The sequence below is a fragment of the Theropithecus gelada genome, chromosome 13 (assembly GCF_003255815.1).
Source record: "Theropithecus gelada isolate Dixy chromosome 13, Tgel_1.0, whole genome shotgun sequence".
NCBI lineage: Eukaryota > Metazoa > Chordata > Mammalia > Primates > Cercopithecidae > Theropithecus > Theropithecus gelada.
The window spans coordinates 91,843,471-92,102,733 of record NC_037681.1 but is presented as its reverse complement, the minus strand read 5'-3'; the positions used below and the strand labels follow the sequence as shown (position 1 = coordinate 92,102,733).

At 39.2% G+C, this 259,263-nt stretch overlaps 2 protein-coding genes, 1 long non-coding RNA gene and 1 other non-coding gene across 9 annotated transcripts; 2 read left to right on the top strand and 2 right to left on the bottom strand.

Annotated features, from left to right (window-relative positions):
• Positions 1-16,072: 16,072 nt before the first annotated feature.
• Positions 16,073-168,625, bottom strand: ZNF638 (zinc finger protein 638). 5 transcript variants are annotated; one of them, XM_025353710.1, is made up of 28 exons: positions 115,532-115,650; positions 95,344-96,862; positions 90,088-90,149; positions 82,654-82,692; positions 81,599-81,897; positions 80,144-80,421; positions 77,346-77,492; positions 75,882-76,004; positions 64,875-64,933; positions 64,591-64,643; positions 49,388-49,438; positions 46,778-46,849; positions 45,916-46,002; positions 45,380-45,448; positions 44,652-44,692; positions 43,048-43,179; positions 41,176-41,304; positions 39,492-39,533; positions 38,870-39,004; positions 36,874-36,999; positions 32,593-32,630; positions 27,213-28,434; positions 26,558-26,623; positions 23,864-24,815; positions 22,638-22,742; positions 19,885-19,986; positions 18,048-18,166; positions 16,073-16,395 (listed from the first exon to the last, which is right to left on the bottom strand). In XM_025353710.1, exons 2-28 carry the CDS (start codon positions 96,658-96,660, stop codon positions 16,330-16,332), a joined length of 5,931 nt encoding a protein of 1,976 aa, XP_025209495.1. In that variant the 5' UTR covers positions 96,661-96,862; positions 115,532-115,650; the 3' UTR covers positions 16,073-16,329. The 5 variants fall into 5 exon arrangements, with proteins under 5 accessions (XP_025209495.1, XP_025209498.1, XP_025209497.1 ...); XM_025353713.1 differs by having other exon boundaries at positions 18,048-18,103; XM_025353712.1 differs by having other exon boundaries at positions 95,344-97,188; positions 115,542-115,650.
• On the top strand, positions 65,288-65,391 carry LOC112605429. Its single transcript, XR_003115423.1, has one exon. It is a non-coding gene; the product is annotated as a U6 spliceosomal RNA (small nuclear RNA).
• LOC112604586 lies at positions 68,050-71,332 on the bottom strand. The gene is made up of 2 exons (XR_003115253.1): positions 71,211-71,332; positions 68,050-70,322 (listed from the first exon to the last, which is right to left on the bottom strand). It is a non-coding gene; the product is annotated as an uncharacterized LOC112604586 (long non-coding RNA).
• Positions 168,626-216,985: 48,360 nt separating the features above from the next.
• PAIP2B (poly(A) binding protein interacting protein 2B) lies at positions 216,986-255,178 on the top strand. Of its 2 annotated transcripts, none has more exons than XM_025354508.1 (4): positions 216,986-217,159; positions 242,447-242,595; positions 252,414-252,590; positions 253,922-255,178. In XM_025354508.1, the coding sequence occupies exons 2-4, from the start codon at positions 242,458-242,460 to the stop codon at positions 253,976-253,978; spliced, it is 372 nt and encodes a 123-aa protein (XP_025210293.1). In that variant the 5' UTR covers positions 216,986-217,159; positions 242,447-242,457; the 3' UTR covers positions 253,979-255,178. The 2 variants fall into 2 exon arrangements, with proteins under 2 accessions (XP_025210293.1, XP_025210292.1); XM_025354507.1 differs by lacking the exon at positions 216,986-217,159 and adding an exon at positions 217,658-217,741.
• The last annotated feature ends 4,085 nt before the right edge of the window (positions 255,179-259,263 follow it).

The window sequence follows — 259,263 nt, the reverse complement described above, 5'->3', positions numbered from 1 at the left end:
GGCTGGAGCACAGTGGCAAAATAGCTCACTGCAACCTCCAACTCCTGAGCATGAAGCACAGTTCTGTTTCTTGCTATAAAAGAACAAGTTCTTGTGGCCCTGGTGACACTTTGATCTTGAGTTTCTGGCCTGCCAAACTGTGATAATAAATTTGTTTTTAAGCCACCATGGTTGTGACAATTGGTTAGAGCAGCCACAGGAAACGAACACACCAAGGCTTTGTCAACACAACCAACCTGTTAAAGAGGGCTGGTTTTCAGGCCACTTTTACTACTTTACTGTTTCAGGACAGAAACAAAGGGGAGGGAGGTGGCTCTCCAATTTCACTGAGAAACTAAGGGACAAGTTTGATACTATTTTCCAACAGAAAATAGAAAAAACAAACAACAACAAAAAAAACAGAAGAGATTTTTCACCAAAGTAGTAATGTGAACACACTACATTATTTCTATGTTCTCTGTCTTCTGCCAAAACCACAGATCCTTGCAAAGCTTGCTAAGAACCATAGACCCTGGTAACAGCCTGGTCATCTCATCTGCTTCCCCTAAGAAGAAAAACTCATGGTAGTCTCAGAGAGTTTCAATTCCCCAAGAATCTACCATAATAAACAGTAAACAATAAATAGAAACTATTTTCTGTTCAGGCATGGCTGCTGACACAATGGAAAGGAGTGAGCTCAGCATGAAGGTGCAGGGGTTTCTGAAAGCCCTCATTCCCCTTGTGCAGGGTGTGAAGAGCAGCCTATCTCCTAAGCTGCAAGAGCACAGCTCTGGGACTAATGTGAACAGGTCAGCCCGTGTGCACAGTTCTCCTTTTGGATTTAGTTCAGAGGGTGAGGAGTCTCTAGAGAGCATGAGGGAAAGCCTACACACACAGTGATTGTTAGAAGAGCCACTCTTTCTTCTTGAGCTGGGACATTCATCTCCTGCTTTTGGACATCACAGCTGAGCTCCTGGTGGCCACCCCACCTCCATTCCCAACGTGTGACCTTTTCTGATTCTCCAACACGCAAATGGCATATTGTAGGACTTCTTGGCTTCCATAATAGCATGAGTCAAATCCCGTAACAAATAGAGATTTATTTACTCTGTTTCTGCTTCATTTTACTCTCTCTGTACACATACACCTCCTATTGGTTGCTCCTCTGTAGAACCCTGATTAATACACACACAGAAGGCTTCTGAGAAGTGAGGGAGATCCAAACCTGAGAAGTGAGGGCAATAAGACTAAGGAACAGGAGTTCAACTTCTTCCCAAAGTAGGGTTATCTCATCTTCTGGAAGAGGCCACAACATCCCACAGGATGCAGCAATCCTAGCAAATGCGAGGAAACCTGGTCTAGGCTCCAGCAGTGAGAAGAGTCACGTGCTGGTGATGGCTGGTTCCTGGATAGGGTACAAAATGAAGGCACGGGCAGAGCTGATGCAGGCAAAAAGAGCAGGTTTGAGTGTCCCTATTGCATGTCTCAGGGAAAAGAGGAGCCAGAAAGCTTTCTGCAGCTCACACCCCAAAGGACTCCTGTTGATTCATGGGAAGACATCACCAGAAAAGGCCTAAAGAACATCTTTAGGAGTTAAGAGGGCAACAAATGTCTCACTTTGTTTCCCTCTTGGCTGACAGCCAGGACTTTGGAAAAGGGGCACCAAGAGAAGTGAATATTTGACTTATTAGTGTTTTTTGTTGTTGTTGTTGTTTATAGAGACAGGGTTTCGCCATATTGCCCAGGCTGGTCTTGAACTCCTGGGCTCAAGCAATCCTGCCTCGGCTTCTCAAGTGCTGGGATTACAGATGTGAGCCACTGCGACTGGCCTAGTGTTTCTTAAAGTACTATGAATCTAAAGGTCTCCTCCATCAGAATCTTCTTGTAAAAAATGGAGACACCTGGGTCCCCCTCCACTCCCAGACCTACTCAATCAAAATCTCTGGGAATGGCCCAGGAATCTGGCTTTTAAAAGTTCTCACTTATTCTTATGCAGACCAAAAACCAGGAACCACTGACTTAGGTTGTGTCAAAGAATAGACTTCAGCTCTTTGAATCATAACCTAAAATGCCAGATGAATACACTCTTGAATCTGGATGGAGTACATTTCACAATGATTGAGAAGACTGTCTGAAAATTGGCTTTAAGTGAAAAAAGGAGGACTCGGGAGGCAGGGGGAAAGACAGTGGAAAGGTAATATTCAGCTAAAAACTGTAAGACCAGTAGGACAAGACAAGAACAATGACAGCAGTGTAAAAAGATGACGCTAGAGTCAGACCACGTGGATTCACATCGTAGCTTTCTTTACCTACTAGCCGTATGGCCTTGGGCAAGTGATCTTACCTTCCCGGCTTGGTTTCTTTATCTGTAAAATGAGAACTATAGAAATGCCTGCCTCATAAAAGAAATGCTTAACATACATTATGGTGTTAAATATTAGCTAATATTACTATTATTGGAATGTGTGACTAGTATTTTATAGGATTAAAACTTTAGAATATGAAGCCACAAATAATGTTTATGATCTCTGACATCTATAAAATGTTGGAATCATTTGAGGTTTTAACAACAGAGGTATTGAAAATGGTGAAAGATACTTCTTGTTCAAAGAAGAGTTACTACCAGGGGAAAGAGAGTTCTGCAGATCAAGAAGACATATGCCTGCATGGAAATCCTTACCAAGACTCATGCAAGAGAGTCTAGTTGAGGACAGGGAGAGAGAATCTGAAGAGTATGATCAATGGAGGTGCATGGGCAAGCTGAGGTGGTGAGAGACTTCCACTCTCTGGACATTTGGGGAAGTTACATTAGCTCAAATACATGCATCTGGTAATGTCGACTTACTTTAGGGACAATTCCATCTCTAAGAAGATGAACTGAGAGAAGGGACCTCTTAGAACCTAATCCTGACGAACAAGGAAGAACTTGTTGGAGAAGCAGATGCAGCAGGAAACTTGGGGAGAATTATCTTTGGGATGAATGCTGCCAGAGCCATGTACGGGTTTCTAGGCCCAAACCCTGCTACTTTGGTGGGGCTCTGTCTTTCCACAACATGCCCTATTAACCAGGCTCTCCAAAACTCAGGGAGCCCACGTAATTCGTTGACACTAGCAAATCCCTGGCCTTCCTAACAGCTTTCTTTTTTACAGAGCCAGCTGAGGAACACTTCTTGAGGTTCTTCATTATTCAGCTTGAGAAAAACAGAACTGAGCTTTATAAACGTCCTGCTGAGACCACAGGATAAAGCAGGGTACAGTCTTTAATACTCAGCCAGTCCTTCACAGTAACTGTGCTCCCTTGCCCAAGCATTACCCAGTTGTCTGATCCAGAAATCAGATCCTGACATTTAAGAATACCTTCTCCTCCAAGGTGATCCCCTTTAAGCCTATAGCTTGGCTCTGAGATCAATCTTTACCCATATTCAACCCTCCTCAGTGGTTTTAGGATGGGTACTTGTCAGAGCATCCTGAGTTTGTGCCATCCAGCATATAATGGAGGGGAATGAGATTAAAAACAACAATCACCACACAAAGCTGCTATAGTCTCCACTTCTGTAGCTGGTGGCAAGGCCTATGTTGGTAATCTGAGTTAAATCTTTCCACTCATGTTTCTCTCACCCTCTGCCAGCATGAAGGCTAGGCAGACTGGAGTCCTTGGTGGGATTATCTTTACTGGATTGTCAGTTTTCCACTGACCAGGACTATCGGGCAGGAGAGACCTAAGGGGCGCTCCCATGAATCTCCTGGGTTCTGAACAGTTCTTGTCCCCACTGTGTAGCAGCAATTCAATTTCCCCCTGGCAAACAGATCAATCATTCCCATTAGGCACAGTGATCCTTTTCCTATTCGTTTACTGGCATGAGGAACTCCAAAAGGTGAGAGGGCAGTCTTGGCTCCCAATTCATTAGAGTCATGTTCTTATTTCTTGGTATATGAATTCCTCTCTTGGGCACTTGGGCTTCCAAAAACACTGAGGCCAAGATCACAGAGATGGGAACTAAAATCCTACAAGTGGGTCAGTAAGTCTAATAGGGAGAGGAGGCACTCTCACCTCAACTTCTTGGTTCCTAAACCTGTAAGTTCTAGCCATGGGAGAGACAGCAACATGTGTTGGCCTCTATTTTAAGGCACATAAAGTTTCCATAGGACAACAGCTACATTTCTTAGGATGCTGTACTGGGGGAACCCACCCCCAATATTTCAACATAGGTTCTATTTTCCCTAAATGTTGGCCAGCTGAGACATAAAGAGTACAAAGAGAGGAATTAAACAGCTGGGTCTCCAGGGGTGACCTCACATATCAGTAGGACCATGATGCCCCCTGAGCCGCAAAACCAGCAAGTTTTTATTAGGGATTTCAAAAGGGGGGGTGGGTGTATGAACAGGGAGTAGGTCACAAAGATCACATGCTTCAAAAGGCAAAAAAGAAGAACAAAGTTCACATGCTTCTGAGGCCAATAAAGATCATAAGGCAAAAGGCAAAGCAAAGATCACAAGGTAAGGGCAAAATTAGAATTACTGATGAGGGTCTATGTTCGGCTATACACGTATTGTCTTGATAAATATCTTACACAACAGAAAACAGGGTTCGAGAGCAGAGAACCGGTCTCTCAAAAATTCACCAGGGTGGTATTTCCCCACCCTAATAAGCCTGAGGGTACTGCAGGAGACCAGGGCGTATTTCAGTCCTTATCTCAACCACCTAAGAGAGGCACTCCCAGAGCGACCATTTATAGACCTCCCCCAGGAATGCAATTCTTTTCCTAGAGTCTTGATATTTAATATTCCTTGCTAGGAGAATTTAGTGATATCTCTCCTACTTGCACATCCATTTATAGGCTCTCTGCAAGAAGAAAAATATGGCTCTATTCTGCCCAACCCCACAGGCAGTCGGCAGACCTTATGGTTATCTTCCCTTGTTCCTTAAAATTGCTGTTATTCTGTTTGTTTTCAAGGTGCACTGATTTCATATTGTTCAAACACCCATGTTTTACAATCAGATTTCATATTGTTCAAGCATACATGTTCTACAATCAATTTGTACAATAGTGGTCCTGAGGTGACGTACATTCTCAGCTTACAAAGATAACAGGATTAAGAGATTAAAGACAGGCATAGGAAATTATGACTATTATTTGGGAACTGATAAATGTCCATGAAATCTTCACAATTTATGTTCAGAGACTGCAGTAAAGACAAGCATAAGAAATTATAAAAGCATTAATTTTAGGAACTGATAAATGTCCATGAAATCTTCACAATTTATGTTCCTCTGCTGCAGCTCCAGTCGGTCCCTCCGTTCAGGGTACCTGACTTCCTGCAACAATGCTGTCTCCAACTTGTGCCATAACCAGTCTTTAGCAGCTCTTTCCATCTAACAAGCCAGTGGCTTCTGGGTGATGGACTGTATGGTAAAACTTCTCAAGTCTGCATGCATGGGCCCATTGCCCACATGCCCATTTACCAAAAAAATGCATCTCCTTGTTAAAATGAAGTTGGATGGTATTCCATGGTGATGGAGAAGTCCATCCATAAATCTACAGTGTACCATCAGAAGCCCTGAGTTCAGGGAAGGCAAATCCATATCCATAGTATCTCCTGTGAGGTCATTGTACCCTCCATGACAAAAGAGACTGAATATAGTCAGCCTGTTACCAGGTAGGTGGTAGAAGAATGTGTCATATCAGAGGCTCCTCACCCTTACCTGCTCTGTGATTCCAAGAGATGAGGGACTCCTTCAAAGCTACCATGGAGGCCTTCTGGTTCTCCGTGCCTTTTTTTTTTTTTTTTTTTTTTTTGAGACGGAGTCTCGCGCTGTCGCCCGGGCTGGAGTGCAGTGGCCGGATCTCAGCTCACTGCAAGCTCCGCCTCCCGGGTTTACGCCATTCTCCTGCCTCAGCCTCCCGAGTAGCTGGGACTACAGGCGCCGCCACCTCGCCCGGCTAGTTTTTTGTATTTTTTTAGTAAAGACGGGGTTTCACTGTGTTAGCCAGGATGGTCTCGATCTCCTGACCTCATGATCCGCCCATCTTGGCCTCCCAAAGTGCTGGGATTACAGGCTTGAGCCACCGTGCCTGGCCCTCCGTGCCTGTCTTAATTGTATGCTCTTAACTTCTTATTTCTTATTCCCAAAATATGCTCAAGAGGGCTATAAGAAACAGGTGACCTCAGTTTTAATAATCATTATTGTTGTCATAGTGACTTAAGTGCCTCAGACACTTCATCTCCCAATGCCTTTTCCTCTACCTGCACTTCACTCCATGATGCTATTGGCAATAATCTGAATAACTGTGAGGACACTGCACATCACCGATTACTATATCCCATTCACCCCTGACAAAGAGGTTATCAATGCACTCCTTGAATATACGACCAACCCAATCCCAGAATCCAATTAACTTTTTCTTTTGAAATAATTATAGATTCATAGGAGGTTGCAAAGAAGTATGCAGGGAAGCCCTGTGCTACCTATCTCCATCCCCCCCAAGGTTAACATCTTTTTTGTTTGTTTGTTTTGTTTTTTTTTTGTTTTTTTTTTTTGAGATGGAGTCTCGCTCTGTCGCCCAGACTGGAGTGCAGTGGCCGGATCTCAGCTCACTGCAAGCTCCGCCTCCCGGGTTTACGCCATTCTCTTGCCTCAGCCTCCCGAGTAGCTGGGACTACAGGCGCCCGCCACCTCGCCCGGCTAGTTTTTTGTTTTTTTAGTAGAGACGGGGTTTCACCGTATTAGCCAGGATGGTCTCCATCTCCTGACCTCGTGATCCACCCGTCTCGGCCTCCCAAAGTGCTGGGATTACAGGCTTGAGCCACCGCGCCCGGCCAAGGTTAACATCTTAAACAACTATAGTACAATATCCAAATCAACAGATAGCACTGGTACAATTCATAAAACTTCTTTAGATTTCACCAGTTACACATGCGCTAATTTTCGTGTATATGGCTCTATGTAATTTTGTCATGTGCAGCTTTGCATAATCACCACCATCATCAAGACAACTTCACTATCACAAGATTCCTTCCTAGTACCCTTCTATGATCCTCTCATTCCAAATACCTGGCATTAAGTAATCTGTTCTTCACCTTTGTTATTTTATGAATGATACATAAATGAAATCATGTGGCATTTATCATTTTGATATGAGCCTTTTTCACTCAATGTAATTTCTTTGAGGGTCAAGTTGCTGCATGCTATCAATACTGGCCAATAGCTTTCCTTAAAAATAAACAAAACCTGTTAAATAGTATTTTATGGTATGGATGTACCCACGGTTTGCTTAACCATTGACACATTGAAGGATATTTGGATAGTTTCCAGTTTGAAACTACTATGAATAAAGCTGCTATGAAGATTTATGTAAACATTCTTGTATACATTCTATGTGAAAATGGGTCTTTATTTCTACGGGATAAATGTTCAAGTGTGTAAGTGCTTGGTCATACGGTTACTTGCCAGAGTGGCTGCACCATTTTATAATCTCATCAGCATTGTATGAGTGATCTAGTTTCAACTTCATCCTTTTCAGCACTTGGTGTTATCCTATTTTTCATGTTAGCCATCCTTATAGATGCATAGTGTTATCTCATTGTGGTTTTAATTTACATCTCTCTAACAGCTACTGATATTTGACACTTTCTTCAGGTGTTGTGTATCTGTATATCCTCTTTAGTGAAATATCTCTTTTGCTGATTTTCTAATTGGATAATTTTTAAACATTAAGTTTTGAGACTTTTTTATGTATTCCAGGTAAAAGCCTTTGTTGGATTTATGACTTGCAAATATTTCCTGTTAGTCTATAATTTGTCTTTCACAGAACAAAAATTTTGATGAAATCAGATTTATCCATTTTTCCTCTTATAAACTGTGCTTTTGATGTCAAGTCTAAGTACTCTTTGCCCAATCTTAGGTCCTAAAGAATTTCTCTTATTTTCTTTAAGTTTTATAGTGTTATATTTTACCTTTAAACCTATGGTCCCTTGAGTTTTTATAACTTTAAATATATAATTTTGAGTTTTTTAGTTTTAATATAAGGTGTGAGGTTTAGATCAAGGTACATTTTCAGCTGATGGATGTCTAATTGCTCCAGCATCATTTGTTGCAAAGGCTCTCCTCATCTGCTGAATTGCTTTTGCTTCTGTGTAAATAACTAGGTGTATTTGTGTAGATTTATTTCGAGGTTTTCTACGCCATTCTATCAATCTATGTCTCCTTCTCTCTGCCAATACAGCACACTCTTGATTACAGGACCTGTGTAGTAAGCATCTGCATCAGAAAGAGATTCCTTCCGTTTTATTCTTCTTTTTCAAAACTGTTTTAGCTATTTGCATAATCTTTCCTTTTCCATATAATCTTTAGAATAAGACTGTGCCTACAAAAAATTTTGATTGGATTTTGGTAGAAATTGCCTTAAACCAATAGAACAACTTAGGGAGAGGTAACATCGATATTGAGTCTTCCAATCCATGAACATGATAAATCACCTTATTCAGGTTTTCTTTAATTTCTTTCATCAGCCTTTTATAATTTTCATCATATAGATCCTACAAATGTTTTGATACATTTATACCTAAGTAATTTTCTTTGGTGCAAATGTAAATGTACTTCACTTGTTATTTTGGTTTCTACTTGTTTGCTGTCAGTACGCAGAAAACATAAATGACTGCTGTCTATTGATGTTGTGTCCTTCAACCTTACTCACTGATTCTAAAAGTTTTATTACACATTCCTTGAAGTTTTCTGGGTAGACAGTCATGTATCTGCAAATAGAGACAGTTTCATTAAATTTCTCATCTACATGCCTTTTCTTTTTCTTGCCTAGAATTGCAGTGGCTGGAAAACTGCAGTACTAAGTTTGTTGCCTAACGATGGCAGGAATGAACATCCTTTCGTTGTTCCTAATCCTAGAGGGAACACATATTTCCAACATTAAGTATGATACCAGATTTTGTTTCTGTAGATCCTCTTTATAAAACTGAGGAAGTTCCTTTGTTTATGATCTACTGAGAATGATGAGTAAGTGCTGATTTTCATATCAAATGCCTTTTCTAAATGAATTGATACACTCAATTTTTTCTTCTTTAGCCTATTGATACAGTGAATTAAACGGACTTTCCAGTATTGAACCAGTCGTGCATGCCTGAAATAAGTTCCTCATAAAATGTAATCCCAGCTACTCGGGAGGCTGAGGCAGGAGAATCACTTGAACCCAGGAGGCACAGGTTGCAGTAAGCTGAGATTGTGCCACTGCACTCCAGCCTAGGTAACAGAGTGAGACTCTGTCTCCAAAAAAAAAAAAAAAAAAAAAGGTGTTGAGAAGTGTTCCCTCTTCTATTTTCTTTGGAAGAGGTTGTACAAAATCAATCCTTCTTTTGAATGTTCAGTAAAATTCTCCAGTGAAACCATCAGGACTTGCAGGTTATCTTTTTCATGGATGCTCTCAGTACAAGTTCAGTATCTTTAATGGTTTCAGAATTACTCATGTTCTCTATTTCATCCTAGCTAAATTTTAGTACTTCCTGATTTTTGAGGAATTTGTCCATTTCTTCCAAGTTGTATTTGAGTAGAGTTGTTCACAGTACTCCTTTTGTTCTCATGGCTGCAGGATCTGTTATGATCTTTTCTATTTCATTCATATTAGTGGTTTGGGTGTTTTTTTTCTTAGTCAATCTTGTAGATTTATCAATTTTATTATTTTTGAAGGACCAGCTTTTTGTTTCACTAATTTTTCTCTATTGTTTTCCTGTTTACAATTTCATTAATTTCTGCTCTATCATTTCCTTCCTTCTGTTTGCTTTGGATTTAGTTCATTCTAACTTTTCTAGTATCTTGAAGCAGAAACTCAGATTACTGATTTGAGACCTTTCTTTATAATTTAAGCTCTTAGTGCTATATTATTTCCCTCCCAGCATTTCATTAGATGCATCTCAGAGTTTAATTTATTCTGTTTTCATTTTCATTCAATTCTATGTTTTATAAATTTCCTTTGAGAAATCAAGAAAATAATCCATTTACAATAGCTACAAAATAAAATACCTAGGAATTAACCAAAAAAGCCAAAGATCACTGCAATGAAACTATAAAACACTGATGCAAGAAACTGAAGAGCACACACAAAATAAAGATAATCCATGTTCATGGATTAGAAAAATCACTATTGTTAAAGTGTTCATATATTTTCACAGTGTTCATGCTACCCAATCTGCAGATTCAATGCAACCCCTATCAAAATACCAGTAATATTCTTCACATATGAAAAAACAATCTTAAAATTTATACAGAACCACAACAAAAGAACCAGAATAGGCAAAGCTCTCCTAAGCAAAAAGAACTAAACCAGAGGAATCACATTACCTGACATCATGTTATACTATAGAGCTATAGTAACAAAAATGGCATGGTACTGGCATAAAAACAGACACATAGACCAGTGAACAGAATAGAGAGCACAGAAATAAATCCAATATATCTATAGTAAATTCATTTTCACACAGGTTCCAATAACATACCTTCAGGAAACGACGGTCTCTTCAAAAATGGTGCTGAGGAAACTGAATATCCATATGCAGAAGAATAAAACTAGGCCCCCAACTTTCCCCATATAAAAAATCAAAATAGATTAAAGATTTAAATCTAGGACCTCACACTACGCAACTACTACAAGAAAACACTGGAGAAACTCTCCAGGACACTGGAGTGGGCAAAGACTTCTTGTGGCAAAGACCGCACAAGCACAAGCAACCAAAGCAAACATGAATAAATAGGATCACATTAAGTTAAAAAGCTTTTGCAAAGTGAAGGAAACAATTAACAAAGAGACAACCCACAGAATGGGAGAAAACATCTGCAAACCATCCATCTGACAAAGGATTAATAACCAGAAGATATAAGGAGCTCAAACTACAAGAAAAAAAAATATATATATCTAATAATTCAATAAAAATAATGGGCAAAAGATCTGAATAGACATTTCTCAAAAGACATACAAATGGCAAACAGATGTATGAAAAGGTGCTCAAAATCACTGATCATCAGAGAAATGCAAATCAAAACTGCAATGAGGTATCATCTCACCCCAGTTAAAATGGCTTTTATCTATGACAGGCGGCAACAAATGCAGCCGAAGATGTTGAGAAAAAGGAACACTTGTACACTGTTGGTGGGAATGTAAATCAGTATAACCGCTAAGAAGAACGGTTTGGAGGTTCCTCAAAAAACTAAAAACACAGCTATCCTACAATCCAGCAATCCCACTCCTAGGTATATACCCAAAAGAAAGGAAATCAGTAAATTGAAGATACATCTGCACGTCTACATTTGTTGCAGCATTATACAAAATAGCCGAGATTTAGAAGCAATCTAAGTGTCCACCAACAGATGAATGGATTAAGAAATGGTTCAATATACACAATGGAGTATCATTCAACCACAAAAAAGAGAATGAGATCCTGTCATTTGCAATAACACAGGAGGAACTGGAGGTCATTATGTTAAGTCAAATAAGCCACTTTCAGAAAGACAAACATCGTATGTTCTCACTTACTTGTAGGAGTTAAAAAATGAAAACAATTGAACTCACGGTGACAGAAAGTAGGAAGATGGTTACCACAGGCTGGGAAAAGTAGTCGGGGTAGAAGGGGGATGGTTAATGGGTACAAACAATAGAAAGAATAAATAAGGCTGAGTGCAATGGCTCACACCTGTCATCCCAGCACTTTGGGAGGCCAAGGTAGGCAGATCACTTGAGGCCAGGAGTTCAAGACAAGCCTGGCCAACATGTCAAAATCCCATCTCTACAAAAAAATACAAAAATTAGCTGAGCATGGTGGCATGAACCTGTAGTCCCAGCTGCTCTAGAGGCTGAGGTGGGAGGATCACCTAAGCCCAGGGAGGTTGAGGCTATTGTGAGCTGAGATAGTGTCACTGCACTCCAGCCTGGGTGACAGAATGAGACCTTAAAAAAATTTTTTTTTAATTGTACATTTAAAAATAATTTGAAGAGCATAACTGGACTGTCTGAAACACAAAGGACAAATGCTTGAGGTGATGGATGCCCAATTTACCCTGATGTGATTATCACACATTACATGCCTGTATCAAAGTATCACATGTAACCCACAAATATATACACCTAGTTAGTACGTACCCCGTTCTACACACACAAAATTCCTTTGAGACTTCCCCTATTTGAATGTATATTCTTAATGATGTATTCCCTAAGGACAAAACAAAAGTAAAACAGAAAAATTCTTTTTAACTGTTTTCAATAATCACATTGTTGGTTAAGGTCTTGGCATTGTTATTGTGACTGTGATGCATGTAAGGTGAGATAAAAGCTAAGCAATTCTGTGACAGTTTATGTCTATCATCCTGATGTCCTGGAGAATTGTAACACCTGACACAGGACAAAGAAGACCTATATTTAAGATAGAAGAGGTTATGAATTTGAACCAGAAGAATCAGTAAAATAATGATGAATTTTCACTTAAAAACAAAACAGATGCATTGAGAGGCCAAAGCGGGCAGATCACTTGAGGCCAGGGGTTCGAGACCAGCCTGGGCAACATGGTGAAACCCTGTCTCTACTAAAAATACAACTAGCCAGGTGTGGTAGCACATGCCTGTAGTCCCAGCTACTTGGGAGGTTGAGGCACGAGAAATCACTTGAACCCGGAAGGCTGAGGCTACAGTGAGCCAGGATTGTGCCACTGCACTCCAGCCTGGGCAACAGAGTGAGAACCCTGGTCTAGAAAACAAAACATACACTTCAAGTTCCATCTATGGGAAAGTAATAACCAGCCCAGAAGCAATGAACACCCCTAATTAGCCACTGTTCTTTAGAGAAATAGCTGACCCCAGGTCTGGAGAAGTGAGCCTGAAACATCTTGACATACAGGTAACTACTAGTAGAAATGAGGAATCAAATCAAATGTGGGACATATGAGGATCAATAACACTAATACTGCAGAGGTTTCAAACATCAAGTATGTTAAAATTCACAAGTTCATACTAATGCTTAAGAAAAAAATTTATCACAGTTGGTGGATGCCAAAGAATCAACTCATTCTGAAAAAAACAGGTAAGTAAAGGAAAAACATCCCATATCTGTGTGTTTCTTACACAAACCGTACCACTAAGTAGCCAAAGAGCAGATGAGGGAGAGTTTCTCCTTGCAGAGAAATATTCCTGCTTACACATGAAACAGGGATATAGAATTAAGATATCATTATTTTGCAACCCCTAATGAATAAGTGGATCAAAACTAAGCATCAGCTGCTACTCAAACCCAAAGAAGGCAATCCGTTTGCGCCTCCTATCAGGAAGACCACATCACTGCCTAAAGTAGTCTTATCAAAAAGAAAGAAAGAAAAAAACAAACTCTAATCAAGTGTCTATATTCACTCACCAATTTATAAGCTACAGAGAGGGCAAGGGACACATTAAAGGTACTACATGGTTGCAAGCAACAAAGTCAGACCTGGGGAAATCTGTCAACAGTGCTTCTCAAACTATGTGCTTCATCAGTTTTCTTTTTCTCCCTAATTTTCAATTAACTATAGACCAATTATTCTGTAAAGTACAAAAAAAAAAAAAAAAAAAAAGACAAAAATTTAAAAAGCCCCACAAAAACATACAAACTCCATTTTTTTAAATTGTAAGATTCAATAAACGAATATAAAATCACTGTCAAAATGTTTCTAGAAACTCTCAATTTCCGTACTTAAGTAATCATAAACTAGTACTACAGTTTCTGATCTGGCACTGCACTGGGTCCAAAGACATCTGGAGCAGCACTGCTTGGCAGAGTCAAGAATCTAGCTTCTATATCAAATAAATTACAAGGAGGGAAGGAGGGAAGGAGATAAGGAGGGAGGGAGGGAGGGAAGAACCTATATATTCAAAATGGTATAATTTAAAAGACCTACCAGCCAGTCACAATGTATGGATCTTATCTGAATCTGGATTCAGACTTAGTAAAGCAACCACCACAAAAAAAAAAAAGACTTATGAAACAGCTGAAAATCTGAACCAAACTATAAAATAAGAGATATTTTTAATGGTACTGGTTATGTTAAAAAGAACCCTTATCCATTTTAGAAATACACAATTAACGAGTAAAACATACTGAGATTTAAAGTAATACAAGAGAGCTGGGAGTGGAGATACACACACACAAACATAACTGGCCTTCAGTTGATAATTATTGAAACCAGTGTATGAGGGTAATTATCTTATTGTCTTAATATGCTTGACATTTTCCACAATCAAATAACAAATTAGTAAAATTAAAAATTTAAGTTTTAAAAACCTGACTCCTCTATAAATGTTTTTTAAAGAAGGATTAAAAAGGAGTAAGTTTGGAGAGGCAAGTTTCCACAGCATTCTAATGCCAGAAAGGGTAATAAAATCTAAAAACTTTTATAGAGAGCATCATGAATGTAAACTTTTTTTGCCTTGGAGTCTAGATGCTGAGTTCAAGACCAGCCTGACCAACCTGGAGAAAGCCCGTCTCTACTAAAAAGAAATAAAAATTAAAAAATACAAAATTAGCCAGGTGTGATGGCACACGCATGTAGGCCCAGCTACTCGGGAGGCTGAGGCTGAAGAATCGCTTGAACCCCGGAGGTACAGGTTGCAGTGGGCCAAGATCACGCCACTGCACTCCAGCCTAGGCAACAAGAGCGAAACTCTGTCTCAAAAAAAAAAAGAAAAGAAAATTAAGTCAGCTGCAATCCTAATTACATCCCTCAATCAACTAATAAGCAGAAACTACTATGTATATGATGTTCCATTTGTGTGGTGTGACTAAAGGAGGCAGATTTTTCTGAAAATGTCAAGAACAACACTAAAATTATATGCAAAGAGCACATGTTTATTTTCTGAAAACCTCATATAAATCTTTTGTATTTGAAGCCCTGTGATAAAAATTACCAGCATTAAGTGCAAAAAGTCCCAGAGAAAAACATTATTTACAATGTATAATTAATGGTCAACATTGGTCACTAGGATAAAACACAAAAATCACCCCTGCCATTTTTATACTTTAGCAGCTCCTCCTCTCATTCTAATTTAGAATCCCAATTTCAAAAGACTGATCCAGACAAGATTAAAGAAGTTTATAACTTCTCTAGTTGCAAAAGTTCCAAAAGCAAGCTGAGGAGAAAGGAAGATTCTTTAAAAGTAAGATTCTTATTCACTATGACTGTGTTTCTGTAGTTTACAGGCACCTTATTCTACAATCTTTTAACAGCTCTTCTCCCTCTGATTATCCGGATTCACCTATAAGGTTTTAATTCCAACAAACTCTTGACAGATTCACCTATAAGGTTTTAAAACAGTGAGTTTCATAGGAGGTGACAAAGAGGTGCTGTCTTTTGTTCTCCAAGTCCTTCAAAGCTGACTGTGTTGTCTCTCTCGTGCTGTGATGGAAATAAGAGATCTAAAAAAAGTAGGGGTTTTGTTGTTCTTGTTCCCCTCCATTCATCCTCTTTGTATTATTAATTGGTGTACTCTATCTTGAGGCATCAAATACTAAAACAATTATAAGTAAGCAGACTATGTCTGAAGAATGGCTCAATCTAAAAACTTAAAAGTATAGGGCTATTTCCATCACCTGCTAGCCATTCAATTATTTTTTGTGCCCTTAAAACCTCTTATAAACATATTCAACTATAATTCAAATGGTTTAAAAAGCTACTCTGGTGGTCCACAGAAGTAATAGCTGCTCTGCGGATTCAAGCTAATAATAAATGAGCAGCTTGGTGTTACCTTAAATGGGTTCTGGCAGAAACAGCAAGTGTTACCAGAAACAGAAAAAATACCTTTCCAATACATACAAAAATCAAGCAAAGTTTCATTCAAACCTATCTGGGGAAAACATGCTGTAATCTAATTTTATCCAGAAAAGAACTGAATTTTAAGAAACCTATGACCTGTATATACATGAATGGTTGAAGCCAAGTAAAATACTGTCATGCTATGACTTCCAGTGATACATGAAGAATCCCCAAACATCCCAAATCACAGGAGTTGTAGTGAAAAACTTTTGTCTGCAATAAGAGGCAAGCAAGTCTTTAAAAAATCAGCCACAAACACAGATGGTATTTTAAATATACAGTAGGAACATTTATTTTAACACTTCTAAAAGATATTTCTCCATGCCTGATGATTTGATATAAAAATCAAACCCATCATACTTTCCCCATCAGTCTCTCTACATTTAGGGCAATCAGAAATTTGTACAACACGAATATTTGCTTCTGAAATGAAAATTACAAATTAAATGATAACAAAAATACACAAATCAACTGGACCCTAAACAAATTTCTAGTATAATTCTTTCCACTTTCCCCCAATCACCTAGAGCTTCTTTCTTCAGCCTCATTCTGCTCCTTTTCCTTTCTTTGCTTGGCCATGAATTTCTGTTAAAAGCAATTTGCAATATAAAATACTTATTAGACATTATTTTGCTATGTGTGCAAACTTATCTACTGTATATTTATAATTTAAAAGAAACTGATCCTGCAAAGTATTATAAACACAGTGCCTTATATAAACATTTCTTCCTTTCATACATCAGTCATTTGATGTTTATGATACACCAGGTATTACGCTTGGTGCCTGAGGATTCAGTGGGCAACAGGACAGATAGGATTTTTTATACCATAGAGCTTACACTCTAATGGGAGAAGAGAAACAATAAAATAAAAAAATAAAATAGTTTGGGGGTGGTGGTAAGCACTTTAAAGACACAGCAAAAAGGTAACTGAGGTTGAACTTTTTGGGGGGTTCTACTTAGCTAGGTCTTTCTTAAGCAAAGACCTTTCTGGGGAACTGATATTTGAGACAAAAAACATGAAGAACTGGCCATGCAAGTGAGACTGGGAGGGGGCAAAACAACAGCAATATAAAGGTGCAAAGGCAGCAATGGGCCTCTCACATATGAAAAACAGAACAAAGAGAGCCAGAAAAGCTGAAACACAGAACGCAAAAAAAAAACTGAGTTCAGAGAAGTAGAAAAGAATCAGATCATGCAGGGCTTTAAAGACCCAAAATAAGAAGTTTGGATATTAGACCAAGTTGCAATATGAAGCTACTAGAAGGTTTTAAATGGAAAAGTGACATGACGAACTAAGTTAAGCACACAGGTAGCAAAGCACAATGTATAAGAGCTTGGGCCTAGAATGAAATAGAGCTGAGTTCAAATCCTAGGTCTGCTACTTACTAGCTATGTGCCCTTGGGTTTAGATACGTAACCTCCTTAAGTCTGTTTTCTCATCCTTAAAATTGAAATAATAGCATCTATCTCATGAAGTTGATGAGGAGATTAAATAAGCATCCAGCATTAGATGAGTGTCTGTGCCACAAATTCAACAGAGAGGATGTACAAAATTCTCAAATATTCAGCAGGAACTAGAACCACCACTTCAATTATGGCTAATGATGATTCTCTAGAGTAACACTTCTTAAAGATGAGTACAATTTAAAAGGTTTTGTGATTAAATCAGTTTAATAAATGAGTTGCATGAAGTTAAGCGGATTCATTTCGGCTAGACAATTTAGAAACTTTAATAAAGTGCTAATGTCTACATGACTGAAGAGGTCATCAAAATACGCAGTTTCTTTAATAATGGAATGTCATATGAGACTTAGTGATCTGCAGAATCTACTCTGGCAAATGTTGCTGTTCAAGGAAAAGGAATAAAGACTAGAAATTACAGGCAAGGTACACTGAACGAGAAAACAGGACTTAAGAGGAATAAACTGGCATAAACATTCTCCTAAAGGGGGGGAAAATGTACGTTTGGGGTGGATAAATAATTTGATTCTAAGACAATTAACAACACCTCAATATTTTTAAATTTTAATTTTTAAGAATTTTAAAATTCTTAAATTTTTAAAATTTAAAGAATTTTAAAATTCTTAAATTTTTAAAATTTAAAGAATTTTAAAATTTAAGGAATTTAAAATTTAAAATTTATTTTAATTTAATTTAAATTTAAATAATTAATTTATTTAATAAAATTTAAAATTTAAAATTTAAATTTAAAATTTAAAGAATTTTAAAAATTACCTCAGTATTTTGCTTATGACGTGTACTCTTGCAGTGATTTGTCATTGCTTTTTCACCTGAGTAGAATAGGGAACAAATTGGACAGAAGAATCCAGCCTTAGGTACGAGAAAGTCTAATTCTAGGGGATAAGAAAATAAGAAAATTAACAATAATTAATCTCCAGTTGTGTTCATCAATTTATTTTGTTTATTTATTTGAGACGAAGTCTCACTCTGTCATCCAGGCTGGAGTGCAGTGGTGCGATCTCAGCTCACTGCAACCTCTGCCTCCTGGGTTCAAGTGATTCTCCTGTCTCAGCCTCCCACGTAGCTATGATTATAGGTGCACGCCACCACGCCCGGCTAATTCTGTATTTTCAGTAGAGATGGGTTTTTACCATGTTGCCCAGGCTGGTCTCGAACTCCCGACCTCCCCTATAGGATCTGCCTGCCTTGGACTCCGAAAGTGCTGGGATTACAGGCGTGAGCCACCACAACGGGCCTTCATCAATTTATTTAAACATGACAAAAATATTAAGCACAGTATATACTTAAATGTAAGAACAGTACACACTGCTATAAATTTAGGGATCAAAAGTAGTAATTTTAATCAGAAAACGTAAGTTTTTATTTCGTTAACACATTCTGTAATATTCCAGAGCCTCTAGGGAAAGGCAGTATGCCACTGCTTTGGTATAATGCCAAGTTGAATAGATTCCCAAGGAGAATCTTCAGATAACAAAGAACTGTTCAATAATCCTTCAGAATACCAAGTCATTACATAAGAACCTAACAGTTCGGTGGCTCACGCCTGTAATCCTAGCACTTTGGGAGGCCGAGGCGGGCGGATCACGAGGTCAGGAGATCGAGACCATCCTGGTTAACACGGTGAAACCCCATTTCTACTAAAAATACAAAAAATTAGCCAGGCGTGGTGGCGGGCACCTGTAGTCCCAGCTACTTGGGAGGCTGTCGCAGGAGAAAGGCATGAACCCGGGAGGCGGAGCCTGCAGTGAGCCAAGATTGCGTCACTGCACTCCAGCCTGGGCAACAGAGCGAGACTCCGTCTCAAGAAAAAAAAAAAAAAAAAAAAAAAAGAACCTAACAGTTGAGGTGGCTCCAGCCTGTAATCCCAGCACTTTGGGAGGCCAAGGTAGGCAGACTGCTTGAGCTCAGGGGTTTGAGAGCAGCCTGAGCAACAAGGTGAAACCCTGTATCTACCAAAAATACAAAAATTAACCAGGTGTGATGGTAGATGACTGTAGTCCCAGCTACTCAGGAGGCTGAGGTGAGAGGACTGCTTGAGCCTGGGAGTTAGCTGAGATCACATCACTGCACTCCAGCCTGGGCGACAGAGTGAGACCCTGTCTCAAAATAAAATACAATAAAAATAAACCTTTTAGGAATCACGTTAAAATAAAAGAGAGAGAAGAGGTAGAATGTTGGGCAACTGTCTGATTGAGGAGTATGCTGGCTGAATAAGGTCCCCCTCAGCTCACCTTAGCTGACCATGAACAAAGTCGGCTAGCAAAGACTTTCAGCATGTTCTGCTTAACTGGAGTGACTTTCTGCCTGGGCAAGTATAACTCAATTCTCACCAGAGTGGCAAAGAAAGTACGAGGAATAAAACAGGAGATACATCCCAGATTTCAAGAGTGCAGTAAAAATATCCTTCTCAGGTAAAAACAGCCCAGTAAGCTGTCTTCAAAAATGCCACTGTGTAAAACATGCAAATTTCCACTATTAAATGACAGTGCAGGCAAGGTTACCCAATTACTCATCTGAACAACAGAATACTCATTATGGTGTTGAATTTTTATTTCATATAGGTAAGAAAAAAATGTCATTTTAACTTTACCCTCAGGGACATCAGATGCCACTGATTTGCCTGAAGAAGAGTCTTCAGTCTTCTTGCGTTTTCGCTCTGGTTCTGAATCCTTTAATCCAGATTCCTCATCAACTAAAATTTTTCAAGGAAAAAAAGCTATTCAGAATAGATTTACAGACTTTGTAAAGTTAACACTGGATAATTCTTACCTTAAAACTCAGAGAAAACCCCCCTTGGTTAATCCCATCTGGCCATTCTTTGCACAATGTTCTCCAAGATTCTTTAATGTGAGGAATAAATGGGTAAATCCATTCAAATGGATTTAGGAATACAGTCTAAAGCTAACAGCAAATTTTATTTATATATGTTCCAGGCAGAATTTAAAGACTAATACAAGTCCTATCGTTACTGGCAAGAGAACTTATATATGCAAAGTGCTAAGGTGAGCAGAGTGGAGATTAAGGGAAAAGGGTACCAGCAGAAATTGATTCCATGGCCCAATACTGAGGCCCTTCCAACCTAGAAAATTGAGCCTAAACTGATAGCCTAAGACCCCTGTTAGAATCACAAGTAAAATTATTAATATAAATGTTAAAGCCCACCAAAGTGAGTAACACGTAAGCAGCACTCAATGTTAGCAGACTGCATACTATGATCTTGGGGACAGACAAAAATGAAGACTGATTCCAAGCAATTCTGATTACCCTCAGTAGCTGAAATGCCTTACTGTTGCCTAATACTTGACAAAACCCTTTTACATATATAATCATTTAGCTTTTATCTCATGTAAGATAGGCAGGTGAAATCATTATTATCCCATCCCTACTTCTTCAGAGATGGAGAAAGCACAATCAAAAGAGGTAATAAACAGATATGCCCAAGGTTGCATAGCTAGTGAGTGACACAGGGTGGAACGAAGACTTTGTGACTTCAAGTTCAGTGTTCCCTCCATACATCTGGGCTACTCTTTAGTATTCCCTGAGGGGATGGCCAGGAACTTTGAAATCATTACTTACTCTTACTCCTCACATTTTACTGCCATCAAGTCCTACAGTCAATAAGAAAAAGGTATCATCCTTTTCTTAACTTGATGGTTAAAATAATCTGGTTTCCTTGCCTCCAATCTCTTTCTATAATTGTTTATTTCTTCATCAGGGTAATAAACTTTTCCAAACATATCTGTTCCTGCCACTCCAAAGGCACATTTATCTTAATAATATATAACATATAATAAAATTATATAATTAAAATAAATTAAAATAAATGATTTAGGTTTACAATTGTGTGGAAAAATGACTTTTTCTTAAGCTGGGTCCTTTTGTCAAAACATTGTTCATTAGCAGAAATATATTGTTACGTAAGCAGTAACTAAATCATCCTTTTATATTACTTGGTTGCAATGAGGTAGTTCTAAGCAAGCTGATTGCTAAAGTTGCCCTACCATACAGAAATTCTGAAGTCCGGGAGTGACCTCGTGAAATCATGCGAGAATCTAATTACTGAATTACCACCTATAGCTTGGTTATCAAAGATTGGTTATGGAAAAGAATAGACAAGGAAGAAGGAATACCCACTTGACCATGAATTGGCAAAGAGCTTCAAGAGAGGGCATTATCAAAAGTAACCAATCATGTGGGAAAGTAGAGTAAGACTAACTTAAGAAGAAAACACTTTAAAAAATCATGTTTGACAACAACCTATTGGGGGTCATCAACATCATTTTTAGGAAGGCGGCAGGAGAAAGAAACCAAAATACATCCAGTTCAATGGAAAATTAAGACGTAAAAGTAGGTGGTTCTTTCTAGATGTCTTGCTCTAAAAGCAAGGAGGAAAGATAGGAGCTAGAGAGATTTCAAGGTCAAAGGGATATTTCTTTCAATGGGAAAAACTTGGCCAAATTTTATGTGTACAAAGCAAAATATAAGTTGGTAGACAAGGGAGATCCTAGATTTACTCTGGGAAATAAAAACGAAAGCAAGGACATCCAGTGAGAAACGGGCTAGGTGATGTAGAGTGGAGAAAAAGCTACTTTTACATCTGGTTAGGAAATAGTAAAGGAAGGAGACCTCTAATATATTGGGAGCAGCACTGACAGCCCACCTGAAATCAAATTCAATTAACTCCTTGGACCAAATCATACTTGGTAAGTTTTCTTTAGAGAAGACAGGATAGGAAAGAAAGAGGGCAATGAGGGTGCTACAAAAAGAATGGTAAAAGTGATATACTTATAGTGCTCTATTTAAATCATACTGGTAAGGTGATTTTTTGCTTAACCTCTCTGAATCAATAAACCCCTTGAGAGCAGGAGCTATGTACTTTCGTCTACCCTTTTAACACTGTTATGAAAGATGCCAAATACAATGAATATGACAAATATCTGGTTGAGTGACTAAAGTATTATCTCTCACTAGACATTTCCTTATTTGTTTCAAGTTAAATTTTATAAATGCTATTAAGATTTCTTGTTTAATTCATTGGCTGGCTGCTTAGAAGCATCCATATAGCAAGGTCCACAAATAATAGCCAGTTAATAAATAATTTCTCTCTGATGCTGCAACATGGTCAGAAAACCTTTCGAAGATCATTTCCTCTAATCTGTCACATTCTAATATCAATAATCCATTCTCTCTACATTACAAAGATCAAAATCTTACCCACATCTAATAACCACCCCTGCTCCATTCCACTGATTTTCTACTTTTCTTCTTAGCTAGATCTGTAAAACTTCAACTACTCTCTTGTGTTGTGTAACTTTCCTTCCCATTCCAACAATCCTGCTTTACCTTCACTCATCTGGAAGGCCTCTTCACCTTTTGCTGGTTCTGTCACAACAGCTTTTTCTGATGGCAGAGTTTTCCCAATTCTAACTCTCTTGGTTGGAGTTTTAGCTTTAAAAAGAAAGTCCTAATTTATTGCTCTAGTAACAGATTTTAAATTGCTTTAAATTAAACATATTATACTGTCTGAATCACCATTATACATTTTTGCTAAAAATACCCAAATCTGGGTGGGAAGCCTACTGCTAATATAAAATAGAAGAATTCTATTTTAAAATACTCAGTTTAATCTAAGCATTTCCTTTTGTTCCCAGTTATCATTTTCCAAATAACTATGCTTTTCTAACTTCTTTTCTCATGGTGTCTATGTTTTCCTAATTTGTTCCATAAGCCTGTGGGACCTTCCTAGTATTTTATTCTTAGGTGAATTAAATCTTTCAGGTTTTTCTTCTTCTTTTTGGAGACAAAGTGGCTCACACTGTTACCAAGGCTGGAGTGCAGTGGCACAACCATAGCTCGTCACAACCTCGACCTTCAGGGCTCAAGCGATCCTCTCGCCTCAGTCTCCAAAGCAGCTGGGACCACAGACGCATGCCACTGTCCCTGGCTCATTTATTTTTTGTACAGATGGAGTCTTGCTAGGCTGCCCAGACTGGTGTCACACGCCTGGCCTCAAGTGATCCTCCCACTTCGGCTTCCCAGAGTGCTGAGACTACAGATGTGAGCCACAATACTTGGCTTCAAGATTTTCTTAATGGAAATTATGTTTATCTCCCTCAAGTTCGGAAAATGAGCTGCCCTACTATTTTGTATCATTACCATATTACTTTAAAATAAAATAGTTCCTTTATAAATAGTTCTTAATCCTAAGTCTAAGCAAAAACTAGAAGGCAATCTGATGTAAATGTTCTTCTATTTATCAAAAGTTGTCTTTTTCCCACAATACAAATATATCATTTTTATTTCAATTCTAATTTGGTTACTTTGTTTTCTGTTTTTTTGTCATCCTTTCTTGAAGTATAACCTGGACCAAGTTCTGCTGTGTAACTTTAAAAAACTGTGAAACTTGTACACATTTCTTTGAAAAATTTATTGTTGACTTTTAACTGTCTGTTGGCCTCTAATATCAATACTGGGTGACATTATTGGTAATGCCACAACATGTATTTTAAAATTAATTTTAAATGTAATCCCCTTATAAAACAAAAAGACTACCCCTTCCAATTATCTACCTGTTAAGTGTCTTTCAATCATGGTTTTTAGATCTTCTTCCATAACATTCTCATTTACTGGACCCACTTGGGACAAGGCTTCAAGTTTTGTCTTTTTTGTGTCCACAGCTCTCTTCTTTCTATTCCCTTTTTTATCTGTGGCATGGTCATTTTTGCTTTGTGCTAATTCAACTTTTAAATCATCTCCATCTTCCTCCTCTCCAACTTCATCAACAGTAACAAAATTAAGTTCTTCTTTAAGGCTGTTAAAATCAGCCAGAGAGTCTTCATCCTCTTCAGTTACTTCATCCAAAGTCACTAAATGCAAATCACTGCTGTCATCTTGTATTTCATCTACAGTAACTAAAGTAGAAGGGTCTTCGGGCATCTGAGAAGAAATGAAGCCAATGGAATCCCTTACAGTATCTCCTTCATTTCCTTTAGTATTTAAAGTGGCAAAAGTTATGTCTGCTGACTCATTCAAAGGTAGCTCTTCCACTTCTCCAATTTCATCCACAGTTACCAAGCGTTCCTGTTTGAGGAGATCTTGTTCTTCAGCCACTGACAGAACAGTAACATCTTTAGGTTCACTGTGGGAAATGCAATCATCTTGGTCAATTAATTCATCTAATGTAAAAAGTGAATTTGAATTTTTTACCATTTCTTCCATATTTAGTTCTTCTTCATCAATTACTTCATCCACAGTGACTAGAGCTTGTGCTAGATGTGTAGCTGCATCTTCCTCTTCCCCAATCTCATCCAGTGTTACAAAAGATAGTTCTCCCTCAACACCACGAGGGGCAGAAGTTTTCCCCTTTTTCTTCTTTAAGTTCAGTTCAGAGAAAGGAACATTTTTGAGAGTTTCTTTCCTTTTTCCCTTTAGTGGATTCTGCTTGGCTTGAGAAGGATTCACTTCTTCTATAACCTCATCCACAGTAACAAATTCATCCAAATTAAATGGAAATAATGGTTCCTGCTGGAAAGTTAAAAATCATAGTATTATAAACAAATTTTGACCACTGGTTAGATTCCAAATAGTCACAATAAATGTGCATGAAGATCATGTGGGAGAATTTCAGTGCAAATTAGGTTTCCTAAAGGCTAAAATTAAGAGTTATTTTTTTTAAAGCCCCACAAATGACTTAGCTATAAATTCACAAAGTATAAGCCAAAGGTAAAATCCTAACAATATCAACCTAATTTCACTTTTACTTCAATTCATTAAGATTACATTTCCTAAATGATGAGTTTTGAAGTATGACACATAAAAATACATTTAAAGTATTTGTCAGACAATACAAAGGAGGTACTGTTCCATATGTCAAACATCTAATAAGTGTTCTAGGAGACTTACTGGACTTCTAAAAGCACCTCAAATATAGTTAGAAAGTAAACAGCTAATTAGTCTATTTATCAGTATATACTGATTACACATTAATTAATTATATATAGAATACATATTTTAAGAAATACAGGCCAGACGTGGTGGCTCATGCCTGTAATCCCAGCGCTTTGGGAGGCCGATCGACTGAGGTCAGGAGTTTGAGACCAGCCTGGCCAACATGGTCAAACCCCGTCTCTACCAAGAATATAAAAATTAGCTGGGCGTGGTGGCAGGCGCCTGTAATCCCAGCTACTTGGGAGGCTGAGACAGGAGAATCACTTGAACCCAGGAGGCAGAGACTACAGTGAGCCGAGATCGTGCCTTTGCACTCCAGCCTGGGGGACAGGAGCAAAACTTCATTGCAAAATAGTAATAATAATAATAATAATAATAGTAGTAATAATAATAATAAAAGAAATATAATGGTTACATTTTGAGAAAGTTGTATGAAAAAATTATTACTAAGACTCAATGCCTAATATAACTGTATTTGAAAAGAACAGTATCTGTAATTTTTTCAATGCTGTCAATAGTAAAGAAGATAAATTCCTACCGGGGCTCCTATACACTTAGTGTGTTACCAATGATCAACTGCTATTATATATAATAACGACATTAGAATATGTACCCTGTAATTTCTAGGGAGAGTATCTGCAAGCGATTGCAGTATCAAGTTAACAAAGCAAAATGAAGTAGCCGTAATCCTTACTTCTGCTTTAGTAGCCATAATCCTTATTTCTGCTTAAAACTAGTAACATTTCTCCTTGCCCCAACGACATAGGCCCAAATTTATCCCCTACCAGATAAGAAAAGTAAAATGACTGAAAAAAAATTCTACGAATGGTAAAAACCTAAAATAACAACTAAATATAAAATATGTTTGACAATGGAACTTGGTACCAGTAAAGTAAATCTTAGAGACCATCCACTTAAGGCTCAATTACAGCCAAAAGGATAACCTGTTTTAACAAAATGAGGATGACTCAAGTCAAATGTCAGTCTCTTTTACATATATAATTTTTTCTGTGTCTACAACCTATTCCTGTCAATATGAGATTGGAGGTATTTCCCTACTATACTCTCTTTCTGTCCCTGTATAACATTTTGCGCCCCCACCCCCCCGACCCCAAGAACACAAGGTGTTTAGACTAGCTCAAGGTCAAAAAGTAAATTAATGGTAGAATTAGAGATAAGTTAAAAATGAAACATCTCATTCCTATCCCTTGCTCTATATGCTTACTCTCTAACATTGTTAAGGCAGGCACAAGTTGTAAGATAGATGAACTATGGAGATGAAAAAGAAGGGTTAAGGTCTGTGATCCATTTTTTACCTCTTTAGATTTGGAACTTCTACCAGTAGTGCTTTTAGGATTCTTAGTGTTTTGCTCAGTCAAAGTCTGAAATAATAAATAAGAAATACAGAAAAACAGAATTTACAACCAGATTACTAATGTTCTAAAAAAAAAAAAAAAAAAAACCCAGTAAACATTACCCAAATACAGTCAATTATGCAAATTAACACGTATACAAAACTAAGTCAACAGTCACTAAACAGTATAGGCACAGTCTCTACAAGTTGTAGTTAAATTCAGTTTTACTGATCTTTTCGTCCCACAATGTCTAGTTAGGCAGTGACCTGACAAAGGAAGCTTCAATTTAAGAGAGGAAACAGTTTCCCATTCAGAAGCCGAGTGGTAAATCACCTTAGGAGATTCACAGCAGACTTTTTTTTTAAACCACAGTTGTTTCCAAATTGTATCCAAATAATGCTTTTCAAACTTGTCAATAAATTATGAACTTGAGCTTAATACTCTAAATGTTTACTGGCTTAAACAATGGAATCATTTAAGAAAAGGAAATGGAAGCTTCTGGGGTAGAGTGAGGAGATGAAAGTATGAAACAAAATTACATCTCCTACTCCATAGCTACAGCAGCGGAGCTAAGCACTTCAAAGACACACTGCGCCATTCTTCCTACCCTCCTCACCTTATTGTTGCTGTCATCCCGTTTCATGATGGAAGGTCTAGCCTCTGTTTCCTGAGATTGTTTTGTTATGTCCCTGTAATCCAGTTTAGAAAGCTTGCCTTGCAGGGCTGAGATCTTTCCACTGCCTCCTCTGGTAAGACTGCTCTGAGTAGGTTTGAATTTACTGCTGCTTTCTGCCAAGCCTGACCTGGCACTTGTAGGTTTAAGCAGACCAAATTCTTTGGCTGAAAGTTTCTTTTCAGCATTTATTTGATCTCTGGGCACAGATTTTGTTAAACTTTTTTGATTTTCAGTTTTTGAAACTGTAGCTTTTGCCTTAGGAGAAGAGACCATAACAGCCTTGATGCTTGGTTTACTGCTAGATACATCTGATACAGCCAGAATACTAGTTTTACTAGTTTCATCAGGCTTATTAGCCTGACCCACTCCTTTATTTGGGTACGCCTTGAATAAAGTGTTTTCTGCAGCCTTTTCTTTCACTGCTGCCATAATCTTTTCCACCTTTTCTGCATCCATCCTACCTTCATTCTTTTCAGCCTTCTCTGTTCCTATTTGAAGATCCATTCTGGTTTCCTTAGTATTAAATTCATTCTCCTCCTTTTCATCCATGTTACTTTTTTTTTCAGAAATACTCTTTTTATCCACTGTCTTCTCATCCCCAGGGGAAATTCCCGGTACTAACGTCACAATACAAGTTGATGGCGATATTTCTGAAACAGTTTCATGTTTTTCTACTTCAGCTACAGTTTCTACCATAGTCTGTGTAATTCCAGAAAAGAAATCTGCTTCAGATGGAGATTCTTCTAGAATTCCTTTGATGTTCCTTTCTTCTATAAACACACTGTCAGATGGTAACAATGCTGTTTTAGGGCTAACAATTTCTGCCTCTTTCTTCTCCAAGTCACTGTTAAAGATGTGCTGATTTAAAGCACACTCCTCGGCATTTTCAGTGAATTGTTCAACACTGGCTGGAGTGGATGCTACAAAAGGAATTTCTTTGACCTCCTCTCCTTGAGTTTCAAGCTCCAAAGTTTCAATAGCAAAGTCAGAATGACATGTTGCTTTTTCAGGTTCTTCCTCACAAGGCTCTTCCTGCTGTACTAAAGTTTCTGTTTGAATGCTGGGAGTACTTTCTTCTTCAAGCACATTAGGTTTAACAGAGGGACTATCAGTTGCTGTTTGCACCTCACTTTCATCAACTGGATTGTTTTTCAAGTCAGGGCTAAAAGTATTTAAAAACAAACAAAAAGAACACAAACAAAAACACAAACAAAAATCAAACTATGATGAGAATTCAACCATTATAAAGAATCCTGTTGACACCAATTGTTAAGACTTCCTGATGCATTCGTAATAAGCACTGGGAAATCCAACCAATTGGCATAAAATGGCTAAGATGATTTGATGGAAATATGTAAATAATATAAATTATGACTGTTGATATGTTCCTTTTGTGCTTATGTGATTATAGCCAATATTTTCCCTTCTCTGTCAAGCTAACCCCTGACACTGAAAGGACAAATGTGAATCTCAGACACTTCAAATATTATCAGGTCCTATTCCCAACAGTGGTAACTGAAATAATAAAATATGTGTACAGTTCTACAATAAAACTAATGATCCATGCATTACGATTTAAAACTTTATAAGTGAACCTTACCTAAAAAGAACAGAAAAGCAACTGGTGGGGGGAAAAGACCATACTCTAAATCATATCACCTTTTTATTTTTTTTGGGTGTGAAATATTTAATTACCTAAGAACCATATTTATTAATAATATTTAAAACTTTTTTTGGAAAGTATTCTTTATATACTCTAGTGAAGATTTAAAGTTAGTGACAAAACCTTATACAATCACCTTATGTGAACATACAGTCTTATTATAAATATTTGCCTTTGGCTATAAGAAGACATATGTTAAAAAATAAACCTTCCCAATTCAAGAGAATAATGTATAATTCTAATATTTAACTTAAATGTGTAAGTAATATTATTCAGAAGAAATGGAAGAAATGCATGGCCAAGTATATGTAATTCATCTTATTTCATCATGGTCTCCCCCCAAATCTAAAGTATATGAAAAGTGAGTGGTCCTATAATTCCAGTACCTTCACTGAGGTAGACACAAAATAAGTTATTTTTATATTAATGTTCCACAAATCAGAGGTTTTCTTGAAGAAGAACAAGGAAAATCTTAGCTTCCAAAAACAATGCCCAACATGCTATCAATGCAAATTAAAATTTACCAAATATATTCACATAATGAGAAGCAGTAGATTGGAGCAAGACACCAGAAAGTGATCCTATAATATCAAAACCTATTAGAAAGTATTGACTTTCTTCTCCTATTTTTTAAGGAAGGAAAGGATGAGCCATCATCCCTTTTGACCTGCTTCTTAGAGGGTGGCCATGTACCCTTTAGTTAACAACACAAGATGATGTATATCTGTGTGCTGAGATGTTAACCATATTTAAGAAGTATTGGAATAAGTCGTGCTACCACATCAGGGTCTTAAATCATTTGAACCAAACTGGTCTTCCCTCATGCCCCAAAGGTTACATCCTGAGGAGAAAACTTTTCTACCAGATTACAGAAATACCTCTTGACCCTAAACCTTAATCAACATATATTCTATTCATTGTGCAAGTTATTCTTTGCATGCTAAAACGGTTTTTATTTGAAATAATCACACCCCTTTTATTCAAAATATAAATGGCTAATTTTAACAGTTTCAAATCTTTACAATTCAAAATAAAATTTGTGGCAAAACACAACAGGAAAAAGAGTAGTGACATTCAGTTACAGCAGGTATATGAGTATTATTTCTCAAAACAAGCTTTTGTCTTTAAATTACAAGACTCATTTCCAATAATGAATATATTAAATTCCTGCCTCATTACTGTACTGCATATAAAAGCTTTAGAAACTTACGCCTATGTAAAAACATCTATGGGGCTAGAATAACAATGGAGACCTTGATTCCTGGCTCAAGGATACAGCAAGACTTTCCCCTTTACAAGTTTTTCAATAAAAAAGTTATTATATTTCATACAAACTGAATCATTCTACAGTTCCATACTTGAAACAGAGAACACAGGTCTACTCAGAAAAATTATTTAATTCCATATTTGTCCTTGAGTGCTAGTCTTTTTAAATCATAGTGTTCTCTTTAGAGAAGTCATTTACCAAAACTAGTATCTGCTTTCTGGCTAATATGGAAAAAAAGCCTCAATATTGATCAAGTTAGTTTGAAAAGAGTTTGAAATGTCAAATAAATTACATTAACACCAAAGTTAAACAACCACCCTTTGTAACGATCAAATGAAAACACAGCCATATTCTGGGAAATGGAACAAAAAAGGATTCCAGAAAGGCATTTGAGATATAGATATCTCATCTGCCACTCCTCCCTCCTGCCCCAATATCCCAATAATACCAGAATTTCACAGTCTTTGGAAAAAGCATACAGTAAAAGCTGGGCATGAGAACAAACGTTAACATTGAAACGCAAACATCCTGAGAAACTTTAAACTGGGACTTCACAACACTGAAGATTAGTGTTTATTTCAGAGGCCAACTGGTTACTTTCTAATATTAATGAATTAGAAAAATTTCATCTAGCATTCTTATTTGTGGCCTTAATCTGTTTACATGTCAACAGGATGAGCACAGACATAATGTGAATTATTAAATTATGATTGTATCCACGTGAGTTTCCTCTAAACAGTATTTAAATAGTTTAAACAAAAGAATCATATTCATAATGAATTGGCAACCATAAGCACTTTAAAACAAAACAAAACAAAACAAAACAAAACAAAACAAGTGCATGTAGTACCAGCTACACAGGAAGCTGAGGTGGGAAGACAGCTTGAGCCCAGGAGGTTCAAGGCCAGCCTGAGCAGCATAGCAAGACCCTGTCTCTAAAAAAAAAAAACACACACACAACAAAACCAACAAATAGTATTTTCTCAGCATCAGTTCACTCCAAAAGAAACGTTTAGTATTCTGGACATACTCCACATTTTTTTCTCTAATGTAAGTCAAAAAAAAAAAAAAGGGAATTAATAAGTTTTTGGTGCTAATTTTAAAAATTAGTTTTATGAGGTTGAATAGCTCTAAAGTCATTAAGAAATATATTCAATTTTAAAAGTTATGTCTAAACAATGAGAGGAGAACAATGATCAACTGCTATTGCTATGGACAACAACTTTTCATGCGGACCTCAAAAAAACTGTGTAAAATGAAATAAAATGGGTTTTGCCACAGAGTTTTCGTGACCAATCTTTAGGTCTATATATAGTACTACATTGGCACTGTTATTTATTAAGCCCTTTGTGAGCTTTCACATCACACACTGCTGGTGGTACTATTTCTTAGGTATGTGAATGCACCTAGTATGATGACATACAAATTAAAAAACCCTGTGCTGACACACAGAGCAAACCTATTGCTTAACGTTCCTGGTATATTTTAACGTACTCATCATCTTTATCAACTAAAATAATCTGATTTTATGAAAATTACTGAGAAGAAAAAATCCATTAAGACATTCTGTTTTACAGGGATCTTAACATCAGTGCATCAGATAAACACTTTTCATATTTAAACACTTTCAAACTGCTGTTTCAAACAAATATACGCTCTTACAATATGGATTAATAAATACGGATGGCTCAGTACACAGGAGGAAAAAGAAATATTCTAAACCAGTGATTTACAGTGAATAGCAGTGAAAGGCAAGTCATTAATTGGTGGAACAACGGTGGTGATAAGGCAGACACTCATCAGAATGAGAAAGTTATTAAGGAGAGGGTGTACTTTATGTGGTCAAAACAAGGCTGTAAGTCACCACTTTGTGGAGACTTTGAAAAACAAGCTTTCATTGCTCTGATAATGCAAAACTGTATACATAATTTTTTTGGACACTTACTTGCCCCGACCCAGTTGTTTTTAAAAATATCAAAATACGCAATGAAATTAAGTAACGTTAAAAGGTTAAAATTTTACTATCGTGTTTATTTTGGAATAGGAAAATCTAACAAAAACAATGTAATTACTGTTTGTGAAGTTGAGTTATTGGAGAATCTTAAAACATTTTATAAAGAAGTGGTTTATTTAATTGAAACTGTTTATATGTTCAGTTATCCTAAATATTCAGTAAATACTTAAATGAGAGTAAATAAACAAAAAACAACAAAGAAAACTCCTAGGTCAGGCTGAATCCAAAAAGAAAACTGTAGCAAGCCCATATGTACACAGAATAAATATGTAGAATAGAACTTTTCACTACATGTGAGTCATTACTATAAAATACAGCAATAAAATTCAGAAACTAAATACTACACAAAAGTGTTAGTAAACATACAGCAACATACCTTTCTTTTTCTAATTCTGGGTCATGCTCAGTTTGCACCTGTAATATAATCAGCATTTTATTAGAGGCTATTCCACTGGATTTGAAATATTTAACTATAAAAGCAATGTTTTTAGTTAAAATTTAAGCTAAAAAAAAAAACTCTTAAAAATGTATCAAAGCAGCTAGTTTTCAGTGTCTACATTACTATCAGGTTCTAGAATTTTTTTTTCTAATTAAAGACCTCCAAATTAGGTCACACACAATAACTTACATTAATGAAAAAATAAGTTTCCTTAATAATGCTATAAATGAGAAACTTTTTTAACTTTAGAAGCCTGGAAATTCTATCTTTTCCCTAAACAATAAATGTGAAATATCAACATCTTCCTTGTGGAATTATTTTAAAAGACTTCTAAGAGAGATGAGCTGTCTAAAAAAGTTTCCTATTCAAAATACCTAGAAATGCTGAACAAAACTGAACAATAATCCTTTTAAATATTTGTCTGATATCTGATATTTTATTTATCTGGTATGTGGGTCCCAAAAAAGCAATATTCTGGAGCCCCCAAATAGGGCAGGAATTAAAAATCCATCCCTATATGCCAAGCACTGTCCCAGGTACTTGGGATGCATCAGTGAACAAAATGGCAAAAATATCTGCCATTTAGAGCTTATACATAATAGAAGAAAGCCTTTTCTGAGAAATCATGCATTCTCTGGGTAGAAACTTTCTAGAAAGATTTTGTCAGACTAAAAACTGAAAACGGTGCTTTAAGGAAATTCAATGTGTCTAGAGAGGATTCCTGGCATAGGTGTTTGAGTCCAACAGTAAAGACTTCCTTTACTGGGATATCTGGTGATAAGTCTAGTTTATATCCTAATGATACTGCCAAAACTAAAGATGATGGTTTTTAAGTCCCAATTACAGACAGTGTTTATTAGCAGCTTTCCATTCAGGAGAAAGGTTTATTAGAGGAAAAAAAAAAAAAACCCTGTATGGTATCAGAGGAACTCTACATCAGATACCTATACTGGTCAACTTACTTCCTTATTCATAAAGGAATAACAGGAAAACAAATGCACAAAAGTGAACAAGGTAAGCTAAAGAAAAGATATTTCAGACAACTGAAGTGCCTTTTAAAAAAACTCAAAGGAACAACCTCAGAAAAATTCGAGAGAATATAGTATCTATGAAATCAGTGCTGGTGCTATTTCCAGAAAAATAGAATATTAAAAATTGAAGGAAATAAATCAAAAAATAATAATAGAAAAACTTCCCTGGGGCTGGGCGCAGTGGTTCACGCCTGTAATCTCAGCACTTCGGGAGGGTTGAGGTAGGCGGATCAAAAGGCCAGGAGTTCAAGACCAGCCTGGCCAGCATAATGAAACCCCATCTCTACTAAAAATACAAAAAAAAATTAGTGGGCATGGTGGCGCGTGCTTGTAGTCCCAGCTACTTGGGAAGCTGAGGCAGCAGAATTGCTTGAACTCGGCAGGTGGAGGCTGCAGTGAGCCGAGATCACGCCACTACACTCCAGCCTGGGCAACAGAGCAAGACTCCGCCTCAAAAAAAAGGAAAAAAAAAAAAAAAAGAAAAACTTCCTGCTCTAAACACAGGATGTAGGAAATGAGTCGCAAACCAAGAAAAAAACCTTGCTCACTGGACTAGCATTACCAACCCTCTCTTTAGAAATTCTTGAATCACTAAATATGTCCCTAAAGCCTTTGATCTGGTTCTTCTGTCTAAAAAATCTCCTCTTTGAAATTTTCTTAAAGCTTGCTCTCTTCCGTCAGGTCTCTCAAATAACTCTTCTGCTGAGGGACTATCACTGACTACTTTAAGATACACATTCCCCACATTAATCATTCTCTTTTTATCTCAACTTATTTATTCACAGTCTTTTTACCACTTGTATCTGTTTATAGTCTATCTCCTCCACTAAAATATAATCCTTGAGGCCTAGGACATTGAAACAATGTTCATCATGGTATTCTAATACCTAAATGTAAGCATACAGAAAAGGAATTAGATAAATACTAGTTTAGGGCCAGGCACAGTGGCTCACACCTGTAACTCCAACACTTTGGAAGGCCCAGGGTAGAGGATCACTTCAGGCCAGAAGTCTGAGACCAGCCTGGGCAACACAGTGAGACCCCATCGACACACACAAACAAAAATCAAAAATCAGATTAAAAAATAAAGTTAGCCGGGCATGGTGGCATGCCCTTAGAGTCTACTCTGGAGGCTAAAGTGAGAGGATTGCCTAAGCCCAGGAGTTGAGGATTCTGTGGGCCATGATTGCACCACGGTACCCCAGCCCAGGTGACACAGTTAAGACTTCGTCTTTAAAACCAACAAACATAAAAACTAGTTTAAAGAATTAACATAAAAATCCTAAAACCTTTCAGAGGAACAAAATAGTTATGACCCAAATCAGCCTTCTCCTAATACTGGATTCTGGATGCTAAAAATAATCAAAGGAAAAATAGCCTAAGCACAGAATTTTACATCCTGACAATCAATCAATGAAATACGTAAGAGCAAAATAAAGTCGGTTTCAAACATTCAGAGATTCAGAAAATGTACTGCCTCTACATACTTTCTGGGGTAAAAAAATATATATATATATTTGAGAATGTACTCTAGCAAACAGAAAACCTGTGATGTGACAGAATCCAAGAAAAAGCAGACATAATTCAGAAAAACAATGAAAGAAAACCAAAGGTGTATAATTGGTCGACAAAGCAAATGGCCCTAACTTTAGAAAAGAGTCACAAGAATAGCTCTGAAAGGAGATTTCATTGAACAAATAGTAACTAAGTTACACAGATGATCAGAGTAACATGAAGACTGCCATTTTTTCCCCATTCAACAACAAAATACAAACTCTAAACCATACAAGAAAACCATAATCTAAACACTTATGAAAATGAAAATGTGGCACCATTTTGAGAAATGACTGGGAATATAAGAAACTCAGCTGTGAGTGTAGAGGTTATGGACACATATTACATATTGCCTTCTTTGTAAACCCATTCTCATTACTACTTAATTCTGCAGTAAATATTTTCATATTCATGATATCAAAAATGCAGATACTAGTCTTCAGTATTTAGAATGGAGTGCTACATTGTTTTGTATACAAGCTAACTACAGATATTGAAATAAAGGTCACACATACTAAACAAAGAAGTAACATTTCAGTCTAACAAAAACAGTAGGTGTTGAAGAGAGGATAATATAAAGTTGATTCTTTACTCATTTTAAATAGTAGTCAATTAAAAACGGTTATAAATAAGCCACATGTATTATCCAACTTAAGCTATATGAATAAGATTCTGGGTAAGCACTTAGGAAGTGAAGTACCAATTCAAGCAGAAGTTTATGTAAATTTTCACTGGTTTAATTTTCTTTTAACTCTAAGAATTTGGGACTGTATTTCCGGGATAAGGATTTCTGTACAGTCAGTCAGTGTTTAATTTTGAACTTAGTTGAACACAACTAAATAATAACTTGAAAAATATAAATGACAAATTTTTAAAAATGCATGTTCTGCTGAGGAATAGCTAAAAACTTTAAAAATATTTTTTCTGAAATTATGAAGTGAAATGAGCCACTCATTTGTGCTTAAACTGGTACCTATCGTAATACATTTACTTACAGATACTCTAATTTAGATTTAGATGATGAAATTGCCTTTTTCTTTAGATAGTACAAGGTTTTTAACAGATTGACAAACAACACATGGACACCAAATGTAAGGTCCCATTATTTACCTCTGCCATCAGCACACAATGGAATACAAGGAGAAAATATCTGAGTTTGAATTTAATGCTTTCAAAGGTTGACTATTCATAGCTTTCCTTCATGTACTACTGCGTAAGCCAAGAACCTGTGAAATCTTATTTCTTAACCCCAAAACAGTTTATAATAAATATCACTGAAACAAAAAGAATAAACAAACTTCCTTCTACCCAGAGGAAGCCAAAATGGATTCAAAGTAGCTGCATTCTGGAGACAATCATGTTACATACAAGGAGTCACTGTACACAAAAATGTAGATACCTACATGCCAACAATAAATATGCAAATGTATATGTTACACTGTTGAAAATTTCTTTATTCTCATTTAGACAAATTTATACTGCTTTATAAACTATGAAAATTGGAACACTGATTGCAAAACAAATTGTCAAAATCATCTCTAAACACAGAAACACTTTGACTACTGCCTAAGACTGACCTTTATGTTCTCTGTATTTTCTAAAAGCACAAAAGCTGAAGCAAGAGAAATCTTACCTCTGGTAAGTCTATCTTTGGAGATAATGAGCAGGTCAATATACGGTCACCAATGTTTTGTGGATTTTGTTTCAGAAAGCTGTACATTGACTGAGCAGATTCAGGACTATCTAACTGAAGAATTGCCTTTGGAGAAGATTAAAAAGTTATGAATATTTCTTTAAAAAAATTAAAATTAGAATAACCACATAATCCAACAATTCCACTTTTTAGTATATACCTAAAAGGAATGAAAGCCGAGACTTGAACATGTATTTGTATACCCATGTTCACAGAAGCATTACTCACAACAGACCAAAGTGAGAAGCAACTCAACTGCCCATCAACGGATGAGTGGATATAAAAATGTGTTATATGCATAAAACAGAATTATTACTCAGCTTTAAAAACGAAGAAAAATCTGACTCATGCTGCAACATGGATGAACCTTAGAGACATTATGCTAAGTGACATGAGCCAGTCACAAAAAAGCAAATACAATTCCACATACATGAGGTAACTAGAGTAAATTTATAAAAACAGAAATAAAGGTTGATAAGGGCTGAATTAATGGCGAGTTATTGTCAAAAGGATAGAAAGCTTCCAGTTTGAGAAGATAAAAGTTCTGGAAATAGATGGTGGTGAAGGTGCTTAATAAAACACTTAAACATGGTTAAAATGTTAAATTTATGTCTTACAAATGGTAAAATTTGTGTATTTTGCTACAATAAAAATGTTTTTAATTGTTTTAAAAGTTTGGAATATATTCTTCTTTCAGGTTTCAGATATGTGATTACAAAGGTAAGGTTAATCCTTATTTAAAGGAAACAAGAGAAAGCAATCCTTAAAATGTTGTAAAGGCAAGGCAAAACTGAAGAGAATGATAGGTATTTTTTTAAACAGAGGATTAAAAATGTTTACAAGAAAGGTTCAGAATTCCTATGTGTCATCTGTGCCCCACCTTCCATTCTATGCCACACTATTTATCATATTCCATTCTATGCTCTATTTGTCAGAAGCATATCAAAGAAATTATCTAGTTGTTGGTTAATTAAGTGCTCTTTATGAATACTGTCCACTTTTAGGTAAAACCCTGCCTTTCTAGGTAATAATATGGTTGACAAAAATTTAATTTTAATGAACATACAGCTGAAACACATATTAAATGCAGAAGGCATACCAAATGTAAACAGATGAATAATTTTTGGTTCTTTAAGAGGCCAAATCATGAAAGTAAGGAATGATTATTTTTGAGACAGGATCTCGCTATGTTACCCAAGCTGGAGTGTAATGGCGTGAACACGGCTCATTACAGCCTCCAACTCCTGGGCTCAAACCACCCTCCTGCCTCAGCCTCCCAGGCAGCTGGGACCGCAGGCACATGCCACCATGCCCAGCTAATTTTTAAACTTTTTGTAGAGACGGCATCCCACTATGTTGCCCAGGCTGGTCTCAAACTCCTGGGCTCAAGCAATCCCCTCGCCTCAGCCGAGGCTGAGTGCTGGGACTCCCAAAGTGCTGGGATTAGTGAGCCACTGCATCCAGCAATTATTTTATCTATATCTCTCTCTTTCCATATAAACAAACAAATAGACCTAACTCAGGAGTTACATAGCTGGAAGGGACTTAAAAGAAATATTGGGTAATACCCCTTTCATTTTACAAGTAAGTATAAACCAACTTAGCCAGGACCACAAAGATAGTTAAGATGAGAGCCAAAGGAATTCAGGTCTAAACTTCCCAGTAAGATAATGCTGTCTGCACTATATTACCTTTCCCCCATGTGTAAGTCTTATTTTTCCTTAAGAACTAGGAGTTCGGAAGAAAGAGAGATCATCTCTTCTTTCTCGGCACAGTCTAGAATAAAATATTCTGGTTTATCATAATCGTGCAAAGTAGTTAATATTTATAGGTGCTTCAGATCAGAAGCTGAGTTAGAAGTTGCAGATCGTCAGAATACAGGGTTATTATATATTCTTTATAGAATGTATAGCTAAATTATGAGGGAACTTGTTACCTTGTTTTTATTACTTATGAATACATGGTGATCCACTTTTCCAAACTGAAGTCCAACACAAAGTACACACTGAAGTCCATCTTCCGGTAAATTATCAAGATGTACAAATCGATCATAAATTGTATCTATATTTGCCTGTAGTTTTTTTTTAAGAGACAGCATAGAAAAAACCACAGCTGAAGCAACAAACCGTAAAACAGATTAACGTTAACTTAAACTATTACACAGGTTAGATGATGTTCTCTCCCAAGAGTAAGAAAATGACTACATGGGGGAAGATAGTGAGGTCTTGATTTTACATACGAGTAATCAGTAAAACGATGTACTAAAATGGGAAGTAAAATATCTCTATCATAATAATGTTTACCCAAAACATCCTCAGACAAGATATTGACCTACTAGACCACTGAGTATGCACTCCAGTACCTGAACAATCTTTTCACATTAAGGACTACAATAACCCTTTATTTTTTTATTTGTACCAAGAAGACCCATCTGACATTTCCATCACCTCAATATCTTAAAATTAGTTCTAAGGTTTTAATCCCTAAAAGGCAAACAAGTAAAACAATGTTTCCATCAATTAAATAAGTATACAAAAGCATTTAAATGCAAAACTCACCTCTGGGTCATTTTCTCTTACCAAGGTTATAAATATAGCTTCCTAAAAAGCCAAAATAGATAAAGGTTGATGGTATAAGCTCTTTCTCATACAAATAAATAATTACTTAGGTAAGATTTATAACATGACAATCTATACAAATATGCATTACAAAGTATTTCATAAAATTAAGCAGCAGCAAGATTTACATTCTTTCCAAAAATCTTTTTCTCCTCAACAAGCCTCATCCTAACTCATACAATTTAATTCTTCTTATTCCCCTAAGAACATAAAAGACTAATATCCCCTAAGAACATAAAAGACTAGTAAGACAGTACCATTTAGGAAAGACATTCAAATTCACATATAAAGAATAAAGAGATTTAATTTAGACAACAGGAAGATAATTCAAATTACAAAAGAAAAGTTAACTAAGCAAAGCAGGAGATGAGAAAGAACAGAAATGCAGGCAAATAAAACAGCACAGAGCATAAATGCAGACTTGATGCTACTGAATTATGAAGAGGTCAAGAACATCATGAAACAAGGATATCAAAGCAGGCAGAGGACAACTAATGGAAGGCTTTGTGTGTGGCAAAGGAACTTGGACTTTGTAAGACTGAGGATCCTAAACTTTTTTTCTTGTTGATACTACTGAAGTGTATAAAACAATCTCGCCAATTATATCACATTACAGTGATTCTTAATGAAAGGTATTTTTACATTACATGCATTTCTACCTGCCTCTAGAGAGGATGTAACATTTCTACCTCATGTAATGCATACAATATTTCTACCTCATGCTTCTTAGCAGTTGACAATAAATGTTTATAGGCCACATAGAGGCACTGAAGGGTGTGTACATGAGATAAAAGCTGAGAACTTGAGGCAGTTTTATAAAACTGAAGGTAGCGTGTATGTAGAAAAGACAATTACTTTTGTATACGCAAAAGGTCCAGGAGGCGGTCTGTCTGTTTGTTTTAGAGACTAGGTCTCCCTCTGTCACCCAGGCTGAAGTTCAGTGGTACAATCACAGCTCAGTGCAGCCTCGAACTCCTGAGCTCAAGTGATCCTCCTACCTCAGCATCCTGAGGAGCTGGGACCACGGGTGTGCGCCTTCAGGCCCAGCTAATTATTTTAAGTTTTGTAGACATGAGGTCTCACTTTGTTGCCTAGGCTGGTCTTGGGTCTTGAAGTCCTGGGCTCACACAATCCTCCCACCTCAGCCTCTCAAAGTGCTAGGATCACCAGCGTGAGCCACCATGCCTGGACTAGTAAGAGTTTTTAAGAGATAAAGCAATAGTATATGGGATGAGGAAGAGGGAACAAGCTCACTGAGTTAAACAAGATTTAGCAGGAAACTAAATGTAAGAAATGATAGAAAAAAAATTAAAGATAACTTCCAGAATCCTAGTTTAGATGACAGATAATGGCAGAAAGATAAGAGAGAAACCTTTTTTTTAGATAAAATTCAATCTTTTTTCCATCCCAACATGCATGAAGAACAGGATTCCCTCACAATGAAAGTAACTCTCAAACAGTTGGATGGGTGACTGGGTGATTGTTGGAGGGACAGGAAGAAGCTTTCTTAGTGTTTGTGAGAAAAATGTGACCCAAAGTGGAAAACTAGAAAACATTTAACAGATTGTAACAAATCTGATTTAAAAACTTAGTAAGAGCTAGTAAAAACGGTGGTCTGATTTACCTCATCTTTTATATTCATGTTTTCAGGAGCCATACTTATTGAGAGTTGATTTCCATCCATCAATACTGGGAAGCAGTTATAAAATTTTATCATAGACTCAGCAGCTTTTCTATTTATTTCTATATACGCCTTTTAAAATAGAAATTACGGTAACAAAAAATTCTTACGTTAATTTTTCTCAAAAACAGACTTACAAGTATAAACAAACTACTTCAAAGTCAAGTGAATTGAACAACTTAGTAAATATTTTTAAGATACAAAAGGCAGTCCTCAGAAAAATGAGGCCCAAAGACTAAGAATATTACAACCATAACCAAGAAATAATGAATGACTAAACTTACTATACTAAGGCAAACTAAAGAGAGAAAAAAGAAGAGACATTCTAGCCACTGACATTAAGAAAAATCTTATTCAACACTGTATCCTTAGTACCTAGAGCAGTATCTGGCATGTAGCAGATACATTTCTAATCAATATTAGTATTTCTTGAGTAAATAAATTTATTGACAAAATATGAGAAATATGAGAAATAAAGAACCAAAAAAAGTGTAATAATTGTGAAGTCATTTTTCATTCTGTTATTTTCATAGGTATAAAGCTGTAGCTCCATACATTTTGGCTTTAATTTTCACACCTTGGTAAGTAGAGGTTGAAACTTCTTCCATATATTTGATAGTTAATGAGGTAGAAAGCTGTATGTTTACTTTTAGTTGTAAGCCTATTTGAAATGAATTATCTCTTAAGGTTGTTTGTCTAGTTATTTATTGTAGCTTTAAAATGTTACTGCATAATATAGATGTGAATCCTGTTCCTAAAAACAAATACTCTTCAGTTTTTAAATTTTCATTTTAATTTGTTAATTTTAATTTCATAAATGTTTAAAGTAGTTTCATTAAGTCTCCAAATATTTTAATTTTACTCAACTCCACTCAAAACTGGGCAGATAACTTAGGTTTAAAGTTCAATCGCTGTACACAATGCAATGGGTTTTAGTGTATTTACTGAGCTCTGCGATCATTCAAATAATCTACTTTTAACATAACGTGAAATTACATATAACTCGTACTCATTCTCTTCTACCATTTTCTCAAGCACACTGGCTCTGAGTGCCTCAAAACATATATCCTATTCTACTTTCAAAGATCTCTAGTGACTACCAACTCCTTTCTATTTTAAGAACACTTCTTCCCACTATTCTAATGGTGTCATTTCCATGACTTAAACTACTTCCTGAAATCTCGCTCGATTAAACATACTTTCTACAAGTTGATTATTACATACATTTTAATGTGTTGTTTTAAAAACACAAAGCCAACACACGCTTATAGAAAATTTAGAACATAAAGATAAATCTAGATTGTTTTAAGTATTGATGACATCATTAGTCTGAGTCTGAAAATGGTTACTTCCCATTTGAGTATCACTGATAAAAGAGCAGAAAGAGTATGAAATACAAGTAGAAGAATGATCTACAAAATCTTACAAATATAGCTTCCTAAAAAGCCAAAATAGATAAAGTTTGCTGGTATAAGCCTTTCTCATACATATAGTTATATATTAAACATATTAAAGATATAAAACATTTCCTATTTATTAAACACATTGAAGATATAAAACATTTCCTATTAAACTAAAATCTTGAGTAAAACTTTGACATATTAGAAAGCCATCTGTCCCCATCATTAAAACTATGTCTCATTACAACAATACTAAAATACAGGATATTTGTATTTTATATTTTAAAATCCCTTAGCTTGGAAGTTTACTTTGAGATACTGCTTTTAAACACTTTCTTTTTAGTTTTGTAAGTAAATGTAGTGTTTTTCAAAGCCTGCTTGCAGAGGATATGAACAGCTATTAATCAACTCTTACCTTTTTATGAGATGATAAAATCAAGATATCCTTTAAACCACCAAATGGTTTTGCTAAGTCATAAACTTCTTCTATAGAATATCCTTTATTAGGCAAATTAGAGATAAGCATCACACACATTTCTTCTGTTTCCTTCAAAACAAATTTTTAAAACCTGGTATTAAAATTTCTTTAATTGCTTTTATATTTACTTAAGTTTATACTGTATTATCATGTTTTATGTTAGTATATCGTTGCATTTAATACAGAGGAAAGTCTGATAAACTCAAGAGGCTGGTCTGAACCTCAAATTAAAAAGAAAAGCAAAAAAGCTTGCAAATTTACACTCTTCAAGAGTACACAGACTAATTGTAGTTATACCATCTGTCATCTAGTTCAGGTCTGCTGGTCTCTTTTTCACCCACCGTTTTTTTTTGAGAGTCTTGCTCTGTTGCCCAGGCTGGAGTGCAGTAGTGCAACCTTGGCTCACTGCAAGCTCCATCTCCCAGGTGCAAGTGATTCTTGTGTCTCAGTCACCCAAGCAGCTGTCACCCACTGTTTTCAAACACAAGTTCATTTGTTTCTGGCTACAACTGCTTCCTTTCATATACTGTCGCCATCCCTGTGCCTTGTGATAATATCCCCAAGCTCCAAATCAGTGTGTATCCTTTTATCCTCCTGAATAAGATAATCACTTTTAGGCAATAAATAATAAAAAAGCTCCTGAGAATCTTTACCCCATAACCCAATCCTCAATGCAATTAAGCACTTTGTTTTCTGCCATCCCTTCTCTCAGATCTATTTTATTCTTCAAGGTAACCCTCTCATCAATGCCAATTATTCCTTTCATGCTTATTGGGGAAATTTCTAAAGATGATGTGTTATAGTCAACTTGGCAATTTTTGATCTCTAGGGGAAAAAAAAAGGCAGGAAGTTACAATTTTCATAAACCAGTTTAGTGTGACTTTAAACTAAATTGGTACTATAAAATACTCTTCCTAAAGTAAGACTTACTACTTAGTTACTACTTGAAGAATGGCTCTACCAGACAAAAATAAACTTATGCTCAACACCTGAAGGATCTAAAAATCTACACCAGTAAAATGTACATTAATCACTGTAATGTATTCATAATAATATACATAAACACAAGAAAACAATTATTAAGTGAACTTTCTGTCCTTTACATAAAACTGCAAACTCCACTTGCTTCTCCACAAATGCAAACAACTGGTATTCTAACCATTAACATATCTCCCATTTACCTCTAAGAAAAAAACAGATTTCACAAAATTCTACTGATTCTAATTTAACCAACTACTGTCTACCCAAAACCCATTTTGGCATAACATGTTGTTTTCAATGAATAGTAATCTTCAAAACACATGTACATTTGTTGATGATCTGTTCCTAATTTTTGTGACTTAACTCTGCACCTCAGGGTTTCTGAGCTAAAATCACATTTTTTTCTCTTTTCCTTTTTAAAAATCATGTGTTAAAAGTCATAAATGACTGGAATTCTCACATGCCAAATACCGTGAATTTTTTACCTGGCTTTATAAGAAAAACATCTTTTATTAAAATGTCTTGAGCTTTAAAGAAATAAATAAAATATGGAAACTGACCTTGCTAACTGGTTCATTTTCTGTGGTCTCCAAAGCAGCATCTTAATACAAAATAAAATTTAAAATGATGCAGACATATTTATCAAGATCCCACTTTATTCCACAATAGATTAAACAGTAGCTACATGAAAACATATAATACAAAAGTCTAGAGAATAACTATGTAACAAAATAACTACAAAAGTGACACTGACTTTTAAAAAATACATTTAAATTTCATTCTTTTTCAGATCAAAATTTCAGATTAAGAGATACAGACATGAATCATAATAATCTTAATTTCACTTAGGTATGGCATTGGTAATTAAAATAAGTAAATGCGTTGGGGAGACACTAAATTAAGAATTTCTTTTCTAAAAATGTTAACTTTCCTTCTACCTTTAAACATAAAAGAACAAATTAGGCCGGGCGCGGTGGCTCAAGCCTGTAATCCCAGCACTTTGGGAGGCCGAGACGGGTGGATCACGAGGTCAGGAGATCGAGACCATCCTGGTGAACATGGTGAAACCCCGTCTCTACTAAAAAATACAAAAAACTAGCCGGGCGAGGTGGCGGCGCCTGTAGTCCCAGCTACTCGGGAGGCTGAGGCAGGAGAATGGCGTGAACCCAGGAGGCGGAGCTTGCAGTGAGCTGAGATCCGGCCACTGCAACTCCAGCCCGGGAGACAGAGCGAGACTCCGTCTCAAAAAAAAAAAAAAAAAGAACAAATTAAATTTCTATTGACCTACCACAAATAGCTTCTTTAGCACAGTCTTCAGTGGCTTTGACTTCAATACTGGTCTTTATTTCAGAGTTTCCTGCATCAAATAGTCTGCTTTAATAGTCTAGTAAAACACTAATATAATTAAACTAATGAATCTAAACAGCAACTTAAGCTAGTTTATTTTGACATTTCAAGTCTCCTTAGGCTGACCTAAGTCAAACATCTCTCTTTGAAAAACAAAAGACAGCAATCCCCACTTTGATAATTTTTAGGCAAAATTTCAAAATATACCTTAAAGATGATCTAAAGAAAATAAATGGACCCATAGAGGGAAACCACACACACTGGGGCCTATTGGAAGGTGGAGGGTGGGAGGAGGGAGAGGATCAGGAAAAATAACTAATGGTGCTGGGCTTAATACCTGGGTGACAAAATAATCTGTACAACAAACCCCCATGACACGTTTACCTATTTAAGAAACCTGCACATGTACCCCTGAACTTAAAAAGTGAAAAAAAAAAAAACAAAACAAAGCACTGAAAGACTACATTTCAAGCTTACCTGGTACGGTCACAGGTTTGTTAGAGTCTTTGTTTTTGACATTCCCAGTCTTTTTGGCTTCTAGAGACTTCTTCCCACCAGATTTTGCTTGTAAAAGTACAGTGAGCCATTATTCTAAAGGTCTGTTAAATCATTTAGCATGTTTCACACTAATGTATTAGTAAATTAGTTTGACTTTATTACAAAAGCAGCCCTTTTCTAAATATTCATTATTTCTATTTATTTTCAGTACCTCTTTCCCAATAAGATTAAGTCAAGATACAACTTTTTGGTGATGCCCTCAAAAAAGCCACATCTTTAACTTTCACATGGCAGACCAACATCATAATCACATACACACAAAAATAATACTGTGTAATTTCTGCAAAGATTCTTTAGAATTAGTCTATTAGGAAAGATACTACTAAAAAGATTGCTCTAGTTCCAAGGTGCTACATTTATTTTAAATAGTATTCCATTTCTTTATGGAAAAAAATGAATTCTCCTAACATAATCTTTTTAAAAGTAACAAGCATCTAAGAAATTGTACAAACTGGAGATGGCAATATGAATTGACAACTCTAAAAAAAAGAGGGAAACAAAGATTTAAACCATTTATGGAGGGAAACGACAGAGCAACCTGTGATTACAAAGCTGTCAAAAATGTACAGTTATATAGCTGCATATTTATGTGATTGTTTACATGCACAAAAATGTATCTGCCTATTTGCCAAAGACAAAATTCCAACAAAATGGGTCAGGTTTTAAATATCAAGGAAATATCTACTAAACTATTCAAGTATTAGATGCTAACAACTATTATACGAATTTAAAACGTGAATAAAGAATAAACAATAAAATCTCTCCTCCCCAATAGTCTTACCTGTTTTGATTGAAGCTTTATTACCTTTAGCAGCTACCGTTACCACAGATTTTACAGAACTTGCTGATTTCCCTAAATCACAAAAGCTGCAGTCAAAACTGGTTTACTTAACTGTATCAACAATCCCCAAAGAACTTCACAGAGAAAAAAATATAAGAACAATAGACTATATTTTATTCAAAACATAAAATCATCTTTGGGACATAGGCCGTTTTCTAAATCTAGCAATGATGATGATTTCTTCAGAAAAAAGAAATCACTGAAATAAGAATCTACCTCCCTACTGGGGTATAGGTTAAACATCCCTAATCTGAAAATCCAAAATCTGAAATGTTCCAAAACCTGAAACCGTGAGTGCTGCTGACATGACACAAGAGGGAAATTCCCACATAAGTACTTAAAAAAAACTTTGTTTCATGCACAATATTATTTAAAACACTGTGTAAAATTGCCTTCAGGCTAAGGTGTATATGAAACATAAATGAATTTCACGTTTAGACTTGGCTCCCATCCCCCAGGTATTTCATTATATATATGCAAACATTCCAAAATCTGAAAAAAATCCAAAATCTAAAACACTTCTGCTCCCAACCATTTTGGATAAGGGATACTCAACCTGTACTTAAAACAGCATTCATGCAAGTTAAATAAATTTCTGAACGTGTGGATCAACTAGAAGCAAAATTACTAATTCCAAGGACATAAAAACAATCCCATACTTTTAGCAGTTCCAAAAGCAGTTAAACCTAGATCCTCCCAACCCATGCTTCCATGGCTCCTAATTGATTAAAAAGCATTCAAGAACACTTATATCATGGTGAGGTCATATAAAGATTGTTTTGACTCATTCCTACAGTTTCCTAGCTGTACAGGACTATTTAAATTGCTCTGACCATTATTTGTACCTACATTATCTATTACTATGGCCTATTTTCCAAGATGGTGCTGTTTATAAAGATGGGATCATCAAAGTGTTGTAGAAGACTGTCAGAGCCCAAACACTTTCCATTCAGAGAGCAACACAAGATTTAACTTCGAAATTAGGATTCATAACAACTAGCAAGAATGGATGAGGAAAAAGCCCAAGACCAAAAATCAACAGATCTAAACTAAACTCCAATTTATATTGAGAAGCTTTGGGGCACTAACAGATTTGTGTACATATTTCCCTATATATAAGGGTGATGATTGCCAGAATTACGTAACAGGAACCTTATGAGAATACAATCATACTTTGAAAAATCATACAAAAAACATTCACTGACATCTACAAAAATCAACTGAACCAATTTACAAATCCACCCTTTATATTCAAGACAGTCCATAATCTTTGCTCAAAAAGAACAATACAAATCCTTATAGCTTGTCACCTAGCTTGTCAATTCTTAGTCATTCACGACTTTTGCCACACTGCAGTAAACTGAGCCTCAGTGAGCCCTTAAGATATTTCTTTCACTATCCCTATGTTATTATCACAAGTCAATTCACTTTATAACTTCTATCTGGGTACTGGGACTTAAGGAAAAAATAAAAAATAGCCGGCATTAATTTCCAGCAAGTAAAGGAGTGGCCATCAGCTTAATCCCAGTCTACCACATCCCCAGTGATTCCATACACTTGGTATCAAAGTAACAGCAAAGTGTTAGCAAAATAAATGCAGCTTCAAGACAAGTTTCCCAGCCACCCATGACCCACTAGCTTCAAGACAAGTTTCCTAGCCACCCATGACCCACTCAAATTACTGCTTCTAAGAAACTACTATATGAAAATTCTGGATCTGCCACTAATAATGATTTTTGCCAGTTCCAGGCTGTTTCCTTTCCTTTTTAATATTATATGAAAGATTATTTGTTTATTTATTTGAGACAGAGTCTCCCTAGGCTGGAGTGCAGTGGTGAGATCTCGGCTCACGGCAACTTCCACCTCCCAGGTTCCAGGTTCAAGCGATTCTCCTGCCCCAGCCTTCCTAGTAGCTGAGATTACAGGTGTGCACCACTGGCACCTGGCTAATTTTTTTGTATTTTCAGTAGAGACAGAATTTCACCTTGTTGGCCAGGCTGGACTCTTAACTCCTGACTTCAGGTGATCCATCCCCTTCGGCCTCCCAAAGTGATGGGATTATAGGCGTGAGCCACCATGCCCAACTTGAAAGATAATTTAATACACTGATCTCTATTCACTTAAAAGAAATGACCCTGAATTAATGTGGGTTTAGCAGAAATGGGAGACAAACTGGAAAGGATTATGCCAGGGAAAAGAGAAAAAAACTTAATTATTACCTAAAATCCCACCATAGCTCACAAAAACCATAAGGGATCATATTTATTAAACTATTGTATGAAAGAAAGGAAGAGAGATCTCAATAAAAGAGAAAGAGGAAAATATGTGATATTCACCATGAGAAATTTCTGCAGTTAAATTATTTCAATAATTACTATAGGAGCATTATCTAGTAAATATCATTTCTCAAAACTGCTAGATGATTATAAATCTCAAAGATTAGCATGCATTCAATACAGACTACGTCATGTGAAATCCAAGACTACTACCATACGATTTTAAAATACTTTGAAGTTTTAATAGTCTAGAATCCTAATTTAAAAAACATACCTGCAGATTTGTTTACTTTGGCTACAGATGCCTTGGCTTGTCCAGTTTTGGCTAAAATAACAAGAAAAACATTTAAGTACTACATTACAAATAACATCATTTGGATTTAGTTAAGTCAACCTAGCAATAATTTAGAAAGAACCCTGCAAGAAACATCCCTATACTCATCTTTGTATGTCCATGGAATTACTATGGGGGCAAATTCTTAGATATGAACTTGATGTGTCAAAAGGCATACAGATTTAAATTTTAACGATTAACATTAGACTGACCTCCAGAAAGGCTGAACCAATTAATATTCCCATCAATAGTACATAAGCATAGGAATTATTCCCCAATTCCAAACACACACAATATATCAAGTTAAAATCCTGCCAAGTCTGACCCACAGACTCAGGCTGAGCGACGGATGAAAAAAGTACACAGACACAGGTATTTTGCATGAGTGCGGCTAGGGGACTGCTTGGCCTTAGAGACACCGAAGACAGAATGCAGCCCTGATAAGCTGGAGCCGCTTGTATTTATTCAGTACAGATTTAATGACAAAGGCCTGGAGCCAACACAATCTGTAGGTACTTGTCGCCCCTTCCCCCCATCCTTGGGAGCAGTCCTGCGTGCACGGATAGGATGATTAAACGTCTGCAAAAGTAAATAAACTTGTCTAGATAAATTCCTTTACACTCCTTTGTTACCTACTTCTTGCCCTTAGCATCAGGGTAAGAGAATTTAGCTGCCTTCAGCCTGTATTCTCTCCTGAAGCTTTGCAAAACCTCCCGGACTTCCAAGAAGGTTTGCGTCTCTCCTTATAACTTTTCCCATCACCCTGACTGATCTCCTGCATCTCCCCCTTTTCTGTTTTTTGCATCAGGTTTTGTTGATTGAAGAGTATTGTTGATTGAAGAGTACAGATGTGTGCAGCAACAGGTTTGTCAGGCGTAGCGATTACTGCTCGTATTCCGGCTTTGCATCCTAGAATTGGTAAATAACGTAAGACAAACATGAGTATAATTAGTGATATCTTTTTCTAATCAAGGAGTGGGAGTCTATCCAGGAGAGATGTTCTTGCACATCCTTCCATATGGCTGTCTGTTGGGCATGTGGATCTATGGCACTTAGCAATTCTAGATTTAAGTTGCTTTACGACTGCTGTTAAATTATCATGTAAGGTCACCCAGAGGTGTTTCACCTCATCCCAACTATGTATTGACTGGCTCCATGGTAGAGAGGTGACAGAGATATGCTTATGCTCCCAGTCGGTTTAATTGCTGTCAGAATGCCAGCGCCATCTTGTCACTCCCCTACATGTTCCAAGGCAGTCTCGAGGGCTTGCAGATGTGGAGGAACCTTATGATTTATACCCCGTTGTAGAATAAGTTCATTAGACACATTTCTGGTCAAGTTATCTACACAAGTAGCTGTTTGTACTGACTCAGTAATAGATGCTACAGCAACACTAGCAGTTGGTAGGATGACTACGGCTGAGACTATAAAGGCTGTAAGAGCAACTATGAATCTTTTGTGTCTGACCTGGGATATGGCATGTTCTAAGGTGGCAAAAGCAGAGGAAACTTGCCAATAGTGTATCAAACTGACTGGTAGGAATGTCTCAGATTGCCTCCTTAATACCATAACACTAGTAATATTTAAATTAGATATACTGTAATTAGTGATACATGAGGTGAAGCAAGCCTGTCCTTGCACTCAGGTCACAAACATGGAGTTTTGGGGTGTAATGGAAATACTGGTTCCCGTAAGAAAAACATATGGATGAGTAGCGCAAATCAGGCACTGATCTGTGTGATTATGTATAAAGGTTATAGCATAACTGTTACTGGAATTATGGTATGTCCCATACCAGGTGGTAAGGGTGGTGCTAAGATGTCCCAGATGCCATAAAGTGTCTTGGGGTGGCATGGACTCTACCTGGGGTCTGGGATATCCCATCCCCTCTTTGGCCCAAATCCCATAAAGGAATGGACATGGCCACGAAACTATGATTGGTATCACAATGGACGCAAACATCAGTATGTTCGCCCTGTAAACAACCGTCAGGGGCTCCAGTCTAAGATATTAAATTGCCTAACTGCAGACTAAGGGCTTGTCCCCCATGACAGACCTCCCAGCTGAAGTGGAATCCATTACTTTCCCGGCTTTGTTCTTTAGCACAGGGAGGAATGCTGGGGAAAGTGGCACTGATTGCATTGCCCGGTTTGAGGCTACTGGCAACCAAGAATGTTAAGGCATTTCCTTTGCCCATGACGTACCCATAATTTTGTTTGGGCAGGTACACAGTAAGGGTTAGAACTTTTAAAACTTACACACAGTGGGAGGACAGTGGAGTGATATGTAGTGTTACCTGGCACCTTAGTCCAATGTGTGCCACTAATAAGGGACCCTACTAGGGGTGAGTCAATCCCTCCTAGCCAAGCAGTTACATTATTAGAGGCTGGAAGGGGGTGTCTGCCCAGGTAACAGGGCATAAGAAAGGCGGATCTAAGAGATGAGCCCAACAGAGTGTAGCAGGTACGGGTTGCAGGGAAAGCGAGAGCCTAAAAAGGATCCTATGTGAGTTGCAACTTACACCAGAGAGCAAAGCAAGGAACAAATTATCTGGAGTGAATGGTTTCTGTGTCTGGAGCAGGATTTGCTCAGCCTTGTAAGTTGTCTTCTTCAGCATCCCCCAGGTAATGTCCGGGGCTTGTGTTGTCTGAGGAAGCTGTGTTGTCTGGAGCTGCGGGTCCTGTGGGGTCATTTCCTTCACTTCTGGTACCGTGTTGGGTCCTAGCCACGCCATGGTATGGTCTGATGCATCATGCTGGAATCCAAAGAGGGCCTGAAGGGGGTGTGAACACAAGCATATCATCTTCCCCATGTTAGCAATTCATTTGGACATACCATACATTACTATTTACATCTTTCCATAATACTGTGGGTTTTATGTCTTGAGAAGATTTAGCTATCATTTAAATTGAAGAAATTAAGCGTAAATAACGCTTGTGCTACTAGTGTTGCAGGGTCCTTACTCATTTTCCCCTTTTGTTTCCTGAGCATATTTTTAAGGGTGGAGAGGGCATGTTCTATTATGGCCTGTCCTTGGGGGTTATACGGGATGCCTGTGGAATGTTGGATGCTCCACCTGTGACAAAATTGTTGAAAATGTGAGCTGGCATAAGCCAGATTATTATCAGTTTTAATTTTTGTGGGCCACCCCATAAGCACAAAAGTTAAAAGGTGTTTAATGATATATCGGGTGGACTCTCCAGGAAGAGCGTGTGCTAATTAGGTAGGAATTGGTTATCAACGGATATATGTACATATCTTAGTTTTCCAAATTTAGGGACGTGTGTAACATCTGTTGCTGTAACTGATTAGGTTCTAGTCCTCTACGATTAATACCTGTTGAAGGAGGGGACGTGCCTGTGAGCTGGCTATCTGGGTATTGCAGGACAATTTGTTTAGCTAGTCTTGGGGTAAGCTGCAATTAAGTTTCTCTAATTTTGGTGGAAAAATCGATTCGACTGGGTGGCTTGGTCAAGCAGTGACGTCATAACCTGCAGGTCTGCTTGATCACTGCCATAAGCCAGTGGGAAAGGCAGTGAGCTGTGGGCTGGAATATGTGTGATAAAATTGACTGTGTATGTTGATCCAGCAATTGCTGAAGTCCAAGAAAAGGTGCACTCAGGGTGGGCTCGAGAGCAGACTTTATGAGCGCCATCTCAAGGTTTTGCAACAAATAAAGAGTCACTAACAATGTTAATGGGCTGAGAGGAATAGGTTTCTAGGGCCAGTATTAGGGCTCCAACCTCAGCTCCCTGAGCGCTGAGGCAAGACTGCTTCGAATTTTTACTCAAGAAAATTCTTATGACATCAGGGTCATAACCTAGCAACAGACTGCATCGTCTGCGGCCCATATAGATGACTTTACTAACTAGCTGGATATAGTGAGATAGTGTTTTAGTCCCAATATGTGAGCAAAACACACATTCTAGGAAGCGCAGCCCTGCGGCCATCTGTCCTATTAATCCTGTAGAGGAGTGTTTAGCAGGAAAAACAAACAACTGAACTGAATATCATGGATCTATGCGATCTAGATGCCTCTGAGAAATAACTTGGTCTATTTCCTCAATTTCCCTTTTTGCTGCAGGGGTTAAATGCCGAGTGAGTCTAGGACAGCATTGCCTTTTAGGACAGAAAACAGGTTCTGTAATTTATCAGTAGTTATGCCTAAGGTAGGAGGATGCCAGTTAATATCACCCAGTAATTTCTGATAATCATTTAAGGTATGTAAATTGCTAGTATTTAATTTAACCTTCTGAGGTCTTACTGACCAGGAAGTTAGTATGTATCCAAGATATTTCCAAGGTGAGGACATCTGTACTTTTTCAGGTGCTACGATTAACCTCTTAACAACAGAGGTATATAAACTTAAGTTTACAACAGAGGCATATAAATTTAAAAGTACTGGCTGTTGGGTCTGCTAGTAAAATACCATCCACAAAATGAATAATCTTAATTATTAAGAAATTTTTTTCTACTGGGGAGCAAAGCCTGATTTACATGATGCTGACACATGGTAGGACTGCTCAGCATTCCTTGAGGAGTATTTTCCAATGAAATTGGTGAGCTGCCCTTTCGTTACTGATAGCTAGTATGGTAAATGTAAATTATTCTCTGCCCTGTTCTTTAACAGGAATGTATAAAAGCAGTCTTCTAAGTCAGTATCGACTATAGGCCAATCTTGAAGAATTGTCACAGGGGAAGGGAGTCTCTGTTGAAGAGGCCCCATAGGTTGCAAATTAGCACTGACAGCCCGTAAGTCATGCAAGTCTCCATTTGCCAGACCTTTTGGGAATGATGAAAATGGGCAAATTCTAAGGGCTGTTTGATAGTTCTATATGGCTGGCTTTTAATTGCTCAACTAATTTGTGGGCTCACTGTAATTACTCTCCCTTTAAAGGCCACTGTTTTACCCAAATTGGATCTTGAGACAGCCACGTCAGGGGTAGGGGAGGAATAACAACAGTGGTCATTATTAGAAAGGGGTTTGCAGCTCCCACTGGGCTAAGAGGTCCCATCCCCAAGGTTAACAGGGACGGTCATGATTAGAGTTTTGTAACTGTTTTTTCCCTCCAAATCGCAATGTTAGGGGGCACTTGCTCTGCTTGGCTGTGTGCACTTCCCCGATGCCGACAATTTTTGTTTCTGAGTGACCCAAGGCCAAGTTTCTGACCAGTTTTGATCACTAATAATCGAAATATTTGCCCCTGTATCCAGTAGGCCAGTAAAATTCTTATTTCCAATTTTTAAGGTAATCATGGGTCTCTGATCAGTGATTAATTTTTTCCAATATACTCCTATGGCTCCCGTGCTTCCAAACTTCCCTTACCCTTTCCCTGGGCGCTGGGGACCCAGTATGGTAAGAGTAGTAACTGAGCTATTTTAGATTTAGGAGGAAGAATATGCAGACTGACCTTTACATTCCATCATAACTAATATCTCACCTTGAAAATCACTATCAATTACTCTCGTGAGCACACTGATTCCTTTACTGGATGATCATCCTAGGACCAATCCCACCGTTCTGGAGGCAGTGGGCCCCAGATCCCTGCTGCAACCCTTTTAGGGTCTTCTCCTTCTTTTAGCACTAATTCGTTGGGGCAGAGTAAAAGTTCAATCCTGTGCTCCCAGAGGTGGCTGTTCTGAAAGAGTGGACTGTGGGCTTTCCAATTGACCAAGGAAAGCTGCTGGCACTGCCCAAGTTTGGAGCAGGGCCTGGGGCTGGCCCCTCATGAAGTTTCCTGATTACTTATGGGGTTGCCATCTTCTCAAATTTGGACTTGCATTGATTTGCCCAATGTTTCTCCTTTCTACATCGGGGGCATACAGAAGGGGGTTCTTTTCCTGAGTTACCTCTTCATATAACCTGGCTCTCCACATAGAAAACAATTTGGGTTTTTCTCCCTTTTCACTTTAGGAGGCTTTATTGCCATAGCCAATATTTTGGCTTTGTGTGTTTCAGTCCCCATCAGTTGACATGCTCATGTAAGTTCCCTGACCGTAGCTGCCTTTCCTCTGACTGTCTGCATTGCTTGCTGGCAGTGGACGTTAACATTTTCATAAACCAACTGCAACAATAAGATATCAGCACCCTGGGCTGACTAATTTGTCTCTTAATTGCCTGGGTTAACCAATTGATAAATTCAACAAATGGCTCCTAAGGCCCTTGTCGAACATTTATAAAAGATCCCTGTTGAACTCCGCTTTCAGAAATTCGGTTCCAAGCCCTGAGAGCACACACAGACACTTGTGCATAGGCTTAGGGAACAAAACTTAATTGTTGTTGTACACTGGCATAGGAACCCCTCCCCTGAAGCACAGCAGCTGTTATGTCTTGCCTGGCCAATTGATTCTGGTTGGCTTGTTGTTCACACAACTCATCATACTCTGCCTTCCAGAGGAGGTACTGACTGGGCTCTAAAGTTGTTTTAGTTAGCACTGACCAGTCCCATGGGGCCAAACAGAAGTTGTCTGCTACGGCTTCAGTTAATCCTTTCGTAAATGGACTAACAGCTGTGTTTGCGCGAATGCTTTCTCTTATCTTTATAAGTGTCAAAAGAAATGGGTTCACATACCTGATCGCCTTGGTGATCTTGCATTTCCGGACAGGTTAAGAGCTCCCCTTCTAATGCCACCTGCCTAAGACAGGGTCCCATAGCTGTAGTGTATCCCTTGTCTTTTTTCCAATTTATTGGGGGAGGGGGCTCAGGGAAAACCTCCATTTCCTCTTTAGTATCTTTACCCAGTAATGGCAGTGATGAGGGAGGAGGCGGTGGCACTAAGGTAGGTGATGGTTCCTCCTCCCTTCCCTTCTTGGGCTCTTCTGTGTACAGCGGCGCCAAAGCAGCCCTAACTAAGGTCCATACGGTTAAAGACATTACTGGGATCCGTTGCCCTTGTGTATGATACTGTTTAAGGTTTTTCCCCACTTGTTCCCAGAGTTCTAGGTCCAGCGTTCCTTCTGCTGGGAACCATAGATTATGGGAAACAACAGTTTGCATTAGGTCCCTTAACTGAGCCTGTGAAATTGAGGCTCCGCTATCTTTAAGCAGTTGTTTCAATACTTTTATATACTGTTTCTGTTGTGCGGATAGCTGTTGTCTCATGATGAAACTCCAGCTTGAGAATTCCCCTGAACTTGGATATCCCGAGCGGGCACCAATGACTTACTGACTGCACAATCTCTTCGCCTTCATTTTCGGGGGTTCCGCTGTGATCCCTTGCAACGTTCCTCACGAGGGGCACCAGCTGCTGAGTCTGATCCGCTGACTCTGGCCGAGCGACGGATGAAAAAAGTACGCAGACACAGGTATTTTGCGTGAGCGCGGCTAGGAAACTGCTCGGCCTTAGAGACTCCGAAGAGAGAATGCAGCCCCAATAAGCTGGAGCTGCTTGTATTTATTCAGTACAGATTTAATGATGAAGGCCTGGAGCCAACACAATCTGTGGGTAACTGCTGCCCCCACTGGAGGGAGCAGTCCTGCATGCAGATGATGAAAGGTCAGATGATCAAAGGTCGGAGGATCAAAGGTCGGATGATCGAAGGTCGGCAAAAGTAAATAAACTTACCTAAATTCCTTATTATTTGCCCGTAGCCTCAGGGTAAGAGAATTCAGCTGCCTTCAGCCTTTATTCTCTCCTGAAGCTTTGCAAAACCTCCCAGGACTTCCAAGGTTTGTGTCTCCTTATAACTTTTCCCCCCACCCTGACCAATCTCCTTCAAAAGCCTAACATGGTTAACTGAAATGATCAACCTTCCCAATGTTAAATGGAAACTGGTAGAATTTTTTTTTCTTTAATTGTAAGTGTAGATGTATCCATCTTCTTATGTTTAAAAGTCATCTCTACTTCTTTCTCTATAATCTGCCTAATCATACTATTTTCCAATTTATCTTTTGAGTTGAGGCTTTTTTCTTATTTTTTATTAGAGTTCCTTATATATTAAGAAAATTAACACATAGGTTAACAATTTTTTTAAAAGTCACTCAAAATACTGATGCACTAATACATTTTATGTAGTCAAATGTCTTCCTGAGAACTTCTCAACCTCAATTTTACAAAAATATTCTCCACACTGTTATCATCTTATGTGTCATAGTAAATCTTTGATCCAACTGCAGTTTGATGTAAGTGCTTTTACTTTTTTTTTTTTTTGAGATAGAGTCTCGCTCTGTTGCCCAGGCTGAGTGGCATGATCTCAGCTCATTACAACCTCCGCCTCCCAGGTTCAAGCGATTCTCCTGCCTCAGCCTCCTGGGTACCTGGGTCTACAGAAGAGCACCACCACACCCAGCTAATTTTTGTTTTAGTAGAGATGGGATTTTACCACGTTGGCCAGGCCGGTCTCAAACTCCTGGCCTCAAGTGATCCAGCCACCTTGGCCTCCCAAAGTGCTGGGATTACAGGCGGGAGCCACTGCACCAAGCAGAGTGCTTTTACTTTAATCAAAAGTAAAAAAAAAAAAGTAGCTAATGAATAATTGATTGTTTCTCAACTAATATGAAATATCATACAAATTTACTGATGGTCTGTATGTTTTGGGAAATATCTCTGGATTCTCTTCTGTCCTACTTTTTGTCTACATAACTATGTGAAACGATTCTAAATCTTTGAACTTTGTAATATATTTTAATATTCATTGTGGTTAGTCTGTTTTCATTGTTTTCTTTAAAGAACTGTCCTGCCTATTCTTTTATGTTAATTTCTTAAACTTAGAATCAGCTTATGTAATTTAAAATGTTTTATCGCTATTATTCTTTATACTTAGTGTATAAAGAAAAAAAGGTTTAGCTGGACGAGGTGGTTCTGGCCTATAATACCAGCTACTCAGGAGGATGAGGTAGAAGAAGCACTTGAACCTGGGAGGTAGAGACTGCAGTGAACTGAGATTCCACAACTGAACTCCAGCCTGGGCAACAGAAAAAAAAAAAGAAAAGAAAGAAAGAAAAAAAAGGCATTTTGTAACAGTGAAGCCTTCTATCCAAGGTTATTTTTTCATTTAAGACTCATTTTATGCCTTTTAATATTTTAGTTTTCTTTTTATAACTTCTACTTTTTTTACTGTAAATGGACTATTTAATATTAGATTACATAAGGAGCTCTTCTTTATAAATAAAGCAATTAAACATTACATATTAGAGAATTAAGATGGGTAATTATAATTAAATAGCACTGTATAATTGATTCTCTTAGGTTCTCCATCATACTATCATATTTGCAAATAATGGTGTATCCTACTTTCCAATTTCCATGCCTCCTGAATTACACTGTACTGGTTAATGGTTATTAGTTTTAAAAAATATTTATTTTAACTCAAAGAAGTGCTGATACATAGTCTCAGTTTAATGGGAATGTATCTCATGCATTATTAAGCATATTATTATGCATATGCTGGCTTTTAACATATGCGTACTTGTATATGTGTGTGCATAAAAAAGTATATATACACACATACCATATTTAAGAAACTTTTTTTTTTTTTGGAGACAGGGTCTCACCCTGCTGCATAGGCTGGGGTACAGTAGCACAATCACAGCTCACTGAAGCCTCGACCTCCTGGGCTTAAGCAATCCTCCCAGATCAGCCTTGCAAGTAACTGGCACATGCCAACATGCCCAGATAATTTCTTAATTTCTGATACAGACTAGGTCTCACTATGTTGCCCACGCTAAGAATTCTTTTTTAAATGCTAGAAATGGATGTTGAAGTTAATACCCCTTTCAGTGTTTATGGAAAGGTTCATACGTTCCTTTTTTTAATATGGTAGAACTGAATTAACAGATTTCCTCATTTTGAACCATCTTTATACTTCCAATACAACAGAATAGTCCATTATTCAAAGTGCTCGCAGACACTGTATGTTAAAATTTTACACTAAAATTTAACATTATTATTCCTAAATATAATTGTTCTACAGTTTCATGAAAGCTGTCAGCATTTAAAAAAATACTTAACTTTCACCTTTGGGATAATTATAAATTCACATGGAGTTGTATGAAGTAAGAGGGAGAGACCCCATATACCCTTTACCCAGTTTCCCTCCAATGGTTAACACTTTGTATAACTGTAGTACAGTATCACAGACAGAAAATTGATACAATTGATACCATCTACCAACATCCAGATTTCACTCATTTTACACACAATGTGTACTTAGCTCTGTGAAATTTTATCATAAGTGTATATCAGTGTGATTACCACCAGCCAAGATACAGAACAGTTCCTTCATAATGATCTCTTCTAAAACCCATTTATAGCAATAGCCACCTCCCTCCCACCAACCCTGACAATCACTAATCTGTTCTCTCTCTGTAATTTCATTTCAATATGATATACGTGAAATTTTATAATATAAAACTTTTTTAAATAGTCATTCATCCACTGAAGAACATTTGGGTTGTTTCCAGTTTGGGACAATTAAAAACAAAGTACCCATAAATATTCGTGTATAGGCTTTTGTATGAGCGTAAGTTTTCATTTCTCTGGGATGAGTGCTCGAGAGTATAGGTGGTAAGTCACATAGTAAGCACATGTTTAGTTTTGTTAAGTTAAACTTCCACACTCTTTTCCAGAATGGCTGTACTATTTCACAACTGCTCTTGCACACAATGTATGAGTTTTTCTACATACACATCAGCATTTGGTGCTATCATTATTTTTTATATTAGCCTTTCAGATAGGTGTGTAGTGTCTTTGTCAGTATTTGATGTATTAGCCTGTTGCCCCACCTTTTCTCATTCCCCCTTTTATAGGAAGCTTTCCCTTCCCCTGAATGCCATGGTATAGCTGAAATCGATATTGCTTTCTAAAAGATTTGGTGGAACTCACATGTGGGAGTTCCCACAGGTGAGCAGAGGGTTTTTACTGTGGAAATAACTGACTTAAGCAAACAAACAAGAGATCTCTGAATGGTGTGAATCACTTTCTTTAAACATTTTCTGAAATATTTTAAATTACTGACAACAAACATTCATTATTTTTATAATTAGATTTAAAAGAAAGCCATTTTCAGCTGGGAATTGAAAAGGTAAAAAGAAAAGGGGACATAGTATTTATAAAAAAGAGAAAAGCCACAGAAAGAGAAAAAAATAATTCGATCAAGGAAGTTTCATCAGAGATGAGCCTTACAGGATAAATCAGAATCTGTCCCCCAACTCTCCCCAAAAGGAGTCTTAACTGACTTTTTATCTTCAGTACCTTGCCTGTGACCTATTAAGTGCTTACTAAAGTTAAATGAAGTCAGATATCAATTCTATGCAAATAGCATAAATAAAGAAGCAATGAAATAACATGGAAAATAAACTATTCTGAGTGACTAGAAAATAGTACATAGTTGACTGTTAATAGGTTCAAAAGATAATCTGGGGTCAAAGGGCAAAGAATAATTTACGGAAAGTCAATGAATTTGGACTTTATTCCACTGGTCACTAAAAGTAGAATGATCAGATTTGCTTTAAAGAGACCTCTGGGCAACAATGTGTATAATAAAGCAGAGAATGGAATAAAAAATACCAGTCAGGAGGCTATCTTCAAAAGTTCAAACGTGAGACGATAGGTCTGAATTAGAGAGTTATAGGCATGATGAAGCTACATATAAAGAATCTGAGAGCTGAAGTAGATTCAAGGGAAAATACAGATCTGCCACTGACCGGCTGAAAAGAGGAAGGATGTTATCGAAATCCGAGTTATGTCAAACAGAAGAAAAGAGAAGACAGGGTTAAGAATTACTCTACTGGATGATTAGTAGTAACTGTAATATAAGAAAATGAGAAGAGTATACTCAAGGGGATAGAAGAGTTTATGTATGTATGGGAGATGTCCTTAAAGACTGACAGGAAAGAAATCACCCAGAAAGAGAGCCAGGCATGGTGGCTCACACCTGTAATCCCAGCACTTTGGGAGGCCGAGGTGGGTGCATCACTTAAGGTCAGGAGTTTGAGACCAGCCTGGCCAACATGGTGAAACCCCATGTCTACTTAAAAAAAAAAAAAATCAGTCAGGCATAGTGTCGCATGTGTGTAATCCCAGCTATTCGGGAGGGTGAGGCAGGAGAATCACTTGAACCTGGGAGGCAGCGGTTGCAGTGAGTCAAAATCATGCCACTGTACTCCAGACTAGGCAACAGAATGAAACTTCATCTCAATAAAAGAAAAAAAAAAAAAAAAAAGAAACCACCCAGGAAGAAAAGTATGACATGAGAAGAGGAAAAGATTGTTAGGAAAACTAGAAAGGCTGGAGAAAAGTAGTGATCCAAGGAGATCAACAAGTTTTCATTCCTGAGGGAGGTAATTTAGTATATGCACAAAGCTTTGGAATCATAGTTTTGCATTCAAATTCTAACTCCTCCATGTGACCCTGAGTCATTTAACCTTTCTGAATCTCTCTCTTCTAGAAAATGAGAACAATATATTTTTTTGAGGTGGAGTCTCGCTCTTGTCATCCAGGCTGGAGTGCAGTGGCACAATCTTGGCTCACTGCAACCCCTGCCTCCCAGATTCAAGAGACTCTCGTGCCTCGGCCTCCCGAGTAGCTGGGACTACCACCACCACACACGGCTAATCTTTGTATTTTTAGCAGAGACAACGTTTCACCATGTTGGCCAGGCTGGTCTTGAACTCCTGACCTCAGGTGATCCGTCCACCTCAACCTCCCAAAGTGCTGGGATTATAGGCACAAGCCACTGCACCCAGTCAAACATTAACTATAACTCAAAGAACGGTTTGAAAGATTAAACAAAGTAACATAAATATACTATGTGCCCAGCATAAATATCATACCCACAAATGTTAGGCTTCTTTTCCTTGTTTTCTCTCTTCTGGAACAGATTGTGTTAGTAGGCCTGTCTACTTAATAAGTCATTTTTACCTCATTTTGTATACTAAATTCTAACTTTAAAACAAACTAATCCTGCATCACCTTTACCCTGGTTCTGCTTTTGCTCTGTGTCACAGAACTTCTCATTTTCTAAAACTTGTGTTATTTAATGTTTATTTTATATTTTATATTTGTCATCTCAAGTTAAAAATGTAAACTGTCTGGTGGGATGCCTATTTGGTGCACTGATACATCCTAAGCCTCTACAAAGTACCCCCTATCATGGGCATATAATAGGTACTCAATAATTACTATTTTTCTTTTTAATTAGTACTGGGTAAGAGCTCTAATGTTTCCATTTATGATCAAATTACACTCTTGCTTCCTCCCTGTGCTTATAATCAAATTTATCCTTAAAACTGCCCTAATTAACTCTTCCTGTCACTCTTCAATCTGAGCAGATCTCAAAAAATTATCAAGTACCCTTCTTTCTCACCTGTCACTTTCTCAGTCCTGTTTAGAGGTTCCTTTTTCTTTCTACATTTATATTGGAAGGAAGTACTTGGCTTTTCAAAATTTAGACCAACTTAAAAAAATTCCCAAGTATCTCACTTTCAATGCCACATGATTGGCTGACTAAAGAATTATCTCCAGCAGATACCTGTGACAGCTGAAATTTGGTAATGGTGAAATCTAAGGTCCTACCCCCAAATTCAAAGACACCACTGTGAGTTTTCCAATTGTAATCAATAATATCATCACACTCTTAGTAAAACCTATCAGGACTGAAACTTGGAAATTTTTTATTACTTAAAAATTTTTTTAAACTCATTTACTAAAAAATTCCATACAATAAAATGCAAATTTTACCTCCTCACATCACTTAAATTAACCTTTTTCACATCAGGTCCTGATCATTCCAAAGTGAAGCCCAACTGTGTTTTCTCAGCGGGATTTTTACATCTCTCCAATTTATCCAATCTATATAAGAATCCTAAACAATTAGTGAGTGGCTCCAGATTCTCTACTGCAATTTCCCAGTCTGTACCAATTGTTGCTAGCCCTTATACAGAAAAAATAGAGTGCACTTTTGCCAAGCTTAAGAAACAGTGGATTAAACAAAGCTAAATAGGTTTCTTTCCTGAAGGACTTCATAAAACGTGTTCTGTGAATTATTTTTTCAAAAGAGAAAAAATAGCTGTAACACACACCCCAAACTTTTTTACCCAAAACGTCTTTCAGAAATTAATCTTTAATACGACACATTCTGAAAATGCTACTAATGGGGTCAAATTTGAAAACTTCTCAGCATGACCCTTCAAGGCCTTCAGTAGAATAACTCCACTTTGTTACCCTTGTTATGTGTCCCCCACATGAAGTAATCTTCTGCCTCCACATTTTATCTCTTCACATAACGTTACCTAATTTAAAATCTTAATCAAAATGTACTGTCTTCCAGAAGCCATTCATAGTATCTCTACTAACCTTCAATACTTCAGTACTCTATGCAACTAAAAACTACAGGGAAATGAGATATTCCATACAATCCAATTTTCACCTCACTAGTAAAACTTAGTACCTAAATTCTTATCTCATTCCAGGCAGAAAAACCAAAACACACTATATTTTTACCTTCCCCAAACAGAACATACAAAATGCAATGTAAGTTCCTAAATTTGTGTCTGCCTTATTTTAGCTTTTCTTTCCTGTCTTTCAGCATTGAGCTATTTATTCTCACTAGTACTAGTCTCAAAACTTTTTTCCACCTTCTAGTCCTAAATGGACTAAGAAAAAAGAGAACTCGGATTATAAAACTGTATGCAATATTTATTTAACTAGATTCATAATGATGGCTTCAAGTATTTTCCTGAGTATAAAGAAATAGATTTTATCACATGAGTATGATAATATCCATTTCTGGATAGTCTTTTTTGCTTGCCTTTTGGCTCTCAATTAACCTTCAAAATCAAAGGAGACCAGATAAGCAATCTTAACATACCTTTCTCAGGTTTTGTCTTGTGGGTTTATCGGGAGGGGATGGAGGGAGATATTGCATAACTAACCTAAACATGTAAAAAGCAGCTATTAACTATGGAACTAGGATAGACATTTCATATACATTATCTTAGATTTGTTGTATTTACTCCAGCAGAGATTCTGTAATTACACAACACTAAATATTAACCATCTGCTTAATACATGGGTCAATTAAAGAATGTAATTTGGGTCTCCTTCATTAAAGCACAATAGTGTCTTCCTAGCATCATCATCTAAGTTTCTACTAAACTGACAAGATACATTCATTTGAAAGAATGTTAAAAGTAACAACTTACCAGCAGAAGTTGAAGTAACAATTTCAACAGCTTTTGAAGCATCTGCATCTCTTCTATTTAAAAGGAGAAAAAAAATTAGCAGCAACTTAGGAATTCCAAGTTCTTCAAAATCCTAAAAATGTAATATTTAAACCTAAAAACGTTTAAAATAATTCAACTGGAGTGATATCCCTCTTAAATTGTAGTTATAGTGATAAAATATATTAAAAATGCAGTTTTAAAAATTAAAATTTCTTAAGTCACATGTACATTTCATTCTCACATACGAAATCAGAGTCACTTACTTTAAGGTAGATGCAGATACTTTCTTTGACTCTAAAGTCTTTCTCTTCACCTCTTTGTTCTATGTAGGAAAAATATTTTGAACAAAAGAAATTTAGTATAAAGCAATTTTAAAAATATAGAACAAAAAAATATAAAATCTTCCTATTCTAAAGGATACATGCTTATTACCTTTTTCTATTTATAAAGACATTTTTTTTCAATTTGTGATTACACAGCCTAATTTTACATCTCATCTTTTACAACTCATCTGCGTTTTCTTATCATTCAGTTTCCCCTTATCCAAGACCCCCGGTGGATGCCTTGAAACCGTGCTAGTGCTGAACCCTATATATACTATGTTTTTTCCTATATATACATGAAAGTTTAATTTATGAATTAGACATAGTAAGAGATCAATAAAAAAAACAGAAAAATGCTCTCTTCAGCAGCACATACACTAAAATTGGAATGATACCGTAATTAGCATGGCCCCTGTGCAAGGATGACACATGTATTTGTTAGGCATTCCATATTTTAAATTTAAACAAAAAGTTGTAACAATGTAGTGTAATAAAACTTACGTGAATATGGTCTGTCAAAACATCTTACTGTACTGTAGATCTTAGCTTCAGCATACAATTTTTTTCTTTCCTTATTAAGTTGAGAACTTTCACCTTTTCACTTGAAGCATTTTACAGCTTCTCTTTGGCATATCCAAATTGCCAGCATCACCATACTTGCACTTTAAGGCCATTATTAAGTAAAATGAGGGTTATTTAAACACAAAGCACTGCAATACAGTGACGGTCAATCTGATAACCAAGACAGCTGTTAAGTCACTAGTGGGCACATAGCATATAAAGTATGGATAACTCTAGACAAAGCAATGATTCACAGCCCCAGTGGGTTGGAGTTGGACTGCATGAAATTTCATCATGCTACTCAGAACGGGGCACAATTTAAAACATGTTAATTATTTCTGGAATTTTCTATTCAGTATTTTCAAACCACAACTGACCACTAAAACTGCAAAGCCAAGCCTCAGATAGGGGGAACTACTGTATCTTTCAAAAACATGGTTTCTTATAGCACTGTGACATTTCAGATGTCTAAAGTTCAACTGCTATCACCCTGGTCTAATCTACTGCTATCTTTTGCTTTGATTACTACAACTGCCTCCTAACCATCTCTGCTTCAGTCCTTGGGATTCACCCACTCTCTATTCACAACATAAAACCAGACTGAACCTGCTGTTCTGCAACTCAACTCAAAACTTCTCATTAGACTCAAGGAAAAAAAGCCAGAGGCCTCTTACAATGGCCTCTAAGAGTTTACAACATATGTTCCACCTACCTTCTAACTCCCAAACCACAATACACTTCTTCCTACATTTCTTCACTCCAACCCCCAAGCATCCTTTCTACTCCTCTAAGATGCTACACAGGCATAGGTTTTGCAGGTGCTGTTCCTTCTGTCTGGAATGCTCTCAATCCAGGATGTGGTTTGTTCCCTCATCTTCTTCAAGTGTTTGCTCAAATATCACCTTTTCAATGAGATCTTCCCCAACTACCTTACTGAAAGTTGCACAGCTCTTCATTTCCCAACAAGAGTACTTCTATTCCCCTTTCCTAATATTTTTTTTACCATAGCACTGGTTGAAAACAAACATAATTTATGTATGCATTTTTAATTTATTTGTGGTCTTTCTCTCCCTATCCCTTGAAGTTAAAACTCTGTGATACCGGGGACTTTGTTTTCTTCAATATTCTATTTCCAGTGCATAAAGTCATGCTTTAACATTCAGCAAATATTTGTTAACTTGATCTGAATTTCATCATAACTGTTCTCATGCAATTTTATACTTTCTGTTCTTTTTGGGCACTCTCGTCATTTCTTTTTGCACTATATGGGATTTTATCCCACACATTCCTTCAACTCAATTATTTAGAAGAAATTAGTTCTAGTTCTATTTTACTAATGGTAACTTTCAATTTTAAAAGAAATTTGAAACTACTGAGTTCCAACGTGTAAGTTGAAACTTTTAGCCTTTACTCCTTGGCTACATTCCAATTTTTGATTATACATTTCAGATGAAAATTGTGTTTCTGGTAATTTTAAGTGATATTTCTTGAAATTTATTTTATAAAAATATGATTATTTAGATTTTAGTCTATGTTTAACTGGTTTCATTGTTCACTGCCAACATTTTATATAATAACTTCTCCATTTCTTACGTTCTTCATTTTAATGTTTTGGAAAAAGATGTATTAGTGAAATACCTTCTAAGTCCATGCAAGTCTGAGAATAAATACTGCCCTAACACACACCTTAGGATTCCACTTGAAATGAATGTACTCAATTACAATGAATCACAATCTTTTTCCCACCCAACTCTTAAGAATGTGTTGCTCTGCCATCTAAGGCTAGACTATTTCTTTGTATAGTTAAACTGTTTTCTGCCTAGATCACTATAAGGTGCCCCACCATAACCATGAAATTTAAAATCCTCAGTATTTAAGTGATGTCTTCTTTCTGGAATTCCACTTATGTACAGATTGCATCTTCTAAATATATCTACCATGCCTTTCCTCTAATCATTTTTCACTCTTTTAAACTTTCACACCAAGAGTAGGATCACACGTCTCTTGCTCACCACTGCATCTTCTGTAGATGTTACAATGCCTGACACAACAGATGCGTAACAGATGCTTAACTAATAAGAAATAGTTTCAGAATTAAAATGAAAACCTCTCATCCGAATTCTGATTGCATATTTTCGCTTTTATCTCCTTGTTAATTCATTAGATTTTCTGTAATGCTCAATTGTTCACTAACGCCCAGCACTATTTTTCATATCCATGCAATCTTCTTAGTTGACTACTTGCTCCAATTTTAATTGTAATGTTCCCATGAATCCTGCTGAAAACACTGAATTGAAATTTTAAAAATTGGGTTTTTTTGCACAAGGTTGAACCGCAGTAGTATTTCATGGCTAAAAGGGTTTTATTAGAAATCTGATCCTACTTCTTTCCACATCAAGGGCTCCTGACCATCTCCTAGCCCCCTTTTTTTTGAGATAGGATCTCACTCCATCACCCAGCCAACCTCCGCCTCCCGGGCTCAAGCGATCCTCCCACCTCACCCTACCCAGCAGCTGGATGCATACCACCACACCTGGTCAATTTTTAAATTTTCTGTAAAGATAAGATCTCACTATATTGCCCGGGCTAGTCTCAAACTCCTGAGCTCAAGCAATTATCCTGCCTCAGCCTCCCAAAGTGCTGGGATTACAGGCGTGACCCACTGCGCTGGAAAGAAAACTTTTAAAGTATGAGTATATGACCCTTTCTCTGGGAGAAAAAAGAATGTTTGCTTTCATTAGATTACTGGTAATGGTGGGGCAAGGAGTAGCTCAAAAAGACTTAAGAATCACTGCTAAGAATGGATGTCAAGATTATTATTAAATTATTATTATTATTAAAGACTAGGTTGCAAGGTTATTATTAAAGACTAGGTTACCTAGTTTCTGACAAGAGTTGTACAAATCTGTATTAACACAGGGATATAGAATACCTTTTCTGTAATATTTACTGATTCCCAGAAGCAGCAAAATGGAAAGGATGTTACATGAAACATAGCTAGAGTCAGAGGCAGTCCTAACATGAAATATCAAATGTTGGGAAGGTAAGTTTTTTCTACATTTTGACATGCCATGCCAAAATCAAGATCTGGACCAAGAAAGCTATAGCACAGCTCTTCTTTTTCCTAGTTTGTTCTTTCAGCTTATTTCTGGCTTGCACTGGTAGAAAAACTTGAAGTGGTAACACGCCAAAAAGATTGCCCCTTCCTGCCTCAGACACTTATTTACAAAACAAAACAAACAAAACAAACACAACAACAAAAAAACCAATTGGAAGTATGTACATACTTCCAATATGAAGAAGGCACAACTCAAATTCTGTTAGGAGTTCCCTCCATTCAATCCCTAGGCATGTTGCTCTATCACAACAGAGGTGTCATGAGTTAGCCCTCTTGTTCCAGCATCATCCAAACAATACGTAGCTGGAGAACATTAATATTTGCCATGAAAATGGCATGTTTTCTAGATTTTAGTGCTAGTATTTTCTTTACCCTGTTCATTACTAAGAAAATCATGACAGTAAATATGCCTGGCCTCTTAGACTTACATTGTTACCTTACCAACTTCATCAAAAAGTTGGCCAAGAGAATTTTTTAAGCTATTTTAAACATTCTATTTCCTTAAATGTATCCTTACCTATGTTCCTTATCCTTAACTATGTTAACTGTTTAGAATGAAAGAAAACTGGCCTTCTCAACAATTCCCAAAATTTAATGATCAGCTGAGTCTTTCTGGACAGTCGCTAAGACAAGCCACTATTCCTTTCTGTTTTCAAGGTTACTAGTCTACCCCCAAATCGTTACCATTATCACAAAAGGCTGAGTATATTGATTAAATGAGTTTTCTAACTGGACTTCAGTGCTCTTCTCCACTTTCATCAATCTGCTAGGCTTTCTTTGCCTTCAGAATCATTTGCCTAACTCATTCTCCAGACCATTTCCAAATGAATCCTTCTAATCTCCATTTTATTATGTCATGCCCCGGTTCAAAAACCTTGAACATATACCTCTCTACAGAATAAAGTTTAAGTTCTTAAATTATGTATTTAATCCTTGTTTCTCCTTAACTGCCTCTGCAACTAGATGGCCATGTGTCTGGTAGCTCTGGTAAATCAAATGCAGGCAAATGCTGCTGGGGAACTCATTCTTTCCAGAAAAGAAAACAAAAACTCACTCTGCTCTTCATTTTTATTCCTTTATGTCTCGAAGATAGAAAAGATGCCAGAAGGCGCAGAAACCATCTTACAACTGAGGATGAAAGACACATTCTAAAGACAGTAGTGCTGGAAGACAAGGCGGGGTTCCTGAAGATACTATGGCGCTGTTACACCAGCACTGGACCACCTACATGCAGATTTCTGTTATGAGATAAATATCTCTCTTATTTGTTAACAACCTACTAGTGAGGTTTTCTGTTATTTGAAACAATGAAATCCTAAATGGTAACATTGGTAATAACTAAGGCCACACGATTTAATTATCCAAACCAGGACAATGGGAATAAATGTATGGCATGTAGCAGGTATAAACTAGGATGACAAGTTACTCTAGTAGTAACTAACTAGAAAACATATGAGAACTAAAAAATAAAGATCCTCTCTAATAGCTATATGTAAAAATAAGTAAAATAATAAATTTAACCCCCACAAAATGTTCAAGAACTTCATGGAAAAAAAATAAAATAAAACTTGCTAAAGGGCATAAAAGGAAATCTAAATAAACAAACCATGTTCTTTAAGACAAAGCCTGACTCTGTTGCCCAGGCTGGGGTGCCATGGTGCCATCTCAGCTGACTGCGACCCTCCACCTCGTGGGCTCAAGCAATCCTCCTGCCACAGCCTCTTCCTGAGTAGCTGTGACTACATGTACGCACCACCACACCCAGCTAATTTTTGTATTTTTAGTAGAGACTGGATTTCATCATATTGCCCCAGGCTGGTCTCAAACTCCTGAGCTCAAGTTATCTGCCCACCTCAGCCTCTCAAAATGCTAGGATAACAGGCATGAGCCACCAGCCAACGAACCATGTTTTTTGATAAGACTTAATGTTGTAAAAATACTAGTACAAACTCAACACAGTATTAATTAAATTCCAGTAAGTTTTTTTTAGAGTACTTAAACTGATTCTAAAACTAATGTGCAGGAATAAATGTTCAAGTTTAAACAAAATTTAAATAAAGAGGAAAAACATTAACCAAAATGAATAAACCAAGAAAAATAACTCTACAAGAAAGAGAGGGAAATATTATGAAGTTATAATAATTGCTATAACAGAAACCACATAGTATTGCCACAGCAGAAGAGTATGAAACACATCTATGTATACAGAATTTATACAAATAAAAGCAGCTTTTCAAATCAACAAGGAAGGATAAATTAGGCATAAACAGTGTTGAGGCTAACTGGCTCCCATTTTGGAAATAATACTGATTCCAATCCTATACTATTGCTGCAAGTAATAGATTAAGGAATAAAATCTTCTAGGCACTAGCACAGGCAAGTTCTTTTTTTTTTTTTTTGAGATGGAGTCTCGCTCTGTCACCCAGGCTGGAGTGCAGTGGCCGGATCTCAGCTCACTGCAAGCTCCACCTCCCGGGTTTACGCCATTCTCCTGAGCACAGGCAAGTTCTTAAAAAGACAAAAGAAAAAAGCAGGCCAGGAACAGTGACTCACACCTGTAATCCCAACACTCTGGGAGGCGGAGGCAGGAGAATCACCTGAGCCCAGGAGTGTGAGATCACCTTGGGCAACAAAGTGAGACCTCTTATCTACAAAACATAAATTAAAAATTAGCTATGCGTGGTTGCTTGCACTTGTAGTCCCAGGTACTCAGGAGGCTGACATGGGAGGATTACTTGAACTGGGAGGCAGAGGTGGCAATGAGCCAAAATTGTGCCACTGCACTCCAGCCTGGGTGACAGAGTGAAACCCTATCTCAAAAAGAGGGGCACATGTCCTTGGGACCTCCTGAGGTTGTGTCACAGGCAAAAAAAAAAAAAAAAGAAAAGAAAAAAATCACAGAAGCCATAGAATACCAATAAGTTTGAGTACACAAAAATTTCAAATGTGGCCGGGTGAGGTGGCTCATGCCTGTAATCCCAGCACTTTGGGAGTCCGAGGCGGGCAGATCACGAGGTCAGATCGAGACCATCCTGGCTAACATGGTGAAATCCCGTCTCTATTAGTGGCGAGCACCTGAAGTCCCAGGTACTCAGAAGGCTGAGGCAGGAGAATGGCGTGAACCCAGAAGGCAGAGCTTGCAGTGAGGCAAGATAGCATCACTGCATTCCAGCCTGGGCAACAGAGCAAGGCTCTGCCAAAAAAAAAAAAAAAATTCAAACTCGTTATATGTATGCATAACACAAGCAACACACTATAAGAAAATACTTCTGGGAGGGGGGAGGGATTGCACTGGGAGTTATACCTGATGTAAATGACGAGTTGATGGGTGCAGCACACCAACAAGGCACAAGTATACATATGTAACAAACCTGCACGTTATGCACATGTACCCTACAACTTACAGTATAATAATAATAAATAAATTTAAAAAAAAAAAAAAAAGAAAATACTTCTTACATAAAATGCAAAATTAGTGTCTAGAATGCACAATATTCATGCACCTTCAAATGAATATCTTTTAAATGATAACAATAACAGAATAGGAAAAGATACAGACAACTCACTTAAACAGTTAATAGATATAGCTAACAATTATACAAAAAGATGAAGTTAATGAATAATCAAAAGATGCAAATTAAAACTAGGTATCATTTTCCATATGATGCATTTTTAAAGCTGAAGAAATTAAGATGTTGGTAACACTCTCATAAATTACCAAGGAGTAAATTATTACAGTTATTTAGTGAGCAATCTTACATTATCCATTATTGCGCATCTACAAACCAACCATTCCACTGGGTAGGTATCACCTAAAAAAACACTATCATAAATGTCAAAAGATGGCCTGTCAAGGTACACAAGGTGTTAACTAAAGTTCTGTTTCTAGAAACAACCTAAATATCAATCAGTAAGGAATTGATAATATATCTGTGGTATATTCATACAGAGAAACACTATAGAGAAGTTAAAAAGAATGAGGCAAATCTAAATGTACTAACATGGTTAGACTACCAAATCAAATTATTGAGAAATGTGTGTTATAGAACCCCTATAAAGTAGCCATTCCACAGCAAGTAGAAAAACTAAATTACTGGGTGGAGCAGGATGGTAGAATAGAAGCCTACACTGTTCATCCCACCCCCAGCAGGAACACCAAATTTTACAACTATCTGCACACAGAAAAGCATCATCACAAGAACCAAATATCACGTGAGCAATCATACTACCTGGTTTTGACTTTGTATCACTGAAAGAGGCATTGAAGAGGGTAGGAGAGACAGCCTTAAATCCCTGACAGCACACCTCCCCCATCTGGCCCCACAACATGGACAGAGTCTGTGCACTTAAGGGAGGGACAGGAAAGCCATGCTGGGCTCAGCTAGTGCCCATGCACTGACGGAGCCTTTGGACCAGATCTAGCCAAAGAGGAATCATCCATCCCAGCAATAAAAACCTGACTTTCTTGGCAAGCCTCACTACCATGGGCTCAAGTGCTCCAGGGTGTGGGGAAAAGAAAGAGATCAGCCTGTTACTGTGTCTATATAGAAAGAAGTAGACATAAGAGACTCCATTTTGTTCTGTATTTGAGATGCTGTTAATCTGCGGCCCTACCCCAACCTTGTTCTTGCAAGAGACATGTGCTGTGGTAACTCAAGGTTTAATGGATTTTGGGCGTGCAGGGTGTGTCTTTGTTCCTAGAAAAGCTAGGTATTGTCCAAGGTTTATCCCCATGTGATAGGATGAAACAATGCTGCTAAAAGGTTTATCTCTAGGCACAGGATTTTCCTTTGAACTTATTCAAGTCACAGAGATCCTTGTTCTTATGTCTTACTGCTGATTTCCTCCCTAAAAACGATCCTATTGTCCTGCCACTCCCTGATCTTTAAGATGGTAAAGATAATTATCTATAAATACTAAGGGAACTCAGAGACCGGTGCCGGCGTGGGTCCTCTGTAAGCTGAGCGCCGGTCCCCTGGGCCCCCGCTTTTCTTTCTCTATACTTTGTCTCTGTGTCTTATTTCTTTTCTCAAGTCTCTCATTCCACCTAACGAGAAACACCCACAGGTGTGGAGGGGCAGGCCACCCCTTCACAGGGTCCTAGGCAAACCTGAAAGGCAGTCTAGGACACAAGGACTGCAACTCCTAGGCAACTCTTAGGACTGGGGCTGGGATCAGAGCTAGTGGACTAGGGTGGCATATAACCTAGGGAGGTACCAGCTGGGAAAACTGGATACCCATATGCATTAATGAACCTGAACACTATCTCTCAAGATATACAAAAATCAAGTAAAAATAGATTAAAGACTTTTATCTAAGATCTCAAACTATGAAACTACTACAAGAAAACACTGGAGGAACTCTCTCTCCAGGACATCGGTCTGGGCAAAGATTTCTTCAGTAATACTCCACACGCATAGGCAAATGCTATACAAAAATGAACAAATGGAACCACTTCAAGTTAAAAAGCTTCTGCAGAGCAAAGGAAACAACAAAGAGACAACCCACAAAATGAGAGAAAATATTTGCAAACTGTCCATCTGACAAGGGATTAATAAGCAGAATAAAGAAGGAACTCAAGCCACTCTACAGGGAAAAAAAATCTAATATTCTGATTTAAAAAATGGGCAAAAGGTCTGAAGAAACATTTCTCAAAAGATGACACAGCAAAAAGGCACATGAAAAGGTACTCGACATTACTGATCATCAGAGAAATGCAAATCAAAACTACTATGAGATATCATCTTACCCCGGTTAAAATGGCTTTTATCCAAAAGACAGGCAAAAACAAATGCTGGCCAGGATGTGGAGAAAAGGGAACCCTCAGTATATTGTTGGTGGGAACGTAAATTAGTACGATCACTATGGAGAACAGTGTGAAGGGTCCTAAGAAACTAAAAATAGGATCTACCACACAATCCAGCAATCCCACTGCTGGGTATATATACCCAAAAGAAAAGAAATCAGTATATCAAAGAGATATCTGCACTCCCACGTTTCTAGCAGCACTGTTCACATTAGCTAAGATTTGAAAGCAAACTAAGTGTCCATCAACAGATGAACAAAGAAAATGTGGCACATATACACAATGGAGTACTATTCAGCCATAAAAATGAATGAGATTCAGTTATTTAAAATAACATGGATGGAAATGGAAGTCATTATATTAAGTGAAATAAGCCAGGCACAGAAAGACAAAGATCACATGTTCCCACTTATTTGTAGTATCTAAAAAATCCCACAATTTGTGGGATCTAAAACAACTGAACTCATGGAGACAGAAAGTAGAAGGATGGTTATGAGACTGGGAAAGGTAATAGGAGGTAGGAGGGGATAATTAACGGGTACCAAAAAAAAAAACCAAAAACAACAGAATGAGTAAGACCTAGTATTAGCTAGCGCAACAGAGTGACTATAGTAAAAAAGAATTTAATGGTACATTTTTAAACAATTATAAGAGTATAACTGGACTGTTTGATACACAAAGAATAAATGCTGGAGGGGACAGATATCCCATTTTCCATAATGTGATTATTACACACCGCATGCCTGTATCTAAATATCTCATGTACCTCATAAATATATATATCTACCATGTACCCACAAAAATTAAAAATAGAAGAATTTTAAGTAATAAAAATATTTTCTCAACACCCTATTTTTAAAAATACACATACACAAAGAAAACCTTACAGGTGAGATATAGCTTTTGTACCTAACAGAAAGGTCATCCTTAAAGAGTAATTTAATTATATAGATACTATCTATAGACATATAAACTGAAGCATAGAAATGATCTAGAAAGAATAAAGTTACAAAAATTGATACTCCTAAGGAAGTAAAAGCCCAAAGAATATACACTCTATGATTTTGTTTATGTAAAGCTGAAAACAGGCAAAACTCAACTATGGCATTAGAAAACAAGTTAGTGATTACTTGTGGGAAAAAGGGAGAGTGTAAGAATTCAGAAGAAGTAAGCAAGGGACTTCCAGGTACTGTCAATGTTCTCTTTTGTGACCTAGGTACCGGATTCACAGATATTTGCTATTTTTGTGTTATATATGGCCAAGTATTTTCTCCTAGTTATTGTTATTTAATACTGTATACAGCACTATACATTTATGAAGAAGTTTTGATTTCAATATATTTGAATTAATGCACATATAATCTGTTGAGCTAACATTTATGTTTCTATGCATATTTCTGTATGTGTGCCATACTTAAACAAAAAAGTTAAACTAAACAACAGTGACCTAAATCCAGTTTACCTGTGCTTTTTTCTTTCCTGGAACACATATTTTCACACTTTTGCCTTTTATCATAAGCGGTGTTGTTTCAACGTACTTCATAATTGCGGTAATCGCCTCTTTAAATTCCATTTCTAAGTAAGCCTAAAATGAAATTTATTCCATCTTTAGTCACAAATTTACCTTTAAAAGTTCCTGCATTTTAAAATTGACTTAATCCTTTCTTTTGTAACATCAAACTATGAAATTACCTCAAGTCATGGTTGCTTTTGCCTGTTTTTATTTTGGTCATGTGTAATTTGATTAAGGATGTTTCACACATGAAATGGCCATTTAACCTTACAGAATTTCTATACCACTACCAAGATAAAAAAAATCCAGGCAGGCTCATGCAACAAGAAGAAATGAGAAGGCAGGGCTCACTGAACAACAGGAGGGAAGGGAAGATACGGTCCAGCTTGTGGTAGGTCTGACATTTTAAAGGTTTCTCGCAACAAAGACAACACTATCACCATGTTCCCCGTCCTGACTAACTTTTTAAAAAAGTTAAGACAGAGGTCTCGCTATGTTGCCCAGGTTGGTCTTGAATTCCTGGCCTCAAGTGATCCTCCAGCCTTGGCCTCCCAAAGTACTGGGATTACAGACTTGAGCCACCACACCCAGCCTTAACTCACAAATTTTTCTGAGACAGAGTCCTACTCTGTTGTCTAGGCTGAAGTGCAGCAGCGCGATCTCTACTCACTGCAACCTCCACCTCCTGGGTTCAAGGGATTTTCCTGCCTCAATCTCCCACGTAGCTGGGATTAGAGATGCCTGGCTAATTTTTGTATTCTTAGTAGAGACAGGGTTTTGCTATGTTGGTCAGGCTGGTCTCAAACTCCTGACCTCAGGTGATCCACCTGCCTCGGCCTCCCAAAGTGCTGCGATTACAGGCAAAAGCCAACATGCCCAGCCTTAACTCACTATTTTATGTTGTGCTTAAAGACTGTTCATAGTTCTTAACTTTATCATGTGAGTTATAGGAATATAACCCACAGACAATACTCACCATACAAAGGAAGTAATTTGTTTTAGTATGATCAAACTGGTGTTCTAAAGCAATGTTCAAACTGGTGTTCTAAAGCAAGCTATGGCATACTACCTATTTTGTAAATAGTTTTTTGCAACACAGCCATGCTCGCTTATTTACATATTACTTATAGCTGTTTTTGTACTAGAATGACAGAGCACAGTAGTTGAGATCCTATAACTGGCTCATAAAACTGAAAATATTTATCTGGCCCTTTACAGAAAAAGTGGGCAAACACTTATTTTAAAGGATATAAAACACTATATTGGGCACTTGCTCACTCACATCCAAACATTTATATAACTCTCAAAGAACAATTATATATGCAGTACAAACAGCTAAGGAACACAACAGCAATTTATAGAATCATCAAAGCAATGACTTTGTATGAATTTTTACCAGATTAAATGACTCACCTCCTTTCTATATGGAACAATCAGGACATCATTCACTTTCCCAAATGGTTGAAATAATTTTCTAACATCTTCTTCAGTACAACCATCCTCTGGTAATTCCGATATAAGAAGAACCGAACCGTAATGCAATGATTGTTCTTTCCGAAGCTATTTTTGGAGTGAAAGAAAATTAAAAATAAACCAAATTAAGCTACAATGTACAGTAATAATTTCCCATATAATTTCTTCTACCACTAATATTAGTATATTAAAGGGTCTTTTCCAAATATTTTACCCATTTTCCTTTTTCCTTCACCACCCCCTTTACGTAATTTTTTAAAATCACAATTTTAACACTTTAATAAGATTTTAAATGCAAAAGTGATAAGAAATGTTATTTATATTTTTTAACCCAGAAATGGTTTATAGGTGCTCTTTTCTGTTTATAGCATCTTATAGCAAATAAGATCTATGGAATGGTCCAAGGCCATTAGAGAGAATTTTTCTATGAAACTACATGGCCCACCGACAAGGAAAGCTGAAATTACAGCTTTGCTCACCCCCCTGTTCTAATAATTGGAAATGGTATCTAGACAGGTATATTTTTAAAAATTCATATATAATGCATACCATTTGAATACAGTGTAGTATCACCTTTACCACTCATGTTAAAAATTAGGGTCAGGCATGGTGGCTCATGCCTGTATCCCAGTGCTTTGGGAGGCCAAGGCAGAAAGACTGCTTGAGGCCAGGAGTTTGAGGCCAGGAGTTTAAGACCAGGATGGGCAACATACTAAGACAAAAGAGAAAGAAAAAAAAGGTCGGGCCCGGTGGCTCACGCCTGTAATCCCAGCACTTTGGGAACCGAGGTGGGTGGATCACAAGATCAGGTGTTCGAGACCAGCCTGATCAACATGGTGAAACCTCGTCTCTGCTAAAAATAAAAAAAAATTAGCCAGGCGTGGTGGCATGCGCCTATAATTTCAGCTGCTCAGGAGGCTGAGGCAGGAGGCAGGAGAATCACTTGAACCTGGGAGGCGGAGGTTGCAGTGAGCCGAGATCACGCAATGCACTCCAGCCTGGGAGACAGAGCGAGACTACGTCTCAAAAAAAAAAAAAAAATGAAAACACCCAGCTGGGTGTGGTGGTGCATACCTGTAGTCTTAGCTATCCCGGAGCCTGAGGCAGGAGGATACTTGATCTCAGGAATTTGAGGCTGCAGTGACTTATAACTGTGCCACTGCACTTCAGCCTAGATGACAGAGTGAGATCCCCATCTCTCCTATTTTTTACTAAATAAGAAAACTTTTTTTAAAAAAGTTCCACTGCCACCACCTAGAAGTCTTGAACCAAAATGAAAAGAACTTCATATATTAATAATCTTATGAGACTAACTCAGCCTCTTCAAAATTTTCCTTATACTCAAAAATTTCTTCCCAATGCTCTTCAAAATTCTGTTAATTACTGGTTGATTACTACAAGTTTATCCTTCTAAACGTTAAGTTCTTTGGGGCACAGAACAGCACATACTGAAAGTCTTTAATGTATTTAAGTCTTTAATGAGAGCAATGCATACCATACCTAAATGCTTGAAAACTTATTAATATTAAAATATACAAAATATTCGATATTTGGCCTATTAGGATTTTCTCTGAAGATAGTCTCTTGATGTTTTAATATATTATTTCATAGTGATTCAATAAACACACACAATAAAACAATACCTTAGTATTGTAACCAGTAGGTTACAGTCAAAATACACTAAAAATCAGTATCAAAATATACATTTTACACTGTACAACAGAGTTTCTGACTTCTGAATTGTACCACAAAAAGTATAGAACAGATGTATAAAGATCATTTCTCAGGAGAGGCTCACCCTTATACCTTACTAAAAAAGATTACAAAAGCTCAATAATGCTACTGGTGATTATTCACTTTCTCAATTAGAGAGCAAAACTCATCACAATGATCTGCTTGGGAAGCTAGCCAAAAATGCCAAACCATCAAAATGTTCTCTTTTGACGCATCAAACATCAAACCACTGGAATTCCTAAGCTACAAGATTTTGAACCTTGGACGTCTATTATATTCATAAGAAAACCAGTAAAATATTCCATACTAAAATCATTTAACGACTCATAATTTCAAAGTTATTGGAAATATGGAATAAAAAAGTTAAGACAACTTCATTTTTTCTTTTTTTCTTGAGACAGGGTCTTCCTTCTGTAATCCAGGCTGCAACCTCTGCCTCCTGGGCTCAAGTGATCCTTCCACCTCAGCCTCCCAAGTAGCTGGGACTACAGGCATCTGCCACCAAGTCCAGCTCATTTTTATATTTTTTGTAGAGAGGGAGTTTCACCATGTTGCTCTGGCTGGCCTCAAACTCTTAAGTTCAAGTGATCCACACCGCTTGGCCTCCCAAAGTGCTGGGATTCAGGCATAAGCCACCATGCCCGGCAACAATTTTGTTTTCTGTTTGTCATAGCAAATGTATGCATACTTGCACTAACAAAGAATTATGAGGCCAGGCATAGTGGCTCATGCACTTAGGGAGGCTGACGTGGAAGGACTGCCTGAGCCTAGTACTTTGAGACCAGCCTAAGCAACATGGCAAGACCCCATCTCTACAAAAATTAAAAAATTGGCCAGGCATGGTGGCACACGCCTGTGGTGCCAGCTACTTGGGAAGCTGAGGCAGGAGGATCACTTGAGCCCAGGAGATTGAGGCTGCAGTGAGCCATGTTTGCACCACTGCACTCCAGCCAGGACCACAGAGTGAAACCTTATCTCCAAAAATAATTAATTTAAAGAATTACCTTTCGCTGGAGAGAAACAGCTTTATCAGCCACCTGTTTACATTCTGACAAAGTGTCATCTTCAAGATTCTTTGATTTACAACGAATAGAATGTCCTCCTAGATTTGAATCACTCTTTGTAGCACTTGTAGGTTTAACTGATGGTTTTGTTCCACTGCTAGTTTTAGGCTTTTGTGCTGGTGAATGCCCCTTATCAGCAGCTTCAAGATGCTTCTGTTTATTAAATTCTGTCCCATGCCCAGATCGTTGTACCACATCTTCTAATGCTTTTTTTCTATCTAGTAAAAATATATAAAACACAGTTTCAATTGGAAAAAAATTAAGGTAGGAGCCATCTCCTGACATAATCCCATAGTGCTATTCTCAAGCTAAACAGGGAGCACACAGACAATTAAAAAACCTATACTTTATTCACTCAGAAGGCTTACATGAAGTTCCTTTATTCCCTTATACCAGTGATCCTCAAAGTTTTGGTTTTGAGATTGCTTTACACGTTTTAAAGACTACAAAGATTTGTGTTACATTTATTGATATTTACCATATTAGAAATTAAAATCTTAAAAAATTTATTAATTCATATGTTAGGTTGGTGCAAAAGTAACTGTAGTCTTTGCCACTGAAAGTAATGACAAAAAAAGTAAATTCCCATATTAATGTAAGTATTTTTATAAAAACCAACTGTAATTCCCAAAACAAAATTAGTGAAATGAGTAAGACTACCATATCTTCTTCCAAACATTTTAATGTTAGGCTTAAAAGAAGAACCTAAATTCTTTTATCTGCTTCTGGATAAAGAAAATCCAGACTCATAAAGGCATGTAATTGGAAAAGAGAAGGCCTCACAGAACTTGGAAGATCTTGAGGACCCCAATCAATCCTTGGAACATACTTTAAGAAGGAATGCCTTATATAACTAAAGGTATCTCCACTTGAAATCAGCATTTTAGACTATACTAGATACAATAAGACCTGTGCAAAGTACTATTTTTGAATTTTTCAGGCTAGTCAAGTGAAGCAGTGGGAGTGTCGAAGTACTTCTCAGATATTAACTATGGTTTCTTTCATTGTAGAAGGAGTGTGTTTGTATGTGTGTGCATGCCTGTGTGAGTTATTTCTGAGAGGGCCATAAAATCAACATTAAGTCACAGGTTAAAAATAATAATCTTTTCAAAAACATTTTAAATTAATCCATGGAATTCAATAATCAATTATTAAAGCAAACTAAGACATTTTTACCATCCTTGGTTTTTAAATATGTTGGTGGACACATACATTCACACACATTTCTTTGCCAAGTTACCAGAGGGAATAATTAACTCTGTGGGATGTGGGTCAGATCTCATTTAGCAATTCTAAAATTTAAAAAAATAGAACATTTCTCAAAATCCAAAAAGAAAGACATTTAAAAATTTAGTCAAAATAAGTACATTCATTATTTCATGGCCATCAGTGTACCTGATGATCTCACTGATCTCCTTGATATCCTTTCAGGGCTAACTGATCGAAAGCATTTTGGACTACCTCTAAATGGATTTCTAATTCGATATGGTGAACGGGATCTGGATCTGGATCTGTATCTAGAAATGAAACGATGGCAAATTCTTGGACTTCGACTTCTTGGTCTATACATGTAATGCATTGGGCTTCGAGACCGATGGAATCTGTGACTTGAGCTTGATCTTCTAGAACGCCTAGGACTGGGGGAATGAGAACGTCTTCGTGGAGTTTCATTTTCTTTTCTATTGCCCTCATTTCTACAAGTAGGGGGGAAAAAGAAAGTGATCAGCAATTTAATGTAAATTTAAATGATACTAAATGACAGAAGCACCTTGTTAAAAACAGACTGTTAACAATACCAAACTCTGATAAAAAGATATGTCCTTAAAACAAAAATCTGTTTGTTACGATGTAATTCAGCCTTATAGGTAAATAAGAAACAATCAGAACAGTTTATCAGCCCTCCAACTGCTTGGATGTCTGTTTTCTAGTTTACAGAAGAATACAATAATGAATTTCTCTGGTTCTTCCTGTACCAACATTATATCTAATTATGTTTTTAAAGTATTAAATTATGTAAGAATTTAGGAAATTATTTAAACAGATGTTTTAAATAATTTTTTCCTGAAAGATTATGCCATCTATAAATATGACTCTGATTTCTCTATGTGTGCGTACGTGTGTGTACATACCGAACCTGAGTAGAATCCCCTAGGGTATACAGAACGTAATAATACCACTCCTAGCAGTCAAGTCATTTATAACAGAAGATATCATAAACATAAAATAATAAAGTCAGAATAAAATATTTTCAGAAAAGGCTAAAGAAAGTAGATCGGGGCAGGGCTGTGTCACATTTAAGCATTGGAATAAGTTACAGATTCATAGAGGCTTTTGCATTTGCCTATTGTTTAAATGGCAAAAGTAGAACTCAAAAGAATCATTCTTAAAATTAACTGCTTACTTTTAAAATACAGTCAAGTTTTAATAATATTACTATTTTTAAAAATTACCTTCTTGATGGGAGGATCTCAGGATTCCAATCAGGGTATCTATTTTGAAAATAAACAACATTAACTAACAGCTAAAATAAGACTGTAAGGCTCAATTAATCTTTACCTGTAATATATCAGAAGGACTTTTCACAACCTTTACTGGAAATAAAATATTTTGAGTGTTCAATAAATAATCAAAGTATTATGCTAATAGGTGTATCAGGGAAACACATTCCCCATACTTTAAAGGACTAAACTTTTATTTAAGTAAAACAGCCAGTATATGCACAAAAGTGTTAAGAGGTACAAGATACAAGCTTAGGTTAAGGGTTAAAAGAGAGAAGACAGTTCATCTACTATACAGAACTCTAGGGAACACCACTCCTATCACATTCCATGTGGCAACTCACAGAATACAACACGAATGGCGCCCCTTAACTTGCACCAAGTAGTCCTCATGAAGATATATGCAGTGAGAGGAATCAGGAGAGAATTCACAGAAAGGGCTGCTTTTCAAGTAGCCCTTACAAAGACCTATTAATAGGAATGGATTAGGTTAGATTTCATGCAGTGGCAATACATAAACTAAGATTGGAGGCAAAACATTGGTGTTTTGTTTCAGGAACTAGTCTAGCTGCAGCATAGAAATGATGAAAAGGAATTACAAAGGGGGAAACTTGGACAGGCTGTCTGTTGTTTCAAGTAGAGACAAATTATGAAGAGCCTTAAAATCAGGTAATGAGGTTACACACAGGAAAAAACAATGGGAACTTAACAAGCATTTGTAAGAGAAGACAACAGGAATGTTTTCAGAACAAGTGTAAAGGAACACCTGGAATTAGGGGGAAAGATGAGAGCTATTTAGAAATCGGGCATGTAGAAGCCACAATTATAGCCCTAAGAGTGAGATTAACACAAGATGGAGTTTATAGAAAAAAAGAGCCAAGGACAGAATCTTAGGCACATTGACAACTTCAGAGTAAAGCAAAGAAAAAGAAAAAAAAAAAACAAAAACAAATGATTAAGGAGTAATCACAGAAAAAACTAGAAGAAACAGTAATACCACAGAAGCCTAAGAAAAAGGCTATATCTTCACTCTCAACTTCTAGAAAATCTGAACTCTAAGAGGCATGTGGACAAGCTGATTATATTAAATAAATCACTACATTTAAGAATACAATTTCAGCAGCAAGATGAAAGCCAAGTAAGGAAATGGAGGCAGAAAACTTCTGACAAATCACTAAACAGGAAAATTAAGTTAGGTCAAATCTTAGTAAAGTGGTTTGTCTTGGTTGCTATTTGCCTCAGACAGTGTTAATAAGCTAACCCCACAGCAATTCTCAATTCCCTTTTCCCTTGTTTCCCTTTACTACAATGGCTAAAAAAGCTAAATATTTGCTTTCCCCCTATCTCTAGAAGATAGCCAGTGATAGGTTCTAACCAATGAGACATAGGTACAAAACCCCTGACAGATATCTGAGAAAGCTTCTGCCTCATTCTTCCTACTTTGAGAATAGATATATTGTCTGGAGCATCTTTTAATTATGAAGGGACAAGCTATGAAGACAAAACAGTTAACTTTAATCCAACATACCCATCATCTAGTGTCAACAATTCCCAATATATGGATAATTCTGTTCCATCTATTTCCACGCTTTTAAAAACTTTCATTGCTCTGTACTATCCAGGAAGATAAATTCCTAGTCTTACAGTGATTCAAAGTAAATCTTTTATCATCAAACCCATCAAAAAGTGGGTTTCACTGTAGATGCTGTCATTTAATGGCTATGAAACTTAAAGCCAGTTACTTAGTATGTGTAAGCCTTAGCTTTCTCACATGTACATGCTGGAAATGAAAGTGATTAACAACACATCAAAGTTATTAAATTTCCAGAGCTCTCTGGTTTATGGTTCACAAGAGCTTGAAGACTATCATTCAAGAGTTGGTAATAATGGTCAGGCATGGTGGCTCATGCCTGTAATCCCAACACTTGGGATGTTGAGGTAGGCAGATTGCTTGAGCTCAGGAGTTTGAGACCAGCTTCGGCAATCCCGTCTCTACCAAAAATACAAAAAATTAGCTGAGCATAGTGGCACTTGCCAGTGGTCCTAGCCACTCAGGAGGCTGAGGTGGGAGGATCACCTGAACCCAGGAGGTGGAGGTTTCAGTGAGCTGAGAGAGCTAGTAATAAATAATATTGTTGATCTTCACTAGGCTCAGGTTCACCAAGTTTAGACCTGTTCACTAGGTAACACATGTTCTCATCCCTGCTGCCCAGGGCAGAAAGATAAAGCATGTATACATTCTGCAAGCAGAATCTGGAAACACCTCTATCCTGCCCAACTAGTCAAAAATGTGCTTCAGAAGCAGTAACGCTCCTAACATAGGTGGTATAACATAACTATTAAGAGTAAGGACCTAGTTAACTGATATTACCTTTGTCCCAATGTGATGCAATAAATATACACATCACCAATGAAGTATTTGCAACAAAAATGTTCTCAGTGAATTTAATGCTAAGGAAACAAATAGAAAACTATATAAAGTGGGACATTCAACAAGACAAGTTTCCTGGACATTTCAAGGAAAAAGTCAACACTGTAAAAACATCCTCCTCAAACAAAAAAAAAAGATGACAAACAAAACAAAGAGTAGGCTATTCTAGATTAAAAGAGACTGCAATACATAAATCTAAACTGAATACTGGATTGGGGGTATGGATGGGGCAGACAGGAAGAGTTATAAAAGGCATTCTGGAAAGAAATGGGAAAATATGAATTTGGCTTATATATTAGAAGGAATTGTGGAATTACTGCTAATCTCCTTAAACGTATTGTATTGTGGTTATGCAGAACAATGTCCTTATACTTAGGAGATAGATGCTGAATTTAGAAATGACGTCTCATAATGTCTGCAATTTACTTTCAAATAGTTCAGAAAAAAGTATGAAGATATAATAAAGCGAATATTAACAAATGGTGACTATAAATGAATAATATATAAATGTTTTCCTTCCTTTTTCCCTTCAATATTTTATTCTGAAAATTTTTTAAGCCATAAAAAAGTAGAAGGGATGATACATAAACGCCTATGAGCTAAACTAGTTCCGTTTAACTATTTGCTGCATGATGGCAGGGAAACTGTCTCTGTGCCTCAGTTCTCTCACTGATAAAATCAGGAAGAATCCTTATACTTAACACCCCATAGATGGTTTTGAAAACTAAATCAATTATGTAAAGCACTTAGAATGCCCAGCACACAATAAACATAGTATAATTACCTATTTTTAATACTAAAATTCTGATGCACTGTATCTTTCCTCAACTATTCTTGTGTCATAATCCAGAAAGATCCAATAAAGCCAGAGAGAATAAGCCATAAGAAAAGAAAAATCTAAATATACATCAAGGGAGGAATGAGTAGAAAGAAGGTATATCCCCATAACGCAGCTTAAAAGAATAAAGAATGCAGATCCCAAGCACCTAACCAAATCTAATTTATTTATTAAATTATTTTGCAGTGGAGAGAAAGTCATGAAGCAATTATTCAAGTGCATACAACCTCAATGTGATGGTTAATTTTGGGTGTCAACCTGACTAGATTGAGGGATGCTTAGATGGTTGGTGAGGCACTCTCTGTTGGCGTGTCTGTGAGAGTGTTTCCAGTGAAGATTAGTCTGTGAGTCAGTGGGCTGAGTAAGGAAGATCTGCCCTCAATGTGGGCGGGCATCACGCCATAGGCTGGGAGCCCAGATGGTACAAATAGATGGACAAAGGTGGAATTCCCTCTCTCCACCCCTCCTTCCCTCAGAGCGGGATGCCCTTCGCCTCCTTGTTCTTGGACATCAGAACTCCAAGTTCTTTGGCCTTTGGTCTATGTGACTTGCATCAGCAGACTCCTGGGGCTCTAGGGCCTTCTGCCTCAGACTGAGAATTATGTTATCAGCTTCCTTGGTTTGGAAGCTTTTGAATTTGGACTGAGCCACACTACCAGAAGCCCAGAGTCTTCAACATGCAGACAGCATACTGTGGGACTTCTCAGCCTCCATAATTGTGTAAGCCAATTCCCCTAGTAAATCCTCTCTCGTGTATCAATACATAGGCATACCTCAGAGATACTGTAGATTCAGTTCTAAAACATCACACACCAAGTGAGTCACATAAGTTTTTTGGCTTCCCAGTGCAAATAAAAAGTTAAATTTAGACTATGCCAGTCTATTCACTGTACAATAGCATGTTTTTAAAAATGTACATACATTAATTTAAAAGCACTTTATTGCTAAAAAATACTGATGATCATGAGCCTTCAGCAAGCTGAAATCAAAGATTACTGATCACAGATTGCCATAAAAGGTATAACAATAAAGAAAAAAAATTGAAATACTGTGAATGTGACTCAGGCACATAAAGTGAGCACATGCTGTTAGAAAAATGGCACCGATAGGAAAGAGTCCTGACCGGCCCAGTAGAGACAAGGGAAGAGGCAGGCCTTGGATCTGCCACTGTGATCAGAGTGAGGCCAGGTGAAGAAAAATGTGCAGAAGGTAAGAAACTGTGAAGGCATCATGAGGCCTGTTAGGAGACACAGCCTGGAGAATTATGAAAGATATACTGTTGTTTTAAATTTCAAACCACAGTTACCTGTGTAACGAAAGAACTCTTAAGCTCCACAATAGGAAAAGGTGGAAACTGACCCAGAGGATGCCAGATCGAAGGATATATCCAGTTGCAGTTCTTACCAGCACACAGGTGCTAATATACACACTGTTCATTTTCAGCTTCAGCTCTTGATTGCTTTTGGCAGCAAAAGCACTGCTCAAGGCCCAAACGAGAGAGCAATTTGGTATTAGGAGAATGATTAAGATGGATTCTTGAATGGTGCTCCCCAAAAGATACATACATATATTATGTTCCAATCCCTGGAACTTGTGAATGTTACCTGATTTGGAAAAGGATCTTTGCAGATGTAATTAAACTAAAACTCTTGAGATGAAATCATCCTGAATTATCCAACGGGCCCTAGATCCAATAGCCAGTGTCCTTCTAATAGCAGGGCAAAGGGAGGTTTAAGAGAAGGTGGTGTGAAGACAGTAGCAGAGATAGGATTGATGGGCTACAAGCCAAGAAATGTCAACGATTGTCCCCCGTCATTAGAAGTTAGGAGAGAAGCATGGAACAGATTTTCCCCCAGAGCCTCGGAAGGGATGGTGGCCCGGCTAACACCATGATTTCAGACTTCTGGACTCTAAATAGAAATTTATTCTCTCCTAATTTAAGTCAAAAAGAAAGAAAAAAGAAAAAGAAAAATGGCACCAATAGACTTGCTTGACACATGGTTTCCATAATCTTTCAATTTGTAAAAAAGGCAAATTATGGGAAGTACAATAAATCGAAGTACAATAAAATGAGGTACGCTTATATTTATATATGTCTCCCCTATTGATCTCTGTGGACAACCAAAATACACTTGATATGGTTAAAAAATAAATACAGTAGAACATTAAAGTAGCAGGCATGGAAAGCAAATGCTTTAAAAATCAGGGTCCTAAGTGTATGAAAAAATAATAGGTTTACCTACACAAAAGGCTTTAATAGGTATATACATACCATTTGCTCAAGTAAATTAACGTAGCTATAATCCTCTTACTAGCATGAATGACTCTCTAAAATAAATAACTCACTCCCACCCAAATAAAAATTCACCTTCATAAGAATTAAGATGTCCCACTGGGTACCTGTGGGAAAATGCTGCTTTGGAGAGATTTTTCAATTTTCAACTGTATTCCTTACAGTGGCAGTAAGGCATATCCAATTCAGGTAACAAATTATCTCCCCATGATAACCTGTATTTGTCTGTACAGCATCTATATAGAATACTAACCCCGATTTCTAGTCTTCATGCAAAAGATCCCGGTGACGCTTATCTCACTCTCAACACCAGGACCAGACATGACACAAACTGAGGTGGACTACCCTATTCCCACAGCCACTATAATGGGTTTCGGGATGGACAACTAACCCAAAGTGAACCAGAGTCAAAACAAGGACTTCTGCCAGAGTTATGGAGAAAGAAGTGCTTTAAAGAAAAAAGGTCAGATGGGAGAGACATATATTCTCAGAACCTCCCAAGGCTGTGTCACAGGGTGAGGAGTGGGGTAAGGAAAACAAAAACAAAACAAAACAAAAAACTCCTAGAAATGCCAGCTATACACATCACTTACATCCAGAACCGTGGGGTCCATTTTGCTATGTGAAACAAGTGTGTCCAAGATTTCAGAAGGCCAATGCAAAAGACAACAGCTAAGAAAGAAGTATTTCTGACACTAATTTTTATTTGAGCATCCAATATAGCTGCTCCTGAAACTATTAATAGAACCACCAACCTGATTTAAGCTTCCCAGTTAAATAAACTGACAAATTCTCTTACTTCAAAAAAAAAAAATTTTTTTTTTTAAATAGGCTGTCGCCCAGGCTAGAGTGCAGTGGCACAATCATGGCTCACTGAAGCTTCTATCTCTCATGCTCAAGTGATGCTACCACCTCAGCCTCCCAAATACTATAACTACAGATGTGTACCACCATGCCTGGCTGATTTTTTATTTTTATTTTGGTAGAGACGAGATATTGCTGTGTTGGCCTGAACTCCTGAGCTCAAGCAAGCCTACCTGCCTCAGCCTCCCAAAGTGCTGAGATTACAGTCATAAGCCACTGCAACTAATCTGCAACTTTAATCACTTATGACCAGAAGGATCCTCAATAATAATCTCAAATCCATTTGCCCAATAACACGTTACTGTCAGTCTGGTGGCTAGGAACAGTTTAATGGTATTAGGGAAGACAGAGTTTAATCTTACGGTACTTCAAGAGATACAGGAACATAGTGTTAAAATCATACTTTTCACCTCTATGGTGAGTAGGGAAACCTTCACAGGCGCCCTGTCTTTATAAGAAAAAGGTGGAAGAATTGAAAAGCCAATGTTAAGGAAACAAGACATCTAGCTTGTCCATCCCTTACTTAAGGTATATTCTGAAAACTGGTTCTAAGTCAGAGAAGAGCTTTAGTTCCAAAATTAAATACTGGTGTTTGGTTTGCACTGATTTTCAGTGACTTGTCCTATGGGAAGAGGTGGAGATAGGAGAAGAAAGGATACCTGCTCTGATATAGATAAAAGATCCTAGGGAAGGTAAGCCAGCAAATAATGAACTAATGACATAAAAAGTTTACCTACTGGGAATTAAGCTAGAAAATTGTAAGAGCAAAGGATATACTGAATTCTACCATTTTGGAAAAATATTAAATATACTTCCACAAAACTACTATTTTTTAAAAAACAATAGCTTTCCAAAAATATTTTTCTCCAAAGTATTATACTAAAGGTATTTAACAGTCACATCTGAACATTAACTATGTTGTAAATATGCTATCTATAATAAAGAAAAAAAAGTTCTTACTGTTGACGTAACTGTCGACAGCTCTCAATATGAGTAGATGTATTTTGATGCTGAATCCAATCCTATTGTAAAAGGAGAAACGTGTTGAAATTAGAATATTCCTAATGTTGATTAATGAATTAGGCTTTTAAAAAAGACAAAGAATATTTTTTTTTCAAAAATTAAACAAACATACTCATAAATAGCACTTGGCTGCTCAATAAAATTTTCACAAACAAAAGTTAAAGGCCTCGAAACAAATGCACTTAATACCATACCTCACTGATCCCATTTGAAAATATTTTATTACAGAAAACATTTTAAAAATCAAAACCATGGCTGCTCATTTTGAAATCAATATATAAACTTGGAGAAAATAAAAGCATGGATCAGAAAAAACTTACTGCAAATATAAAAACAACACACCAGAAAACACCAAAAAAATCTACGAGTAAAATGGTATCTGTGAAACAGCATCTTCAAAATACAGTATTTCAATGACAAAATACCTCTAAAATTCAAGCTAACAACATCAACAATCAAAAAATGCCACCTCATAAACCAGTACCATTCCATACAAGGTACTCCCTACACTGGCAAATAAGATTAGGAAAAACAGGGGAAAATGCTACTGATCAAATCTATTTTCAAAATTTAAAAGTAACAACATTTCAAAGATACAATATCCCTTATATACAGAGCTTTACAATTAACACAATGCTTTCTTTTTTTTTTTTTTTTTTGACAGAGTTTTCGCTCTTGTTGCCCAGGCTGGAGTACAATGATGCGATCTCAGCTCACTACACTCTCCACCTCCTAGGTTCAAGCGATTCTCCTGCCTCGGCCTCCTTAGTAGCTGGAATTAACAGGCATGCACCACCAAGCCTGGCTAATTTTTGTATTTTTAATAGAGACGGGGTTTCACCATGTTTGTCAGGCTGGTCTCGAACTCTTGACCTCAGGTGATCCACCTGCCTCGGCCTCCCAAAAGTGCTGGGATTACAGGCGTGAACCACCATGCCCGGCCCAAAATGCTTTCTTATACATTACTTCATTTACAAATAAATCTGTCCTAAAATTACAATCTGTACCCATAAATAACTCTGGAAGATACATCTGGTTTAAAAAAAAAAAAAAAAAAAGGCCAATACAGTTTACAAAGATACAGTTTCCAAGGTGAAACAATTAGTTAAAAGCAATATATATGTTACTCAATGTTTTACTGTTCCTCCAGCATTTGGAAAGGCAGAAAACTTACTAGATAACTCTGTATTTCAACACTTTGCTTAAGGAAAATGTTATTATTTGTTTCCATTTGAAACACATTTTAGGTCATTAGAAATTTCCACAGTTAAAATCACGGTTGACAATAATTTTGGATTCTGCCTTGGCAAGAACTATCTGAAAGAAGGTACACTGATTTGCAAGGCTCAACATCAATTTAAACTTAGCAACAAGGTATGACAAATCCTAAACTATTTCATTAAGCCATGGAACTGATTGTGGACTACAAAAAAGAAATGTTTGTACCTCCTGTTTAGTAATACAAATAGAAAGCTAGAAGAGACTGGCAGTTAAGAGCCTCTAGTAGTACTAAAACCCGTATTTTTAATATTAATTGGACATTGTTTACATCAAACAGACACACTGGTGCAGGCAGTGGGTTGGGCATGATTTATTTGAACCATAAAGTGTGTTATCTGAATACGTTGCCAACATTCAATAATCCAGAGATTTTACCCCCAAGTCCAGATTTCCAGCTTTTCTTGAAAAAATAGGAAGATACAGTAATACAGGATACCATTCTTATAGCAACTATCACCTGAAGATGATGGCTGCCCTATTTAAGACACACTCTTCTCAGTTCAAAACACGATGGCTGCCCTATTTAAGACATACTCTTCTCAGTTCAAAACACACATACACATGTTCTCTTAGGCTTGCTTCACAAATTGACATTACTTGCTTTAAGCTCAGTAAATACACCCACCCCACCCCAACTTCTAGACTCTCTAGTAACAGTTTCCACATTAGATAATAGTCCAAAAGCAGCACTGTCTCCCCAAAGAAAAAGTGATAAATACCTACTAGCAGGAGATGCTGCAAGGACTATACAGAATTAGGCAGGCTCAGAATGAAACTGAAAATATCTACTCATATCAGGGCTCACTTACTATTCTCAACAGTTTTTTATTGTCAGTACTTTCTCAAACTGAATTACTTCAGTCATTATGACACAGTTCCTAAACCAAGGAAAGTTTCTCCTTTAAAATCTGAACCCCAATTTAACAAGCAAATACATTTCACATTCTCAAAGTACATCTTCACAGCTACAGTTTCAAAGACTCGAAGGTGGGGAATATACATATTGTCAGATTTACTCAGTAGGAAAAAGTTTACAATCGGTAATTTACATTTATTGGCTTCATATTTATGTCATATATACACACACACAAACACTTACGAGGCTGCAAAATACATCACAGAAACGAGAGGCAGTGTGTACTATCAAAATCTATCTTCACAAATCCCCATCATTTGGCCACTTAGTAGTGAAAAATTCATTACTTAGATGAGCCCCATTCTGCTGCGCTGTTAAAAGGTGTGTGTGTTTTTAACCGCAATCTAGGTGAGCTCTGATGACTAAATAATTTCCTCTCCTCTCAAATTTTTACTTTTATCTCATTAACCCAGGTTTTTACCATCTTATACTTGAACACTTAGAGAAGCTTCCAAGTGGAAGTCCTACTCCACATCATCTCATCTCTATTTACCCTGCATACTTCAGTCAGGTTGCCCTAAAATATACTTCCAACATGTCACTTCACTTATCAACAGACTTATGTAGCTTTCTAATGCCTCTCACCTCAAGTCTAAACTCCTAGGCTAGCTCTTAAAGGCCTTTCATACTTACTTATAATATGCTCATCTTTCCCAACTGCCTCTTACCACTATGAAATGTAATCTTCTCTCTAGACCTTTGCCTCTCTGTATGTTGTTGCCATCCCTCCTCTTCTTTTTCTTTTTTTTTTTTTTTTTTTGAGATGGAGTCTCGCTCTGTCACCCAGGCTGGAGCGCAGTGGCGCGATCTCGGCTCACTGCAACCTTCCGCCTCCTGGGTTCAAGCGATTCTCCGCCTCAGCCTCCTGAGTAGCTAGGATTACAGGTGTGCATGGCCACAACCGGCTAATTTTTGTATTTTTAGTAGAGACGGGATCTCACCACGTCGGTAAGGGTGGTCTTGAACTCCTGACCTCAGGTGATCCACCCGTCTTGGCCTCCCAAAATGCTGGGATTACAGGCTGTGAGCCACCGCGCCCGGCCCCCTCCTCCTCTTTATACAGGCATATCTAAGCCTCTTTATCATTCAAGACCCATCTCCAACCTACTCCATCAAGTCTTCTCTCCCACATCATTCTAGTTAAGACAGACTCAGTGCATTCAGTAACTGTAATTCCATTAGTCTAACTAGGCTATAAAAGTCTTTTGATGTCAGGATGCGTATTTATACTTCTTTTTAAACACACACTGCTACAAATACAATAGTTAAAATAATTAAATTGGTAAAATGGTAATGATTAAATTGGTAAACTGATGATGCTGGCCTGAGTGATACACGCCTGAAATCAAGATCGAAATCTCTGTTCCCTACAGCATATCCAAACAAGTTAAATAAATCACAAAACTACTTGTTGCCTTCTAATTGTTTTAAATGTCTTGGGAGTATAATTTTTCTCCTCAATAAGATTGAATAAACTGCTTAATAACATCTAAAATTTTACACAGTTCCTCATTTCTGCCCCAGTACCTAATTGGAGTCAAGCACAAAATTGGTATCCACAAGTACATACTAAATTAAATGTACATCTTTTCTACTCTACAGAATACAAAACTTCAAGTTCTTTATTTAAAGATATATTTTCTTGGATTCATTATGACTAATTAAAAGTTCAAAATAAATTTTAAAAAAAATTATGTGGTATCCCCAGTCACAAGAACACAGAGAGACTAACACTCAATTCACTACTTAGGCCAGGGCTACTTACAGATTACAATTAGGTGATACGAATTATTCTAAGACTTTCCCTTTTAAGGACTTTGCTATCCCTTCTGATGGAATAAGGCAACTATTATTTTAATAGAATTTGGCACATCTGGCTAAAATGGGGTAGAACACTGCTTTCTTTTGCTGGGGTTAACCTTAAGAAAATAGCAACAGATCTAATCAGATTCATGTTGATGAAAACCTAGTGAGTGAATAATGAAAAGAAAATCAAAAGGCAACATTGGAAGAAAAGAACAAGAGCATAACACAATAGATTTCTAAGCCTAAGTATACAACCAATTCCAGGCCATGGCCTTGAATCAAAGCTTTTTCCCATGTTAGTATATTCTCTTCTGACCCTTTACAATCTAAATCTATAAATCACATTAGCAAATAGAAGAAACAGTGATTGCCAACCATACGTAAGTATATAAAATTTACTTGGAAATTCCTGCTCAAATCTACCAATGATTACAACTGAATAGTATGTTCTACATTATAGTACACTTTACTGCCTCTACAAAATACTTCCAACTACACTATCAAAGTACCTAAATCTTCTTTATTTTTTAAAGATTTTTCTCTACAAATTTCTATCATTTCACATTATTTTTTGAGTCCACAGCTGGTACCAGAATAATTTACTGCACCTTGACTTATTTTTGCTATGAAGTTATTTTAGAGAGCTTCTTCTAAAAAAATACTAGAAATCACTAGTCTACATAAAGTCAGGAAATATTTAAATCAACATTAATTGTGATAACCAAGACAGGTATATATGTGCAAGTCTATAATATACTGTCTCTTAAATGTATGCATTACAAATGGGTTATACCATCTCTTCAGTACAAATGGGTTATACCGTCTCTTTGTATTTTTATACTAACAGATCCTTTTAAAGAAAGGTGATTCCATGTGACATTGTCTTGTAAGTACGCAGCTTATGTTACATAAATTTTATGTTGCGTAAGTGGGATAACTAAAAGTTCAAAATAAATGGACAAACTATTAAAATATGGTGTGCCCGGTCATAGGAATAGAGTAAGCCTAATACTAAACTCAGTACTAAGGCCAGAGCTACTTAAGATTACAACTATGTATTGAGGCTGCAATTAAAATTACCTTCTGCTACTTCCTTAACGCCTAGTTAACAGCAGTATACATATCAGAATTTAGAGAAAACTTTGGCGCTGAGCATCATTATACAGTGATCTTTTTTTAAAAACACTCACCTTCAAATGACTACATTCTACGTTACATAGAGAACACAAATGTGGAAATATTCTTGGAGATGCTGCATAATAATCATTCATCATAGAAGGAGTAGGAAGTCTCTTCATCTTCTGGGCATCAGCATGTGAAAACTTTGGTAGCCAAGATGCTTTCACAATACCAAAGGGAGATCGAATGGGAACGTCAGCCTGTGACTGGTAATTCTTTTTACTTCCTCTTGATCCAACATGTACGTTAGATGAATTAATCACAGGTTCATGTGGGATCCGCTCTTGCTGGCTTACAGCTGAAATTAATTCCGATGAAAAAGGTTGCTGGTTCATAGATGGAGGAATCAGAGATTGACTCATCGTCTGGCTAACTGTTTGGTTAATGGATTGGTTGACGGATTTTATGGGTTCAAGGACTGACTGTCCTCCCGAAATGTGTAAGCCTGACATCTTGGCTCCACTCTCAACTGGGAAAAAGGACCGATTATTGGAGGACTCACCGGGGAAGTCCATTTGGCGAAATACGTCTTCAACAGGAAACATAGAATTACATATCACATTTGGATTGGGAACAGATGCAGAGATGTTCTGCTGTGACTGAAATTCATTCTCGACCTCATCAGTTGGAATTTCAGGATCATAAATACGTACTTCAAGTGGATCTTCTGTGTAGCCATATTTGCTTGCATGCCCATAATCTATCACATTACTTGAAACTGCTTCACTACCAAGGGTTTCTTTATTTCTGCTCTGAGAAGGTAAATTAGGTAATCGGCGCCCCATTTTTCGCATTCTTATATCCCTCAAAATTAATGGCATATTTTCAGGAGTCAGTTGTTCATCAGGATAGCGACTAAGTTCTTCTAGGTCTTCATTAGATAATCCAAAACTTGCTAAGATACTTGAGGCACTCTCTTTTGTATAGCGGCTCTGTACTTTGGGACTCTGCTCTGTAACCTGTGTTACAGAACTCTGTTTCACTGCCACTGATGCAGATATATGAGGCTCATCATCCCATCGGCTACCATGAGGCTTCCCCTTCTTCTGTTGTGCTTCATGAAAATCCAGTTTTTCTTTGGTCAATCTTGGATCAGTTCTGTGTTGAGTTACCTGAACATTCATTCTCTGTGGTCCCATATTCTGGTAAGATTCATGGCCAGCAAATCTGTGTGGAATTCCACGTGCTCTCCCTGCTGGGTAAAATCTTGGGAGACCCATAGATCCAGGCCTCATAAATGGTCCTGGAGGCCTCATCCCAGAAGGGTTAGGTGCTCGTGGCCTTTGAAGTGGAAAGTCTCCTCGAGGATTAAACCTGGGTCTCGACATGGCTATTTTCAAGAAAGCCTGATTTAATAAAGTATAAGGTGGTGTTGAACCATGTGAGGCAACGGCATTCAGCTGCTGAAGCGCCAACTGAGTCTTAATCTGAGCAAAGTGCAAAGGAGATGGGCCCAACAGAAGTGGGTTTGCAATGCCCAGGTTCAAGGAATTCACAAGTGGTGCGAAATTTTCCAAGAATAACACAAAGCTGAAAGTTAAAACACAAATATTAGATCATTTTAATTCAAACTACTTCATGAAGTGGGTTCTACAGCCAGTGTAAAACATTTTGAAATAAAGCCATGAAACCATTCTGCATTTCATATACTTTTAGAGTAAGGGCTTACGAGGATTTAAATTTCCCAAAAACTTTCTCTTCTTTTCTTTCCTGAATGCAGAACACAAGCCCCAAACCTCAAGTCAGAGTTCATGTACATTGTGTTGTTCTGGGTGCTGTCCTAGGTGCTGAGCAGTAATTACAACTCCTTTTACATAATCTTGAAAAATACTGGGAATTTATTTCACGCTGTAATACTGGGAGAAAAAAAGATGAAGGCATTAAAATACTTTTAAATGCACACATATTTAATATGCATGTTATCAGATAAACAAATAATAAAAGTAAGAACTGTAAGCCTAAAAGACCCATTTTTGTAAAACACAAATCTTCCTTGGAATCAGCCTTCACATCTAATCAATCCCACAGGGCAATTAAACTACACTTATGTTCATATTATTAAATAGTTGTTTCTTGTTAGATAAAAATGTGCTGTCAATAACTTGATTACAGACTCTAAGAAAATAGTAAGCAATGGCATGGAATTTGTTATAACACAGAACATAATACGTAACAAAACCAGTAACCCTTCCCTTGGATTCCCCCCATAATCAGTTTAGACGAATATATACGGATAATAATAATGATTAACTTTATACAGCACTGTCCATATGTCAGTCAGTGTTCTATGAACTTTAAATGATGCTCACAACAATCCTGAGGTATGTACAGTTTTACAGAGGAAGACACAAAGACACACACAGGTAAAGTAACTTACAAAGACAAGTGACTGCTGAGATTTGTATTCAAGGTTATCTGGTACAGTAATCTGTGCTCTTAACCATTAACAGATGTGAGCAAAGTATCTTACAGTTTCCAGGCATTTTATTAGTTAAAACTGGTTGCTGACCAGCCCATCAGACTATACTACCCACTTCAACACTCTTCTCAGAAAACAGTAGTTTAGCTATCATTCAGGACCATGGTCAGCAGCCACATAACTTGGGTTTCCTCCTGCAATTAAAAAATTTATGAGTACATAGACTATGTTGGTGCTTTCTATCAGGACCTCACTTTTATGCATGACTGAAATGCATGGTGGAAAAGGTGAGGTCTTGAGGCATCTACAATCATTATAAAAATCAACATCATGGATCCTATTTGCTAACCATCACTGTCTGGTTCAAGCTACAATTCCATCCATTACTTTACTATATACTTTTCTCTTTATTTATATATAATGTTATTAATTGTTAATTTGGCTGGGAAAATGGTCTTTATCTGGTTAACACCCTCCCTTCCAATCATTTTGCATGCTGCCATCACATTTAACCTTTGCAAAAAGGACATTTTTACCACACAACTCCTCTGTTCAAAAATCCACAAATTTCTCATTCCCTTTATTTCTTAGCTTTATTAAGGTCCAACCAATCTAACCAATCTCTCTAATTTTATCAGACAGGTATTTTTGTTATGTCTTTGTTCTTATTCTTCCCAACTCTCTTCATCTCTTCCAATCAAAAACAAACCTTGCCCTGGATGCTGACCTGACTTTATTCATCCTTCAAGGTCACCCCCATTCAACCTCCCCTGACTACCAATGCCGAGTGAGTCTTCCAATAACTCGGTTTTTTGTTTTTTTTTTTTAAAGACAGGGATGCGCTGTTACCCAGGCTGGAATCCAATGGCACAATCTCGACTCACTGCAACCTCTGCCCCTCGGGTTCAAGCCATTCTCCTGCCTCAGCCTACCAAGTAGCTGGGATTACAGGCATGCGCCACCATGCTATCTGGCTAATTTTTGTATTTTTAGTAGAGATGGGGTTTCGTCATGTAGGCCAGGCTGGTCTCAAACTCCTGACCTCAAGTGATCCACTCGCCTCGGCCTCCCAAAGTGCTGGGGTGTGAGCCACATCGCCCAGCATCCAATAACCTTTATTTATCGCTTGTACCATTTTTGGATTCTTAATATCTTATATTTTTGCGCTCATACACACATGATCTTTTTCAACAACCTAATGCCAACTGAAGGTTTATATTCATGGCTAAGTCTTATCCCCCAAGCATATAAACCCTACTCCTACTCAAAAGATCCTCAAATATTTGTTAAACTACCTAAATGATCACATCCAAAGTATTCATTATTAACATGCACAGGTTAATTTTCAAATTAGAATGAAACACAAAAATACATCAAATACATACATTTTTGATTCACCAGATACAGGCTGCAGACACAAGCTTACCAAACAATGATACCCAAATTCTGTTAAAAAGTTCATTTATAACAAACTCATGGTCTTTTTAAACAATCATAAATTATATGAAATTGTGCCTACCTTCTACATAATCTCTTCCAAAAACTGTCTTCACCCAATCCTAAAAGATACGCATTGCTTATGTAAGCAGTTTATCATCTAGTTATTACAATGCTTTCTGAACCACTTATTCCATTTGGTGAAGACTCCTCTTATAAATTCATAGCACAAGCTCTTCCAAAAAATGTTTCTCCCCCAAAATAAAACAGCAAATTTCAATCAGTGATCTAATTACTAAATGTAATTGTGAAGAAGTATCATTTGGAATCATCTCCATTTTGAATTCCTTAAAGGCAAAAAATCTACTGTGTATTTCCTAATGTGCCCAACATTGCATTACACTGATTCACGTACACATTTATAGAGGTTAAGACAACTGCCCTTGACAAACTATTCTCCAGAATACTAGAGTACTCTGAGCGGTCTTCTACAAAGATGTTCCCTGGCCAAGAAAGTTCGAAGGGAACCATACTTGAGTTTTAAGAGGGGCATAATGTCTATTAGCATATTAAAGTCTATGAGAGGCTAGGTGAGGTAGCTCACTCACACCTGCAATCCTAGCACTTTGGGAGGCCAAGGCAGGCCGATTACTCTGAGCCCAGGAGTTCAAGACCAGCCTGGGCAACATGACGAAATCCTGTCTCTACAAATAAAAAAAAAAAAAAACCAAACACAAAAATTAGCCAGGCATGTTGGCTCGTACCTATAGTCCCTGGCTACTCGGGAGGCCAAGGCTGAAGAATCGCTTGAGCCTCGAAAGCAGAGGTTGCAGTGAGCCGAGGTTGCACCACTGTACTGCAGCCTGGGCAACAGAGTGAGACCCTGTCTTTAAAAAAAAAAAAAAAAAAGAAAAGAAAAAAAGCTACGAGAAGCCCTGCTGTAGTTTATCAAAATCCTTTTTACATTTTCCACTTCCCAAACCTGGGTTTCTATTCGTAAAACAGGCATTTGCTTCCTATGGTAGGTTTCCCAGAATATAAATGTTAAAAGAGAAACTTTCCTACCTATATACCCAGGGGTCATGTCTGAAATATTTAGTAACTGGTAAAGCACACGCAATGAACAATCAAAACATAGGTGCTTTACAGTGTGGAAGTAGACTCCTAAGCCCCTCCTTTGTCTACCACCCTTAAACTGTTAAGGGTTTAAGTTGCTGTAGCACGAGAAAGTAGTGTTGGGGCATCCCTAGGGAAGGAACTAGAAGAGAAAAGGATGTGGGGGTCCACCCTTGGAGTAGCCACTACTTACTAATCATGCTAATCATGGAAGAATTATTTCTGTATTTAACACAGCAGCGTCAGTGTGTAGTCACTATTAGTCCTGCAAAGACACCAGTCTTTCATAGAACAATCTGGAATTCACATGAAGAGAAGAATTAAAAGGCATTTTCGCAGTTAAGGAATTTCAACTATCAATATGCAGAGGTATGGCCTGTTTGCATTTTTTAGGAGTCTTTAAAAACCACACCTGACCTCCCATATGGTTAGTCCCATCCTAAAATCTAATATAATGAAGATAGAGTAATAAGTTGGTAGCCCTGGCTCTCCCTAGAAGATCTCTCTCCCTTCTCTACTGGGAAGAAAAGTCAGAGTTCTGTTCAGCTACAGTTATTTACTGAGCATTCTGGTCCCAGGACCTGCTAGCTAGAGGTAGGAAAGTTTCTCTTCTAACATTCATATCCTGGGAAACCTACTAAAGGAAGCACATGTCAATCTTCCAATAGGTCACTTCTGCCAACTTCCTTTCTGAGAACAAGTTTCTTTAATCCTTTCAGCCAATGCTCCTAACTTACCTCAAGACGCCACACAAATTTCATACTTTTATATGTAGTATATATCATTGTAGTTTGTATTTATAGTTACATTTTCACACAATAACCCAGTTGATATAAAATCATCATCTTCCTATGCTACCACCTCATTTCTAATCCTGGTAGAGAAGTTTCTGATGAAATACTTTGTCAAAACATCGTTAAAAGAAGAATTATGGGCCAGGTACAGTGGCTCATGCCTATAACAGTTTGGGGGCTGAGGCGGGTAGATGGCTTGACCCCAGGAGTGCGAGACCAGCCTAGGCAACATAGAGACTTCACCTCTATAAAAAAATTAACAAAAATTAGTAAAGTGGTGGGGCATCCCTGTGGTTCCAGCTACTCAGGAGGCTGAGGCAGGAGGATCACCTGAGCCCAGGTGGTTGAGGCTGCAGTGAGCCATGATTGTACCACCGCTGGGTGACAGCGCAAGACCCTGTCTCAAAAAAAAGAAAAAAAAAAAAGAAGAATTATGATCAATTACTTTACCATACATTTGTTCAACTGTCCCAACTTTATTAGAATTCCTACTAAAATCACATGATTCTTAAATTAAAGCATGACACACAATGTTGGGCATCGGTAAGAAGTAATAAAGACATTTTTAAAAATACAGGTGGTTCACATCTGTAATTCCAACACTTTGGAAGGCCAAGGCAGGTGGACTGCTTTGAGCCCAGGAGTTCTAGGCCAGCTTGGGCAACATGGTGAGACCTTATCTCTACAAAAATGAGAAAAACAAGCATGTTGGCTTTTTAAAACTAGCTACTCAGGAGGCTGAGGCGGGAGGACTGCTTGAGCCCAGGATGTCAAGGCTGCAGTGAGCTGTTTCCACCACTGTACTCCAGCCTAGGTGGCCAAGCAAGACCCTGTCTCAAAAAATTTATATAAATAAAAAATCTGCCTATGACCTACATGCCAAATAACATATCTTCAATGGTTAAAAAAGTAAGTATTATGTTGCCTCTTCTTTGTGAATGAAATTTAAGGAGTACAATGGTCACCCTTCTCTGAGGTGAAAGTATTCCAAGATCCCCAATGGATGCCTGAAACCATAGATGGTACTAAATCCTATGTATACTGCGTTTTTTCCTGTACATACATACCTGTGATAATGTTTATAAATCAGCTACAGTAAGAGATTAACAATAAAAAACAATTAAAATATACCATAATAAAAGTTATATGAATGTGGTTGTTCTCAAAACACCATTCTCATACTATACTCACCTATTTTTGGATGGTGGTTGACTACGGGTAACTAACTGCAGAAAGTAAAGCCGTGGTGTATACTCATATTTCACTTGCACAATTTTCACTTTTAATTAAAACTGTTAAGTACATTTTTAATCATTTAGCAAAGTTTGTCTTCTATCATTCATATCCACTCCAAATAAAATGTTTTAACTAAAAGGATGCTTGTTATACTGCAAGCTTTCTATTTATAAAGTATTATAAAGTTTCCTTTTGCAATTACATAATTCTGAAGTCTTATTTTTTCAAATTTAACTTAGGTGCTCCACCAACAGCACTTTTCTTTACTTTGTCACTTAACTTTTATGTCTTTCTCAATCAATTCAAGGGAATAAAATTCCAAGATTAAGTATCAGGCCATTCAGGATATTTTTTTAAATACTAAGTACTCCCAAGAAATTTTGAGAAAGTTTTTCTTAGCAATAAATCTAGAGAGTAAGTTCAAATTCAGCTTTTATCCATACAAAATAATTATTGACATCATTGTTCTAGGTAAGGAAGGACCAAAGATATTAAAGCCAGAACAGATCTCTCCTTCATACAGCTAACATTCTACTTTTTAAGATGGAGCTAGTATCTCATAAAATTAGAGTAAACAAAATGATAAAATATATAGTTAAAAATCTCTTGAAAACTTCCCTTTTCATGCTTCTGCAATTATAAAAGCTTGTAGAGAGATTGGAAACTGGTCAAATAAACTATAGTACATCCATATTTTCAGCATCCACTGGGAGATTTTAAAATGTATCTCCCTCAGAAAAGGGGACACTACTAAGTAAAGGCTTTTAATGACCAGAATCAGAATCCATACAGACAAGACAGGAAAATTCTTCTAGGTTGGAGAGAATTTCAGAATTTGGACACTAGAAATAGAGGGCAAGCTATTAATTTTAACAGGAGATGGTGTGATGCAACAGGAAAATATCTGAGATTTTTTTGGTGGGCAGAGGGGAGCATAAAGCAGTAAATTCAAACTCAAACTATAAGAGTCTGTCATCCATTTGTCAAAAAGGTCTATGACTCCCAAAAGGTTAAGAAATTCTATTTAGGGGTGTCAGAATCTACATTTTTAAGGCCTCAATTTACATGGTTAGGAGACAATCTAATCTCTCTTCTATTCCATTTAATTTTCAGCTACTGGCTTTCCTACACTGCTACATGCCTAATACTTTCTACTGGATCATCACTTCCGTACATCTCAACTTTGCTAAACACTGATTTTTTGTTGTTTCTGTTTTACTTACTGGCAGGCAAGAACATTTAATAGGGAATGACAGTGGGTCACACATTTCCTTCTTACAAGTGTCCATCTAAATCCTGCATGCCACTGTGGGATGGGGTGAGGAGATACATCCTAACAGACCCTTCTTTTTCCCCTTTTTGATTTTAGTGGAAAGGAGTAAGTTCAGAATCATTCACTCAATGTATTAAATATCTTCTGAGAGCCTAACATGACAGTAACCAGGCTACTTCCTAGTTTTAAAGCCAAATAAAATACAGTTACATTCCTACAACCAAACTGCTAACAATCTAACAGAAAAAAACAAATTGCAGTAAGGTTTGTCAGAATTATAACAAAGCTGAAGTATCAGAAAAGGATTTCTGGAAGACAGAAATGCTTGAATTGAGTTTTGTAGCATGGCATCTTCTACATTTGAGGAAACTAGTAGAAATGAGATTTCAAATAATGTCTTACTAAACGTGTGTTTACCAAATTTTCAAAAATTTGGAGTATCCTAAAGTCTCTGGATAAAATACTATAAGCCAGTTGCACTGGAAATGATAGTAAGTAAATTATAACTTATTAATACTTTTTCTGACAAAGGCATAACATTCAAGACAAGAAAAAAATAGCTTCAGATAAAACATTAGAATCTTTGCACCCTCAGGACTATTTGATAAAAGTCAGCTATGAAGACAGAAAAAAAGTGTTAGGAACCAACATCCCTTATGCCATATGTCAGCTACTGTTTTTAGTGGCTTTTTCAATCCTCTGCTCTCTCTATACCAATTCTCTTACCAAATTACCAAGATATAAAAAAAATAAAATAAAATAACTCCATTTCTAAACATAAAATTCAATGTATTCCTGTCAATACTTCTCATATGTACTTTTCTTTTTCCTCTCACCACCATCATCATCCTAATGCCTTTTCTTTGGCTATTACAAACTTTAAATCTACAGTTATCTATGCAGATTCACAGAGGCACTGGCAAAAAGGGGCAGAAGTTACAGGTCAAGTGCTTAATGAGTAAAATAATGTGTCTGAGATTTTCTTTAAAATAATCTGGGCAGGGGTGAGGGAAAGAGCCAACATGTGTAGTGGGGCAGGGGGTGGTCGTGGTGGTAGATGAAGGGAGTTTGATGAAGTAAGACACGTAAAAATACTGGCTGTGGAAGCTGAGTAATGAGTCCCTAAGAATTTATCTGCGCTTTTTTCACATTTCTGAAGATTTCCAAAATAAAAAGTTTAAGTCCTAAATATTAGGTATGACTTTTTTTTTCTTTTTTTGATATGGAGCCTCACTGTTACCCAGGCTGGAGTGCAATGACACAACCTCAGCTCACTGCAACCTCCACCTCCTGGGTTCAAGCGATTCTCCTGCTTCAGCCTCCCGAATTGCTGAGATTACAGGCGTCTGACACCATGCCCGGCTTTTTGTATTTTTAGTAGAGACAGGGTTTCACCACGTTGGCCAGGCTGGTCTTGAACTCCTGACCTCATGTGATTCACCCGCCTAGGCCTCCTAAAGTGCTGGGATTTCAGACGTGAGCCACCATGCCCGGCCAGTATGACATTCTTAACAAAACGAAAAAAATGGGACGAGTAAAAAACAACGAACATGAGTTAGTGAAGATGACATCATTCTTCTCAATCTAACATTATCACATCAAGGTCTGACAAAGCCAAATCAGCTAAAAAGCTGATTAACAAGCAATGTATAAATAATAAATTCAGATTTAAGTCTAAAATCATTTAAATTATACCCTATACCCTTCACCCTTCCTTCCCACTTGACTTTTTAGCTATTACTAAACAGTTTGATATTTTGCTATCTTTGTTTCATTCTACCTTTTGGTGGAAAAAATTAATTTGTAAAATTTAGAAAGTAAAATAAAGCAAAACAAGCAAAGTGATCTTGGTAAGAAACCTCTAAGAATTAGGTTATATCACAACGAAGAAAATAAACCCTCTGCCTTTTTAAGATAATGATGTAACCTGAAAACAATGTGATAAGAAACAGAAACCAAAGGCAAATTTGGCATTAATACCTGGAAAACCACCAAACAAATTAAGACAGTCATTATAAAACCTTTCTCCTTTAACCCCAGGAGCTCTGGTCATAAAGAGGTTTGTTCATCGGAAGATTTATGGATAGTTTTCTTATGAAATAAATAACCTGCAAAAACGAGAGTTGAGATCAGGGTTCTTAACTATTAACTCGTTGGGGAAAAAACTGCAATTAAATAGTATTAACTCTTTAAAATAAATGTTTTATTCCTAGTTATGTAAGTAACGTGTGCTTGTAACAGAAAACAGTAACAACCTGCAAACAAAATCCTTACCAATAAAACCATCACCCAGAGTAAATTAATACTCTGGTATAGTTTCATCTACTTTAGTGTACGTTCATGCATGCATGATGGGCAGGTGTGGTATATCCAACATTGTACAAAATTAGAACTATGCTATTTGCTCTTTTCAAATGACATTTTATTTTTCTAAATTTAATATTTTTCAAAAACTGAATAGTGACAAAATATTCTCAACCTTTGAACTGTTTTAACAAATAACTAATAACTCTCATTTGTGTCCTTTTAAGAACAAAAACATGCCACTGTAAAACAAGAAATATTCAATATAATGTCAACCATAAAAATTCTTTCAGAAACACATAGTAGAAACTGGGTTCCTGAGGAAGCCATGACAGAACGGCTTGACGAATTAAAAAGACAGCGCTATTAGATCCTGTGAGGTATTTCTGAGATCTCCAATACCATGGACAATTAAGAACTGCCTATTATTTTGATGCAGTCTTTCAGAAGGAAGGGAGCCCTTAATTTTCTGTACAGATATGGGTACTTTATCCAAAGCCATCATCAAAAATCAATCCATCAGATAATGGCCCCATTAGACTTACAAGGAAAAGATTTATATCAAACCCTATACTTGGACTTACACTACTTTATAGTTTACAAAGCACTTTAAATATTATCTCATCTGAGCTTCACAATGACCTTAAGAGCAAAGGAATTCCAGTTTACACATTAAGTAAAACATAGCTAGGAAGTAATAAGATTACAACATCTCCCATTGGTGTTCTTTCCATATACCAGATACATTAAGTATAAATTTACTTTATAACTTTATTTCTAATCATAAAAAAGCAAAACAGGTTCATAATCCGCCCCCAAAAAAGAAAAACTACCCTGTAACATGCAGGAAAGAATGAAAAGTATTCTATAATCTTCCCACAAAAGGAAAACTACCACTAACATTATTTTTCTAGACATACAAACATACACCTCATTTGGTACTGCTTTGTTAGAGCACTATTTGTCTCAGAGTATATAAATTCACTTTGGTACTTAAGAATGCAGTTATTACAATGGCTAGTTAATACAAGAGGCTGATTGTTTATTCAGCTATAAAAACTAACATGTCACTCTGTGCTTTCCTGGTACTCAATCTGCCAATCTCTCCTACCACGCAGATAAAGCCATTCAGTCAACTTCTTTACTATTAGTTTTTGTCCTCTCTTGTCTCACAAAACATATGCAAGTAACAATTCTGAGGGTGTCCAAGTGTTGACAGAGAGTACCATGTTTAATGTTAAAATGCCAAAATGTGGTGCCTTCAAAGAAACAGTCAATGAAATAGGAAGCAAAAATAAGCAGAAAATTAGAAACGTTATTTGGCATCATGAAAGGCAACACCAAATTTCACTACTAACTGCAAGGATTGATAAACACCATGATTTCAGATTCGGAAAAAAATGGAAAATTGCTAATGCACAATGTTAAGAAGAGATCTCCATGAGAACCAGGCATTAACCCCATATAGCAACTATTTAATATTGTTATCAATTTCAGGAAAACGATTTTTTGATAAATGGGCTATTGTAAGATATACCTTTTTATTTCCTAAAAGCATGTGCACTGCATACATAAACGGGCCTCTAGAGCACAACATTGTATTTATTGTAAATGATGCTCCCCTGGACAGGTGCACTGGTGGCCTTGCTCTAAACACTCCTAGTAAGGTCTAACACGTTAGCCCAAGAGAAACCACCTTATCCAAGCTGGAACAAACAAATCTTCCCTAGGATTTTTTGTTAAACTAGAAATGAGAAAAGTGGTAGATGTTTCTAAAATTCAAATGCTGTTAACAGCCCTATTTACTGCTTTACCGAGAAACTGCACCATAAAACAACAACAAAAAAAGCCACTGGAACAGAGGTCAGCAAGACCAAGAAGCAAAGACAATAACGAAGGTATTCAATATCCAGTACCCAATTGTTTCTGAAGCCTAACTGCATCCTTGCCCTCTCTGCCATTTGGTTATTTGCTTTTCTTCATGGAGTCACATGGGCCAAAAAATGTTTCCATTTACCTAAAATGGGTTCTAAAATCTTCAATTAAATATACCTTAACTGGCCGGGCGCAGTGGCTCATGCCTGTAATCCCAGCACTTTGGGAGGCTGAGGCGGGCGGATCACCAGGTCAGGAGTTCAAGACCAGCCTGACCAACATGGAGAAACCTTGTCTCTACTAAAAATATAAAAATTAGCTGGGTGTGGTGGCAGGCACCTGTAATCCCAGCCACTCAGGAGGCTGAGGCAGGAGAATCCACTTGCACCTGGGAGGAGGAGGTTGCAGTGAGCTGAGGTCGCACCACTGCACTCCAGCCTGGGTGAACGTGAGACTCCATCTCAAAAAAAAAAAAAAAGAAAACCTAAACTGACTAAATGCATTAAAAATCATAAGCCTTAAAGTCTTTACAAGTACAAATGAGCATACAGTATCCCACCTTTTGTGGTAAACAAAAAAGGAAAATAGGAAAACATACATATACCTGTTTATGGTTAGCATAAAGAAACAAAGGAAAGATAATACAGAAAACGGTGAAGTTGGTAATCTATAAGGGGTAATGGATAGAAAGGATTGAAGGGATATGGTAATGTTATTTCACGGAGCATTTTACTGTACAGTTTTAACCTTTGGAAACATGTTAACAATTTACATATATTTTAAAAATCAGTAAGGATGGGATGGAGAAAAATATCTAACACTGAAAGCAAACCAATCTAATCATATTTCAAATGCATACCACAATACATTGTAGGGGAAAAAGAAAATAATCCAAAAACTTAAAAACCGCTATTCAATTTATGTACCTCACAGGAGGCCACACCCCCTGAGTGTTACAGCCCCCCAGGAAAATAAATAAATAAAAGAAATGATTTATGTACCTCAGTTTTGATGGAGCTAAGGGAAAGAGAAGAAGAAATTTTCACTCTTTTTAGTAATTTTATTTTTTGTAGTGGCATGGATGAAGCAATTCTGAAACTACTTTAGACACATCATAGATTTGAGCAAGTACGTAAATGTTTTGATGGTGCTAGGAACTTAGGGCTTTCATTGTGGAGGACAAGAAATACAAATAGGAAATGGGAGAAAGCAAGAAAGAACTGAACCGCAATAAATTATCGAACACTGGAAAAAACAGGAGTCCATAAACACATAGCAATAAATTAATCAATGGGAAGAAGGGAAGCTCTTATAGAGTGCTGAGTACCTACTAGTAAATGTAGAATAACAATGGAAGTAGAAAATCATTTTGCAATCACCATAGTAAAGACTGGTTCGGGTAAGAATCATGAGTGGGTATTACAGAGGTAAATTCTGATGAGTAGGATATTTGCATGGTCTTAAAATGTCTCTCCACAGATTGATTCCAGGGAGAGTGGGGGGAAACAAGCACTTTAACCAAAACATATGCTCACACACAGTATCATGCATGAAGGGCAAATAGAAACTGTGAATCTCCAGATCTGATATCCTGGGGACATAGCATTAGTTATGTGATTTTTCTGCCCAGGGACATATAATCTACATCTAATCAAGAGGAAACAGATAAATCCCAAATGAGAAATGCTCTATTAAAGAGAAAAGCAAAGCAGATTGTATTCTTCAAAAATGTCAACTTCACAAAAGATAAAGGCACACTACGGAAATGTTCCAGATTAAAGAAGATTAAAAAGACATAACTAAATGCAACATCTGATCTTAGTTTAGCCCTGTACTGGAAGGGGAAGAAAAACTGCTATAAAAAACATTATTGGGTCAATTGACAAAAATCAGAATACAAACAGTAGATTGATTAATTTTATAGGCTATGCCGTGACTCACGCATGTAATCTTACTACTTTGGGAGGCCAAGACAGGTGGAAGGCTTAAGCTCAGGAGTTCGAGACCAGTCTGAGCAACATGGCGAAACCCCATCTCTACAAAAAAATAAAAAGTAGTCAGGCATGACGGTGCGCGCCTGAGCCAGTACTCCCAGTCACTTGGGAGGATCGCTTGAGCCCAGAAGGCAGAGACCGCAGTGAGCCGAGATCACCCACTGGACTCCAGCCTGGGTGACAGAGCCAGACACTGACTCAAAAAAATTTTAAAAAAAGATGTTATAAATGTGAAATTTACTGAAGTTAGTAACTATGATGACTATGAAAGAAAATATTTTTAGGAAATACACGCTAAAGTATTTAGGGATAAAGGACCACAATATATGCAACTTAATGTCAAACTTTTCAGGAAAAAAACATATATGGAGGAGACAGGGAACTCCCCTGTCACCTGGCACTTAAATTCATTCAAATATAGTGAATGACCCAATATTTCATGTCTAACATTGGACTATGTTATCTTATTGTATACAAAGCAAAAAGAAAAAAAAAACTATAAGCAATATGGCAAGAGGCAGAAAACTTGCAGTATAATAAAGAGCATCAGCCTTAAACACATTTTTGGATTTGGCCCTTCTTGTCTACATCATGTTCACTTCCTAACTATTGACTGTTAGTCAGCCTATTATGCAATCCATAATAATCTAATCTTTGGGGAAATGTCCACTGATCTGAAGATACCCACCCTGCTAGGAGGGGTGCCAGTTAATGACTTCATGCAAAATTAGTTAACTCCCATAAGTAAAATTTAACACTATTAATTCAGCTTTAGAGAGGTAGTACAGCATAGTGTTTAAGAACTTAGACCCTACATTCAGTGTTTTAACTCTGGTCCTGCTGCTTGCTAACAACGTTACCCTGAGCAAGTTGGTTAATCCAAGCCTGTTTCATCCTGTGAAATAACTCTGGTCCTGCTGCTTGCTAACAATGTTACCCAGAGCAAGCTGGTTAATCCAAGCCTGTTTCATCCTGTGAAATAACTCTGGTCCTGCTGCTTGCTAACAATGTTACCCAGAGCAAGCTGGTTAATCCAAGCCTGTTTCATCCTGTGAAAATGAAACAACAGTACCCATTCGGAATGCTGCTGTGAAGATTAATTAAAATTGTAAATCCTGACATGCAACGAGGTGCTCAAAAAATGCTAAACAGTAAACAAAATGCTTTACTTAAGAAAATAGGTGTTTCTTCCCTTTAGTAAGACGAGTAATTTTTGAAAATTATATTAGAAACAGGAGTTAATTGCTTATGTTCACCTTTCTTTCAGTATTTCCTATACTGAGATCTAGAAATTTGTTTATCAAGTACTTTTTTTTTTGTGACGGAATTTCGCTCTTGTTGCCCAGGCTGGAGTACAATGGAGCAATCTCGGCTCACTGCAACCTCCGTCTCCTGTGTTCAAGCAATTCTCCTACCTTAGCCTCCAGAGTAGCTGGGATTACAGGCATGCGCCACCACCACAGCTAATTTTGTATTTTTAGTAGAGACGGGGTTTCTCCATGTTGGTCAGGCTGGTCTTAAACTCCTGACCTCAGGTGATCCGCCTGCCTCGGCCTCCCAAAGTGCTGGAATTACAGGCGTGAGCCACCATGCCCAGCCTTATCAAGTAAATTTTTAAAGCCACATCAAAATTCATGAATTCAGATGCTGATGAAGCAAAGGATTATCTAATAATGTATAAAAAGCAAAGTTTTTCTTCAACAAGTAAACTGTAAGAAAAGGTAGGTGAGGAGTTTATAGACTTGAGAGTTATCAATTGTAACCAATTATCAATATTAGTTGGATCCTTACTCCAACAAACTTTACCACATATGCATGGGGGTGGGAGGTAGTGAGATAACTGGGGAAATCTGGTATCTGTCTGAATATCTGATATCAAAATTAATTACTCATAGTAACTGTTATTGTTTTAGGTGTAACACGCATGTTTTTTCCTAAACACTCTAGAGAAAATTCTGAACTATATACTGAACTGATAGAAGGATTTGTTTAAAAATAAGCAAGTAGAGATGAAACAAGACCGACTATTAGCTAGATAAGTGAAACTGGATAGGCACATGAATGAATTAGTATCATTCTCTTTACTTTTGCATATGTTTAAAATTTTCCATAGTAAAATAGTTTTTGGGTTTTTTTGGTAAAAATATTTAAAAGTTGGCAACTCATACTCAGCAGAGACAACAGGCAAATTAGCTAAAAGCTTAATAAATAAAGACTGTGGAAATAGGAAATTTTTTTAAAACTTGATATGAACGATAAACATATTTTGGTTCAAAAGAGTAAAAAAAAATCCAAAATATATGTTTCTCAGGGTAACCATTAAGGAAACAGGCTAGGCGCAATGGCTCACACCTGTAATCCCAGCAATTTAGGAAGCCAAGGTGGGAGGATGGTTTGAGTCCAGGAGTTCAAGACCAGCCTGGGCAATACAGCAAGACCTTGTCTCTACAATTTTTTTTTTTAAAAGATTAGCCAAGCGTGGTGACGTGTGCCTGTTGTCCCAGCTACTCAGGAGACTGAGGCAGGAACATCGCTTGCACCCAGGAGGTAGAGGCTGCAGTGAGTCATGGTGGCCTTCGAGATAGAGTGAGATCCTGTCTCAAAAACAAAACAAAGCAAGAAAACATATGTACATTAAACCTACTTCTGTTTCCTGGATTTTCTTTTCAATTTAAAACCCTTATTATTATTGACCCTCACCGGAGTTTTTTTGTTTTGTTTTGTTTTTGGACAGAGTCTGGCTGTGTCACCCAGGCTGGAGTGCAGGGGCGCAATCTCGGCTCACTGCATCCTCTGCCTCCTGGGTTCATGCCCTCAGCCTCCCCAGATGCTGGGACTACAGGCACCCGCCACCATGCCCAGCTTTTTTTTTCTATTTTTAGTAGATATGGGATTTCACCATGTTAGCCAGGACGGTCTAGATCTCCTGACCTCGTGATCCGCTCACCTTGCCTCCCAAAGTGCTGGGATTACAGGCATGAGGCACCGCACCCAGCCCTCACCCCCATTATTATAGTTGTGTGTTTTATTTCTACATCTCACCTTTTCCTCACTCTTCTTCCTTTCCATTATTCTCATCTTCTATATACTTATTTTCCTTCCCTTTTAATTTTCCATCACAAATTTCAAAAGACTAAATAAAGTTAAAGCAGTGAAGAGTAGATAAACTGGATACACATGAGGGCTTATTAGTTTTAGCCACAAACATAATTACTTTCAATTTGGAGAGTCTCTAAAACCACTACATTGCAACATTCATCAGCGCCTGTTTCCTTGCTAAACAGCCCAAACTGTGTTACTGGGTACCAATACTGGAAGTACTGTTTCTAAGTATATAAGGCATTTTATTAAGGATTTGGACAAATTTAGTCCAAACCTTAAACAGTATACATTAAGGCACAATGGAAAGAGCATGATTCAGAGTCCAGGCTCAGTGACTATCAGCTGAGTTCACTCACTCAACATCTTAGCATCTAATACATACCAGGCACTGGGAAAGATACAAAGACTAACGTAACAATCATATAAATAGTTACAATATATATTGATAAGTTCTACAAGAGAGACATGTAAAAAGTTTATAGAAGCACAAAACATTTTAATAAAAGTTAGATTAGATTGCCTTTCAACTCCAAAATTATATTACTCTAAATCCTTTTAAGCCGTTTAATTAGAATACCCACAGATAATAATTTTCTATCAAATGATGCTGCCTAAGCACTTAAATTTTGAAATAAAAGTAACAGCTAACATTAAGCACCTAGTATCTGCCAAGGAATAGGAGTTTTCTATACACTGTCTCACTTAACAGTCACTCACAAAAATCCCAAGCAGGAAGTAATAATGTCACCATTTTAGAGATAAGGAAACAAAAGCTCAGAAAGACTAAAATAATTTACCAAAGTCTCACACATACTGAGGAAGAGATCTGATTCCAGATCTTCTGATTGCAAAGCCTATTCTCTTTCCACTAAACAACTTGTCTCATTTTCTTTCACTACCTAAAAACAAAATTTCCAGAGATCACCTACTTAAGAGCACCCAAGAAAAACCGTAAGATAGTCTTCAAGTACAGTGACGACTTTAAACTAGAGTACCTAAACCTTTTTAAACTAGAGTAACTGCCGTACACACCCTCCAAAACAAAATGCAAAAAAAAATTACAAAACAAATACAACCAATATACAATAAGTATGTGACCATAAACATATTATGAAAACTTGTTAATAAAAACGAATTAGATTTTGTGATTTCTTCCAGCTGTTATATTTACCCTTTCTTGCTTCCAAGACAAATAAACTCCCAAGGAAGGAATGGCCCAGCATATTTCAGTGTATTAACATGCTGGAATGCCCTCTAATTATTTAAAAATACATATTACAGAATATGGAGTACAAAATAAAATACAAAATGCTGTCAAATAAATTTTTTTAAAAGATAGCAACTGTAAGTCCACTAAGTCTCGAATGTCTAATCATTAACAAAATTTAGTTATCTGAAGTAATGTCATCAACATGTGTTTCTGCGAAAGCTTCCTTAACTTCACCTTTTTTTGGTCAATCCTTTTTTCCAGGTTATCAATTTTTAATTGTAAATCTGAACCAGCAAGCACAACATCCCTGAAAAAATAATCCTTTATAACAAATGAGGGAAAAACGCAGAAAATTTTGTGTGCACAATTCCAAAGCTCGTTGGAAAAAGTAGTTTAACATAAGTCGCTGGATCCTGGTGACAAGTTTTTCATCGGGACTCCTTTAGACTACTACAATTCCTGGTCCTCGCCCCAAACTTCGCCTAAGGGCAAATTTTAAGATTAAGAAAAATTAGCTTCAGGTAGCCTTCACTGTCTAGCTCAATTAATGATTTTGTAATACTGAAGTATCCCTCATTACCAATTACCTCAAACAACAAAAGATCTATTTCAAAGGTTCTCAAGGATTCCAGTCTGTGAATATACACATTCCCCCTCCCTTTAAGAGAACGGGGCCCAAGCAAAGAATCACACGAAAACAATTCACTGACGTTGTTTTCACAATTCCTCTGAGAAATTTGGAAATGCTGTTAGGTATCACAACCATTTATGAGTCCTCAGTCTCCCACACAGAGGTGACATTTTCTTTGCTTTCATACCTGCACTACGCAGCACAGAACGCCGGCCCGCAAAAGCCGCTGGATCCTAACATTCCCTCCCTCATCCCGACTCCCCCTCCCCAGCTCCAAACACAAACACGCTCTTCTCTCCACGCTTCTTGCACAATGTCGCTGGCCAGAGGGGGCTCGGCTCAAACTCCACCGCCTCTTCGGGCCCGACGGGAACGCTTCCTCCCTGCTTGGCGCTCCCTCACCACCGCTTCCTCGGCTGTCAGGCCCGGCGCAGCCTCGGCAGGCCCTGCGCGGCTGGGGAAGGGGCCGCCTCGGCCTTGCCAAAAGGCTCTTCAAGATCCTTGGCCCAGTGCAACGGCGTCAGGCAGCTCTTCTCGAGGCAGGGTCCTACACGGGTGCCCGGACGGGCGCTCCCGGGCAGCGAGGTGAACAAACGACGGAGCAGGGCAGCACAGCACAGCTTCCCTTCCCATCCCGGGGGTCCCCCAACCTCCTCCCGCCCCCGCCGTCTGCCCGCCGCCATTTTGTGCGGAGCCGCTGCGACACAGATACAATAGTCGGCCCGGATCTCGCAGGAAGGGCTCAGGACCCCCACGATACGGGCCTCCGCCTTCCAACCCCCTACTCCCCACAGGGCAGCGGTCCTACCTATGCCTACCCGACTAACAGCCGGATCCCATTCGCGCCCCACACAGTTTAGCACTCAGCCTCCAGTCTCGACGCCGAAAAAGCTACCGCCTCCAATGAGGTGCACGCATGCGCGCCTCTCCAGCCCCTGCGAGCCCTCGTAGGCTCCCAGCGCCTGCGTACCGCAGGCACTGCGCTCGCCCGAAGCCCGAGAAGAGCCCGGGGGAGCTGGCTCCCGGAAGGGGGCGCTCCCGCGTGGCGGCGGCCAAGGCGCCTGCGGCCAAAAAAACCAAAAAAAACACAAAAAAAACTCCAGCGCCGTCTCCACCCCTTTGCTGGTTCTGTGCCTGTCACCTCTCCAAACCGCTCATCCTTTTAAGATCTATATTGTCTCACCTCCTTCATGAAGTCTTCCCTGATCATTTTGTGCATTCAATAATAACATTATATGGCCAGGCGCGGTGGCTCACGCCTGTAATCCCAGCACTTTGGGAGACCGAGGTGGGTGGATCATCTGAGGTCAGGAGTTCAAGACCAGCCTGGCCAACAATGTGAAACCCTGTCTCTACTAAAAACACAAAAAATAGCCGGGCGTGGTGGCGCGCGCCTGTAATCCTAGCTACTAGGGGTGCTGAGGTAGGAGAATTGCTTGAACCAGGGAGGCCGAGGTGGCAGTCAGCGGAGATCGCACCACTGCACTCCAGCCTGGGCAACAGAGTGAGACTCCATCTCAAATAATAATAATAATAACATTATATTATAACAGGTTATACTCACGCGTAGCGCATAATATAATGCTTTGTATGGTCAAGATTTTGCCTGCTTTTATCCTGTCACCTTGCACCTTTTGATCCCTATGGCAATGATGTGTGTCATTGCTACTCAAAACTGTAAATTAGAATTCAACTAAAGCTTATTCAGCTAAAACTTTAACACTCTGAAAATCTTGTTGTCATTTCACAATAAAAAGCCCTATCTGTATGGTAGGTATTCGTAATCCTCATTTTACCCATGAAAAACCTTGGGATGACAGAAGTTAAAGAACTGTGTTATGCAATGTTTTATCTTCTCAAGGTGACTATACTACACCAATATGAAAACCCAGTCATTGGACGAAATCTGGTAAAGCTACAAGCCCTGCCTTATGCATACCACACAAATCACACCACCCACCCTGAGTCTCACACATCGGTTTTACCTAGCACTCAAGCAGATGCATTTCTTTTATTCACATTAAAACAAGCATTTGAAAGACTCAAAAGAAAAGTCGTTTTAAAAAGATATCTTAATCGGATTTTCATTTCAAACTAAAAATCCTGCTAGGGACAACAAACCAAAAACAAAGAAAAAGCCAACAAGCGCGCCCTAAACACCAAATAACCCATGTTAACATTTAATAAGTTTCCTTCTACACATTTCTTCATAGTCATACAAACACATTATTTCGCACATTAGCTATTTGCTTTTCTGATTACTGACATTTCTCCAAGTGAACCATATAATCCTTTTTAAAATAATTATATAATATTCATAGTATAACTGCCTCAGCAATTATTCAACCTGTTGTTGAACACTGAAGTTGTTTCCAGTCATTCTGCTACTACAAACATTGCTGTATACAAAGACTTACCAAATGATGCTTTAATTTCTAAAGGCTAGAATCATCACAGTGGGACTGCTAGATTAAATGTGTATGTGTGTATATACATTTAATTTTAATAGGTGTTGTAGGAAAACTTCCCAAAAAGTTTCTACAAAGTGTCGCTTCCACTAAATATGTAAGAAAATAGGTCAGGCAAGGTGGCTCATGCCTGTAATCCCAGCACTTTGGGAGGCCGAGGTGGGTGAATCACGAGGTCAGGAGTTCAAGACCAGCCTGACCAACATAGTGAAACACGATCTCTACTAAAAATACAAAAATTAGCTGGCTTTGGTGGTGTGTGCCTGTAATCCCAGCTACTTGGGAGGCTGAGGCAGGAGAATCACATGAACCCAGGAGGCAGAGGTTGCAGTGAGGTGAGATCGTGCCACTGCACTCCAGCCTGGGCAACAGAGTCAGACTTTGTCTCAAAAAAAAAAAAAAAAAAAAGAAAAGAACCATTTCCCTACAAACTCACTTCTTTCTCAAACCTGAAATACTTTAAATATCACTGGACTTCTATCTGTTCTTTAAAGTTTGAAATAATTCACCTTTGAAATATCTTGTTTGGTGCTTTTTCTGAGAGTTGTTCTTCTCTAATTTTCTCTTGATACTTTATGATATTTAGTTGGGTAAGAATTTCTCTCTCTTCCACGATGAATTTGGTAATTTATATTTTGCTTGAAAAGCATTCATTTCATCTAGATTTTCAAACATTTCCCTAGAGTTAGGCAAAGTAACTTACGAAATTTCTTTCATTTCCTTTACGTGGGCCCCTTATATGGCTTTATTTATTTGCACAGCACTTATCACCTTCCAATATACCAATAATTTATTTATTTGTTTCTTCTCCATCTTCCTCCACTAGAAATGTAAGCTCCCTGAGGTCAGGGATATTTGTCTGTTTTCTTCACTGCTTTATTTCCAATACAGAGAATGATACTTGATACATAGTAGAAAATCAGCAAATATTTCTTGCAAGAATGAATGACTCTGATGGGGGGGTGTGTGTGTGTGTGTGTGTGTGTGTGTGTGTGTGTCACTGTCGAGCATCTTTTCATATCTACTAGACAGGTGTACTTCTTTCTTTTTTTTTTTTAAGTCTCCATTTAACTGGTTTATCTGCTGCTAATAAATTGGCAACACAAGGAGGGACCGAGGGTGAGCTCCCAGCCAGGCTCCCGTGTCCAGGCTTTGGCAGGAGTCATGTGTATTTCTTCATTTAAAATAACTCCTTTTCATATTCTTTGTGCATATTTCTAGTGAAGTGATTGTCTCTTATCAGAGGTAGCTCTCACTATATATGTATTTGTCAAATATGTGGCAATTAGTTTCTCCTCACTGAAATTTTGTTTCTACCTTTTGCTATTATAAACTAAATGTTCATTAAATCAAATTAATCTTTTCATTTATGACTTCTGAGTTTTCTTTTCATCCCACTCCCTTGAAGCATACACACCCAGAAATTACACAAAATTCTCCTAAGTTATCTAAACTTCACAGTTGTTCACAATTGTTCACTTTTGTTTACAACTTCACAATTTTATTTCTTACATTTAGATGTTTAATCAATCTAACATAATTTTTATGGTATGAGGTAGATCTAGCTTCATTTTCTTCCAAATGAATAAAGGCAATCATGAAGGTTCCAGATGTTAAGTAAACCATTCTTTTTCACATAATTGAAATATATCTTCCCCTTAAAAAGCAAACAACAAAAACTATTGCGTTTCCATGTATAAAAATGGATTTACAGCCCTTCCAGTCTGGTTTAACGATCTATTTGTCTACCTGTGAGTCCGGGCCATTTCATTAACTGAGCCAGTAAATATGTATTGTTTATGTTTTTATTTTCTGTATATTATGATGTTTGACATCTTATTAACCTTTCTGGCTGGGGAGAAATTGCCACTCCTGGGGCTAGCCAATTCTTAGACTAGGCAAAGTTCAGCCGGAGCTTGACTTTGATATGCAAACTACCAATTCAGAGCCATCCTCCTCTATCAGGCCGGTATACCCCAGGAGGCAATATTCCTCTGCCTTAGTTGTCCCAGGGGCAGGTTACCAGGCAACTACAGACCACTTCTATAGCTAAGAGCCTGCGGAAATGATTCAAACTAGCCAGTCCTGAGCTGTTTACCCTGCTCTGTCTTGCCTTTCCCTGAGAAACTCCAATAAAGGCCTTGGCCTAGGCTCCTCCTCCTGCCACTCGTTCCTGCCCCTTCTGCCTCCTGATGGACTTGGGTGTTTCCTCATGTGGCCCTGTATGGCAGAGCATGCTTCCTGCTTTTAGGACCTATGAGCATAGTAAACTTTGTTTCCCTGAGCTTCTGCTGGAACTCCTCTTGTGGCCACACCTGACTGACCCTCACATAAAATACCGCAGAACAAAATACTAAAAGGTATTGAGGGTGCACTCTGTGCCTGGAACTATTCTAGCCACCAAGGAGTAGCAAACCAAAAGGCAACACTCACTCCTGCCCTCATGGCACATACAGCCTTGATCAGGGAGACAGACAATTAACAAGTACATTTATAGTATGTCAAATGGTGACAAATGCTATGGAGGAAAACAAAGCAAGACCAGGACACATAACAGAGGCTGCAATTTGAAATGAGATGGTCAAGAAAGGCATCACTAAGAAGGCAACATTGGAGCAGAAATCTGACAAGTGTGTGAATAAGCAGTACAGAATCTAGGAGGAAGAGTATTCCAGGAAGAGTGAAAGTAAAATGTAAAAGCTCTGAGGTGAATGCCAGCTTGCTGTACTTGAGAAAGCCGAAAGGCCAAAGAGGCCACAACAGCAGTATTAAGAGAGGATATGGGAGATGAGGTGGAGGGGAGCTGGAAACACTTGCTGTATTAGTGTGCTAGGGCTGCTGTAACAAATCACAAGTTTGGTGGCTTAGACAACAGAAATTATTTCTCTCCATTCTGGAGGCTGCAAGTCCACAGTCATGGTATCAACAGGTTTGGTTTCTCTTGACAATTCTCTCCTTGGCTTGCAGTTGGCTGCCTTCCCACTGTGTCCTCACATGGTCTTTTCTCTATGCACATGCATCTTCCTCTTCTTATAAGAACACTAATCATATTGGATTAGGGCCCCACCATTATGACCTCATTTAATCATAATCACCTCTTTAAAAGTCCAATCTCCAAATATAGCCACATTCTGAGGTGTATGGGGAGTTAGGGCTTCAACATATAAATTTGGGGAGGACAAAATTCTGTCCATAACATAGGCCATTTTGAAGGCTTTGGTTTTTTACTGTGAATAAAACAAGAAGGTTTTGAGCAAAGGAGTAACATAATTTGACTTACATTACATTGAATATTTACTCTCTGTCACTGTTCTAAGAACTGGAAGATACAACAGTTATCAAATACCTGCCTTCATAGAATTTACATTTTAGTGAAATAAATAATAAATATATAATGTGGTAATGTAAAATTTTAAAAAATACTACATTACAGGAAATGTTAGGGGGTTATGTTAGGGGGAAATGATGAGGCAGGGACTGGGGAATGCTTTAGATAGAGTAGTCAGGGAAATCTCAGATAAGGTGATATCTGAGCAGAGATATAAAGGAAGACAGGGAAAAGACACGTAGATATCTGGAAGAAGAGTTTTCAAACCAGAGGAAACATCAAGTGCCAAAGCCCTGAGGCAAAATGTATTTCAGGACTAACAAGAAGGCCAGCTCAGATGAGGAAGAATGAAGAGGAAGGATGAGATGAGGATGAAGAACTATCAAGGGAGCAGACCACACAAAGCCTTAGAGGCCATTTAAGACAATGCATAACACTGAATAAAAAACTGGATTAGAGATCCCAAGAGTTATCCCTCTAGCTCCTTCACTGATACTAACTTCACTGGATTTCAGATTTCTCACATGTAAAATGTGGGAAGAAAGGGGACTAAATTAGCTTTACCATAAGATGTGAGTCTGGAAATCCACAAACTGAAAAATGCTCACCAGTTTATGGCATTCCTAAGAAAATTTCTTTTTTGTTTTTGGAGACAGAGTCTTACTCTGTCACCCAGGCTAGAGTACAGTGGCACAATCTCAGCTCACTGCAACCTCTGCCTCCCAGGTTCAAGCAATTCTTGTACCTCAGCCTCCTAAGTGGCTGGAATTACAGGCATGAGCCACCATGCCTAGCTAATTTTTGTATTTTTTAGTAGAGACAGGGTTTTGCCATGTTGGCCAGGTTGGTCTCAAATTCCCGACCTCAGGTGATCTGCCCACCTCGGCCTCCCAAAGTGCTGGAATTACAGGTGTAAGCCACCGCAACTGGCCAGAAAAATATTTTTTATCTTAGAGTCTACTATATCCAAGTTTTTATGCCTTGTAGTCATGTGGATTATTTCAATAAATCCTCATTCCTATTTAAAAATGTCAATATTCTTGACAAGGAAAACAAATCTATCCTACTGCACATCATCTTCTTCCACAATTCCCCACTTTCTTCCCTCACCCACTCTGTTTTCTGATTGGCCAGACAACAAGCATTGAGCAGCTCTATCCAGAGCTCAGCTTCTGCCTGCTCAGCACAGTCACAGCTCAACACCTGATTAGAAAACAGAACAGTCATCACAAACTTTGTTAACATAAATGGGGCTTTGTCTCAATGACATAGAGAATCTCATCACCATTTCAGCTCAAGTGCAAGTATCCTAATAAATAGGATCTGGGGGCAACTATGGCCTTTTTGTTTTTAGAAACTAAATCTAAGTATTGGAATAGACAAAGGGCCATGATGAAAAGTGTGAGAAATCCCAGAGTCATTTCCTGTCCAGAAAAAGGACAAAAATATCAAGAAAACTTGATTCTAACTGATCCTTAAATTTTGGAGACTATAAGGTGCAACCAGACATAATACATGGAGACGTTCAGAAACTCAAGAAAACAAGCAGTTATTTTTCTGAGTTTTAATCAAAGATAATGCAATGGCAAACAGAAATCAGTTTGTCTCTTCTTGTTAAGGTAGTTTTAAAATATGTTCATAAATTTCTTTAATACACTTCAGTTCAAGAGGTGGAGCCTAACTCCCTTTCCCTTGAATGTGAGTCAGACTTAGTGAATTGTTTTTAACGAAGATAATGTGGTGGAAGTGATGCTATGTGACTTCCAAGGCTACATCATAAAAAGCAGAGCTTCTGCCTGACGGTTCCTAGCTCCTGGATTACTTACCCTCAAGAAAGCCAGCTGCCATGTTGTGAGAACATCCAAATAGCCGTTAAACAGAAGCCCATAAGGTGGGCCAGGTGCAGTGGCTCATGATTATAATCCCAGTACTTTGGTAGGCCTGAGTTCAAGACCAGTCTAGGCAACATAGCAAGACCCCATCTTTACAAAAAATTATCTTAAAAATTAGCCAGGCATGGTGGCTTATCTGTAGTCCCAGTTACTTGGGAGGCTGAGGAAGAAGGATCACTTGAACCCAGGAGAGTTCCAGGCTGCAGTGAGCTATGATCACAGCATTCACTCCAGTCTGGGTGAAAGAGCAAGGCCCTGCTCCCCAGCACCCCCCTCAAAAAAAAGGAGAGGAAAAAGAAAGAAAATTGCCAGCCATTTCAGTGAGCCACTTTGGATACAGAACCTCCAGCCTCAATTAAGCTTTCAGTTGACTATAGCTTAGGTCGATATCCTCCAAGCAATTTCTTGAGAGACACTGAGCAACAACTGCCTAGCTAAGTTACCTCTGAATTCCTGACCCATAGATGAGGATAAAAAACATATTGTTTTAAGCCATTAAGGTTTTGGGTAATCTTTAATACAGCAGTACATAACTAATATATGAAGACTATGAAATCAATTCATTAAAACCATGACTCAAAATCATTATACATCAATCAGTGGAAAATGAGCTGGGATTTAGAAACAATACATATTTTGACTTGAGTCCAACTTAAGCAATATTAATAATTAGCTTCCTCAAGCATAAAATAATGATCCCTTACCTGCAGGATCATCATCCTATGAACCTCTTACCCTGATAGCACTATGTACACAGTCTACACGCTAGCTACAAAAACAATTCGAGATACGGAAAATCATGGTGGAGAGGAGGCAGGATGAGACTGCAGCTCCTACTTGGACGGACAGAGCAGCGTTTGGAGGCTCACATCATGAACTTTTGCTCCAGAGTGACTGCAAGAATACATTAGGAAAGCCAAGAGAACTCACAGACCCTCTGAAGGAAGTGGATTGCTCCTGCAGGACCCAGGAGACACCCCCCAAATACTGTGAGTGCCCAAACTGTGGAAGTGGGAAAGGGAGATCATCTGCCCCCAAACACACACCCCCACTGGGGAACCTGAAGGTCTAGAAGATTCTGACCTTACCTGGAGCTGAGTCTATTTAGAGAGCCAAATGAAATACAGGGATAGAGGAAGCAGCAGGAAAAGCCCTGTAGGCTCACTGGGTCTTCCAGCAAGCCATTTCTGCCTCGCCTTACAGGGGTCCTTCAGGAGGGCTGCCAGAGGCACTGGAAAAAAGCCACAGGGAAAAGGAAACCTCCAGCTGAACTTTGTAACAAATTGAACCAATCAAGAAGTCTTCTGGCCAGAACACAGGCTAGGACATGAATCTAGTGTGCAGACTCCACAGGCAGGGGAAGAAGGAAAGCCCTACTTACTTCCGTAGCTGGGAGGCAGGTAGCCTGGGGCAAGTTCTCAGGCCTGCTCGCCCACTGCCTGGGAACAGACTCAGTGCTGTTGTGGGGAGCACAGTGGGAGTTAGACTGGCCCTTTGGGTTGCGTGGGAGCTGGGTGAGGCCTTGACTGCTGCCTTTCCCCTAACTTCCCTGACAACCTGCATGACACAGGAGAGGCAGCCGTAATCCTCCTAGGAACATAACTCCATTGACCTGGGAACGGCACCCCCATCCCCCACAGCAGGTGCAGCAAGACTTGCCCAAGTAGAGTCTGAGGTCAGACGCACCTAGCCCTTTCCCCACCTAATTGTCCTTCCCTACCTACCCTGGTAACTAAAGACAAAGGGCACATACTCTTCGTATTTGTGAGTTTTAGGGCCCCTCTCACCACCTGTTCCTCCCCATACTACCACAGCTGATGCTCTCTTGAAAGCACCACCTCCCAGCAGGAGGCCAACCACTACAAAAATAGTATACTAATCAACCAAAGCTAAGGATCCTCACAGAGTCCATTTCAACGCTGCTACTTCCACCAGAGCAGGTGCCAGTATCCACTGCTGAGAGACCCACAGACAGTTCACATCACAGGACTCTGTGCAGACAACCCCCAGTACCACCAGGGAGCCTGGCAGACTTGCTGGGTAACTAGATCCAGAAAAGAGATAACAATCACTACAGCTCAGCTCTCAGGAAGCCACATCCCTAGGAAAAGGGGGAGAGTACTACATTAAGGAAACACCCACGGGACAAAAGAATCTGAACAACAGCCTTAAGCCCTAGACCTTCCCTGACAAGAGCCTACCCAAATGAGAAGGAATCAGAAAACCAGCTCTGGTAATATGATAAAACAAGGTTCTTCAATACCTCCCAAAAATAACACTAGCTCACCAGCAATGGAATCAAACCAAGAAGAAATCCATGAGCTACCTGAAAAGCATTCAGAAGGTTAGTTATTAAGCTAATCAGAGAGGCACCAGAGAAAGGCAAAGGCCAATGTAAGGAAATTTTTTAAAATGATACAAGAAGTGAAGGGCAAAATATTCAATGAAATAGGTAGCATAAATAAAAAACAGTAAACTTCAGGAAACAATGGACGCACTTACAGAAATGCAAAATGCTCTGGAAAGTCTCAGCAACACAATCAAACAAGCAGAAGAAAGAACTTCAGAGCTCGAAGACAAGGTTTTTGAATTGACCCAATCCAACAAAAAGAAAAAAGAGTAAGAAAATATGAGCAAAGCAAGCCTCCAAGAAGTCTGAGATTATGTTAAATGACTAAACCTAAGAATAATCAGCATTCCTGAAAAAGAAGAGAAATCTAAAAGTTTGGAAAACATATTTGGGGGAATAATTGAGGAAAACTTCCCTGGTCTTACTAGAGAACTAGACACCCAAATACCACAAACTCAAAGAACACCTGGGAAATTCATCGCAAAAAGATCATCACCCAGGCATCTTGTCATCAGGTTATATAAAGTTAAGACAAAGGAAAGAATCTTATGAGTTGTGAGGCAAAAACACCAGGTAACCTATAAAGGAAAACCTATCAGGTTAACAGCACATTTCTCAGCAGAAACCCTACAACCTAGAAGTGATTGGGGCCCTATCTTCAGTCTCCTCAAAACAATTATCAGCCAATAGGCCAGGCGTGGTGGCTCACGCCTGTAATCCCAGCACTTTGGGAGGCCGAGGTGGGCAGATCACAAAGTTAGGAGTTTGAGACCAGCCTGGCCAACATGGTGAAACCCTGTCTCTACTAAAAATACAAAAATTAGCTGGTAGTGGTGACTCACGTCTGTGATCCCAGCCACTCAGGAGGCTGAGGCAGGAGAATTGCTTGAAACCGGGAGACAGAGGTTGCAGTGAGCTGACATCACAGCATTGCACTCCAGACTGAGCGGCAGAGCGAGACTCCATCTCAAAAAACCAAAAACAAAAACAAAAAAACAAAAAAGCAATTATCAGCCAAGAATTTTGTACCCAGCAAAACTAAGCTTAATAAATGAAGGAAAAATACAGTCTTTTTCACACAAACAAATGCTGAGAGAATTCCCAACAACCAAACCAGCACTACAAGAACTGCTAAAAGGAGCTCTAAATCTTGAAACAAAACCTGGAAACACATCGAAACAGAACCTCCTTAAACCATAAATCTTACAGGACCTATAAAACAAACAAAAACAAACAAACCCAAGGTCTACTGACAACATATGAAACAATTAATGAACAGAATGGTACCTCACATCTCAGTAATCATGTTGCATGTAAATGGCCTAAATGCTCCACTTAAAAGATACAGAATTGCAGAATGGACAAGAATTCACCAACCAACTATCTGCTGCCTTCAAGAGACACATGTAGCACATAAGGACTCACATAAACTTAAGGTAAAGGGATGGTAAAAGATAATCCATGCAAATGGACACCAAAGCAAGCAGGAGTAGCTATTCTTATATCAGATAAAACAAACTTTAAAGTAACAGCAGTTTAAAAAGACATAGAGGAACATTATATAATGACAAAAGGCCTTGTCTAACAGGAAAATATCACAATCCTAAACATATGCACCTAACACTGGAACTCCCAAATTTATAAAACAATTACTAATAGATCTAAGCAATGAGCTAGACAGCAACACAATAATAGTGGGGGACTTCAATACTCCACTGACAGCATTAGACACGTCATCAAGATAAAGTCAACAAAGAAACAATTTAAACTATACCCTGGAACAAATGAACTTAACAGATATTTACAGAACATTGTACCCAACAACTGCAGAATACACATTCTATTAAACAGCACATGGAACATTCTCCAAGACAGACCGTATGATAAGCCACAAAATGGGCCTCAATAAACTCAAGAAAATTGAAATTATATCAAGCACTCTCTCAGACCACAGTGGAATAAAACTGGAAATCAGCTCCAAAAGGAACCTTCAAAATCATGCAAATACATGGAAATTAAATAACCTGCTCCTGAATGATCACTGGGTCAAAAATGAAATCAAGATGGAAATTTAAAAATTCTTTGAACTGAACAACAATACTGAAATAACCTATCAAAACCTCTGGGATACAGTAAAGATGGTGCTAAGAAAAAAGTTCATAGCCCTAAATGCCTACATCAAAAAGTCTGAAAGAGCACCAACAGACAATATAAGGTCACATCTCAAGGAACTAGAGAAACAAGAACAAATCAAACCCAAACCCAGCAGAAGAAAGGAAATAACCAAGATCAGAGCAGAACTAAATGTAATTGAAACAAACAAAAAAAAAAAAATGCAAAAGATAAATGAAGCAAAAAGCTGGTTCTTTGAAAAGATAAACAAAACTGATAGACCATTAGCGTCATTAACCAAGAAAAAAAAGAGATAAAATCCAAATAAGCTCAGTTAGAAATGAAAACGGGAGATATCACAACTGACACCACAGAAATACAAAAGATCATTCAAGGCTACTATAAACACCTTTATGTGCATAAACTTGAAACCTAGAGGAGATGAATAAATTCATGGAAAGATACAATGTTCCTAGCCTAAATCAGGGAGAATTAGATATTCTGAACAGGCCAGTAACAAGCAGCGAGACTGAAATGGTAATAAAAAAAATTACCAACAACAAAAAGTCCAGGACCAGAAGGATTCACAGCAGAATTCTACCAGACATTCAAAGAAGAATTGGTACCAATGCTATTGACACTATTCCACAAGACAGAACCCTCCCTAAATCATTCTATGAAGCCAGTATCACTCTAATATCAAAACCAGGAAAGGACACAACCAAAAAAGAAAACCACAGACCAATATCCCTGATGAATATAGGTGCTAAAATTCTTAACAAAATACTAGCTAACTGAATCCAGCAACATATCAAAAAGATAATCTACCAAGATCAAGTGGTTTTCATATCAGGAATGCAGGGATGGTTTAACATATGCAAGTCAATTAATATGATATACCACATAAACAGAATCAAAAACAGAAATCACATGATCATCTCAATAGATGCAGAAAAAGCACTCCACAAAATCCAGCATCCTTTCATGATTAAAACTCTCAGCAAAATCAGCATACAAGGGACATATCTCAATGTAATAAAAGCCATCTATGACAAACCCACAGCCAACATAATATGGAATGGGGAAAAGTTGAAAGCACTCCCTAAAAGAACTGGAACAAAACAAGGATGCCCACTCTTACCACTCCTCTCCAATATAGTGCTGGAAGTCCTAGCCAGAGCAATCAAGACAGGAGAAAGAAATAAAGAGCACCCAAATCAGGAAAGAGGAAGTCAAACTGTCACTGTTTGCTGATGATATGATTGTTCACCTAAACCCTAAAGACTCCTCCAAAAAGCTCCTAGAACTGATAAAAGAAAGTTTTTCAGCAAAGTTTCCCAATACAAAATTAATGTACACAAATCAGTAGCTCTTCTATACACCAACAGCAACAGAGCTGAGAATCAAATCAAGAATTCAACCTCTTTTACAATAGCTGCAAAAAAATAAAATAAAAAATAAACTAGGGAATATACCTAACCAAGGAGTTGAAAGACCTCTACAAGGAAAACTACAAAACACTGCTGAAAGAAATCATAGATGACACAAACAAATGGAAACACAGCCCATCCTCATGAATGGGTAAAATCAATATTGTGAAAATGACCATACTGCCAAAAGCAATCTACAAATTAAATGCAATTCCCATTAAAAAACCACTATCATTCTTCACAGAATTAGGGAAAACAATCCTAAAATCCATATGGAACCAAAAAAGAGCCTGCATAGCCAAAGCAAGACTAAGCAAAAAGAACAACTCTGTAGGCATCACATTACCCGATTTCAAACTATACTATAAGCCATAGTCATCAAAACAGCATGGTACTGGTATAAAAATAGGGACGTAGACCAATGGAACAGAATAGAGGATCCAGAAATAAACCCAAATACTTACAGCCAACTGATGTTTGACAATGCAAACAAAAACATAAAGTCAGGAAAAGACACCCTATTCAACAAATGGTTCTGCAATAATTGGCAAGCCACATATAGGAGAATGAAATTGGATCCTCATCTCTCACCTTATACAAAAATCAACTCAAGATGGATCAAAGACTTAAATCTAACACCTGAAACTATAAAAATTATAGAAGAGAGCATCAGAAAAACCTTTCTACACATTGACTTAGGCAAAAATTTCATGACCAAGAACCCAAAAGCAAATGCAATAAAAACAAAAATAAATAGCTGGGACTTAATTAAAGTAAAGAGCTTTTGCACAGCAAAAGGAACAGTCAGCAGAGTAAACAGACAACACACAGAATGGGAAAAAATCTTCACAATCTATACATCTGACGAAGGACTAATATCCAGAATCTACAACAAACTCAAACAAATTAGTGAGAAGAAACCAAACAATCCCATCAAAAAGCGGGCTTCGGAAATGAATAGACAATTCTCAAAAGATATACAAATGGCCAACAAACATGAAAAAATGCTCAACATCACTAATGATCACAGAATTGCAAATCAAAACCACCATGCAATACCACCTTACTCCTGCAAGAATGGTCATAATCAAAAAAATCAAAAAATAATAGATGTTGGCATGGATGCAGTGAACAGGGAACACTTCTACACTGCTGGTGGGAACATAAACTAGTACAACTACAATGGAAAACTGTGTGGAGATTCCTTAAACAACTGAAAGTAGAACTACCATTTGATCCAGAAATCCCACTACTGGGGATCTACCCAGAGGAAAAGTCGTTATACAAAAAAGATGCTTGCACACACATGTGTTTAACAGCACAACTTACAATTGCAAAAATGTGGAACCAACCCAAATGCCCATCAATCAATGAGTGGATAAACTGTAATATATATATATGATGAAATACTACTCAGCCATGAAAAGGAATGAATTTATGGTACTCGCAGCAACCTGGATGAGACTGGAGACTATTATTCTAAGTGAAGTAACTCAGGAACGGAAAACCAAACGTATATTGTAACTCATAAGTGGGAGCTATGCTATGAGGATGCAAAGACATAAGAATGACACAGTGGACTTTGGGGATTCAAGGGGAAAGGGAGGGAAGGGGATAAGGGATAAAAGAGTACAAACTGGGTGCAGCGTATACTGCTTGGGTGATGGTTGCACCAAAATCTCACAAATTACCACTAAAGAACTTACTCATGTAACCAAGTACCACCTGTTCTCCAATAACCTATATAAATTAAATAAACAAATAAGAAAAAAGAAAAGCAATTCAAGAAAGAGATCAACATTGAGAATGGAAGCATGTAGAGTTCAATAGACATGCTTTCCCATGTATCAACTACAACTAATGAAAATTATTTTTTAAAAACCACCATGTAAAGCCTCTATAATTCTTCTAAGGCCATCAAATGAAGAAACATTATTGAAGAAAATCTACTAAATCTTGGTAAGAAAGTCTGGGACAGTTGAGTGAACTGCTCATTCACCATCTCCACCAAACTCAGTGTGACAGAAACTCTACTCCAGTTGGTATACAGAAGAAGAAGGGACTCCTTCTTCCTACAGCTCCAAAGGGATATGGCATCTCTCCAGAAAAACATGTGACCAGCACATCTTCCCCCCCCACCCAGCTCCATGTTATGGGAGCTAAGTTTCAGGTTTGGGCAGCAGAGAGGTCTGGAGCTCCCTTCTTATGCCCAAACCACATTCATAAGGTGGAGGCTCTACACCAGATGGAGCAGGCCAAAAATACCGGGACCCCAACTGGCTTCCTCCCAACATGTTTGTAGTGCAGAGATTCCACTCCAAGGCTGCTGATTCATTCCTGTGCTAGTTTAAATCTATTGTTGAATCCCTCTAGTGAATTTTCACCTAAGTTATTGTACTTTTTACCTCCACAATGTGTAACAAATAATAGCACAAAAAAGGGGCAGAATCAATAGAGCTATACAAGAGTCACATTTTAAAATATCACTGGATAGGCAACATAGGGAGACCTCGTCTCTACAAAAAATAATAATAATAGTAAAAAAGCCGGGTGTGGGGTACAAACCTGTGGTCCCAGCTACTCAGGAGGCTGTGGCAGAAAAGGATCCCTTGAGCCCGGATATCGAGGCTGCAGTGAGCTGAGATGGCGCCACTGCACTCCAGCCTGAGTGACAGAGTGAGACTCTTTCTCCATATATATATACACACACACACACACACACACACGCTGTGATGTGTATATATATGACATATATATCATCTATCTCACTAGAACTAAGTTAGTATACATTTGAAGTAGATTCTAAAAAGTTAAGATGTATAGTTGACCCTTGAACAACATGGGTCTGAACTGCATGAACCCATTTATGCACAAATCTTTTTCAATAACTATAATCGAAAATTTTTTGGAGGTTTGCGACAATTTGAAAAAACTCACAGATGAAATCCATCACCTAGAAATATAAAAAAAAAAAAGAAAAAGTTCTGTCATGAATGCATATAGTGTATGTAGATAAGTCTATTTAATCATTTACTACAATAAAATATACAAAACTCTATTATAACGTTAAAACTTACACATATAAACACTTACAGACCATACATGAATCCATTTGCAGTTGAGAAAAATGTAAACAAATGTAAAGAGGAAGTATTAATTCATAACTGCATAAAATTAACTATAGTACATATTATATGACTATAATAATTTTGTAGCCACCTCTTACTACTATTGCAGTGAGCTCAAATATTGCAAGTATCAACTTAAAATGCCATGTGACACCAGTTGTCTCTCTAATAAATTGCAAATTGCAATAAAAATTGATCTTTCATATTTCTTGTGTATTTTTCATTTTGTTTAGTGTAATATTGTAAACCCTGAGTAACACCATGGGACCCATACAAAGAGCCATCAGTGGTGCTGGAAGTCATGACATTACATGAAAAAGTCAAACTGCTTGACCTGTACCATAGATTGAGGTCTGCAGCTGAAGGTTGCCCACCATTTCCAGATAAATGAATCCAGTGTAAGGACCACTGTAAAAAATAAAAGAAAATTCATGAAGTCATCACTGCAGCTATGCTAGCAGGCACAAAAACCCTGCTTTTCTGTGTGTGAAATACTTTTCAATGTAATATTAGACATGCAGATTCTGTAAGTGTTCAGGGCTGCTATAAGAAAGGTATATCTTGTAATCCCAGCACTTTGGGAGGCCGAGACGGGCGGATCACGAGGTCAGGAGATCGAGACTATCCTGGCTAACACGGTGAAACCCCGTCTCTATTAAGAAATACAAAAAACTAGCCGGGCGAGGTGGCAGGCGCCTGTAGTCCCAGCTACTCGGGAGGCTGAGGCCGGAGAATGGCGTGAACCCGGGAGGCGGAGCTTGCAGTGAGCTGAGATCCGGCCACTGCACTCCAGCCTGGGCAACAGAGTGAGACTCCGTCTCAAAAAAAAAAAAAAAAAAAAAAAAAGAAAGGTATATCTATAGCCTCTAACATCATTCAAGAAAAACCAAAGTCATATGACAACTTAAAGCAAAAGAAAGTAAGGGAGTTGGAGAATTTAATGTCAGCAAAAGATGGTTTGACAAATTTAGAACGAGATTTAGCTATAAAAATGTCAAGATAACAGGAGAAATAGCTTCTGCTGACCAAGAGGCAGCAGCTGAGTTTCCCAACATCATTAAGAAAATCCTTGAAAAGAAAGAATATCCACCTGAATAGGTATTTAACGCAGATGAAAGTCCCCTATTCTGGAAAAAAGAATTGCCACAAAACACATTTATTAGTAAGGAAGAGAAGCAAGCACCAGGATTTAAGGCAGGAAGGGACAGGCTAACCTTACTGTTTTGTGCAAATGCAGTCAGGTTTATGATCAGGGCTGCCCTTATTAATAAAGCTGCTAACCCAGATCCATGAAGGAAAAAGATAAACACCAGTGAAGTGTCTTTTGGTTGTACAACAAGAAAGCTTGGACAAGGAGGACTCTTTTTCTGAACTGATTCCACTGATGCTTTCTCCCTGAAGTGAGGAAGTACTCTGTCAATAAGGAATTGCCTTTTACAGTTAATTCGATATTGGACAATGCCCCTGGCCATCCAGAACCCTCTGAGTTCAACACTGAAGGCAATGACATGGTTTACTAGCCCCTAAACACAACATTAATTCAGTCTCTAGATCCAAGCTATGGAAGAGAACTTCAACAGGGAAGACACCATAAAAGTCTGGGAGGATAAAATTATTGAAAGTACCATCGTTGTGAGAATTTTTTTTTTTTTTTTTTATAGAGACAGTGTCTTGCTCTGTTTCCCATGATGGTCTTGAACACCTGGCCTCTCAAAGTGCTGGAATTACAGGTGCAAGCCACCGTGTTTAGCCCATGGCTGTTATGGAATAAGTCACAAAATGCTATCACATTTGAGGGGACAGGAAGGGAGGAAAAGAAAGAGAAAGGGAGAGAAGGGGGGAGAGGGAGGGAAGGCAAAAGAAAGAAAGAGAGAGAGAAAGAGACAGAGAAAAAAGAAAGAGAGGGAGAGAAAGAAAGAGAGAACGACAGAAAGACAAAGAGGAAAGGGAACAGGAGCCTCCCAGCTACTTGGGAGGCTGAGGCAGGAGAATTGCTTAAACCCGGGAGGCGGAGCTTGCAGTGAGCCAAAGATCGCGCCATTGCACTCCAGCCTGGGCAAGGCCGGGGCCAGGGATGGACAGGACGGGATGGAAAAAGGAAAGGGGAAAGGTAAAAGGAAAAAGGAAAGGAAAGAGAAAAAGGGCCATGAAAGCCATCAAGCCCAAAACAATACATTCCTACTGGAGAAAACTATGTCCAGATGTTGTACATGACTCACAGGATTTACAACAGAGCCAGTCAACAAAATCATGAAAGATACTGTGGACATGGCAAAAAAGATGGGGGGTAAAGGGTTTCAAGACATGGATACTGGAGAAATTCACAATCTTTTCAAGATAGATACCATACCAGAGGAATTAAAAGAAGATGATTTGATGGAGATGAGTGCTTCCAAATCAGTGTCAGATGATAAGGACAAAGATGAAGAAGAAGCAGTGCCAGAAAACAAATCGACATTAGACAGTTTGGCAGAAGAGTTCTGATTATTCAAGACTGCTTTTGACTTCTTTTACATGGACCCTTTTATAATGTGGGCAGTGAAACTAAAGCAAACGGTGGAAGGAGGATTGGTACATATAGAAAAATTTCTAGAGAGATGAAAAACCAAAAATGTCAGACAGAAATTATGATGTATTTCTGCGAAGTTACACCAAGTGTATCTGGTCTGCCTCTCCTGACTCCTGTTCCGCCTCCTCCACCATCCCTAAGACAGCAAGGCCAACCTTTCTTCTTCCTCCTCCTCTTCAGCCTATTCAATTTTCACTTAATGCACAGTAAATATGCTTTCCTTATAATTTTCTTAATAACATTTTCTTTTCTGTAGTTTGCTTTACTGTAAGAATACAGAATATAATACATACAACATATAAAATATGTATTAACCAACTGTTTATGTTATCAGTAAGGCATCTGATCAACAATAGGCTATTTGTAGTTAAGTTTTGGGGAAATCAAAAGTTATACATAAATTTTCAACTGTGTAGGGTGTCAGTACCCCTAACCCCTATGTTGTTCAAGGGTCAACTGCCTATTATGGTAAGTAAGCCCTAGAGCAACAACTAAGAAAATAATTTTTAAAAATCTATATAATTAAAAAATCATAAAAAGAATTAAGATATACTACCAAAATATTCGTACAATGCAAAAAAAAGCAGTAAAGGAGGAATACAGGGAAAACGTCATGAATAATAAAAAATGAAAATTGAAATGGCAAACATAAACTGAACTATATTAATAACATTAAATATGAATTAATGAATTCAATCAAAAGACAGTGATTGTCCCATCCAATAAAAACACATGACCAATACATGTTGTCCTCAGAATGCACACCTTTTTTTTCTGAGACAGGGTCTCCCAAGCTGGAGTGCAGTGGCATGATCTTCAGTTCACTGTAGCCTCCACCTCTCAGGTTCAAGTGATCCTCCCACCTTAGCCTCCCAAGTAGCTGGGACTACAGGTGTGTGTGCCACCATGCCCAGCTAATTTTTGTATTTTTTGTAGAGACAGGGTTTTGCCACGTTGCCCAGGCTGGTCTCAAACTCCTGAGCTCAAGCAACCCACCCACCTGCACTTCCCAAAGTGCTAGCATTACAAACACGAGCCACCACGCCCAGCCTTAGAACACACACTTTAGACTCAAAGATACAAACAAGCTGAAAGTAAAAGGATGGAAAACATCACACAAATAGCAAAAACAGAAAGCTGGAGAGGCTATATGAATATCAGACAAAAAAGACTTTAGTGTCAATAATATACAAAAATTCTTGCTTCTTTACAGTGCCACTCCCCTTTATGTTTGTCAAACTACATCTTTATACATTGTGTGACCATTAAATTAATATAGATTTACAATTAGTGCTTTATGCATTTATTATTTGTATGGAAAAAAGAAGAGTTACAATTTAAACATGCAACATTGGTTGTTATATTTACCTATGTAAATTCTAGTTATTTCTTCATACAGTTTTGAATTGTTGTCTACTATCCTTTTGTATCACCCTGAAAAACTACTTTTAGCATTTTTTTTTTTTTATGGAGACAGAATCTCACTCTGCTGCCTAGGCTGGAGTGCAGTGGCACGATCTCGGCTCACTGCAACCTCCACCTCCTGGGTTCAAGCAATTCTCATGCCTCAGCCTCCGAAGTAGCTGAGACTACAAGTGTGTACCTCCATGTCCAGCTAATTTTTGTATTTTCAGTAGATATAGGGTTTCACCATGTTGGCCAGGCTGGTCTCAAACTTCTGACCTCAAGAAATCAAGATTAGCCCGCCTCCACCTCCCAAAGTGAGCCACTGCACCAGGCCTCTTGTAGCATTTCTTACGGAGGTTTACTAATGACAAACTCCCTGCGGTTTTTTTATCTGAAAATGTACTCAGAACCACTAATGGTGCACTTTCAATAGATGAATTGTATGATATGTGAATTATATCTCAATAAAGCTTTTATATTAAAGCTTCCTTTCATAACTAATTAAAGTGGATATTAAGGTTACATGGAAAAGAGAAAAGCACAGGGGCCCAGATCAGTTGATGGAAGGACAGTTTTCACAGAACAATGGATAATGAACTCTTCATCATTCATGACCCTGCTGTCTTACTTAGCCAACTTATCATTCCCTCTGAAATAGGCATCTGTCATTCCCTATTGAGGTGACTCTACCATACAGGTAACTCAGTCTTTCTAGGTTTCTGCTTCACCTCTAATCTTGGTTTCTGCTTCTTTTCTTTTTGAAAATTTCAAATCCAAATTTGTTTGGGTCTCATTGTCCATTTTTAGAAGACTTCTCACACTAGTCTACTCATAAGTCACTTACCTAGCTAATATAATGTAGCTTTTAGTTATGATACTTACCCCTAATTTAGTTAACTATGGCAAAGACAGTAAGGTAACATTTTCTAGAAAATATTTTGAACCTAATAAAATGTATCATAAAAAAATTTAGAGGGAAATTTTTAGTTTTAAGTGCTTATATTAGAAGAAAGCTATCAAATCAATAACCTAATCTTTCACATTAATATATATTTATATATAATTACTTATATAAATACATAGATGCATAATTAAATACATAAATACAACACATAAATAGAAGAAAAGAAAGAAATGATAGAACTTATCAATGAAAAACAAAAGCTGTTTTTTTGAGATCAATACAGTTAATTTCTAGCCAGACTGACCAGAAAAAAAAAAGAAAACAAATTATCAATATTCAAAATGAAATGGGACATTACTACAAATATCCCATAAATACTGAAAGGAAAAATAAAGGAATACTATAAAAAATTTTATGCCAATAAATTCAACAATTTTTGTGAAAATGGACCAACTTTTGAAAACTGCAAACCACCAAACATAACGCAAAATGAAATAGATAATATACATAGTCCTTCCAGGTGAGATTTCTGTTTTATAAAAAATTTATATATATAGTCTTATAACTACTAAATAAATTGAATTTATAGTTAAAACCTTCCAAGAAAGAAATCTCCAGGCCCCGATGGTTACACAAATTAATTCTACCCATTATTAAAGAATAACACTAATTATATACAATCTCTTCTGGAAAATACAAGATGAAAGAACGGTCCTCAAATCTATTGTAAATTTAAATGTAAAGCATAGAACTATAAATATTTACAAAGAAAACACAGTGAAAATCTTTATGACCTGAAGATTTCTCTAAGATGAAGAGTTCTTAGACATGACACCAAAACCATATTCTGTAACAGGAAAATTGATTAACTGGACTTCATCAAAATAAAAGCTTTTGTTTCTTAAAAGACACTGAAACAGACTAGGAGAAAACATTTGTAAATTGTGTATCTTACAAAGTACTGGTATTGAGAATATAAAAATAATTCTTAAAACTCAACAATGAGAAACCATCTGCTTAAAATATGGGCAGTGGACTTGAACAGACCCTTCGCTAAAGAGAATATAAAGATGACAAACAATAGCATGGAAAGATGTACAGCATTATTGGCCATTAGGGAGTGCAAATTAAAGCCAAGGTAATATACTACTACATACTTATTAGAATGGCTAAAATGAAAATACCAAGTACTCCCAAGAAAATGGAGCATAGGGTACTCCGACATGTTGCTGGTGGAAATATAAAATGGTATAGTTGGCTGGGCGTGATGGCTTACAGCTGTAATCCCAGCAGTTTGGGAGGCTGATGTAGGTGGATTGCCTGAAGTTGAGACCAGCCTGGCCAACGTGGTGAAACCCCAACTCTACTAAAAATACACAAATTAGCTGGGCATGGTAGCATGCACCTGTAATCCCAACTACTCAGGAGGCTGAGGCAGGAGAATCGCTTGAACCTGGGAGGTGGAGGTTGCAGTGAGCCGAGATCATGCCACTGCACTGTAGCCTGGGCAAGAGAGTGAGACTCTATCTCAAAAAAAAGGTATAGTCACTCTAGAAAATAGTTTGGCACTTTCTTATAAAGTTAAACATGCATTTACTTTATAAGCCAACAATCCAACTCTTGAGTACCCTAGAAAAATAAAAACTTACGCTCACACAAAAGCCTGTACCAAATGTCTGCAGCTGATTTATTTAAATAATAAATAATAATAAACCCAAACTGGAAACCCAAATGTCCTTCAATGAGCAAATGGATAAACAAACTTTGGTACAATGGAACTCTACTCAGCTTAATCAAAAGAATGAATGATTTATTCATGCAACAATTTGGCTGAATCTGAAGACATTATCCTGAGTCCAAGAATCCAGTCCCAAGAAGTGATATACTATGTGATTTCATTTATAAGATATTCTCAAAAATGTAAAACTATAGTGATGGAGAACGGCTCAGTAGTTGCCAACTTATAGTTGAGGGGAGAGTGGGATTATAAAGGGTTAGCACGAGGGAGTTTTTTGAAGTGATGGAATTTTTTTTTTATCCTGACAATGGTTGTGGTTACACAAATCTATACATGTGTTAAAATACAAAGCACTGTACACCAAAAGGGAAAAAATTCAATTTTGCTGCACAAAAAAAAAAAAGAAAAAAAAAAAACAGGCTTAGGATATCAACGAGCAAGTTTGAGAAGAAATGCAAATAGCCAACAGAGAAAAGATCCTCAAATGTATTTGTTATCAAACAGCAATAAGATATTCACTCCTCAGGTTGGCAAAAATGAGAAAGACTGTTAATATCTAGTGGTGGTGAAGATGTGGAAGAATTAAGCAGCCTCATATGCCATGGTATATATGTAAACTGGTAAAGCCTTATTACAAGGCATTCCGATGGCATCTTAAGGAATATGCACATATCCTTTAAATTAGATAGTACAATTCCTTTGTGCAAGTCCAGTACTTACTATAGTATCTGGTATATAAGCTATCAATAAATGTGTGCAAAATGGTTGAAAGAAGGCATGCAGAGCAGACATACATTAGTAAAAATGGAATATATCAAGCAAGGTTTCCTGTAATAGAGGAAGCTGTGACCTGAACATCCAAGGATGGCTAGGGTTTAAATCAGTGATGAGGAAGGGAAAAAAAAAATTCTAGGGACAAAGAAAAGCTGAGGCACAGTGGCTCAAGAGACAGAATAAATATGGTAAATTGGCATCAGCTAGGCTTCAGTGAAAGTGAAGAGCGGGTAGCTCGAGAGTAAGAAAAAAACATTTCTTCACAAGATGAGTTCCACCTCCTCCTTTAGGGTCTAAATTGTATTCCACCTCCCCTAAGTAATCTCTCCTACACCCAGAATTAATTGCTTGCCATATCACACTTCCATATTCACCTCTTTATCAGTGGTTTTCAAAGTTATCCTGCATCAGAATCACCTGAAGTGCTTATTAAAACACAGATTGCTGGCCTTACTACCCATTTCTGATTCAGAACTAGAACTGGAAATGACAATATGAGAATTACTGCTCTAGCCAACTTGGCTTCCTTTGACTTGCTAAAATACCATTATAATGAGCAGCTGTTATTTTTGCCTTCCCAGCGTTCATCCCCTCTTCTTATAACCAAACCCTTTTGGACAGGAACCACTTCCCTGCAGTTTAGGTGTGGCTGGATTGCCTTCTCAGACCACAGGAGACACATGACCCAGGCCTGAACAATTAGAATATTCCATTCCCATGGCTACAGTCATTGAATCAGGAACAGGAGTGTTGCCAATTAGAATCCTCCCCGGGATTTTTTTCTGCCGGAGTTATCAGGAAGATGCTCTCTTTCTACCAAGGTTGTTATGCTGATAAGATGTGAGTCTTAGGCCTCTGGTGGCCCTCAAGACTACAAAATGGAAAAAACCTGTGAGAGAGAAAAGGAAGACCTGGATCACATCACGTCACTGGAGCCGTTAGATCCAGTCGTGCCCAAAGTCAGACATTCCAAAGCCTTTTCTGTTTCATGTACAGTATTACCATTTTGCTTAGGCCAATTTGAGTTTGGTGTTTGTCACTTACAAGCCAGGGTCCTGACTAATAAATGAAATGATAACATAAGCAGGGAGGGGTAGCGATGACAGACCTTAAATACGGAATGCGAAGAGACAACCTACAAAATGGGAGAAAATATTTGCAAACTATACATCTGACAAGGGGTTAATATTCAGACTATATAAGAAACTCAAACAACTCAACAGCGAAAGCAAAAAACACAAGCCAATTTTAAAAATGAGCAAAAGATCTTAATAGATATTTCTCAAAAGAAGAGACATATAAATGACCAGCAGGTATATTTAAAAATGCTCAACATCATTAATTATCAGGGAAATGCAAATCAAAACTACAATGAGATATCACCTCACTCCAGTTAGAATGGCCATTACCACAAAGACAAAAGATAATGAGTATTGTCGAGGATGTGGAGGAAAGGGAACCCTTCCACATTGTTGGGAATGTAATTTAGTATAACCTTCATGGAGAACAGTATGGAGGTTCCTCAAAAAATTATAAATATAACTACCACATATTTAATCCACTCATACCACTGCTGGGTATATATACCCAAGAAAATTAAATTAGTATATTGAAGAGATATCTGCACTCACATGTTTATTACAGCACTACTCACAATACTCAAGATATGGAACCAACCTAAGAAGCCATCCACAGATGAAAGGATAAAGAAAATGTTGTATGTGTACATATATGTACACAATGAAATACTACTTAGCCATAAAAAATAATAAAATTCTTTTTTTTTTTTTTTTTTTTGAGACGGAGTCTCACTATGTCGCCCAGGCTGGAGTGCAGTGGCGCAATCTCGGCTCACTGCAACCTCCGCTTCCCGGATTCAGGTGATTCTCCTGCCTCAGCTTCCCAAGTAGCTGGAACCACAGGCACGTGCCATCACACCCAGCTAATTTTCTTTATTTTTAGTACAGATGGGGTTTCACCGTGTTGGCCAGGTTAGTCTCCAACTCCTGACCTCAGGTGATCCGCCCACCTCAGCCTCCCAAAGTGCTGGGGTTACAGGAGTGAGCCACCACGTCCAGCCAAAAATAATAACATGCTGTCATTTACAACAACATGGATGAACCTAGAGGACATTATATTGAGTAAAGTAAGCCAGACACAGAAAACACTGCATGTTCTCACTCATATGTGCAATCTAAAAAAAGTTGATCTCATAGAAGTAGAGAGTAGGATAGTGATTAACAGAAACTGGAGCAGGAGAGGTGGGGAAAGGGAAGAATGGGGAGAGGTTGGTCAATGAGTACAAAGTTAGGAAAGAGGAATAAATTCTGGTGTTCTATTACACTGTGGGGTGACTATAGTTAACAATAATGTATGTTCCAAAATAGCTAGAAGAGAGGATTTTGAACAACCTCATCACAAAGAAATGATAAATGTTTTAAGGTGTGGATTTGCAAATTACTCTGATCAGATCACTATCAAAATATCATATTGTATCCCATAAATAGTACAAATTTTTTTGAAACAAAGTCTCACTGTGTTGCCCAGGCTGGAATGCAGTGGCCCAATCTCAGCTCACCGCAACCTCCATCTCCAAGGGTCAAGTGATTCTCATGTCTCAGCCTCCTGAGTAGCTAGGATTTGAGGCGTGCATCATCACACCTGGCTAATGTTTGTATTTCTAGCAGAGACAGGGTTTCGCCATGTTGGCCAAGCTGGTCTAGAACTCCTGGCCTCAAGTGATCCACCCACCTCGGCCTCCCAAAGTGCTGGGATTACAGGTGTGAGCCACTGCACCCAACCATAATGTACAATTATTATGTGTCAATTAAAAATAAAACTTTTAAAGAGAGCCAATTAGAATATTTAGCTGAAAAAATGTATACATACGGAAAGCCAAGAGGATGTCTCTATCCTTATCTGGAAAGTCTGGGAAGTGATCATCCTTATTCTATGGTTACAAAGGTGCTGATTAAACTGCTGTAACTTGGAACAGTGACTTTGCTAAGAACAGCAGAATGAAGAGAGGAATGGACCTGGATCAATAATGATATAACTGAGCCACTGTTGATCTTCATCAGCTTGAACCCATTCTACCTCTGGACTTCCTTTTATAGAAGACAATAAAATGATTTGTTTGGATTAGGGTTTTCTGTAACTTGCAGTCAAAAAGTTTCCTAACTCATATAAATTGACTACTTCTACATCTAATTCTTGCAAAAAAAAAAAAAAAAAAAAAACAAGGTTCAGTTCAGTTGGTCCAGCTGAAAGCAAACAGAAAAGACCATAGAGCCTTGCAAAGAGGTACATTTCTTGCCCACAAACAGTAAACTCTAAACAGATGTGAATCAGACAATCCGTAGCTTTGCTTGGTTACAAAAGCCTAAATTTCTGCCCAGCTAAATCAAAGAAGAAGATATCACAGGAGAGATTATCAGGATTCAGGAGCAAATAATGTATTAATGGTGATTCCTGTTTATGCCTTATTCAGTGAGACAGATGATCATGCCAAGGGAACACTGGCAGACTGCTAGGTTTGAGGGGAAATGCATTAGTTCTGCCTTGTTTAGATATGTAGAGTTTGAGGTACCTTTGACACAAGCAAGCGGGAATGCTAAACAGCCAGTTAGATACCTAGGCTGGGGCTCTGAGGAGGTTTATGAGTTAGAGACATAAGTCTGGAAGTCACTGGCATGTATCTAATAACTTAAGCTGTGAGCCATCAGTCAGATTACCTAGGGAGGTAATACCAAGTGAGGAGAGAAGATGGCCAAGTGTTGAGAATAGGCAATATCTAATGACCATGAAGAAGACGACGAGCTTACAGAAACAAATGAGGATAAACTGCACAATTGTTTTAGATCCATATAATACAATATTATTTGACAATTAAATTTTTTAGATTTGTAAGATTAACTGAAAGAGTTTAAAGTACATGTAGTATGATCCCATTTTTAAATAGAAAAAACATACATATGTGTAATCATATATCCAAAAGTACATATCAGTTGGGTGCAGCGGTTCACACCTGTAATCCCAGCACTTTGGGAGGCTGAGGTGGGAGGAGACTGTTTGGGCCCAGGAGTTTGACACCAGCCTGGGCAACACTGGAGACCCTGTCTCCAAAAAAGTAAAAAAAAAATTAGCCAGTCATGGTGGTGTGCACCTGTGGTCCCAGCTACTCAGGAGGCTGAGGTGGAAGGATCGCTTGAGCCCAGGAGTTCAAGGCTGCTGTGAGCCATGACTGCACCACTGCATTCTAGCCTGGGTGACAGAGTAAGATACTCTCTTAAAAAAATTTTTTACAGTGTTTAAAGAATTAAAACTGTTTATCATGAGATAACTATATATACATATATGTTTTGAGATGGAGTCTTGCTCTGTCGCCAGGCTGGAGTGCACTGGTGCAATCTCGGCTCACTGCAATCTCCACCTCTTGGGTTCACGCCATTCTCCTGCCTCAGCCTCCTGAGCAGCTGGGACTACAGGCGCCCACCACCACGCCCGGCTAATTTTTTATATTTTTAGTAGAGACGGGGTTTCACCATGTTGGCCAGGATGGTCTTGATCTCCTGACCTCATGATCCACCCGCCTTGGCCTCCCAAAGTGCTGGGATTACAGGCATGAGCCACCGTGCCCGGCCAAGATTATTTTTTTAAAAAAAAAGCTTAAAGTTAAGTCACAAAGTATAAGGATATGTATGACATGGGTAATTAACAAAAAATTATAATCTGAACTTACAAAGAACTGCTATCAATGAATAAGAAAGTATTAAACAACACAATAGAAAAATAAGCAATATATTTGAGCAGCCATTTCACAGAAGAGGAAACACAAATAGCTAATAAAAAGTGGCCACCTCATTAATGCTCTACCTCACTAATAATCAAGAAAATATAAAACCTCAATGAGATTCATTTAATTCAGTCAACAATATTTATTAAAGTCGTCTATGGGGAAGGTGCTGCTCTAAATTCCAGGGACACAACAGTGAACAAGATATCAAAAACTCCCTATCCTTAAGGAACTTAAGTTCCAGTGTGGAAAAGCAGTGGCAGTAAGTGGTCCAGAAAGAAATAAAGCAGTGAAGAGATAAGGGAGTGGAGAGAAGCATGCCAAATTTTAAAGGGGATAGACAGGAAAAGCCTCACAGAGAACCTGACAATTAAGTGAAGGCCTGAGAGACGTAAAGGAGCAAACTACAGAGACATCAGGGAGAGAACATTCCAGGCAGAGGAACGAGCAAGTGCAAAGGTTGTGAGGAGCACTAAACAGGCCAGAGTGATTGAAGCAGAGACCATTTTGCACACACCAAGCAAAAACCAAAAGACCAAATATTGGTAAGGATATGGAGAAACATTAATTCTTATATACGGCTAGCAGGAAGGTACATGGATCATGATCACCCCGGAAAACCATTTGTCATTTTCAAGCATTACCCTCGCAGGCAAGTAGCTTAGAAAAACTCTTGAACAGGTGTACCAGGAAGCCAGTACAAAAATGCTCATAGCAGCACAGGTTTTTTAATAGCAAAATTATTAAATTCTGGATTTTAATACCATTTTTAATTCACAGACGAGTGACAAAAATAAATGGTATATACATAATAGAATACAATAGAGTAGTAAAAATACATGTGCTCTAGCTAAGCATCTACATGGATGAACATCTGGAATATACTCCTGAGTAAAAGAAAAAAGAAAGTTACAGAAGAAGAAGAATATGAATCATTTTACGTAAAGTCTTCAAACATGCAAATCTAAGCAATACAGCGTTTATGATTTTGCCCATTTAGTGGTAAGATATTTTTTCATGTAAGAGAATAAGAAATCATCACGCCTATAGTTCCAGCACTTTGGGAGGCCAAGGAAGTTGGATCACTTGAGCCCAGGAGTTGGAAACCAGTGTGGGCAACATGGTGAGATTCCATCTCTACAAAAAACCCAAAAACTAGCCAGAGATGGTGGTACACACCTCTAATCCAAGCTACTCAGGAGGCTAAGGCAGGAGGATCACTTGAGCCCAGAAGGTCAAGGAGGCTGCAGTGAGCCATGATCACACCATCGTACTCCAGTCTGGGTGACAGAGCAAGACCTTGTCTTAAAAAAAAAGAAAAAAAAAAGAGAGAGAGAGAGAATAAGAAATCAAAAAGATTGGGGGAAGTCCAAAGAGAGGCACAGGATGAGTAGGGGTATAGAGGGCTTCAAAAATTATATTAATGTTCTATTTCTTCAACTGAGTGGTTGAAGAAATGAAGAAATGGCATTAATTTTATTTTTATGATTTTATCTTACAAATATCTCAGATTTTCTTTTGGATATTTGAAGTATTTTATTTAAAAAGTTTTATTTTCTAAAGAAAGAATGTACAAGCCCAGTGCAGTGGCTCATGCCTGTAATCCCAACACTATGGGATTGTGTTGGGCAGGTGGATCACCAGAGCCTAGGAGTTTGAGACCAGCCTGGGCAACATGGTGAAACCCCATTTCTACAAAACACACGAAAATTAGCAAAGCATGGTGGCATGCACCTGTAGTCCAGCTACCTGGGAGGCTGAGGCAGGAGGACTGCTTGAGCCCGGTATGCAGATATTGCAGTGAGCCGTGATTGTGCTACTGCACTCCAGCCTGGACAACAGAGTGAGAATGTCTCAAAGAAAAAAAAAAAAAGAGTGAATAAAGTGAATGTACAGATTTTAATTTCATTAGCAGATCATTTTAACGTGATCCTAAAATAGTTAAACATGTAAGGCATAACATCCTTTTAAAAAATCTTCCTGATTATTGAAAAGGTCTTTCTTCTGTGCCGATAGAAAATATATGACAAAAATCTATGTTTTTGGCTGGGTGTGGTGGCTCACGCCTGTAATCCCAGCACTCTGGGAGGCCAAGGAGGGCAGATCACTTGAACTCAGGAATTCAAAACCAGCCTGGGCAACATGGTGAAACCCCATTTGTACTAAAAAGACACACAAAAATTAGCTGGGCATGGTTGCGTGCAGCTCTTGTCCCAACTACTTGTGAGGCTGAGGCACAAGAATCGCTTGAACCCAGGAGAGGGGGGTTTCAGTGAGCCGAGATCATGCCACTGTACTATAGCCTGGGCAACAGAGCGAGACCCTGTTTCAAAAAAAAAAATAATAATAATACTTTTTTTTCTTGTCTCACTTTAACATAAAAATCTTTCATATAAATGAACAAAATCCCTTTCCTTTTCTCTTCAGTGACTAATGTAAAGGTGGGAAATAGGGAAACATGACTGGCAGAGGAAAAGGAAAGCTATTAACTGCCTCTTAAACCAAAAGCAACTAAATTTTATTTGGAAGTTGTGTATGTGAGAGAGAGAAAATCCTCATGCAGCTCACTCATCTACTTAATCAATTTTTTAAAGTTAATTCCATAAATGAATAGAAAATCATGTAAATTTTAATTCCATATGATTTTAACATTTTTATGTGTCAGGCATTGCTCCAAGGGTTCTTACACTTATAGATTCATTTAATCCTGAGAATAATCAATGAACTGGGCACTACTGCCATCTCCATTTTAGAGAAAAAGGAACCAAGACACAGAACTAAGTGATTTGCTGAATGTCACACAGTTAATAACTGGTAATCTGTATCTGAACATAAGCAGCAGGCCTCTGGAATCCACACTCTCAACCATTACATTAGATTGACTTCCTCATATGATGGAGTCTTTTGAAAGGGGACAGAGGTACAGAGGACAGAAAAAAGAGAAAAAGAGAGCAGAAAGCTATGGAAACAATGCTGATGTCTGCTAAAGCCTAAGAGACAAATATCTAACTCATTTACCAATATTGTTCTCTAATATGAATAAAATATTTTCGTTTAAACAATGGGCAAGTATTGCAAAAAAAACCTACCAGAGAAAGTATTCTCATCATTCCATAAAACTTGAAATACAGACATTCTTAAGCTTTCTTTTCCTCATTTTCATCAGGGAATGTTGATTGTTTTCAAATCTAGCTTAAAAAAAAAAGATACCTTAGAATTTTGTCACCACCTTGTGGTCTTTTGCAGTAGTGCTACTAAAAACTTCAAAAGAATTTGGGCTGGGGTCCAGTAAAAACACCAATGTTAATCTTAGTGCTATTTTGCCTGCTTTCAATAATTTTGGTCACCTTCGATGGACTCCTGTATTTATCTACATTATTTTTTAGGTGTGGTGACCAAAATGAGGCACAATCCAGTCTATTATTGAAATACCAGACCAAGGTTGGCCATGCCCAAAACCCTTCTAAGGACAGCAGCTACCCTACCAAGCCCCTACTAAGGGGAAGTCTATGTGACTTTTCACAGTTATAACCTAGTCAAGACAATTCCTCAATTCCTTATACTGAACTTATTTTGAGTTTCCCTATGTAGTCCAGTAGTGCATTAAGTGAAAACTGTTTGTTTGTTTGTTTGTTTGTTTGTTTGTTTCAGACAGGGTCTCACTCTCTTGCACAGGCTGGGGTGCAATGGCGCAATCATGGCTCACTGTGGCCTGGACTTCCTGGGCTCAAGTGATTCTTCCACCTCAGGCTCCCAAGTAGCTGGGATCACAGGCAGGTGCCATCATGCCTGGCTGATTTTTTTCTTTTTTAGAGACAGGGGTCTCACTACATTGCCCAAGCTGGTCTCAAACTCCTGGGCGCAACTGATCCTCCCACAAAGTGCTGGGATTACAGGCATGAGCTACTGTGCCCGGCCAAATCAGTATTCTCAAATTAGTAACTATCCTATTTCCTCACCTCAGAGCTGATTTTCCCTCTTAAGGGTGTTTCCCTTCCCCTCCTTAGGGAGGAAAGAGGGACAGGCTGGCACAGGGATAATAAGTGCAGGTTCCAGGAGAACACCTCAGGGTAAAGGTGGGACTGAGTCCTTCAAGCACCTGTCTACTTCCTGGCAGCTCCCTGGAGTTGGCAACTGGGAGCCCAACTTAAACTCCAGGTAGAGCTTACATGCAACTATGTTGCCCATTTTCCTGTCTTGCTTATGGTCAAAATAATCCATGAAAAACCCTTACATTACTTATTCAGGTGTAGCATATACAGTTTTGGCCAACCAATCCCAAATCCCATGCTGTCAATTCCTCTCAGTCTTCACTCAGTTTTCTCTATGACTCTATACTATTTCTTCTATTTTTTTCCCCCTCTGTTGTTCTTAGCCTATAAGAACACTAAGGCTGTATGCTCCATCCCATCCCATCCACTGATGTTTGAAGATCTGCAGAGCAGTTCTTTGGTTGACCCAATACCTCAGAAGCTACTGGCATTTAATGGCTGAGGGCCAGACATACCAAAAATCATTCAGTGTGTAAGACACTGTCTTAAGACAAGCTGTGGCCGGGCGCGGTGGCTCAAGCCTGTAATCCCAGCACTTTGGGAGGCCGAGATGGGCGGATCACGAGGTCAGGAGATCGAGACCATCCTGGCTAACACGGTGAAACCCCGTCTCTATTAAGAAATACAAAAAATAGCCGGGTGAGGTGGCGGGCACCTGTAGTCCCAGCTACTCGGGAGGCTGAGGCTGGAGAATGGCGTGAACCCGGGAGGCGGAGCTTGCAGTGAGCTGAGATCCGGCCATTGCACTCCAGCCTGGGCGACAGAGCGAGACTCCGTCTCAAAAAAAAAAAAAAAAAAAAAAAAAAAGACAAGCTGTGCTGCACAATAGTTAGGAAAACCACTACTTTTCCAGTGCCTGGCCTCCTGCATTATGTATAACTCTTCCTTATAAATGGTCAGTAAAACCCATAAAATTATACACTATTTCACAGACTAATAGGATAGACTGCATAGTTAGACAAAGTGGAAAAAAGGCCAATGCAGTCCCCTGCCCTATTTAATAATATATAATTTCCTTTCTTTTACCTACATGAGTTGGTTAATTTTGAGTAACTGAAATGAATATATGAGATTCTACTGTATCTGTTCCCTACACTTTTTAAAACACATTGTTCTGTATCTTGTTTTTTGATTTAATAATTCTTTGAGACTGCTCTACATTCACGAAAAGAAATCTACCTCATTCTTTTTAATGACTGTAGCATATTTCATTTTAGGGAGATATCCTAGAATTTACTTAACCAGTCTTAGTGGAAGAATTTTAAGCCAAAGAGTAAAGTGATGATATACATTTTGAAAAGATTATGTGGCTATATGGTAGGAAATGGCTTAAAGGTTTAACAGTTTATGTGAGGATCCCAGTGACAGAACATTACCACAGTATTCTTGATAAGCAATGACTTATTTTTACTGTTGATCTCTAATAATTCCCCAGCAGGGTAAAATCTTTTTTAAAAAAAAGTATAAAATAGAGACAAAGTCTCGCTATGTTATCAAGGGTAGCCTTTAACTCCTGGGCTCAATCAATCCTCCTGCCTTAGCCTCCCAAAGTTTTGGGATTACAGGTGTGAGCCACCATGCCCAGCCAGGGGTAAAATCTTAATGGAAGGAAGAAAGGATGGGAGGGAATGAGGCAGTGAGGAAAGAATTTTGATGTAGTGCAATTTATCTTTCTCTTTGCAGTTAGTATTATTTGCATCCTATTTAAAAAGTCTTCTTATACCAAGGTTATGAAGATATTCTCATATATTATCTTCTAGGAACTTCATTGTTTTGCCACTCACATTTAAAACCACAACCCGCCTGGAACTTTTTTCTTTGTTTGTTTTGTTTTTTGAGATAGAGTTTTTGAGATAGAGTTTTGCTCCTGTTGTCCAGGCTGGAGTGCAATGGCACGATCTCGGCTCACCGCAACCTCCGCCTCCTGGGTTCAAGGGATTATCCTGCCTTAGCCTCCTGGGTAGCTCGGATTATAGGTATGCACCACCACGCCCAGCTAATTTCATATTTTTTGTTGGCCAGGTTGGTCTAGAACCTTACGTAATCTGCCTGCTGCAGCCTCCCAAAGTGCTGGGATTACAAGCGTGAGCCACCAAGCCCGGCCTCACTTTAGCCACTTCTATGTATTAACATAGTGTTAGAAGTTCTGGCCAGTGCAATTAGGCAAGGAAAAGAAATAAAAGACATCCAAATTGGAAAGAAAGAAGTAAAATTACCTCTATTCACAGATGACATGATCTTATACGTAGAAAACCTTAAAGATTATACACACATGCACACAGACACACAACCCCATGAGAACTGAAAAAACAAATCCAGTAAAGTTGCAGGGTAAAAAACACAAAAATCAGTTGGTTTCTATACAATAGCAATGAACAATCTGAGAAGGAAATTCAAAACAATTCCATCTGTAATTGCATCAAAAAGAATAAAATACTTAATGGGAATAAACTTAAGGAAGTAAAAGACTTGTACAATGAAAATTACAAATTGCTTAAAGAAATAAAGGAAGGCCGGGCGCGGTGGCTCAAGCCTGTAATCCCAGCACTTTGGGAGGCCGAGACGGGCGGATCACGAGGTCAGGAGATCGAGACCATCCTGGCTAACACGGTGAAACCCCGTCTCTATTAAGAAATACAAAAAACTAGCCGGGCGAGGTGGCGGGCGCCTGTAGTCCCAGCTACCCGGGAGGCTGAGGCCGGAGAATGGCGTGAACCCGGGAGGCGGAGCTTGCAGTGAGCTGAGATCCGGCCACTGCACTCCAGCCTGGGCGACAGAGCGAGACTCCGTCTCAAAAAAAAAAAAAAAAAAAAAGAAATAAAGGAAGACACAAATAAAAGGAAATACATCCCATGTTCATGAATTGGAAAAGTTAATATTATTACAATGGTAATACTACCCAAAGCAATCTACAGATTCAATGCAATCCCTTTCAAAAATCCCAATAATGTTTTTGCGTAAGTAGAAAAATCCATCCTAAAATTCATATGGAATCCCAAGGGACCCTGAATAGCCAAAATAATCTTGGGAAAAAAAGAACAAAGCTGTAAGATTCACACATCTTCATTTCAAAACTTACTACAAAGCTACAGTAATCAAAAACAGTGTGATACTGGCATAAAGATAGACACGCAGACCAGTGGAATAGAACAGAAAGCCCAGAGAAAAAGCTTCACATATATGATCAAATGATTTTCAACAAAGGTGCAAAAATCATTCGCTAGGGAAAAGACAGTCTTTTCAACAACTGGTGTTGGGAAAAGTGTACATCCACATGCAAAAGAATGAAGTTGGACCCTTACCTTATATCATATACAAAAACTAATTCAAAATGGGTCAAAGACCTAGACATAAGAGTGAAAACTACAAAACTCTTGGAAGAAAATATAGGGCAAAAGCTTCATGATAATGGATTAGGCAATGATTTCTTGGATATGACCCCAAAAGCACAGGCAACAAAAGAAAAAATACCTAAGTCAGACTTTGTCAAAATTGAAAAACTTTTGTGCATCAAAAGATAGTATTCAAAAGACAGTATCAGTGAGTGAAAATGCAACCCAGAGTGGGAGAAAATACCTGCAAACTGTATACCCGATAAGAGATTAATATCCAGAATATGTAAAAAAACTCAAAAACGGTGGCTCATGCCTATAATCCCAGCACTTTGGGAGGCCGAGACAGGCAGATCACAAGGTCAGGAAATTGAGACCATCCTGGCCAACATGGTGAAACTCCACCTCTACCAAAAATACAAAAATTAGCTGGGTGTGGTGGTGCGTGCCTGTAGTCCCAGCTACTCAGAGGCTGAGGCAGGAGAATCCCTTGAAGCTGGGAGGCGGAGATTGCAGTGAGTCAAGATAGCATCACTGCACTCCAACCTGGCAACAGAGCGAGATTCCATCTAAAAAAAAAAGGAAAGAAGAAAAAAAAGATCCAATTTTTAAAATGGGCAAAGAACTTGAACAGGAATTTCTCCAAGGAAGAATACAGATGACCAATAAGCACATGACATGATGCTCAACATCGTTCATCATTAGGACAATACAAATCCAAACCACAATCAGATATCATTTCACATTCACTAGGATGGCTATTATTTTAAAAAAAAAAAAATTCCAGCAACAGAAAATAACAGTGTTGGTAAGGATGTAGACAAACTAGAACACTTATGCATTGCTGGTGGTATGTACAGTGGTGCAGCCACTGTAGAAAACAGTATGGCAGTTCCTAAAAAACTAAACAGAATTACCATAAGATCTAGCAATTCCACTTTTGAATATATATCCCAAAAAACTGAAAGCAGGCCCTTGAACAGATATTTGTGCACCAATGCAGCATTGCTTACAGCAGCCAAAAGACGGAAACAACCAAAAGGTCCACCGATGAATGAATGGACAAACAAAATGTGGCATATATATATATATATATATATATATATATATACTGAAATAATAAGGCTTAAAAAATTAAATTCTGATATATGCTAAAAAATGGATGAACTGTGAAGACACTATGCTAAGTGAAATAAGCCAGACACAAAAGAACAAATATTGTATGATTCCACTTGTATAAGGTACCTAGAAAAGCCAAATTCATAAAGAAAGAATTGTAGTTACTAGAGGCTGGAGGGTGTGTAGAATGGGTAGTTACCACTTAATGGATACACAGTGTCAGTTTGGAACAACGAAAAAATTCTGGAGATGGATAGTGGTGACAGTTGCACAACAATGTCAATGTACTTAATGCCACTGAACTGTACACTTTAAAATGGTTAAAATAGTAAATGTTATGTTACATATATTTTACTACAGTAAAAAAAACTGAATCAGAATGGCACATACTCATACTTTTTTCCTCCAGTGGATTATTTACATCAAGTAATAAAGATGAGAATAATTGCTTTGGCCATGTCTCAATGCATAGGTTCCCCTCAGATCAGTAGTTCCTAGGAGGCCAGAGCCAACTGACTTTCCTAGAAGTGCCAAAGGCATCTCTGTCTCACCCATTACCTCAACAATTGGTTGTCACTGAGGACAGTCAACTGAGTACAACTATCACAAAACCCCAGCCAGGTTCAGTAAAGGTCCACAGCTCACCACAGAGTATAAACTTTATCCCAGACCCCAAAGTAAGAGGAAAGCAGGAAGATGCTGAAGGAGTTTGGGAACTTTCATAAGTTTCCATGTAAAAATCCAATATAGGTATAATTCAAGTTATATACAACAGTGGTTCTCAAATTTCAGCATATATCAGAATCATCTGAAGTGCTGTTAAAATACAGGGTGCCGCCCAACTCTCCTCCTCAAGAGTATCTCTCTCTGGAATTTATGTAGGTCTGGGATGGGGCCCAAGATTCTGCGCTTCCAACAAGTTCCCAGGTCATGCTGGAAACTGCTGGCCCAGGGTCCACACTTAGCGAACCACTGCACAGAGTCCTCAGAAACAATTCCCCCTATACCTATCTGACCCCAAAGAGGATCAAATGGGAGCAAGGAGAAATGTATGTGAATATATTAACAATGGTAATTCAGTATCCACAAATTATTTAAGATTCAGAAAAATATTTTCCATTGTCGTCTTTTTCTCTTTCCGTGGGCTGGTTTGGAAACTTTAGGAAAAAACTTTTTCTGTGGCCAAAAGCCTTACTAGTCTTTAAGGTCTATGGTTCTATGAAAGAGCAACACACAGCAAGCAATTGAGAAGGCAGAGCCATAGCTGCATCCGAGCCAGGGCGAGGGTAGCACTGCCAGGGAGAAGGAGCACAAGGCAGCTTCTCATAGGCTACAGACATCTGCTTCAAAACCAAAGAATTTCAGTGACACAACAACAGAAACGCAGGAATTATTACAAAATACAACACAAACTGTGATGTCTCACCTAAACATTTCATGTCTAAACAGAATTACATGTCTCAAACAGAGTCTGGGTGGAGTCTTGGATCCTATCAAAGCTTATAGGTATTTTTTTTTTAAACAGTTTGCCCTGAAGCTTTCACAGGAAATTCTCATTGAGTATTCTGCAGGGGGTGGGTGAATGTCAAAGAGAAAAAAAAATCTTATTACCTGATACTGGGCTATCTAGCATGTATTTACGATGTTGAAATAAGCAAGCATAAATTTTCCATGTTCATATCCTAAAACTGCCACCATAAAATAAACCATCATAAAAATATGTTTAGTGTCTAAGAAAGAAAAAGAGGTAGCAGTGTAAAATTAATTAGAACAAGATGATAACCATATTTTCCTAGGCATATTGCCCAAGGATATAGTTGGGTTGTACCTTCTGCCTATGACAAGGATCACAAATTCAAGTATCTACAGGGGCCAAGCCAGTGACATAAATAATTGAAGCAATCGAGATTTTAAAAAATTCAAATGCCAGAAATAGAATTAAGCACTATTTTTAATAACGTAATATAACACAAGCAGTTATGATATCAGAGATTATAAATTTGAAATTAAAAAAAAATACAAGTTAAAACCACAGGAACACAGGCCGGACATGGTGGTTCCCACCTGTAGTCCCAGTACTTTGGGAGGCTGAGCGGGGCAGATCACCTGAGCTCAGGAGTTCAAGACCAGCCTGGGCAACATGGCGAAACCCTGTATCAAAGAACAAAAACAAAACAAACAACACCAAAAAATAACAGGCACAGGCTGGGAACAGTGGTTCACACCTGTAATCCTAGCACTTTGGAAGGTCAAGGTGGGCAGATTGCTTGAGCCCAAAAGTTTAAGACCAGCCTGGACAACATGGCAAAACCCCATTTCTACAAAAAATTAGCTGGGCATGGTGGTACATGCCTGTAGTCCCAGATACTCGGGAGGCTGAGGTAGGAGGATGGCTTGAGCCAGGAGGCAGAGGTTGCAGTGAGCCAAAGTCACCCCACTACATTCCAGCCTGGGCAACAGAGGAGAGATCCTATCTCAGAAACAAAACAAAAACCCCAGAAACAATTAATTACTAAATTTTTCTTGTAGGTCATAACACCACTGACCTAAAACCCAAAACTTGACACCTTTTCCCCTATACCAAAGTGTCAGTGTGAGCTCTGATTATCTAGAATTGCATGTAACATGTAATACAGAATTCAGCCCTGAATCCTTGAACTAAGAGAAGAAAAAAACAACTCTTAAACACAGGCACTTTTTCAAACAAAGATAAAATTTTTTGCAAAGTGATTATTGAATTTAGGGTAATTACTCCAAAGGTGTGTGTAGGATTCTGCTGCTCCAGTGTTACAATATTTAGTTTTCCATACACCTGCAGCTATCCATTCACATTGTTATTAACTGAGAAATGCCAGTTCATTTTCATAAAGTGTAAAATCAGAAAAGTTACCTTGGAATTCAGTCTTAAATTTCATTCATTTTGAGAATGAAGTAAGGTGCTAATTTTCATTTCTGGAAACCAACTTCAGCACATCAAAGTGACCCAGATTATTCCTTAACATAAAAAGTCATTTTTGCCAAAACACATTTATCTACTAGAAATGAGAGAACCGAATCACATAAATGGGGCATTCTTTATGAATGCCCCTGTAAATAAATATTTGCAGAATTTAGATGGGTAGTAACGTCAACCAAAAATGCCAAATCTTGGAGCCATTCTTCACAGGTAAACTGAGGCAATGTTTTTCCCTTATATAATATGTACAGGTTGATTTAACAGTTCAAAAAGTATTTTCAGCTCTAACCTACACATAGGAGACTGGCATGTTGTACATATCATTAAATCTGCAAAGTCCTGAACCACCTGAATTTCAAGTATCAGTATCCACTTCATTGTGATAGTTACTAATAACTATATTGGTTGCATTTTTAATCTTTCGGCTTAAAATTACTCCTAGTACAATGTATATTAAACAGACTAAATTCATGTCTATTTCCAGCCGGGTGTGGTGGCTCACACCTGTAATCCCAGCTTTGGGAGGCCAAGGTGGGCAGATTACCTGAGGTCAGGAATTCAAGACCAGCCTGGCCAACATGGTGAAACCCTGTCTCTACTAAAAATACAAAAGTTAGCCTGGCATGGTGGCGGGCGCCTGTAATCCTAGCTACTCAGGAGGCTGCGGCATGAGACTCACATGAACCCGGGAGGCAGAGGTTGCATGAGCCAAGATCACTGCACTCTAGCCTAGGCGACAGAGCAAGACTTCATCTCGAAACAAAAAAAATTAATTAATTAATTCATGTCTATTTCCTTTCAGTACTCTGTCACTAAGCTCTCCAATATTAATCCCTACTACTTACTATTTCAGGAGCATTATCTATACATAATCAAGCTGATAAATTTTTACCCATTTTCATTAAATTTTGGCTTTTTTTATACAAATGAGTCCTTTGATATGGACCCTTCCATGGGCAATAAGTATAAAAGTTTTTCAACTGATTAAAATTTTCAGATACCACACATATTGCTGTGTGGTATTATCTATATGTTTTCCTTAGCTTAAATTGAAAATACCATAAATGATTTTTTTTTTATTTTTTATAGAGATGGGGTTTCACTTTGTTGCCCAGGCTGATCTCAAACTCTTGGGCTCAGAATCCTCCTACACTGGCCCCGCAAAATGCTCAGATTACATGCATGAACCACTGCACCTGCACCCAGCCTCCATAAATAATTTAAATTTGTAATGTAACTTGTCTTTTAAATTCTCAGCCATGTATTCAATATGCTATGAAACAGTGTTCCAATAATATTTACATTATTTATATATGTTTCTTTCTGTTTGAGAAACACAATTTCTTCTCTTTAAAAAAAAGGCACTGCTCTAGGAACTTATCATCTATATAAGGTATTGACACCCAGGACATTTTTTTTTAACCAAAAGCTATATATCATAATGATATCCCTTATTCAATTCCCATTAAAAAAACGAACCATTTTATCTTTTCTGTATACTAGTTACGGCATTTATTATGTATTGCTGATTTTTATTTTTATGACTTTTTTTTTATTTTGAGAGAGGGTCTCCCTCTGTCACCTAGATTAGAGTGCAGTGGTGCCATCACAGCCCACTGTAGCCTCGACCTCCTGGGATCAAGCCATCCTCCCACCTCACCTTCCCCAGTAGCTGGGATTACAGGCACACACCACCATGCCCAGGTAATTTTTTTTGTATTTTTTTGTAGAGGCACGGGGGTCTCTCTATGTTGCCCAGGCTTATCTCAAACTCCTGGACTTAAGTGATCCACCTACCCTGGACTCCCAAAGTGCTGGGATTACAGGAGTGAGCCACTGTGCCTGACTTATAGCTGATTTTTAGGTGGCATCTTAATTTGGTTTTAAAATGGCATCTTTGTTTATATATTAAAACACAGGAATATTCATTACTTGCATATACACACACAAAATGCCCCCTTACCTCTTAAGAATGAAAAGACCTTTTTATTTTCCTACTTTTGGGAGAAAAAAAAGGACCCAAAAATCTTTTTTTCTGAAAGCTACAGTGGAAAAAGAGTAGCCCAAGTACAAAGGATGTCTACTAGCACTTGGTCTACACACTCAGGTGGCATGAGGAAATGGTGGGGAGCACATGCCTGTCTACTCCCTAGCTCCAGCCTACTGCAGCCATGTGCTAATGTTGTCTCAGCATTCCCAGAGCTTCCAAGCCTTTAAACACTGGAAACGCAGGTGGGTGGGTGTGTGTGTGTGTGTGTGTGTGTGTGTGTGTGTGTATCTGTGCCTGCTTTATTTTACAGTGTCGGCAGCTGATTCAAACACATATGAAATACCATGAGAGCCAAAAAAATGATCCACAGTCCATCAGTCCGAAACACCTTCCCTCCTACTCCCCTCAACACCCATCATGAGATTTAAGTCCTATTAACATCCATCTATATTCTTAGGAAAACTAGTAAAGCAAACAGCAAAATCTTTTCAAAAGACTTCCCATCTTTAGCTGGGTCTTTTTGGAGGGGTGAGGGAACTGGGTCTTGCTCTGTCACCCAGGCTGAAGTACAGTGGTGCAATCATGGCTCACTGCAGCCTCGATCTCCCAGGCTCAAGAGATCCTCCCACCTCAGCCTCCCAGGTAGCTAAGACTACAGGTGTGGGCCACCACGCCCAGCTAGGTTTTGTAGTTTTTGTAGATGGGAGTTTCGCCATGTTACCCAGTCTGGTCTCGAACTCCGGAGCGCAAGCAATCCGCAGTAGGCTGCCTCAGCCTCCCAGAGTGCTGGGATTACATGTGTGAGCCACTGCACGTGGCCTAGCTGGGTCTTAACAGCCTCTACCAACCTTGGTTAACTGCCCAGAACACCCAGTTACTTCTAAAAAGTCCGAGTTTTTCTGGTTTTGTTTTTGTTTTCTTAATAGCCTCTACCTTCTAACTTTTTGTCATCCAAACTGTCCTTGTTCCAATAAAACAGAGATAACCAAGAGTTAAGCTTTTCTAAACTTTGTAAAGGAAAAAAATGATAATAATAATAATAATAAACAAGAAAATTCTGGGATGAGAAATTCTTATTCTGTTTCTGTAGCTGGTTTGTGTCATAACTCTTAAATACATAGCACATATTCTGTCTGAGAAGAAATTAGCAATGCCACCCTTCCCTAGGACAAGTAAAAAACTTACAGAACAAAAATGCTTAAGCAACTACCTCATTTAAAATAAAGAAATCACCCGTAATCCCAGCATTTTGGGAGGCCAAGGTGGGAGGATCACTTGAGCCCGGGAGTTTGAGAGTAGCTTGGGCAACAAAGCAAGACCCCATCTCTTCCAAAAAAAAATAAAATAAGGACCGGGCACAGTGGCTCATGCCTGTAATCTCAGCACTTTGGGAGGCTAAGGCGGGCAGATCACTTGGGGTCAGGAGTTTGAGACCAGCCTGGCCAACATGGTGAAACCCTGTCTCTACTAAAAATACAAAAATTAGCTGGGCGTGATGATGAACATCTGTAGTCCCAGCTACTTGGGAGGCTGAGGCAGAATAATCACTTGAACACAGGAGGCAGAGGTTGCACTGAGCCAAGAGTGCGCCATTGCACTCCAGCCTGGGTAAAAGAGCAAGACTCCATCTCAAAAATAAATAAAAATAATAAATATTAAAATACAGTAAAATTAGCTGACCCTGTAGTCCCAGCCACTTGGGAGGCTGTGGTAGGAAGATTGCTTTGAGCCCAGGAGTTAGAGGCTGCAGTGAGCCATGATTGCGCCAAGGCATTCCAGCCTGGGAAACAGAGTGATACTCTGTCTCTTAAAAAAAAAAAAAAAAGACACTCTACTGCTTCAACGGCTAAAGAAACCAACAAGACTACTACTCTACTGCAAACTAGCAATATATGCAGTGAGATAAAGCATAGTAACACTTTGGTTAAGTGATTATAAAATATTACTTAGAGGTACCCAAATTTTGGATCCAATGATGTTGATGTTTATACAATTCACAGTATTCGTAATGATAAGGCATTTGCAGATGGCAAAAGGGTAAATAACATTTCTACACTGCTGAGTAAACAGAATTTGGTGCCATGAAACTAACAGAAGAGAAAATCTTTTAAAGCGAAGCAGTTTTGAAGAAATGGGACGCATATAGGTTTATTTCTGGGCTCTCTGTTCTGTTCCACTGGTTTTTGTGCCTGTTTTCATACACTTACCATACTTTCTTGATTACTCTAACCTTTAAATGAAGTTTGAAGTCGGGAAGTAGAGTGCCAACAGCTTTGTTTCTCAAGATTGCTTAGGTTACTGAAGTTGCTTAAAGTTACACTCAAATTCTATGATTGTTTTTTATTACTGTGAAAAATGCCACTGAAATATTGATACAGATCACATTGAATCTACAGATAACTTTGGATAATATGGTACTTTGACAATATTAGTTATCCTAACGGAGTATGTTTCCATTTATTTGTGTCTACTTCGATTTCTGTCATCAGTATTTTATTTAGTGTATAGATTTTTATCTCATTAAATTTCTTTTGACTAGATTTCCTGTTTAAAGAAAATGGGATGCATATTTGTTAGGATAAAGGCCAAGCTGCTACAACAGAGGTTCCAAAATAAGATGGCTTAAATAAGATCAAAGTTTCCTTCTTTCTCAATTAACTATCTAGACATAGGCTAGCAACTTTGTTCTGTGATGCTGTCTATGCCTCCCAGTTCTTTCCGTCTTGTTGCTTGATCACCCGTCTACATGGCTGAAGCCGGCACACTACACATGTGTGCCTTCCACCCCATGTGAAGGGAGAGCATTCCTAGTCCATCTAAAGCATGCATTCTCAACAAGGTCAGCATCATCCCCGATGGGAAAAAAGATGGTTCCTGGGGGGTATAGAGGTAAAAACATTTTGGTCTTTTTATGGATAAAGCACAGATATACACATACAGGGCATATGCAGGTATATAGTATATTTATGGCATTAAAATTTCAAGGGAGCTATTAGGGAATACAAGTCGAAAAAGGCTCCTTATGGGAGTGATAATGAAAAAACAATTAAGAAACTGTTTTAAAGGCAAGTACCAGAAGGTGCACACATTACTTCTGCTCCCAAGAACTTAAGTCACACAAATAAACCTAGCTGCAAGGAAGCCAGAAATAGATTCTCAAGTTAGGTGTCCATTTGCCCAGATTAAATTCAGCTTCTCCCCCATAAAAGCCTCTTCGGAGGTTTGCTTAAGTGTTCCCATGACACGACAGAGCAAGTAAGCCAAGAGACCATGATGAAAACAGCAGTGTCTCTTATGACCAATCCTTGGAATGCACACATTGCCATTTCTACCATTGTATATATTGGTGTACAGACCAATCCCCACACAACATGGGAGAAGATGACACAATGGTGCGAATACCAGGAGGTTAAATCTGGGCATAATCTAAGAGACTGACTTTTTATTTGAAAGTATAATGAGAAGTTCCCATATCTGTATAAACGGAAAACCATTCTGGTTAAATAATTCTGGTTGTCCTCCAAGCCCCTGATGAAATGTTTTAACTTCCCAGCCAGAATTCACTGCTTCTTCTTTTCTGATTCTACGTCACACTATTTCCACCTTTGGTACTGTACCTACCATGTTATATAATCCTTCACTATGGACATGGCCGCATCTCCAGTGAGAACACAGGGCTGAGGCTTACTGACTTTCATGCTCTCCAAGCTTGGTGTAGTGTAAATTGCAAAACTATTGCCAGTCGCTGTCAATGTTTATTGGAAGGGAACCCAGTCTGGGACCAAAGTAAGAAGCTTTCTAAATTATTATCTATTTTGCGGGGAGGTGGGAATAGTTAATAGGTACAAAACAAAAATAAAAAATAATGAATAAGACCTACTATTTTGATAGCACAATAGGGTGACTATAGTCAATAACAACTTAATTGTATATTTTTAAATAACTTGAATGTAATTGGTTTGTAACTCAAAGGATAAATGCTTGAGAGAATGGACACTGCTATTCTCCATGATGTACTCATTTCACTTCTTGCATGCCTGTATCAAAACATCTCATGTACCCCATAAATATATATGGCTACTCTGTACCCACAAACATTTTTGAAAATAAAATATAAAAACAGATCATCTATTTCAGTCATCACTGATTTGCCACGTGAACCTAAACAATTTGCTTAAAACAAGCAAGCAACCTAGCAAACGAAACAAACTCAGAACACAAATTTGTTCATTTCAATGATATATATAATTTCCCTGTCAACCAGAATTTTTGCATAGATAATTTTAGATGGGAAAGCAAATTAAAATCTATACTTTTCTAGATGAGTATTGCAGGGGAAAATGTGTGTTTCAATGGAAAACTTTTAAACTTTATTTATATCACCCTCTTCCAGCTTAGCTGATTCTAGCCTTTCATTGTTGTTGAATGATTTTACCTTTCTAGTTTCTACTGAGATAGCAAAGCAAAATAACACTGTCTCTAGGCATGTAAATTCTGTCTGGCGGAGGTTCAACCGATGTCCCTCCTCCACTATGTAAGAAGCCATTGCTGCCTTCATTTGTGGGTCACTTCAATATTCCTCATCTATAAATGTATCTGTTTTTTAGATTCTCCCTTTGAACTGGTTGTAACATCTTACTGGTTCCTTCATTTAATTGATGAGTTAAATAAAATAAAATACATAAGTTAGATAAATCCTTTTACAACATACATATAACAAGGAATAGGTAACTATGAAAGGGAAACCTGCTAGACTCAGAAAAATGGGAGATGTAGGCTTCTCAAGCTCTTTAGTCCAAAGACCTACATATTTAAAAAGTATTGAGACTTCAAAGAACTTTTGTTTATATAGGTATAACTATCAATATTTATCATCTTAAGAAAAACAGAAATTTAAAATTACTAGTCCATTTAAAAATAAAAAACTCATTTTTATGAAAAATAACTATACTTTTTTAAGAAACAGTGATAAGAGTGGCACTGTTTTACATGTCTGCCTCTGGTCTATTGCAATATCCTATTACCTCTGGAAAACTCCACTGTATACCCATGAGAAAAAGCCAAATATCACATTAGTATTATTATGAAATGGGTGTCAGGAGCCCCAGTCCACAGTTTGAAAACAGCTCATCTAGTCATGGTTTACCCATACAAAATGTTTGGATACACCCTTTCCCAGTGCCTCGCTCCCATCCTGTGGCAGCCAGGTGACCATCTCATTCCACAGCAGGAGAGTCTTTGACCTCCAAGTTTACCAGTAGAGGGCATGAACAAGGCATGAGGCAGAAGAAGGGTAAGTGAAAGTCTATTTATTAACTGTGGGGCCCTATCCTCCTGTGCAGAGAGTTCACAGGGCACTCCTGAGACTACTATGCTTTGAAAGTCTTACTTGCAAGCTTGGCCCATGGCTGGTGTCTAGGAACTTTGATTTCAGGAAGGTTCCCATCATTCCCTAACTGATAAGAGTGGCTCACTGTACCTAAACAGTGTAAAAATGTAAGAATAGTGGTTTATGCTGAGCACCTGATTTCCTTCTGGGAGTCTGGAATTTTGGTAAATGCTAGGCAGAGGGTGCCTATATAACCTGCACCCAGTTACAACCTTGGGCACTAAGTCTAAGGAGTTTCCCTGGCAGACAACATTTCACATGTATGGTTACAACCATTCAGCACATCCTGTGGAATGACAGAGGACTGGGGAGCTTGTGCCTGGTTTCTTCCAGACTTCACTCCATGCACCTTTTTCCCTTTGCCAATTTTGTTTTGTAACCTTTCACTGTAACGAGCCATAGCTGTCAGTATGATTATATGCTGAGTCTTGTATGTCCTCCTAGTGAATCACTGAACCTGAGGGTGGCCTTGGGGACGCTCAACACATTCCCCCTCCCTGGCCCTACTCCCAGGATTACAGCCTATGCTGCACAGGGCTGGAAGCTTCTCACTGAATAAACTGAAAAGCCAAAGAGGAATAAAGACTCCAAAAGGCAGAAACAATGAAGGAAACAAAAGAAAACTCCAAAAACAAAACTTGGAATTAATATCTTTAAAAAGATATGAAAATATATGACACTCATAAAAGCAGGACGCTTTGAAAAGAAGCAATCAGAGAACAGGAAACAGCTCTACAAAATTAAAAATATGATGATCAAAATGAAATACTGAATGGAAGGGTTAGAAGAGCTGAAAAAAATCACCTAGAGAAAGTGAAAAAAAAAAACAAAAAGAGAGAAATGAAAAATAGTAGAGAGATGATAAGAAAATTAAAGGATCAATTCAGGTGGTCTAAAATCCAACTAAAGAAAAAGAGAACAGAATAAATGCAAAGGAATAAATTAGTAAAGCAAATTTCATCAAACTAGGGGGAAAAGGGAGGGAGGTCCTTGGGTTAAAATGGCCCACCAAGTGCAGAGCACAAGAAATGAAAAACGAATCACACCAGGGATACAAAATCATAAACTTTCAGAAAACCAGAGAGACTATACTAAAAAGCTTTCGGAAAGAAAACAACTCATATAAAAAGAAACAGGAAACTTAATTATATCAGATTTCTTTACAGCAACACTAACAGCAGACACACTAGAATTAAACCTTTAAAATTCTGAGAAAAAACTTAGACTTCAAAATCAGCCAAACTGTAATTCAAATGCAAAGGTAGAATAAAGACATCTTTAAGACATGCAAGGACTTACAAAATTTATCTTTTCTTAGAAAGTAACTGGACTAAGTGTTTCAGCAAAATGAGGAAACCAGATTCATGATCTAGATAACAGAGTGTCCAAATCAGGAGAAAGGTAAAGGAAAGTCCCAGGACTAATAGCTATGCAAACCTATACAACTTTCTCTTCTAGGTCTTCTATTCAGAGTTCATTTTGACTATCACATTTTTAATTTCATAGAGCTCTTTCTTGTTCTCTTATGGTTTCTTTTCATAGCAACCTGTTCTTATTTCATAGGTGCAATCTCTTTTCTTATCTCTTTAAAGATATTAATCTTTAGGTTTGTTACAAACTCAGAACCAGACCAGATTAGAGTATGAAGAATGGAAACTATAGGAAGGAAGTTTAAGGAAAAAATGGCACTGATAAATCCTTACATTTGTTGGCCCATTTGATGGCATTGCAGCATTTGGAAAAAATTAACCATGGGATGAAAGAAAATTAGGTAAATTAGTTTATCATTTGACTCAAAGGCTAGTCATGTTTACCTGGTCATAATAATATAAAACCTAACTACTAATTTAACAAAAAATTATAACAGAATCTAAATTGGGAGGATGGAAGAAGGATATAGAATAGAGAACAAAGAGTTAAATCCTCACTTTATCAACTCTTAATTTATAAAAAAGTAAGTAATACCTAAATTATTTAAGTCAAGAAGTGGTTATAGAGTATACTTTTTCAGAAAGACGGGTAAATACTAGAAGAAAAAGTTAAAGGATTTGAAAGTGTTTGCCTTCAAGGAGAGAAACAGAGCAAGAAGAAATTTACAAGTGTCTCATATTTTTGTGGTAAATCTTCAAGAACTGCTTTATTTGTTCAATTATGTATATGTATTATTTTGATTTTAAAGTAAAAATTTTTAAAATAATTTAATTATTTAGACTAGAAGGTTTTACAACACCTTACCTCATGCTTAAGTACTCTAAGTGATTCCTTTTTCACACAAGAGTGTTGTACTCAATACCCCAACCACAAAGAAAACTCTTCATCTCTTCAAGGTCCATCTTTTCTCTTTTCGCTTTTGAGACAAAGACTCACTCTGTCACCCAGGCTGGCGTGCACCAGGCACGATCTCAGCTCACTGCAACCTCTGCCTCTCCAGTTCAAGCGATTCTCCTGCCTCAGCCTCCCGAGTAGCTGAGTAGCTGGAATACAGGCAGGCACTACCACGCCCGGCTAATTTTTGTGTTTTTAGTAGAGACGGGGTTTCACCATGTTGGCCAGGCTGGTCTTGAACTCCTGACCTCAGGTGACCTGCCTACCTAGGCCTCCCAAAGTGTTGAGATTACAGGCATTAGCCACCACCGCACAGGCCATCCTCTTTTCTTTTATTCTCTTTCTTTGCTAATTACTTTTCAGAGAGAAAAAAAAAAAAACAAAAACCTTTCATTGAGGATGTTCTCTGTGTATTGATAAGAAAAGATCGCTCAGATACATTTTCAAGTGGCAAAAGCAATGGAAGAAAACTGCAAATACATATAAGAAGGGGAACTGTAAACCTGTTTTCACTTTTATATGTATAAAATATCCTGGGAGGTAAAGTAATAAACTAATAATAATGATTACCCAGGGCATGTAAATTGTCAGAATGAGAATTGAGAAGACGAGAAACAGGAGAAAGATGGAGACTTTATATTGTATACCTTTTTAAACTTTTTAATTTTTAACCTTGTGAAATTATAGTCTACCCAAATAATTTTTATTTAAAAAATTTAAGTCATTTTTTATCTTGATTCAAAATTAAAATATTTTCAAAAACTATTTTCAGAAACTTGGGAAATAATGAAAATAAAATGATACTCCAAAGATCCCACCTGCCCAAAAGCAGAGGAAACAAGACACTTTACTGATTCAAGCTGTGAATTCTGCTACCCAAGTAAACCTTGGTATAGATCTCAAACTGTAGATTTTTGCACATGTAAGTCAGAAGCGAGGGGACTGAAACTCCATACCAAAACCACAGCTCCTACATGAATGCAGTAAGGAAAATGTTGAGGCCTTGGAGAGAGGTGGGGGAAAAAACCTTTTAGTAATGGCACATCACTGAGAGAGAACAGAAAGACTCAAGTTATCAAAACTTTCTAATTGAATGCCATTTTAAAAAATCACAGCATTTAATGTTAGTGGTCATAATGTTCAAAATTACTAAAGCATTTTATCATCACATCCATTTCTTGAAGGAGAAAATGTCATAATATTAATAGTTTCTGCTGGTGCTGACATTTCAATGGAGAAAAAAATAAAATTTTAATACAACCTATAAGCCATCCCATCCACCCACATACACCCAGAATTGCACATTTGATACTATTAGCACCATTCCAAATTTAGAACCCAGGCATGTGGTTGTGGATGAAAGTAAACCTAAGCAAATTCGGGAAAAAATAATCCTTCAAAATTGATGACTGAAAACAAAACAAGAAAGCTTAAAATTTATTATTTAGGAAACAGAAGTATAAATGTACATTCAAATGTTTACCCTGAAATGGAAAATTATTTTGGATAAGATATAGCAATACCATACAATTTACCAAATCATAAGGCATTTTTTTTAAATTTATTATTATTATGCTTTAAGTTGTAGGGTACATGTGCATAACGTGCAGGTTTGTTACATATGTATACTTGTGCCATGTTGGTCTGCTGCACCCATCAACTCGTCATTTACATCAGGTATAACTCCCAATGCAATCCCTCCCCCCTCCCCCGTCCCCACATGGATGCAGCTGGAAACCATCATTCTTAGCAAACTATCACAAGAACATAAGGCATTTTTTTAAACGAGCAATCCCCAACAAATTCCTTAAACCATTCTATTCTCTTAAATCAGCACTAAGTTTTCCTTGCCACCAAAAAACATCCCCAGAGGCAAAAGGTATGGAAGTACTACATTTCGTAGCTCCCCTTCCTCGAATACACAAAATTAACTACAAAGACACTAAGAATCCCGACCCAAATCCTTTAAGCCTATGTAAAAGATTTACAGAAAGGCTACATTGGGGGTGCTTTTTGGTTTTAGAAGACAATTCACAATAACACTGGCAATTGTAAAAGGGTGCATTTAAAGTACTTAAGCTTTCCCTAATTGCTGAATAAAATAGGGGAGCATTTCTATTTCCCAACATCCTACTAAGAATAATTACAGTATTCTACAATCCCTCCATCTGCCTTCATTTTTTAAAAAATCCATAATCTTCCAATCCTCAGAATTCTGGCCGCAGAGGATAAGTTACAGCACCTCTTTCTCAAGCCAGCAATCCCTTTTCCTAGTCCTTATGGGGTAAGAAATAGGCACTCCTTTTCCACTCAGACCAACCCAGGGGCCTGGGAAAGGGCAAAGCAAGCTGAAACAATGTCACCAGAACTTGGACCTAGAAACCAGAGCCAAGAAGGATGACATAACACTAGAGCGTTCTGCTTCTGCAAAATGTCTATCATTCTCTCCACTCTCCGCTCTCAGCAGCTCACACAAACGCCACAAAGATAGGGAGAAGGCAGTACAGCACTAGTATTCATTTGTATCAAGAAAGAGCAATTCACTTCACTACTCCGAGCGTCCGTTGCAGCCTGCTCCATCCAGAGGACCGGAGGCAGACTCAGGCAAGAAAGATTAAAAGAAAGAGCTGATGCTGCTATGAAGTGACCCCCCAGATGGGGACGTGAGCAGTGTCCCTCGTGACTCTTGGAACATCCAAATCGCTGCAATAAACAGCCGGGACAGCAGGACAGCCTCTCCCACGCTGGGGACAGCCCGGAGCCCGCAGCCCAGTGGCTGACTATCCTTCGACTAAATGGATGGGGGCCGGGGCGGGGGGCGTTATTTACTCCATTCCAAAATCTGGAACCTGGGGGTGTAGTTGTGGGTGAAAGAACGCCTAAGCAAAGTGGAAAAAAAAAATCCCTCAAAACTGATGATTCAAAACACAGAGCGTGGCTACTTTATTCTTTTGTACTATGAGAAATTTCTTTTTCTTTTTCTTTTTTAGGACCACTGCAGCGGGATCTTGCAGTAGGGGAGAAAGAGTGGATTAACTCTCTGAGAAATTTCTCTTATGAAAGAAATCTATTACCATACAATAAGAAGCTCAAGACTTATTATTTAGGGGGGTAAAGAGGTCAATGCTGCGTTCATATGACTACTCTGACATCAAAAACTATTTTTGGATGAGATAGAGCATATTATGCAATTCTACAATGTATTTTTTTTTTTTACAAGAGTAATCTTTAAAAAGAACTGGAGCTGGTCCAAGTGATTTCACCGACACAGAAGCCACGTTGCGCCCCCTCAGTCCACCGCTCCCAGATATCCTGCAGTGTGAGGGATAATTCAAGAACCGCCGTCTCCCTAGACCCGCGTGCACAGCGCGGCGCGTCCACTGAGCCGGTGCAGACTCGCAGGAGGCGCTGCCACTGCGAGGCCGAGACAAGTGTACGCGAAAGCGCCAGCCCAGCCAGGCGTTCTGCCGCTATTCGCTGACCGAATGGCACACCCGCCCATGCAACTTAGCTCTAAAGACGGGCAGCCTGGGGAATGATATTCGCGGGGGAAATCCAGACCTCGTTACCGCGACGCGGGGACGCCAATGTGGGGCGCCCTGCCGGTACGCCCCTTCCTGCCCACCCACTGCCAACTGCCCCAGAGCACGGGCGAGGGCGGGGGATATAGGGCAAAGGCAGCGCTCACCGCTTCAGCGGGTCCAAAACCTGCGGTGCCCCGGCAGTCGCGGAATCCAGGCTCCGCGCGGCGGCCTGGGCTGCCGCCGGGGTGGTATTCCCGGCAGGAACGCCGTCCCGGGGCATCGCCGACGGCGCGCGCTGCTCTCTACGCGCCTCACACGCCTTGCACGCCGCCGCTTGAGCCTCAAGGCGCAGGACTCCGCGCGGCGGGGCCCGCCCACCCCCGATGCCAGCCAATGGACGTGGAGCGCGGGAAGCCGGGGGCGGGGCCCGGCTCCTGCCCTGCAGCGGAGCAACGCCGCAGGCTCCGCGGTCCTACGCTCCCGCCCGCCCCACCAGGAGCGGTCTGGGATTGGGGGAGCAATTCCTCAAACAGAAGGTCTGTGAGGCCTAAGGTGTTCCGCACGCGCTGTTGCTTTTGCGGGGGTCTTTCTGTCGTTTTTAAAACTAGTAATTTCTTCTCCTGTTGTTTACAGAACACCTATTTAGGGCCAGCCACAGTGCTTGGGGACACATGGGAATAAGAAAAAGCTTCCACTTCGAGGATCCCCCAGTTATTCCGGTGGATGAGCAGATATGAAAACAGGTAATTAGGGGAGCCCACATAAGGCACATTCCAACGTCAAAAAACAGGTAGCAGTGGCGCCTGCCTGTGGTCCCGGGATGAACCTGTTTTGGGTTAGGACACACCCCAGAGGACAACTCCGCTATTTCTGTGTCCACCTCACCTAAACCTGGCAAAGCAGGCACACGGGGAGGAGTCCAGACAGGTGACAGGAGACTATTTTCTGATTTAAGGAACACAGAAAAAGGAACAAGGGAAAAAGTGAGAAAAACTTGGGAGGCTGAGGCAGGAGGCTGAGGCGGCAGGCTGCAATGAGCCATGATCTCGCCACTTCAGCCCAGTGTCTGGAAAAAAAAAAAAAAGGCTTATTGTGATATGGGGCAGGGTATGGGGGAGGAGGAGATTTCAGCCAGAGGACAACTAAGAGATTTGTTACCCTGGAATTCTGGTGGCCATGATTTGCAATGGAGAACAAGCCACATTCATTTTCTTTTTTTCTTCAACTTTTAAGTTCAGGGGTACATGTGCAGAACGTGCAGGTTTGTCATATCCATATACATGTGCCATGGTGGTTTGCGGCACCTACCAACCCATCGTCTAGGTTTTAAGTCCTGCATGCATTAGGTATTTGTCCTAATGCTCTCCCTCCCCTTGCCCCCCACCCCTCAACATAACTCAGTGTGTATTGTTCCCCTCCCTGTGCCCATGTGTTCTCAATATTCAACTCCCACTTATGAGTGAGAACATAGGGTGCTTGGTTTTCTGTTCCTGTGTTAGTTTGCTGAGGATGATGGCTTCCAGCTTCATCTATGTGCCTGCAAAGGATATGATCTCATTCTTTTTTATGGTTGTATAGTATTCTATGATGTATATGTTACCACATTTTCTTTATCCAGTCTATCATTGATAGGCATTTGGATTGGTTCCATGTCTTTGCTATTGTAAATAATGCTGCAGTAAACATACGTGTGCATGTGTCTTTATAGTAGAATGACTTATATTCCTTTGGGTACATACCCAGTAATGGGATTGCTGGGTCAAATGGTATTTCTGGTTCTAGATCCTTGAGGAATTGCCACACTGTCTTCCACAATGATTGAACTAATTTACATTCCCACCAACAGTGTTGTGTGATCTTATTTCTGAGTTCTTTATTGTGGCCCATTGGTCTATGTGTCTGTTCTTGTACCAGTACCATGCTGTTTTGGTGACTGTAGCCTTGTAGTACAGTTTGAAGTCAGGTAATGTGATGCCTCCAGTTTTGTTTCTTTTTGTCTTGGCTATTTGGGCTCTTTTATGCTTCCGTATGAATTTTAAATAGTTTTTCTAATTCTGTGAAGAATGTCAATGGTAGTTTAATGGGAGTAGCATTGAATATATAAATTACTTTGGGCAGTATGGCCTTTTTCACAATATTGATTCTTCCTATCCATGAGCGTGGAATGTTTCTCCATTTGATTGTATCCTCTCTGATTTCTTTGAGCAGTAGTTTGCAGTTCTCCTTGAAGAGGTCCTTCACTTCCCTAGTTAGCCGTATTCCTAGGTATTTTATTCTTTTTGTAGCAATTGTGAATGGGAGTTCATTTATGATTTGGCTCTCAGCTTGCCTGTTATTGGTGTATAGGAATGCTATCAATTTTTGCGCATTGATTTTGTATCCTGAGACTTTGCTGAAGTTGCTTATCAGCTTAAGAAACTTTGGGGCTGAGATAGTGGGGTTTTCTAGATATAGGATCATATCATCTGCAAACAAAGATAATTTGATTTCCTCTCTTCCTATTTGAATACCCCTTATTTTTTTCTCTTGTGTAATTGCCCTGGCCAAAACTTCCAAAACTATGTTGAATAGGAGTGGTGAGAGAGGGAAACTTGTCTTGTGCTGCTTTGGAAGGGGAATGCTTCCAGCTTTTGCCCATTCAGTAGGGTATTGGCCGTGGGTTTGTCATATACGGCTCTTATTATTTTGAGGTGTTTCTTCAATACTTAGTTTATTGAGAGTTTTTTAACATGAAGGAATGTTGAATTTAATCAAAGGTCTTCTGCATGTGGTTTTTGTCTTTAGTTCTGCTTATGTGTTGAATCACATTTATTGATTTTTGTATGTTGGACCAACCTTGCATCCCAGGGATGAAGCCTACTTGATCGTCGTGGATAAGCTATTTGAAGTGCCGCTGAATTCAGTTTGCGAGTATTTTTTTTTTTTTTTTTTTTAGACAGTCTTGCTCTGTCACCCAGGCTGCAGTGCAGTGACACAATCTCAGCTCACTGCAACCTCCACCTCCCAGGTTCAAGCGATTTCCTGCCTCATCCTCCTGAGTAGCTGGGATGACAGGCGTGCACCACCATGCCTGACTAATTTTTTGCATTTTTAGTAGAGATGGGGTTTTGCCATGTTGACCAGGCTAGTCTGGAACTCCTGACCTCAAGTGACCTGCCTGCCTTGTCATCCCAAAGTGCTGGGATTACAGGCGTGAGCCACCATGCCCAGCCCAGTTTGCCAGTATTTTATTGAGGATTTTTGCATTGATGTTCATCAAAGGTATTGGCCTGAAGTTTCCTTTTTTGCTGTGTCTTTGCAGGTTTTGGTATCAGGATGATTCTGGCCTCATACAATGAGTTAGGGAAGAGTCCCTCCTTTTCAATTTTTTGGAATTGTTTCAGTAGAAATGGTACCAGCTCTTCTTTGTTCCTCTGGTAGAATTCAGCTGTGAATCCGCCAGTCCTAGGCTTTTTTGGGTTGGTAAGCTATTTATTACTGTCTTAATTTCACAGCTTGTTATTGGTCTATTCAGGGATTCAATTTCTTCCTGGTTCAGTCTTGGGAGGGTGTATGTGTCCAGGAATTTATCCATTTCATCTAGACTTCCTGGTTTATGTGCATAGAGGTGTTTATAGTATTCTCTGATGGTTGTTTGTATTTCTGTGGGGTGATATACCCCTTATCATTTCTGATTGTGTTTATTTGATTCTTCTCTCTTTTCTTCTTTATTAATCTAGCTGGTGGTGTTATTAATTTTTTCAAAACCCCAGCTCCTGGATTTGATTTTTTTTGGAAGGTTTTTTTATGTCTCTGTCTCCTTCACTTCAGCTCTGATCTTGGTTATTTCTTGTCTTCTGCTAACTTTGGGGTTTCTTTGCTCTTGGTTCTCTGGTTCTTTTAGTTGAGATGTTAGGTTGTTAGCTTGAGATCTTTCTAGCTTTTTGGTGTGGGCATTTAGCACTAAACATTTCCCTCTTAACACTCCTTTAGCTGCATGCCAGAGATTCTGGTACATTGTCTCTTTGTTCTCATTAGTTTCAAAAAATTTATTGATTTCTGCCTAATTTTATTATTTACCTGAGAGTCATTCAGGAGCAGGTGTTCAATTTCCATGTAGTTGTGTGGTTTGGAGTGAATTTCTTAATTTTGAGTGCTAATTTGATTGTGTTATGGTGTGACAGACTGTTATAACTTCAGTTCTCTTGCATTTGCTGAGGAGAGTTTTACTTCCAATTGTGTAATCAATTTTAGAGAAAGTGCCATGTGGCACTGAGAAGAATGTATATTCTATTGTTTTTGGGTGGAGAGTTTTGTAGATCTCTATCAGATCCTTTAGATCCAGAGCTGAGTTTGGGTCCTGAATATCTTTGTTAATTTTCTCTCTCAATGATCTATCTAATATTGTCAGTGGGGTGTTAAAGTCTCCCATTACTATTGCATGGAGTTTAAGTCTCTTTGTACGTCTCTAAGAATTTGCTTTATGAATCTGAGTACTCGGGTATTGAGTGTGTATATATTTAGGATAGTCAGCTCTTCTTGTTGCATTGAACCCTTTACCATTATGTAATGCTCTTGTCTTTTGATATTTATTGGTTTAAAGTCTGTTTAGTCAGAAACTAGGATCGTGACCTCTGCCTTTTTCTATTTTTTATTTGCTTGATAAATTTGCCTCCATCCCTTTATTTTGAGCCTATGTATGTCTTTGCACATGAGATGGATCTCTTGAAGAAAGCATACCAATGGATCTTAGCTCTTTATACAGCTTGCCATTCTGTGTTTTTTAATCGGGGGCATTTAATCCATTTACATTTAAGATTAGTATTGTTAAGTGTGAATTTGATCCTGCCATCATGATGCTAGCTGGTTATTTTGCAGACTTGTTTATCTGGTTGCTTCATAGTGTCACTGGTCTGTGTATTTCAGTGTTTTTGTAGTGGCTCATAATGGTTTTTGCTTTCCATATTTAGTGCTTCCTTTGGGAGCTCTTGCAAGGTAGGCCTGGTGGTGACAAATTCCCTCAGCATTTGCTTGTCTAAAAAGGATCTTATTTCTGCTTCACTTATGAGGCTTAGTTTGATTGGATATGAAATTCTGGGTTGGAAATTCTTTTCTTTAAGAATATTGAATATTGGCCCCCAATCTCTTCTGGCTTGTAGGGTTTCTGCTGAGAGGTCAGCTGTTACTCTCTTAGTCTGGTCACCTTTGTAAGTGATCTGGCTTTCTTTTTTTTTTTTTGAGACGGAGTCTCGCTTTGTCGCCCAGGCTAGAGTGCAGTGGCGCAATCTCGGCTCACTGCAAGCTCCTCCTCCTGGGTTCACACCATTCTCCTGCCTCAGCCTCCCGAGTAGCTAGGACTACAGGCACCCGCCGCCACGCCCAGCTAATTTTTTGTATTTTTAGTAGAGACAGGGTCACCATGTTAGCCAGGATGGTCTCGATCTCCTGACCTTGTGATCCACCTGCCTCAGCCTCCCAAAGTGCTGGGATTACAGGCTTGAGCCACCACACCTGGCCATTATCTGGCCTTTCTCCTGGCTGCTCTTAACATTTTTTCTTTCATTTCAACCTTGGATAATCTGATGATTATGTGTCTTGGGTTGATGGTCTCATGGAGTACTTTACTGGGGCTCTCTGCACTTCCTGAATTTGAATGTTGGCTTGTCTTGCCAGGTTGGAGAAGTTCTCCTGGATGATATCCTGAAGTATGTTTTCCAACCTGGTTCCATTCTCTCCATCTCTTTCAGGTACCTCAATCATTTGTACGTTTGGTCTCTTTACATAATCCCGTATTTCTCAGAGGTTTTGTTCATTCCTTTTCATGCTATTCTGCTATTGATACCTGTGGTTGCTTTGTGAAGTTCTCATGTTGTGCTTTTCAGCTTCATAAGGTCAGTTATGATCTTCTCTAAACTGGCTATTCTGGCTATCAGCTTCTGTATTGTTTTATCATGATTCTTAGTTTCTTTGCATTGGTTACAACATGCTCCTTTAGCTCAGCAAAGTTCGTTATTACCCACCTTCTGAAGCCTACTTTTGTCAATTCAGTTATCTCAGCCTCAGTCCAGTTCTGTGCCCTTGCTGGAAGGTGTTGTGGTCATTTGGAGGAGAGGCACTCTGGCTTTTTGAGTTTTCAGTGTTTTTGCATTGATTCTTTCTCATCTTTGTGGGCTTATCTGCCTTTGAACTTTGAGGTTGCTGACCTTTGAATGGGGTTTTTGTGGAGTCTTTCTTTTCTGTTGATGTTGTTATTGTTGTTTTCTGTTTGTTTGTTTTACTTTTAATAACCAGGCCACTCTACCGAAGGGCTGCTGTGGTTTGCTAGGGGTCTGCTCCAGACCCTAGTTGCCTCAGTTTTTCCCATACCTGGAAGTATCACCAGTGAAGGATACAAAACAGCAAAGATGGCAACCAGGTCCTTCCTCTGGAAGCTCCATCCCAGGGGAGTACTGACCTGTTGCCTGCCCCAACACACCTGTAGGAGGTGGCTAGAGACCCCTGTTGAGAGGTCCCACCCAGTCAAGAGGAACGGGATCAGGGACCTGCTTAAAGCAGTCTGGGCCGGGCACGGTGGCTCACGCCTGTAATCCCAGCAGTTTGGGAGGCTGAGGTGGGCGGATCACGAGGTCAGGAGATGGAGACCCTCCTGGCCAATATGGTGAAACCCCGTCTCTACTAAAAATACAAAAATTAGCCTGGCATGGTGGCGCATGCCTGTAATCCCAGCTACTCGGAAGGCTGAGGCAGGAGAATTGCTTGAACCCCGGAGGTGGAGGTTGCAGTGAGCTGAGACTGCGCCACTGCACTCCAGCCTGGTGACAGAGCTAGACTTCATTTCAAAAAAAAAAAGAAGCAATCTGGCTGCTTTTTGGCAGAGTAAGTGTGCTGCGTTGGGGGGACCGTTCCTTATCCAGATCATTTGTATTCTTCTGGCCAGCAGGCTGGAATGGTTGAGTCAACCAAACCACAGAGATGGCAGCTGCCCCTCCCCATGGGAGCTCCATCCCAAAGAGAGATGAGAGCTCTATTTGTAGAACTCTGGCTGGAGTGTCTGAAGCCCTTGAAGGGAGATCCTGCCCAGGATCAGAGTCCTGGTTAAAGAAGTAGTCTGACCACAATCTAGCAAGGCCACTGTGCTGCGTTGTGGGGGACCCTTCCTCGTTCGGACCATTTGTATTCTTCAAAGCCATTAGGCTGGAACCGCTGAGTCTATTACTGAACTGCTGAGACGGCAGCCGCCCCTCCCTCTCTGGAACCTAGACCCCTCTCAGGCAGATTCCAGCCTGTTGCCATTGGCTGGCTGGAATTCCAAGCCACTGGGTCTTAACTGGTGGGGTACGATGGAAGTGGGGTCCACAGAATGATGCTGATTGGCTTCCTGCATTCAGCCGCCTTCCTAAGGAGATGTAGGGAGGGATTTCCCACCTTGCCAGGGATCCCGGGGCTAGAGTATGTAAAACTCCCTAGTCTCTGTGTGTGCCTCAGCGGCTGCTCTGCCAAGATTCCACACAGCTCTGTGCTTTGGTCCCAAGGCCCAGGTGGCCAGGTGACATGGGCTCAGCAGGGGAACTCCTGATCCATGGGGTTGCAAAGATCTGTAGGAGAAGCGTGCTTTCCCAGGCAGGGTCGCACAATTACTCACTACTTCCCTTGGCTAGAGATGGGGGTTCCCTTGGCTCCCTGTCGCTCCCAGATGGGCTGTTGTCTCCCACCCCCCTGCTTTTCTTCATTCTCCGTGGGTCGACTTATTTGCCTAGTTAGTCCCAATGCAAGAACCTGGATATTTAAAGTTGAAGGTGCTGAATTCACTCGCGCCTTTACATTCCCCTCAGTGAGTGCTGTGGACTGCAGCTGCTTCTAATCGGCCATCTTGCAATAGCTTTCAAATCATTCAGTCTTATATCCACATGTCATTTTCTTTTCCTTTTTTTTTTTTTAGTACAGAAGACTAGATAATATGCATGCCATGGTAAAAATTTTCAATTCTGTCAAAAATATGTGCAGTGAAAAGAAAGTTTTCATCCTCCACTGCCCCCTGCCCCCAGCTTTCTTTCCTCTTAGACTACCACTGTTGACCAGTTTCTTGCATATCCTTTCAAAGACATTCCATAGGTTAAGAAAAATTATAAATGTATGTATGTATGTGTTGACTATATTGTAAAGTAGGGACTTAAAACATTCCATATATGTTACCAAATTGATCTCCATACAGTTCATGTCAGTTGTGGCCCCATAACAATTTGTCAGGACCACTGTTTCAACACACCTCCATACAGTACATTATCAAATTTAATTTTTAATTTTCTATTCAGTTGTTGGTCTTTTTAAAAATTGTAGTGCATAGATATGTATACATGCACATATATATAAAATAATGAAATTAGTCCAATGTGAATAAATTGCTTATTCTTTACCCCCCTTGTCTTTTGGCTTGTTTACTGTATTTTTGCAGTGAATTATTATTATTATTATTGCAACAGGGCCTCACTCTGTCACCCAGGCTGTAGTGCAGTGGCAGCCATGGCTCACTGAAACCTCAACTTCAGGGGCTCACCTCAACTTCAGGGGCTCAGGTGATCATCCCTCCTCAGCCTTCCAGGTAGCTGGGACTACAGGCATGTGCCACCATGCCAGGCTAATTTTTTGTAGAGACAAGTTTTTGCGATGTTGCCCAGGTTGATCTCAAACTCCTGGACTCAAGCAATTGACCCACCTTGGCCTTCCAAAGTGCTGGAATTACAGGCATGAGCCACCATACCTGGCTGAATTATTTTTGATTTGATAGTCACATTATTTTTTCTAACTTTCTAGGGTTTTTTGTTGTTGCTTTTAGTCTTTCCTAGAAAGGCTATCACTATCCCCAAGATGTAAAAAAATTATCCTGTGGCAGCATCTAGTCTGCTTGATATCTATGTGGTTATAGTATACAATATAGTGTATGTGTATGTATATATGTGTGTATATATACACACACCAATATACTATATAATGCAAGTAATCTATTATAGAATTAATATCTGTTATAACAAAGAAATAAATTAGGGCCGGGCACGGTGGCTCATGTCTGTAATCCCAGCACTTTGGGAGGCTAAGGTGGATGGATCACTTGAGGCCAGGAGTTCAAGACCAGTGAAACATGGCGAAACCCCGTCTCTACTGAATACACAAAAATTAGCCAGGTGTAGTGGTACATGCCTATAATCCCAGCTACACAAGAGTCTGAGGCAGGAGAATTGCTTGAACCTGGAGGCAGAATTTGCAGTGAGCCAGAGTTAGTACCACTGTATTCCAGCCTGGGTGACAGAGCAAAATTCTGTCTTAAAGAGAAAGAAAGAGAGAGGGAGGGAAGGAAGGAAGGCAGGCAGGCAGGCAGGCAGGAAGGAAGGAAGGAAGGAAGGAAGGAAGGAAGGAAGGAAGGAAGGAAGGAAGGAAATAAATCAGGGCAAAGGATTTGAATAGCCAGTTCTATAAATGTCAATAAGCACTGAAAGATGCACAACATTACTAGCCATCAAGTAAATGCAAATCAAGACCATAATGAGATACTACTTCACAGCCACTAGAATGGCTATAATCAAAAAGATAGGTAGTAACTAGTGTTCGCAAGTGTATAGACTGAATTGTATCCCCCTAAGATTCCTGTGTTGAAGCTCTAACCCCCAATGTGACTATATTTGAATATTGGCCCTTTAGACAAGTACTTAAGGTTAAATGAGGTCATAAAGGTGAGACCCTAATCCAATATGACTGGTATCTTCATGAGAGGAGGAAGAGACACCAGGGATATGTGCACAGAGAAAAGGCTATGCAAGGACACAATGAGAAGGCAGCCATCTGCAAGCCAAGGAAAGAGCTCTTGGGAGAAACCAAACCTTCTCATACCTTGATCTTGGATTTCAAGTTTCCAGAATTGTGAGCAAATACATTTCTGATGTTTAAGCCACCCAGTTTGTGGTATTTTGTTTTGGCAGCCCTAGCAAACTAACACAGCAAGAATGTGGAGGAATTGGGACCCTTATATACTGCTGGTGGGATTGTAAAATGGTACCACCACTTTGAAAAACAGTCTAGTAGTTACTGAAACAGTTAAACAGAGTTACCATATGACCCAGCAATCTTTGGCATAATAAAATGTTGTAAAATTGTGGTGATATTTGCACAACTCTGTGAACATATTAAAATTCATGGAATTGTACACTTTCAATGGAGAAATTATATTTGAATTACATCTTGATAAAGGTGTTAAAATCAATACCCAGATTTTACTGAACAAGGTCAAAGTATATGTGTAGGGTGGGCGCAGTGGCTCATGCCTGTAATCCCAGCACTTTGGGAGGCCAAGGCAGGTGGATCACCTGAGGTCAGGAGTTCGAGACCAGCCTGGCCAACATGGTGAAATCCTGTCTCTACTAAATACAAAAAATTAGCTGGGCATGGTGGCACATGCCTGTAATCCCAGCTACTTGGGAGACTGAAGCAGGAGAATCTGTTGAACCTGGGAGGCAAAGGTTGCAGTGTGTCGAGATTGCACTCCAGCCTGGGCGACAAGAGCAAAACTCTGTCTCATAAACAAAACAAACAAACAAACAAAACAAAGTATATGTGTAAATAGTTCACACATGAAGAAACTCAGAAAAGTTAATTTTGGGGAAATTATTAGCATTGCTGCAGTGCTAATTGAAAATTTAAAAAGAGAATATTGATGGAGTTAAATTGATAAAATTATTTATTAGAACAACTGTTTTCAAGAGTGCTGTAGCAAAGCACACAATCTATGAAACTGTTTGTTTTCAGCTAATAATCTACATTTGGGAATATCATCAAAACTAATCAAATACCCAATAATTGGGAGGAAACATGTTAAAGTAGCAAATATGGGCTATATTATAATAATAAACGGGAAGGTATGTATAAGATAATGAGAAGAGTAGAATACTAATTAGTTTGCAAATGTGATGACTATACATAAATAAGTCTACATTGTTGAATATGATGAAGATAAATTAGTAAGACATAGTACCAGAATTATTCTTATGGAGAAAAAAACCTGTCTTTATTTGGGAAAATACCCTGATAATCTGTTTCGGGTATAAAATGACATTCTGAAAATATAGGTATGAGCAGAAGCCCTGGCAACACAAGAAAAACTGCCCTGCCTGAACCCTGAGAGAAATTAATTTTTCCTCCTGAGATAGAGAAAAATAAAGTGGTGAGAAGGGTTGAGCCAAGCAAGCAGGGGAGGGGAGACACAAGTCAAGGGGAGAAGGCTGGGTGGTACACAGAATTAAGGAATAATGAGAATCTCTGGGGAAAGGGTTGAAAAATTGACTTTTTATAGAACAAGAGTGTCTAATATATACATTTAAAGTTATTTTTCCAAATCTTAAAATCTCACTAAAGCTTTATGTGAATGGGGTTTTGTAGCAACTGAGGGAAAGGCTGATGTTAAGGTGGTTGGAACAGTGAAAAGACAGTGTACGTAGAAGTAAGGACTCAGGAGTGGAAAGGACAGAAGGAAATAAGCCCCTCAGAAATCAGCCAGGTGCAGCAGCTCTTGCCTGTAATCCCAGCACTTTGGGAGGCTGAGGCGGGTGGATCACTTGAGTCCAGGAGTTTGAGACCAGCCTGGATAACATGATGAAATGCCCTCTACAAAAAAGTTGGCCAGGCATGTGTCTATAGTCCTAGCTACTAGGGAGGCTGAAGTGGGAGGATCAATTGAGCCAGTAAGGTCAAAGCTGCAGTGAGCTGAGATCATACCACTGCACTACAGCCTGGGTGACAGAAACACAGTCTCAAAAAAAAAAAAAAAGAGACATTACTAGTGATGGTAATCTTTGAAGGGCTATGGACACCCAAACTGGATGTCTGGGATGATCTTATTTAGGTTGCAAAGGGGAAGAAGGCTCTAGCTGACATTTTCCTTACATAAGGATAAGAAGATAACATGATGTAAATGTAGGTGTTTTAAGTTTATGAGAGGCTTAAATGTATGAATTTTTTTTTAAAAATGTCCATTTGTTCTAACAACATTGATTCCCATCTACTAACTAAAACAGAGTGAATGGATCCTGGTTAAGCTCCTGCCTCCATGAAATCCAGTGGACATGATTCAAGTGTACCTGTATGATGGGTAGGAGAAATGGAAATGAATATGTAAAATATAATAATTTATACTCTCTCTTAGCAGTAAGGTTGGAAGGAATTTAGGTAAGACTATCCAGATTTAGAGAAATCATCCTTTTATTATCATTTGTTTTTTGAGACAGGATCTTACTCTGTTGCCCAGGCTGGAGTGCAGTGGTGTGTGCACAGCTCACTGTAGCTTTGACCTCCCAGGCTCACTTGATCCTCCCACCTCAGCCTCCTGAGTAGCTGGGACTATAGGTGCATGCCACCACACCCAGCTAATTTTTGTGGTTTTTTTAATAGAGATGGGGTTTTGCCATGTTGCCAGGCTGGACTCAAACTCCTAGGCTCAAGCAATGCACCCGCCTTGGCCTTCCAAAGTGCTGGGATTACAGGCACGAGCCACTGTGCCCAGCTAGGAAAATCATTCTAATGTATTCTATGTTGAAGTGTTACTAGAGCAAAAATATGATCAAATGTTCAAGAAGTATGTATACCACATTATGTATGTGATAAAGTTCAAAAGAATGAATGTGTAAATAGCACTCTCAGGGAGCGTTTAGAAGTTCTTAATTGCCCAGCTCCAGAATTCATGACTTCCATTGACCTGGCCAGAGGAGGATTACTAAACAGCCCTAATTTACAAATGGCAGGTCTGTGGCACAGGGCCTAGAAGTGATTTTCCCAAGGTTATAGAGCAAGCCAAAGGGTGAGCTGAAAATAGAACTGTACCTCACACTCCCATGCAGCTATATGATAACTTGTGTACTGTCAGCAAAGAGTTGTGGAATGAATGTCCTGGACAGGTTAGCATAGATTTATGGCTAAAGGAGTCTTGCTCAGTAATTGCAAATGTTATTTGACAACAGCAAATGACCTATCTAATTTTATAAACAGTAACATCCTGGGCACTTTGGCAAAATCTTCAGAGAAAATAAAATTCCTGTTCGACAATTGAAAAAAAATTTAAATGCACTGCCCCATTGTCATGAAGCTACCACTTTTGTAATGCTTAAGCCTACAGAGATAGTCACCTTCAACCCTCCCCCTATATAGACTAAACTTCCAAGTGGTGACTCCTCAACTCTGTAATATCAGCAAGCTTATAGGATCTCGCAGAAGTGTCTAAATGTTTTAATAAGTTTAGGATTTTCTAGAGACTAAGTTCTTCACTGGTGATTTTCTGTAAAACTCCTTACTGAATTAACAGAACTAGAAAGTAGAATGGAAGAATCAGATAGTTACAGCTTAGGGCCCAGCCACTAAATTTATGTCTCTAGGTAGCCAGGCTATGGAGAGATCGCCCACCTAGCTGTGATGCTTATACCTGGGGATGTTTTAGGAAAACCACAAAAGCTAGGACCACTATTACATGACTGTTCTCTAGGGTGGCTTCTTATGTTGTACTGATCTATTCAATAGCTAGGTTAAAATTTTATGTTTTCAGGAGTGTGTTTATCCCATTCCCACTTTTCAGAGAGGATTTTTTTTTTTTTTTTTTTTTTTTGAGATGCAGTCTTGCTCTTGTCACCCAGGCTGGAGTGCGATGGCACGATCTCGGCTCACTTCAACCTCTGCCTCCTGGGTTCAAGCGATTCTCTTGCCTCAGCCTCCAGAGTCGCTGGGATTATAAGTGCCTGCCACCACACCTGGCTAATTTTTGTAGTTTTAGTGGAGACGGGGTTTCACCATGTTGGCCAGGCTGGTCTCAAACTCCTAACCTCAGGTGATCCACCAGCCTCGGCCTCTCAAAGTGCTGGGATTGCAGGCCTGAGCCACCGCGCCTGGCCTCAGAAAGGATTTTAAAAAATGATTTCTGTGTAAATGGGCTAATAAAGTGAGACTATCACAATCACAGGAAATCTTTTTTTTGTTTTGTTTTGTTTTTGAGACGGAGTTTTGCTCTAGTTGCCCAGGCTGGAGTACAATGGCTCAATCTCAGCTCACTGCAACCTCGGCCTTTCAGGTTCAAGCGATTCTCCTACCTCAGCCTCTTGAGTAGCTGGGATTACAGGTGCCTGCCACCACACCCGGCTAATTTTGTATTTTTCATAGAGATGGGGTTTCTCCATGTTGGTCAGGCTGGTCTCGAACTCCCAACCTCAGGCAATCTGCCTGTCTCAGCCTCCCAAAGTGCTGGGATTACAGGCATGAACCACCGCACCCGGCCAGGAATTCTTTACTGCTAGTTTCCTCCCCTTCATATACGGGGCTACACTGTTACTGCTTCTGATCAGTTCTTCAGAGTCATTGTCCTCACCAGAAACTAACATCTAAGGGTATAACAGAAGAAAGAAAATTAGAGGTCCAGCAACTATTTCTCAGCAAGCTGTCACTGACTGGTAAACTGGTGATAGAAGTCAGTCCCTTTCCATAGCAAAACATCATATTCCTGACAGCATCTTAGAGGTCCCATAAAAAGCAGGAACTACGGAACTATTCGGACAAAATGTATGTCAAAAATATCCACCAATAAAATCTGATTTATTGAAAATGTAACCTTTACAGGTAATATTTTATTAATAAATAACCCAATTATTATGAGGTAAAAGAATAATCCAAACAACCAAATTTGCATGAAACTTTCTGCTCCTTCCATCTCTTCTAGCATAAATATTTTGGCTGCTACCGTTTTCTTTCCTTTCTAGCATCATAGTGACATAGGTTAGGACTTTCTGTGTTAAACACACATAAATATGTAGTTTAAATACATTTTGTTGGTCCGGTGTAGTGGCTCACTCCTGTAATCCTAGTGCTTTGGATGTCAGTGCTTTGGGATCCTCAAGGGAGGATCCTCAAGGAAGGATCACTTGAGGTCAGGAGTTCGAGACCCCAGCTCTACAAAACTAAAAATAAAAAATTAGCTGGGCATGGTGGCATGCCCCTGTGGTCCTAGCTATGGGAGGATAGCATGAGCCCAAAAGTTTAAGGCTGCAGTGAACTAGGATTGTGCCACTGCACTCCAGCCTGGGAGACAAAATTATATCCTATCTCTAAAATAAATCGATTAATACATTTTGGATGGGGCATGGATATAGCTTTATTCAGAATGCCTTTTGAGTATTCTTGGTCATTCTACTGTTTGGATTCTGGCAACGTACAGGATTCATCTCTGCCAACCAAAATAGAAAGCCCATATTTCACACAGAAGGAAAAAGAAATTTGAAGAACTGCATGGGGTCAATAGTTTATCTGGGTTGCCCATTTTCACCCTTCTCTTAGTTTGATCCATGCTCTATTTTACTGTCCTGGCTTTTTAGTTAGAACCCTGGTTTCGTAATTTCTGTGTGTACAATTCCAATACATGGACTATTAATATTTTAATTGATTCATGTATTCATCCATCAGTTTATTTACCAACATTTTTGTCACCATAGGGAGCACAAGCTCCTCCTTCCCTTATTAGGCTGCAGTTAAATGGGGGAAATTGTTTGCCACAGTGATAAACACAATGTAAAAATGTATGAAATCCTAAAGGTATGCTTTGGGGTCAGAAAGACTTAAGATCAAATCCAACCCTGCCGTTTATTAACTGAGTGATCTTCATCAAATTACTCAACTTCATTGAGTTTCAGTTTCACCATCAAGGAAAATGCGTGTGGCAGTTACCTTTTAAGATGACCCTAAATGATGCTGGTATTCATGCCGTTGTGTAATCCTGTTGCCTTCAATGTGAGCTGAACCTAGTGACTTGCTTCTAAAAAATAGAATTGTGCAAAAGTGATGGAATGCCACTTCCATGATAGGGGTACAAAAGACTGACTACCTTCTTACTGGATTTTTCTCTATTGCCTTTTTAGCTTATATACTTTGATGAATCAAGCTGTCATTTAGAGAGCCTCATGTGGGAAGGACTGAGAGAGGTGTCTAGCCAACAGCCATTGGGCAACTGAATCCTACCAACAACCATGTGAATGGGCTGGGAAGCAAATCTTTCTCAGTCGAGGCTTGAGATGACCACAGCCCCGGTCGGCACCTCAATTATAGCCTGTGAGTCCCTGAAGCAGCTGAACCAGCTAAGTCAGCCCAGATTCCCAACCCACAGAAACTCTGAGATAATAAATGTTTAAAGCCACTATGTTTTGGGGGTAATCTGTTACACAGCAATAGATAACTAACATAATGGGATTATATATTCCTTACAGAATTATTGTGGGGGTCAGAATGTATATAAGAATTAGAATAATGATGATGATGATGGTGATGACAACAGGAAATCCCAGCTGAGCTTAAAATAAGGTTCAGAACTTGGTAGAAGTGCTACTATTATGAAGAAAATATTTTCAGTGCTTGACCCCCTAAATACTACAAGAAAGATGAAGTTATAGGGAGAAGGGTAATATTGCATTTCTTACTCAGGACGAAACTGACTGTGATAGAAAGGGGCTTGTGAGCAAAAACCAAAGTAGCAGTTTTATGAGACTCAGTGAACAAGAAGTGTTACTTGGGAGCCCAGGTGATAAAGTTTGACAAAGAATTTGGAAGAGGGCTCTTCTCCCACTTCTGTTCAGTTTGGAGGCTAGCTACCGCTATGTTTGTGGTTGGTAAACAGGAGACCACAGGAAGGAACATAAGGATGCTGGATTTGGGGCAGCTTCTGAAAAGGTAAGCTGAGGACCCTCATCACTGTAAGCCAATGAAACTGAGAAGATAAGTGTCTTATAGGATATGCGGAGTTTTGACAGTCAAAGAAAGGTGAACTGAGGGAAGTGCACACCAAAGATTCAGAGCTGTAAACATAAATTATTTCCTTAGGGAAAAGCAAGTGGTCTTGTGTGACCAGAGAAAGAAGTACAAACTAGTGAACACTTCTTGTTCTGATTCTGATTCAGCCCCTAGAGCAATGATTCTCAAAACTTTTAGGTGTTAGTTTCCCTTTCTAATAATTTTCTTAGAAATTATTGATAGCTTCCAAGAGCTTTTGTTTTGTGGATATCTTTTGAATGTTTACCATTTTGGAAATGTTAATGGATAAATTTTTTAAATATTTAGTTTGCATTCATCTAACAAAAATAAACCCATTACATGTTAACATAAATAAAACATTTTTATGGAAAATATAGTTTCTAAACCACAACCAAAATAAATGAGAAGAGTGACATTCTTTGACATTTTTTAAAATTACTTTTGTGTCTGGCTTAATAAAAGACATCTGGATTTTCATATTTGTTTCTACATCAATCTGCTGCAATATCATGTAGCCTCTGGAAAACTGCAGTGTACACTTGTGAGAGGATGTGAGTGAAAATGGCAAATTGTGTCTTTGTATTATGAAAATAGTTTTGATCTCCCAGACCCTCTGAGAGAGCTTCAGGGACCTGGATCATACTTTGAAAATCACTGCCCCACAACAAGAGCAGTAGATATTATTGAGAGAAGAAGCCAGAGTTTACATGTGTAGTAATGATCATGACGATGATGATGATGATAATAATAATAATAATGAGAGCTAATATTTATTGGTTGCTTCTAAGCACTCACATAAATCTAAGAAGTGGTTACAATTATCCTTTACAGATGAGGAAACTGAGGACAAAGACATTAAGTAACTTGCCCAAGTTTAGACAGCTGGTAAATAGTGGTGAAACTCAACACAAATACGGGCAGCCTGGCTCCAAAGCCTGTCCTCTTAACCACTGCACCACCCTGCCTCTCTCACAAACAAAGGCCTGCAGTATAATTGACAAAGGCTTGAGTCATCCCACTCGCCCACCCCTTTTCCCTCCTCTCCCTGCCATTTTCGATTTCAATGCCCCTTTCTCTTTCCCTGCCTGTTTAGGGAACTCATATTTCTCTTTACTCTGCACTAAGTCCTTGTCCATTGCCTGTTGTTCATTATTCCCACCACTCCAGAGAAATTGCTCTTGCAAAGGCACCAGTGACTTTATAATTACCAGATTCAATGGCCACTTATCAGTCCTTGTCATCCTTGCTCTTTGAGATATGGGTTATTACTGACCACTTTCTCTTTTTATTAATATTCTGTCCTGTCGTAGGTATTCTGACACCAGATGCTTCTGTTTCTTTTACTACCTATTCAATAATTTCAGAAAATCCTTTACGGGGGTCTTCTTCTTTGGCCAGTCCCTTAAACATCTTAATTCCCCATTATTTGGGTCTACGCCCTTCTCATTCTGTGTCTTCTCCAACTGCCATGCCATTCACTTCCATGGCCTTAATTACTAAATATATACTGTTAAGGTCCAAAGATATTATTTATAGCCCAGGCCTCTGTTATATGTCCAAATGATGCCTGGACATACCCTCAGGCACCTCAGAATCAACAAATCTTTTTTTTTTTTTGAGATGGAGTTTCACTCTTGCTGCCCAGGGTGGAGTGCAATGCGTGATCTCGGCTCACCGCAACCTCCACTTCCCGGGTTCAAGTGATACTCCTGCCTCAGCCTCCTGAGTAGCTGGGATTACAGGCATGTGTCACCACGCCCAGCTAATTTTGTATTTTTAGTAGAGATGGGGTTTCTCCATGGTGGTCAGGCTGGTCTCGAACTCCCGACCTCAGGTGATCTGCCCACCTCAGCCTCCCAAAGTGCTGGGATTACAGGCATGAGCCATCGTGCCTGGCCCACATCCAAATCTTAATCTATCATCTCTCCCTTCAAACTGGTCTCTCCTCCTGTGATCTCTGACCTGGGAAATTATACCACCATCCTCCGTGAGCCAGACACTTGGGAGTCATTCCAAGCTTCTACCTGTCTCATGGTTCTACTGGATCTACCTCCAAAACATTTCTGATATCTACCTTTTCTTCATTTTCATGGCTACTACCCTAGCTCAGGCCCTCCTCTTCTCCTATCCAGACTATTATACTAGTCTCATTAGTAGTTCACTTCTAGTTCTGGCTCTTGACAGTTCATCCACAGCAACCAAGGTCACCAGTCTGCATAAATATAGGGACCATCATTACCTTGTCTCCTACATTACTGTAGGAGAGTTGTAGAACCCTGAGACTTTGTACTATACAACTGTTTAATCCCATGTCTGACTAGGTTACTCCATATCCAGAAACCACTTCAATGATTCCCCATTTCCTCAGGAAGCCCTGACATGGTTAGTGTTCAGTTATTATGCCTGGGTAATAAACTACTCTAAGCTTAGTGGTATAAAACAGCAACCATCTTATTAGATTCATGGATCGTGGGGGTCAGAGATTTGGAAAGGGTATGGGAACAGAGTTTGTCTCTGTTTCTTGATATCTAGGGCCTTATCTGAAAGTATCTCAGCAGATGGTGATTAGGATCATCTGAAGGATCATTCACTCACTAGTCTGGTCCCTGGGCCAGGTGGAGAAGATCAAGACTGCTGAAGACAGCACCTATGTGTAGCCTCTCCTTGTGGCTTGGTTTCTTTGTAGCTTGATGGCTTCAAGGTAGAGCATTTCAGAGTCCCAGGTGCAAGTGCTCCAGAGAACAAAGTGGAAGCTACGTCATCATTTAACAGACTCTGAATTTTTAGTGTCACTTTTGCCACATTTTGTTGGTTATAAGCAAATTTGTCCAGATGCAAGGGGAGGGTACATAGACTTTACCTCGCAATTAAAAGAATATCAGGGCCGGGTGCAGTGGCACATGCCTATAATCCCAGCACTTTGGGAGGTCGAGGCAGGCGGATCACTTGGGGTCAGGAGTTCGAGACCAACCTGGACAACATGGCGAAACACTGTCTCTACCAAAACTACAACAACTAGCTGGACATGGTGGTGCATGCCTATAATCCCAGCTACTCGGGAGGCTGAGGCAAGAGAATCACTTGAACCTGGGAGGCAGAGGTTGCAGTGAGCCGAGATCATGCCACTGTACTCCAGCCTGGATGACAGAACAAGACTCTGCCTCAAAAAAAAAAAAAAAAAAATCGGGTCACATTATAGATGAGCAAGTGTGGAGATGTTGTTGTGGGCATCTGTAGAAAATACAATCTGCCACACAGATCATACCGCAACTGCCTGCAAGCCCAGTCTCCCTACCTGCCATCTCTCCCCAACCTCTGTGCTCCAGTCACACAAACTCCTGGCTGCTCCCTTCAGCACGTGCCACTTCCTCCACTTACACACTCCTATACTTCCTTTAAGAGTTAGCTCAAGGACTGCTTACTGAAGGCAGACTTAGGCAAGTGTAAATTAAAAAATAATCCTGTAAGCTTTCAAGCAGTGGGAAAAAAAAAAAAAAACAGATGGCGTTATAAGGAGTTAAAATACATTTCTGAGGCCAGGTGCAGTGCCTCATGCCTGTAATCCCAGCACTTTGCGAGGCTGAGGTAGGCAAGCAGATCACCTATTATGTTCCCTTAACATGTGAACAAGTTTCATTTAATGTTCATGTATTTACTGAGTATCCACTATACACCAGGCACATTCAAGGTACAGAGAATAGAATGAGATAGCAGGTGTTGTTTTGTCCCTACCCATATACCTGCAGGCCTTACCAATATAGTGCATACCATCCCACTTTTAATTACCAGAATCTGCATCTCTTTGCCTGTTAACTCTCTTCAGCAATAAGGTGTGCCCATGGGCAGTGGGTTCATCAGGCCAGAAGTACATAAGAATTAACACACCCAGAAACAACCCTCATTCAGTGATTAACAGGAGTTGGTATATTAATAGCTCAGCAGTCATACCCCTCAGAGTATATTCTTTGAGGCCCAGAGTTCCCATGCAGGATTAAGCTCCAGTTACCTACAGTGGTAACATCCTTTATGGACTGCTTTCTCATTCCTGTCTCACTTCTTCATACTCTTACTGGCATTTCCTGGGATAATATCCCATATAAACAATCACACTCAAATTCTTGTCTGGGTCTGCTCCTAGGACATCCCAAACTAGGATAGGTGGTTAAAATAATATATTTCTTTAAAATGCAAAGCCCTGACCTCATGAAGAAGGTATATAATAAATAAGTAGACAAATGAATGTGTGATTTTAGAAAATGAGAAGTGCTATGAAGAAAAATAAAAGAGTAAGGAATAGAGTCATTGGTAAGCATAGGGGAAGGGATACTATTTGAATAGGGTGGTCAGGGTGATCCTTTGTTCTGAAGAAGTGACATTTGAGAGGCTTTAATGAAGTGAGCTAGTGAGACTTGCAAATGTCTAGAGAAAGAGCATTGTTGGTAAAGCACCTGAAGCAAGAATGGTTCCACATGTTTGAGGAACACCAAGAAGGCCAGTGGGGGCCCTCTCCTCTCCTCACCTACACTCTCTCTTTTGGTGATGTCATCCAGGCTCCTTGGTTTAAATACTTTCTATTTACTTCCAACTCCCATTGTTGTATCTCCAGCTGGAACTCTTTCCTAGAATCCAGACTCGTAAGGATTTATAACAGACATCTCAAACTTAACAGTTCCAAAACCAGAATGCTGATCTTCTCCCCAAACTTTCTCCTCATGATATCTTCCCCCATCTCAGTAAGTGGGCAACTTCATTCTTCCAGTTTCTCAGACAGAAATTACTGGGGTCATCTTTGACTTCTCTTATTCACCTGTCATATCCAATCCAGCAGCAAATCCTGTCGGTTCTGCCTTAAAAATATATATAGGGCTGAAAGAGGTGACTCATGCCTGTAACCTCACACTGGTGTCCATTAGTTTGAGACCAGTAGTTTGAGACAAGACTGGGCAACATAGCAAGACCCTGTCTCTACAGAAAGAATATAGCCAAGTGTGGTGGCACACACCAGTAGTCCCAGGTACTGGGGAGGCTCAGGCAGTAGGGTTGCTTGAGCCTAGAAAGCTGAGGCTGCATTGAGCCATTAACTCCACTACACTCCAGCCTGGATGACAGCACGAGGGCCTATCTCAAAAAATAAACACACACACACCCCCACACCCACATCCAGTTACTTCATTGCTGCTACCTTGATCTAGGCTACTATCATCTCTTGCCTTATTGGTCTCACTTACTCCTACTGTGGTTTATTCCCACCCAACTGAAGAAATCCCTTTAAAATGAAGTAAAATCATTTCACTCAACAGTAAAAGCCAAAGTTCTTACAATAGCCCGTAAGACACTACACTGTCTACATCCCCACTTACCATTCTTTCGTTTTATTGTGTTTGCAAATCTCACTTATATATGACCACTTACCATTCTTACCTCATCAACTACTACTCTCCCTCTTGTTTACTTCATTCTAGCCATGAGAGCTGTTTTTTCATCTCCTCAAATATGCCAAGCATAGTCCTATCTCAGGATCTTTGCATTTGCTGTTCTCTCCCTTAGAATGCCTTTCCTTCAATTAACCATGGGGCTGACTCTTCCACTTCCTTCAGACATTTGCTCAAGTATTGCCTTCATAGTGATTTCATTCCTGCCCAGGGCCACTGCATATAGTCAGGCAGCTGACCAAAGGGACAAATGGGGACAGATGAAGCCGAAATCCAGCTTCAGCATTTGATATACAATAGGTACTCAACAAATATGTGTTGAATAAATAAGTGAATGAACAAAAAACAATTTAAAAAGATGCACACATGACTCCTAATTTAGTATAAACCAAAGAGGAAAGGACATTTGTTAACTTTTTCATATACAGCTCCCTCACATTGGTGTCAGAGCTTGGTATTATGACACTGGATTACATTCTTAGAACCATGTCTTCCTTGGTTTCTAACATGCAAGCAGAAAAAAAGGGGTTGTATTATTCTTCTTAAGAAACATAAATTACTGAAAACCATGCTATTGGGATAATTGGTTAGCCATCTGGGCATTGTTGGGGGAGATTAGTTGAACCCCCACCTCAATTCCTAAATCAAATAGATAAATTCCAGATTATTTTTGCACTTAAATGTAAAAAGTTGAAACTGACATTAAAAGAAAATACAGTGAATATAGATAGAGGTGAGGGGCATTTTGAAACATAAAACAAAAGTCTTAAATCCTAAAGAAGACAGGTAAGTCTGCCCTACATAAGAATTTTTGAAACTTCTATGCAGGCATGTATCAATAAATACAAATGGGGTAAATTATGAAGAAAAACGAGAATAATCAGCTTAAAATTCTACATAATAGTTACATTTTGGGGAGGAGGTAACTCAGCAATTTTACTTCTATAAATTATCTTATGGAATGAACAATACAAATTTCTAAAGATATATTTGCAAGGGCATTAATCCTGATATTTTATATCAGGAATAACACAAAAATTAATAGGGAGCCAGTTAATTATGACATACATACAACAATGGAATCCTGTACATATATTACAAATGATAGTCTAACTTTTCAAAAGAAGACAAACACAAAGCCAACAAGCATGAAAAAATGTTCAACATCACTAATCGTTAGAGAAATACAAACCAAAACCACAATAAGATACTGTCTTATACCAGTGAGAAGGGCTATTATTAAAAAGTGAAAAAATAACAGATGTTGGCAAGGTTGCAGAGAAAAAAATGCTTACACACTGCTGGTGGGAATATAAATTAGTTCAGCCACTGTGGAAAGCAGTTTGGCAATTTCTCAAAGAACTCAAAGTAGAATGATTCAACCCAGCAATTTTATTATTGAATATATGCCCGAAGGAATATAAATCACTCTACCATAAAGACACATGCATGTGTATGTTCATTGCAGCACTATTCATGATAGCAAAGACATAGAATCAACCTAAATGCCCATCAATGGTAGACTGGATAAAGAAAATGTAGTACATATATACCATAGAATACTACACAGCCATCAAAAGAACAAGATCATGTCCTTTGTAGCAATATGGATGGAGCTAAAGGCCATTAGCCTAAATAAATGAATACAGGAACATAAAACCAAATACCACATGTTCTCATTTATAAGTGGGAGCTAAACCCTGAGTACATATGGACACAAGGGAACAACAGACACTGAGGCCTACCTGAGGATGGAGAGAGGGAGGAAGGTAAGGATCAAAAAACTACCTATCCGGTGCTATGCTTATTACCTGGGTGCTGAAATAATTTGTAAACCAAACCCCTATGACATGCAATTTACATGTAACAAAGCTGGACATGTACCCCTGAACCTAAAATGAAAGTAAAAGAAAAATGATAGGGGATAGTTTCCAAGATGGCTGAATAGGAACAGCTCCGGTCTGCAGCTCCCAGAGAGAACGACACAGAAGACAGGTGATTTCTGCATTTCCAACTGCAGTACTTGATTCATCTCACTGGGACTGGTTGGACAGTGGGTGCAGCCCACAGAGGGCAAGCTGAAGTGGTGGGACATCACCTCACCCGGGAAGTATAAGGGATCAGGGGATTTCCCTTTCCGAGCCAAGGGAAGCCATGACAGACTGTACCTGGAGAAATGGTACACTCCTGACCAAATACTGTGCTTTTCCCACAGTCTTAAGAACCGTCAGACCAGGAGATACCCTCCCATGCCTGGTTCAGCAGGCCCCACACCCACAGATCCTTGCTCACTGCTAGAGCAGCAGTCTGAGATCAACCTGCAAGGCTGCAGCCTGGCGGGGGCAGTGGTGTCCACCATTGCTTGAGTAGCTCACAGTGTAAACAAAGAGGCCAGGAAGCACAAATGGGGTGGAGGCCACTGCAGCTCAGCAAGGCCTGCTGCCTCTATAGATTCCACCTCTGGGGGCAGGGCATAGTAGAACAAAAGGCAGCAGACAGCTTCTGCAGACTTAAACGTCTCTGTCTGACAGCTCTGAAGAGAACAGTGGTTCTCTCAGCATGGTGTTCGAGCTCCGAAAATGGACAGACTGCCTCCTCAAGTGGGCCCCTGACCCCCGTGTAGCCTGACTGGGAAACACCTCCCAGTAGGGGCCGACAGACACCTCAAACAGCCAGAGCCCCTCTGGGACGAAGCTTCCAGAGGAACGATCAGGCAGCAATATTTGCTGTTCTGCAGCCTCCACTGGTGATACCCAGGAAAACAGGGTCTGGAGTGGACCTCCAGCAAACTCCAACAGACCTGCAGCTGAGGGGTCTGACTGTTAGAAGGAAAACTAACAAACAGAAAAGAGTAGCATCAATATCAACAAAAGACAAAAATCCCATCTGTAGGTAACCAACATCAAAGACCAAAGGTAGATAAAAACCACAAAGATGGAGAGAAACCAGAGCAGAAAAGCTGAAAATTCCAAAAACCAGAGCACCTCTTCTCCTCCAAAGGATTGCAGCTCCTTGCCAGCAAGAGAACAAAACTGGATGGAGAATGAGTTTGACAAGTTGTCAGAAGTAGGCTTCAGAAGGTCATCATCTCCGAGCTAAAGGAACATGTTCTAACCCATTGCAAGGAAGCTAAAAACCTTGAAAAAAGGTTAGACGAATGGCTAACTAGAATAAACAGCGTAGAGAAGACCTTAAATGACCTGATGGAGCTGAAAACCATGGCACAAGAACTTCGTGATGCATGCACAAGCTTCAATAGCCATTTTGATCAAGTGGAAGAAAGCATATCAGTGACTGAAGATCAAATTAATGAAATAAAGTGAGAAGATAAGATTAGAGGAAAAAAAGAGTGAAAAGAAATGAACAAAGCCTGCAGAAAATATGGGAACTATGTGAAAAGACCAAATATACATTTGACTGGTGTACCGGAAAGTGATGGGGAGAATGGAACGAACTTAGAAAACACTCTTCAGGATGTTATCCAGGAAAACTTCCCCAACCTAGCAAGGCAGGCCAACATTCAAATTCAGGAAATACAGAGAACACCACAAATCTACTCCTTGAGAAGAGCAACCCTAAGACACATAATTTTCATATTCACCAAGGTTGAAATTAGGGAAAAAAATGTTAAGGGCCCAGAGAGGAAGGTCAGGTTACCCACAAAGATAAGCCCATCAGACTAACAGCGGATCTCTCAGCAGAAATCCTACAAGCCAGAAGAGAGTGGGGGCCAATATTCAACATTCTTTTTTTTTTTTTTTTTTTTTTTGAGATGGAGTCTCACGCCAGGATGGGCTTGATCTCTTGACCTCGTTATCTACCCTCACTGGCCTCCCAAAGTGCTGGGATTACAGGTGTGAGCCACCATGCCTGGCCCAAAGAATGAATTGTGACAATTTTTGGCCAGGCGCGGTGGCTCAAGTCTGTAATCCCAGCACTTTGGGAGGCCGAGGCGGGTGGATCACGAGGTCAGGAGATCGAGACCATCCTGGCTAACCCGGTGAAACCCCGTCTCTACTAAAAAATACAAAAAACTAGCCGGGCGAGGTGGCAGGCGCCTGTAGTCCCAGCTGCTCGGGAGGCTGAGGTAGGAGAATGGCGTAAACCCAGGAGACGGAGCTTGCAGTGAGCTGAGATCCGGCCACTGCACTCCAGCCTAGGCAACAGAGCGAGACTCCGTCTCAAAAAAAAAAAAAAAAAAAAAAAGAGATGGAGTCTCGCTGTGTCACCCAGGCTAGAGTGCAGTGGCATGATCTCGGCTCACTACAAGCTCCACCTCCTGGGTTCTCGCCATTCTCCTGCCTCAGCCTATGGATTAGCTGAGACTACAGGCACCTGGCATCGCACCCGGCTAAGTTTTTGTAATTTTAGTAGAGACAGGGTTTCACCATGGTCTCAATCTCCTGAACTTGTGATCTGCCCGCCTCGGCCTCCCAAAGTGCTGGGATTACAGGCATGAGCCACTGCGCCTGGCTCAACATTCTTGAAGAAAATAATTTTCATCCCAGAATCTCATATCCAGCCAAACTAAGCTTCATAAGTGAAGGAGAAATAAAATCCTTCACAGACAAGCAAATGCTGAGAGATTTTGTCATCACCAGGCCTGCCTTACAAGAGCTCTTGAAGCAAGCACTAAACATGGAAAAGAACAACCCATACCAGCCACTGCAAAAACGTGCCAAATGGTAAAGACTATTGATGCTATGAAGAAACTGCATCAATTAACGGGCAAAAGTAACATCATAATGACAGGATCAAATTCAAACATAACAATATTAACCTTAAATGTAAATGGGCTAAATGCCCTAATTAAAAGACACAGACTGGCAAATTGGATAAAGAGTCAAGATTGGTGTACTGTATTCAGGAGACCCATCTCACGTGCAAAGACACACATAGGCTCAAAATAAAGGGATGGAAGAATATCTACCAAGCAAATGGGAAGCAAAAAAAAAAACAGTGGTTGCAATCCTAGTCTCTGATAAAACAGAGTTTAAACCAACAAAGATCAAAAGAGACAAAGAAGGCCACTACATAATGGTAAAGGCATCAATTTACCAAGAAGACCTAACCATCCTAAATATATATGCACCCAATACAGGAGCACCCAGATTCATAAGCAAGCCCTTAGAGACCTACAAAGAGACTTAGATTCCCGCACAATAATAATGGGAGACTTTAACACCCCACTGTCAATATTAGACAGATCAATGACACAGAAGGTTAATGAGGATATCCAGGACCTGAACTCAGCTCTGGACCAAGTAGACCTAATAGACATCTATAGAACTCTACACCCCAAATCAACAGAATATACATTCTTCTCAGCACCACATCACACTTATTCTAAAATTGACCACATAATTGGTAGTAAAACACTCCTCAGCAAATGTAAAAGAACAGAAATCACAACAAAGTATCTCTCAGACCACAGTGTAATCAAATTAGAACTCAGGATTAAGAAACTCACTCAAGACCGCACAACTACATAGAAACTGAACAACCTGCTCCTGAATGACTACTGGGTACATAACGAAATGAAGGCAGAAATAAAGATGTTCTTTGAAACCAATCAGGACAAAGACACAACATACCAGAATCTCTGGGACACATTTAAAGCAGTGTGTAGAGGGAAATTTATAGCACTAAATGCCCACAAGAGAAAGCAGGAAAGATCTAAAATGAACACCCTAACATCACAATTAAAAGACCCAGAGATGCAAGAGCAAACACATTCAAAAGCTAGCAGAAGGCAAGAAATAACTAAGATCAGAGCAGAACTGAAGGAGATAGAGACATAAAAAACCCTTCAAAAAATCAATGAATCCAGGAGCTGATTTTTTTGAAAAGATCAGCAAAATAGATAGACTGCTAGCAAGACTAATAAAGAAGAAAAGAGAGAAGAATCAAATAGATGCAACAAAAAATGATAAAGGGGATATCACCACCAATCCCACAGAAATACAAACTACCATCAGAGAATACTATAAACACCTCTACGCAAATAAACTAGAAAATCTAAATAAGATGGAAAATTCCTAGACACATACACCCTCCCTAAACCAGGAAGAAGTTGAATCTCTGAATAGACCAACAACAGGTTCTGAAATTGAGGCAATAGTTAATAGCCTACTAAACAAAATAAAAAGTCCACAACCAGACGTATTCACAGCCGAATTCTACCAGAGGTACAAAGAGGAGCTGGTACCATTCCTTCTGAAACTATTTCAATCAATAGAAAAAGAAGGAATCCTCCCTAACTCATTTTATGAAGCTAACGTCATCCTGATACCAAAGCCTGGTAGAGACACAACAAAAAAAGGGAATTTTAGACCAATATCCCTGATGAACATAGATGCGAAAATCCTCAAGAAAATGTTGACAAACCAAATCCAGTAGCACATCAAAAAGTTTGTCCAGCACGATCAAGTCGGCTTCATCCCTAGGATGCAAGACTGGTTCAACACACACAAATCAATAAACGTAACCCATTACATGAACAGAACCAATAACAAAAACCACTTGATTATCTCAATAGATGCAGAAAAGGCCTTTGACAAAATTCAACAGCCCTTCATACTAAAAATGCTCAATAAACTAGGTATTGATGGAATGTATCTCAAAATAATAAGAACTATTTATGACAAACTCACAGCCAATATCACACTGAATGGGCAAAACCTGGAAGCATTCCCTTTGAAAACTAGCACAAGACAAGGATGCCCTCTCTCACCACTCCTATTCAACATAGTGTGGGAAGTTCTGGCTGGGGCAATCAGGCAATAGAAAGAAATAAAGGGAATTCAATTAGGAAAAGAGGAAGTCAAATTGTCTCTGTTTGCAAATGACATGATTGTATATTTAGAAAACCCCATCATCTCAGCCCAATATCTCCTTAAGCTGATAAGCAACTTCAGAAAAGTCTCAGCATACAAAATTAATGTGCAAAAATCACAAGCGTTCCTATACGCCAATAACAGACAGAGAGCCAAATCATGAGTGAACTCCCATTCACAATCGCTACAAAGAGAATAAAACACCTAGGAATCCAACTTACAAAGGATGTGAAGGGCCCCTTCAAGGAGAACTACAAACCACTGCTCAACAAAATAAAAGAGGACACAAAGAAATAGAAGAACATTCCATGCTCATGGATAGGAAGACTCAATATTGTGAAAATGGCCATACTGCCCAAGCTAATTTATAGATTCAATGCTATCCCTATCAAGCTACCACTGACTTTCTTCACAGAATTGGAAAAAACTACTTTAAAGTGCATATGGAACCGGAAAAGAGCCCACATAGCCAAGACAATCTTAAGCAAAAAGAACAAAGCTGGAGGCATCATGCTACCTGATTTTAAACTATACTACAAGTCTACAGTAACCAAAACAGCATGGTACTGGTAGCAAAACAGATATATAGACCAATGGAACAGAACAGAGGCCTCAGAAATAACACCACACATCTAAAACCATCTGATCTTTGACAAACTTGACAAAAAGAAGCAATGGGGAAAGGATTCCCTATTTAATAAATAGTGCTGGGAAAACTGGCTAGCCATATGTAGAAAGCTGAAACTGGATCCCTTCCTTACACTGTATACAAAAATTAACTCAAGATGGATTAAAGACTTAAATGTAAGACCTAACACCATAAAAACCCTAGAAGAAAACCTAGGCAATACTATTCAGGACATAGGCATGGGCAAAGACTTCATGACTAAAACACAAGAAGCAATGGCAACAAAAGCCAAAATTGACAAATGGAATCTAATTAAACTAAAGAGCTTCTGCACAGCAAAAGAAACTATCATCAGAGTGAATAGGCAACCTACAGAATGGGAGAAAATCTTTGCAATCTACCCATCTGACAAAGGGCTAACATCTAGAATCTACAAAGAACTTAAACCAATTCACAATAAAAAAACAACCCCATCAAAAAGTGGGCAAAGGATATGAACAGACACTTCACAAAAGAAGACATTTATGCAGCCAACAAACATACGAAAAAATGCTCATCATCACTGGTCATCAGAGAAATGCAAATCAAAACCACAATGAGATACCATCTCACACCAGTTAGAATGGTGATCATTAAAAAGTCAAGAAACAACAGATGCTGGAGAGGATGTGGAGAAATAGGAATGCTTGTACACTGTTGGTGGGAGTGTAAATTAGTTCAACCATTGTGGAAGACAGTGTGGCGATTCCTCAAGGGTCTAGAACTAGAAATACCATTTGACCCAGTGATCCCATTACTGGGTGTATACCCAAAGGATTATAAATCATGCTACTATAAAGACACATGCACACTTATGTTTATTGCAGCACTATTCACCATAGCAAAGACTTGGAACCAACCCAAATGTCCATCAATGATAGACTGGATTAAGAAAATGTGGCACATGGCTGGGCCTGGTGGCTCACGCCTGTAATCCCAGCACTTTGGGAGGCCGAGGCAGGTGGATCACAAGGTCAGGAGATCGAGACCATCCTGGCTAACACAGTGAAACCCTGTCTCTACTGAAAATACAAAAAATTAGCCGGGCCTGGTGGTGGGTGCCTGTAGTCTCAGCTACTCAGGAGGCTGAGGCAGGAGAATGGCGTGAACCCAGGAGGCAGAGCTTGCAGTGAGCTGAGATCATGCCACTGCACTGTAGCCTGGGTAACAGAGTGAAACTCCGTCTCAGAAAGAAAGAAAGAAAGAAAGGGGGTGGGAGGGGGGAGGGAGGGAAGGAGGGAAGGAAGGAAGGAAGGAAGGAAGGAAGGAAGGAAGGAAGGAAGGAAGGAAGGAAGGAAGGAAGGAAAATGTGGCACATACACATCATTGAATACTATGCAGCCATAAAAAAGATGAGTTCATTTCCTTTGCAGGGACAAAGATGAAGCTGGAAACCATCATTCTAAGCAAACTATCACAAGGACAGAAAACCAAACACTGCATGTTCTCACTCATAGGTGGGAGCTGAACAACAAGAACACATGGACACAGGGCGGGGAACATCACACACCAGGGCCTGTCAGGAGGTGGGGGGCTGGGGGAGGATAGCATTAGGAGAAATACCTAATGTAGATGATGAGTTGGTGGGTGCAGCAAAACAACATGGCATATGTATACCTATGTAACAAACCTGCACATTGTGCACATGTACCCTAGAACGTAAAGTATAATAATAAAAAAAGAAAAATGATAGCTGTGATTTATTAGCATGAAAAAATGCTCAATATTTTTTTCAAATGAGAAAAGGAGACTAGAGAACATTATGTATACGACAGTCCCATCTGTGGCTGTGTGTGGTGGGGGGTGGTTTAAGAGAGAGTTATATGGAAGGAAACGGCTTATCTCTTGATAATGACATTTCTGGACACATTTGCTACCCTTTTAATATTTTTCTGGTTTGCCAGCCTTTTAATATTTTTCTGGCTCATTAGATTTGTTTATTAATATAAACTATCATTTTGTCTAGAAAAATAGACACCCTTGCTTAGATAAAATATATTCATTCTTCAGAGCCCTTGGTCATCAACTCAAGGAGGGGATAAGGAGGGCAGAACAAATCTCTTCATTTTTCAGATGGAATATCTGAGAGCTAGAAGAGAGATGAGGGACCTTGCCAAATGGCCACACAGCAAGTTAACGTCGAAAGTACTCAAAAAGTATATTTGCTAGCTATTATATAATTAGCCATTATGTAAAAGTACAGGACACTTACCACAATCATTAGGTACTTATCTTAGGATGCAAGATTTATACTATGTATTTAGGTGGCAAAACCTAAATAGCTATGGACAAATAGCATGTGCCATAAAAATCTGAGGAATTTGAGGCTTCTGGTTAGATAACGGAAAACCTTAAAGCAGCAGCTTGGAAAGAATTCACATGGTAAATGGTTAGGAAATATGGCTCCTAAGAACAAAAGGGCAGGTGGATACTGGAGACCCACAGTTTATTCCATTCCTGTTTGTATGGGTTCCCCATGCCCCCATAAAGTCTGTAATCCTTTGTAGCTCTCATTTATACTTAGTTTTTTCCACTCACTCTGTGCCCTTCAAGGACAAGAACCATCTCACATTCACCAGTAGTCCACAGCACCAAGCTCAGCAGCAGATATAGAAAAGACAGTCAGTAGGTGGGTGTTGAATGAAGAGATGAATGGATGAGGCAGTATCACTATGTACAAGACCTTGGAGACCCACAGACCATTCTTGTTCTTATCTACTTCCCACATTTTCTAATTTTCCTCTCCAGTATATAGGTGAAATTAATACATATATCACTTTTCAGGATACAAGATGCAAATACATAAGTGCTGGGGAAGTGACAAATTAGAGCCACTGTCCTACCTATTTCCCCAGTCCCTCAACTCCTGGCTCTGCCAAGGGCTCCCTGCCCAGAAACAGATGCTGCTCTCTCTCTTGCCAGCTTGCTGTGCTGACAGCTCTAATTGCTAAATGAACAGCCTGTGTTTCTAGTAGGGAAAGAGGTTTTCAAAAGAGTGTTTGGGCTCCTGCAGCCCTGGAAAGGGAACACAATATTGTGCAATCAGAAACTACCACCTCAGCAGGAGAGATTTTCCATTACAGAGGGGTAAATTTGGAACCTGGAAGTATTCTTGGAATTTTGGTTCCCAGAGTATAGTGGGACACTTCTGATCATTGGGAATGTGGATGCACTTTGCTTTCAGCATGCAAGCTACCGTAGAAAAATAATGATTTGCAGAAGATAAATTACATAATGGTAGTAAGGTTTATGAGTTCTGGAAATGTATTCAGGACATGAATCTTAAATAAATATTTTTTTTAATAAATAAGTACTTATCAGGCATGTACATGTGGAATAGAGAAATCGAGAATTTTGAAAAATGAACCTTGAAGAAAAGGCAACTTTGCTGGGGAATAAATCAGACAGTCACAAAGACATAACTAAAAATGCTAGACAAAAGTGATAAAGATCATATAACAGATACAAGTACTTGCAAAAAGAAATTATTACTCCCAATGCCCTTAAAATAGATGCATTTGCAAATGAATATTTAGATTACTGAAATCAGGAGAGACCTAAGAAACTGCTGGAGAAATTTGGAAACTATTTTATCAGCCATCTCTAATCTCAAATTTGCTCTGCAAAGTTTCCTTGTGATAAAGACCTTTGCCCAATGTTTCTGGTCGACATTGAAAATTGATAACATATTTTCACCCACATAGTCTTGATTTTTCATTAGCATAATCATTTTATACCTAGCTGTATTTTAGTTTCTGGTAGATCTACTGATAAAAACTAAGTGTTAGCTTTTATTTATAACATTTTTAAGAAAAATGTTTAAACAGGAAAAACAAAAGAATAGTACATGGAAGTATTACCTGCATCCAAAACTTGTTAAATTTTTGTCATATTTACTTCATATATGTGTATATATATGTGTGTGTATGTATTACTAAACCATTTCAAAGTTAATTTCAGTTATCATGACAGTTAATCTTTATTTTCTTAGAGCTCGAAAACATTAAGAATATTCCCCTATTAACTGCAATACCACCATTACAACCAACAAAATTAGCAATAATTCTCTAATGCTATCTAACATCTCCAGTACACATTTGTATTTTCTCAACTATTCCAAATTTATCAAAGGTATTTTAAAGCTTATTATTTAAATAAATGGTCATTGATATCATCATTACCACTAAATAACTATCACAGTATCATGTGTATTCTTAGTTATATAATGTTCCCTCCTAACCTGTGCATTTAAGTTTGGCCAGCCTACTCAAGCACCTTGAGGTCGGCCCCCTGCCTTTTTTTTTTTTTTTTTTTAAACAGAGTCTTGCTCTATTGCTCAGGCTGGAGTGCAGTGGTACAATATCAGCTCACTGCAACCTCCGCCTCCCAGGTTCAAGCGATTCTTCTGCCTCAGCCTCCAGAGTAGCTGGGTCTACAGGCGTGTGCCACCACGCCCGGCTAATTTTTGTGTTTACCGTAGAGACGGGGTTTCACCATATTGGCCGGGCTGGTCTCAAACTCCTGACCTCGTGATCCACCCCCCTCGGCCTCCCAAAGTGCTGGGATTACAGGCGTGAGCCACCGCGCCCGGCCTGGGTATCTTGACCCTTTTTACAAGTTCTAGCTAGGTCCTCTTTCCCTTTTGTGTTGTTGTTGTTGGTGGTGGTGGTGGTGGTGGTGGTGGTGTTTGCCTTTATTCCTTACCTTCCTTCCATCTGGCTCCTAACCTTCTAGCTTTATTTGCTTTTGTCACCTCTCAGACCTGACACTACTTTCCCTCTCCAATCTTAGTCTTGGCTCTCTTTTAAACAGTTGTTGGACTCTCCCTCTGGATGTCTTTCTGTCAGCTGTTCTATCGTAATTGACCTAACCAATGCCAACATCAGCCAGATTATGCCTTTGAGGTCTGCTGGGGCCCCTATCTTGGGGGATGGGACATTTTTTCATTTAGTCCCTGATGGAGGAGTGGAGGGGATTTCAAGTACCATGGAGGATCTGTCATGATTCAGTCACACCAGTCTTGCCCTGCCTCACTGTGGCTGACTACTCTTGCATGGCCCCATTCCTGGCTCCCATGTCTCTGCCTGGCATCTTCACATTGATGTTTCATTGAACTGTTTGGTGCTGTGCTGTAGACCTCAACTACATGAAGAGTTTTTCTGCATTCCAGTTATACTTAGAATCCTCTTCTTAGGGCAGATAGAGGGGGCAGATCAGTACATGCAAGTACCCAAAGAAGTCAATGATTTGATGTTCCATTAAATCAGTGCTTAAAGAATATTTGTTCAGTGTTTCTTTACAGAGAAAGTTAAGCACTGTGTGGAGAAGGACTACAGGTCCTTGTGTATTTGCATACTCAACTCAGCAAAACAAAGCCTTGTGGTTGACTGGACCCACTTTCTGTAAAAAAAAGAAAAAAAAAATTGGGAAGAAGAAAGGAAACAGTATTGCTGAAGTTGAAATGTTGGGGTAGGGGGCAGGCAGGGAGAGAGGACAGTAACCCAGATCACCACATGAACCCAGCTGTTTGTGGAGGCAGTGTGTCCAGAGCCAGCTCCTATTAGTCACATGCTGCCCACACTGTCTGAGGGTCTTGACCTCTCCAAGCTGAAAGCCAATAACCGGAGCATCTCCTGAAGGACTCATGCCTGCCACCCAGCAGCATTGCTTGGGACCTGGAGCATCAGTTCCTCTGTCACATCAATGCCAGAGGTTTCAGACGCATACCACCTACAGGGAAGCTGAGGGGCTGTCTGTCATCACTCCCCTCCCTAGTTCAAGTATCCACTTGAATTTGTGCCCAGCCTGAGATCTAGCCAAGCAGCTGCACTCCTTCTTCTGAAGCTGAAACTCTTCTCACAAACCATAATACCAATTCCTCAGCCAGCCCCCAGTGACCTTTGTAAACAGCTCCTACCACGACTACCAAGGCCTCAGTGTAGCTCATAGCCATATTTGGGGGCACTGGATGTTACTAGTGGTTCATTCGCTCCTTTCCTACCCTCACAGCACCACTAATTGACTAATTCAGAAGGTAAAGTGATTTGTTAGGTCCTAGGAAGCAGCTCTGTAATCCAGAGGCTGTAGGGTTTGTTTGTCTCTGCTTTGACCTTGTCTGAACCCGTATGGCATTTTATAGTCTCTAGACTCTTAGCTTACAGCAAAGTTATAGGGGTACCTATAATGTGCATCTCAGAAGGACATCAGGTCTGTTAACTGCAACCCTGTGCCCATTTTGCATGGAGGCTGAGCCCAGTGGAGACAAAATATTATCCCAAGGAATGGAAATTTTAGCTTTTAGCCACTGTTTCCTGAGGTCTCAGCATCTGAAGGTAGGGCATACATCTCATACATCTCATCATAGCCTATAGCAGCTGCCACGTGCAGGGCAGTTCTGTTGATACAAGGTAGGCTGCCTCTTTTTACTATTCTGAGTTTCCAATATCATATAATCTAGGCAGCCAAAACTGCCGGGTAGACACTGTTTCCCTAAAGCTCAGGGGGCATGTGTTCAGGTTGATGCTCTGCCACCATGCTTCCTGACTAGTTATACTTAGCCCTGAATATGGTCTCCAAAGGCCAGAATCAAAAATGGCATCCTACACATTACTGCTACATGGCATCTACACACTGAAGGAACACCTGAGACACCTGAGGAATTAATGTGTCCTGTCCAACACTCAGTGCTGCCTTGAATGTTCCTGTCCCAACTTTCTAACAAGGACATTTTTCATATTAGCCCTAATCTGCACCCCTGGAGACAGTCTATTAATCAGATCTTCCTTTACAGAGGACTCATCATTTGACCTCTGACCTCACTTTCAGTTCATCTCCCAGCTTAGAAGTCTACAACCTTGTCCAGCTGAATACTGTCCACTACACACAGTGATGACCAAATGGAACATCTTATTCAGTGGCTCAAAGGGAACCTATCATCAACATCTGTGTGCCTCTACAGAGCTCCTCATCGTCACAGGGTTTGTTTTCAACACTTTGCTCCTTCTCTCTAATCAGAGCACCTGCACTGTGTTCCTACATCTCCCTGTACTACCAACCTGAAGCTCCACAAACTGCATAGTACTGATGCTTCCACCACCCTCATGTCCACTTGACCTTGAGCCTTCAAACCTACCAGACCACCCTGTGGATCAGAGCTGAGAAAAAAATAAAGACAGATATTACTCACTTTAATTCACTTCCTTCCCTAGAAATTAACAAGCATTCTCTGAGCTTTACTTCCAACCTGTTCTCATGCCGGTCCAGTTCTTCTCAGCTCTTGGCTCTTGACTTTGCCATCATTTGAGGCACTGCTCCTGTCCTTTGGATTCTCTGAGTGAACTTGGTTTTCTGGACTTGACCCATTAAGTTCTTAAGGCAAAACCCTTGCCTTGCTCATTGAGTTCTTAAGACAAAGTCACTGCCTTCAGAACAGTGACTGGACTTTAGGACCTATATCAGGCATCATGGGTTAGGTCAGGCTGATGACAAACAATCCTAAAGTCTCAGAGTCTTAATACAGCAAAAGTTTGTCACTCTTTATGTCCACTGTGATTCAGCAGAGGCGTCTCTCACTGTAGTTACTCAAGAGACCCAGGCTGATGGAGGCTCCATCTCAACGTCTGCTACTTGATCACTGTGATACAAAGAAGATGTGGAATATGATGTACTGGCTTTTAAAGTACCTGTACAGGCCAGGTGTGGTGGCTCATGCCCGTAATCCCAGCACTTTGGGAGACCAAGGTGGGTGGATCACTTGAGGTCAGGAGTTGGAGACCGGCCTGACCAACATGGCAAAACCCCATCTCTACTAAAACTACAAAAATTAGCCAGGTGTGGTGGCAGGTGCCTGTAATCCTAGCTACTCTGGAGGCTGAGGCAGGAGAATCACTTGAACCCAGGAGGCAAAGGTTGCAGTGAGCAGAGATTGCACCACTGCACACCAGCCTGGGCAACAGAACGAGACTCAGTCTCAAAAAAATAAAAAATAAAAAATCTGTCCAAAGCACATATGCTTCTACTACATTTTACTGGCCAAAGAAAATCACATATCCATGCCTAACTTCAAAAGGGACAGAAAAGTGCCATCTACCATGAGTCTAGAAAAACTCTTGGAGGATTTGAGCTAGGCGCGGTGGCTCACGCCTGTAATCCCAGCACTTTGGGAGGCCGAGGCGGGTGGATCACGAGGTCAGGAGATCGAGACCATCCTGGCTAACATGGTGAAACCCCATCTCTACTAAAAATAAAAAAAATTTGCTGGGTGTGGTGGCAGGCGCCTGTAGTCCCAGCTACTGGCATGAACCCAGGAGGCGGAGCTTGCAGTGAGCCGAGATGGTGCCACTGCACTCCAGCCTGGGTGACAGAGCAAGACTCTATCTCAAAAAAAAAAAAAAAAAGAAAAGAAAGAAAGAAAGAAAAGAAAAAGAAAAGCTATTGGAGGATTTGGAATGACAGGCCCAGGACCCAAACCTTTGGATGGCCCATTTGCTGTCACCCCCTCTCAAGGACCACCCCAGTGCCTCAGTCCCCTTTGCTACTCCTTGTTCTCAGAAGGCACTTCCATTCCTTAACTGCTGTTCATTCATCTCACGTTGCCTCTATGACCTTGCTCCTGTTCTCTGTATTGCCCCTAAGATTAACTCCCTGGTGTATGAACGATACTTTTGCCTTTGATTCTGATATTTGCCTTCTGGCTTGGACCACATAAACATGGGAGAGAGGTGCTTTGCCCACAAGCCATGCCTGGAACTCACCAAAGCCACGTAAGTCCTTGTTTAGCCCTGCTTCTGACAGCAGAGGTTTAGACACCCAGAGTCCCAGGACTTCCAGTTGGAGGACAAATACCAAAGCTGTGTCCAAGGGAGGGTGCTAAGGCTGAGGTAAGTCAGCCAAACCCAGCTATCGTGCAAAGAGCCAAAGACAAGAAACAGGATCCTGAAAGGTCAGGGAGCTGGGAAACATGACAGTGAAGACTGGCAGGGAGGACACTACAGACAGAAGCTCCTTAAACAGAGTCACATATTCACACCTTGGGGTTTTCTAATGAAATGTGTTTAATCAAAGAAATACCTACACACAGTTTGTAAAATCAATTGGTTTTTCACAGCTGATAACAAAAATCACCAGTTCCCCCTGCCATTTTTGAGGCAATGCCTTTCTACCTTTTTTTCTTTTTTTCTTTTTTTAGACAGAGTTTCACTCTTGTTGCCGAGGCTGGAGTACAATGGCACTGTCAGCTCACTGCAACCTCTGCCTCCTGGGTTCAAGCGATTCTCCTACCTCAGCCTCCCAAGTAGCTGGGATTACCGGCATGTGCCACCATGCCTGGCTAATATTTTGTATTTTTACAAAATACATGGGGTTTCTCCATGTTGGTCAGGCTGGTCTCAAAGTCCCGACCTCAGGTGATCCGCCCGCCTCGGCCTCCCAAAGTGCTGGGATTATAGGCGTAAGCCACTGTGCCCGGCCTTCTTTTCTGCTTTTATCTGCTTCTTTTGAGGTATGTATTTCTCATATATTAAGAAACGCTTATATACTTATTCTTGGATTTTTTTGTTGTTGTTTTAGACTAGCCTATCCCTTGCCTTTCTGCTGTGAAATATGAAGAATTAGCTCTCTAATGCCACTCACTACATAGCATTCAGTATTTGCTAGACAAAGAACAGTGCCTAGCACATACCAAATGCTATGTAATGAGTGGCATTAGAGAGTTCCCTTTACTACTCCCTATCCTCCCAATGTGGTTACACCCCAAACTTCGTTAGAGCCCTATTTGGTATTCAAATGATGATGACTATGTGAGTATTGTCATAAAGGCCCCGAAGCATAGTGATTAAGAGTAACAATTCTGGAGATCAGTTACTTAGGTTTGAATCTTGCCTCTACCCCTAGCTGTGTTTGACAGGCTGAATACTGTCCCCTCAAAAATGCCCACACCCTGATCCCCAGAACCTATGAATATGTTAACTGTCATAGTAAAAGGGACTTTGAAGTTGTGACTAAATTAAGGATTCTGAGATAGAGAGATTATCCTGGATTGGTAGGTGGGCCGAATGTAATCACAAGAGTCCCTGTTAGAGGAAGGCAGAGGAATCAGAATCAGAGACAGTTGTAAGAACAGAAGCAGAGTCAGAGGGCAAGAAAATGCTACATTGCCGGCTTTGAAGATGGAGGAAGAGGCCACCAGCCAGGCAATGTGTATGATCCCTAGAAAATGGAAATGACTAGGAAAGGGGTTCCCCCTAGAGCTCCAGAAGGAATACAGGCCTGCCAACACCCTGATTTTAGCTCATAGAAACCTCTTTTTGGCCTCCAAAACTATAAGATAATGAATTTGTATTGTTTTAAGCTATCAAGTTTGTGGTAATTTGTTTTAGCAGCAGGAGACTAATATACTCTGTAATATTTGACAAGTACCTTTACTTAACATCTTTGCCAAATATTTCTGATCTGTAAAATGAGTCGCTGGGAGGCTTAAATAAGTTAATAAATGAAAGACACTTAGAATAGTGCCTAGCACATACCAAATGCTGTATATGTACTTGTTATTGTTGTTTGCAGCTAAGCCACAAAGAGTAGTAGTATGATTATATGCCTTTTCTTTTGTCTTTTCCTGAACTGACAATTCCATCTTAGTCGTCTGTGTATTTATCATTAACTCATTCCCAGCTATGAAATCACCTGTCAGTATGGCCGTGAATTTTTTTTTAAATGGTGACATATCAGTTCCTGTTTTTCTGGAAGACATCACTGCTAGAGCACTCATCTCATTGCAGCCACTCTATGCCTGCAGGACAGGTCTTGCCCCATTCACTGTCATGCTGACAAATCCTCCCTCCCCACCGCCACCATTCTTCTCTTTTCTTAGCTCTCCTGCTTTCCTTAGTTATGTGTCTTCCTCTTTCTTGCTTTCTAATTTTGATGATGGTTTTGCGTTCTTGTGACATGGTCAGTCAGGTGCAGCCACAAGGGGAGGCACAGGAGAGGCTCATGAAAACAAAGCTTATTATACTTACAAGTCTTAGAGAAGGGATCACTGCATGCCACACAGGGTCGCAGGGGAAGGCACCAGGTTTTGGCTTAGTGGCCCAAGACAGGAACAAGTGAAAAACCTAAGCTAGAACCTTAATTGGGATTTCCTTGGGAAAGGCAGGGCTGGGTTTAGGAATGACAAATTTGAATGATTTGGGTAGGCTCTAAGCTATAGGGATGATCTCTAGTTGCCTGGTACTTGGCTCTGGCATGATTAAAGCAGATGAATGTTGCTTCTTGGGGTCTGTGGGCCAGACAAAGTACAGCTCCCGCTGAGCCCTTTGCCATCTCTAAGAATTGACCGGCCCCAGGAGGGGCAGTTTCTCTCCAGATTTTTTTTTTTTTCTTTTTTGAGACAGGGCCTCACTCTGTCCTCCAGGCTAGAGTGCATTGGTGCCATCACAGCTCACTGCAGCCTCCACCTCCCCAGGCTCAGGAGATCCTCCAACCTCAGCACCACCCCACCCCCAGTAGCCAAGACTACAGCCTTGCCCACCACACCAGCCAAGTTTTGTATTTTTTGTAGAGAGAAGGTTTTGCTATGTTGCTAGTCTCAGTCTCCTGGGCTTGAGTGATCCATTTGCCTCAGCCTCCCAAAGTGCTATGGTAATAGGCATGAGCTACTGAGCCCAAACCCCAGCCAGATTTTTAAAGATGTCAAACATCATTATATACAGAAAATTGAAAATATACCATACAGTCGTGCATATCCTCCAGTAGTCCCTGATAAAGGGTACCTCATAATTAGATTTCTTGAACTTTGCTTTTCTGAAAATATCTTTATTCCACCCTCACACTGAATTGATAGTATGGCTGGGTATAGATATCTAGCTTAGAAATCATTATCCTTCTGAATTTTGAAGGTATCGCACCACTGGTTTCTATCTTCCTGTGTTAGTTGTGGAAAGTCTGATTTTCTTCTGATTCCTGACTTGTTTGTGTGTGACCTATTTCTTTCTGGAAACTTTTAGAATCTTGTCCTTATCCCTACAGCTTTGCAGGTGCTTTGACTTGAATCGCAGCTTTTAATAAAGAGTCAGACTCCATTTTTAATATTTGACTGCTGACAGGTTTTACTTATTTACTTATTTTTTATTTATTTGAGACAGAGTCTTGCTCAGTCGCCCAGGCTGGAGTGCAGTGGCGCGATCTTGGCTCACTGCAATCTCCACCTCCAGAGTTCAAACAATTCTCCTGCCTCAGCCTCCAGAGTGAACTGGGATTACAGGCATGCACCACCACGCCCAGCTAATTTTTGTATTTTTAGTAGAGATGGGGTTTCACCATGTTGGCCAGGCTGATCTCAAACTCCTGACCTCATGTGATTCGCACACCTCAGCCTCCCAAAGTTTTGGGATTACAGGTTTGAGCCACCAAGACTGGCCAGCTGACAGCTTTTAATCCCCATCCTCCCTCTTACCATCTTGCCCTACATGTAGGCAAGTCAGTAAAAAAAAGTGCACCCTCCTTTGGGAAGTTCAAATCTTGCAAGCCCTAACCTGTTAATGAAAACCCTTACCCCCGCCCTACCCGCTAGCCACAATTAAACCCAAAACCAGTTACCCCTCCTGCCTCTCTCATTTGCTGACCTGCTTGTAAGCCTGAAGCATGGAAAACCTCATAATATGCACAATACATCTCTTTGTGCCTTCTTGGTACTTGTATAGTGTTATCAGGTTAGACATCTGAATGCATTCCTCCTCTGCAGGAACACAGAACACCACCACTTACTAGCTGAATGATCTGCCTCAGTTTATCCATTTGTAAAATGGGAATAGTAGCAGTACTCACACTGTTGTTTTGAAAATTAAATGGGGTTAATACATGTTAAGTGCTTAAATTGATACCTGGCACACAGTTAAAATTTAACAAGTGTTACTTATTACTGGCGTGGGCCCTTTATATTCAAAGTGTTGGGCACTTGATGAATTCCTTCAATTAAGGGACTCAGGTTATTTTGGTTATGAGGCATGTTTTTGATATTTAATTTATTTCCTCCTCTCCTGGGGACTACTCTCTCCTTCTAGAACATTTATCATACTTTCTCTCCTATTTTCCATCTAACTTTCTTTTTTATTTTGCTTCATGAGACATTATAAAATTTCATGTCTTTATCTTCTAGTTTTTCAGTGATCTTTAGATCCATTTTCCTCTTTTTACTTAATAGTAAAACTCGTGTTTAACTAGTCACTTGGTCATATTACTCATTTCTCAGTCTCTCCTGCAAGCTAAGTTTATCCAGATGACTACGTTCTATTCAGCTGGATGGAAATGGTGAGTGAAAGGCTTCCTCTAAGTCTCTTGAGGGCAGAGACATAGCCTTCTTTACTTGCTCTTGCCTGCTGTGTGAAATGTGGAAGCCCCGGAGTTTCTCACTTCCAGGCTGCTGATATGTGAGAGCAAAATAAAGCTCTAAATTTTGAAGAGTTCTTATTTTTAATTTCCAAGAATGCTTTTTTGTTCTCTGAATGTTTCTTTTTTAAAAGCAGCATTTTATTCTTATTTGGTGATACAGTATCTTTTTTTAAAGAATATTAAGGGTTTTTTTTCCATTTTCCTTTGCTTCTTGCATTATTTCTGTTACCACTGAGTTAATTTTTTCTGTATATTTATTTTGATCTTTGTCATTTATGTTAGAGGCTTTCCTCAATTTTCTGGTAATCATTAACTGTCTGTTTATATTAAAGAATGAGGCACTAGGCCAGGCACAGTGGCTTACACCTGTAATCCCAGGGCTTTGGAAGCCAAGGTGGCAAGATTGCTTGAGGCCAGGAGTTTAGGACCAGCCTGGGCAATATAACAAGACCCTATCTGTACAAAAATAAATAAATAAATGATCAGGACATGGTGGTGTATACCTATAATCCCCATTATTTGGGAGACTGTGGAGGGAGAATCACTTGAGCCCAGGAGTTTGAGACTGCAGTGAGCTATGATGGTGCCACTCTACTTCTGCCTAGGCAATAGAGCAAGACCCTGTCTCAAAAAAGAAAGAAAAAAAGAATGAGGTACTATAAAGATAACAATGTGTAATGGGGCTTGTTGAGTAGTTGGTCTCTCCACAGGGAATAAGGTGGGATCCAGAAATTCCTTGGGTACTTCCAAATGCCAGTATCTCTAGGTATTTTATTGTGGGTTAGTCGATGTCCCCATAGAAAGATTATTTGCCTAGTAGTATAAGCCTGGGTGCTTGGACTGATTAAGTCATAGATGAATGGAGGATGGTGCCCAGAAAGAAGTGTTGAAATGTTCAAGTGGAAAATGCCCAGGGTTGGTGATCCTCGGTTGCAGAAGTCCTCCTGATTCTACCATGAATGGATAATACAACTCTCTTGAGAGAGAAGTCAAAGACTCTTCTCTTTTTTACATTCTTCTTGGGGTACCTGAAGATGTCTAGAAGAATCTTTTGGTTGGCTGTTGGAGTATCCACTGATTTCTTTATCTCCCAGCTTATCTCATTTTCTTCCAGGAACCTCTCTAGGTTGTGAGGGGAGACCAAAAACCAACTAGATATCCACTCCACTTTAAAGCTTTGTCTGGTTAAATAAAATGAACCTTATAAGAAATGCTTAGCTCTTTTGGGGAAAAAATGATCTGTCTCTGTAATAATCTCTCCATACCCAGCAGTGCTTCTTTCCCTAAGGTGGCCTTCAGGAGTATGGTAAGAGAGGGCTTATGAGATCTTATAGCTTTGAAAAATAAGCTCTCTAGGGCCAGATGGTATACTTGCACAATCAGAAATATAGTCCCCAAGTATTAAAGGACACTATCAATATAGAGAAAGGGCAGCTCACAGGATATTTGCAAATCATATATCTGATAAGGGGTTAATGTTGAGAATGTTTCTTTAAACCCCTACAACTCAAAAAGAAAACAATCTGATTCAAAAAATGGGCAAAGGACTTGAATAGACATTTCTCCAAAACAGATGTTCAAGTTGCCAATAGGCACCAAAAAAAAAAAAAAAAAAAAAAAAAAGGATGCTCAACATAACTAATCATTAGGTAAATGCAAACCAAGCTGGGAGTGGTACCTCATGCCTGTAATCCCAGCAGTTTGGGAGGCTGAGTTGGGAGGATCATTTGAGTCCAGGCATAAGACCACCCTAGGCAACATAGTGAGATCCCATATCTACAAAAAATTTAAAAATTAGCTGGGCATGGCGGCACGTGCCTGTAGTCCCAGCTACTTGGCAGGCCAAGGTGGAAGCATTGCTTGAGCCCAAGGTTGAGGCTGTAGTGAGCCGTGATCACGCCACTGCACTCCAGCTTGGGTGAAAGAACAAGACCCTGTCTTGAAAAATAAATGAAATAAAATTGCATTCTGAGTTATAGGAAAAATAAAACAAAATGCAAACCAAAACCTTAATAACATACCATTTCACACTCATTGGGATGGCTATTACTTTAAAAAAACAAAAAAACAAAAAAAAAAACAGAAAAGAAACTACTGTTGGCAAGGATGTGTAGAAATTGGAACCTTTGTACACTGTTGGTGGGAATGCAAGATGGTGCAGCCACTGTGGAGGACAGTATGGTGGCTCCTCAAAAAATTAAACATAGAATTACTATATGGCCTAGCGATTCCACTTCTGGATACATACCTAAAATAATTGAAAGCAGGCCCTTGAACAGATATTTGCATACCAACATTATTCACAATAGGCAAAAGATAGAAACAACCCACATGTCCATCAATGGATGAATTGATAAACAAAATAGGACATATACCTATAATGATACTACTCAGCCCTAAAAAGAAAATAAATTCTGATACTTAAACGTGGGAGACAAAGCCAAACATGGAAGGACAAATATTACATAATTTCACTTACATGTGATACCTGGAGCAGTCAAATTCATAGATACGAAAAACAGAATGGTGATTTCCAGGGGCTGGGGGAAGGGGAGAATGGGGAGTTAGTGTTTAATGGGTACAGAATTTTTGTTAGGAATGATGAAAATGTTCTGCAGGTGGATTGTGGTGATGATTGCACAACAATGTAAATGCACTTACTGTAACTGAACTGTACACTTAAAATAGTTAAGATGGTAAATTTTATATATATTTTACCACAATTAAATTTTAAAAAACAAAATGATGTAATCTTCAACGTTGAAGATTTATTGCCTTAATAGCAATAGGATGTGGGGAAGGGTGATGGGCTTCTCTTGCCTCCCTCCCTCTCATTGACATCATCTCCTAAACTTTATGACTGGTTTTTGTCTCCTATCTGTCCTTGCATAGCACCACCAGATACCCACATTACTACCTCATTCCTTCATTGTCTTTTGGCCTCCATAGTTTCTGATAAGAAATTTGCTGTAATTCTTATCTATTTTTCCCCTCTGTATGTTTCCCAACCCCTTCCTGCTCTTCACTTCTTCACATCTCTGTTCAATGGTCTTTCCACAAACAGCTCTTAAACTAACCATTCTACTTAAAATGACCACTTTTTTTTCTGCCTGCTTTTAAGACTTTTCTCTTTATCACTGGTAATACCCAGCCATGAATTTATAATAGATGACACCAGTGGTAGGAAGTGAGACAAGAGAATTTCATCAGCCCTTCCTTACATCCCATTGCTATCCTGGCAATAAAAGTTCATCTTCAAAGAGTATTTCTGAATGTACAAGGACACCATGTGGACCTGAAGAGCCTGTTTTTCAAAGCTATGAGATTGTGTAAACTTTCTGTCATCATACACCTGAAGGCCAATTCAGGGAAAGAAGCAGTGGAGGGTATGGGGATGCTATCTTAGAGACAGATTTTTTTATCTAAAAGACACATGTTTCTTGCAGTATTCATTTAAATTATGTAAGCAAATAAAGCTTTAAACCAGAGTAGGCAGCCCTAAATGGATGTACACCTAATATACAACTTCAAAATACATGCAGCAATGTGACTAGTGATCCTGGAGTTGTGCACTATAGTGGCCCTGCTTATTAGCCCCTTCCCACTCTTCACTTCTTCACATTATTCACATCTCTGTTCAGTGCTGTTTCCTCAAACAGTTCTTAAACTAACCATCCTACTTAAAATAGCCATTTCCCCAACCATCCCATAACTCTGCTTTATTTTCCTTTGTAGCATTTACTCATAACAAACCATTTTATTATTTATTGGTTACTTTTCTGTTGTCAGTCTCCTTCACTACAGTATAAACACCATGGGTGCATCTTCATTGTCTTATTCATATCATATACCCAATTCCTTGATCAGAGCCTAGAACATTCATAGTAGACGCTAAATAATATTTGTTGAATGAATGTATTTATGTATTTACTTATTATATTATTTAATATGAAGTATGTATTAGTCCATTCTCACACTGCTATAAAGAACTACCTGAGACTGAGTAATTTATAAAGAAAAGAGGTTTAATTGACTCACAGTTTCACAGGCTGTACAGGAGGCATGGCTGCAGAGGCCTCAGGAAACTTACAATCAGGGCAAAGGGGAAGCAAGCACGTTTTCACATGTTGGCAAGAGGGAGAGAGAGCTAAGGGGGAAGTGACAAACACTTTTTTTACCATCAGATCTTGTGAGAACTCACTCACTATCATGAGAACAGCAAGGGGGATATCTGCCCCCATGATCCAATCACCTCCCACCAGGTCCCTCCTCCAACACTGGGAATTATAATTCAACATGAGATTTGGGTGGGGACACAGAGCCAAATCGTATCAAAGTATATAGCTAATATCTGTAATTGTTATTTGAGTTTGTCTTCTTCATTTTTATATTTTTCCATTCCTTCTGCAATCTCTTATTAACTTTGTGTCATGTATACAGTCAGCTTGAGAGGTGGGAGGGGGGGAGGCGGAGAGAAAAATGTATAAAGTAAGAGCTCCACAAAGAAATCCCCACTTCCTGTGGAATACAATTCGAAGTCCTTTGCAGGCAGATTGGACATCATAAATCCAAGAGGGGAAATAAAGTTTTATTTTAGTTTTTATTTATTTATTTTTGAGACAGAATCTCACTCTGTTGCCCAGACTGGAGAGCAGTGGTGTGATCTTGACTCACTGCAACCTCTGCCTCCCGGGTTCAAGTGATTCTCCTGCCTCAGCCTCCAGAGTAGCTGGGACTACAGGCGCCCACCACCACGCCTAGCTAATTTTTGCATTTTTAGTAGAGACGGGGTTTCAACATACTGGCGAGGCTGGTCTCGAACTCCTGACCTTGTGATCCGCCCGCCTCGGCCTCCCAAAGTGCTGGGATTACAGGCGTGAGTCACCGCGCCCGGCCAAGTTTTATTTTTTTAAAGCACTCAAGAAGTTAGGTTTGTTTCTAGAAACGTGGAAGCATCCGTCGGCTTCCTTCCAGCGTCCCTTTGCTTCCTTCCAGCATCCCAAGGAGCTCAACTCCTTAATTTTCCCTACAGAGAATAGCACCAGGTCCGAAGCAGCTTGCATCAAAGCTCTTCCTTTGGTAATTGACAGCTGGGGGAAATCCTACCGAGGCCCACCCCTACCGTCCTCCTTGCAGGCTGACAGGCAAAACTCGGTGGCAGTGGCTTCCAGCTCAGCCAATAGACGAAACTGGAGCAAGAGTCTGTGTAAACAAACCCAGAGTGAGGCGCTTGGTCTCCTCCCCAACGAGTGGGCCGGGCGCATCCTTGGCCCAATGCCTATCCCAGGCTAGCGTAGCGTCCTTTCAGCCAATCAGAGCCGGCGTCTCCCGCAAGGAGGTGTTCCACCACAGGAAAAAAAATGAAGGAAGAGAAAAGACAGACATTAAAACCAATCAGAAGCTGAAACTTCTGAGAGAGTGGGCGGGCACTGCTTCACATTTAGACCAATAAAAACCATATATGCCATTCTAGGTGACCGAACGGCATCCTCTTCGGCCCAATAGACGAATGGGGCGGTGCCCGGCAACCAATGGCTTGGGTTCGGGGGCGGGGCGAGGAGGTAGTGTGCAGTAAGAGGTAACCTGGCAAGTGGTAGTGGCGCTTCTCGGGTTCTGTGCTTCACGCTTTGGTACTAAAGGCCGAGACTGTTCTGGCGACGGCGACCTCTACAGCAACAGCTTAAGCTCTCGGAGGAGTGGCAGAGTACGATCTGAAGGAGGGGCTTCTGGTCAGCCCAGGTGGGCTCGGGTGCCCGGGCTGCTGGGGAAAGGACTCGAGGGAAGCGCTGTTCTCCTGGCTCTGGGGGCGCCCTGCGCCTCCCTTTCTGCCGCCGTCGGGGCTGTGAGGGGCGGCACGCGCCTGCCCGAGCTCCTGTGGGGAGGGAAAGCGCACGGGATCCCACGTCGCGACCATCGGCGAAAAGGGGCGTCCGCTGGGGTCAGCCCCTGCCCCTCCGGGGCGATAGGGGGTTTTCGTCCCTTTTCCCCCGCACAGGTGCTCTGTTTCCCCCTCACCCCTACCCCCACCCATGTTCCTGACTCCCCTCAGCGTCCTCCTAACACTCGAACCGGATTCTTGGCCTGAGGCCCATTGCTACCCAGGTGCAACAATGCTAGGCAAATTGACCCGCGCGGCATCCCCCGCCCCTCTCCCCGGGTTGGAGGGGAGGGATTGCGCGTCCTGCCCCTCCCCCATTCGCGGGCCCCTGCGCGTCCTCTGCCGTTTTATACTTGCTCCATCTCCCGATTGACTCCAGCCCTCATTCTTCATGCCTCATTTGCCTGGGAGACGTTCGCCACTTCTCTTGTGCCTTGCGGTCCGTGAGTGAGTCCATCACCCCCGACCAACCTCTAAATTCCATTCTCATCTCTCCAGAAAACTAACATTTTCCACTTGCCTCTTCCAGGCAGCTGAAAGGTGAACCGAGAGAGGCAGAATACGTTGAACAGGGAGTTTGGCAAGGTTGGGAACTTTAATCGGTTTTGTTCATGGTAAACTGTTTTTGCCTTCCTTAAGATGGCATTTGATCATTATACCCGCTCTAGAATCTTTGTCCTAATGCCGTTCTTTTGGTGGTAATTGCTGAAAATGCAGTTGAAAAGGGCTAACTAGAAGCAAGGGATTTAAATTTTGTTACTATTATTTTAAGTAAATTGAATTGGATTATACTTTAAACAGCTTAACTGGGGTTTCTGGGAGTTTGCAGTGTAAGGACCTGGCTACCCTATTTTGTCATAAAATACAGAACATACTTAGTTGTACAGCACAGTGTGATTTGATCACACCCAACCTATGAATGGATAATAACAGCATTGAATCTGTTTAAAAACAACGTTCCCTATTCCCTTTTCACCTTCATAGTATATTCGTTTGGTTTCTAGTAATGTCGGTTCTAGCCATATGTTTCTAGGTAATAGCACAAACTAAGTTGTGCCTAAGTAAAATTATACCAATAATTTTGTGGGGAAAAGCTAATGCACTGCTCTTAGTTTTGATTAAGATTTTAGATGTTTGAAAATATAAATTCAAATATTGGATAGTGAGGGTTTTATTTTGGAGGTTGAAGGAGATTGAAGTGTTGGGGTAAGACTGATAGGCTCCTTTGGCTACTTGTATATCGGGGTGGGGAGAATATACAAGTTTACAAAATCTTGTAAATTCTCACAGTGCTTAGTTTCCTGACTTTAGAAAAATTGGAATTGTTTTTCCTAGCTTTCAGTGGAGAAATGTAAGCTGTGAGTTTAACATCATGTTAACTGTGTTTTGGCCAGAATTTTGCAAGCTTTTGTGAAAAAAATTATATTGCTTTCCTTATCCTGTTTGTAATGTATATATCAATATGCTTCCTTGTATTTTACTGTGGTAAAATTGTATCTTGCATATAAAGAAAAAAGTCTATTATAGTGAATTAAAAGAAATCTTTACTCTGAGGTGGCAGCCTTGTCTAATGGACCATATGTTTAAGCCTTGTTAATAAATCACACTACAGCCTAGCACAGTGGTGTGTGCTTGTAATCCCAGCCACTTAGGAGGCTGAGGCAGGAGGATTGCTTGAACCTAGGAGTTTAAGACCAACCTGGGCAACATAGTGAGACCCCATCTCAGTCAATCAACCAATTAATCAATTACACTAAAAAGAGCAAGATCTTAAAACTGTTCCAACAAATGACTGGGTGTCTAAAACAATGAAAAGAGTTTATGAGAGTTACAGCAGTCATCAGAGAAAAATCCTGGACAAATTGCAAATCTGTACCAGTTGTGAATTGCTATGACTGCAGCTGAAAACCAAAGTTATTTTTGTACAGTCTTTTTTGGGAGTATTTGTGTTTAATAATAACTTGTTTGCAAATTTAGAGGACTCTAGCTATGATTTCTTCTTAGAGACCTTGACCTTGAGGACCTTAGAGACCTTGACCTCACAGTTTAATGGAAGAGAGAACTAGAAACCAATAATTTAATGCAGAGAGTGAGGTTCTGCAGTACAAGGAATATACAGGGTTCAGAGAAGCACGATGGCACCATGTTCCGACCTCATCTTCTACTGCCCTAGACTTCCTGAAGTGCCATTTCCTGAACCTACCTGTTCTTTTCCACCATCTGCACCTCTCTCTGTAGGCACCATTCCTTGCAAGCCTTTTCCACACCTTATGTGCCTGGTGAAATTCTGTTTCTTCAAAATCTTGAAGCCTGCGTCTGCCTCATCCAAATAATTGTTTTTGCCTACTTCTCTGTTATTTCTTTATAAATAATTATAGTCGATTCTCATTATTTGCAGTAGTTATATTCTATAAAGTTGCCAAGAACACTGGGTTATCAAATATTCAACCATTGTTCCTAGGGAAAATATATACATATATAGATATCTCACATAGATTACAATCTTAATTCCTAAAAACAACTCATCCTGGTAGATTGAATTTTCTTTATTTACAAAAGAATAAAGGAAGTACAGAAGTGTTAAGCGATTTGCCTGAGGCCGCTCCACTAACAGGTGCCAGAGTTAAGATTCAGACTCGTCCAGATGGCCCCAGAGCCAGAGCTTCTTGCACTACGCTGCACTGCCCTCTGCTGTCTCTGTCCTCTGGTCAGTTTTGTATGAGAGCTGAGACGAGGCTGAGGGTCACCTTATTTGATCTTAGCTTGGGACGTGGGCAAGGAGTGACATATTTTTCACTACTATGTATATATCTATGAGTCACCTTGAAAGCTCCACAAGTATTAATTTGGGGATTACAAAGACATTTTAGCAAGTAAGCAAATTTGCAAATATGGGATCCACAAGTAATGAGGATGAACTGTATTTGTAAGGGACTGCTAGGGTCTGTTTCATTTTTAGCCTTTTCCCCAACAATGTGGAGTATTTCTTTAGCTTATTTGATAGTTTGTACATTTATTCATATATTTATTCATTTATCATATATTCATTTGTTCAGTTTGTTCATTTATCATATATTAAGCACTTACTATAAGTCAGACTCGGCCGGGCACGGTGGCTCACGCCGGTAATCCCAGCACTTTGGGAGGCTAAGGCAGGTGGATCACGAGGTCAGGAGTTCAATACCAACCTGGCCAGGATGGTGGAACCCTGTCTCTACTAAAAATACAAAAAAATTAGCCAGGAGTGGTGGCAGGCGCCTGTAGTCCCAGCTATTCAGGAGGCTGAGGCAGAGACTTGCTTGAACCCAAGAGGCGGAAGTTGCAGTGAGCCAAGATCGCGCCACTGCACTCCAGCCTGGGCAAGAGTGAGACTCTGCTTCAAAAAAAAACCAAAAAAAACCACAACTTGTTTTTTGTTTTTGTCTTTGTTTTTTTGAGATGGAGTTTCGCTCTTGTCGCCCAGGCTGGAGTGCAATGTCCGCCTCCTGGGTTCAAGTGATCCTCCTGCCTCAGACTCCAAGTAGCTGGGATTATAGGCTCACACCACCATGCCCAGCTAATTTTTGCATTTTAGTAGAGACAGGGTTTCACCATGTTGGCCAGGCTGGTCTTGATATCCTGACCTCGGGGGATCCTTCCACCTTGGCTTCCCACAGTGCTGGGATTACAGGCATGAGCCTCTGCATCCAGCCTCAAATTCTGCTTTAATCTGTGGTGAACAAGCTAGAGATTAAGGTCCTGCCCTGTGGATTTTATATTTGCATAAGAAAGACAGATACCTATGTCAGGAGCTCCGGGGAGAGGCCTAGGTTGGAATTATAGATTCACTTGACCAAGGTAAACCTGGTGTGCCTGCTCCTACTTCACATCCCCAGACATACTTCCAGAACATCTCTTTTCTATTTTTGTGTAAAAACTTTTCCTTTTGAGCCTCTCTCCATTGTTGCATGTCAGCCTCTACTTGTCTTTTGTTGATTTTGAGGCCACTTACCCATGTAAGTGGCAGGATATCACAGAAGAATCATGCTGACCTGAGTCTTTGAATTATGGTTCTGCTGCCTACCAACTGAGTTCCTTTGATCAAGCTCTTGGACTTCTGAGCCTGTTTCCTGATATCAAAAGTGGTATATGATATATTAGTCCCTGGTGGGTTGCAAGGAAGAGGCACACACGTATCAGCTTTGGTGGTGAAGGCTGAATGTAAACTTGGATGTGAAGTCATCTAAGCAGCCATATTGTCTCTTGGCCCTAGTACTTTCAAAACCTCATAGAACATTAATTTAGCGGTATTTAGTATTTGAGCTCTGAAGACCTGCCCTCTTTTCCTTCGTTCACTCAACATTTGTATTTTCCAAGAAAGAATATCTGATTGGATTAGTCTGTCACTTTCTAAAAACAGAAGACCCCTATTAGGGAGAATTTTGAGCTACGCCATGTCTTTGGTGATTGATCTCCCTGAAGTTCAGCCTATATGTTGTCCTTAGTTGAAGCACTGAGCCCTGGTCCAGTCACTTGTGGCCAAAGAAGGTTGGTTGTATGTATTATCAATCACACAGATATGCTACAGATATGCTTTTTGTGTATGCCACACTCGCACAATAGTTGTATTGTGTCTGGAGTTGGTTCCTGCCTGTGGGTTCATGGTCTCACTGACTTCAAGAATGGAACCCCAGACCTTGGCGGTGAGTGTTACAACTCTTAAAGATGGCACAGACCCGAAGAGTGAGTGGTAGCAAGGTTTATTGTGAAGCATGAAAGAACATGGCTTCCATAGCGTGGAAGGGGACCCAAGCAGGTTGCTGCTGCTGGCTCCAGTGGCCAGCTTTTATTCCCTTATTTGTCCCCTCCCGTGTTCCGTTTCTGGCCTATCGAGAGTGCCCTTTTTTAATCCTCCCCTCAATTGGCTACTTTTAGGATCCTGCTGATTGGTGCATTTTACAGAGTGCTGATTGGTGTATTTTACAGAGCGCTGATTGGTGCATTTTACAGAGTGCTGATTGGCTTGTTTTACAGGGTGCTGAGTGGGGTGTTTTGCAGAACGATGACTGGTGCGTTTTACAATCCTCTTGTAAGACAGGAAAGTTCCCCAAGTCCCCACTCGACCCAGGAAGTCCAGCTGTCCTCACCTCTCGGTATGACTGTAGCATATTCTAAAAGAACCCTTTGGAGAGTTTCTTTAGAAGACAATTGACAGTATAGAAGTTCTAGAGTTTCATGGCCTTTTGTCCAATTCAAATACTTATCTAATGTAATCATAGATAATTGTTAATAAAGAATCTAACAAGGTAATTGACACATGTCAAATAGTCAATACATCTCCCTTTTGGTGTTGCATTTAGTATTATAGTGTGGTTATTTGTTCATATGGCTGTTTTTCATACTAGACCATGAGCTCCATGAGGGCAGGGTCTACAGTTTCAACTGTAGGAATTCTGAACTCTTACTAAAAGAATGGGCGGATAGAAAGGCTTCCCAGAGAAGGTAGTATTTAAGCTGATTCTTTAAGGGTGAGTAGGAATCCTTTCCAGGTGAATAAAACTTTGAGATATCATTCCAAACAGAGTCTAGCAGGTGCAAAGGCACAGAGATAGAGATGGTGAAGTTTACATATGTGCTCTTTGTATTAAAAATAAGTGTTCTTTGTATTTTTAATACAAAGAGCAAATAAAAACAAAAATTAAAAATCATTACATGGGCTTGGCCGGAGGGCATGGCACAATTGAGTTAGCTATGACCATAGACACTCAGTAATGGATGGAAGTTTTAGGGAAAGAGTAAAACATTCTTAGGTTGTTGGCCAAGTATCTAGAACAATTTAGAAATACAGGTAATTGAATTCTGGGAATGATTACACTGTAGTGAAATCATTTACTTCTTCTCTGCCTGTGAAGCATATATGTGTTGCACACTGTTCAAGGTCCTGAAAATGAGACTTCTTCTCAAGGAGCTCATGAGCAATCAAGGGAGACAGATGGGTGAGCAGCTGATTATCATGTGACAAGTGAGGTAATAGAGGTATAACAAAAATGCTATCTAAACAAGAAGAAAAGAATAATTAGTAATATATGGAGTGATGGGGGAAGATTTCTCAAATGAAGCTGGCCGGGCGTGATGATGGCTCACGCCTGTAATACCAGCACTTTGGGAGGCAGAGGTGGGAGAATCCAGGAGTTCAAGACCAGCCTGGTCAACAGAGCAAGACCCTGTCTCTATATTTGAAAAAATAAATGTTTTTTTAAAATGAAGTGATATTTGAGCACTCTGGAGCACTGTACAAACATAGGACAGACTGAAGGAATGTATCCACCTTAATTTGAGTTAACATTTTTAAACATTTTATATTGCAGAAATAGTATATATTAACTGTTGTGAAATTAGAAATAATTGATTGTCTAGGAGCGGGGTACTACAAAGTACTCCACAGATCCACCATACTGAGACAGTGGTTAGTGCTTTGATTTATTTGTTTTGTTTGTTTGTTTGTTTTGAGATGGAGTCTTGCTCTGTCACCCAGGCTGGAGTGCAGTGGCCAGATCTCAGCTCACTGCAAGCTCCGCCTCCCGGGTTTACACCATTCTCATGCCTCAGCCTCCTGAGTAGCTGGGACTACAGGTGCCCGCCACCTCGCCCGGCTAGTTTTTTGTATTTTTAGTAGAGACGGGGTTTCACTGTGTTAGCCAGGATGGTCTCCATCTCCTGACCTCGTGATCCGCCCGTCTCGGCCTTCCGAAGTGCTGGGATTACAGGCTTGAGCCACCGCGCCCGGCCTGATTGATTTATTTTATACTTTTTGTGCATATACATGTATTGTATACATACATATGCATGGTTAAATAGAAATGGTTCCTCCTAGGTGTTCTGTTTATCCATTTATTTTTATGAAATAAATCGCCAAAGAGTTCATTGGCTTTGTCCAAGGGAATCTTTTGTTACATGCTGCTGTACATAATGAAAACTAAAAAAGGGGCTAACTTTTCAGCCTATTGACCGTGTGGGCTTGTGGTGATTTAAACAGAGGCCTCATGAAAGGCAGCTTCAGAAATGAATTTGGTGTGTGTAGGTGGTTATGCTTGGCATTATTGTTTGTACTAGTATGATAGGGATGACTTCTGTGCCTGCCATCAGGGAACTGGTGAAGTAAACGATGGTACATCCAAATGATGGAATACTGTGTAATTGTAAAGAAGAATGAGAAAGACCTATGTACTCATGTGGAAGAACTAGATATTGTGTGTGTTTTTAAAAAAGGAACAAGGAATGGTGTATGTATGGTATAGTGTATATGGTATGCTACTTTTTGTGTTGAGAGAGAAGAGTAGAATAAGAATATACATGGGTGTTTGCAGAGATAACTTCTGAAATGATATATAAGAAACCAATTAAAAGTGTTTGGCTGTGGAGGGAGAATAGGACTATGAATGGGATTTTGCCACATACATTTATAGATAGTTATATTTTAAATTTTTTTGAACTATGTATTTGTACACAAAACCCTCTTAAAAATAAGTGAATGAAGGAATGAAATGGGATTATGAGAACGAGATAAGAAAAAGGTTCTACAGGGCTGCCCATCTTTTTAGTACCCAGCGAATACATAGCAATAGCAGCAAAAATTGGAAGAGTTGCCCCAGGAAGGTGGAGAGTCAGCCTTTCCTTTGTCTTTTCCTCAATTTCATATATTTTTAAAAGTACTCTAAGAACAATAAAACAATTTAAAACAAAAATGTTTCCAGAACTTGTAAAATAAAAGGAATATGGGGCAGCTTTGTGTAGTGCACATCCCAAAAATGGGCTGATTTACCTCAAGAGGCAGGGAGTCAAGCTCTCTAGCCTACATGGGGTACATACATGAGAAAAATAAGAAAAAGAATGGATGTGAAAAAAACACTTATCCCTGATTGTAAAGGAAATCATTCTTTTTACAATAATTTAACAAAATATAAAGAAAAACCTTTAGACTGGACGCGGTGGCTCACGCCTGTAATTCCAGCACTTTGGGAGGCCGAGGCAGGCGGATCACGAGGTCAGGAGATCGAGACCATCCTGGCTAACACGCTGAAACCCCATCTCTACTAAAAATACAAAAAAAAAAAAAAAAAAAAAAAGGTAGCTGGGCATGGTGGCAAACGCCTGTAGTCCCAGCTACAGGAGGCAGGAGAATGGTGTGAACCCGGGAGGCGCAGCTTGCAGTGAGCTGAGATCGCGCCATTGCACTCGACAGAGTAAGATGCTGTCTCAAAAAAAAAAAAAAAAGAAAAGAAAAAAAAAGAAAAACCTTTAATTCTGCCACTCAAAACATTCTGATTTGCTGCTTTTTATACTTTTTTATGCATATAAACATTTTTAAAAGTAGAATCATGAAATACAGTCTTTAGTCACTTACTATATTTTGGGCATGTTTCTGTGGCAGTAAATATATCCTGGCATCATCAATAGCTGGCTGTATATTAAGTGAATCATTGCCACTCCAGAGGTGAATTTCCTTATATATACATTTTAATGGACTCAGCAAGCATTTTTGGACTGAATTCATAGAAGTAGAATTTCTGGAGGAAAATAACAAAAAAACAGTTTTAGGGTTTTTAATAGAAATTTTCAAATTATCCTGCAGGAAAATGGGTTCAGTATATACTCCCACCAACAGTGACGGAGTTCCAGTTTCCCCCTTCCATTTGTCATCTTTGCCCATCTTTAGGCAGAAAGTCTCATTGTTTTAATTACATTTTCTTTAATTTCTAGTGCTTTTGAGTCTTTTTTATATGCTTATTGGCCATTTTTATTCTTGTAGGAAGTGCCTGTTTCTCCATTGCCTATTTTCTGTTGGAAAGTATTTGTTTTTTTCTGAGTAATTTTATAAAATTATAAAATAATTTTATCTCTTCTATCATTTTTCTTTTTCTGAGTAATTTTAAAGATTTCTTTATAGGCTAAGGATACAAACCTTTTATCTGTCATTGAAGTTACCAAAACTGTCTCCCAGTAAGTTATTTGTCGTTTTGCTTTATTTTTTCTTTCTTTTTTGCTAGCCAAGCTCCAAAGTCACATTTCACTTTATTTTTATTGGGCTGAACGAAAGCATTTTAACTTAGTGATTTTAGTGTAAACAGGAGTAGAGCAGAATGTAATTATCTAGGTCTCGGTCTGTCACCCAGGCTGGAGTGCAGTGGCATGATCTTAGCTCCTGCAGCCTCAAACTCGTGGGCTCAAGTGATTTTCTCGCCTCAGCCTCCCAGATAGCTAGGACTACAGGTATATGCCACCACGCCCAGCAGATTTGAAAAATTTTTTGTAGAGATATGAATTTGCTATGCTGCCCAGGCTGGTCCTGAATTCCTGACTTCAAGTAATCCTCCCTCCTTGGCTTGCCAAAGTGCTGGGATTGTAGGCGTGAGCTACTGCTCCCAGCCCAGAGCTTATTTTTGTTTGCTAGTGGTGTTCTTGGTATCTTTTCATATTTGAGGCTTTGTTGCTGGTGCGAGGTATTACCCTCACCATCTGAGGTTTAAGGACTTTTGTTTTTAATACTGAATACGGAACCATTTAGTTCTGCATCTTTGCAGGTAACACAGTGTGCCTACCAGGACTCTGTTTCATATCCATTGAAAGCAAGAAGCAATACAGTAAAACTTTGCCTGGCTAGAGGCTTTGAAAGAGTGGAGTATTCTGGTTTAATTCTGTTAACTTGAAAGTTATGAAGGTGAAAAAAATTCAAAACTTTAATTTCCTGTAGAATGCAATTCAAAAGTATAGACTGGGCATGGTGGCTCACACCTGTAACCCCAGCACTTTGGGAGGCCCAGGTGGGCAGATCACCTGAGGTCAGGAGTTTGAGACCAGCCTGACCAACATGGTGAAATGGTGAAACCCTGTCTCTACTAAAAATAGAAAAGTTAGCTGGGCATGGTGGTGGACTCCTGTAATCCCGGCTACTCAGGAGGCTGAGGCAGGAGAATCACTTGAACCGGGGAGGCAGAGTTTTCAGTGAGCCAAGATCGTGCCACTGCACTCCAGCCTAGACAACAGTGAGACTCCATCTCAAAAAAAATTAAAATATGTATATATAGCCAATAATTCCACTTTTCTTCTCTTAGTAAGTTTGGACATTCAGATCTACTTGGCGTTTTATTATAGAACTCCTAGTGTTCCTGAGACTTACATTGTGAAGATCCTTTTCTAAAACTTTAGATGTAAGAGGATGTAAGTAGTATTGTATGAGATCAGGCTGAATGAGAATTGACACCTATAAATATACTTTTTAGACTAAGTCTCCGATTGCCATTTGTTCTTATTTAACTCATAAAAATAAAACACATTGGATGGAGGGTGAGAGTAGAAAGGAGATAAATGTCTCTTAATTGGATGTCGTTATTTCATATCAAGATAGAATATACAGTATCCCTGGCTTTGGGCCTACAGAAAGAAACGCATTTTTCTAAGTGCTATATGCCAGAGGTTCTTGAACACCTGGAGGGCTTATTGCAACACAGATTGCTGGACCCTATTCCAGAGTTTCTGATTCATCAGGTCTAGAGTGGGGCCTGAGAATTCGCATTTATAACAAGTTCTCAGGTGATTCTGATGCTGCTGGTCCAGAGACTACATTTTTGAGAACCACTCTTGTATACTAAATATTGTAGAACTCTAGAAGAAAGCTGTTTGGTCTGGGATGAGAAGCACACAGGTTATGGAGCAAATCATGACAGATTCAACCCTTGATCCAGCCTAGTGTGGAGTTCAGGTTACAAGCAATACGTAGTGACATAACACAATTCTTGTTTTTTTATGATTGGAAGTCATAGCCAAGTATCTAGTGAGAAACTCCGTTTCATTTGCAAGGCTTAGAGAGGCCAGGAGATTCTAGTCAAATAGGATTTAGTGATTAACCCCATGAGAGTACGAGTTATTTATGTCCTTTTTCTCTCCCCCATCACTTAGCATTTAGCCTTACTTTAGAAGGGTCTTGTATTTTTTAAAACTGGTAAAGAGCTTTGAGTACTTATTAAATTGAAACTTTTGTGTGTTTTTAAAGATATTAGACATGTTTCTTAAGATTATTTTAAACAGTAATGTAGGAGAATAAGAGAAACTTTTTCCAAAAAAGAGAAATCATTGTGATTATTTTATCTTATTGGAATGTTGGATAATATAGTCTGCTTCATTAATCATCAAGCATGCTATGGATTTTCCATTTTTATAGGATTTGTACCTCAACTGAGGTAATACTGGTAATTCTTGTACTCCGTTTGAAGATGAAAAATCAAGGCCAAAATCAAAGACCTGGCATAGAAGCTGGGTAATGAAGACAGCTTCGAAGGAACACATGGATACACACACACATAGATACACATATATATAAAGTACACAATCATATATTTTTTAAAGTTTTATTTATTATTATTGTCAGCACAGAGATATCTGTGCTGAACTTAGGCATCATATGTAGAATCTGTAGAATCTTTGGGTTGAAGAGAAAAGAAACTCTGGAAGCCACACCTTTTCATAGAGAAGTTTTGCTTTAACAAGTTTTTCTTGCTTGTCAACACTAATTTCTATCATTCCACGGCTAATAGCCTCAGTTGACCAGCTGGTTCAGCCTAGACTGTTTGAAGGAATAACTAGTATTACAAACAGTGGGTTAGGAAGATTCCCTACTTGGAAACATTCCTGTTTTTCTCCCCTTACCCCTCAGAGAAGAGTTTGAGTGAAGAAGGGTAGAACTAGAACCCACAGATTAAACTGGTGGCTCTGAAGCTTGGCTGCACATCAAAAACAACCCAGACTGTTTTCTAGAAAACCATACAGATTTTGCGCCCCACCTTCAGACCGTCTGAATTGTGATCTCCTAGGATGGAACCTGTTTGGGAGGTGGGCGGTCTGCATTTTTTTTTGAGACGAAGTCTCGCTCTGTCACCCAGGCTGGAGTATGGTGGCACGATCTTGGTTGGGTTGCATTTTTTAATAACTTTCCCAGGTAATTTTATGTAGGCTCCTGGACTGTATGCCTCAGATCAGATCAGTGCTAGACCCAGGTGAATTTTCACCAACTTATTGTGAAATAAGAAATATAAGGACCACATAGTATTTTTTGTAACATCAAATTTATTCAGTTTAAAGAATTGTCCTTTGCATTGAATTAAGGCCTTCTTGGGTTTTTTTGGTGCTAAAATATCCTTTTATAGAATGATGTTGATAAGGATGTTTTTACCATCTTTGTATGGTTTTTAATTGGAATCCTATATTGTCCTCAATATTTTTTAAAATCTGTTGGTTTATGAAATCCTAAACACTGAGTGCCTCTGATCTAATCATCCTTGGAAATTGTTTTTTAAATTCTTTGGAATACAGGTCCATAGAGGGTCCAAAGCCCTTGGAACTAGACAACTCTCAGAATTCAGAATTTTTCAGATTTAGGAAGATGCTTTCTCTGTGTTACGAATGCCTCAGTGTGTCTGGTGCAACATCCTTAGTCACATACATTAATATTTCTGAGCAAAACAGGAGTATTCACACTAAGTGGGTAGATAAAGGCTGTATATAGCTTCATATCAGTTCAGACCAAATTTTACTGTCCTGTAAGTTTTGACATAAAGCATATGAAAAATTCATGGTTTTTAGAGCTGTTTAGATATTGGAATTGTGCATAATGGATTGTAGACCTATTTGGAGGATTGCTTTCTCGTCCTAAAAGTATTAGCAAGCTTCAAATTAAATGGAGCTTCATATGTTCATGGTAGGGAATGTAATTTATTTTGATTTAAATAAGCTACCATGTGCTGTGATTGGTTTGTGTTTTCCTTCCGAAGACCTCAGTACTTTTGTTGAATAGCATTTTTCTTCAGCATGGTTCCCCGAACCCCATTTGTGATATTTGAGATCAAATCAGAGTTTTCTATTATAGCCTTTCTGAACCTAAAGTGGGAAGTGTGAGAGTATGGGGTAGTCACTACATGGGAGTGGTTAAGAACATGGGCTTTGGGACCAGAAAGACCTAAGCTTAAGCACCAATTCTAGTACTACTAGGTTATACTTTAGGCAAGGTGTTTAATGAATCTCTGGTGGCTCATGCCTGTAATCCTAGCTACTTGAGAGGATGAGGCAGGGGGATCACTTGAGCCTAGAAGTTCAAGTCCAGTCTGGACATCACAGTGAGACCCCTGTCTCTAAAAAAAGAAATTTTAAATAAATAAATGAAAGGCGGAGTATTTATATGAAAAAAACTGGGAGACTAATAGTCCCTGCCTCATGGGATTGTTACGAAGATTAAAAGAGAGACTGTTACTGAAGTACTTAGAAGAGCTGTTATTTTATTGCCATCCTTTCCACCTTGTATTTGGATAGATTACCATACTTGTTTTTTCTGTGTAACTTAATTGTCCAGTGGGATTCTCATTCCCTTAGAGGCCTGGAGAAACTTGTCTTAAATGCTTTCCCAATTCATAAATTGGGACAAATTCCCAATTCATACTAAGTCTTGCCATTGCAATTTAGACATAAAATCTGCCTCTTGAGTGGTTTCCACACCAAAAAATCCACAAACTCCTGAATTTTATATGGGCCTAATAGTCTTACTGAAAATTGGAAGTCTTAAGGTGTAGTCCATTTTACACAGTGTGAGGCCTTTCATACTCTGAAATGTACGACTCTTGACTTTTTCTTTTTCACTCTGTCCAGCACTGTGCCTTCATTAGCCAGATAAATGTTCCCCTTTCTCCCAGGAAATGTTCTGACCTTACCCTGGTTCCTTAAGGACCCTCTTTCTCCCCCAGATTAACTTTCAAAGAGCTTTTCCAACCCAAAATGACACCCTTCCTGAAAAGATTTCCAGTGGATACTGTTTTCACTACCTCATTACAGATGTGTTATGCTGCTTGGCTCCCCTCTCCCACTTAGCTGAGGCAAACCTTTATTTCCAGAAATATGTCAAATAAAATGAACATGTGATCCCTTTTTGTGATTTTTGTTGGGATTCACTGTATGGATTTCTTCTAGTTTAGATAATTCCACTGTGGCAAGCTTTTATTCTTAGCATACAGCACATGAAGAGAATGTTATAGTCTCTTGGTGTTATTAATGCTAAAATAGTAAACAAGAACACAAAATTTTCTAGATTAGAAGTGTTCCCCCCGCCCCCGCCCGGCCAGGCACAGTGGCTCACATCTGTAATCTGGCACTTTGGGAGGCTGAGGCAGGAGGATTGCTTGAAGCCAGGAGTTTGAGACCAGCCTGGGCAACATAGCAAGACCCCTTCTCTTAAAAAAAAAAATTAGGCATGCCTGGTGGTGCACACCTGTATTCTTAGCTACTTGGGAGGCTGAGGCGGGAGGATTGCCTGAGACTGGGAGTTCAGTGCTGCAGTGAGCCATTATTGCACCACTGCACTCCAGCCTGGTCTACAGAGTGAGACCCTGTCTCTATAAAAATTAAAAAATAGTCTGGGCATAGTGGTTCATGCCTGTTATACCAGCACTTTGGGAGGCTGAGGCAGGAGGATCACTTGAGTCCAGGAGTTTAAGACCAACCTGGGCAACATAGATGCCATCTCTACTAAAAAATATATAAATAAGTGTTTTTTAATCCCTCTTGAGTAACTTGATTTGTCAAAAACAGATTCCAGAGTAGTGCTGTCACTGACTGTGGGGAATAACTGTTCATACTCAACGAAGAGTCCTCACTCACAGATCCTAACCCCTAAGGGCATAGGCTTCCTGCCTAGGAAATGAGATTTAGAATACAGCATTCTAAAAATGACAGTTAATCAACAGATTATTTATTAAGGACCTGGTGGGTGCACAGAGGCATGCTAGAAGCTATAAAGGACTTGATTCTTGCCCTCAAGAAACTTCCAAGATTATAGACTAGTCCCAAAACAAATAATGAGTGATACTATCTCAAATATACAAGTAATGCCTCTAGAAGCTATAAAGGACTTGATTCTTGCCCTCAAGAAACTTCCAAGGTTATAGACTAGTCCCAAAACAAATAATGAGTGATACTCTCTCAAATATACAAGTAATCAAATGTGAGAGGCAGGTGAAAATGGGGAAGACCTTAGGCTCGGAGATTGTATTCAGGCTTTTATAGTGGCATTTTTTGATATAATTATGCATTTAAAAAACAAATTGTCATCATATCAGTCTGAAATGTATAGAGACACTTGTTGGTGAGAAAAGCTTTTTATATATAATAATTTACCCATAGGGATGTTTTTGATTAACGTTATCTGTTAAAGACTTCACAATATTTCCCCCATTAATAGTCTGTGTCTTTTTGGAGCTGATCTGGAGAAGTCGAGGACCACGTGCTAATTGCTGTTTGATGTTATTCTGGGAGGACAGTTGATTGGCTTTGGGGCAAGGAGTTGGAACTTGAGGACTAGAAGGCTCTGAGTCTAGAAATCTTGCCACTGACTTTTGGCAAGTCTTTTGATTCTACCTTTGAAACTGCCTTTAAATGCCTTATGGAGTACATTTTATGACTGTTCTGTACATATCCAGTAGAATGATAGTGATATCACAGAACATCCTTGGGGCATTGTTTCTAAAAGTTTGGGATTGTTAATAGTTACCAGATTAAAAATGTATGTAATATGTGTAATAAAGGTAACAATACATAAATTTGGAAAATGCTTGGTAAATTAAACAGGACTTTTCAGAACAATGAATTTACACATGGCCATGATTTTTTTTTTTTTTTTTTCAAAGAACATTCACAAGACTGTAGTTTGTAGAACACTAGTTTGGGAACTGTTGGTGTAGGAATTAGGGTAATTAGGATTTGGACTATTCCAGGTAGAGGTTGTCACTATATTTGAAGAATTGTTTTTAAGCCTTTAGTCTTTCTGTATATCAGAATTACCTATAGCAAATTAACAAGCAGAAATGCAAAAATTGGACCTTGGCTCAGGCCTAACAAGTCAGAATATCTGCAAAGTATGGATGTGGAAAAACTTCCAGGCGATTCTATATACTCCTAAGACTGAAAACCGCTCAATTAGAATAGACCTTCTTGCCACTTGCTAAATGCAGTCTTTTTTTGGAGACAAGTCTTGCTCTTGTCCCCCAAGCTGGAGTGTGAAGGCGCAATCTCAGCTCACTGAAACCTCCGCCTCCTGGGTTCAAGTGATTATCCTGCCTCCCCCCACCCCCCACCTCCCCGAGTAGCTGGGATTACAGCCACCTGCCACCACGCCCGGTTAATTTTTGTATTTTTAGTAGAGACAGGGTTTCACCATGCTGGCCAGGCTGATCTAGAACCCCTGACCTCAGGTGATACACCCACCTCGGCCTCCCAAAGTGCTGCGATTACAGGCATGAGCCACCATGCCTGGCCAGCTAAATGCATTCTTAATCCTATTTGAGTATGCTTCTGTTTTTTTTTTCTTGACTCTGGTCCAGGGACTAGACTGTTGCTGTAATTAAGTTCAGTTTTATTATTCTTCCCAGAGTATCTGTATCCCAGTTTTCAGATTCCATTTCATCAGTGGGGCAAACTATAGGTCAGTATAGGACAAGTTTTAAACATTAATGAAAAAGAGACTGTATTGTATTTATACTGCTTTCTCATCTGGCATCCTTGAGTTTAATTTAGAAAATGCCTCTATTTGTAATTTACCTTTGTTTTGATATAATTTACAAATGTAGAGATCACGTAAGTGATTTTCCTCTTTTTCCTGACTTCCTTGTCAACTAAAACGTTTTTGAAAACTTCTTGTTAACTTGTAATTGCAGGTAAGTTCCATTTTCTGTTTGCTTAAGCTCACTGATGTCATATTTGGAAGCACTGTTCTTGCATCAAATGGAAGATAATCAATGGAACATTTGTGCATTGAGGTCAATATAGGAAAGCTTAGCAGAATGACTACTTATTTGTTTTCTGTTAACGTCCATGCAGCTTCTCTGGAAATAAATGAAATGGAAGTACATGGGACAAAATCATTCTAATTCAAGATTTAACTGGAACCTTTTTTTTCTTCTTCTTATTATTATTATTATACTTTAAGTTCTAGGGTACATGTGCGCAACGTGCAGGTTTGTTACATGTGTATACATGTGCCATGTTGGTGTGCTACACCCATTAACTCATCATTTACATTAGGTATATCTCTTAATGCTATCCCTTCCGCCTCCCCCCACCCCACGACAGGCCCCAGTGTGTGATATTCCCCTTCCTGTGTCCAAGTGTTCTCATTGTTCAATTCCCACCTATGAGTGAGAACATGCAGTGTTTGGTTTTCTGTTCTTGTGATAGTTTGCTGAGAATGATGGTTTCCAGCTGCATCCATGTCCCTACAAAGGACATGAACTCATCCTTTTTTATGGAAAGCTTGTATTTCCATAAAATGCATTGTATTCCATGGTGTATTTGTGCCACATTTTCTTAATCCAGTCTGTCATTGATGGACATTTGGGTTGGTTACCTGGAACCTTTAAAAAAAATTCTATATACATGTCATATGTCTCCTCACCCCACCAAAAACTGAACTACTCCCCCTTTCTCTTTTTTTTCCTTGATTCTTCACCAAATAATGGAGAAAATCTGATGGGTTTATTTACTTAGTAAAAGAAAATCTTGTAAAACAAGGAGACAGAGAAATTATTTTAGTGCAAAGTATGACATGCTATATAAAAATATGTTCTGGCTGGGTGTGGTGGCTCACGCCTGTAATCCCAGCACTTTGGGAGGCTGAAGTGGGCAAATCATGAGGTCAGGAGATCAAGACCATCCTGGCTAACACAGTGAAACCCTGTCTCTACTAAAAATACAAAAAGTGAGCTGGGCGTGGTGACTCGCGCCTGTAGTCCCAGCTACTCAGGAGGCTGAGGCAGGAGAATTGCTTGAACCGAGGAGGTGGAGGTTGCAGTGAGCCAAGATCGCGCCACTGCACTCCAGCCTGGGGTGACAGGGTGAGACTCCATCTCAAAAAAAAAAAAAGTTCTATATGGTTTTAAAAGGCTTTATAAAATTATTTCTTGTATTGCTTATGTAGCTTTAAAATGTTTATTTGTGTTTGTGTATGTGTGTGACCCTGTGAAAAATTAGAAGAATAAACAAAAAGTTAGAAAGTTGGAGTTTGATGCATTAATCCAGCAGCTGTCTGGGCAGACCAGCTTAAACTTGGGGGATATAAGCATTCCTGCCACCAGGGCAGTGAAATTTCCTACCGTAGAGTAAGGATGTTTCATGTGGCTTTGTAATGGATAAAATCTTTCTCCTGATGCTCTTCCCACTGCTCTGATTTCGTGCTCACCATGCAACCACCTTTTACTAATTAAGCATCCCAGGCATTTGGATTTTGAATGGTGGGAATGTATTAGCTATTCAAAAATAAACAAATATTCCCTTCTGCCTTCCCAGGACCTACACTATCAACTATACCTTCTCCCTCCTGTATGTATAACCTGTCCCTCTCCACTAGACCCTTTCTATGAACATTTAAACATGAACTAGACTTTCTAATCTTTAAAGATGTCATTTCCATGGACTTCATACCCCTCCAGTTTCTGTCCATCCCTGCCTCTTCCCTTGGCAGCTGGACTCTGAGTTATCTCCTACTTGGTATCACCTACGATTCATCCTACCTCCATTTGGCTTTCATTCTCATTTTTCTCCATGGAAACTGCTCTCGTTAAGGTCATCAGAGACTCCATGGTCCTGAATTCTATGGACACTTCTCAGTCTTCCTCCTACTTGACCTTTCAGCAGCCTTCTGTATTCCTACTTTACTGGAATTGGATTCATTCCCTGTGGCTGCTGTAACAAATTACCACAAACTGGTGTCTTAAAACATTTATTCTCTCATAGTTCTGGAGGCCAGAAGTGCAAAGTCAAGGCATCAGGAGGGCCACTTTCCCTCTGGAGGCTCTAGGGGATAATTTGTTCTTTGCCTTTTCCAAATTCTGATGACTGCGGGCATTCCTTGATTTGTGGCCACACCACTCCAGTCTCTGCCTCCATGGTCACATTGCCTCCTCCTCTTCTGTGTGTGTATTAAATCTCCCTCTGCTTTTCTCTTATATACCTATCGTTGAATTGAGGGCCCACCTGAATAATTCAGGATGATCTCCTTATCTTAAGGTCCTTAATTATATATACAAACACCCTTTTTTCCAAATAAGGTAGGCTTCACAGATTCCATGGATTAGGACATGGACATATATATTTTGGGGGGCTACCATTTAATCCATCTGTGATGGACATCTGTGATGTCACACTCTTCTGATTGTCTTCTCAACGCTTCTTCTCAGTTTCCTTTTCATGTTGCCTTCCTTCTCTACTTGACTTTTGTGTGTGTGTTTGTGTGTGTGTGTGTGTAACAGAGTCTCGCTCTGTCACCCAATCTGGAGTGCAATGGCGCGATCGCAGCTCACTACAACCTCCATCTCCCAGGTCTAAGCGATTCTCCTACCTCAGCCTCTGAGTAGCTGGGATTACTGACATGCACCACCACACTCAGCTAATTTTTGTCTTTTTAGTAGAGATGGGGTTTCACCATGTTGGCCAGACTGGTCTCTAACTCCTGACCTCAAGTGATACACCTCCTTTGGCCTCCCAACGTGTTGGGATTACAGGCGTGAGCCACAGCGCCCGGCTTCTACCTGACTTTTTAAAATGTTCACACACATCAGTGCTGGGTCATGGACCCTCTTCTCATCTCACTTTGCATTTTCTCCATAGGCAGTATCCTCTATTCCTATGACTTCAGTTACCATTTATATAAACGACTACTCTAACTTTCTATATTTAGGCAGACTTCTCCTATTCTTGGTGCATACAGCCAACCTACTTAACGTCACCATTTGAGTGTTTCAGAAGCATTGCAAATTTAACATGTCCAAAATAGAACTCATCACCTTTTTTACCCCCACGCCCCTATCACCACCCAAGAAAAGTTTGCCCTTCCCACAGAGTTCCTTAGCTCAGTGAATGACATTACCATCCACCCAGTTGCTTGTGCCAAAATTATCCTTGATATTTCCCTCACTCTGACTCCCCACATCTAGTTCATCACCAGAAACCTCCTAAAATAGTTTTGGAGTCTACCTCCTTTCTTCTCACTGCCATCATCTTAGTTCAAGCAGCTACCCTTTTTTCATCTCGATTGGAGCAATAGCTTCCTTACCAGTCTCTCATTATTTAATCTGTCTCTCCAATCCATTTTCCACATGGCAGCCTGAGTGATCTCAAAATATGTCGAATCATGCTACAATGCATTATAAGGAATTTGAGAACTCCTTATAATGGCTTCTATTATGTAGGATGAAATCCAAAATCCTTCATGTGGTCTCTTAAGGTCCTGAATGATCTGATCTGGCCCCACCTGCCTCTCCAACCTCATCTCTCTTCCTTGTCATTCTCCGGCTGTATACATACCTACCTTCTTGTAGTTCCCAAAAGTTCCCTCCTGCCTTTGATTCATTGTACATCCTTTTCTGTCTCATCTCTATTGCTAGTAAACTTATATTCTTTAGGTGTTGATGAAAATGTTTCTTGCTCAGGGAAACCTTTCTGAACCATCCCCCTCTCCTGGACTAGATTGGGCCCCCTATTGTTTTCTAATAGTCCCTTTTATAGCATGGATCATAATTATTTTTAACTATTTTCTTGTCTCTGTCCTGGGAGAATATAAATATCACCAGGTCAAGGGCTGTGTACCCTATCAAAGCAAGAGTCAAGCACAGTGCCTCAGCACTGAGGGTCAGTAGGCACTCGGATGTTAATGAGTGAGTAGATTTATGATCTTAGTTGTTAAGATGTAGCTGAGAGAAAGCAAAACCTGAATCCAGTGGCAGAATATTTGAAATAAAATTTAAAGCTGTCATCCACAATATTTACTTTTTAAAATGGTATTAACCAGACTGAAGGAAGTAATGAAACTGTAGGAAACAAAATAGGAGGGACTAGTTTTTACTTCAGTTGTTCAGTAGACTTTTTCCAGGTAATTCAGTCAAAAGTCCTAAGTAATCTTAGCAAACTGTTATCATAGGCACATTGCAGGTTTGTAACTTCTGAAAAATATTATTTAAGTTCAAAGAATAGCTAGTTTTTGGTGTGAGCATGTTGGATCTGAAAGTTGTGGGTGTTTTAAGTGTTAAACTGATGAAGCATGTATCCTTGAAATATCCTAGATACATTAAAAGTCCTGGAGTTCTTTCTGACTTGGAACAGAAGTCCCTATTTCAAGCCACATATTTTAGACACAAATATGTCTTGACTCTTGACCATGATAGTGCCAACTCAAATGCTTGGCAGGCCTTAGCACCCTTGTATTGACTATTAACAGGATTGCAAGCTTTCCCATTTTCAGCTAAAGTGACAACTGTTATTTCTTATTTTCAGCATGTTTGACATGTGTATAAGAGGGCAAGTGGGGTGAAGGGGAAATAAGTTTCAAATTGTTCTTAGATTTCAAGATGCAGTGTAGTCACAGACCAGACACAAACTCCTTTATCTACTGTTGAGGTCTAAATCTTAAAGAACTGCTTCTCAAGCAGTGACCTATTTCAAATTGCACATTTGTCTTCTTGATAGATAAAAAGATGTTGTAACATAGTGGTTTGTGTGGCAGAGTTAATTGCCAGTGTTTATTGACTACCTGTATAAGCTATTGTTAGGTGACAACTTACCCCAGAGCTTAGCAGGTTAAAACAACAAATATTTATTATTTCATAATTTCTGTGCATCAGGAATCTGGGAATAGTTTGGCAGAGTGCCTGTGCTTGAGACTCTTACAAAGTTGCAATCAAGCTGTCATCTGGGGCTGCTATCTCATCTGAAGGCTTGACTGGGAGGAAAATGCACTTCTAAGCTCACTTACATGGTGGTTCATTTCCTTGTACCATGAGCCTCTCTGTAATGTAACTCACAACGTGGCAACCATTCAGCCTCTTAACCCGATTTATGTAACCAAGCATTCCTCCCATCTCTGGAAGCTTTGGGCATATTTTCTTTGTCCTCACTACACTAGACTTTCATCCTTGATGTGGATGAGGATCAAGTGAAATAATGAATGTGAAATGGTGAAATGGAATGGCTAGAGAAACACAGTGCTCAAGCATGAACAGTGACCTGGGAAAGAGCTGGAAACAGAAAGAAAATGTTACATGAAACTGGGAGCAGGAACTTCAGGGAAGTTGTGATGATCCTGTCTTCCCTCGTGTCTTCCCCAAGTTGGAAACATCCAAATGCCTTCCCTAGGAGTTACCAATCTCCAGCAAAAATCTCCCTATTGCCACCTAGCTACTAAAGCCAGGGCACATTAAGCAGCAGTTCACTCACACCCAGCAGGCCCACAAAACAATGTTGTTCTGGAACTATGTGCCTTGAAGTGTGGGTATGAAAGTGCTTTATTAATTTTTAAACAGTATAAAAATTAAGTTGTTGGAATGCTGCTGTTTGGAAACACCAAACTTTCTAATTGTTTGGAAAACACAGGTTGAATAGTACAAAATACAAATCAACACTGTATAATCTATTATAAGAGAATCACTTGCCTAGTATTGACAATACCATATCAGTGTTTTCAACTTCTGTGAAGTATTTGCATTAAGTTCAGTAACAGTTTTCATTGAGTTTATGGTAATTCCCCTCTCCCTTTCTCATGAATAAGCACATCCTGGAATTTGCTATCTGTGCTCCACCTTGCTCTTGAATTAGAAGGGTTTTTTTTGTTTTGTTTTGTTTTTTTACTTTTTCTTCCTTTGCCTTCCCTTTCCCTTTTTCCTTACAATCATATACACTCAGGACTTATTTTTGGGCACAGGAAGATTTTTTTTTAAAAAAACTGAACTCTGATTTCTGATTCTGTATAGTGATTTTCCATATTGATGGTGAGAAGTCAATGTGCTAGTTGCAAACAACTGCCAAATCTTTGGAAATAATAGTACAGTATATCTTGCTACCTAGCAAGGTTCAGGACCTTTAAGAGTCTCTGTGCTTAGGAATACCCCACTTACATACAGGGCAAATACTGTTGCCCTGGCATTTAGAACAGCCTTGCTTCTATCATTGTTATGCTGCAGATGGAAGTGGTAAAAATAAAGAACTGGTTTCTTCCCCTCTATAGCTTATGAAATTATTATTATGGATCTGTATTTGGAATAGACATTGATTTCTTTTGTTTCTATTTAAAATATGTTAAACAGATATATTTCCTACTGGTAGCTTTGTTTAAACCTACAGTGATATAAATGGATTCTATTTTAAATGAATTATTTTAGAACTATGTACCACTGAGTTGTTTTTCCAGCTATTCTTTACTCTTCACAATTTTACCTTGTCTTTTTAGTATATTGCATTTCTAATATCCATAACAGGTTAGGAAATTGCAAAACAAAACAAACAAAAAACAAAAACAAAAAAAAAACTTTAAAGAGAATGAAGAAAGAATATTTTACGGTATCCAGAAGCAGAAAATAACTTATTCACGAGTGTTGCCAAGATGGAAAGAACCACTGGGAAGTAATTTGTTAAAACTTAAAGAAGCCCCAAGGAAGGTGGGAGTCGGGGTAGAGATGGAGTCAAGGTTGAAGGGAGATGAGTTAGAGAAGGAAAGTTGCCTAAATACAATTAAGCCTCAGGTATTTATGGAACTCCTAATATTGTGGTGAGTTACAAAATCTATTAAACTCAATCTTGCTTGTCAGGAGTTGAGAATCTAATTGGAAGGAGAAAAATTATGCATATGAAACAACAATTAAGTAGTATACTAAGTACAGAAGGGAAGTGGTGAATAAGTAGAGAAGGAAAGTAGTGAATGAAGACTGGAATGATTTTTGAGGAATTGTTAAGATTTAGAAGAATAACAGAAAAAGATATATTCTAAATGACAGCAAAAACATCAAAATGGGTTTAGAAGCCAAAATAAACCATTTTATTTACATACAATTTTACAAAGCTGTAGACAGAAACATATACATGAGCTAGAAAAAAATTAAGGCCAGCAAAAATTGCCACTAAAAAATTAAATATAATGAATAACATATTTAGTTATAAACTTTCATTTAAATTATAAAAAATAAAAATTATAACAAATATAATACATGTTTTTACAAAAGATAAGGAAAAGATATATACCCCAGTAGAAAAATGGGCAAAGTACTTTAGCAGTAAAATTACAGAATAAGAAATATAAATGGCCAGTAAACATATCTTAAGATAATCAGCCTCAGTAAAAATTAAAGAAATGTAAAAAAAATGCAAGTTTTATCTTATGAGATTGGCAATGGTTTAGAAAATAAAACTAATGATTAATACCCGCTTCCGTTGGGAAACGGGCACTTCCACACTACTGGTGGGAATTTAAATTCTTATGGTAGTGTGGCAATGCCAAGAGCCTTAAAAAAGAGAACATAACTCTCCAATGTAACAGCTCGATTTCTAGGAGATATCCTAAATAAATAATTAGAAAAGACCTTGATAAAGCAGAACCTTTATAAACAGAAACATTGGAAACACCCCCAAAAGATGGTATGGCTATATTATTAAATAACATAGGAATGAGAAAAAGCAAATAATGGGGCATGTTGTAGCACATGATCCTATTACTATTGAGAATGGATACTTGGGAAATATGTGTGTATGTTTGTATCTACACAAACATATGGGAATTCAGGAAGGTTATATGTACCACATTGTTAATTGTTCTTAACTCTGGATGGCTGGACAACAGGTGACTTGTTTTTTCCATTTTGCTTATCAATATGATAAACATATTTTTTAATACATTTTAAAGAAAAACAGCTTGAAAATTAGAATAAGGAGTAGGTACTTACGATGTTCATTAAGAATGTATTTTCTCTATCTGTTTAGATGTTAAGGAAGCTGTAATGATCTTCACTAGGTTCCAGGACCTACAGAAATTTGGCATGGGAAGATTCCCACCCCTCCCACCCCTGTCCCACTTGCCTAGAAAGACTAAGTGAGCCTAGGTGTTAATAGACATCTTTTCTTTTAACTTTTAAATAATTGTACATCTGTCTAGTTGTTAACTGTAGAATATGGATGGTTTTATAAGCGTTACAGATTGTTTCTGTTTATAGTTAAAATCTTTGACTTAGAATTTCAGAAGCTTCTGACAGAATCTGCATGTTTTAGATCTACATTTCCTTTATCCTTATATTCATTTTATCTTTTCTTTTGCTCCTCTTTAGGTTCTATCATAATGAATGGATCCAATATGGCAAATACATCACCCAGTGTAAAATCCAAAGAGGACCAGGGGTTAAGTGGGCACGATGAAAAGGAAAACCCATTTGCAGAGTACATGTGGATGGAGAATGAAGAGGATTTCAACAGACAGGTAAAGAAAGAGTGGAAAAGTGGAAGGTTGATGATACATGTAACTCAATAGCTATAATATTTTACTGCCAGTTTGTTACAAAAGAAATGGATACAGTTAGCTTTAGGATAACTTAAAAATTCATTGCGGAGGTCTGGGGGGCCTCATCTGGAATGACCAGGAAACATCTTCATCTGGTAAGAGACCAGAGTGATGGCACCTTGGAGGAAGATATTTGTAGTTTTCTTACCATGTTGATTAAAAGAGAAAACAAATGTCAGACTAATTAGTTGATATCTGAAAATCCTCACGTGAGAGCCCATGTATAACCAAATAGATTTGCATATACTCCACACCATAATATGCCTTCTAAGTGTAGTTCACGTCACACGGTAACTACTGCAGAGGGTCCCTGCCCTCAGCCTTGTTCTGGCTAGATTTGTTTATGACATTTCTCTCAGCAACTGTAGACCATTCTAGAATATTCCCATAATTTAAATCAGACAAGACTCTTCTCAATCTTAGAGGACTGACATAAAACCCTTGTACCAAACCATGGTAGCTGAGGTCCTTTATCCTGCCCTGATTCTACCTTTAATCATAGGAAGCATAGTGGTTCTATAACTCTCTATAGTGATCAATGTGAAATTAATTGCTTGAACAGTAGAGCACTAAAAAACAGAATGGTAGTGAGGTTGTTTTTCTATATACTTCGTAGTTCATTGCTTTCACTTGCTTATAGGAAATGTGATACTCTGCATTTCATTTTGGAAATAAATGAAGACATAAAAGAAGTTTAAGGCCAGGTATGGTGGCTCACGCCTGTAATCCCAGCACTTTGGGAGGCCAAGGTGGGCAGATCACTTGAAGTCAGGAGTTCAAGACCTGCCTGACCAAAATGGTAAAACCTCGTCTCTACCAAAAATACAAAAATTAGCTGGGCATGGTGGCATCCTTCTATAATCCCAGCTACTTGGGAGGCTGAGACACGAGAATTGTTTAAACTAGTAGGTGGGCCGGGCGCGGTGGCTCAAGCCTGTAATCCCAGCACTTTGGGAGGCCGAGACGGGCGGATCACGAGGTCAGGAGATCGAGACCATCCTGGCTAACACGGTGAAACCCCGTCTCTATTAAGAAATACAAAAAACTAGCCGGGCGAGGTGGCGGGCGCCTGTAGTCCCAGCTACCCGGGAGGCTGAGGCCGGAGAATGGCGTGAACCCGGGAGGCGGAGCTTGCAGTGAGCTGAGATCCGGCCACTGCAGTCCAGCCTGGGTGACAGAGCGAGACTCCGTCTCAAAAAAAAAATAATAATAAATAAACTAGTAGGTGGAAGTCGCAGTGAGCCAATCACACCACTGCACTCCAGCCTGGGCTACAGAGCAAGACTCTGTCTCAAAAAAAAAAAAAAAAAGATTAAGAACTCTCACTGAAGGTAAGTATGTTTTCCATGGGACTTTAGAACAGTCGTGTTTGGCATTTTTGTTGACTTAATGATTTCACTCTGCCTTTATCCAGCCTCTGAATGAAACATATGTTGTTGAAAACCATAAAACAGTTTTAACTAGCTTTAACACTCACTGACATGCTCTTAATCCCAGTGATCAGTATTGCACCAGGACTATTAGAAGCCAGATGTCTGAGCTGTGGGTCAGCTGTGCGCTCCTACATTCAGGAGTTTAGCAAACTCAGAGACAGGGTACAAGGAAAAGTGCTGGAAAGCTAGGGGCTTGCAGAGACACACATACACATTCACACACACACAGACACACACACACACACACACCCCGCACAAAGAGATTGAGGAAAGACAGTTGAGAAGCTTTAAAAATTACAACTTTTTTTTCTGGAGATCCAGGTAAGCAATGACAGATATATGCATGGCAGCTTCCAATATTGCAGTAAATACCAAGCCCTAAGAAGGGCTGAGCAAATAAACAATTGTTTGCTCAAATTCCCCCAACCCTAATGTTTTACAGGAATACTAGCTTGGCAACGTAATTTTGGGTTTTGTCTGTTTGTTTGTTTGTTTGTTTGTGGAGACGGAGTCTCACTCTGTCACCCAGGCTGGAGTGCAGTGGCTCAATCTCTGCTCACTGCAACCTCCACAGTCCAGACTCAAACCATTGTCATGCCTTTGCCTTCTGAGTAGCTGGGACTACAGGCATGTGTCACCATCCCTGGAAAATTTTTGCATTTTTAGTAGAGATGGGGTTTCGCCATGTTGGCCAGGCTGGTCTTAAACTCCTGGCCTCAAGTGATCTGCCTGCCTCAGCCTCCCAAAGTGCTAGGATTACAGGCGTAAGCCACTGCGCCTGGCCTGGCAACATAATTTTGAAACTATTATATGATTTCAGGTCATAGGATTAAATATTTCAGGCCGGGCGCGGTGGCTCAAGCCTGTAATCCCAGCACTTTGGGAGGCCGAGACGGGCGGATCACGAGGTCAGGAGATCGAGACCATCCTGGCTAACACGGTGAAACCCCGTCTCTACTAAAAAATACAGAAAACTAGCCAGGCGTGGTGGCGGGCGCCTGTAGTCCCAGCTACTCGGGAGGCTGAGACAGGAGAATGGCGTAAACCTGGGAGGCGGAGCTTGCAGTGAGTTGAGATCCGGCCACTGCACTCCAGCCTGGGCGACAGAGCGAGACTCCGTCTCAAAAAAAAAAAATAAATAAATAAATAAATATTTCAGAGAAGCCTTCTTTATCCTTCATTTGGGAGCAGGAGGGTTTAGGAATCTGGGATATAATTGATGTTCTTTCTGAACACCTGTACATTACTCTGTTACACTATGGTGTGCTGTACAGTTTTTACCACTGCCAACCCCCATTCCATTACTAGCATAGTTTACATGGTAATTCAGAAGTGGTTTTGCATACCATGTACCTTGAGTTGGATCTTAAGGAGTAGAAACTGGTTTCTAGCTAGCAACCCTGATATAATGTCTTCTGACTTTCTAATAAAATATCTAACAAAACATAGAATAAGATGAAAACAACTTACAACCCTCCAAACCAGGAGTGACATTCATTGGTCTTTTTTAAAAGATTTTCACTGACTGTGAGGCTAATGGAAGTGGATTGAAATGTAGTTTTGGTGGGGGGAAAGGATTAAGTCTCAAGAAAAGTAGTGGGACTTTTATTTTAAAGTAACTCGGGAAAGAAGAAGTAAGACCTAACATACTAGTTATAATTGTGAATGGCTTATATACCCCAACACCCACACACATACAGAATTTTTTAAGAAATGGGGTCTTGCTATGTTGCCCAGGCTGGACTTGAACCCCTAGGCACAAGTGGTCCTCTCAGTACAGCCTCTTGATTGGCTGTGACTACAGGCATGTGTCACAGTGCCTGGCTAGAATTCCTTTTTTTTTTTTTTTTTTTTGAGAGGGAGTCTCACTCTCGCCCAGGCTGAAGTGCAGTGGTGCGATCTCAGCTCACTGCAAGCTCTGCCTTCCGGGTTCACGCCATTCTCCTGCCTCAGCCTCCCGAGTAGCTGGGACTACAGGCGCCCACCAACACCCAACACGCCTAGCTAATTTTTTTGTATTTTGAGTAGAGACGGGTTTCACCGTGTTAGCCAGGATAGTCTCGATCTCCTGACCTCGTGGTCCGCCTGCCTCAGCCTCCCAAAGTGCTAGGATTACAGGTGTGAGCCACCGCACCCAGCCTTCTGGCTAGAATTTCTAAGAGAGAAGATAGGTGGCAGGCGCCTGTAGTCTCAGCTACTTGGGAGGCTGAGGCAGGAGAATGGTGTGAACCCAGGAGGCAGAGCTTGCGGTGAGCTGAGCTCACACCACTGCACTCCAACCTGGGCGACAGAGTGAGACTCCATCTCAAAAAAAAAAAAAAAGATGCAGTTGGATTAAGGGGGAAAAAAGGGAGAAATCTAATTACATGCAACTTGCAAGATACACTCTCACTGGCTATTCAGGCTACAGAAAAAGATGGAAAATGCTTAGTGAATTTTAAAATCTTGTGGGTCATTTCTAACTAGGAGACTTTTTTTTTTTTACTCTAAGCTTCTGTCATTTCCCCATGGGGTGTCTATTAAGTAAAAATCAGGGTAGATATATTCTAAAATGTCAACAATATTCATTATGTGTGAGTGTCGAGATTAGGGGGGCTTTTTTTTCCTTCCAATTTGGTTTTCTTAGTTCTGATTTCCCAACTCATATGCAAAGAAAATGGATTACTTCCACAATAAGGGAAACAGGTTCACATGTAAAGAACCTAAAAGAGAAACATCTGAATTAAAATGCTTCAGAAAAGGAAAACATAAAATAATGAAGACAGAAAATATCAGGAAATTTCAAACACAAAGCAATATCAGTACTGGATAAAATGGAAATTGAAGGGAAAAAACAGTTCTCTCAAACCCTGCTACTGCTTTATCAACTAAGCTGATTATGTAATATTCTAAATCCTTTGTTGTCATTTCCACAGTGTTCAGAATATGAATAGGAACAAAGATAATCAAGATTCAGGAGGATGGCAAAACCCAGTCCAAGGAAAATAAGAATCATAGTAAAGTGATACAGGAGCTGAAAGACAAAATAGCCAGTATAAAAAAGAACCTAACAGGCCTGACAGAGCTGAATAACACAATGATTTCATAATGCAATCACAAGTATTAACAGCAGAATAAACCAAGCTGAGGAAAGAATATCAGAACTTGAAGACTGGTTCTCTAAAATAAGACAGGCCAGGCATGGTGGCTCACACCTGTAATCCCAGGACTTTGGGAGGCTGAGGCGGGGATCACCTGAGGTCAGGAGTTAGAGACCAGCCTGGCCAACATGATGAAACGCCATCTGTACTAAAAATACAAAAATTAGCTGGGCGTGGTGGCAAGCACCTGTAATCCTAGCTTACTCAGGAGGCTGAGGCAGGAGAATCTCTTGAACCTGGGAAGCGGAGGTTGCAGTGAGCTGAGATCATATCACAGCACTCCAGCCTGGGCAACAAGCGAAAAACTCCATTTCAAAAAATTTAAATAAGACAGTCAAAAATAAAGAAGAATAAAAAGGAATGAACAAAAACCTCCAAGAAGTATGAGATTATGTAAAGAGGACAAATCTATGTATCATTGGCATCTCTGAAAGGGAGGGGAACAAAGTAAATAACTTGAAAGATATATTTTAGGATTGATACGGTTTGGCTCTGTATCCCCACCCAAATCTCGTCTTGTAGCTCCCATAATTCCCATGTGTTGTGGGAGGGACCTGATGGCAGATGACTGAATTATGAGGGTGAGTCTTTCTTTGCTGTTCTCATGGTAGTGAATTGGTCTCACGAGATTTGATGGTTTTAAAAAATGGGAGTTTCCCTGCACAAGCTCTCTCTCTTTTCCTGCTGCCATCTATCTAAGATGTGGCTTGTTCCTCCTTGCCTTTTACCTTCTGCCATAATTGTGAGGCCTCCCCAGCCGCATGGAACTATAAGTTCAGTAAACCTCCTTCTCTTTTAAATTGCCCAGTCTTGAGTATGTGTTTATCAGCAGCGTGAAAACAGACTAATACAAGGATACCATCCATGAAAACTTCCCCAACCATGTTAGAGAGGCCAACGGTCAAATTCAGGAAATACAGAGAACTCCTGTGGACCTCTTCCTTACACAATATACAAACATAAACTCAAGAGGGATTAAAGACAAATGTAAAACCCAAAACTTTTTTTTTTTTTTTGAGACAGAGTCTCGCTCTGTAGCCCAGGCTAGAGTGCTCACTGCAGGCTCCACCTCCCAGGTTCACGCCATTCTCCTGCCTCAGCCTCCAGAGTAGCTGGGACTGCAGGCGCTCACCACCACGCCTGGCTAATTTTTTGTATTTTTTAGTAGAGGCGGGGTTTCACCATGTTAGCCAGGATGGTCTCAATCTCCTGACCTCATGATCTGCCTGCCTTGGCCTCCCAAAGTGCTGGGATTACAGGCCTGAGCCACCGCGCCTGGCTAAAACCCAAAACTATAAAAACCATGGAAGACAACCTAGGCAATACCATCTTGGACATAGGAATGAGCAAAGATTTAATGACAAAGACACCAAAAGCAATTGCAACAAAAGCCAAAATTGACAAATGAGATCTAAATAACTTAAGAGCTTCTGTACAGCAAAAGAAACTATCAACAGGGTAAACAGACAACCTACAGACTGGGAGGAAATATTTGCATACTATGCATATGACAAAGGTCTGATGTCCAGCGTCTACAAGGAACTTAAATTTACAAGAGAAAAACAAACCCATTAAAAAGTGGGCAAAGGACATGAACAGACACCTCTCAAAAGGAAGGCATACATACGACCAACAAGCATATGAAAAAAAGCTCAATATCACTGATCATTAGAGAAATGCGAGTCAAAACCACCATGAGATACCATTTCACACCAGTCAGAGTGGCTATTACTAAAAAGTAAAAAAGAAAAAAAAGAAAAAAAACACATGCTGGTGAGGTTGTGGAGAAAAGGGAAGGCTTATACAACGTTGGTAGGAGTGTAAATTGAGCCGTTGTAGAAAGCAGTATGGCAATTCCTCAAAGAGCTAAAAGTAAAACTACCATTCAACCCAGCAATCCCATTACTGGGTGTAGACCCAGAGGAATATAAAGCATTCTATCAAAAAGACACATGTACACAAATGTTCGTTGTAGCACTGTTCACAATAGCAAAGACATGGAATCAAGTAAATGCCCATCCAACAGTGACAGACTGGATAAAAAAAAATATGGTACTTATACACCATGGAATATTATGCAGCCATAAAAAATAATGAGATTATGTCCTTTGCAGGAACATGGATGGAGTTGCCAGGCTATCATCCTTAGCAAACTAACACAGGAACAAGAAACCAAATACCACATGTTCTCACTTATAAGTGGGAGCTAACTGATAAGAATTTATGAACACAAGGAACAACAGACACTGGGGTCTACTTGAGGGAGGAGGGTGGGAGGAGAGAGAGGAGCAGAATAGATAACTATTGGGTGCTGAGCTTAATACCTGGTGATATGATAATATGTACAACAAACCCCTGTGACATGTGTTTATGTAACCTTCACATGTACTTCAAACCTAAAATTTAAAAAATTGTAACATCAGAGATTACTGCTTACAGAGCACTATAACAGATATAATAATAATGAAAAAGTTTGAAATATTGAGAGAATTACCAAAATGTAACACAGACATTGAGCACATACTGTTGATAAAAAGGCACCAATAGGCTTGCTTGATGCAAGGTTGCCACAAACCTTCAATTTGTAAAAATGCAGTATCTGTGAAGCAAAGTACAGCAAAATGCAATAAAACATGTGCCCATATATAATATTTTTCATTAATTAGACATGGTTAAGTCCAGTTCCTAAAAATCTTGTTTCTGCTCTCCTTTTGCAATGTTTTCATGGAAAAATTGTGTTATGGGAAAAGGTGAAGAAATTTATTTTATGAAAGGAAGTTGTTTTGGTCTAATGCCCTGTGTTATTGGGTATGGATTTGTGGGAAACAGCAGCTGTATGCAGACAGGTCAGCATGGCATGCCTCAAATGGGATCTCGGGGACTGGCAGGATGTGAGTCTGAAATAGAGAAGTACATGAGGTGGGGGTTGGCTAGACTGCTTCAACAAAGATTCAGCAGTAATGCATTGTTTTATGTCTCTGTGAGGTTAACAGCCCAAGGTAAGCATTCTGGATAGACAAGTGATTTGGTGCCCACTTGTTCCCTTCCATGGTATTGCTCTGCCACCCCCAGGGCATATATCAGCTGAGTGGCTGAGGGAACACTGTGAAGTCCAGCAGCTGGGAAAGGGAGAGAGCCAAAGGCCACGGCAAGGGGTCTCCTTTCAACCAAGGGATGCCAAAGTGTCCACGTCCCTTGTGGGAACATTTTGTGATGAATAGTCACTTGACCATACACAGCATGTAAGGTGACAAATGTGATTTTAACTGAACAGCCTGGTGCTCTGGGAAGAAGGAAACAAGTTTAAAGGGGACAGACAGCAGTTTCCACCTAATGTGGCTCTATTGGGATCTGTGTGAATTGCACATAGCATGTTTCTGTTACACCTCTGTGCCCAGCAACCATTTTCATTGGTTGTGCTGGTGAACAGGGGTAAATTTAATAAGAGCGAGCATGCTGTAAAGCTCTTGTACAGTCAGGGCAGCTCTTAAGTGGTCATGTTACTTCTTGTGGCATGAGAATATTTTATTAAGTACTTCATAACTGTCTAATTTTCATGTGTGGCTAACTGTAATGTTCAAATACTATTCTTAAGTCTCACTACCAGTAACTTTTCCTCTGAATTCATTAGGTAACTGTATATTCTAATTTGGGTAATTATTTTTTGCCTGACTTCACTTCTGGTGGTGGTGCTAGTGAGCTGTGAATCTGTCACCAGGCAGCCTGCAGGAAAGGGATGCCAAACGTGAAGCAAGAGGCCTATCAAAGACACTGAAATCGGCAGAGCGAACCACACTCTTTACTAAGAGTTAACAATGTCTGCAAAGAAGTATAAAATATCCTAGATATATATTGCTTTAGTTTAGGGCAATGTTGAAGAAATGCAGAGTTGTTTAAATATTCATATATTTCATCATTTGAAAGAATACTACATTGATTATATAATTTTCTAGTGGTATGCCAAAAAGTGTTCTTTATGTCTTCCTAATGTTCTGAAAGTATTTTTCTCCCTTGAGGGTTTCCTTACCCAAAAAATGGCCAAAAGCTGAGAGTATTGGTTTTGATTTTATCTCCGCTAGCCAGGTCATGAACTAGTTATATACTTGCTGTATCTTTTTCATACTTCTTGAAAAATGGGAAATTTAAGAAGGGTTACTTTGTAAGAAGACTGAAAAAAAGAATTTTAGGCTCTAAAATGATTTTCCGTGATATCTGTATCACCTATTAGAGATCGTAGAACATCTGCGGAGACCTTGAATTTCTGTTATTGTGAATAACTATTTTCTTAGTCTTATTATTGATAGAATTGGTTGAGAAAAAATAAAAATTATGTTATCTGTAGCTAGTCATTAGACACATTGAATCCTTAGATCCCTTAGACCTCAGGTAAGATCATAAAATCTTTTCTTTTTCTTTTTCTTTTTTTTTTTTTTTAAGAATTGAGGTCTCGCGGCCGGGCGCGGTGGCTCAAGCCTGTAATCCCAGCACTTTGGGAGGCCGAGACGGGCGGATCACGAGGTCAGGAGATCGAGACCATCCTGGCTAACACGGTGAAACCCCGTCTCTATTAAGAAATACAAAAAAAAAACTAGCCGGGCGAGGTGGCGGGCGCCTGTAGTCCCAGCTACTCGGGAGGCTGAGGCCGGAGAATGGCGTGAACCCGGGAGGCGGAGCTTGCAGTGAGCTGAGATCCGGCCACTGCACTCCAGCCTGGGTGACAGAGCGAGACTCCGCCTCAAAAAAAAAAAAAAAAAAAAAAAAGAATTGAGGTCTCATTCCGTTGCCCAGGATGAAGTGCAGTAGCACAGTCTTGGCTCAATGAAACCTTGACCTCCTGGATTCAAGTGATCCTCCACCCTCAGCCTCCCAGGTAGCTGAGACTACAGGCACACACCACTACGCCTGGCTAATTTTTAAATTTTTTTTGTAGGGACAGGGTCATGCTATGTTGCTCAGGCTGGTCTCAAACTCCTGGCCTCAAGCAGTCCTCCTGCCTCAGCCTCACAAATTGCTGGGATTACAGTTGTGAGCCACCACACCCAGCTCAAGATCATTCTTAACTGCAGAGTAATAACTTCTGAAGGAAAGAGGTGAAGGAAAAACTGGAAGAAGGGGTAAGTCCCTCTGTGACAGTAAGTCTGAGCTACTCCCCTTTGCTTGCTAGGTGGAGGAGGAACTGCAGGAGCAAGACTTCTTGGACCGCTGCTTCCAAGAGATGCTGGATGAAGAAGACCAAGACTGGTTTATTCCATCACGAGACCTGCCTCAGGCCATGGGACAGTTGCAACAGCAGTTAAATGGACTGTCAGTCAGTGAAGGTCATGATTCTGAAGATATTTTGGTAAGAGCCATATGTAGTTCCTCATGTTATGTAGTGAAAAGAATATAGGATTTGGAATGACAGACTTTCTTTCTGGCCCTACAACCCTCAACAAGTCTCTGGAGCCCTGTGAGCTATTGTTTCTTTGCCCGTTTTATGGGCATTATTAATAAGGGGTGCATTGAAGATGCATTCCTCCTCATAAAGCACTATGAAACAGTACTGTTGCCAGCATCACCAGTTTTATTTTCTTTTTGCTTGCCAAGATTGGATGCCACCAACCTTTACTTTCTAATGGGATCTTCAAAGCAGAACTGGGATTAAGGATAACAATTTGAACACAAGAAGTTTCTTCTCAAGTTATCATTTGCTGCCATTCTTCTCTTTTACTATCCCTCAAATCTGTATTTAATATACTTCTAAATGATTCTGTTATAAAAATTAACTGCTCATTTTGGAAGAAATGTACTCCTGAGAGGTCATTTTCTCCACTTAGAATTAGAAAAACAGATAAATGAATTTCCTGCCTTTCATATTTATGTAGTGTCAGAAGTCTGTGAGCAGACTGGGCACAGTGGCTCATGCCTGTAATCCCAGCACTTTGGGAGGCTGAGGCGGGTGGATCACCTGAGGTCTAGAGTTCGAGACCAGCCTGGCCAACATGGCGAAACCCATCTCTACTAAAAAAATACAAAAATTAGCCAGGCATGGTGGCGCATGCCTGTAGTCCCAGCTTGGAAGGCTGAGGCAGGAGAATTGCTTGAACCTGGGAGGCGGAGGTTGCAGTGAGCCAAGATTGCACCACTGCACTCCAGCCTGGGTGACAGAGCAAGACTGTCTCAAAAAAAAAAAGTCCATGAGCAATATAGTTTTCACACAACTCATATTCTGAACAATCTTTCCCTGTGGTTTGCTAAGGTGTTGCGTATTCACAAGAGAGTAGAGAACCAAAGAGAGTACAGAAAGATGAAGAAAAATAGAGGTTGTGGTATCCAACCTGGTCTGATCAAGTACCCAGGTTTTCACCAAGTGAAAAATTAATTGTTAACTTTTCTCAATTAATTGTACTCAATCAATTGAAAAATTCTTCTTGGAGTTGAACTTACAGGCCTCTGAGGAGATTTTGGAAAGCATCAGGAAGGAAACAAGAGTCTAAAGAAGGAAGAAGATGCGCTTGCTCAGGGCTATGTCAGGAGCAATTGAGAACAACCGAGCAATAACAGCCTGAGTTACAATGAATTTTCTTTCTTTCTCTCCCTAAAGCTAAGGGGAAGGTACTGATAATGATGGACTGGGGAAGTTTTAAAATGCAGCTTGCCTTAGGATTTATTATCTCTTGGTTCTTATTTCAGAGCAAAAGTAACCTGAACCCAGATGCCAAGGAGTTTATTCCAGGAGAGAAGTACTGAGCCGACAAAGCTTTGAGGAGGACTTGTCTGTCCCCACATCTGGGGATAGTAATGCACAAAATAGTGGAGCTGAAGATGGGGATGGGGCGGGCGAGGGACGCACAGCGGGAAGGGGAGTGGTGGTCTCATGATACTGTGACTCTGAGTAACTAATATGCTCAGTCTTATTCTACAAGCCTCTGAGTATTTCTGTTTTGTTCTGCTGATTTTTGTTTGGAGCAGTTTCCTGTTTTGTTTTTTTGAATAGCTCTTTCGAGTTAAGGAAATTGCATTTCCCCCGCTTCATCAGGAGTGTTCTGCGGTGTGTGTTTAAACAGAATAAGCTGACCAAGATAAACTGGAAATTTAGGAAATGCCCCTCTCACCCTGCTGTATACTTACCAAGGACAGTGAGACCCTGGAGAACTTTTTGTGGAATCTATTGAATTGGATGGGAAAAGGGACAAGCAGAAAGAGCAGGTGGTGCAAACCAGAATTTGAGGCTCAGCTCCCCCATCGCTGGGGTCTCCTGCAGTGAACTGGGATAACCAATGCCCTGCCGAGCCCTTGCCTGTTTGTCCTGAACCCCATTCAAGAAAACGCAGACTTAGAGTACTTAGTTTACAGTAACTTTGATGATTGTTGAAAGTTGTAAATCAGAAGGTGGGGCTGTGATGGTGGTTGTCACTTGAGTCATTTAGTTACTGTTGTCCTGTTCATAAGCCTGTGTTCACCATCACCATCAGACTCACCATTTATAAGTAGAAGAGCACTGTTGTTGATCTGCCACCTCATCTTTCATGAAGTCTATTCCCCGGCCTCCTTTCCACCCTATCCTACTCTGTTTTTAAGAAAAGATATTGCTGCCAAAGGCATAGGGGAGGCCTGGTGTGCTGACAATTAGCATGAGCCTGCAGAAATCATCCTTGAATCTGCTGTGTCTAAATTTTATTTGGACAGCCTTTTTTTTTCCAGCCTCAACACTTGGTCTTCCTGGTGTCTCAATTCCCTCAGACAAGTTTATGCACGTTTTAAAGGATATATTTTTCAGGACACTAGTAAGAAGCTCAGTTCACAGTTTGGATATTTCTTCCCACATTACCAAATTTTGGAAAGGAACTCAAAACCAGCCTAGGAAAGTGAGTCCTGCTTGACCCATGTGACTGTGTACCTGACCCTCTGGGATCTTTTCAGCTATTAAAACATTTTACTGTTCCCACATACCCAGCTTTGCAGGTTTCCTAGATTGACCTCTTAGGATATGTTTCTTTGTCTTTCCTGCCTTTAACTTGTTGGGGTCTTTTGTTGCTACCCCTAAAGAACTAAACTGGGTGCTAGGAGCTGCCTTTGTATATAGAGATGTAGATGGCAGTGTGATGTATAAGAGACCATCCAGGCCATTCTCCCAGGGATGAGGACTTGAAGAGCCCTAAAGATAATAGTGGCTTCTCTCTGATTGCTACTATGCTGTGTGATAGGCCTAATAGGGAAAAGATACGTAACTTGAAATAAAGTTGGCATAAATTCAGTATGTGGATGTGGGACAGAGGTTGGAAGGAAAGGACTAGGGTATGGAAAGCTGAAGAAATTCTCCTTTTGAGCTCTCGTTGACTCTTTGAACAGTGACAAGCTAATGCCAGATTTAAAATACACATTTTTTCCTATTTAAGTCTGTAGGATTATATCACTTGAAAAATTGCATTCCTTGTTAGGTCACATGTCATAGGAGAGTAGCTTAGAGAACTTGCATTACCAGACAGACACATTAATTCCCAAAGCCTCTGTGTTGAGAAAATGAAACTGTTAACTCTTTTTCAGGGAGGAATATGAATAAAGAAACTTCTTTATTCAAGCTTCAGCTTTCAGCTGGGTTGTTCCCTCTAAAAAGGAAAGGACATTGCAAGTGCATAGAGGAAATCTCTCCCTTCTGGGACTGCTTTTCCTCCTTCATCCTCCATGAGCCTGTCCAAGCTTAGAATTCTGAAGGTGGTTAGAAATGTGTTGGGATTGCAGAGAGAAAGGAGCTCGTCTTTCCTTCTGCTGTGCTGGTCTGTTTTGGATGTCAGTCTTCAGCCTGGTTTCACAAGGCATATTTGGTCAGGACTATGAAAACTTCCTGCCAGTTTAGCATGGACACTGAGGGCTGGCATTTCTAGTCTTCTTCAGACACTGAATGTGCTGACTCCAGGTATAGGAAGCAGCTAGCAAAGTGATTCTTTTTAAAATGCATAGGACTCTGCTTCCAGTGGTTCCTCTTGTAGTCCAACTCTTTTTGCCATCTATTTTATGTTGGAAGGTGGGGGCACAATTGTCACTCACGACATAGGCTCTGCTAGTTAGAGTTTGCTACCTTCTTAGCAGAAAATGCATCTTGTTGGACCTTCACTGGGGAAAGGCTGGGAGCCTCTGGCTGTCTTTGACTTTTCTCACAGGAGTAGAACCAGCAAGCCAGGCTGGAACCCTTTACCCTTGAATGGTGACGCTTGTATTTGTAAGGGGTGATGTTGAATTTAAGCCACTACTCTGTTTAAACTTTTTTTTTTAATTGGCAACTAGAAGTTTGAGAATTTGTATAGAAATAGAACATGTAGGCTGGGCTTAGTGGCTCACACCTACAATCCCAGCACTTTGGGAGGCCGAGGCGGGTGGATCATGAGGTCAGGAGTTCATGACCAACCTGGCCAACATGGTGAAACCCCATCTGTACTAAAAATACAAAAATTACCCGGGTGCAGTGGCAGGCACCTATAATCCCAGCTACTCAGGAGGCTGAGGCAGGAGAATTGCTTGAACCCAGTGGGTGGAGGTTGCAGTGAGCTAAGATTGCGCCACTGCACTCTAGCCTGGGTGACAGAGCAAGACTCCGTCTCAAAAAAAAAAAAAGAAGTAGAACATGTATTTTTAACAGTTACCAATCTGGCTGGTCCCAGTGTTAGTTTATTAGTGATTGATCTGTAATTATTGGGATTATTTATTCAACTCTAAAATTCCAAGATGAAAATAATTTATCTCTCTATTTTCAAGGGAAAAAAAGCGAAATGAATGCCTTTTCAGTTTCTCCACCTTTGAACTGCAGCAGAAAATTCAAGGATACAGCCTAGGCCTGGGCAAATGCAGCCCTGGGTCTTTGGGCCAGTTTCTGGCAATAATAGTTGACTTTTGGGAATCACATAAGGGTGAAACCGGAAACCATCCTAAGGAAAAGGCTTGACCTTTGTAGCACCTTTAGTTTCCAAAATCACAGCAGCTGGGGTCCCTTTTTTTTTTTTTTAAAGCATAGTCTCACTCTGTCACCCAGGCTGGAGTGCAGTGATATGACCATAGCTCACTGCAGCCTCAAATTCCTGGGCTCAAGCAATCCTCACATCTCAGCCTCCTGAGTAGCTGGGACAATAGGCACGCACCATCACGGCCAGCTAATTATTTTTATTATTTTTATTTTTTGTAGAGACTGGATCTTGCTCTATTTCCCAAGCTGTTCTTAAATTTTTGTGCTCAAGTGATTCTCCCACCTCAGCCTCCCAAAGTGCTGGGGATTATAGGCTGGGTGTGGTGAGCCACCCGAGCCTGCACTCTCTTTAATTAAGGTTATAAAGCTAACCATGGCTTAAAATACTAAGCAGCATTTTCCAAATTGTTGATTACTATTACACTGATTTTGGAGAAGCTGGGAAGTAAGGAGGTGAGGTGAATACTGTGACAGTTAACACGTGTTAGAGAGGAAAGTTGTGTGAAGAGGCCGCCAAAGTAAACAGCATGAATAAATCTTCTTGTATTAGGGCGGCTGCAAACCCCAGGTAGAAAAATGACAGCCCAGGCTCCTGAACCATCGGGAACCCAGGAGCCTGCCCTACTGTGAGGAGGGGGCAGGCCTTCTTCAATAAGGATCCCACCATCACGGGCTAATAATCTTTCTCAGTTTAGGTGATATTGAGGTATTGGGACTGTTAGAAATCTGACAGATTTGACCAAGATTTGGAGATGTGCACATATTGGGAAGGACTGGGTGTCCCTAGCCGCTGTCCTCTGGGATAACACGGACGTCATTAGTTTGGGAAGCAGGTGGGGAGAAGAGGAGGATTGACTCCGATTTGGAGTGTAGTGGGGGCCTTGATGTCCTTCTGCCTCTGCCCACATTTCCCCGTGTGACTCACTGCAGCCCGCATTGCTCACAGGGATCATTAGTTCTCCCGGTAGGCAGAGCACCTTCTGCAGACGCTGCTCTGCTGCCTTGTGAATTTCCTCCACAGACTTGGTTAGTTACAATTTGAAAACAGTTTTTTGTTTTTTGGTTTTTGTGTTTTTTTTTCCTTTGTTTTAATCTTCTCATACTGAAACTGCTATTCATGACAGGGAAAGGGGAGCAGGAAGCCAACCCAGGGAAACATGAGAGTTTCCTGCATACCACTTGGCCACCTGCCCTCACTGGCCAAACCCCTACTGCTGTTCCCAGTCAGTCTGGTTTTTAGAGGCATCATGGGAATAGAACAGCTGGATACACTATTCTCGACAGGGTGTCAGGCAGGAGATTCACCTTCCCCAGTCCCAGGGGACAGGAGAGAAATCTGTAAAGGGACAGATGCACCATCTTTATTTTAAAGGAAAAAGCTCCCTCAGATTTTGTTACTAGGAGTCTCCTTTGTGACATTTGCTGAGCTTTCTCCCCAGTCCTACCTTCCTATTGGCTACCTTTTATATAAAAATAATAAACATTTTAGACTAATATGACAAAAATGAGATAAAATCTTTAAAATATTTTACTAGTTTACAGTTACTAAAATGTGCTTACTATAAAATAGTAAAATATTTTACTCTGTAAATCATCACTAAGTAATTATTCTGTCCTGTTGATTGTGAGCCTTCAAAAATGTTTAATACTTGAAGGATGGTTTGGGAGGCAGGGAGTCCTTTTCTTAAAAACAAAACAACTTTAATGAGGCATATGTTACATATCATAAAACACCCATTTCAAGTGTACAATTCAGTGATTTTAGTAACTTCCCTCAGTGGTGTAGCTATAACTATTACTCAGTTTTAGAACATTTTTATCCCTTCTGATAAGATCCTTCATGCTGTTTTACAGTGAATCCTGTTCTTACCCCCAGCAACCACCAATCTACTTTCTCTATAAATTTGCCTTTTCTAGACAGTTCGAATCAATGGAATCATACAATATGCGGTCTCTTGGGTCTGGCTTTTTTACTTAGCTAATGTTTTTGAGGTTCGTCCATGACATACAACATGTTTTGGTAGTTTGTTCCTTTTATTGCTGAGTAGAATTCCATTGATGGATGTACCACATTTTG

What these genes read in the sequence shown, in the direction of transcription:
- PAIP2B (XM_025354507.1), top strand. Translation starts at nt 217,690, where the DNA reads ATGCCTCATTTGCCTGGGAGACGTTCGCCACTTCTCTTGTGCCTTGCG. An exon ending in TCTCTTGTGCCTTGCGGTCC is followed by an intron (nt 217,742 to 242,446) that starts GTGAGTGAGTCC and finishes GCTCCTCTTTAG; the next exon opens with GTTCTATCATAATGAATGGA. An exon ending in AAGAGGATTTCAACAGACAG is followed by an intron (nt 242,596 to 252,413) that starts GTAAAGAAAGAG and finishes TTTGCTTGCTAG; the next exon opens with GTGGAGGAGGAACTGCAGGA.
- ZNF638 (XM_025353709.1), bottom strand. Translation starts at nt 168,585, where the DNA reads ATGCCCCGGGACGGCGTTCCTGCCGGGAATACCACCCCGGCGGCAGCC. An exon ending in TTGTTCCATATAGAAAGGAG is followed by an intron (nt 76,005 to 77,345) that starts GTGAGTCATTTA and finishes ATTTCATTTTAG; the next exon opens with GCTTACTTAGAAATGGAATT. An exon ending in CAAAGATAGACTTACCAGAG is followed by an intron (nt 32,631 to 36,873) that starts GTAAGATTTCTC and finishes ATTATATTACAG; the next exon opens with GTGCAAACTGAGCATGACCC.